Raw genomic sequence first — 288,358 nt, forward strand, 5'->3', positions numbered from 1 at the left:
TAACATAACGGCACGCTAAATAAATCTTCTGAGGTTTGTTTTCAGTCTCATTCATTTTATAGAAATACCATCAATAAGTTTTGAGACATACATAGACTAGATATATCTGGCAACTAAAAGAGCAGTTCTGCAAGTGTCTTTAAGCTTACCGAGACATTTGACCACCAGAAAAGGTGTATAGCAAGTGAAGACAATGGGACACACAGAGCCAGACTGTGGAGTGAGAATGACATCAAGGTTATGGAGAAGAGAAGCAAGAGTGTACCATCACCTGCTGACCCAACCAGCTTTAAGATGAAGGCTAGGAACAGAGGTCAAGGCACCTGTATGGTTGAGGGACTAAACAGGTGGGCTGGGACAGAGCAGTCATGGCATGAAAGGCAATCAGTGCAATAAAAAAAGTAGACGACACATTTTTGTTTCTCAAGGTTTACCATGATGAGCAGTCATCAGCTCAGAGACATTCTTTATAGCAGCATGACAACTAATATATATATATATATATATATATATATATATATATATATATATATATATATATATATATATATATATAAAATGAAGAGTGCCATCTGAAATTTTCATCTAAAATTAGGATTTTTATCAAACTCCTAGTCAGGTTGAGTCATTTTACTTTAATGGCAATGTGCAGGTCCTTTTCCAGGCTATTAAAGTGAAATAACTGTACATAAATATAGGAGCCTGATAAAAATCCTAATTTTAGATGGAAATTTCAGATGGCATTGAGGCTTTTGCATCTGAACTCTTCATATATAAAAAAAACTACAAATGTTGCCTTATCTGTAATAGGTTTAAGGTGACGTTCTAAAATAAAAAAAAAACATTTTCATTTTTATTTTTTTTACAACTTATGATTCTGTTTAATCATGTAAGTGTTTACACTTTACATTATGTTGCCTGAAGCTGGCTTGAAACTAATTTATTTAGGACTAGGCAGCAAATCAGCTACTTTCAGTTTCTGACAACCAAGAATCTAATTGGTGTTGAACTGACACACATAATATTTCAATGAATGCAACTAATGCACTGAATTAATATTAGTTATATAATAACTGAAAAATACAGCAAACTTAAAAAGTAATAAAGACATTTAATGAAACTGCTAAGCATGTTAAATCCCACAGGGTATACAGTAACGTGCTTATGTAAAAGAATATGTAATCAGTTTTTCATATTTTTGTAATATCATTGTTTAATAACATTTTCAATTACCTTTAGTATTTTTTTTTATTATTATTTTTTTTTTTTTAGTCATTTTGTTCTGTCCATTTGTCGTTTTTATCTGTTTGTCAGAACGGCTGTTTAACATTTCTCAGTAAACTCAGCGTATTCAACCAGCTATAGCTCAGTCCCAGCTGGCAACATGCTGCTTAAACTCTTCTCCTCCTGGGCGGGGGATGACATGTGTACAGGCGGCACACAGCCCAGACCGACAGACGTTAGCGAGATCAAAGCGTAGCGGCACCGCGAGGGCAGAAAGCATCGGGATACCCACACCCAGTAAAGGGACGTAGCTTAACAGATGCGGGTGATGGTCATTACTATCAGCGATCCGTTTTAATATGCCCGCTGAGTAAGGGGCTGATGACCAGTGCCATCTGGATAGAGACGCGGAGACACGGACTCCCTCTCCCGCCCTCTGCTCCAGCTCAGGAGGGCTGGCCACTTTCTGTCCGTCTCGGTCTCTCTCGTCCAATATGACGCCGCTACATCACTTCTCTCTCTCGTGAGGCCTCAGCGGACTGAGATCACCATGATCGGCGAGCAGAGAGGAACGAGGCAGAAGTGAAGAGACACATGAGATGAAGAAAGGTCACAAAAATGGGAAGAAAGACAGTAAAGATAAAACCATGGGAAGAGGGGGTTGGGGGTAAAGACAGACAGCACAAGCTCATCTACATGCAAATTCATCCTCCTAAAAAAAAGAGAGGTCTGGAGAAAAAAAAAAGCGCCAAAGCAGAAGACGAGCAGTCTGCGCCTAATGTACAGAAATAAATGGGATGCGCGTTGTCATGGTAACTAATAACTGGCAGAGAAAGAATAGATCCAGACTAAACTATCATCTACATGTAAATGATCCTCTTTCTGGCCCCACTGCTCTGCTCTCAATTGATATTGACTAACTTCTTGGTTTTTTTCTTCCGTTTCTGTAAATAGAAGCATTAACTCTTTATGCTCCTGGTCAGGAGATTTCACCACTGCAACTTCTCACAAACTTTCTAAACGGAAAACCACCATTATAATAAAGGAACACAAAAATACAGTGTTCACTAATGTTCAAATGTCTGGGGTCAGTACATGTCTTTACAGTTCATGATTCTTCAAACAATGGCGCATTACCATGGTACAGAGTTCAAATAATAGTAATACCATGGGATATTGTTGTTTGTGTCAAATCTAAAAATCTAACCATCTGCACCCTTCACAATACATTAAACCATCTAGCAGAGTCAAGGACACGTTTTGTGTAATACCAAGCGTTTGAGGTGTTTACTTGACTAATTTGTGTGCTAACTGCAATATTCCAGATGATTTGGAAGACTAGTATTATCTAGAAAATGTCAAAACTGAAAAGAAACTAACTTGGAAGAAACTAATGGTAAAAATACATTATTGGCGAATGACAGATTAAGGTCATGCCATCTTAATGCAGATGTGAGAGACATAAATGTCCAAATAACAAGAAAATGCATCACAAATATGGGAAAGCTGCAAAAGCAAATATATGTAAACTTTATATGTGCATAATAAAATTCTGCCCACTTTATAATGACGCATGACAATAAACAACACTAAATCTGCAATATTGTTTTGAGAAGGCAACAGTTAGTGATGGGAAAACGAAAATTACCTACTATTCACATCATGTCCATGCAAAGGCTTAAGAAATGTTTGGTTTTACTTGCACTTAAAAGTTCTATTCCAATTCCAGGATAATCTAGGGGAGAGAGCATCTCGAAGAAAGGTGATCAATCTCTCACTACATTATGGTCATAGTTTTACTGGATTGTGCTGCCATCATTTGGTAGCATAATGCATTGCAATGAATGATTTGTTTTTTTTCCCCCTAAAAGTAGTGGAAAGAAAAAAAAAATCTTATTACTACTACTACTACTACTACTACTACTAATAATAATAATAATATAATAATTAGCTGCAGACTGTAAAAAAAAAAAAATGAACAAAGCCATTTGGTACATTCCTTTATTACAAAACAGTCATCCCATAATTAATCTTACAGCAATTCCAAAGGATCATAGTATTGACTAAATCTGTAATTTTCCCCCATATTAAGTGTACTCCGTAAATAAACCACAAGACACTGTAATGTACCTCTCAAACAGAATGATGCACAAGCCACTGTGTAAGCCCCGCCTCTCTTTTCACTTTAAAACCTGGCATTACACAGACTCTGGGATCTACTGGCGATTTCCAGGTAATAACCAGGAATGTCTGCACATATCTATATTACTTAAATGCCGACAGAGTCTCCCAGCCCACAGTTTATGATCAAATATATGAAATTAGTGGTCAACAGAGGGAACTTTCAAACCCACAAGAGCGTTACCACAGTAATGGAGACATCCGGCCAAAAAATGTCAATAAATAAATAAAATATTCTGGAAAAAGCAACCACATCAATGACTTACTGAAATCCAGTGATGCTAAAAGAAAATAAACAAAAACAAAATTTAAACAAACACCTGTAATTTCCTGCTAGCAGCTTTTCTGAAGAAAGGAAGTTGTTTTTTACCTCTTGTGATCTTCTAAAGACATCATTCTAATCCTTCTAAAAGGACCACTGACTGAGTTTCATTAACTGACTGCCTTAATAAATCATTTTAATGTGAAATAGCCATGAACCAACATTAGACTGTGACAACACTTTGGGAGCTTTTCAATGCCCACAGAGATTTTTCAATAAATGTAAAATTTTCATCAGTGGAACAGAAAGAAAAAAAAATTATCTAGCTGTGAAAAAATTGGCCGAAAAGCTGATTCCTGAGTTAAAGGATTTTGATGAGATTTTAACATTTTTGTGCAAAACTGCCTTGCTGAATGGAAACAACACTCAGAATCACAAAAACAGACTAGTGCTGGCTTGCTTACTAAAAGATGAATCTGAATTTTTTAATGGAGCCTGAACTGTGATGTGTCACAGGAAATGATCTGTGCTTTAAAGTCTCACTATTATGACATCACTTTGTTGCCGTGGCATTTCAACACCATGGGTGGCTTTTAAATGAACAGTCTGCATCTCATGTTTCATGATTTAATAATCATTCTCATGAGAGCGTGTTAAATCTGCTTTAATATTAAAATTGCGCTCATGCAGTTTCTCGTTCAATTAAGTTGTTCCCTATGGTACTACCTCAACTAGTCGAGACCAGTCTCTAAAGGAGCTGATATTGTTTATAGCATATGCAAGGCCCAAAGTGTGATGGGGGTGAAGGGGAAATATCAGAAGTGCATGGATAGAGGAGACGTCCTCTGCTTGTGTCGTTTACCCAGAACCCCAACAGGTCCACTAGCATTCAGATACAAAAGAGGGAGTTTTGCATTAATTCTGTTCAAGTCAAGTTCAGCACGAATGTCAACCCATTCCTGGCGGATAGGCTTGGTTTAAAAAGGTTGAAGAAAAGACGACTCTTTGAACAGAGTCCCCTGTTCTTCGGTCACACTGCATCAGCTCACAGCTCGGTGTGTTTGTCACCACCTGACAGAGTGAGGAAGAGCAGAAAGAGACTCAAATTAAGCAAACCATTATAAAAAGCTATTCAGCACCTTGCACATTTAGGCAAAACTTTGGATTTTATTCTAAAGTAGAGATGTTATGAATTAATTATACAGGCATGTTCCAGCTCAAAGATTTCAACCTTCTCAACTGTATGATTTAAAATCATACTCTATTGTTCCAAAGTCTGGGGACAGATAATTACTTTTTGAAAGGAATTAATATTTTTATTCCGCAAGAATGCATTAAATCTATCAAAGTGAAATGAAAGACAATTGGAATGTTACAAATGACATCTATTTCAAATAAATGATGTTCTTTGAAACTTTTCATTTATCAAATAGTTCTAAAAAAAAAAAAAAAAAAAAAAAAAAACTCCATCATGGTTTCCGCAAAAATATTAAGCTGAACCACAATTTTCAACATTGATAATAGTAAGAGATGCTACTTGAGCTCCAAATTGGTATATTAAAATGATTTCTGAACGACCATGTGACAATAATTACTAGTGTATTGGCAGCTGAAAAGTCAGCTTTGCATCACGGGAACAAATGCCATATTAAAATGTATTAAAATAGAAATCAGATATTTAAAAAGTGTAATTTTATAATATTACTCTTTTATATAAAAATAATGCAACTTTGGTCTATATAAGAGACTTCTTCCAAAACAAAAAAATCCTAAAGAAGAAAAAAAAGTTTAAACAGTAGTGTAAAAAACATAGTATTTTTGAAGTTCAATTCAGTGTTGATTTTCAGTTTATTTTAAAGAAAAATTATAAAAGTTAATTGCATGAAGCTCCTTCTTTCAAACCTAAACAACCTTTTTATTTGTTACACCAAGGAAGTAAAAAAATAAAATAAATTAACCTAAAATAAGTCAGAATCAATTTGTTTGATTTTAATGCTTACATTTTATCCAATTTATTTAATTTTGTTACCCATTTTAGGTTTGTTGTAAAAATGCAACAAAAATCATACATGTCAGGGTTTTTAAGTTCTAAGTATACACTTTGCTGTAGAATTATTTTCCCCTGGTGAAGTGGTTAAACACCATATATTAAAAGTCCAAATTAGTACCATAATTGTGGAAAGTGTTATTCAACAGGTTAAAACTTACACTGACATTCAATATCTTCCACAAGACACAAAAAAGGAAAAAGAGAGTCTGGTCTCACCTGGCTGTTTTCTGTCTGTTTGCCGATAGCTGACTGTCGTGCCTCTCTCTTTCTCCTCCAGGAAGTTGTTGTAGATTTTCTTTATCTCCTGGTCATAGTCACTCCACTCGGCTACTATACGCACAGCAGCCTGCAGCTTGGGCTCTTTTGTCTGTGGGTTATTGCACTAAGACAGACAAATACAAAGTGTCATTTACTGACAAAAAACAAACAAAAAACAAACATGAATTAAAGCTGCAAGCAGCGATGAACGGGCCCTCGCACCCGGGCTCACCGGCAGCGAGTGACTTTAGTTAATAGGTGAACGGTGAGAAATATGCGTTTAAACTCATAAATATAAGTAGAATATATCAATGTTTATTCCATATATGTGCCAATCTTCCTGTTGCCAGCAGGTGGCGCTATCATTATAATGGAATATTGGCCTTCAGATGTGTTCAGGGCAGGACTTTTATCGAACATGTGAAGTTTGGGGAGGATTGGACATTTTATGCCTGAGTTACAACAACATCCTATTTCATGGCGAAACATCGAAATTTGTCAGGCTGCCATGGACACGCCCTTTAACGAAACCTCAAGATCTTCGCACTTTAAGATCGCAAAAGGCTTTAGATTACACTGACCAAGTTTGGTGTTGATCTGAATAAATATCTAGGAGGAGTTCGTTAAAGTACAACCCCTGAAAATGGCCAAAACAACACTAATTTTGCAGAGAAAATTCGAAATAACTGACTTCCTGTTGGGATTCGGATTTCGTACCAAGAGACTTTTTTGTAGATATTGGTGTGTTACATGTGTGTACCGATTTTTTGTACATGTACGTGAAACATAGCTCGAGGCGCACTCCGTTTAAAGTGTATACGCACTCGGTTGAAAGTGTGTAGGTGGCGCTATCGAGCCATTTTGCCACACTCGATGGAATATTGGCCTTCAGATCTGTTCAGGCCAGGACCCTTATCACACAAGTGAAGTTTGGGCAAGATCGGACATTTTATGCCTGAGTTATAACATCTTTTATTCCCATGGTGAGACATCGAACTTCATCACGGCGCCATGGACACACCTTTTAACAAAAACTCAAGATCTTCACAACTAAACATCACACAGGTCTTTAGATTAGACTGACCACAAAAAATACATTGATGTCATAAAATTTCTAGGAGTAGTTTGTCGCAGTGTAAAATATGTAACTTCCTGTTGCCAATAGGTGGCGCTATGACTATAACTGAATATTGGCATGTAGATCTGTTCAGGTCAAGAGTCTTATCCAACATGTGAAGTTTGGGGCAGATTGGACATTGTATGTCTGAGTTACAGCAACTTCCTTTTACATGGCGAAACATCGAAATTTGTCAGGCCGCCATGGACCCGCCCTTTAACGAAACCTCAAGTCCTTCGCAATTTATTATCGCAAAGGGCTTTAGATTACACTGACCAAGTTTGGTGTTGATCTGAATAAATCTCTAGGAGGAGTTCGTTAAAGTACAACCCCTGAAAATGGCAAAAACAACACCAATTTTGAAGGGAAAATTCAAAATAACCGACTTCCTGTTGGGATCCGGATATCGTACCAAGAGACTTTTTTGTAGGTATTGGAGTGTTACATGTGTGTACCAATTTTTGTACATGTACGTGAAACATAGCTCGAGACGCACGCCGTTGAAAGTGTATAGGTGGCGCTATCGAGCCATTCTGCCACACCCACTGGAATATTGGCCTGCAGATCTGTTCAGGCCAGGACTCTTATCACACATGTGAAGTTTGGGGAAGATCGGACATTTTATGCCTGAGTTATAACATCTTTTATTCCCATGGCGAGACATCGAACTTTATCGCGGCGCCATGAACAAGCCTTTTAACGAAAACTCAAGATCTTCACAACTGAACATCGCACAGGCCTTTAGATTAGACTGACCACAAAAAAGACATTGATGTCATAAAATTTCTAGGAGTAGTTCGTCGCAGCGTAAAATATGTCACTTCCTGTTGCCAATAGGTGGCGCTATGACTATATCTGAATATGGGCATGTAGATCTGTTCAGGTCAAGAGTCTTATCCAACATGTGAAGTTTGGGGCAGATTGGACATTGTATGTGTGAGTTATAGCAACTTCATTTTTCATGGCGAATCATCGAAATTCGCCAGGCCGCCACGGACACGCCCTTCAACGAAAACTCAAGATCTTCACAATTTAACATCGCAAAGGCCTTTGGATTAGGCATACCAAATTTGGTGTTGATTTGAAGAACTCTCTAGGAGGAGTTCGTTAAAATACAACACATGGAAATGACCAAAATTACACAAAATATGCTCATAATATTAAAAATAACCGACTTCCTGTTGGGTTTAGAATTTCGCTCCAAGAGTCTTTTTTGTAGGTATTGGTGTGTTACATATGTGTGCCAATTTTCGTGCATGCACGTGAAACATAGCTGGAAGGCTGTTGATTTTCTTGGTATAGGTGGCGCTGTCGAGCCATTTTGCCACACCCTCTTCTGAATCCTATATCAGACGAAAATTTTCACCAGGTTTGACGCGTGTGCAAAGTTTCATGACTTTTTTAGCATGTTAAAGCCCTCAAAAATGCGATTCATTCGGGAGAAGAAGAAGAAGAAGAAGAAGAATAATAATAATAAAAAACAAAGCAGATACAAGAGGGTCCTCGCACCTCGGTGCTCGGGCCCTAAATAGAACAGTGTGTGAGAACAATGGACTTACCAGATCTATAGTCTTGGCTTTCTGTTTAGATGCATCATCACACCAGGTCTCACACCAAAGCCATTCCTGAGGAAGTGACTTTATTGGCACCTGGTGGATCATGTTGTTGGGAAGATCCTGAGAGGGGGGATAAAAACATCATCAATGAAGCACCCAAATGCCAAGCCCAGTGTTGAAGCCGTTTCTGTAAAGGAAAGAACATCCCACCTGGTCCAGGTTGGACAGGCTGTTGGGGTCCTGACTCAGACCCTGGTACTGGCCTCTCAGTCGGTCTCCAGCTGCGATCTTCCTGAACTTCTTCAGATCGACCACATATAGAGCACTGATGAGCACACAAAATCAAATCAAGTCACCTTATCTATAAAGAGCTTTATATAGATTGTTTTAAAACAGCTTCACAGTAAAAAAAATAATTTCAGTTACGAAACAAATTCAATTTCTGCTGTAAAACAGCTCTACAGTAGACAAATCATTTGATGCACTGGAAAATCTTATGAAATTAAAACATTATCATCATTTTCAATTAGGTAGATCAAAATGCCAGACAACAATTTCAGCAAACCATTCTTACCTGATGTGGTATTTACGTCCAGCCAAATGACTGGCCCAGTAGCCAGACTTCCAGAAACGGTATCCGTCCATCTCTCTTCGGCTCTCACAGAAAGGCGTGTAACCGTACGGCGCTCCCTCCAGATCAAAGTCCCGCAGCTCTTTCAGGTCTGTGCGAACTATCTGCAGGTAAAAGCACAGCAACATTTGTCAATTGTCAATACAGACCCATTGTTGGAAATGAGATCAGGACATGATATGGTCAGAAGAAAACCTGCAGAAGAAACTAAATATTTAAATATTAGAATTTTTTATTTAGTGTAGTTATTGTTTAGATTTAAACTCCAGCTGTATTTTTCTTTACCCAGAGGTGGCAGCAGTGTATCATCATCAGTGTAATGTGCATGCATGATTGCATAACAAACACCACATATTACAACAACCGCTATGCAATCCCAGTAACTGACCAGTTTGTACACAGACTTTCAAAAATAAATCTCATAAGAGCAGACTTGTGCTTAATGCTTACTAGAGGCAGGATTTCATGCCACACAACTGCACTGCTATGTTTCTGTACCTGATCCGCATCTACAAAGAGGAACTTGTCCACAGCCAGGGGGAAGAGCACATCGAGGAACAGGATCTTATATCCCCAGATGATCCTTTGCTTTTCTGTCTGCTGGTGAAGCCAGCGTGGCCATTTATACTGCACCAACTCATACTGGAAACCATACTTCTCTGCCATATACGGAATAAACTCCTACAAAAGATAGACAAAAATATATAATATATATACACACACACTACCATAGTAAAGTGACAGTATAATGTTACAAAAGATTTCTATTTCAAATAAATGCTGTTTTTTCTTTTCATTCAAAGGATTGTGAAAAACATGCATCAAGGTTTCCACAAAAATATCAAGTAGCACAACCGTTTACAACATTAATACAATTATAAGGAATTATTCTTGCAGCAAATCAGCATATTAGAATGATTTCTGAAGGATCGTGCGACACTGGCATAATGGTTACTGAAAACTCTTAATTTAAATAATATAAATATATTTTATTGAAAAAAAAAAATTAATAAAAAAAATGCATATAGAAAATAATATATTTTGTAATTAGGCTGCATTTATTTGTCAAATACAGTATAAACAGTAATAATATGAAAGATTTTTAAACCAAAAAAAAATTAATGTTTGTTATTTAATATATTTTAAATATCATTTAATTATTTGATGGCAAAACCGAATTTTTGAATATAAATATAATATATATGACATAAGGGTCTGGCAGCAGTGCCATCATGTTAAATCTTGTATCCAGTACCTTAAAAGTCGGAGACAGGTAGTTTTTGAGGAACCAGAACTTGACGGGTGTCTTGGTGTGTTTGAGCACAGACATCATCATTATCCTGCAGAGACAGAAAGAGGCCAAAGCTCAAAACAGAGTGCCTGTAGTGGCAGGCCGCAGAAGAGTTATGCGAGTGACCTTCTAAACCGAGCTGCATTACACAACCAATAACATTGCAGCTAATGAGACAGGAAGTCACAAAGATCAGCATTTAAAAACAGGCCTAATCAGAACTATAGGAAGGGAAATGGAGGAAAATGTCACGAAAAGTCATGATGTGACCCAAGTTAAGACGGTCACATTAAATTTATTGCATTTCCTTAATATGTGAAATTAAAAGATGCAAAGTATGTGTGCTATTTTTCCGTATTTCATAATATACACACAAGAGGACTGTATTACATGTCAAAACTGTAGCAACTTCTGCTGCACAAGAACAATATTAAAGTCATATATTTGTCATGGCAGAAATGTCATGATTCATTTAAGGGCTCTGTGCTAACATTTATTGTCTGTACAAACAACGACAGTCCTGACGGATTATGCTGGCCAGTAGTTCAGGAATATTAAAATATAATAATCAAGCTTTAATAAATATGACATTAATAACTATTTGCATATAGTATATTTTCATGTATGATCTGTTAAGCATTATGTTTTTATGTAAATGATCAAAATTGTTTTACTGGATATTGTACTGGATGAAAGCAGGGAGATTTTATTTTGACGTAATTCTATATCACTTGCAATGCTGGATCTGTAAAATCGAACTCAAAGCAGCTGTTTACCTGAGGAACCTCTCGTACAGGTGGCCAGACGCCACAGAAAAAATGTTAATGACATCATCTTTCTCCTGTTTGGGTTCTTCTGGCTTTGAACCACCAGTAAATCCTCTGAAAGAGAAAGAAAGAACCATTATAGACAAACACTGTAAGAGAGCGCTACAGTAGAACTCAACAGGCAACACTTTGTACCTGGTGAGAGATGTCCAGAATCCAGAGTCGTTCTCATGGGTACCATCAATAAGAAGCTCCTCATTCATCATATCAGGCTTTTTCTGCACCTGCAAACATTATATAGGGCAATGGAATATATGCATGAAATCCCATCAGCACTAATGTCGAGCACATGTGATTGCAACATTCGGGGATCCACATGCGGTTAAATTCTGATCAAGGACTTGCTCACAGAGTCCTGGTTCTGTGAGACATGGGGGACAGGAGGGGTAGAGAATTAATTAGTAAATAAACTGGAGCTATTAGCCATTTTGGAATCGCAAAATAAAGCATGGTTTTAATGCAATGCAATAACATAAGTAAATGTTAACAATCTGCTTCCTTACTAACGTGAATGAATCAATGATATGCAAACTACCTACTTAAAAGGTTGGTGTCCCATCTACACTACTGTTCAAAAGTCTGGAGTCTTCTTTTTCAAAGAAATTAACACTTTTATTCAGCAAGTATTCATTCTATAATCAAAAACATTTCTATTTTAAATAAAGGCTTTTGTTTTGAACTTTCAATTCCTCAAAGAATAATAAAAAATAAAAAAGTATCATGGTTTCCACAAGTCTCAACATTAACAATAATAAGAAATGTTTTAGAAGTACCAAATCAGCATAAAATTACTTCAGAAGGATCATGAAACACTGAATACTCGCTACTGATCAGATTTGCTATTACCGTATTTTCCGGACTATATAAGTCACACTTTTTTTATAGTTTGGCTGGTCCTGCGACTTACAGTCATGTGCGCCTTATTTATGAAAAATAATTTGACATGAACTGAGAGAAATGAACCAAGAGAAATGAACTAAGAGAAAACATTACCGTCTATAGCCCTCATATGTTTTTTTCTTCATTATGACGTATTTTTGGACTGATGCGACTTATAGTCTGAAAAATACGGTACATTTTATTTTATTTTATTATATAAAAATAGAAAACAGTTGTCTTAAATTGTAATAATATTTCTCAATATTACCATTATGATTAAATAAATTTAGCCTTGGTCAGCATATGAAAAAGCGGTCAAATTAATTTACGGTGCCTTTATTACAGTGTAACTGTACACTTAAGGCCTGGGAAGTATTAATTAACAACATGTACTTACTATTGCATTACGGTTTGGATTACCCTTAGGGTTAGGATTGATTTAGGGTTGGTAACTTGTAACTATATATTTATCTAATCTAATCATAACATCACCAAATAAGATCTCAGATGTTTAACTAGGAAGCTTAAAGTGTTTTCTGTATTGTTTTCTGTATTAGCGTCATTCCAAATCACTCACTAATAAAATTATTTGTTCTATGGACAAACAAATTTGAATCAAATGCAAACTACAGTTTCACAACCAGTAAGAAATATTAGGGACATTAAATGTATTTTTCAATGTACTAGACACTGGCAGGTGAAATTATTTGTGATGTGAAGTGAACGCAACTGCCGTCTTTTAAGAAGGAAACAAGGATCCAAATCCTGAGACAAGCACTGCTGCATAAACAAGCACATTCCCTCTAGCTCATGCTGTATACTTAAAGCCACAACATATCAAAAATTCATATATAAAAACACACACTCATCCTCAGCCCCACAGGAAACAGCAGACTTCGCATTGGACACACGCCCACACAACGGCTGACATGTGACAGCTTGTCAGATATTAAGAGTACACACTGGAAATGTAAAGACACTTTCTCGCTCTCCATCTCTCCAGCTGAGCAGAAAAGGAACGACTATCTTGCCTGCTCTTGTCTACAGCCGCCTGAGCATTTGTCATTTGTGACATTTATCTCCGCCAATACCCTCAAACTAGAGACTAAGACCTTGCATGTGCCCTCACCCTGACACCAGATCAAACACCTATTACTTACTTTGACTTTAATGATCTTGCTCTTGAAGGTGTTGAGGACGACGATTAAATCATCAGCTTCGGCTGGAGAGTCTGTGCCATCGTGACTGCGACAGGGGAATTAAAACAGTGAAGCGACCAATCAAGTGAAGAGACAGAAGGACATTAAGAGAGACGGGCGTCTGACACGCCATAATAGGGTACCTGTAGATTTTGTAGATATCATCCGACCTGCCTTTCCGCAGTCTGAGAATCCAAGCTCCAGGGTTTGCTTTCAGCTGGAAATAACCCTATTAAAGACCAAAGAGCAATCTCAGTGAGCAATAGTGACCTCTAAGAAAACCAGCAGTTATTTCCCAGATGAATCTGTGATGTCCACTCACCAGGTTGGCCATGACAATGGTGTCGACTATGACTGGGTCGGAGGCAGTGCCCAGGGTGAACTGTAGCCCACGGGGCGGCTGACCTGTTGATACGTCAAAACAATGACCCTCCAGTAATAAATATTCCAACTCGTACTCAGCGGCCACGACACTGTCAATCTGCAAATTAGACGATATGACTTGAATACTAATGAACACAATAATAAATATGCTTAATTAAATGTGTAATATAACACAAATAAAATGCATCTGGTGAAAAATTATAATAATACTTACAAAAACAACAATAAAATGTCTGTAATTTAATACTAACAAAAACAACAATAAAATGTCTGTAATTTAATAACTATGCTTTAATGAACTCATGTAAAGTACTGATTGCCTGAAATAAATAATAATAATAATAATAATGATACTAATAATAATAATAATAATAATAATAATAATAATAATGTTTTTATAAGATTTTATAAACATTTTAAATAATAAAGTATAATGTATAAATAAATTATTACATATATTTCTGACTATTATGATTTTATATTTCAGGCTTGAAAAGATACCGTATTTTCCGGACTATAAGTCACACTTTTTTTTCATAGTTTAGTTGGTCCTGCGACTTATAGTCAGGTGCGACTTATTTATCAAAATTAACTTGACATGACCCAAGAGAAATGAATTAAGAGAGTGAACCAAGAGAAAACATTACCGTCCATAGCCACGAGAGGGCGCTCTATGCTGCTCAGTGCTCCTGTAGTCTACACTTAAAACATAGAGCGCCCTCTTGCGGCTGTAGACGGTAATGTTTCTCTTGGTTCTAAATGAATGTGACTTACAGGCCAGTGTGACATATATTATATGTTATTTTCCTCATCAATGATGTATTTTTGGACTGATGCGACTTATACTCAGGTGTGACTTATAGTCGGAAAATACGGTAAATGGATAATTATGATAACCTAAGAAAAACAACCAACTCTTTACCTTATTTGACCTAGACTTCATGAGTCAGTGAGAGTGATGAGAAATCCTACCTCTTCAAGGTAGATGTTATCCAGATCATAGCGCGTGTGGACAGACTCAATCATCCAGCTCTCGGGGGTGTTTAGGTTGAGAGTAAACAATGGCGACTGTGGCATATCCAAGAACTTAGCCATCGGACCAGAAGCAAAGCTGCTATCCGCCATAAACGAAATCTCTGGCTCCAAAACATACCGATAAAAACTGAGAAAAAAATAAATAATAATAATTAATTAATTATATACAAACACAAGACATTTAAAAATATAATCTAACAATAATGTAGCACTTCAGAGTAAATTATATCTTGCCATGGCCCATGCTATTGTAGCCGGTAAAAACTTCAAGCAAGCAGTGAAATGTGGAGGTGACTCTGTAATAGAGCATGTGCTGACAGTGTCTCTCCTCTAACCTTTTCAGTGGGAGGTCAGAGAGCTTGGACTGGCAGTTCATGAACACTCGCAGGTTGACGTTGACCAGCTGCTTCAACACCTGAGTGGGCACAGAGAAACAGGAAGTGACATGAGTCAAGGTACAAACAATTAATGAACCTGCTCTCGACGACAGCTGGTCTCAGAAACAAAGGCAACAAATGCAAACCGACTGCTGACTGAGTGTACCGGTGAAATGTCACCGAGAGGGACCAAATGTCCTGTGATGACTAATGCAGGACATGATTCTGGATCAACATCCTTTGTTAAACATTCTTAATAAATAATAATGGCTCTAACATCATCAAGGGGTCAAGGTTTGGCTGGTTAGCATGATCCAGTCCAGCACTTGCTGATAGACTCTGTACCCATCCGGTTTACACATGTCCTGCTCATGTGAAGGTGGGCTGAAGTTCTCACCAGGAGGAGGGGTGCCAGTTTCTGAGCATCTCTGGTCACTGGATCCACAACGGCTACCACATCGAAGTACACTTCCTCTTCCTTTGGTCTGACTTTTACAGCGCTGTGAAGAGAAATGGAGAGGGAGTTGACAACTGAATTCTGAGGATTTAGATATGTCCAGGTATGAGATGATGTAATATGACGTACCTGTATCTGTCTTCTGCAAAAGTGTGCTCGATCCTTGCCTCACCTTTGGGTTGGGAGGACAGCAGTGCGTCCACTTTCATCACCAGATCACTAGCTCTAAATCACAATGCATACAAAACAGACAAACTGAGGCCAAAGTCCAAAATCTACTCGACACAAAGACATGAATGCGAAAGTTCACTTTCACATCATATTCGGAAATCTCAACAATATTCAGTTTGAAAAGAATCTTGCTAAGAATCTTGTTCATTTGTGTTCATCTCTGTAGACGTATTCATAGCTAGATGATTAGAGAATTAGCAATAGTTTTATTGGCACAGACAATTGAACACAACCTTTTCACCCCACTGAGTAGTGGTACTAATAATTTCTCTGATTCAATTAATATTACGGCACTTGAATAATATTAATGGTAAAATTATGGTTAGTTCTAAACTAGATTTTTCACTCTGTCACACACATTTAAAAGTTGCAGATATCCTGCAAAACATGGTTAATCTACATATGAGTGTACAAATTGAACATACACCAAAAAGTAACAAAATGAAACTGTCCCTTGAAATCAGACATTGGAAATTGGCAAAAAAAAAAAAAAAAAACTCACACAGTCAAGTGAAACAAAGAATTAAAGTATTTGTTGTTGGTTTATTTATTTTATCTTTTATTTATTTATTTTATTCTTATTTACAATATATTAATTATATAATATATGTATTTTAATATTTATAAATATACATTTATAATTAAGTTATATATTTTTGTATTTTGTCACTTATTGAGATATTTACATATTTAATAGAAACAGATTTGAACCTGTGTCGCCCACATAAGCACCATAGCTAATCAAATACAGATTAGTAAAACGCTTAGTAAAAGGCAAAGTTTGCTCAAACTCTCTCACAGAGGCCATGTTCCAGATTCAAGCTCTGATAAAGACAACAACTGCCTCCTCTATTACAGACTACACTTCAATAATCAGCCCTCTAAAAGTTTACTGAGAGGATAATGAACATAGTGTCACTGTCTCAGTCTGCTCTTCCACCAAGTACACATAAAACGGCATGTTTATTACATCTCTACTTCATTAAGAGGAAGTAATTACTACTGAGAGTACATATGATGGTAATGTGTAATGCATTGCAATTCTTCCACAGCTCTGTCAGAAGGACGTTCTGTACTCAGTGGTTTAGAGCTCTACTATTGGTTATGCAAGCAAACAGCTTATGTTATATATATTTGAACATCTGCATCAACCAACAAAAGTGTCTGTAACCTGTTACAAAGGATTGGTCTAGCATACCTGTCCTCTACCATGCCTAACTGTTGAATTTTGCCCTTAATACGCTCCCCTGATGTCTTCAGGATAATGCTTTCCAGGAGCAGGAAATCATCCTGGTTAAAGACCTCCCCTTCTTCCAATGGACCAATGATCTGCGGAGAAAAAGAATAGAATGAGAAGAGCTTTCACGGCATCAGAAGTCTTGCTATACAAATGTCTTACTTACTCTTCCATTACTGATCACAGCTCTCTGGCCCTTCTGCAGTTTGAGGACATCCCGACAGTAGGCAGAGTGAGCCAACAGGAAGTTCACATTAGGGGATTCGTATGCACTTTTAAACAGAGGAACATCCATGCCCTTTAGTGCAGAAAAATGTAGAAGGATCTGGTTAAATTGCTTCTATATTGAATTCTGCAGTTTAAAAGTGACATTCGCAGCAGCAATAACCCTGAGCAAATAATCCATCACAACTGTAAATGAATTACATGAGAGCTTATTTTACCCCGACAGCAAACTCTGCAATGTCTCTCCCTCCGTAAAGAGCCTGTGCTGTCTCTTCTTTAGCCATCTTGGTGATGAAGTTTTTGGCGTTGTTGGCGGTTTGGGTCTGCATGGCTGCCCATATGGCTCGAGCGATAAGGCTCTTCTCATTAGACGGGTTCTCACTGGGATTATTGATCACTCCTAATCGTACATTATTACTGGTTTTCTAAAGTAAAAAAAAAAGACAAAATTATGATTAGTTTAGACGTGTTTTTCCACTCTATCATACACATTAAAGCGGTTATATAAATTTAACAGTTGTTATAGACAACCTTATAAACAGAATGCTAGATTTAATGTTAGAAATATCCATTTTTTATATAAAATTAAATGGATACAGGTATATTTAATTTAAATAAAGCCAAAATAAAACAAAATATAAATATTAGTAAATTATAAATGTTGCATTTGCAACTATATAAAACATGTTTAAGGAGTATTACCAAAACGGATTATTAAAAAAAAAAAAAAAGTTTAAAATAAACATTGCAAATAACCTAATAAAAGTGTCAAAAGCACATAACAAAATTACTAACACTAGAATTCATGTGAAATAATAAATACTATACCAGTATACAAATAATACTGAAATAACACTGGAAATATCCAGCAAAGAATGCCAGTGCCTGGGTCTATGAATTCATGTCCAAAAATAATATTTGCCAAATGCCAAGACAAAGAAAAACAAATAATCCAAAGAATGTGCACATAACACAACATAACATAACATAGGATCAAAGCTATGTGTGCTATATATATATATATATATATATATATATATATATATATATTTTTTTTTTTTTTTTATTACAGTAATTTGTACAAATACAGATATACAAATACTGAAGTGCAATTTAATGTCACATTGTGTGAATACATATTTCGATTAGATTGAGAAATAAGGGTAGTAACAATATAAACTATATACAGAACTGGCTCAGTGACATTGTCCTACCATGTGACGTATAGCATCGTACAGCAGCTGTCGTCCCGAGGGCTGGTCAAAGTCACCGACTACCCAGAAAGTCACTGGACGGATGATGCCATCATCTGCAAGTCAGAAAAGGACAGAGACATGGGCTAAAGGAAGTTACACACGGAAGAGACATGCGGTTTCCTCATGCAATCTAAAAAGGTGAGTGAAAATGATGGGAGGAACTGGCAGCATTCTGGCTTGTCTTGGGTTTTAACAGTTAAAAAGGCGAGATGTATCTCAAGTAGCACACCAAGTGGCACACAAAGACAGACAGGCAATTTCAACCTAGATATAAACCTGTAAACGTCTGTAAAAGAAAGATATTACAGGGGGCCACGGGATAGAAAGAGATTCTCTTTCATCCATCAAACACTGACAGTTCTGACAGATGACAAATGCACAGCTTTGCTTAAATCAATAGCAAGCTTCAGAAAACTTCTTCACTTAGTGGAAAGAAAACAACAACAACAACAATCATAAGAAACTAAACTTAAAACTTGCAGAAACACTTGAAAAGGAATATTCTGGGACAACTTTAACTATCAATATCATCAGTGGCATACTGTCAATGACCACAGAAAATAATTTAGAGTTGTTGCTCGGTATATTTTAAACAACAAAACCTTATTCAAAGGAATGCACTTGGTTTATAATGGAAGTCTAGCAATCCAGAGCATTTAAGAATATGAGGCTTATATTTTTGTTCAAGCGCTAACATCAGACGTAGCTGTAAATATGCCCTTTTGAGGTTCGAAATTTCAGATGTTGAATTATTGATGTAATTTCACGTCTATATATTGTGTCACACTTCCATCGTGCGATCCTTGTATACATCTATATGGGCAGGTTGGGCAGAGCCCCACCAAAATATTAATCCACAACATAGACCTCTATATAAACTGAAACAATAATACGTTTTAAATGTGTACAGCATTCTTCAACAAATATTTTTCAGATTTTCGATTAGTTGGCATGTCTGTTTTTTCTACTTGGAGTAGTGGATCAAATTAACATAGTATAAATCCTTTAGTTTAAATGTGCTCTCATGAATAGCCTTTATACGGTTATATTAGGTTTGTTTTATTATTATTCTAAAAATAGACATATGATCGTCTTTCCTCACCCGAATTGCTCCACAACTTGTAACATTCTAAAACATTTGGAAGTGATAAATGCTATAGTATTTATAATACAGCATTTTATGCTGTTCTCCAAGCCTGTCAATCAACATTAGCGTGCAACCCACAGGATAACGCAAGGACATCTCTGCCAACATTTTGTACGCATGTGTTCAGAGATCAGAATATAAAGTTTACAAAATGTTTTTTCATATATTAGTGCTACTACCCAGAATCTACCCCACCTAAATTTACGGTCAGGAGCTACTGATACATACATACATACCAATACTAACAGAGATCCAGAGCATCTTAACCTTTTTCCTGTTTGTACTTTCTAAACAGTGTGATAGTAAAATAGACATGAAAAGTTCATTGAACACTCCGAAATTTTCGTCCAAAATTTTTACACGTTGAAAAATAAATACACCCTAACGTTGTGTCAATCATGTTTACACACTGCCTCCGAAACTTTCGTCCGTCATAAAAAAATTCGGATCAGGTTAGATTTTCTGTGTTTTTTCGCATCCATAGCATGTATTTTGATAGGAAAGTATGGTGAATACGAAAAAACGGGAAAACGCACAAAAAAATGTTGGGCTCTTAACACTGCACATTGACCTGATAGGCTTCCATTAGAAGTGTATTCCTGTAAATGCATTCCCATTTGTGCACACAAACTGAGAGACAGAGTCAAAATGATTTACTGTGGTAATCGACAGCATGCCACAGATGTGGTACACAGAAATTACGTTTTAAATTACCCAGAATATTCCTTCAAGCAACAGATCGGCTTGTGTTAATGATGGCAATGTAGGAATTTTCTGACTATATTTGCACTCGGCCACTGTATGTTTAGATGAGATCTATGGGAAGTGGGCTGTCGGTTAAGTGAGTATAACAGCTCAATGCAATTACCAGAAGCATCCCTGGTTGACATCCCTGAAAACAGCATTCAAGAAAAACACAAATGAAGGCAGACATATATTTAATGGTACACAGTTTTTGAGGTCTAAACCAGGTGTACACTGTAATTTGTTCTGTTCTCCATGAGTGTTGCCTGTCAGATTATATCATGAGATTTGCTTAAAAAGACAAAACAGACTGTATGACATTAAATGTCTTTCATGTCAGAATGAGTGACAAAACTGATATAAGTCACCAATCCATGTCAGTCGTCTTCATTTGCATTTTACTGTTCATTCTCCAAAGCGAACTGAAGGACCTTGCCGGATTTACTAAGAGCTTGGAGTAATGCAAACCGTCTTTTGCCGTTAAAAAAAACAATGGGCTCACGCTAATTTGGACTGACTACTTCTGAAATTTGGTCTGTTTTGCCAAAAACTGCAATGTGCACCTGGTAAATAATGTCAAATGGACAGAACAACCAAAATTACATATTTAATAAAGGTCCCATAGAGTAACTCTCCATGGTACATGTTTATGTAGGCCAGAGATCAGAAGAAGGTTGGAAGAATTGAGTTTCTCAAGGAGATCAATAGCAGCAATCACCTCACCTTTCTTTGTCATGTAATTCATGCTGTTGGCCACCGCTGCGTTCTTGTCTTTGGTGTCCAGAAAGAGGAAACGTGCATATTCGTCAATAAAATGATTGTCTGGAAAAGAAAATACTTGTTTTTTTTTTGGAGGTTAGTTGATGCCAAACACTTGGCGAAGAAACTGAAAATAAGCTTGTGCTTTCTTCTCTGTTAGAGGTACATTCACATTCATAATTGAATCCAAATAAAGTCATTTGAAATGCAGCGGTTTCTGATCATCAAGTGCTAGTTGAATTCAGACTGAAATTAGACTTTCTCAGCTTCCTGAAAAACTGCAAATATGCTATTCAAAAGCTATTAAAATTCAGTTTCAAATTCCTTGCAAAAACAAAGCAGTTTATGAATATCATTGGCGCAGTCTCATTTGTACGTTTTTGTAAATAAATAGGCTATCAAGAACAAACAAGACATTGAGCACAGAATGCACAATGAGGAAGATGTCCATTCCCGAGAGCCTACATGTTGTAGATCTCAAACTAGCTGGTTTACAGGAAGAAAAGCTACTTATAATTCAAAAGAAAAGAACCGGAGAGCAGCAAAACACTGAAGCAACACAATTGTGCTATGAACCCATCAGACAAGAACTCACTGGTGGCAGAAAGGTCCAGATAATTCCTGCTGGTGCTCAGGATTCTGGAATTGATTCGTGGGACCACATTGGGCTGATTCATGATAAAATCCACCACATCATGGTCACTGTTCAGTTCACCCTGAAAAGATCATGGGAAGCATTTTAAAAGAAGACTCTGACAATAAATAACCCTAAACTATAGTTCAGATAAATTCAAAAAAGTGTGTGTGTGAGAGTTTATTTATTTTTTATATACACACACCTGCATTATCCCTGCAATATGAATATGGATTCATCTAAAGACACATCTTTTCGCCATAACCTGAACAATTAATACTAGCACTTACCTATTCTATTTAATATATATATATATATATATATATATATATATATATATATATATATATATATATATATATATATGCACTTGTATATTGTTGCTCTCTCGTTGGTCTGACAGCTTCTACTTTGTAAGTCACTTTGGATAAAAGCGCCTTCTAATTGACTAAATGTAAATGGATTCATGTAATGTATGATACTTTCCTTTTATGTATTTATGCATTTTATTTTTTGCAGAATCTTAACTGGCAGTAAATACTTAAATAATATATAATTAAAATAAAAAGTGAATCATGCAAGACTACAGAGTGCATGGCACCTTAACTACTCTGTAAACGAGTTCTGAATCTTTATAAAACTAGATTGCTTCCATTATAACTGTTATGGAAACAGAGAAATATAGCCAACTGATGATGGTTTTTAGCTTTTATTTTTGGTTAGGGGGTGCAATGATATGATGTGCAACTTTTGTTTCAGTGACAGACATGCAATTCTCACCAGGTAGACGGTGCGCTGAAAAAAACTTGTGGTTTCCAGGATCTTGTGCATGACGACTGTCTCAAGTTCATCTGGGTCTAACTGCTCACGTTGCAAAGGCATTCCATTATACAACACCACAGGCAGTGGGCCAACACCAGTCTGCTCATAATATGCCTTTCCCTCCTGCGGAGACACAAAACATGTATGACCTCAATAAGTGTTACGGTTACTGGGAGATCCAACGATCTATCAGCACAGGAACCACCTCTGGATTACAGTAACATCCTTCATCTCTAGAGTTGACCCAATCCTTATCCACTACATTCTGTCTCTTTTGGCACAAATATGACATCTGAAATGGGGTACTGCTGAAATATTCAAAGCACACACACATTAGAAAAACAAATCGCTCACTTTTCTGTTGTTGTCGTAGGCAGAGTCGGGTCCTAGGATGCTGCTGATCTCTACATAGGGATATCTCTTCTCCAACACACCCACCACATGCTCCACCTTCAGTTTGCCTCCACTGGGAACTCTGTTCAACATCTGAAAGACACGAGACGATCACGACACATCCCTGAACAGACATTCAACTCCCCTCTTCATTAAAAACTAAATGTATTTTATTTTAAAGTCTATTAGGCAAACCTATATGCCAGTGTGGCAGTAAATAATAAACTAAAGTATTACAGAAGTAACAACTGTGTAAATGTGTAATCACATAAAAATATAGCTATATAATAGTATATAAACTCATATCAGTCCACCAGTAAGTTGATGTTGTATACAGCACTGATTATGTTGTTGACTTACAGATATGATGGCATCGAAGGCCATCTGGCTGTCAACGTCATCAGCAATGTAGTTGAAAGCTCGAAGTAGAGCCACACCTGCATCTTGCATCCCATCCACCTCATCAGAATCATTCACCACAAACACCAGTCCAATCCTGCAGACAGACAGAAACATAGAAATCACCAGAGACACAATAACTCCAATAAAACAGGTTACAGAGTTGACAAACCACTTCCAAGTCTATAATTACAGAATATATATATAGAGACAATGTTTATGGGTTTGAATGCCTTTATTATATATTGAGAGACACTGAAAAAGGTTAAATGAAGGGGGTGAGAATGGTACAAGATGATGGCCAGATTTGAACAAGCTTTCAAATCTTAATGTTGGGTCTATTTTCAGACTGACCTGAGTGGGATGTTGTTGCTGTAAAACATCTCAGCCACGCTGATCAGCTCCGCCGTGTTCTCAAGAGTCGGATCCAGAATCATCACCTGTCAGAACGACACACATACTGAAATGATTTGCAGAATTTAGCTCTGTGTAGGGATGGGCAATATATCGCATGCGATTGTCACACGCATCTCGTCAGTAAAGCCGGTTCCCTGATTAGCGGTAAATCGCCATCACTTGCTTTTAAATGGAGCGGCATTTAATAGACAGAGCCGTAGATCATGTCTGACATGCTACAAGTCTAAAAAGTAATAATTCATTTATAAAAATGTAGCTAAAATAATAATATAGTATTTCATATTTATCTGTATTGCTACGCAATTTCGCGTTCATTATCGCAGAGGAATCGCCTTCAATAATGAACGCGATATTGCGTAGCTTGTCAGTGAGCGTCAGTGTGGGGGTTTACACTGTGAAATTGTTAATGTCTGATGGAAACCGTCTTATTTATAGAGCACCTGGGATACTTACCAGATTATGAAAGTTTTTCCGGATCTGTCGAATGACTCCAGGAAAGGTGGGCCGCAGCAGCTCCTGCACATTAGAGGGCCAGGAGGCATATCTGCCGTCTGTCTCCAGGTTGTTAATCCACTGGAGAAAGAGAAAAAAAGGGTCTATTCTCTATTGTCAATGCCAGAATACAGCTTTAACAAAAAACAACAACACCAGCATGTGGCTCACATTAACAGCAGGGCTGCGGATGTCCACTCCGTAGTCAGAGTCTGAGGGCTGGACATGGAGTTTGAGGATGTCGTGGATGTAGGGTGTGTCTATGTGCAGACTACGCAGACCTTCCATGACCCTTGCCTCATTCCTCAACATGTCAAAAACACTGGAAAAAAACACCCAATATATAGGGTTGCAGCATTACATTAACAAATACATCACACTTTATTAAGATACACATTACTTATATTACTGCAAGACATATAAATAACACAATATTCAAAGGTTTATGGTCCGGAAGTGTTTTTTTTTTCTTTCTTCAATTAAAGCTTTTAATCAGCAAAGGAGGCAATAAAATTGAACAAAAGTAACAGTAAAGGCACTTTTAAATTCAGTTCACCGTTTCAAATAAAGTGTTCTTTTGAACCTTGCTGAACAAAGAATCCTGAAAAAAAGTCCGCTTAAAAAAAAAACAAAAACAAAAAGACACTCACATATAAAAAATGTATTTCAAATAGAATTAATATTTCACAATATTACTGTTTTCCTGTATTTCTGAGCAAATAAAAGCCCCCTTGGGACTTGAGACTTCTTTCAAAAAAATACAAAAAAAGAAAATTGATGTGCTAAACATGTGAACAGTAGTGTATAATACAGATAAATATGAAATACTAGATTATTATTTTAGCTACATTTTTATAAATAAATTGTTAATTCTTAGACTTGTTCTAAATATAAATAATTTTTTAATATACAATATGTAATACCTGAAAATATCCTGCACATCCAGGTCAATATGGAATCCATTTATAAACAGAGCCGATTCCCCTGGCTGGAGACCTAACGTCCCTTTAAAATACTAGAGAAGAAATAAGACATTAGGTATGACATATTCACATTTAGCTTTAATATAACCTCCCAAGCCCTGTGGTTTGCTAATCCCCGGATGAAACATATGTTTCAAACAGTGTTCCTGTAGCTCAATTGGTAGAGCATTGCAAGGTTGGGGGTTCAATTCCCCGGGAACACGTGATAGGTAAAAATTGATAGCCTGAATGCTTAGGATAAAAGCGTCTGCTAAATGCATAAATTTAATTTAATTTAAAACAAAAGTTGAAAGAGATGCTCAATATGATCTATAATTCAAACAGACTCTTTTGAGCCTTAGGCCATTTACACTCTATATATCCATGCTTTTATCCGTGGCGTTCATGTTTGTTATTAGCTAAAGGCACATGCATTAGAGCTCGTTAGAGAACCTATAAGAGGCTCCATTCATCAAGTTTCCCAGCATGCAATTACAGTGAGGAATGAGGAGCAGTTCCGTTACACGTCCTCATTACAAGAGGCAAGAAGCAGTTTTAATCACAGAAAGGAAATGACCGAAACAATGAATGAAGCCACGTATAAACTGCAATTCCTTCATTCATTACCTTTTCAGCGACAAAACAAAAGTGTTTACACACGTTCCAATACAGAGGAACGTGAAGAAAACAAGCAGAGGGGTGTAGAGGAACGATTCTCCATTTCATTAAAAAAACAACACACTTTATAACTAACGTTCATTTTTTTTCATTTTAGAGAATCATTTTAAGACTTGAATTATGAGAATTATGAGGCAAAAAACAAAGACTTTATGGGCCCTTACTTGAGTCTATTATCGCAGGAGTGCAGCAAAAAACATAGGGAATAAGAATACCTGCTGACGCTACAGCTTTGAGAAAAGGACTCTGGAAAAAAGGACAATGGTAGCCCTTACCTTTTGATTTTCCTCAATCTCTTTCCGGATCTCTGAATTAACCACTGTTCTTGTTATGGACCTGAGAGGGGAAAGAGAAATGTGTGTGGTTATACTGAAAATGATTCATTAGTTCATCATGGTGATTCATTATAATGCATAGGCTACTATAATCAGCACAAAAAATGTCTGTGCTGACTGGTTTAATCAAAGCTGTTTAACTAGATAGAGAAGAGATTGCGTTCACTGATGTCATGCAAGTCTACATTCAGATATAAAAAAATAATAATAATAAAAAAAAAATTTCCTCTCTCTCTCTCTCTCTCTCAAGAGTCGATGAGTCAGAGCTGCAGTTAATTGCTTTGGGTGATACAGGACTGTGTATTATACTCCATGATGTCAAGAATCACTTTAACAAAATTCCATTTTAGTGTGGGCGGCACATTTTAAACACATTAGCTGTGGCTGCGCTGTCTGAGCCAAATAAAGCATATCATTTTCAGCATAACTGCTGACGGCTCATTTTTTCCCCCTTAAAGTGTTAATTAAACCTTAGAAGACAGTAAAAACATCCAACTCGGAATAAACTTTTTGATGATTTGAGCAGTCTGTTGCCAGGGTTTTTTTTTACAGAACAGTATATAGCAAATGCAGGAAATCACAAAGTCTCACATCATTTAAAAATAAATAAATACATCCCAACAGACTAGTAGGGTTAACTATTTAAATACTTAACTAGAGAACTACAAATTAAGTTAATTACTAATTTTAGAATAATTAAATAATGCATTATTTTTGAATTTGTTTTAAACATTGCCTTAAAAGAACACATCAAAAACTGTAAAAGCTGCTAACTTGTTGCTCTGCATCCCTTAATGCACAGCTCTTTTTTGACATCGGCTTCATTTCATCCATTGCTACAGTTATCACTGTCAATCATAGCAATGATTCATGGGACAATTTAGCGGAATCACTCACAACATTTTTTTTTTTTTTTTTTTACACCTGAAACAGTATACGTGGATGTTTGGCCCTCTTAGACGGACAAAACTTTTCTTCAAACTATGAATAAAGCATGTAGAGAATCCGAGCAAAGTGCGCTTCCCTTATAGTGCAATTGACCAAGCTTACTAACGCGTATACTGATATAATCAATAACTAACTACACAATGAATATCTTATTTACACCATGAATGCTTTCTTTTTATCTCGTAATAATAGAAACATATGTGACTGTGTAGAACTCCGTAAACTTGCGAAAACAAAAATGAGTTCAGAGCGGATTCTGACTAACCTAAAATAAACACCTCTGATTAGCAACTGCTTTTAAAAGAGATCCCTGTGATTGGCTACAATACTCAATGCTGCAAAAACACGTTGTAAATAGTAACTTATTGTTTTGAAATTTGAAACTAGAGCGCGCACACAAAAACACACGAGAGAGTTTGAATGCCGTTGATTTCGACCGGGTACAGAATTGGTTTGGTACTGTGAAAAAACAACCACACACGCAATCATGAAAAAAATAATAATAATTATCATCGAATCTACACAAATTGTGACCTATTTTGATCTCAAAAAGGTGAATTTTCACCAAAAGGTGAGGAGTTTGCATCTATGATATACAAGTTATGCCACACCTGGTTAGGAAACAGTGTTTCCAGCATCAGTTGCTGATCAATCAAATCAATTTACAGCCTTAGTTAAAAGTGAAATACTGTGCAAAGCATTGGAATCTCAGCCAATCAGAATATACTCAATGTTCAAGATACAGCTAGGTGGAGTAGGATTTCAGACCAATGATATTTCAAAATAAGAAAACTAACAATTTTGCTTGCTTTTCCATGTCTGGTTAGGACTCAGTGTTTATAATGAACAGGTGGTTATTTACCTGGCTTTTGTGGGGAAGTTCTGGCTCAAATCCCTCATGACATTGAGAGCGTCCACAGAGGGAGCTGCCAGGATACGGGCGGCAGTCTGAAAGCTGAGATCTTTAGGAGAAGGATAAAGAACATGTTATTCAAACTTGTATTTCTGTCTAATCTTATTTGAAAAAGCCATGACCTGTATTTGACAAGCCAATGTCTCAGATTCTACATATAATGAATTTGATGTGCCAAAGCACTTTCCAGTAATGCTGGGAATAGTGCATTTAACTCTGTGTGTGTTGGCTCAAAGGTTTTGCTAAATGTGGCTAGTCTCTGATGAGTTTACCTTGATAGAGCAGTAATGAGCTCTGGGCTAGAGGGAGCTGTGTGTGACAACTGCACAAGGCCAGGAGAACCACAGCTAATTAACAATGTGAAAATGTTCCATTTGCATACCGTCTGAATGATTATTGAGTTACCCAACTGCTCCTTTAGTCACAGGTTAAATAATAATTGAGTTTGAAAGGCCTTGAAGTAGTGACATTAAAATAAGTTTGCCAAAATATGCGTTTAAACAATGGTACAAGAGGCTCCGCTACCTTAAACATGGTAAAAACACTGTAGCACGCATATCTTGTATCATTCTGCATCAAAATAACATTCACAAACACTCGCCTTGCATCTGCCAGACTTTAAGTGGGGCCATCTCATTGGTGCTCTCAATCAAATGCTTCCGGAGTTCCTTCAGCTGCTCCTTAAGTTCAGGATAATTGGTCCTGACAAATACAACATGTGCTATTAAGACACACTGTTATGTCATTTCAAACATAGGGATGCATTTTAGTCAACGGGGAACAATCTTTAATGTGTATAGAGTTTTAAATTACTTGAGTTTGCCAAACAGAAAGCCCTGGACTTCATCCACAGGATCGTTTTCACCTATTACAGTGGCATTCACATCAGCTCCAGCTGTGAAAAGTGGAGAAAAGATAAATGAGTTTGCTAATAAGACAATATTCTGTATTTAAAACTTTCTTTCAAATCCACAATACGAAGACTTTTGGCCGCTATCGTACCTTGAACTTGTGTGTCATCCTTGGCTTTGTACTCTTGGTTTTTGATGGCCAGTTCCACTCCATATCCAGACAGGAGCACTTTACCCTTGCTGGGGTTCTGCATGGGTGACAGAAAATATGGAAGGCTTATTCATCTTAAATGAATTAAACCCCTTTAAATGTATTTAATGTATTTATTTAAACCCCCTTATCATTAAAATACTAAGAGTTTTAATTCTCACAGATAGAAAGTGACGTAAAACGTAAGTGATCAGGCCCTTGTTGGCTTTGGCCAGCATCAGCTGATGGAATCTGGAGAATTCTGTGGTGCCCAGCTCAGCATAAAGAATCACAATGGGTGCATCAGGATTGGCTGAGGGGAATTTGTGATCACCTTTGAACAGGTGTGGCTTGGGCCTAAAAAAAAAAAAAAAAATGTTACACACACATAAATACATATATGTTTATATATATATATATATATATATATATATATATATATATATATATATATATATATATATAAAATATTATATTAAAAAAGTTTTGGTTGTGTTTAGGTTAGTTGACGCTGAACAATGTCAATACATTCATTTAAAAGTATTTATATATATGAAAGTGTAGGTTTTAGGTGTTTTAGTGTACTTTTTACCCTCAATATTTAAATAGCCCAGACATGAGACAAATTAATTTATAAAAGTAAAAATCTATTACGTAGTCTCTAATTAAACCATGAAAACTTCAAGCACAATAAATATAATACAATTTGAAAAAGGCTTTTTATGTAGATGTGCGTCTAACTGTTAGACATGAAAAATTCTAAATATAGTTATAAGGGGATATGGGACCATTGAGGATATGTAAATATATTACAAAAATAGTGGGTAATGTTAGATGGGGGGGTCACAGCAGGTCTTGCTGTTACTCACCGTTCTAAGGCGTTATCCAGCATGACTTTAAGTCTTTCTGTATCACAAGATGTCTGTCCATGTACATTGAAGAATGCTTTACAGCCAGGTGGAGGAGGCTCATTAGATGCAATCTACATAAACAAACAGTCCAACAAACGATGTCAAATATGTTTTCTTCAGAATCAATATGAGTTTACATTAAACAGCTGTTTAGAGTCCTTACTCACCTGCTGGAAGGAATGGACGGTGGCTGAGTAGGCCCTCAAAGATAGGGCGAACTTCAGCAGGTTTAGCTGCACTGGGCTCAGCAGCGCACTGGCTCTCTTCAGGATCAGATCATAGTAAGCCCGATCCGTGTCTGAAATATGGACAGCAATTTGGTAATCGGATTGGCCAAGAGCATGTCAAGAGCATCGACACCATGATGGTACTTTCGGAAATATTTTTATTGACCGCAAGTAACTTGGCATTAATTTGTTTGCATAGCATACTGCAGCATATAATTATAAACATTTTTAATACATGACATTTAGCACATCAGCCCTGTTGCACAATGCATCATTTGAATACAAGATTTCAAAGAGTCACAGCCTCATGAAAAAATAGACAAACAGGTTGACAAGCCTCAGCATGTCTTACAAATGAAAGTAAGAGACAGGATTCATAGCAAATATTACCATCATGATCCTTTTCAATATTTTGAGTGGCTTCCACAAAGTCCCAGAACTTGTCTTGACTCTCTTCAGCAAGGTACTCACTGTAGAATATAAAGGCATCTTTTATTATTAGTAAACTGTAGCATAAAACAATTAACTATGTTGTCACCATTGTGTGTTCAAGCTAACCTGGCCTCTAGCAGAAGAGGTGTTGAGGGCCATTTAGTGGTCAGTGTTGTTGTGACAGCTTTCGAGTCCCCACTGACAGAGTGGACAGAGTGGACAGAGCACAGAGCCAGCAGTGCAGCACACAACATCCGCATTTTCCCACAAAAGCCTGAGAAAATGAAAGCGATTCGCCTGTTTGAGGAGGGGACTAAATGGTCATGCTACACCACTAATGTTTCAAATGCGTAAGCGGTTGAACCATAGCTATGCATAGATTAAACGATTCAAAAAGAAAGTGAAACAAACGTTCAAACTGTCCACTTGTAACTACGTTGAACACATCAAATTAGAAAAAAAAAATGACATAAAATTCTTGCAAAGACTAATCACAAAACGCGTAAATATATACCACATAGGTAAACAGACAAAGCCTCCATATGTTTGTGCATTGTTTGTATTTCACTTCATTTGACAGCGCGACCTGACTCTCAGCCAATCAGAGCACTCAACGTGGACATAGTGATTAGCCTCATCCAATCAACGTTCTTATCGAGCAGGAGTTCCGGGCTCTTGTTAACTTCCTGCATTAACAACTTCTTTCAAAGCATATTTTACGCGGATTAATGAAATAATTATGCCATCTAACTGGCACACTGGTCAAATGTAAACGCATTAAGGAAAACAAAATAGCATAAATATAATCATAATTCAAAGGATTGCAATTCGATTATGTGAGGGTTATGTGAATGTAATGCGACGGAATTCACATATTCTTGGAACATAACCAGAAAATAATCTAAAAAGAAGAATTCAACGTTTAAATGAGCTCACTTATCTATGTAGCGCAATGGTAGTCCTTATAACTGTGCAAGGATGACTAATCACATACATTTGCTTCGACCCAATTGCAAAATCCATTAAGCGGCGTATTCACACACACTATCATTGCAATAAAAGCAATGCGACAGAATAATGCTAAGAATAAAGTGAGCAATCATACCAGCACCGGCTTCTGGATCTGCTTCGTGAGTTGCCATGTTTGGACGGTATGAGCGAGCGGTCCGTCTCACAGTTCATGTGTAGGATCTGCTCTTTGTGCCTTTCCAGAAATATGGCTTTAAGTACACGCAAAATCATATACAATATTATATGTACCACAGTAGCTGCAGTATGAATGACATATATACGATATTGGTTAAGAAATATCAATAATTTGATTAAAGACAACAACATAATGCAATGTTTTTACTGGCCATATGTTAGACAGCTAATTAGTCATAAGAGCCATTTTGGCTCAAGAAGAGCGCACAAGAGCCTTTGACTCAGATTTTAAAGGGTTAGAATGGAAACTGGATTTGTACGGATAATGCGTGAAAATAATGACAAAAGATGTGATTGCAAGATCTTTCCGTTTTATATTTTTATTGCGCTACTGTGTACGATGCCTGTTTTATTCCCGTGTCTATTTATTTATTTATTTATTTATTTTTAAAAGCCTGGCTACTTTAGTGTAATATTGTATTATACCGACAGAAATACATTTCTGTATAAGCCATATGGTATTTATTGTCTTTGGGTAGATATGAATACTCAAACAGTAGCACACCATGTTTAAATTGTATACAAATATAAAAATATACAAAAATAAATATATAAAAAAAGTATATATATATATATATATATATATATATATATATATATATATATATATATATATATATACTTTTTTTTAGCCTATGCTTTTATTTTGAATTGTACTGTATTTATTAACTGTTTCTACTGAACACATTGTATGGTAAAACGGACAGTAAAGTTACACTGTTCATTTTAAAACTGAAAAGAACCCCAATTTAATTTGTGTCATTAATAGACAGTTCATTCCATCAAATTACTAAACCAGGATCTGTCTCATTAACTTAAACAGCCTACACCTAAATGACAAGCAGTGTCCTAACTGTCCCATGGGACTACGAGTCTAAAAATAGGGGTTGAATGAATTGGTTCTACTATAATTGTCCCCTTTAATTTCCCATGGGCTTAGTGAACATGACACATTTAAACCAGTACAATAAAGAGAAGGAACAATTCAAACAATGCTTAATATTTAATGGATTTTGAAACTTCATTTAAAAAAGAAAAGGTTTTATGTTTTCAATACACACAGTTGCAACCTTTTTCAAATTGACATGTCTGCTAATATACACAAGTCACTCGTTATATGAATATTTGATTCTCAATCATCTTGTGAGAAGAAATAACCATTTTGGCTTTAATGTGATTTCCTTTAATGTGATATTTATAAAGTATTTTAAGATACCCTGATTACCTTGCATTACAGATTATGCTTTCAGGCTGTTAGCAAAAAAAAAAAAAAAAAAAAACCTATTTTCAGTTGGGAAGATTTTTTATTATTATTACAAGAATTCTGCTACATCAAACAAAAGAATAATTGCACCGCATCATGAGCCATGGCTGCCAAGCCTAGGCTAGTCTCATTTTATTATTTGCCTGTTTCTACTCAGCATGAGAATAAAACCGCCTGCAGGGATGTTCTGATACTGCTAAACAGTTCAATTCCACTGCTTGGTCAAATGTGAAATGCTTGCCCCGTTTATCAATATCGGACATGATTGGACACTCTGGATCTGTTTGGCTTTTGCTACCCAAGTTCAAACTGACAAGGGCACGCTTGATGTTTCAGTTGGATATTTATACATGCTTCTATTGGCCTTTCTTGTGGTATAGAGCCACACAACCTGTGATGGTGTAGCAGAAATTGCAGGCTCCAGCATCAAATTAAACGGTAGATCAAGTGTGACAGGTCGAAGTGTGCTTCTGAGGGGACAGGGAGCCCTGGGTGCTGTATGGGGTCAAGGTGGCTCCATTATGCATTAGCCTGTGGATAGAAAAGAGAAAAGTATAGTGCAAAGCAGCTCTCCTCTTGCCGCATTGGCTGTTAACCTTTCCGCTGGAGCACCTACCTTTTATATCCGAGAGGGGTTGTAAAGCCAGCAGCCTGCTGCGAAGGGCTCTGCTCATAAAAATAAATTACCCTGATTAGGAGGCGATTTGCAGAAGTCCTTCAAAACCAACAATGACAGGAAATGGCAGAACGACACAGAACTGAGTTTCACGAGTTCACACTTACATATAATTAGCTGAAGTATTATAATGCATATTTGGCTTGCTTTCCTGGGAAGGGGCTCTGAGCTCAGGAATGGCCCGAACCTAGAGTACCCCCCGTATATGTAAAAGTGTAAAATGAACTCTAGTGGAGGAGATGGGGTGGAGGGGGGATGCTGATAAACCGTCAATGGAGACAGGTAGGCTAATTCAGCTGTATTTATACCCTAAGGTTGATTATCTTAAGTGGCTCCACCTGTGCTAATTAGGCTAAGTATCTGACGTGCTCCTCCCGAACCTTGTTATGAAACTGCATTTAATATTCTGTACCACTGTAAAATTTCAGAGAACGATCCAGAAAATTGGCATAAATTCCTCAAGAAGTGCTGTGAGGAAACACTCAAGAAGCAGTTTTCGAGAGGAAAAACAATCACGTTTCCAAGACCCAAGAAAGCTTTTCAAGGATGTGACATCATGTTTCCATGGCAGTGACTTACATTTCCCAGTGCTAAATTATACATCTCACCTTTAAAAGCCATGGACCACACACACAAAAGGTGAAATGGTCACGTAAGTTCCACATTATCCCCTTTGTTCATTCAAATCAGCCACAAGCTATGAAGCGAAAAGCACTTGTAGCATAAATCACAGCGCCAATTGATGACTAATGATAGATCAGTGCCACTGAAACCTAGTTTACTGTGACGAGCTTTGTATCAAAGCCCTTTGAGGTGAATTTTGTGATTACGATTTGAGTTCGATATGCTCTATCTCTATCGGGAGCAGTTGAATGATCTTAATGACACCACACAATAAAGGATTATTATTAATTTTTTTTACATTTAATAATAATTATTAAAATGTAACTAAAATTAAAAAGAAAAATCTTAAAATAAAATCTAATTCAAAAAGTTAACAAAAATTATAATGGTATATGATACCAAAATAACAATGCAACAATATGGGTTTTTAAATAGTTTTTGGTAAAAAAAAAAGGATAGTTAATTGCAATATAAATGAAATAATCAAAGTCTGAAACTATAATGGATTTCACTGATTTTCATAATAAGTGACATAATGTTTTCCACAGAAGAAAGAAAGTAAAGTTTGGACCAAGGTGCAGGTAAGTAAATTTAATTTAAGTAAATTAAGTAAGTAAACATTTAAGTAAACATTTTTATTTTCTAAAGCATTTTTTCATATTTTCATAAATGTGTATTTATAGGCCTTTTTCATTAATTAAAAATTATATATAGGTTTTTTTTTTGTTTTTGTTCAAATGAATTCAAAATGCTGCTGAGGCCAAAGGTTAATCTTAGAGCTCGAAACAACAGTATTTTGTAGCCCTTCGTCATATAGGTTCAATACTTTTTTGTGCAGAGCTATAGAAATTCTCCTAATTCTTCGCCAAGCCACTTCATCTTCTCTCTATATACTGTATTTGTCATACTGGGAATTCTTATTATATCCTGGCAGAACAATGGCCCGGGTGCAAGTGATTCTCGGTGTGGCTCTTGTCCAAGAGACACAGCGTGGCAATTCATTACCCCTGAAGAACTCAGAGGAGCCGGAGTGATTACCCTCATCCATTTCAGACAATAATGGCTGCTGATACGCGGCTTCTCTGCCGTTCAATTCAACAGGACAAAGAAGCGTGTCTTGATATCCGTGCCAGGAGGTATTTTGTAATTACCAGGGAGAGCGCTCTCGTCTGAGTCAGCCGCTTCTGTAGCATAGTCTGAGCTTCAGTGGGTGATGTCTGCTGTGGTGTGTGTGTGTGTGTGTGTTTGTGGTGTAATGCTGTCTCTCACAGCAGCGCTGGTTGCTGTGTGTGTAGGGGTGGGGGGGGGGGGGTATGGGGGGGGGGCATAGGGTCATTCCTGCTGTCCCTTTTCACGTATTCATCATTTTTTATTTAATATATCGAACTGTCAAACTGTTCCATTCAAAAGTTTGGGTTCAGTATGTTATATGTTCCATTCAAAAGTTTGGGTTATAAAACATACTGAACCCAAACTTTTGAATGGAACATATTTATAAATGTAGTTTGAATAAACGTTGCAAATGGCAATTAATTAGAAAAAAAAAATCTAATGTATATTTATTTTATACACACATATATTTTTTTCTTTTCTTTACAATTTTTTTTTAACATTTTGAATAATTAAAAAGGTTTTTAATGTGTCCCCAGGGAGTGTACATTTTTTGTTCATTTAACTCTATATGAAAAATTAAATTCTGGAAACATAGTAAAGCATAATAAACATTCTCAGGAAAACTCAAGTTATAAATAGTTTCAACTTGTACTTTGCCCGGCACTTTACCTGCGGTGGTTCCACATAACAAGTAACTGGGGTGTTTCCAAGATGAACGGACTTTGACATACTGTGCCTTTGCATACACACTGCTGGTAAGGAATTCTTTTGACATTTAATATTTAAGTGTAATGGTAGGCTACTTCAGAAACTTGATAGTCATTTATTTTACACCTTTATTAATGCTGCTCACACAACCTCAAGGTTTCCTCTGAAATGCTATTACTTACTATTAAAACCTTTCCATTCATTTTTACAAACTGACTGAAGAGTCAAACTTGATGTCTGTATTAATCAATGCCCTTAGACATTAAAATAGAAAATACCTGAAATGTGCTCGTGTGAGTTTAGAGACAATTTCCCAGACAAGAAATGAAAATGAAGACAGGAAGCATTAACATATTTATACAAAAATGCATTTTTAATGGTGTATTTGATGATCCATTGCTGAAATAATGAGAAAAATACCCAGAGCAGATGAACTGGATGTGATTAATAAATGAATCTTTCTTTCAGAAAGAGCTGAAGTCAATTTGCTAGACTCACATAAGGCCAGAAACACACTCTAGAGGAGTAGGTAAAGGCAAATGCCTCTAGCTTCATTTTAGAAACTGTTATGAAAATGATGCAATTGATAACGCAACTGAGCTGTGTCGTATTACCACTGTGTCGTATTGCCATAGCAGGATTTAGCATAAACTGAATACGCTTTCTCTTTCAGGTCAACTACCGTCATGACTGAGCAATCTAGCTGAGTAAGTAAAAGTTAAACCATCTATAGCTAGTTACCTGAATAAGAACACTTTAATGGCCCAAAAATTTGAAAGTGACCATGTTGCCCCCTTGAGTACTGGGGTTTGTTAGCGTCACTGTAGAGCATGATTCTGGCCTAATATTTGACAGTTGGACGCAGTGGACAATTTTAAAGCACACCAATATTCTATTCTGATTGGCTGGATGCCATTGTTAAATTAAGGTTGAGAAACACATGGTCACCGAAATATCCTGCAATGAGACCAACAATTACTACAACCCTGAGGGTTTCAATTAAGAGCATATCAGCTGTGGGGAATGGCAGCATCACACTGAGATATTAATAAAGGGCTGCCTTCCTAAAAATCATTCATGAATTATGCAGATCCGTCATGAGAAGATTTGTTCCTGAAAAACATAACACTTTAGGTTACATATGCGTAAGTGAAGAGTAGTCTGTCATTATAGCTACTGAGAAAACAAATTCCCATTGCAGAGCAGTAAGTAAAGTAAAGTCAAAACATCCCACTTAACACTTTAAGAGTCAGAGTCAAGGTAATTCTTCCTGATACCTTATTCACATAATGTTTACTCTGAAGTTGTTGTGGAGACGTCAACTTAAAGGGACAGTCCACCCAAAAATTACTATTCTGTCATTTACTCATTCTCAGTATTTTCAAATCAGTACGGCTTTCTTTTTTCAGTGGAACCTAAAATGAAGACGCTTTGCAGGATGCTCACGCTGCTCTTTTATATCCTGTACAATGAAAAAGTGACCATCCATTTGACTTAACTACACTTTAAATACACTTTAAGACTTGAATTTAAATATAGTTTTGGTTGTCCACAGCTCAGGTTCCTATTCACCTTCAATGTTTGGAAAAGAGCAGATTGAGCATTCTGCAAAACATCTCATTTTATGGTCACATGGATTAGGAGTGAGTAAATAATGAGAGAACTGTGCACTTCTCAGTGCAAACTATTCCTTGAACAACAAACAACTCAAAGATTTGCATAAGGGGAAACATGTGACATCATTCTTGTCCCCTTACTGGCAATCGCTTCAGTCCCTGAGGACCATGGCAAGATATCGATTGTGAAATACTCGCACACTCGCACACATTCGCACAGAAAAAAAATAACAGCCAAACATGATTGCGTACCTAAAACAGTCATCCTCAACAGAATGCTTAGAATCTCAAACACACACAATAATCCTCCATCCACCCGCATACTTAATGAGTAGTCTCTGGGAATTGGGAATGGTGATGACATTTATAAAGGCTGCATTTGCTGCTTCTTCATTCTGCTCTTGCAATTCACGAGCACTCTCTTTCACACACACACTTTCACACAAGCTCTAAAATGCTTCCGTTATTGACTGACACACAGGCGTCATTACAGAGTCAGTCGTATTTAGATTGCATGACTTCGCCTAGAAACACAGAGCCCATCCTTACTAAGTGTAAAATAAGACACGGTTTCCTCTTTGGATCTCCACCAGGTTCTCGCGAAATGGCCTTGATTGAGTGCTAATGACAACTTAGAATTGGTCTCGGTCTATAACATCACGCAAGACATCTGTCGGATCAGACAAACGAAACAACTCTCACATTCGGTAAGGTTATATTAGTACGCTTAGCACACAGAATTTTCTCGTACAAGTATGCTGAAAGCTTAAATAATGGCTATGGTCCACACGTCGTCCGTCCCTCCATTGAAATTCGCAACCGATGTGCAAATACAAAAAGGGACAATAGAACAGACCTTTTTCAAGTCATCAACGATTATGAAAAACTAATAAATTGCATCTAATAAGTGTTAGGCAGCTCTGTTGGTCTCAGTGCTGTGAGTTTTACCTCTTTGAGGGACGAACAATCCCTTTCAAAAATAATTAGACCATAATAAATGAAAAAATAAAGAGACAGACCGTTATTATGGCTGAAATGGCAAAAGACATTTAAGCAAATACCCTTATACAATTTCAATCGGTTCATTCTTTTAAAATCTGCAGTGAGTATAATTCCGATCATTTTAACGTATGTTTTTTCCTTCCGTGGGCGAATGCGCCTGTAGAAGTCTTCGCCTCTTAGTTTTAAGTTCAGGCTCAGTGCTTTAAGTTACTCAGTCATTTCTGTCCTAACACGCAAAGTCTTCGCATTAGCGGCGAAGAGCATGCCGCGTTTAGAGTCCTTCCTCTCCAGGACGACCGGAGGATATCCTGGAGCACAACAGAAGGGGGGAGGGCCGTATTTAATTGTGGCGCTAAAGTTCTATCTCTTTCTTGTTCGCCATGTTCCTCTCCTGCTTGATTTGACCTGGGCATCGCAGCCCTTTTCTCCTCCTCAACCGGTATTTACCGTCCCCCTCCCCCCAGCACTGCTACCAGCGGTCGATGATGTGATTCATGTAGTCCTCCGTGGGCAGTCGGGACGCCTCGGACTCCGGTGCATCATCCCTGAAATCAGAGCTGGGTGCCCGGCGAAATGGGAAAAGGGCGAGCTGGTTCTTAAGGCGCTGCTCTCTTCGCTCGAGTTGTCGCTTGTACATGTAGCGCTGCTGAAAAAGATCCCTGGCGTAGTCGTACAACTGCATGTCCAGATCGTTGAGCTCCTCGATCCGCTGCACTGTGCCGTTATCCAGGTCCACTCCCGCGGCCCGTGTGCTATTGTACTGCATGAAGGGCCGGATGAACTTGAGGCGGAAGGTCCGTTCGAACAAGTACTGCGTTTTGCGCTGGAACTCGGTCAGGCCGAAGAAGGCCATGTCTCGTAGGTTCTTCTTGGCCGACTCGAGTAGTACCTGCGCACGCTTCTTCTCCGGGATGAAGGACATGTTGTAGCAGCCCACCAGGCTGAGGTCGGCCAGCATGCGCACTTGACGGTTATTTGCGAGGTTGTACGGACAGTCCATGAACTGCTGCAAAGTGCAGCCCGACCAGTCGGTGCCCTCGTAGCAGGGGGGCAGCTCCTCCGGTGTGGGTGTTCGCCCATCGCACATGTGCAGGGAGGTTTTCCATGTGGCCCCGCGCTGGACGTGTCTCCACTCGCTTAGGTACCGAGACACAGGGTCCCGTAAAACGGTAATGTAGTAGAACTTCCTGTTGGATGACAAGAAGAAAGAAATTATTAAGATAAGGATTATTTTCAACTGAATGCATGAATTAAGACAAAGTATATATAGCTCCTTGGCAGTTTGTCCATTATGGGTGATATTTGGTATTTATCATCAAGAGAAACTCGTGACAAAAGGTCAACAAAGGAATTTATCAAATGGTTCTTTGGGTGTGGTTCACAGTGACTTACTGACCTATATCTTTTGAAAGGGAATACCAAGCTTCAAACACAACTTCTACACATGACATTCTCAAGATACATGGCAAAATTTGCCCACATGGGGCGCTACAACTACAAAATCCTCATGATTGCTTTGCAAACATTTAAAAGTTGATATTTGACATGCATTTTCTTTCATAGAAATGCTAACATATCCTAACATTATCAATCATACAAATGAACAATAATGTTCGCCAAGTGTCAATCAAAATTCAGCAGACAGCAAATTCATAGCTTAAAGTCAACATGAAATCAGTTTTTTAACTGAATTTTGCAGTGTTTATTATAAAAGATCTTTTTTCTTAAATCCATGTGTACTTTTTTAAGTAAATTTGACCATTCCTGCTTTATATATTTTTCTTGTTCAAAAAGCAATTTCCTTTAGATAAATGTCACAATAGAGAAGAAAATATGATCACAATTTCCATTTTATGCCAAATTAAAAGCTGTGGGAAAAAACAAACTCCAACTAGTCGACTAGTTTTGCAAATTCCCACAAGGAAAATATCTTCTAACAGCTGGAACATTTTCTGCACATTAATTTATTTATGGGTTTTTATTGACTTGTTTTTATTAAAACACATGAAGTGTGTAATTGTTTTTTTTCTCATAAACTGTAGTTACATTATTCATATCATAAATATCTGTATCGCAATAAAGGACCAACGGCTGCCACATGGTAATCTTTTACTGGTAGGTAAGAATTATAATATCCTTGCTTCCAGCTTAAAAATAATTTCAGAGCATATGAACACAAGCAGTCGTAAAGGGGAAGTGAACTGTAGAGCTCTTGATTTTGATATGCTTCAGTGAGACTTCATGATGCAGGTGAAAAGAGCACAACACGTCCCACAACACCTTTCTTCCATTCTGAACCTGCACTTCAACACCAAATTAGTGAATTCTTGGATGCGTCCCTCTTGTGCACTTGAGTGTACATGGCGCAGAATGAATCAGACATTAGTGTAGTGAATGACGGAGACTTATTTATTTTAACAGCTCTGCTGGAGATGCATGAATTTATTCATCTGTGAAAGACAGGACTGGAGATGGCAACAACTCAACAACAAGCTCGCACATTACATACAGCACTGACCCTGAGGGTTAATGAACAGAACATTCTGTAGAAAAATCAGTATATTCAATTTGATTTAAAGTAAAAAAAAAAAAAAAAAAAAAAAAAAAAAAAGTAATATTGGTTTGATTAAGCACACACTTTAATTAATTGAATTTCAAGTGATTTGATGGCTAATATTTGGAAAATTAATAAATTATAAATAATAATAATTATAATGCACAAATGAATATTATATTTAACTATTTATTTATAATGGTTGTCATATTAAGATTCTGCCATAACATCACCGTTCAGTTTAAGACAAATTTACACAACAGGGCTTCCCTAGTTATCTTCAGGTCAAATTATAAAGACCAAGCGTCAGTAAATAAAAATATACAAAGCAGCAATAAAAAAAGAATTTGAAAGTAATACTCTATATGCTAACATTTAGAAAGGCCAGCAGGTATAAGAGCACTGATGCCTGTTTCTCTGTACACACATGAATAGACATACACACACAGTCACTATCAGAATTGAACATGCATGAAGGATGTTCGTAGCCAATAGCATGAAGCAGTATAATGCTTTCAGAAAGAGCCAACAGGGACAGAATATGTTTAACACAAACACACACACACACACACACACACAGCACAGAACTCTGACTGATGGCTCACGTCAAATCAAATAAGCTGAGCTGTTCTGATATACAGCAGCATTCAGCATAATTCTAGCAGAGAGGGAACACCAGCATTTAACTAGAATTTAGATCCCAGGATGTGCCAGTAAAGAAATAAACATAATCTAGTGAATTTTCCTGATCTGAGAGCAAAGCAGTTGGTGCTCTTTCCTCCTCGTTCTTTGTTCTGTTTAATGCATTCCCTCCTGTTAGTTTACATGCTCAGCGCCACCCTATCCGATGACCTTTTTCCTCTGTTTTCAATCATGTTGTGTCTGAAGCCACACTCCTCTGGGGCACTGCCGAGTCGTGAGCAGCTTACTGAAATGCAGTTCAAGTCACAGCCACTTGGTGGTGATATGTACACAGAATTCTCAGGGATCTCTCTGTAACTAAGATGTATTACCATTAAACACAAATATAAAGGCTCAGTATCGGTCACATTTAACTACACACCACTCAAGTAGAATTGCTTTTAGGGAAACTAAACAGCTAGACTGTTGTAGGAACTACATGTGATAGTTTAAAGAGACATAGTAGAGAGACAGGTTATATATGTAATATATATAAATGTAATATACATATATTTTGAAACTAAACAGCTAGACTGATGTAGTCAGAAACTGAGTAGTAAGTAAAGTAGAGCCAGAATAGAAGGGGAAGGGTAATAATAACAGGTCGGGGTCATTGTTCTAGTAGTGCAACAGGAAGAAATGACAGAAAATTGCTGGCGCAAGCATATTTCTACAAAACTAAACAAGACTTTCCCTGTATTAAGGTCCTTTCTGCATATCCATGAACAAAGAGCACGAGCGGATGGCAAAGTCAGGGACACACCATAAACACACATACTGCAGGAAAGCTAAGGACCTGCAGTACAATGTACAATATATACTCTTTGTGTATTTTTATATTACATTTATAATATTTAGGGACTGGCTACAAATTGCACATCATCACTGTCAACACAACTTAAGAGACACAAATAGTGGGAGGCGAATTCAATAAACATGACAGATTTAATGCAGCTATAAGAAGAACATAGGAGCGCTAGTAATAAGTAATTATTTCAATCATAAAATCATTTTCCTAAACAGTCGCTATGGTACAGTATTAGATGGTGTGTATTTCTGTGTGCAAATGGGAGAGGGCGGATGCGGGCGCTAACCATTAATATCAGCACCAGTTCTCTGCTGTATCGTAAATCTGACTGTAAGGGAATCTGGGGAAATCTGGGTCTCTCTGCAAAGCGTCATTTGAAATTTATGAGCAATTTCCTCAGTCACAAAAACAAACACCTGGAGGGAAGTAGTGCGGCAGAGTCACAACTCACCACAAAACACCCTCGCTCTATACATCACTCAACCTCTTACTGCTTCACTTCATCATTACTGTGCCCAAATCATGTTAAAGACAACTACCAGAACAGGTACAGTCAAGTAAAAACGGAATCAAATGCCATATAAAGCTCAAAAAGGTGGTTGCTAGATGGTTCTTTAATGGCTCAAATCAAAAAAGACATATTCCAAGTCCCTAAATATGGTTTGGATCCCTTCTTCAGTGTAAATTGATGGGATTATTACATTCATTTTATTGTCCATCACGGTGCAAAAAAAAAAAAAAAAAAACAGTTCTGCTGCTTAATATTTTGCTGGAAAATGGGATGCTTTATTCAGGATAGAAAGTTCAAATATGTTTATCTGAAATAGAAATCTTTTATAACATTTTATGTTATAATAGTCTGTTTCTGTCACTTTTGATCAGTGTAATGCATCCATGCTGAATAAAAATACAGATTTCTTTTAATACCGTATTTTTCGGACTATAAGTCGCACCTGAGTATAAGTCGCATCAGTCCAAAAATACGTCATGATGAGGAAAAAAACATATATAAGTCGCACTATAATTCGACTATAATTCGTATTTATTTAGAACCAAGAACCAAGAGAAAACATTACCGTCTACAGCCGCGAGAGGGCGCTATATGTTTTCAGTGTAGACTACAGGAGCAGTGAGCAGCATAGAGCGCCCTCTGGCGGCTGGAGACGGTAATGTTTTCTATTGGTTCATTTCTCTTGGTTCATGTCAAATTAACTTTGATAAATAAGTCGCACCTTACTATAAGTCGCAGGACCAGCCAAACTATGAAAAAAAGTGCGATTTATAGTACAGAAAATACGGTAATAATAAAAATTTACTGCCTCCAAACTTATTTCATAGAAATCCCATCTACTGTATCTCTCAGGACTTTTTCAGTTTACCAAGTTCACACACACACACACACACACACACACCAAAATGAGTGATGTCTTTAATCAGACCTCCACACATGCTTTCCAGGACCAAAGCCTTGAAGGGCGGAAAAATGTAAGGGATTTTGGGAATGTTATTAAAACAAGAGAACATTCATCCGTACATCTTTTCTTTTTTGTCAGCTGCTCTCGTGCTGTCTCTGTAGGTTTAACCATGTCGCTCACCTCAGGCTTGTCTGGGTATGTAATAACAGCACGTCTGAAAACGTTTCTGTACAGCAGGGCAGAAATCTCTCCCTCTTTCTGGTAGTCCCAGCTCAAGCCCTGAGCTAATTAGGATGTGCTGATTGATTAGGCTGCAATAATTAGCTTTTGTGATGTAAATGAAGCTCCCATTGGTCTGAAATTGATTAGCCACTGTCTGTCCCTGGGGACGAGGCAGCAGAGAGTTCCGGATCGAGAGCCACCGCTTGCATCCATCTCTCTCACTCAAGCTCAGACTCTCATTGTTTGTACTCAAATACGATAATGGACTTCAGTGAAGTGCTGCAAAAAGAAAACTATCGATGTCTAAACAACTAGACATTTCTCTCAACTCTGAAATGATACAATGGTACAGCCTGGGAAATATAGTGAACAGATTGAGAATGTACATAATATAATAATATATAATATTTGCATAAATGCATAAATGTCAAGAACCGATGAGAGAGTAAGAGACTGTGGTTTTCCCATCTGGAGAGGAAAGCCTGTTTGAGTTCTCCTGAGGAAGAGGCAGGATCTGCTTCCACTCAACCAACCTCTGACCCCGAACTGAGAGAGTGTTTGTGACTTTTATTCTTCATGTCTCCTTGGAATGAAACCTGCCAGTATAACCACACTGATATAGAAAGAATGCCCTTGGCTGTTTATCCAATCAGAGATGAGGAAAGTAGTGTTGTAAATGCTGTCCCAAACTTGTTATTCCTGCAAAGATACAGTGTTTAAAATCTAAGGCAGATGTGCATGTATCCTTCTTGGATAAAACCATATTCTGAATATGCAAATGTTAGCCTTCTAATGAGTAACAAGGCTTCTATTTATGGGTTATTGAACCCCGCCCCCCACTGTAAAATATAGAACCTGATTGGTCCAAAATTTCACTTCTACAAACTAGATTCAGTGCTTGTTGAAATGGTGTGGAAAACCTGTTTCTTATTAAATACTGAAAAAGTAGATCAAATATAATAAAAAACATTTATATTTTACCTAATATTTGTATCCGCTATGCATTTTTGTGCTTATTAGAGTAGCACATTGTTAGCTTAGTAACCTCATACCAGTAAACTCAGAGCTCAACATTAAAAAATGTTAACTCACAATTCATACTTTTTATGCATTTCTGAGTTTATATCTCACGATTCTGACTGTTTTTTTCTGTCGCAATTCTTAAAAAAAAAAGTCAATGGTAGAGGGAATTTTTTTTTTTTTTTTTTCATTCCATGGTGGGGTAAACCAAAAAACAGATATAGACCTTGAATTGTGGTGTAAAAGGGGAAAATTCCTCACTTTAAGCCACACACACACACACAAAAAAAAAACAACAACAATGGAGTGTGTCACTCACCATTGGCAGGTGTGGCAAAATTTATACTGTGGACCCTGGAAACACTGCAACTCTACTACATCTGTTTCTTAAGCATCTGGTCTTGATAAGTGTTGGCTGGTGGACGGTGTTTAAGTCAGTGCTGCGATTTGTTTGAACAGGCTGGGTGTATTAATATTACTACCCCAGTAACTGATGATGCAGGTGTTCTATTGGCCGAACACAACGAAGTCAATCATAACTCACAGCTGTGCCGCAAACTCCTCAACCTCTGGCGCAGAGGAATGAAATCAGAGAGTGACACGTTAAGACGGATTAACTGTAGGATACACACCCATGACATGCACACAAACACAAAGAATTCTGGGAAAACTTCTGTATCTAGGGTGTCACACAAGTGGAATGTTTTGAATGGAAGCAACTCTGAATTCAGCTCAATGTAAACGTCCTGCTGACTGCCAAATATCCCCCAGTTATTAAGAAGCCTTTCCGAACTGCTGTCGCCACAGGGATAAGGAATCACAATCTTCAAATAAACGCACACTACAGAGAGTTTGAAGTCATGACAAAAAATTTAAGGAAAATAAGCCATGCTTCAATTGTCTTACACACAACTAAACACAGCAGGAAACCCGTTATGGTTTAAATAGCAATGTCAAAGCCGTTGGAATTCTGGCTCGCAGGACTTCACTTTGTTTTTCCTCAAAATTATCAACAGTATTTTTAAACAAAAATTTTTTTTCAAATTTTCCATCATTTGCCGAAATAATAACAACATTTTATTATTATTATTAATTTTTTACTAAAACAAACCAAACCAAAACAAAACAAAAAATCTTCTATAATAAATACACTACTGTTCAAACATTTGGTGTCAGTAAAATTATTATTATTTTTATATATATATATATTTTTTTTAAGCAAATTAATACTTTTATTCAGCAAGGGCACATTAAATAGTGACAGTTAAGACATCTATAATGTTTTACAAAACATCTATTTCAAACTAAAAAATTATATTAAGCAGCAAATTAATATTAAAATATTGAGCTTTCAACATTGATAATAATAAAAGCACTAAATTAGAATGATTTGCGAAGCATAATTGGACAATGAAAACTGGAGTAATAGGCATTAATAAATCACACTTTAAAATGTATAAAAAATAGAAAACAATTAGGCTAAACAGTTTTAAATTGTAATAATATTTCACAGTTACTGTTTTTACTGTGGTTTTGTCATCAAATAAATGCATTCTTCTCGAGCATAAGAGACTTCCTTCAAGAAACAACAACAACAACAAAAAAATGAATGAACTCAAAAATAAATGAATGAACCCAAACGTTTGAAATGTAGTGTGAATGTATATAGTATATATAATACAGTAAATACACTAATACAGTGTATTATATGACAAATAAATAATTTTTATGATAATTTTCAATTTCACAATCATTTGTTAATGACTAGAATACTACTACAGACACATAGGCCAAACAATATTACAAAATTATTAATACGACAGACTAAATAGGACAATTGTATAAATGCATGTGCAACAACATTCACGTGTTTGTCCTCCCAAAACTATTTAATATAGTCTAAGTTGTTGGATTGTGATGTACAGTTGAGATGGAGAACAACAGTCTTTAATCCACCTGTCAAACCTGCACTCTGAATCTAGTAATTAAAGTCTCAAGGTGGTTTAACAGCTCAGTTAACACCATAACATGCACTGAGCTCATGAAGAACTTTAATTGTGTAGCTGCATTAATCCTGAATGGTGGCCCGCAGGTGAGTGTATGTGTGTGTGAGAGAGAGAGACGGAGGCTGTTGTTTTGTGGCCTGTAAGACTCAGCAGTCCTTCTCCTGCTGGGTTCTTATTAGAGACAAGGTACATGAGATTCTGCTGCTTCACGCTGATATGAACTGCAGGTACTCTTGATAATTGGCGGCGCTAGTTGAGGACATGCCACACTCTTATGCGATATGGGAAAATACTGTTTTGCCTCTGCCACGGAGGAGAGCTATCATGCCATCCAAATCGGAGGAAAGGCACATAATAAGACAAAAAAAACTTAGATGACACATCTTATATAACACATTTTTTATTTTACAAATTATGCTCAAACACACACAAGAAACACTCAAATCCTAGTGACCTGCTACAAAACCTGCCTATCTAGACAGCATTATTTGATATTATAGCTGTTCTAAACTAGTACAATCTTCAGTATCTATCACAGATAAGGATGTCAAAACATCCCAGAATGCAATGTGTTGACAGAAATGTCAATTATAAATACAAGTATATTTGTGTGCTATGCAGAGCATATGTTCCTGAGTGCAATTCTTGAAAAAAATCCTAAGAAGTTCTCAAATATATTTTTTGAGAACACATTATTTTTTTGATCAGTATCGGCTATTCTAAGCCTGATCATTATTTTACGTCAACTGTCATGCTGGTGTGTGTAGTAGGTGGTGATATGTACTTTCCATTAGGTTTGCCAACCGCTATTAAAAAAACAAAACACGTAAAAATGCATGCGTGACATGCAAGAACCAATGAGGTATGTTCTAGTGCCTCAGACACGTTCAAGCTTCCATGTTTAACATATTTGATTAGGAAAATACAAGTATCGGATCTGGACTTGGTATCAGCAGATCCTCAATATTCAATGGAGATTGGATCGTGCTCAAAAAAACCTGACTGGGACATCCCTGATATAGAGCTGTAGTCAAGTCCAGCTTTGTCGAGTCCAAGTCAAGTCCAAGTCCAGGACTAGTCGAGACCGAGTCAAGACTGAGTCCAAAGAGGTTCGAGTCCAAGTCAAGTCCAAGTCCAAAAGTTTCGAGTCCAAGTCAAGTCCGAGTCCAAATGAGAGAAAAAAGGGTCCTCTTCAAGACCACATACTTAACTACTGATAATGTTTGTGATGCGAGAGACAGCATATCTCCTATTCTAAGAAAATAATTGTACATTATTATTTGTAATGATCAAAAAGCATGTGCAAAGTAAAAACTCTGTAGGACAGGGGTCTCCAAACTAGATCCTGGATGGCCAATGTCCAGAAAAGTTTATCTCCAACTGGCCTTAACACACCTGGAAGATTAATGTGTCTAGTAAGAGCTTGATTAGCTGGTTCAAGTGTGTATAATTAGGGTTAAAGTTAACAGGGGCGTTACACAAGATCCTGGGCCCTATGCATAGGCAGTCCTGATGGGAGCCCATGCCCCCCACCCATGAAAATATCCAGGTAAAATAAAATATATTTCAGATTCCTACTTTTCAAGGGCCCTCTCTTCCTTTGGGGCACTGGTAATCAGTACTGGTTTTACCCCCAGTCCGATCCTGGGAGCTAAACTATAAAGGACACTGGCCCTCTAGAACAGAGTTCGGAGCTGTAAGGACAAATTATTTTTATGTACTTTATTTTCATTTTATTTACTTAATAATGCTGCTTTTGCTGACATTATGTCTGTGGTCAAAAATTAAAATGACTGATGCCCAGACACACGCACACACAGTGCACAGACACACGCAAAGCTCGGGATATGACAAATGCGCGCAGCAAGGAAGGGATACGTTTGGCTCTACTGGGCATGCGCACATAAATACAGCGACATTTTTGTCATACTGTACTTAGTGCTTGCATAGACTACTCTGCGCTGTCGGAAACAATCAACTACTCCAGCATGCATTAAGCATAATTCACACAAAGTGTTTGCAAGTACGACGTGAATTTTAGAATTACAATATTGCGTGGAGCTGTTACTATATGGCCTTATCTATGTTGCATGTAAAAATAAAATATGTAATGTAATAATTAGGGTTGTGTCTGAAGCCGAATTCCTTATGCGGAATGGCAAGGATAATGGCTTAAAAAAACGAATAACGCACAAGGAATAATTCTGCCTGAATACTCGGCTGAAGCTGACACAGTCTGGTGTTTGCTAGATAACAGGTGAGCCAGGGCATCAGCGCCAGAAGTGAATGAATGTAAACTTTATGAGTGAAAAGAGCGCAAATCAAACACCGCATTGTTGTCGCCTCTCTGCATGCGCATCTCTCAGAAATCAGAGCGTTGCAAGAGTAATTTTACCTATAATAATAGGCTACATCATACACGTTATAGTATTTGTATATATTTAAAAGGCAATGATTCAAAGCTACGATATGATTCGAATGAATGGAATAAGCATAGCGCGCTCACCAATCAAACAGACGCGTTGCGCGTCTCAGTCTCTCAAAAACCAAATCAGTTCTCTCTCAAGAGTAGGCTAATAATCAGCTTCGATACGGATACATTGTCTACTTGTCCTACATGTTTGCATCTTTACCTTTTGCTGGTTTGCGCGGCACACACACATTTGTTTAGTGAAGTTCACTAAACATTATAGACTCGCTTAAAGTGTTCTGCGTAATGAAAATGTGTGCATTAAATGGATTCAGTCGTGTTCAAATGATCACTAAACGTTTGTCATGACATCTCTCTGCTTGCATGATAAATATTATTTTAGAAATTAATAATTATTTTAGTTTAACACGACATACTTGTTCAGTGATAACTACGAAAAAAATATAAAAAGTCATAACGGTCTTATCAAGTAACTGTACGATGTTGTATCCGAATGCAGACAGGAAAAAATTTGTGATTGTTACAGATACAAATACTGGCTGATGACAATTTAAATATGTAATGTCATAATTATAAAGTTTTTAGAATTTATACATGTAACTGTTGCATATGGCTATACATTTATATTTATAATTTATAATACATTTATAAGCGTTTATCAATTAAAAAAAAAAAGATTTAGTGTTTTCATTTGCAATAGCATGAACCATGTGTAGCCGATAACTCAAGCATTTTTTTTTTTTGTAAAAAAATCGGCTAGTAGAAATCAGAAGTCTTGCAACCCCTATACTGTACAACAATAATTAGTATTTAATTAGCTATTGTAAAGGGGACGTTTGAGGCGATCTAGGTGTAGACGTAAATAAAACACAATCTAACATAGAAAATTAAATTAGAAACATCTAAACTTTTCAGGTCGCAGCAAGTGCACAGCTAGTCATGCACATCCTTTCCCAGAACAATACTGAAAGCTGAGATGGAGAAACAGATGATCAAGGATAGACATTTTTTAAATTAATCTATTATCAGAGCTGGAATTCCATTTATTCTTTGCTGAAACTTCTGCGTCATCATGGAGAGCGGGTCATGGTTGCCCAGCAACAGCAGACGCCACTGGAGGGCAAGCACAGATTACAGAGTGCTTTGGAAATAAGGAGAGCGGCGCGCCTAGCGTTTTCCACACGTTTTCAGTCGCGACATCATGCAAATGTGGTTTTGTTTTGAAGGATACATTTTTTATTTAATTTTTTTTGCTGGACTCGGTCGAGACCAACTAGAAGACTTGGCGAGTCCAATGGCCAAGTCCGAGACAAGTCCGAGTGCAAATTCAACGAGTCCGAGACAAGTCCGAGACGACAGAAAAATGTCTCGAGTCCGGACTCGAGTCCAAGACCGGACTCGAGTACTACAGCCCTACCCTGATATGTAACTATTGTTGTAATGCTCAATATTTGAAGCAGACCAATACAATCATTAACAATCTTAGCCACCTGGAGTTTAAATGTGTTTTTGGTCACACTTTATTTTAGGGTCTAATTCTCACTCTTAACTAACCATTAACTATGACTTTTGCCTAAATTAATCCCTTATTTGCTGCTTATTAAAAGTTTATAAGGTAGTTGTTAAGTTTAGAGTAGGATTATGGATGTCATGCATTATATGTACTTTATAGGCACTAATAAACAGCCAATATGTTAATAATAGACATGCTAATAAGCAAGTAGTTATTAGTGTGAATTGGACCCTATACTAAAGTGTTACCTGTTTTTTTGTTTTTTTTTACATTCTTTCCAACAATTCAGACTCTTCTAGGTATTTGTCTTTAGAACAGTCTTCAGGAAAACAAAGATAAGTCCTTTCTTAAAGCTGCAGTAGGTAACTTTTGTAAAAATATATTTTTGACATATTTGTTAAACCTGTCATTATGTCCTGTCAGTAGAATATGAGAGAGATAATCTATGAAAAAATCAAGTTCCTCTGGCTCCTCCCAGTGCTCCTATTGCCATTTGCAGAAAACCATCCGCTCTCGGTTAGAAACAACCAATCAGAGCTGCGGTCCGTAACTTTGTTTGTGTTCAAAATGTAGAAAAATGTATATAATAAGCGAGTACACCATGAATCCATTTTCCAAACCGTGTTTTTAGCTTGTCCTGAATCACTAGGGTGCACCTATAATAAGTGTTTATATTCTGACTATTTTAGATTGCTTCGGGGGTACTGCGGCGGAGTAACCCAGTACCTTTGTGATTCTTCATAGACATAAACAGAGAGAAGTAGTTCCGGCTACGATGTTCTTCCGCAAGACGCAAGCAGTTCTGTTTATTAACCACTAGAACGTCAAAAGTTACAGACTGCAGCTTTAAGAAATATGTTTATGAACGTAAATATGTTTTTTTTAATTGCTTTGTAAATCTAGGGCCTGGTGTTTTTGTAGTTTATAGATTAAGCAATAGCTCACCCAAAAATTGACAATTTGCAAAAAATGTACTCACTCTCAGGCTTCCTTTCACGTTTTACTGGAGAAAGCAATATCATGCATAGAGGACTTGTATTTTAGCTGGAAGCAATGATTTGAAGCTAAAAACATCTTGAAGTTTTTGTTTATTACAAACATTCAGTTACTTGCTTCACACGACTTTGATGGACTGATAACTGATGGACTGGAGTCATGCTAAGGATTATTGTGATATTTTTATCAGCTGTCTAAAAACTCTTATTCTGACAGCACCCATTCACTGCACAAGATCAGTTGCTAAGCAAATGAAGTATTGCTACAGTATAGAAACCATCTAGTATATCTTGGATGGAATCCACTTTTAACAATTCTTCTTTTTTTGGGTAAACTATTCCTTTGAAAAGAATAAGCAGTCTCCCTCTAGGGACAGCAGAGGTCTTTGTGCAGCTTTGCTGGACCATGACCTGACCATGGCTAAAAGCTTGGGCAGACAACTGACAATATCAATATCAAGAACATAAATTCATGACACACTATGGCTTCATGGGAATTTGACCGACAGGTAACAGGACTCTACACACAATCTTTCACAGCACTGCTGCATGTTTCGGAGGACATATCAATGTGTGCCACCTTATTCCACAGACCTGACAGCTGTCACAAATATCCATCCCCTAAAAATTCCCATCTTCCTCCCAGCATTCATCTCAATCAGACAAGCGCTCGGCCCCTCGACTCGCTGACTGACAGTCACAAAGTTAAAAGCCCTTATACACTACAGACAAAAAGCCCACAGCATACAGCCGAGCTCCTCATCTCCCTGTTTACATCTTCTAAACACTCCTCACAGAGCCCATTGACTCTGCTTTAAACAGCGTGCATCTGATGGCTCTGAAAGGAGAAGGTTGACTCACTTCTAGAAAACTGTCTATTTTCACACTGAAAAGAAAAGAGCTCCCGACGACGTGCTCTTCAAAAGCAGCCAAGTCTGGCCACAAAAGACCCTCATTTGGAAGGGAAGTTGAGAGCCAGTGGAGCTTGAGAGCATTGCATCAGACCCGACACTTGGCATGGGACCCGGTCTGGTTTGAGGGAGCGAATGAAGGCTGACACTCTGTGGCATCTCTTTGAGAGAGCTTAGATGACAGGCCGTTTGAGTGACAGCTCTCTTTTCAGAAATCACTCGCTACTAAGATCCAAACACAGAAAGTGGGTATGTCTTATTGTAACAATGACCAATAATGAGGTTCCCACAGGTCTAGCGACACACACACACACAAACGGTTACATTTTTAGGCCGTTATTTTGTCTCTATCGATACATTTTGGCTTTTGATGAAGCTTTGTTTCTACTTCAGATGAATATTCCCTCACCTGCACCTCCTCTGAGGCGAGAGTGAGTCATGAGGCCGGTCCTATCTCGAGCGGTGCAATCATTCTCCATCGCAGCAGAACTCTCATGATGTACTGATGTAAGTTAAACCTCCACAGAATATGTGTGCCGATGGTGCCGTGAACAAACAGCCAGACACGCACGCTCACAGCTGTTCTGTGCCTCATGGGCCGTGCTTTCCACAGGCAGTCGGTGTTTGGCTGTAAATTAGTCATGCCACTAAAAAGCTGGTCTGTCATTTATAATGTGCTCAGACGTCTTCTGCTCACATCTCCTCTTAGTCACTCTGCACTCACAAACACAACTAGAGGTAAGACAGAAATGAGTGGTTGAGGAACCGCTGACTGAAATCTTTGATTTTGTGTAGACTTGTAATGCAGACGTTGAAGAACAAGTGCCCAAGTAACCCGTGCACACAAAGGGCGATTCTCACAAAAACTGTCAAGACATAATTTATTATTATTTTTCAAATAAATTAATACTTTTATTCAGCATGATGCATTAAATTAATAAAAATTGACAGCAAAGACATTAATATCTTTACAAATTGTCTTTTTTTTTGCTAATTTGACTTTCCATTAATCTAAGAATGTTTGAAAAAAGTATTATGGTCTCAAAAAAAAAAAAAAAAGATAATTGTTTTTGATTACATTGAAAACCAAGAAAATTCAGCTTTGCATCACATGACTACATTACTTTTAAAAATATATTAATATAAAACACTGTCATATTACTTACCTTTTAATCATATTAAACACATTTGACACTTTTACTGTTAATATATGCTATATTCTGTAGTTTGCTTCTTCTGTTTAGATGCATTTTAAGTCAATTTTATTATGTTTTTTATTGTGCTTTATTTTAAATATTACTCAAACATATCTATGACCGATTCATCCATAGATGGCTATTACGAAGCACAAATTAGCATCTTCAATGGTTTAGGGCACTCACTTGACCAGACCCTCTCTCTGACTCATGCATGTCCTTACATTTAGTTCATTAAATACAACTTCACAAATATGTCATTTAATGAAAAAGTTATTATTATGGGAACAAATACTTGCTCTCTCTATTACTAGCAAACACACACACAACTGCAAGCCTTTGAAGTGTCAACAGGAGAAAGTAACAGAGTACAACAGTAAAGAAAAAAATCCACAGTGTAAGTGAGAGAGAGAGAGAGAGAGAGAGAATTTCAATTAGCTTTTCTAATACTATCAGAGGGGCTGGGCTGGCAGCCGGAATGATTTATCAAAGTTATTGCTTCTCTTAATGAGAAAACATGTCACACGCCTGGCTTTGTAGAATGACAAGCTAAAACTAAACAGAGGGAGGAAAGAAGACGCTTTTTTCTTGGAGGGTAAACACACACACACACAACCAGAGGCAGGCGCACTATTGGCGTAATAACAAAGCTCTTCTTCTCAAAGCGGAGGTAAATATCAGGCCTGTGCACTCCGCTCAGCAATTATTTCATAATACCGAATCCATTATTAGAATATTAATTGCACTCTACATATCGTCATCTCTGTGTTTGTACTTTTGCCTCTTATAATCTGCCAGTCGAGAAGGTGAACTCAGTCTGAGTCTGCAGTGTGGGAGGGTTTCGTGGCAGACGCACAAAACTGTGATATAACTGAAACAAAGCAGTGTCTAGTACTACGGTAAAGAAGATGGTACATTTGCACATTCACAGAGTTATTGTCACATCCATGCTAAATATTGATGGACAGTCTTTCCTATAATTAAATATATATACAGTATATACGGGCACGGCTCGCCTTGGGATTGGTACACCAAGGCGATGGCATCCACTAACTAGTGGGCCAACCTCTTCTTGGAGACAGCCTTCCCTTTCTGCTGACCTCCAAGCGGACAGAAGCTGCCAGAGCTGCTGAAGCGCTGGGTGTGCTCAACATACAGTACATAACAGCTTTTCATACTACCACCTGGCTCTGAAACAAAAATCTAAAGAGTGGATGTACCTTTCACCTATTTAGTGGCTCAGGTATGCAAAATCCACTAGCCAATTTTTTGGCATTTTCTTTTAAACTCAAGAGATGATTGGCCTCCCCAGTGAGACCCCATATGTTGTTAGAAATAACTTGTAGTGACAGACAGATAGGGAACCCAGTGTACGGACACATGCTGTTATCATCTCAATGAACAATCCTGATAAAGATGAATGCAAACTGAAACACTGAGAGCCCCTGACAACTAGGACGCTCCACAAGGCTGCTGGGAGACCAATCTGAAGTCGTTTTTATCTGCGAGGCAATATTAGTCTTCTCTGTGGGCTCTTTATGGATACTTATCAGCAGGGTGAATGAATACATAATTTCTGTCTGCAACAATTATTACGAGATCAAGAATGAATGCAATCCAAAAGCTGGTTGGAGTGAGTCATGAACTACAGACATATACGCTGATTGACAAACAAAATGATCAATAAGGAAAGTGGACCTTCGTATGAAATGAATAGAATCGCCAAATCCAGACTGAATGTCTGCAAAAAAGGAAAATCCCTCTTCTAACCAATCAGAATCATCCATCCCTCTCTCTCTCTCAAAACTCTTCTTATGTCAGTCTGATTAAATGAACACTATAAGGCCCCGTCCACACGGAGACGCGTTTCTGTGAATACGCACACATTTTTTATCGGATATGTGTTTCGTCCACACGCATCCGGCGTTTTCGTAAGGTGAAACCGCTATTTTTTGAAACCGGGTCCCAGAGTGGATAAATTTGAAAACGCCGTCTTTGCGTTTTCGTCTGGACGGCTAATCCGTATATTTTTTGAAACGATGACATCATCAGCCCACGTCTCCCCCCTTGTCAGACACCTCTACGTCACGTAACAGCAACAAAAACATGTACAAACACTGAATGATTGTCTTTTTATTAACTAACATTAACACAGATTAATAAATGTATTATTCCATGTTCGTTTGTGTACCACGCGCAAGGTTTATGAGCATAGTCCATGTCTTCTTCTCTGCTTTTAGTGTATCTCTGTGTCAGAATTACAGCGCCACATACTGGTCTGGCATGTATACTACATCATTTTGCGGTTTCGTGTGGACGCGGATATTTCTTGAGACGAGGAAAAAAAAGATCGGATTGGGGTAAGCTCCGTCTCCGTGTGTACGGGGTTTAAATCAAAACCAACTGTATGAACCCGTGTGAGATGAAACAAGGCTTTTGATGTGTCTCTCTACTCAGAAACTTTGCTGATGCCACTTCCTCCTCAGAGAACAAAAGGTAACCGAGTTCCTGCACATTCTCATATTTCCAGAATCGCACACATTTCAGCCATACCTGAGAATACATGTGCGGTGACACAGCAGGAGGGACGGAGCAATTTCCACCCGGGACCCTGCTGTCAGATCTGGTGTGCGTGCGTGTGTATTGAAAAAAAGTCAGCTTGTTGCAGTATGATTCATGCAGCACAATATATCCCACTGATCACGGAATAAAACGAAAAACTCTTTGAATCTGCAGCGGAAATTCATGTCATTCCATCATGGAGAGGACGGGGTGACTTCAGAGAAAAAAGAAAAAAAAAAAGAAAAGGGTTGCAAGTTTTGAAATTGTAAAAGAACCATGTCACAGGTGCCAGAGGGAATTCTTTTCACAAGGAAGATCTGGTGTCTGTCAGAACGCATGTAGGGGCCAGGAACAAATACGTGAGCAGTGATAAATCAAAATCACAAAAGTAGATGCTTGTGCACTTCACAGGAGGGTTGGTTCCCGATGGCGTACCGTCGACAGCGCAGTCACACTGACTGACATTTCGCCTTCTGCTGCCGTCCCTGAGAGTGCTTATCCCAGCTGTGACCCACATACTGTACTTAATCCCACCACTACAATACAGACACACTTAACCACAAGATCTGCTTTCACACACACAAAAGAGCTGACTTAAAAAAAAGAGAGGAAGTGAAAGAAGGGGGAAAAAGAAGAGAGCAGGGTAAAAGTACTGAAGTCTGAAAGGGGCATTGACCGGATGGGAAGAAAAACACTGTTCAAATGGCAGTTATCAGGCTCAAAATGAAGTGTGTTTGACACAGAAGGGAGATGACTAAAAGTGATGTTGAAAAAATTATTTGTGCACAATTCACTCTATAATACACAAAATGCATGGTGCAATTCCCAATCTCGCTGGTTGGGGGGCTCGATTATAAAACACTTCTTCTTCATTTGGTCATTTTAATGATTATCCCTGCCATGATCCAAAGCAAATGTACACTAGTTTTCAAAAGTTTATGGCTCAGGAAAAAATTATTTTACTTTTTATTTATTTTTTAAGAAGTCTCTTAGGCTCGCTAAGGCTGCATTTAAAAGTACAGTACAAACCATAATATCGTTAAATGTCACTAATATTTACCATCATAAATTCAGGATACTTTGATGAATAGAAAGTTAACAGAACAACATTTATTTGAAATCAATTTTGTGTAACAATGCAAAAGCCTTCACTGTCACAATACTGGCATTGTCTTCCTTTTCTAAATGTCCAGTGTTGACCTCCTAAAATGAAAAAGAGAATAAGAGAGAGAGAAAGAAAGAAAATGTTCTCAGACAGAGTGAATGCCCCAGTGAGAGGGTCAGAACCCACTTTCTTTTCCTTCCTCCCCTCACTGCTGTCTGCTCTCAAGGCAATGAAAACACCACTGAATGACCTCACCACAAAACACACAACAAATTGCTTCTGTATGAGGACAAGTATAGAGTAAACTACAGCATAGTAATAGTATTATATTACACCACAGCAGGTTCATATATACAGTGATACTATATGACTATTACAGTAGGCACATTTCCATTACAGATTTGCGCAAAACTTAGGCAATATTTTATAAATGCAGATACAAAAATATTGCGAAATGACAGCGTCTAAACATTAATGTTAGAGAAAGCTCCTTATACTGAGGAGCGTGTTTCTTGGAGATTATTCTACATTGAAGAATAATCATATGACTTTTTACATACATTATGCAGCGTTGCCTGCAAAACCACCTCATAAGAGCGTAAAAACTTTTTTTTGCAATATATGGGCGTTTTTTCTAAAATTACTGCATTTCCATTAGGCATATTTTCAGTTTGCAATTTAAATGTGCACAATTTGAAGGGTAATTATACAGTAACGTGCCTAGTATTTCCCAACCTTTGTTTTTTTTTTGCAAGGGCACAGTTTTGATAAGTAAAAAAATCCCATGGCACACCACTAAGCACTGAAATATAGAAAAATTCCACAAACATGCATATTATATTAGACATTGGCATATCAAAACTGAATATTATATTAGAAATAGTTCCCACATTTAATGTGAAACTTGAGTTTAAGTTAGGTAAGAAGATGGGTAGCTTTATGTTATTGGTGAAGATAAAACAACAAATTTACTTCGCTGTTGGGCAGTATGTCTTAAACCAATGCCACTTTCAGGAAATGTTACTTTTTTTTTGTTTGTTTGTTTACTAAACAGCATCAGAGTTGGCATTTTGGCTTTATATATGATTAGACGCATGTATTGTAGTTATGATATAAAAGATGGAAAGCAATATACAGGATATATGAAATAACATATTAGCTACAGCTAGACGACAGATGCTCTTCAGATGCGAACACACAAAAATAATTAGCCTTTATAGACTTCTTGAGTAAAAAATAGAAAAAAAATGCTGTACTTATTCAAACATCAGTTCTTTATTTTCCCTTGCATTGCGAACGAGCAGAGATCTGCATCCAAATGAGCACAGATGGAGGCGGGTGGAGTGGAATCCTGAAGTTTCTACCCTAGTTTCTACAGTAAACTTCAGTAACTCTCATTACTTGCCAAAGTAAAGTAAAATCAAATAATTGTGAAAGCTTCTCACATTTCTTGAAGTAGAGTCCAGTGATATAATTATGGCTCTAAAAATAATTGTAGCAACAACGATATTACGACAAAAACCCTTTTCACCCTCTGTCTCACCCTCCATTTCTCTCTCTCTCCAAGCTGAACTTTGGCTCTGAATCCCAGCACTGCTGCAGGGCAAAGTCCTGTCTACTCGAAGAACACTCTTGCCAATGTGTCAGGCATTAAGATCTGTGCATCTGAAGTTATGTCTGTCCATTTTCTTTTTACATTTTATAACTTATCACGTGGAAAAAGGCCATCTCATTTTCACAGCAGATTCTGTAGGTAACTGCTTGCTTCTGTCAGCTCAAGGGATACCTTCTTCCTTGACTTTTCTGTCACTCGTCTTGAAAACCTCTGCCGTGGTATACTTCAGGCAAGGGAAGGCATGGCATCTTAATGAGCTGTATATTCCGACAGAATTCCCTATTGATGGAAAGCAATTGACAGACTGGAGCAAACACACACAGAGTTGAGTTTACGCTCCTGAGGCGATGTGAACCTGAGTAACTGATGTAATTAGTTGAGGTCCTCCTCAGCTGCAGGTAGGCCGCACTCTCCAGACAATTAAATAATTAGTCCTGAGGAACTCGTTACTGGAGCACATTTTAATATGAATGCTGGAGTAATTGTGTCCATAATTGTGATATAAACTGACTTGATATCATCTCTGAGGCTCAGGACACCCTAATGAAATTAATTCTAACCTAAATGTTTGGCTTTAAACAAAAATAAAAATGGTGAATTGGTTGATCAAAAAACCAACATGGGATACTGATTGGTCAACAAAGATCCCGATTTTAGGGATGCCTAATATAGCAGTACCGTATTGGTTTCGGTCAACATTAAAAAGAATAAAACTAAACTGAATAAACATGCAATGCAAATCACAAAACAAGCGTTACTATATTGATAAATAAAATATTAAAATAAAAATTCAAAATCAATTAAAGTTTATCTTTAAAAATACTTATTTAAAATCAGTTTAATGTGAGGACTATTAAATATCAAAAAACATTTTCATACTGTACATTATTAAGTTGTTATTTTTATTAAGATTTTTATTAAGTCTTATTTTTATTTAATTATATTGCATCAATCATTTTTAGGTTATTGGCCAAATTTTTTTTTATAATTTTCAGTTAAGTGATATCAGTCTAAATTAGTAATATGGTGCATACCTACAGTAACTATAATGACATCAAACATCAATATATTGTGAATTTCCAAATGTGCATGGTGGGAGAGAGACTGAAATTTTCCTGATACAGCTAGAGTACATCTCGAGTGAGTCACCTCTTCTTCACTTGATGAAATAAACCCGAGCCCATGTGTGTGGGCAAAGGAAGGGGAACAGGACAAAGACATAAAAACACACACTTACACACAGTCAAACACACACTCAAAACATACAAAAAAGAAAGCAGGAGACTGAATCATGTTTCATTTTTCAGTGTTTGGGATTTGCAAGTAAAATAACCTCCCCGCCGAAACAGAGTGTCTGAATGCATGATACGGGGATAGGTTTATCCTTATGAATACACACAAACGTATAAAAGAGTGCTTGTGTGTTTTTGACAGGTTGTGTGTGACTGACAGCAAGTTATTTATCTACTGTAGACCCATCTTGATGACAGGATACAGATCCATGGCCTCCTGCATCCTCATGCACATGAATGTTGGTGTTGATCTGGAAAAGGATCCTAATTTACACAGCAAGATTTTATTGAAATGGGGGAGCGAGATGTTGAAGGTGTTTAAGAAATACTCAATGTTTAAGTTGAACTGTACTGAAAAGTCATTAAGCATAATTATCCTCGCAATTTGTCACAATTCTGATCTGGAACATTTGTCATCATGCATAAATAAATAAAATATACTATATACAATCATATACAGGTCTTGCAAAATTACTTGCCCGACTTCCTGTGGCTACTGTATTTTCCAGACGAGCTACTGAATTGCATCATCACCCTGCATGACAGGCTATCTTGCGCCCATCACCACCCCTTGTTTATCAACAATGATAGATAAGAGAAGACAGAAGTGACAGAGGAAGAAGGAAGATTTAACAAACATCAGATTCAAACTTACATTACCCACATTAGCAGCACAGCTCATTTGAGACAATAATGACCTTGCCTTGCCCTACTTTACCCCTCATACCTCTTCCTTCCTTTATTTTTCCCTTTTTCCTAAGCCTTCCTCTTCATCGGTGCGCTCATTCTGCCACTCTCCATATCTATTGTTGCCAATCACAGATTCTCCTTTTTGCTCAATCCCAACCGCAACCATCACTGATCCCTTGCTGCTCATCTCTGAGTGAGACCGGCTGCTCTAGAGGTGATGCTTCTGCAGCCAAACTTGTTTAGCCTCCAGACATTTTCATAGCACTAAAATACAGCTGTCAGTAGCAGCCTGTGGGGAGCCATGCTGAAGAGATGAACATGCCTGATTAAGATTTTAATTAGTCCCAAAATATTATGATTGCCTTTGAGATTGATAAGCTGAAACATAGTTTTGCAACATCAAAAATGCATGCAATGACAACACATGCCCCTCTCAAATTTTCACCCCATCCCTCGCAAATTTCTCGTCATTCGTCATTGCTCTACCGAGGCATGGACAGGTGGAGCGAGAGATGATATTCTATTGCTCTCTTTCTCTCTTTCAAGCCTGACACTCCAGATCTGGGATTTTTAAGCTTCTTATTCATTTGGTAGGAAAGATAAGCTAATCCACAGAAAAAAACAAATTTGCACAGGAGAAGAGGAGAAAGGCAATGAATTGAAAAGAGAAACCGGAGATCTGTAGCAATCTGGGCACCAGAGAAATCAGTGGCCACCATTTACTTTCATTATATGAAAAGAGCAGCCTGGACATTCTGCTAGGTAACTCTCTACTATCGATTTAAAGGACAGTTCACCTAAAATTGTCTTTTTTTCAATCATTAACTTACTCTTGTGCTATTTCCGAACCTTTATGTGTCACGCTTCTTCTGTGAGGGAGACGAAGGCACAATGAAGATTATAACATCAAATCCTTGTAATGGTAATACACACGTAGAAGAAGGTCTGACACACAGGGTAACATCAACAATACTGGACAAGAAAACTGCAAAAGTATGATGATAATCACTAGACACACCTAAACCAAATGACATAATGAACAGAAGACAGAAACTTGGTCTTTTTTCTACTTGTTTCACAGTAGTAAAGGGTGAGTAAATCATGACAGAACTTGCATTTTAGGTGAACTGTCTCTTTAAGGGGGGGGGGTTGCATACTGAGTTTTTTTTACTGTTAAAGAGTTGGATTCCCATGCTAAACATGGACAAAGTTTAAAAAATTAAGTTGTACGTTTGAAGGAGTATTTTTTTTCCAAAAAAAGTTTTTTTCGAGTATGGGTCTGTGTGACGTTAGATGGAGCGGAATTTCCTTATATGGGTCCTAAGGCACTTCTGCCGGAAGAGCGCGCGCTCCCGTAGAGCAGAGCACTGAGAGCACAACAGACATTCACTGGTCAGAGCGAGAGCGTCGCGAAATGTCACAAAAGAAGTGTTTTTGGTTGCCAGGGCAAGACAACCCTGCACAGATTACCAAAAAAAAAAAAAAAAAACAGCATTAAGGGACCAGTGGATGGAGTTCAGAGCATCAACGGAGTTGTGCAAGTGTTTTTGTTTGTTCCCTGTGTAACGGAGGCCAGCGAGTAGTGCTGTGCAGGTAAACCTCACTCCCCGATCTCAAGAGACGCACTAGCGACAGACGTTAGCGGCTGTAGCCATTTAGCCTCCTTGTTAGTGCGTCTGCCTCCCATGCCGGAAGACCTGGGTTCGAGCCCCGCTCGGAGCGAGTGCGAGGAGCGTCAGAGAGGACCCGGGTGAGAGGGGTTACACCTGCATTTCGAAGATGCTTGTTTTACAAACAAGGCCCAGTTTGACGCCGGATTTGCATATCGTTTATTTCTCAAGGATAATGCAGTCCCAACGAAAAAGGGTCACGATCGTGTGTTGGAACCGCAGGTGGTGAGTAAAACTGCTTCAAATATCTCTGTGTTGTTAACTTAGCTATCGGCGCGTAAGCACATCAAGTAAACAACATGCGATGTTGTCATCAAACTGCACTTTCCACATGTACACCGTAAAAAAAAAAAAATAAAAATAAAAAAGACGACATAAAGTGGAACTTAGTCATTTTCCAAAACCACTAAGCAAATATAGACAGTTTCAATACATACTACATAGAGACGTCCTGCTGTAGTCGTTGCTGCTGCTGCTCTTGTTCAATTTCACCTCGGGATCTGATTCTGGATCATAAATAAACGGCTGAATCTGACTGTTAGCCATGGTTTGTTTTGGATGATGTTTTTTTCCTCACGGTAATGTCACAGCTTCCAAATGCTCTCAACGAAAAAGCTTACTCGCGCTCGTGATTATTTAGCTCCGCCCACACGTCACGCCTCCAGCCGCTCGTGTTTTTCCGGGAAAAAATGGTACAGACTGTCTTTGTCTTATAAATATAATAAAACTAAAGACTCTTTGGAGTTATGAAGGATGCAGTACTACTCTATAGGTACTCAAAATTAACAGGATATTGAGTGAAAACGAGCATTTCAGCCCCCCTTTAAATTATTCAATTTATTAAAAAAACTGAAAACAACAACAATAAAGAGCTGTAAAACCTCACAGATGGATGTAAATGAGCGATGTACATCTGCCACCTTCTCTGATATAGCATCTTATTAAAGCAGTGTATCGCCTTTACCCACCACAAAAAGAAAATAACAACAAAAGCAGTGAGCTGGTTGAGGCAGAGTGCTAAAAGGATTAGTATTGCATGTCAGCGTTCCATTCATGGGTCACCCAAAAGTGCATTGTGGGAGTGCAATTCTCAGTTGTTAGAAAAGACAATAAGACAGAATCGAGTGATGGGGAGATTTAGTGAAAACTAGCTTCAGCGAAAATGCAGAGATATCGGCTGGCTATGACTTGGACTGGGTGGATGCGCTGTGGCAGATGTTTCAGAGAGACATGGACAACAAATATGTGCACAAATAAATCTTTTTTTTTTTTTTCTGAAAATTTGAATAATGTATATATAACAAAAACAAATACTGAAAATTAACTGTACTATCAGTGAAAACATATACCCATGAAAACACATCTGTATCCTGTTTAAAGTCTGTCATGTTGCAGATATACTCAAAAATGGTATATATATATATATATATATATATATATATATATATATATATATATATATATATATATATATATATATATAAATACATATGCTGCACAAGCCAATTTGCCAAGATTTGCCTTTTATGTCCGTGGGCGGGATACAAAAAATAAACAAATACATATTTCCAGAGGAATAACTCCCTATATCCTTAAGAAAACACAGCCAAAGCCTGGCATTGAACCGCAGTTCGCCAGAAATCCCAATGTTATCAGTTTCCTTAGCTTCATACCTGCCTATATCTCTCAAACAAAACAAAGATATTAATCTCTCACACACACACACAAACACTCACACACCAGCAGTCAAGGACAACATGATAACACATCGTAACTAAAGGCCCTCTGTTGTAAAGTACCGTGGAGGTACCTTTATGCAGCTATAATATCAGATGGTAACACTACGGTACTTTGATTTACACCATGGGACCAGTCGTCATTAAACAGATGGGAAGAAACGCTGAGCTCATCTCCAACAGTGCTTTACAGAGCCTGATAACGGCGCTATCATAACAGAACCAACAAACAAAGAGGAGACGTCAATGGTATTGTCTGGTCTTGTAAATAATAATTTAGATGACACGTCCTTTTTTTCCTGTGTACGATACCGAGATATATCACATACTGCTGTGAAGTCTACTTAAAATAAATGAAGAGGAGAATGAGGAAGAGAAAATATGTTTAACTGTGTTCTCTCCATTCGCTTGAAGGCCGAAACGTGTTTGCTGTAATCTCCAAAAAAGCAAACTAAGGCAGACCTGACAGCTTGAGTGTTAACAAATGGCTAGACACAACAGATACACTAACATGGTCATGAACCACACATTCATAAAAAAAAAGAAAAAAAGAAAAAAAAAGGCTGTCCTCAGGATGACTTTAATCTCATCTGGCCTCTTCTTTCATGCTGTCTCTCTTGTGGTGTGTGCAGCATGTGAATTTCTCAGATGTTCCTGCGTCCAGGGACATCAGAAGCAGCTGTTTTCAACAAGCTCTGACTGCGACTTCTTTGAAAAGCCTTGGTCATTCTCAGTTCCAGACTCAGCAGCAAAGAACTCTTCGGAGTTCGGAAGAAGGCCACAAAGTAACTTGAGGGAGGAATTGAAATCCCTGAAAAGTTTGGCTCAGTAGCAGAGGACTGACTGAACAACAGAAATGAGACATGATACACTGAAACAGAAATGAGACAAGACAACACAGTTCTGCTGAATTAAGACACTTTTCAACTCCAGGAGTTATGACACAAAAACGAGACATTAGAATTGACATTTTGGTGTGAAGCCCAAGGCTATTTGATGTCAGGGTTTACTTTGTTTGGTTGGTGTGGAAAGATGGTTTCTACAGTAAATTAGTCTGTGCACTGTAACAGAATATTTACTTATATCATAACAGTCTCATGGCCAACATTTGACAATGGAGAAAAAAAAAAACTTTATTGTGGAGAATTACTTAATGCATTGTAATAAATAAATATAATAACAATTACACACACACACACACACACACACATATTATTGATGGGCTTTTTTCAAAAATATAGTATTCAAATATCTGGACTCATAAAAGATGTATACTCTAAAAATCAATTTATATGTTCATTTATATCAAGGATTTATCATGGATTCCCTGCATTTATGGTCAGCAAAGCAACACACACAAACACATGCACATACAGTATATATATATACACACACACACACACACACACACACACACAAACACACTCACATACAGTATATATATGTATAACTATTTACTTTTTTTGAATGGATGCAAAAACATGAATACAATTTTTAATAAAAACTCACAAAAATATTTCTAATAAATTGTGTTCTTCTGGACTTTCTATTTATCAAAGAATCCTGGAAGAAAATAATTATGTTCCAACAAAAATATTAAAATGCATTCAACACTGGTGATAATAAGAAATGCTTCTTGTGCAGTAAATCAGCTTAAAAAATGTAATCATTTCTGAAGGATCATGTGAAACTGAAGACTGGAGTGATGGCTGCTGAAATTTGAGCTCTGCCATCACAGGAATAAATTACATTTTAACATATATCAAAATATAATAAATAATTTTAAATTGTTTATTATTATTATTTAATAATATTACCCTTTATACTAATTTTTTAAGTAAATAAAGGCACCCTTGGTGAGAATAAAACACTTTGGTCACAATAAATAAATTACTAAACAATAATCATAGAGATAAGTAATCAAATCATGTCATAAGTTAAGCAACTGCTTTTTGCCTCCAACCAAAGGTTTCTAGAATAACTGCCTCATCAAAACCAGCATCTGTAAATCAGTTCCTCCAAAGTGCATCAGCGCACACCAAGGCACCAGTTCCTGTTCAATTCTCCACCATATTGTGGAGCACTGTGGCCAACTGTGTTCCTTCATGGCTGAACTTGCTGCCCTCTCATTTTCTGCTGCAGGCTTTTAATGAGACAGACGGATAGTAATAACCCAGAGGCACCTGAGACAGGTACTTTTGCAATCAGCAGCCTTCACAAGGAGAGGGATCCGCCAAGGCGTCCACCGCTCTGCTGCAGGAGCATCTGCAGTGCCAGATCAATATCGTGCCTTAGGACTCAGACGAGTGGGGTTAACGGAGATAACCAAAGAGAAGAGAATGCCAAAAGAGTGGAAGGATGGAGAGGTATTAAAATAACACGCGGGATGCATGAGGACCTAAGAGAGATGATGGAAGTGCAAATTAAGGTAGATGAGTGAGATAATGATAGAATAAAGCGAAAAGAAGCGGTAGAAATAGATAGGCTTGAAATAGCTTCAAACTCCACTTGAACACAAACAGAGGCCACCCAAGCCTTGACACAACAGACCTCCGGACCGCAGAACTCTGAAACAACAGCGGCTCTGACATCTAACTCTTCCCCAGCTGGTCACCGAGGACTGGTCTGATGGATGAGGTGTTGATGGGAAGGCCATTTTCTTCTTTAGAGGTTTGAGGGATGCAATAAAAAGTGTGACGAGAGAAAGGAAGAAGGAGAGAATGAGCGGGAGGTTGAAAAAAAGCTTTATGAAACCCAATTCTCACCTCAGATCCCCTGAAGACTGAAGACCTAGAGGCTGTATGCTATTATGAGGGCTGCAAGACCTCTAGTGATTTGATTTGATTTCACGTTCAATATGTTTCTTGTCAGGCACTCTTGAGAAGACATGTCCTGTGCATCATCACTAAAGCCAGTTAAATCTCCAACATAAACAACGTCCTGTTCTTTGATCGTGCATACGTCATCCAGACTGGTTTTATCTGGAAAATGCCATTTTTAGAGTGCTCATCTGCAATATGGTGCTATAATAATATAGGTTTGATGTTAGAACCATAATCAGCTGATTTCTTTTTTTCTTTTTTGACACTGATATTTTTAAATGTTGTGATTAAGAAGTTTGCACATTGATATCCTGCATAAAATAGGATGTGATGCTTTCCATATGATACACTCTGTCATAGATGTCTCGGTGATGTTCTGCCTACAGGTCATTCTCGGTCCATGCAGTAATTAAAGTGATGGTTTTTCATTTACCTTCCTTCTTTTCCTGCTTTTACAGATACTATTCAAGTACAGATTCAGATGATGAATGCTTTAAAAGACAGAAAAACATTTGGTTCACATTTAAAAGTATGTAGCAAAAATAGCAGACGGGCTTATTGAAAAAGCTAATTCGTTGTCTGCAAGCAAGTTTCACTTTCGGAACTAGAAGTTTCCCTGGTAACCACAGTACAAAGCAGCGCGCCTGACTTTGAAATGTGCAGCGCTCAAGTTTATTCAGTGAAATCATAGCCTTTTGAAGTTAAATCTACATATTGCAATTGTTGTCTTTCTGTCCCCAAATTTAAGACCTCTTATAATTAAGACTTTCTGTATCATTTAAGAGTTTACATAGCCTTAAATGTAAAAAGTTTAAACTGAAGACTTTTTAAGGACCCGCAGAAACCCTAAGAACATAGTTCAGTGCAAACATTTCTGTCATGCATTTTTTGACCATGCATTTTCCCTTTGAAATCTGAAGCAAGTGCGTACTCTGTGCGTAGTGGTGTGATGCCGATTACATTTTTATTTTTTCAAACATTCCAAACATATAAGTATCCCCTTGAACTTGTAAAATATATATATATATAATCTGTTTATCATTTTGTATGGAAAGTGCAGTTTTCATGGTCAGTTTTTCATTTATTATTTGCTAATGTTAGTGAATGTTTACTGCGTTGAAATAAATTTGGGGAGCAACTGGAAACTAGCAACTCTAACCTCTCCTGGTTAGAGATAGTATTATCATTATAAACTAAAAGCAACCTTAACATGAGTTACATGTAAAAAAAATTTAAATTGATCGATTGATGTTGAGGTTTCTGATGTTGCAAAAATAGATTGCATTAGCGGCCCATTTTGTCGGCTGTCAATGTCACTCTATCTGAAACTTTATTTTGATGATGAATCTGCCAGGCCAAGGGCCGTTGGATGGATGGCCATTCTGGACTTCTCCAGAATGTCCAGATGGCCAGTCCACCCCTGAGGGTAATTCATTAATGACATGAGTTTCCCTTTAATATGGTTATTAAATTACATAATTATAATAATAACAAGGCAAAAATATGTTCAAAATATTCTTAGTCTAAGAAGATTTTATTCTTAGATAGACAACACTGTAGAACACATCAACTACCCAAAAGTATTTCATATCAACTACCATATGCATAATGCAGGCTTATTCTGGCTTTACTAAAGATTTCCCTTACATGTTTTTTTTTTTTGTTTTTTTTCTTTTTTTAATATCAGCAGTATTCATTGTAGAAAAAATAAATAAAAATAAAAAAGAGGGAAAGCATAACAATCAAATGCTGAATCTGGATAAGGCTCCTGTCAACAACTAAATTCCTTTAAAAGCTTTTTATTATGCATGTGCTATACCAAGCCTGCATTTCCAAACCCATTGGAACAGGCCAGAGCTATGGTGATGACTGAGCCCCCATTGTGGCCACAGCACTCCAGCCAATCAATAAGTGCCTGCGTTCATGCTGCAGCAAAAATGCCTTTTGCCTGCCGCGATAGGGCTGCAAGACAACCCCAAAGTAAATCAAAGCTCATCTGCGGCCCAGGAGAAAGCTGGGATGAGTGACTGAACTGAACTGCCCACAGGTCATTTCCAATCCATGCAGCAATTCAAACGCTTTTCTTCCTTTCTCCTTCCTTCTTTGTTGTAAAAAACAAAAACAAACACACACACACAAAAAAACTATTCAAGCACAAATTTAGATGTTTAATGCTTTAAATGACTGAGATGAAAAACAATTCACAAGTATTGTCTCTGGTATTAAATTAATGGCTTTCTATTAATGCTAAAATTGCAAAATGCAATTTTTTTAAAAATATATTTATATACATTTATATAAAAATGTAAATGCAAATCTTAAAATTGTTATAAATTAGGGATGCACCAATACCACTTATTTCAGAACGAGTCCGATACAGATGCTTTAATTTTTGGTATTCACCGATACCGATACCTATATATTCACAGTCTTTTTTTTTTTTTTTTTTACAAATATTGGGTAGAGAGACAAAATAATAATAACAATAAGAAGAAAAACAATCATGTTAGTTGGCTTCAGTTAGCGAACAGATATTTCCTTCAGTTATTTCCACACTTAATTATACCTTTTAAAATGTATTGTATAAGCTTTTTTTACTTCTACTGTTCATTTAAATGGCGCATTAGAGAGCACCGGGTTTCGGTACCCAACCCTAATTATTATTATTATTATTATTACAACATATACAAAAGTACTGATATTCTCTCTATAAAGTGTCATTTTAATTAATTTAGGATGCGTTTATTGTTCATTTAGTTTATTATTCTGTTAACATATTACAGTTAAAAAAATCTTTATACAAACAACTGGTTATCCATAAAAAAATTATTTTGTGGATTATGAAATATTTATTTTGGCTCTGAATCAAAGTCAAATAACAACATGCAGTGTAAGTACAGTGCTAAGTTAACTGCAGTCCACATTTGGCTTTGGATGGCAGTGTTTTTGACATCTCGCAAAATTGTGCTGAAATGAATTAATCAATAAGACGTTGAAGTGCAAAAACATGCACTGATATGATGAATTGGAAACATCTCCACTATATGGAGAGCACAGCCTTCAATTCAGTCAATCATAACCACCGATCCATCTGAGCTGGAAAACTCCCTCACATCCGTCTGACTAATGGACCGAACCGCATACAAACTGCATCTGCAGACTTCAGCACAACTCTAAATTATGATGAAAACAGGATTTTTTCTGATGTTTCTGCATTTGTGCAAATGCTCTCCTGATCTGGAAGTCAGCTTGAGAAGTCAACTCAGATCAGAGTGTTTCTGCTGCTTCTGGTAACGGTGGCCTACAACGGCTACAGCAGCGTCAGCACTCACTGTCATGGCTGATTACTCAAAATCATTTATACTCTCCTCCATTAACCTTTCAGACGAGCCTTTACCACAGAGATACCCCCCCTAAGTGTACAGTCCAGTGTAATTGTATCAACTATTATGCTAAAAAAAAACAATCACTCACTTCCAAATACATTAAAAAGGACACAGTAGAGTCTTTTCGCATGACATAAATCCACCGTCTACTGTATAATTAATCAATCCCAAAACAACATTTTAAATGAAACCATTTCTTTTTTCAAGAAGAATAGGCAGGTAAAGCCCTCTAAACCCCTTGACTACATGTGGAGACCTATCAGAGCATGTTCCCCTGAAGTATCTATTTGTCATTTGAAGGTCTTATTTGAAGTGCGTCATTGATTAAACAAGGACACTGAATAGAAGGGATGAGGAAATTATTATGAGTTGAGGTTGCTTGCAAGTGCTGAATGATGCGAGGGAAAACAAGGAATTATGTTGTACAGGCCTCACATAAAGAACTGCACGCAGCTGTATATTGGAGATAAAGCACACTAAAGTGAGAGTGTACTAAAGTGTACAGCAATTTCCATGAGCTCCAACCTTTACCATCAAAGCAAAATGCTTTAAAGGGGAAGTTTCTTTTTGTCAAATCAAGTGACTAAGTTCATTTCAATTCACGCTACTAAGACAACATATTCTAATGCTCACAACACAAAGTCTATTTATTGAATTAAGGCTGCCAAAATCTGGCTGTAAAAATGTTGACGTCACAACCATGATCTTATTAACATGACACCCACATTCACTGTGTATGTTAATGGTTATTCAGTATTTGGCAACTTGCCTTGCCTAGTCACTGAACTTAACTGCAAACCTGAAATCTATTCATAAACTATTGTTAGTTTTAGATGCAAATATGTTAGCCAATCACAAGGGCCATTTACATCTCAAAAGGCACATGATGTTTAATGCTGCGGAATAAAGAAAATGCTCATCCCTGACAAATAAAGTACTTTAGATAGTACAGTGATGGCACCAAATGGTAATTTGAAATAAACTATAGTTTTTCAAGGAATTCTTTTCAAGGAAGTGTCTAAAAACCCGGTAGTTCCATGGTACTTTGTGATGGAATGTAATTTTAGCAACTAAAATATAATACCAAAGATATGTATCGGTTTTGGATGGAATGACTGACTGAAATGGTGATGTTCGTCTCAGGAAAGCCATTCGATGTCCATCAGGGGGAAAGTTATTTTGATATACTTTTGATATCAGTCATGAAAACTAGTTTTTATTACAGCTACCGTCTTAAATGTGTATATTTAGTATATAGAGTTTTTATATCAATTTTTAATGATAAAAACTGTCTTAAGTGCAATGTTTTTATGCAACTTAGTTTTTATTTGAGTGTTAATTCTAAAATACATTTGTTTTTAATTTCTGTAAAAAAATAATAATTTCAGTGCATCACTACTTTATGATACTTTTAAGTGATATAACAGTTGTTAATACAAGAAAGCCTGACTAACATTACATGTGTGCTTCAGGGGAAAAACACTATTAGAGTATAGAAACTTCTACCTAGCTTTTTAAAAATCGGGTCAAAAGCAACATAATCCCTTTTAAGGAGCAAAGAGATGGGGCCTATGGCCTAAAACAAAAGCGACAGGGGGAAGGGATGACTAGTTCCCATCAAGGACCTGTTCCGGAGAGAAATCTTCACTCACTTTGTGGAAATAAGAGCTGAAACTGTTCTATCTGCCTCTTGGGAGTTTACATTGTGAGCACACCGCACAAAACCACTGACATCCTTCTCATATTTAAGTGCGTATGTGACCCAGAGCTTTGCTGACTGCTCCAAATAACATTTTATCACTTTGTTACCTCACTTACTGTACGCTTCCTGTGAACGAGTTCCGAATTGTTTGGCAAATGAATCCAGAGCTTGTTTGTGTAGCTTAAAACTGTATCTTGGCCAGTGAGCCTGAGCATGTGATTGCATGTGTTTGTTGACTGGAGTGTTTTAGTGCTGTAGAATCTTACCTGTCATTCAGCCAAAGAAAGTGTGATGAGGGAGGAACGGCATGCAGGCAGCGACATGAAAATAGAAAGAGGGAGATATCAATTAACACGGCGGAACAGAAAGCGGTATTGTGTATGATAACATGATATTGTGTTTCGCCTCTTTCCTCTGGGTGTGAGGGGCCAATTGTGACCCAGTGGGGCCTCTATTTCCACATCCTCACATCATAAACGTTAACTGAGAGGCGACAGGGCACTAAAACCGGTAACAAGATATTGCTTTGAGACAGACCACATGCTCATTCCACACCTAATGGAGGACAGTGTGACAATAATGGAGGAGAAAATCAAATATGTGATAATACTGAAGGAAGAATAAAAACACTTTTAGTAATATTTGTATTTTTGTTTTTAAGTTCGAGCTTATATATCTCTATTATCATAACAGTCGGAGTGATTCTGATACTTTGAAGTGTCAGCTTTGTGAACAAATGTTGATTATGTACTGTATCTAGTCAGAAAGAATCATGAGCAGAAACATTTTTATTTTGGGTGTTTCGTTTCTGTCTCCATGCCAAAAAATGGGGGGTGACTGGTAAGGGGTTAATCAAGTGATATGCAACTATGAAAAGTGGCCTGCTTTTCATTTCTAGACACAGTGAAGCACAAAAACAGGAAATGGTGAAAAAAAGATTGGGGAATAATCAGAAACGATTCTAACTTGCCATTATAAACACCACAGTTCTTTGTATTGACCACTGGGCCATGGCTCCGATTTAATCTATTTGAACAACCTGTGATCTTTAAGAATCCAAACTTTATAGATTTATTAAGCTTTTGATTGATTATAGGATTAAAAACATGTAACTTCCAGACCCTAGTATAGATCTGCATGTGTTGCAGCGGTAATAAGGGTTCAGAAATTGATCTGCAGGTGTTGGGATAAGCAGGAATGTGGATCCAGCATCGGCAGACAGCTATTTCCAGAACCAGGGCAATGCCAATCTTTTTTTTAATTTTTTTTTTTTATGGAATGTGTTCTCTCATGCCATACCCCTGGAAGCACACCAGCTAAATATCTAACAAAAGGAAAAAAAAAAGAGACTGGAATGGCCATGTGCATTGCAGAAAATGAGAAGAAGAGAGAATAGAGAGGCCAGTTCAAAGTAAGATATTCTCCAATGGTTCAGGTATGAGAGATATTTGACTCATAATTTCACTTGGGATTCACCACACGTGTGAGTGTGTGTGTGTGTGTGTGTGTGTGTGTGTGTGTGTGTGTGTGTGTGTGTGTGTGTTTGCCAACTGCAGAGCACCTCTCAAATGTAGAGAAATGACATTTTAGACCCCTGCTGAGAAAAAAAAAGTCCACTGAAATAAGTGACAGAATGGAACAATACAACAGCCGTCAGCCTGAAGGACAGGCACACAGTGACAGGACTCTTCTGCTCATATTCTCCTCAATCATGAGAGGTCCCAGAAAGAAATGACCCGAAACATTTGTAAGTAGTTTAGAATACTGAGTGTTCATATTTTAAACAACAGAACAAGCTGACAAATGCAGATGCCTGGATGAGTGCCTGACGGTCCTAAAATAGAGCCATGTGACAGAGCCATCTGCATAGAAATATTTATCACAAAGATGAATTGTCACACACCCTCAAAAACAAAAACAAACAAACAAACAAAACTGTTCAAAGAAATATATTGAATAATATATTCACAACAATTTTTTCTAGAGATCTTTAGCTCTTCTCTTTAGCTGGCTAAAAATAAAACCATAAAAAGTTTTCCATTACCTGAAATTAAATTAAAATAAAACTGAACAGAAATAAAATAAAATATATAAAAGAACTAGAACTTATTTCAGCTATTTGTCAAGGCAATATTTCTCAATCAAAATTACTACATTACTAATTACAAAATTAAGTGAAATAAAACTGAAACAAAGAAAATAAGTATTATTAAAAATGGTTACATTTTTGCAATAATACTAAAATAACACTGGAAAAATATGCCTTGAATTTTCTTTATTACATAATTTATTTTAAAGTGATTCGCTGGAACCAATGCACAGTGTCGTTCTATGGTTCACTGCGCAAGGAAGCCACATATTCCCTCACATTATCTCTGAGTGAGTCCTGCCAGGCAGCCACCAGCTGAACTGAAGGTAAAGGAGAAGGAGAATAGTGCAGGTTGGATGGGTGGATGAACAGCAGTGTCCTGGTGGCAAATGCGAGCCTTGACATAGTTAACAGGCCCTTAATGAGGCTAATACTGAGACAGATGGTGCTGTTAGAGAGAGCAGGACCAGAGACTTGCAACCTCCCGGCAATGATTAACGCTTGGCTTTGATACCGAAATCTAGAGACATTTGCAACACAAATCCACAATGCATAGATTCCAGACACCCAAGCCTTCCCATGTGATGCTTTCAGGTAGCAGTTTCTTTTCTCCTTCACTACTAATCTAAATGGTCATCAGGATACATAAAAGTCTTTGGAACATTGGGAGAAAGCAAATTACATGGCGTACCGCTAGGCTTAATATTGTTAAGATGAGATGCAATTTCTCAGCTCTTTATGTGGGTTCTACATGTATATGGATTATTACGCAGGCCATCTGACTCACAGTACCTCTAACCACATTTCAGCTCTACTTGGAAATGTGCACCGGCAAATAATCTAAAAGTTAGTGAAAGAAAGTTGCTTCGGGTTTATGAAACTCCTCTGTGGAATTGCTTTGTAAAAAAATAAAAAAAATAAAAATAAAAGAGAAATATTAATTATAACATTCATCATCAATTCATAATAATCATAATAATTGTTGAAAAGAAATTCTACAAATGTGTCTTAAAAGAGGCTCTGTAGAATGAATAATAGAAAAAACTGGATAAGAAATAATAAGAAAAAATAACTAAAAACACATCTCTGGGAAATACAACAACAGACAACAACAAAGTTTTAAAAAACCAAAAGCTTTTCTAAAAATGTGTCCTGCAGCGCGACCCCTCAAGCAATAACTGAGATGATGGATTCATCTTTGAGATGATGCACAAGTTGCTGCAGAGCCCTCTGCTGACACCGAGCAGCCTTAGGGGACTGCTCTTCTTATCTTCCTCTGAGCTACTCATGTCTGTGCATGCTTGCATGAACAAAGGCTTCCCTCCGACACAGTGTTTGATTAACCAAGGGATGATCCTCTCTACCAATCCAATAAAGTGCCACTTACAGGACAGACATGTTGTGGCTGTACCAGCCAGGTGAAGGAGCAGAAGGCATGGTGCACTGGACAACCTATACCACCTCGCTGCCGTAATTACATCTTCCTAATGGGATGTGGCCTTGGCCCAAAATGGCCACCTCTGGATTCACTGGGAGAATCAGCTAGTCACGCTACGGTTTGAGCCTGACGGATAGGGATCATCAACACAAGGACCAGGTCAAAGGGTCAGAAAGGTGTCAGTGGTGCAGTACACATCAACATGATTTTTTTGCTGCAAAATACACTGTAGAATGGAACAACAGGATGTCCTGTAGACTAGGGAAAGCAGGATGTGAGGGAGATAATGATAAAAACATGGCTTCAATTTCCTGTGTAAATCAAGCAATGATGATGTGACCCAATTCAAAAATAAAACAGTAAAAAAAAAAAAGGGAGAGAAAACCGTGCACAAAGAGTTTCTCCAAGATAACAAGATTAAATGGAGAGAAAATGGAAACTTTTCTTGAGATTCTCAGATTTTCCAGCTGAAAGGACATTGCGTTCCTCATGAAGAGATCTCAATAATGTCAAACTCTGCAGACTTTGGTATCTAATCTTTTACAAGTTTGCATACATTTTCTAAATTCATTGGACACCATTAAAAAAAAATAATTCTTGAGATAGTTGTAAATATATTCTATCTATAAATCATTTGGATAAACTAGATCAAGTTTAAGATTGAGGAAAGTAAACACCATCTTGATGCTGCAGAAACTTCCAAACAGATTGGCATCATCTACAGAACAAGGGACAAAACAAAACGCCTATTCAGGACAAACAAGCTGAAACCTACAGCAGAGCCTTTGTCAGCATCTAGCGCGGTTCTGCTAAAGAACCCAGCCGGGCCAAGATGCTCGAGGCTGTCTATTTTCCACTCGGACTGCTGTCCCTTTGGGGCTGGTAAACTGAGTGGAGGGGTGGAAGGGTGTTTTAATGCTACATGTTGAAGTCTCTGCTCCATGCCCAATTAATCCTGAATCAGTGAGGTGGGGATTCTGCCAAACTTGTCCCAGTGGCATGGCAGGGGCTTCTGGTCTAATGAACAGGGCTGAAAGGGGATAAGAGCAGGGAAAACGCCCTCCCTCGTCCTGGGAAAGGTTTAGACAGAGGGGTGTGGGTCATTTGGGGGCCGGTCCCCATTTTCACAGACCTGCCCTAGATTTAGCATCAGTTAATGAGAGACTGGGCTGACATGATGTGATGGTAACGTTTGACAATCATTACATCAGGATTAGTGCTCGGGGGATTACATCAACCAAGCATTAGTGAGAAATCTCGCTAAAGGCATAAACGTTAGGCTCAGTTTCACCCAAACATGAGATCAACCTTGCATAAACATCTGTATTTCACAGCGGAGTAAATAAGCAAATCTTTAGCAAATCTGCAAAATCCATTTATTTACTTAGTAGTTAGAGAGATTCAGTTGTGAAATAAAACTTAAAAGAATATTATGGGTTTAATACATGACAAGCTCAAAACTACAGTATTTGCAGCCTAATGCTTATCTCTAAAATGTATATTAAAAAATAAAAATAAATGGTAGCAATGAGGCACTTACAATGGAAGTGAATGGGGCAAATCTGTAAACATTAAAATAGTAATTGTTTCAAAATTATAGCCACAAGACAAACATTTTGTGTGTTAACATGAATTTAAAGAAATAAATTCTTGTTAGCCATTCTAATTTTATATCTAATTTTATTTATTGCAAAATAAAACCAAAAAATGACAGCAAAAATGACATTTTACGAAACTTTAGTTCAAATGCACGTTTTAGCAAAGTGTTTTTATACAATTATAATTTTCACATGTAATTATCAAAACATTTGCAGCATTTCCATTTACCTCCAACATTTACTTCCAAAAACATCATTTACTCAGCATTGTTCCAAACATTCTTCTTCGAAAAGATAAAGGAAATCATACAGGTTTTGAATTACATGAGCATGAGTAAATGATGACAAATATTGGCATTGTGGCAATTTTTATATTCTGGTGAACTATTCTTTTAACCTTCAAACCTAGAATATTGCTTAATAATAAAATCCAACTCATCACATTAAATGTATTGTATATTTGATACAAAGACTGTACAAAATCCCATGGTACCTAATCTTATTTCCTGTTAACCTCTCTTTTCACATTTTTTCATACTCCATAGAACATTTAGGTGTATGGGAGTCTCTCTGATGAAGATCTGCATGTATAATTGAGCAGGAAGAGTGCGAGAGTGTGTCTGGGTAGCTCCCGACACAATGACATCATGATGAGGCTGCTTATAACATCAAAATGCATGCAAGCGCACACTAAGAAACCACGACAAGCGATGATGTCGTGCAATGATACGTGACCAAATATTGTTTGAGTATGCAAAAATATAGTGAAATATTCCTGATGCACAGAGGGCTCATTATGAGAGTGAATGTGCTCCTACACAGCTGTGGGTCAAAGAGGCTCATTGTGGCGAGCTGCATTAATCCAAGACCACACTGCCGGAGCCTAGGAGAACAGGACTGGCCCCCGGGGACCCCCTCCCAATACCTCGGTTCCGCTGGCCGTTTTGTGACTCGCTCTGCCTGGCTACGAGGAGAGGCAATACCTGCTTTGTTTGAGTCAACTATCCTATCGTCTGCAATGACCCACTTTTCGGGAGTGTCTGAGACTCTGAACTGTAGCTTTACTGTGAAAACAGTAGTTTTGTATGAGAATAACAGCTTTGAGAGGTTAATAATGAGTTACTGGCATAGAGGGAAGTTAGTGATAATGAGTTTTTGGAGAAAAGACCAACTTTTTATGCAGTTATCAAAAAACGACTGGCAACTAGACCAGATGTTCTCTCCGAATCTTTTGCTCTCCCACGCTAAAACCCTGTCACTTGTCTCTATTCAAGATTGGTTCTTTAGAAGTCACAACATGACTGGACTGTTTCAGGTCAATCCTCACTATGCAGTGTTCCTTGATTCAAGGGCACCATGGGTCTGAACACTAAGCTAGAGGACAGAGTGTGTGCTTTGACTGTGCTCTCTCCCAAATCATTATCTTACGTTATTCAGCTGTTTCAGTTCCTGACTGAAGCCAAAAACTTCTGAGAGAATCCTCTTGCCATGTTTCTACTACTTTCTCTGCTCTTTGAAAAGAGCAAAGTATCGCCGCATGGCCAGATAAAAGTGCAGGATTTTTTAGTTATGGCAAGTCAGCGCTTTCTGAAAGGAAAAGTCTTCATAATACAATCAGAGATTAGGACATAGGTTTGGGTAAAAATTCGAATCAACCTTTAAATTAATAAACTGAAATTTGAATTTGCCAAACTGGGAAAGAAGTCAAATTGGATGTATTAAGGGTATTGATTATGTAAAAAACACGTTAACATTTTTAATGCGATTAATGCAGCTGTCTCACCCCTCCCCTGCCCCACGAACATCATCTTACATTTCATAAGCTGCGCTCGACTTGAAGCAGCGCTGTGAAGATCGTTCAGTGTATGACATCAAAGTACCACGAGAGCGATTGGAAAGTATGCAGAGCCAGCTCTCTATAACTCTTGCAGTACTTTGATGTCATACACCAATTGGTCTGCTCAGAGCCGCTTCAAGTCAAACACACTTTTACAGTTGACTGGTGATGAACATGAAGGCAACAATGCATGATGGAGCCTATAAAACACAGTTATATGCCCATAAAATTCAAGAGATTGGGCAAAATGCCCATAAGTTTTCATCTCATAATTATATCATATGTTATAGTTAAAGGGGGGGTACAATGGTGTTTAATGTATTCAGAGTTGTTCACAGTGTTAAAGAGATGGATTCTCATGCTAAACATGGCCACAGTTTCAAAAAAATAATTTAGATGAATGACTGTGCCGAAAATCTTACTTCCGGGTTGCTACAAGATTTGGCTGTTTTTTTTTTTGTTTGTTTTTTATCGTGAATTTAACATAGACAAGAGTGGAACTCCTTATATGAGCAATTCTCTCGGAAAAGCGTGACTGCGCACACGTTGACCAGAGGAGAGAGAGACCGCACACATCAACGCACTTCATCGGGAGATCGTCGGCATCGCTGCATTGGATTTGTTTGAGAATGTCTCCAAATAACTGCGTTTTTGGATGTGAAACATCAGTATTATAGCTCTGCCCACGGCACGCCTCCAGGAGCTCAGCTTTTTCCGGAGAGAATCGGAAAGCTGTAGTTTTCTTTTATTAATATGACAAAACTAAAGGATTTTTGGATATATGAAGGATGCAGTACTACTCTATAGGTCCTCAAGATTAACATGAGATTAGGTGGAACTGTGTATATTATGTACCCTTTAAGGGATATCATATGAGCGATGAGTGCAATATCACACGAGTGCTGTTTTTGTCCCAAATAACATGAGTGCAAATGTGATATTGATTTTATAGTTCAATAAATCAAACAGTTGAGTAAATAAATTATTATTGTGTTATACTTAAGACACAATATTGTATGGTTTTGCTCAGTTTTGCCATCACAAATATAACCTGTTAAAGCCACAGTAGAACTGTTGTGGATAACTAAGCAACAAACAATTTCTGAAAGAATCCGCGTTTTGAAGGAATTGGGTGAACCAATGATTTAATGGCCCAATCATAAAGACAGCCATTTACTTCATTCCTGAATGAATCAATAGTTTCAATAAATGAATGAATGAACTGAATAAATGAATGAATGTATGAATAAAAGATATTTTACTGGCAGTTATAGTTTCGTATTTTAGATTAGTATTGTAGAATAAAAAAAAAATCTACTTTCAATGTATATATATATATATATATAAAATCTTAAAGAAAAAAAAAAGATTCTGTATGTGTGTGTGTATATATATATATATATATATATATATATATATATATATATATATATATATATATATATATATATATATATATATATATATATATATATATATATATATATATATATGTCATGCTTTTCTTATGTAACAATAATAGCTTTAAATTAAATTTTGCTGGCCAAATAATTAGATGAATGAATTATCACATTATGTAATTATTTATTTTAATTATATTATTTACTAATTAGACATTTTTTGCCCTAATAAATATACATAGAAATTAAATACTAATAGCTATGTTTCAGACAGATCTTCAGATTTCAGAACATTTAAAAAAAAAAAAAAAAAAAAAAATATATATATATATATATATATATATATATATATATATTTTTTTTTTTTTTTTTTTATTAATTAGACTCTCAATGGAAGTACTAAAAAGGTCAAAATACAAATAAAAATAAAAATAATTATAAAGTACAAATGAATGAATGTATAAATAAACAGCAATTCTCTAAAGACTGCTAAACCAGGTGAGTAGCAAAAAAAGGCCAACATGTACAAAGCAATGTACAATAAATAAACTAACTAACTAACAAACTGCATACTCAATTTTGTCTAAAGTCTGCTACACCAGATTTTATGAACTGTGTTTGTCTTGCCTTGATAAATTGGTTTCATCTAAAGGGATTAGTTCATAATGCCAACAACAATTCCTCAGGCTAATGTTATCGATGTAAGATAAACACTGTCAGCAAAACAGCAGCAATCTCGGCCACACCATCTTGGTTTTTTACCTTAATTTTCCCCTCAGATCAATAATGTCTGTCTAAGGTGTTTATATATATTTTTTCTACACTCTAATGAAAGTCAGAGATAAAATTATCAAAATATTCTTAACTTTTTAAGGAAGTTTTTTTTTAGAAAACAGCAAAAGAACAACACTGCATAATCAATGCATAATCAATCATTTTTAGCACTATAATCTGAAGAAAAGCACTGAACTCTGGGAAAAAGTTCCTAACAGAGCTGATTTTAGAGAAAAGAGCGGCTGGCTGTCAGGACTCAGCTCTGTGCCAGTGTGCATATGGGCCTGCGAGCAGGATGGCGGTGATGAGCAGTGAGACCGGCTAATCAAGAGATTAAGGTCAGAGTGATGAAAGGTTACACTGCTGAGGACGGTGGCTTAGACCCCAGGGGACATGACCAGGTAAGACTGAACTGGATCTGAAAGCAGTACAAACAGCGGGAGATACAGAAGATGGAAAGAATGCTGCATTCCGCCTTCACACTGACAGTGATGCATTAAGGCAATAACAGGAGGCAAGACACAAAACAGATCCAATAATACACACACACACACACATACAGACAAATCATGGGTCACAGAAAGGGATTGTCCCGATCAAATTGTTTAGGCTAAGCATCAAAATTCACAAACCCGTCCACTGTTATTTTTATCAGAAAAGAATGCAACGAGCTCGTAATTTTGGAGCTTTCTTTGAAAGAAAGAAAGAAAGAAAGAAAGAAAGAAAGAAAGAAAGAAAGAAAGAAAGAAAGAAAGAAAGAAATATTGTTTATATTATTTCAGATATTTTTCAGAATCATTCTATCATATCTACGGGAGGAACAACTATCAACACTGCAAAATGTATTAAAGAAGCATCATAAGGCAACAGATGGCATGATTAAGTGATGATATAAATTACTGGTACAAAGAAGAGCAGAAAACTTCGAAACAAAGCCATTAAATACAGCTTTGATCATATAATGCGCACAAATAAATCCGTTGTCAATGATTCGAGGGCCATTTTCCTGAAAGAGAGAGTGATAAAGAATGGAAGGCAAGATCGGAGGATGAACATGGCAAAGCACAAGCCTTTGCATCATCATATGACAATCCAAGTGATCTGACAGACTCTGACAGGCAGATTCTCTCCACTGAAACGTAAACCAGCTTAGGGGGCCATTTTCTATTTTATCCTTAAGCTTCGTGACCTCCTACCCTTCGGCCTGCCAGTAACCATCAAGACATCCCTCCTGCACGCACATACAAGGAACAAACGCTTTCCTCCGCTGCCCCCACCAGCCCTGATCAGATGCAGAGGAATTCCAGCATAAGTGCAGCTGTCAGCTTTGCTCTCCTTCTCACCAGACCAGCCATCTCACAGATAAAGGAGAAAAAAGACAGAGAAGGTGGGGGAAATAAGCAGATCCGGAGCCCGGCTCAGTTGGTAACTTGGATCCCCCCGAGGGAGGCACCTCTGGCCTGGCTTGCTTTAGTCATTCTTATCCCTCATGTCACCTTCTTGATGGACAACAAGCTGAGAGCTTATGACAGTGTCCTCAACAAAAACCTCAACCTCTAGACCTTAACTGCTCTGACCAGTCTATGCTAATGCTAATGTATTTCAGGTATATGGTTCTGTGCCAGTAGGGAATTAAACTCTTACACAAGACATTCATATGTGGCTAAACAAGATCTTTGGTCTCCACTGTATTTAAGGGTGTATTCACACCTGTCTTGTATGATTCAATTGAATCAAACTCAAGTTCATTTCTCCTTGTTGTGCAGACCTTTTGGGCAGGTGTGAATACAGCAATCGCACTTGGGTGCGGACCAAACAACCATACTGAGACCCAGCTGAAAAGGTGGTGACCCATACTCAAAATTCATGCTCTGCATTTAACCCATGCAAAGTGCACACACACAGCAGTGAACACACACATGGAGCAGTGGGCAGCCATTTATACTGCAGTGCCCGGGGATCAGTTGGGGGTTCGGTGCCTTGCTCAAGGGCACCTCAGTCATGGCATTGCCAGCCCGAGACTCGAACCCACAACCTTAAGGTTAGGAGTCAAACTCTATAACCTCTAGGCCATGACTTCTTACATAGCAACATGACATAAGCGTGCTAAATAGGCTAAAGCTTGAAACAAAAAATTACCATGACTATGTTGGGGCAAAATAGTAAGGAGATATTTTATTTATTTTTAATAAACTAGTGTTTTATGAGTCAGTGTCACAATGAAGTTGATGATCCTGATTCATCTCATCATTGGACGCGACTTTAGAAACAAAATCATCTTTTCATCTCCAACAATTCCAATTTATGTACATTTTTCCCCATTGTATTGCCACAGTAGGAAAAGCGCATTTAGTTCTCAGACACAATAGATCCATTATTGAAACTCAGTGAAAGTTTGATCATGGCACATTTGGTAACACAAACAGTATAAATGGCTTGTGAAAAAACACACATTGTCTATATGACACTTCCATGTAAGCAGAATATCGCTGTGGAAAGAATATCGCTGTGGCGCTTGTTTCGCCAATAGTGAGTGCGCACAGGGTTGCCTGATTGCACAAATTAAATAAAACACTGAGTAGAAAGTGTATCCTTAAAGGAGAAAAGTTTGTTTTGGGGCTTAAAGCTCTTCGCATCTGGCAACCACAAGCATGAACGCTAGTGAATATTTGTTAGCAATGCAAGATGATGCAAATGCCAAAAGAACACATTCCAGGATAAATAACGAGCCGGCCAATATTGTGACGATTATTTTTAATTAATCGAGAAAGGTATATATCGTTATCGAGATTAAAATACGAATAATCGTGGAGTCCTAGAATACACCCTAAGTCTCAAGAGCCCCATTCCATAAAAGACTGAACAGTCATCCTTAAATCCTTTTCCCTCTCTGAAGATTCCTCTCCTAAAGAATTGGGTTTTAGGGGTCTTTAAGAGGAGGGGAGGTCCTGACACTGGGTGCCTTCCTGAAGGGTAAATGAGGGTTTAGGGGAAAAGATGGCTCTCGTTTCGATGCTTTCATTTACTGAACCATTAGGGGAATTAAAGCTAGAAGAATGCGATTCAGCCTTTGGGCATGCAGTGAATGAGAATGAGTGTTTTTTTTTAAGGTGACGAAGCCTTAGGATTAATATGGAAACATAAAAAAATGTCTCAGTAAATCATAGACAAATGAGACTAATTGGTCCAATTAAATTGTGAGATTTGCAGTGGTTCTGGAAAGAGATTAATCATATATGGTATATAGAGTTCTATACATAAAATCTGTTAACCAGTTAATCATTAAACCTGCATATTTTCTGAAATGTTAAAAACTTGGAGCTGGCAATAGATGTAAATAAATGGCAATACAGTAAATGTAACCCTGCTTCTTTGTTTTGTTTTCTTTTTCTTTTAAATACTTTCTTTTCAGAAAATTTCACACAGGTTGCAGGTCATGCCTCAAGGATTCTGGTCAAGCAAGATAATGAATACTATTTATACATGTCTCCTGCATAACATTACATAACATTCTTGAGTCTCATCCTGCAGTGATGTCTCACAACCACATTCCTAGCATAAACAAACAGTAAGAAAACTCTGAAATCAAACAGAGAGAGAGAGAACAACCAGACATGACTTGCGTGTCAGTTTCTAAGCCAAGCTAGCGATGTCTTTATTCAAATTCTGAGCAGAATGCACCAAAAGTGATTACGATCGCCTTTTGCAGTTTGTAACCTGGCAGCCTGAGAGAGCTGAAACCTGACGAAAACAATAAAGAGGCCAAAATTCGACCTACTCTCTAATGTCACAGGACAGCAAAATAAATGCTGAGATACATGGTTTGTTGTTTGGGGACAAACAAAAGCCACAAAAAAAAAAAAACATCCCTCATAAAAAAAAAAAAAACATATGGGACGGGAGATGAGGCTGCTCTCAGGAGGGAGGAACAAATACCTGGGCCCGGGGCCTCTGAGAGCATGTTTAATCAAATAGACTCAGGTCTCTATGAGAGGAAGTAGAACTAATGAAGGGGGCAGAGAGGCAGAGACTGTGGGACTGATGATGCATTGAAAGTAGTGGAAAGAACGACTCCACCAAAAACATGTCTTTTATTTGCTTCACAGAGGTGGAAGTGTGTAGGGAAACAGGAAGGCATGCAAACAAGCAGAAAGATACTTTAGAAAGTGTGTTGTACTTCATCTTACATTTACTAGGTGGATGCGCTATAATGGTATGCTCTCTATTGATTTGTTCTCCCATGGTGCACGTTTGCTGAAAAGGACTTTCGCATTGATCCGGAGACTTCTTTGAAAAAAAAGTTGATAGGAGCTACACGAGTGAAGGCGGTTGACTAAAGAGAGGAGAGTGAGATACCCTTCGTGAGCTCCAGAGTTTTTTCTCCCAACAGATGCCGGCGCATCACTTTCAGTGCCGTGTTGTAGGTCTCCATTGCAGAGAGGTGAATATTAACATGCAAATCTACCTGAACACTCTATAAATGGATGCCAGCCAAGCATTTACTGTTAAAAATCCCCCATATTCTTCACTTTCCTGCTAAATATGCAAGCCCATGTAAACATCTATTTTAGTCAAGCTTGAGAGGATGAGAGAACAGAGGGACTGTTAATATTCTCTGCCTTATTTATATTCATAGTGGGACAATGCTTGAGGGAGAAATACAGGACTAGGAAGACGACAGAAAAATTAGAGAGCGCAGGAGAGAGAGAAAACAAAGAGTAGGGAATTTGCGACTCGAGGCGGAGCGGGTAGCGTTCCGAGAATATCTTCAGAGAGCAACGTTGGAAGAGAATGAGAGATGACCGGAAGAGAAAACCCAAAGTTGATTTGCGTCGCTCTTGATCCCCTTGGCCACTGCTGACATCTTTGTTTGGCCACAAGTATCCCGATTATGTCATAAGTTCAGAGGATAAGAAGAGTTAGGGATGTCTGCGGCACATTTGACACTATTCAGAGTAAGAAAAAAACTGTCTAATAAAACTTTCATGGCACACAGTGGATGCGGAGAGGTTTCTGTGCTCATCTCGGGAATAGCATCTGAAAAAAAATTGAAAAATAGAGATCGTATGCATTTTTTTTCAAACCCTAAAGCAGAAAAAAACTCCAATGCATGTATGTAAATGGTTTTCTATGTCAAGGAGCTGATTTGAACGGTTGTGGCAACCAGTGAGTGGAGGTTATTCATGTATGCAGGCATCTAAAGTAGACATCACAATTGGGACTCCATGCACGTTACCAGGCTCTCCATGTACGCCCGCGGCTCCTTCCCTCGCTGGAGCTCTCAAACTAGGACAGAATCTGAATTCACCCACTATCCTTCTCAAGAGCACTCGAGAGCTGAAATGTGCTTTAGTTTGGGACATTTGGAGGGTTTAGAACATGACTGAATTAGACTGCGACAGACGTGTGTTTGATTTGAAGAGATGTTAGTCATCTGGAGATTGGTGCAGAAGCAGCTCACATAGTGTAAAAAGGATAAGCAGAGTGCTTCCCTCAGGAAAGAGTGCTGTTCCCATTACTGAGGTCTCTCCTCGCTCTTATAAACCGAAGAAATCCTCCCTCTAAACTAACCTTCCTTTGACCCGTCTTAACAGAGACCCCCAGTGCTGTGAATGAGGAGGTTCAGGTGATCTGAGATATCATGCAAATGAGTGAAGTCATTATTCATGGTAGGCTTTTCTGTACCTGAACAGTGGAGAGAAAGAAAAGCATTGCTTCACATTCTCTTAAGCCAAAATTTTGGTTTCCACGGCAACCCAATTGTGAGGAAAATGGAAAACAATCAGCAATCCATACAAATGACCTTCAAATGACATTCATTCCCTGTCTATGATTGTATTTGTCTGTATATTATATATAAAAAAAAAAAAAACAGAATCTAATTTTGCCTAAAAACAGGGATATTAAAGATAATATATGATCCCTTTCCTAAAATACATAGGCAACTAATTACTATATCCCACACACACAAACACAAACATACATTTTAAACAATTATATATAGTCATGCTCAATTTTATACACTGGTGTTAAAAATGCAAATGTGTAATATTTACTTTGAATAAATAAGGAAGCATGTCAAGTTAATCCAATTGATATGTGTGGTACTATTCACAATATAAATTGATAAAAATGTGAGAAATTCATTGGTAATGTATTTTCGGAAGTTAAAGGGATGGTTCACCCAAAAATTTAAATGGGATGTTTATCTGCCTACCCCCAGGGCATCCAAGATGTAGGTGATTTTGTTTCTTCAGTAGAACACAAACAAAGATTTTAACTCAAACCGTTGTAGTCTGTCAGTCTTATAATGGAAGTAGATGGGAATCACGGCTAAAACATACAATAAAAAATTAAAACAAAAAAAAAACATAGACAAACAAAACCAATTGAAACCCTGTGGCTAGTGACGATACACTGATGTGTAAAGAAACAAAACGATTGGTCTGAGCAAAAAACTGAACAGTATTTATACCTTTTTATCTCATTTACCTCTGATTCACGCAATGTCCGAACTATTAGAATTCTCCTGAGTGTGTCCTCCTGAGCGTGTTCTCAGCAGCAGACACGTGATGTGTCTTCTTCTTCTTGCTTTATGGTGGACCGCAGACTCTTAAGCGCCACCTATCTATCAAGTGGACCATTGACACTGTATCACCAATCTCAATGAGGAGTGTCAATAAGACTGACAGACTGCAATGGTTTGTGTAAAAAAACTTTATTTATGTTATACTGAAGAAACAAAGTCACATATCTCTTGGATGCCACGGGGATAAGCAGATAAATTTTTTATTTTTGGGTTAACTTTCCCTTAAAAAGTTAATTTATAAAATGTGATGAAATATACAAAACTAAACACAAATTTCTAAAGGTGGCTTTACAGACTATTGACTGTCTATCTATTCACCCTTTTTCAAAACTTTCAAACAAGGCTTTGTCAAGACAACGCTTAGTGTTTGCCATGACAAACTTTGCTATTCTGGTAAAAAATTCCAGTTATACAATGTTCTTTTTAATTCTGTCTCATTAGACTTCAATTTAATTAGCAATTCAGATTAAGTGATCTCTGAGTGATACTGCATTGCTGAGAATCACCTATGTAATCACCTCAGAGCATTAACACTGTGGTCACCATCCAGACATGTGCTGAGCACTCAAATGAGACTCACAACAGAGGTAAAAAAAAAAAAACAGCTACAGAACTGCTCCTCCTCCTCATCTGTGTGGCGGAGACACGTTTACTGCCAGCTGCAGTCTATACCATTCAGACGCTTCACTGCCTACAGCCCTCCAAGGCTGATTTCTCTTCTTACATATTAATTAATATCTTAATTAACAGCACAATATTAAATGATTTCATAAAGGAGTGTTCCAGGTTCAAAACAGTTAAGGTCTATTGACAGCATTTGTGGCTTAATGTACGGATACCACAGAAAACTATTTTTAGCTAATTTTCCAAAAGCCACGTTTCCACCACTGGAATATTACCCAGTAACAAGGGACTTTGGGCTGGTACTCGGTATGTTTCCACCACAGGAACAAAGATCAATATAAAGTTCCGGGTAAAAAAATGCCTCTCAGAAAGCCCCTCGCAATGTAGTACTTTTTCAAAGGTCCTGAACATTTGGGGGCGTGACTTGGGTGCTAAACATGATGATTGGTTCAGCTCACACAGCATTGTGATTTCAACCACCATTTATTCAGATAATTTTCAAAACATTACTGTTATTGTGTCATGAAATGTGGTTTTAAAAGTATTTCAGGCTGTAGTTGTTTAAAACTCAAATCTGCAGTTTATTTCTAAATACAGCACCGATTTCGCCGATTTTAGAGACAATCAGCTCCACACGATCAGCAGGAGCTCAGTGCTGAGAGCAGTCTCACCTCGCCTACTCCGCTGGCTCTGATGTCTCTTTAGTGGTTAAACATAAGATATAATTTGTTTTGGGTAAATCAAACAGGTAATCTTTGGTCTTTATTCACTTTATCTATTAATATGACAATATAAATGACAATAAAAGAGGCAAATTATATAATATTTTGTTTCATTGTTTCATGTACTTTAGACCGCGCTGGAAACGCAGGAAATGTGGAAATCTCATGACCAAATAACGCAAGAAAACATCCAAATGAAATTTCCAAAGATACCAACCAGAAAGGTAGCAAAATGCACTGTCAGAAATAAAGTTGCATTTATGCCAAACCAGCAGCTCATCTGCTTTGTAAGAAAATTACCCTTACAAGGATTAATTAGCTCAAATAATAAATGGTTGCTTTATTTACAAAAATTCAAGCCTCACATTTCTGCTATTAAACCTCCTGGAACACATATTTACTTCCGCTGTAACCGCAGATTTATATTAGAGCAGGGTTGCTATAAGGCCGTCAAAAAGTGAATTGCAAACTTCATGTAAATGCGATGCAGAAAACACAGGGCAGAAGACAATTGCTGACAGGGAAAGGAGGAGACGTCTGTCATAAGACCTCCAAAATCTGTTAGATTTCCAGGTGCTTAAATCACATCTTTGCATAATTTAGATTTTTTGGGGGGCCTTTATAGACTTTGATCAGTAAATCACATATATATATATATATATATATATATATATATATATATATATATATATATATATATACACATACACATATATATACACATATATACAGTCTTGGTTCAACTCAGTCTTTTTTCTTCGTGTTTTGTTGAGATACTTCCTACCACATTCACCACTGGTGGTTTGTTCACTACGTGTATTAAAGCACAATTTTTTTATTTATGCAAAGCTGCTTTGGAACGATATGTGCTATGAAAAGTGCTACACAAATAACACTGATTTGACTTGGCAAAGAGTTACAAGAGTGCATGAGAAAGAGGGAAGAGAAACAGCATGAGAAGTGACAGAATGTCTAAGGACACAGCAGGGTCCTCATGGAGAGTTCTTTTTTGATAAAAAGACGAGCAAAAGTTCTCTGACATTTTTTCCGGCATAACGTGCAGATGCAAAAAACATGACGTTTGATTTTGGCAAGTCTGAAATGTATTGAAAGTACTTCCAGGAAGAAGAAGAAAAAGAAAGGTGGAGATGTTGGTTTTCTGAACCTTTTTTTCTTTCACGACTTTACTTTTGATCTGTGGTTGTTTACAGAATGATTCATCTCAAAGTCAATTTTCTCCCACACAAGCACATAAAATTAAGTGAAAACTAGCTTATCAGAACATCTTATGGCTCTACAATGCTCTCTAATGTTCTATTCAGTAAGCAATCAAAAATGCGTCCAAGAAAAATACCAACATTCAAACTGAACAATAATGAAAGCCGACTGCTCTGCCAAGACAAAAACAGAAACATCTGTGCCAGACGATGTAATTTATTCATTTATAGTCAGCTGAGAGACAATATTTTGATGAAAAAAAAAAAAAAAAACTCAAGAATGACACAACGAGAGAATCAGGCTCACATGTGCCATGGCGGAGTTCCTGGAGCAGGTGGTCTCTCTCCCGCCCCTCGTTTCCACACAGACTGTGGGGAAAAAACTAATGTAGTCCACAGAAAAACCGGCAAGCAGAGCCGGCAGATAAAATATCAGCCTGATAAAATCATTGGAAGAGCTGGAGAAAAACCCTTATGCTGTTTGTCATTTGACAATAAGCATTAACCGAGGAGATTGGCTAAAACTGCCAGAAATGGACAATAAAATTCAAGAACAGAGACACAAAGTGAAATATATTTATACATAGCTAACCCACAGCATCACACACACACACACACACACATATACACACACTCGCTAATGTGACTGTGGTATGCATGTGCCGTTTGAGGAATGCAAGGTCAAAGATGTGCTTTGCTGTGTTAATGTCATCTTTGGAAGTTTTTACACACAAACTCTACATAATGGGAGTCTATTTTTATCAAGACACAATATCATGATGTGATATGTTGCAATACGGTCATATTATTGTACTACATACCCAAAGGTACTGTATAAACTTTCCCATTAAATAAGAGACAATGATGTAAAATGTGGCAATTTTTACTTAAGTTTTCCTCGAGATATTAACACTGAGATATGATCTTTTTAAATGTGAAAAATAATATTTGAAATTATATGTCAGGATGTCTGCTAAAAAAAAAATATATGAATTTGCACAACAATAAAAAAGCTTGTGGCGGTGCGTCTGTTTCATCATGAGACCATCGGTCCGGTGCACTGTATGACTGATGCATCAGTTCAGTTCTACTTTACTCCAAATATACGAAATTACCTGTTTTGAATACTTTATATTTAATATCAGTATGTTTTAAAGTATATTTTTTCGATTACTGGTGATTCCATAGGCTATCTCTCGTGAACCTGCATGGTTTAAAACACTAAATAGTTATGCTATGACAAGAACAAAGAGACTCTCTCTTGCTCCACCCATACACGATAATATTGTGTACCGTCGATCTCACGGGTGGACGATATGAGGATTTGAAAAATGAACATATCGCCCAACACTAGTATATAGTATGTATATGAACTGTGAAAAAGCAGACAGATTAAGTCGAGAAAACTCAGGTGTAGTGAGGACAAACTTAACACATGAAAGAGAATAAGAGAGAAAAACTAGTAAAAGTAAAAGACTTTAAGGCAAAGATATCAGTGTCTACATAGTACCTGTGCTGATGTGGGAAATGCAGCCCCTTTGAGAATGTCTTTCACTTGTGTTATTCACAGAGGAAAAGGGATCAGGGGAGGCAGGAGCACAGATGGGCTCAAATGTCCATCCACAGCCAGGCACCAGCTGACACACACACACACACACACACACACAAAGAACATTGCAACGGACCAAAAAGTACAATTGTGTAACAGTTAACAAATGACTTTATTTGTTTATCATTTACTCAGATTTTCAACCCCACAATTAATTTTGAATTCTGTTGATATTTAAAGATTCTCTTAGAATCAAGTTCATTGAAATACATCGAAAACATATTGATAGGGAATCCATAGAACATGTCCACTATATTCCAAGACTTCTGAAGGCATTTAATAGCCTTCTGCAAGGGACAGCCAAAATTGTGCGTTAAAGACCAAAAGTTTGAAATCTTACATTGCATAGTGTGCAAACCTGACATCAGTAACACCAAGTTCGTGCTTGCTAATATGATACGTCAATATTTGGCATTATTTTATTGTGCACTGTAACAGCATAGATCTTAATTATAATATACATTATATATATATATATATATATATATATATATATATATATATATATATATATATACATATACATATATACATATACATATGTATATACATTTATATACATATACATATGTATATACATATATATATATATATATATATATATATATATATATATATATATATATATATATATATAAATGTATTACTTTAGGTAATAATTTACTGAAACAATTTGACATATTTAGTAAATATATCAATGAATAATAATTTTATTTATTAAATATTTTGCTTGTATTATTTTTCTGTCACAATATACTTTCACTGAACAAAGATGAGCTTTTTAGTTTAAAAGAACAAAAAGATTTAGTTTGAAAGAACATGAGGATGAGTAAATGAATATAGGGTTTTATTCTTGGCTGAACTATCTCTTTAACAGAACGAGCAAGCAAAATAATTACGATCCACTGCAAAGAAATGTGATGTGACAAAACCATCAATCCTTGGCAAGCATTTAATAGAATGCTTTCAATTTCAGATCCCCTCCCAGAATTCTCATCTGACATGACTGACACGTTACTCTTGCCCCGCTTTGTACATCTCCCAAGTCAGTTAGAGTGAGCTGACATATTCCACAGGAACAACCCCAGATCAACTATGAGCCAGAATGTGCAGCCCTGAAAAAGACAAAAGAGCTTTGTTCGACAGGTCTCTAATCAGCAGAGGACTGCGGTGTATGAGCGCAATCGAGCACCTCTCTCCATCCCAGACAGCATTTAACATCGCTCCTAATTACTGCACCAAGGCATCACAAAGAGGCACTTTAGCTTGGTGCAGCACAGCAGACTTTCATTAAGGTGGTACGTTACAAAAGCACATGCATATGAAACCTTTGTCTCCATTTCAAAGCTATTTCTTTTTTGTTCTTGGAGGAAATTAACCTGAGAAACAAAATGCACTCTCTAAGTTGGATCTCAGTTCTGATATCTGTGACTTGTTTGACAGAACGTGCATCAGCACATGAGCATCCCGAAGGGTTGGGGTGAACTAGAAAAATCAGCCATGAATCTGCAGTCCATTATTCCAACCAACCTCTCCACTTACATGCAGGTTAGTGTACCAAGTGGTAACGGCTGAGATGGAGACTAAAAGCAGCCGCTGGCACTTATCTGGCTGTCAAGGCCGCAGCAGAGACATCTAAAGGGAAGGTGTAATGTTTCAGAGACTGAAGGCGCGAGCCTGCCCATCGCCTCCCCTTAAAAATCTTTAAACTGTCTGTTGCATCTAGACAGACGAAGTGCTCATTACAGTGAACACTGGTGATAATGTAATGTCACGCTGAACACACCCAGACACAGGCTATTCCTTTTTTAACTCAAATACACATGATGCAATTTTATGACCCTTAAAGTTACACAATAAAGCCATAGGACCAAAAAAAAACATAAGAGCACAAAGAAAGGAAAATAGATTAGGAGTAAACACTGAATTTAATGGATGCAGCAGAATCCCTTTATGTGTAGATAAAAATAAAAAAAGTATAATTTAAACGTCTAACAAAAAGAAAAAATTAACTCCTACAGTATGTGAAAATTACAAAGTAAATACACTTTGTTCTTCCTTTTTTTTTTTTTTTTTTCAATACCCAATTTATGATGTAGATGAGATTAAAACTGAACTTCAGAAATAAAGTTAAAGTGCTCTGGAAGGTTAATAGGTTTTGCTCACTGGCAAGGGATGCAGCGATTAACTGGTTTCACGATTAACCGCATTTTTAAATGGCACGGTTAATTAATCGTAAATGCTCCGCTACACAGAGTGTTTCTGTGGCATGGAACGAAAAAGTTGCAACTTGCGAAAAATCCAAACAAAGTTACACTAGTGTGTGTGTGTCTGTGTGTGAATCTGCGTCAACGCATCACTACAAATGTGTGTTTAGTTACTTAAACAGTGATTTTACTCCCTCGTTGCTGATGAATATAATATAACAATTCAGTATCAAAAGCTATATTATTAATAAAAGTCACGGGGCAGGGTTCACAAAAATTTTGTGTCCTCCCGGATGTTTGTATGTGTGCGCAGCACGATCTCCGATCACACAAACTAATAATAGAAATGATTTTCTCAGGCCACAAAATCATATTAATTATTATACAAATTATTAAAATGAATACATATGGATGACAGTTGATTACAATAATAGTTCAGCTTATTCCCCTCAGTATTTAGAGATTAAATAAATAAAGTTAATAGTCTTATATTTATAATACTTCATTAACATTGTTATTCATCATCCCTTTTACAGAATTATTCATGAGTCAAAAACCAACAAGATTTTTTTTTCACCATGTTTCCAGTTCTCTGCCTCAGATCCCCAATAAATGTAAAGAATGTAGAAACTGAAAACACTAAATACTTTTGTGGTCTATTTTCATTAGTTATTTTAAAAAGGTAAATACTGACATGGATGTTTACAGTGCAGAGGTCACCTTATTAATACCAATTGAAGAGATGGACTTTTGTCTTTATAATTTTTTTATTTTGTTCTGTATTAATGATTACTCTGTTATTTCTGTTTCAAAAGGCAGCAATAAGAGTTTTCATGTGACTTCATTCATTAATAATTTTGTGAAATTAATAAATGCATAATAACCGTCATAATCATAAAACCGTGATTATTTCTCAGACAATAATCGTACCAACAAAATCTATAATCGTTGCATCCCTATCACTGGCTCCAGTCAGAAAAAAACTAAAACTAAAAAAAGCATGAACAATCAAGTCTCCTTGTATTTCTGGTTGTGCTTTTGTAGTTCACAGAGTAGGTTATGGGTTCGAGTCCCAGGTAGTGCATGAACTAATAGTTCTAACCTTGCATTCATATAATAAAATACTGTTCAATGTTTTGGGAAGTAAAAACGAACAAGAAATTCTATAACTTAGTCACATTTTCCCAGAATAACTGTAACAGTATTTAAATATTGTTTCTTAAGCAATGTCAGATCGATTAAAAAATTACTAGCATACCTCTCCTAAACAAACAGAACAATCTGAGGTGTGTGATGTGTCGTAAAAGTTAATGTTTACGTTGAGGTTTTAAAGAACAGGTTTGAAATGCACCTCAGCAAAGCAACCATGAAAAGGAAGTCATTAACAGAATCTTAATTAGCGAAAGTGGATTAGACGAACTTCAGTGGTCTCCAACAGAGAAAGAGATTGGGATTGCTCATTGCTAGACACACACACGGTAAAGGCCTCTAAAGCCCCTTTCACACTGCACGTCGGACCCGCAATATTCCCGTCACATTGCCTGGTCGCCTTCTGTGTGAAAGCAACCACGTCCCGGAATTGATTACCGAATCGAACCCGGGTCAGGGACCTAGTAACATTGCGGTAATCGATCCGGAACGAGCGCTGTGTGAACAAAAGCCAGATCTAATTCCGTATCGAAGTGATGACGCGCGTTATCGCGCGACTCTTTTACCGGCTGTTTTGAAGGAAGATCAACATTCGCGACGAAAACATATGTGCAAACTGTAATGAAGCAGAGATCAGTTAGTTCCTCACTTTCCGCGCTGACGCCGAGATCGTTTGCTTGCTTCAGTTAAAGTATAACGTGCCAATCGTTGTCGACTCGTACATTAAACGTCACGCGCTGATGTCACGTGTCGTTACGGGATCTTCAAGGGTTGTGTGTGAAAGCACGCACATATACCGGGTCATCACTGGCAGTGTGAAAGTGCCAAATCTAGCGACCAGGGAACAATTACAGGAACACTTTACCCCTGTATTTGCCGGAATGGCAGTGTGAAAGGGGCTTAAGAGACATGTTAATAGAATGTTCCAGCCCTAGCTAACAGCTTTAGCTTTGAGCGCGTGGAGTTGGGCTGGATTTACAGTTTAAACACCTCAAGGGAATTGACTTCAAAAGTTAAGTTGACTTAAAATGTCTTTATTTAAGTCGCTGCCAAGTTTCATTAGTTTTATCTTCAGACATGAGAAGAAAAATGCTTTTTGGAATGAGATTAGAGGATAGTCATGCTAGCCAGTAAGCACATGCACTATGCCGAGACATCTGTGAAGGAGCGCATCATCTAGAAAGCACTACGTTCTACTTTAAACATAGTGTTTAAAGTACATCATAAATGTCACAAAAACATCTGTTGAATGTCATTATAAGATCCAACAGGGAACACTTTTTCAGATTAGCTAACTATTACACATCTACAAAAAGCGATCGTCCAAATGAAACCGCACGCAGTGAACAGACATCCAAGGCTAAGTGCATGTGCTATAAGTGCCGTCGTGCATCCAAACCCAACTCCGTGAGATTTTCCTCTCGGAAGAAACAACACCATCCCCTCTGTATCTTTTTCATTTCCTGTTCGCATGGGTTTTGGATGAATGTCCTGAGCCGGCTGAGCAGCAATGGAATGTATACATTCTGGAAGAACTGTCCTGTGAAATCCTCCAAACAACATCTGCTTTGTGTTTCAAGTCTAAACGGTGCAGGAAACCATTCTGCCTGACATCCCTGTCAATTACAGTACGTGGATGGGACTTTCTGCCCTATTCTGTGGGACATAAAGCAGAGGAGCAGTGTACAAGATACATATGCTCTGGTTCTTTGCACACTAACATACACATGACACACTCATCTGTCTGAAAAAGAGACAGATGCATTCACACACACAGAGTTAGAAGCCAGGTGTGTCTTATTTCTGGGTGAAATGTTCTGGGAATGATAAGTGTGAGATCTATCCCAGCATGCATCTGTCTGACACCTCTGCTCTGGAACTGGGAAATTCATCTCCTCGGTTTTCTCCTGGATACATCCAGCACACCGCACTGGAATGTGCATGTGGAGACTGACCGGGGAAGGAACGCCCTCCCTGTTGAGGCTTCTTCCCTTTCTGTCTCAATCATAATAATAACAGACCCGTAATACCAGTCAGTCTGTCAGACCGGCACAACTCTAACTCGTACAAACCCCCGGTCTGCATTTCAACTGGCAATTAATCAAAATTATATCATGAATATTTGCGATAATGGTATTTATGATGATATAAAAAAATATATAATAACATTTTATCTGTGATTGCAGCTGGCAGGCAGCAGCATTTATTAGTGCAAATGCAATGAAGGGCATTTTCTTACTTTTTCAAATGAGCTACTGTCATTGATGACAGACTACCTAATTCAAAGTGTAAATCTATTGTCATAAGGTGGAGGAAGCAGCATTATAGTGCAATAGTAGTGACCAAAGTTGGGCAAGGTACTTAAAAAAAAGTAATTCGTTATAGTTACTTTTCACAAATAGTAACTGAGTTACATCATTATAAAAGTAACCAATTACCAGAGAAAGTAATTATTGTGTTACTTAAAAAAATAAAAATAAAAAAAAAATAGAAAGAAAGTTCATGTGTCTCATAACTTGGATGCCTCCAATATTAAATGTTAAATGAATGAAATGGACACTATATGGAATAAATTAGTATTTATAAACATTGTACACTAATAAAAAACAATAATTTAAATCTACTTTACTATTTAACACTGAACATTTTTAAAATTCTAGCAGACATTCAACTATTTTGAACTTTTAGCACTGCGTTATGGTTAGTGTAAGGTTATGACACTTTTTTTAATTATATAAAAATTTATACCGGTATTATCGTGGACGGTATGATATGGCACACCCCTAGCTGGTAAAGTACACGCAGTCTTTGGAGTAAATAATTTATTAATTTTTGAAATAACACATGACGCCAGATATGAGGTAATCCAGTTACCTACTCTCAAATGCACATGGAATTATGGAGGGAAAGAAAAAAGTCTACATAACAAAACCAGGACCAATATAAATAAAGTTCTTTTATCATAAAAACATTTTAGACAGACATGAGACAAAATTTTATTTAAGGAGAAAAGAGAATGGGCCAAGAAGAAGAGAGAAGAGAAGAGGAGTCACAAGATGTGAGTGGAAGAGAATACATGAGTATAGTTGAGATGAGGAGAGATGAAGTGAGACAAGGAAGATATAAAACAAGATAAGGTGAGACGAGAAGGTGAGAACAGATGAAATGAAAATGTAAAAATAGTAATAAAACGAAAGATGAAACTAGATTACAAGCAAAAATACACAGACAAGACTGAAAAATACACAGACAAGAAATTCCCCCAACATTCCACTTTTCTCTGAAAGTTATTAAATCTCCCACCAAATCAAAGTAAGAAAATTCAATATTCAATCTATTTGCAATTAAGCCCTTCAACATTTTCACTGGGTTCACTCCACCTATACATACCAATTGATTTTTCTGGTCAGCCAAATTGTCAATTTTGCTGTAACTTTGACAAAGTTTAAGAGGCCAAATTGTATTTTTTGACATTCTTGTCCGGAATAGCCTTTGCAGCCAGGGTAAAAAGTAACCAGTCAACTAAAGTCCCATTGCAGGTGCATTTATTGTGCAGTCAGTGACAAAGGTCCCCAGAACAAAGGAAAACATGATACAAAAAAAGAAAGAAAGAAAAAAAAACTATACAATCGTAAAAAGTTAATTCCCTGCCATTGTGAACCAAGACATGAGCACGAGCACGCAAGACACTTGAAAGCAGAGCACATCTCTCGTTGACATTTTACATTCTAAGCCCTGCCTTCGGAAATGAACTACACTTTTTTTTAACGGCACAGTTGAAATGTATAACCTTTAGCCATACAAACGCATAGTACATGCATAACCCAAAAACCAATACAGTTTTAAACACACAATACATAAGCATAAAAAACCAACCAGATATACATTTGTTTACTGCAACTATATGGACCCATCTAATGACATCAACAAAATGGAAAACCAGTCTGTTCAGGTGGCACAAATGGTCAAGTTTAAATAACTCAATGTTTGTATAGCACAGGTTTGGCAACTTATGCATCACTGCTGGTAAGTACATCTGTTAATCTGTATGAATGAACTTCTATCAAATAATGTTTTACCTGTATGAATAAGTCCTGTGGTTATTTGTACAATGAGTATTTATATAAACAAATCTTATACATGCTGTCATGTTTTGTTAAATTGCTAAATCACACAACACATTGAGCATGTACATGTCCATTTCAATGGCTGCCGCTCCTTCAATGCCTCTCTGTGAATAGTTTTAACTCATAGGTTATTTAACACCTTTTTAGGCATTTCATCAACTGTCCATGTCCCAAAACTCTCTATAGGTTGGCATTCCCACACACTGGTGTCACAAGTTGAAGAAATGAACAGTGGCTTCATTCAGATCTTCTCTTTCTATTAGGAATGGGCATTTCATGCAAAAATACTATTCGAAAATGTAATATTAAAAAATCGTGATCCATCTCTACTTTTTTTAAGTTCTTATAATGTCCCAGCAAAAAATAGCGTTTTTCCTTCAAAGATAATTTCATTTGAGATATGTACATTAATGTAGCTAAGGACAGACAGACACTTTTATTTATTACAACACCCCTCTCAATAAATTGTCCAATAAGTTAGAGCTGGGCGATATGGAACAAAAAATATATCTCGATATATTTTGCTATATGTCGATATACGATATATATCTCGATATCTTTACAGGAAAAATAACCCCCCAAAAGCTACTGCAAAAACATATATGCCAAATATTACATGTTTAGGGCCCTATGAAATGGTTTATTTGTTCTTCACCATATGTTTAATTGTTACCTAATTCTATGTTTTAGCATGTGTAATTATTTAAATGCATAAAAAATAACTTCATTAGTTCTTAAAAATTCTACACAAATTCTTACAATAGCCTTATGTGAAATGTTTTTTCCCTTCAGAAAATCTGTGTATTTAAATTTTTCTGGTTATCAAATGAAGACATAAAACATTCATTTAAGATATCTTATAATTATTTAAAATTAAGCAAACTTTATTTTGGGGTAAATAAAGGGGATTTACTATTAAAAATAAAACATGGAAGAAATGTTGTGTGATTATTCCTTTAAAAATTATGTTCGTTTCTTTAATAGTAGTAGTAGTGGGCTTTGTACATTCTGCTGAACAATAGTAATAGATTTCTGGCAAATACTTTTAATTTGACGAACCGTTACAGTCTGTCTATGTGATACTACAGTCTATGATGTGATATATGACGCTAGTTTTACTCAAATCAAATGGTCAGATGCTCATGAAGTGATTCTCAGTGCAGTTCTGGAGATGTTCTTCATGTGTTTACGTCCTGATTTAGTGAGATGACAGAAGCTGAAATCACCGCGAGAGTCATGCGCGCTTCCGGGGGTTTAATGAATGAAGGCGCGCTTCTGCGCCATTCATTAACACAGACACGCAGGATTCATATTTAAATAGACCTTTACGGCTTAAAGCTGCAGTCGGTAACTTTTGAGGCTCTAGCGGTTAATAAACAGAACTGCTTGCGTCTTGCGGAAGAACATCGTAGCCGGAACTACTTCTCTCTGTTTATGTCTATGAAGAATCACAAAGGGACTGGGTTACTCTGCCGCGGTACCCCCGAAGCGATCTAAAATAGTCCGAATATAAACACTTATTATAGGTGTACCCTAGTGATTCAGGACAAGCTAAAAACACGGTTTGGAAAATGGATTAATGGTGTACTCGCTTATTATATACATTTTTCTACATTTTGAACACAAACAAAGTTACGGACCGCAGCTCTGATTGGTTGTTTCTTACCGGGAGCGATGTATTCCTGCAAATGGCAATAGGAGCACTGGGAGGAGCCAGAGGAGCTTGATTTTTTTCACAGACTATCTGTCTCATATTCTACTGTCAGGACATAATGACAGGTTTAACAAATATGTAAAAAGTATATTTTTACAAAAGTTACCTACTGCAGCTTTAATATTTGCAGATATTAGTCCATATCACGATTTGATGTAAGTGCACTGACCTACTTTTGAATAATTCATTCAAAATTTGACAAATTCCGTGCCATTCCGCGTTAAACTGTAAATTCCGTTTTTATGACTGGATTCTGCGATTCCCTCCACGTTTTTTGCATCGTGGAAATCATTGGGCCATACAGTAGACATCTGCCGTCTGTTCGCCCGACGTCTGAGAACCAAAGTATCTTCATACAATGGAGCCAGTTGTCCTTTTTTTTTTCCTTTTTTTTTTTTTTAGACAAGTTCTGTACACGCGAGGGGAGGGGGGACAAAAGCAAGGAGGTGGGGGCGAGCGAGCAGGGGCGAGCACAGCACAGAGAAGGCAAACAAGCAAAGTGGCGGAAACAGAATTAAATATAAACAATATATCGATATATACGATATGTCAAAATCCATATCGTGTTTAAAAAATATATTTTAAATATCGAGATATCGCCCACCCCTACAATAAGTTGCTCTGGTTTAAGAAAGACAACAACCGCTCTGTTCATCCTAGATGCAGAAGATATATTTACACAACTGACTTGTTCTCCCACTGCTAATAGCACACTTTCCACCTTAACTCCCTGTTTTGGCACACATCTAGCACCATGGTGGAGTGAAATAGAAGGTGCACGCTCACCTGGGAGCGACGCCATTCTCACACACGCAGATTAACGTGAAAACAACAAAACAAAAAATCCAACTAAATAAAAGTAGGATAAATTTACAACCAAGACAAAGAACAGAAAATTATAAAGTAAAGAAAGATTATATTTAAGCAGGCAGTTGAAACTGAACCATCTTGTGAAGAGAAGAGAAGAGAAGAGAAGAGAAGAGAAGAGAAGAGAAGAGAAGAGAAGAGAAGAGAAGAGAAGAGAAGAGAAGAGAAGAGAAGAGAAGAGAAGAGAAGCTATCATGTCTCTATGAGGGGATAACCCTATAAGTGCTCGTCTTTCCCATGACAGACTGTTTATTAGTTTTGCCCTTTCAGAAGCTCTGCTGAGGGACCTGCAGTGATTAATGTTTAATGAAGGAGCTGACACCACTTCCAATTCAGCCTCTGTCTATCTGATACAGATACCCTGAGCTCCAGGTAATTGAAGTCTCTTTAGAATGTGAAAAGAGTATAAAAACAATAACCAACAAGGGAGGTGGAAGAAAGTTCATAAAAGAGAGCAACAAAGTTCATAAAGACAAGAACAAAACAAAAACACAATGCAGTCCGCAACATTCAATGCAATTCAGAAAGTTGATCACAGACATGAAGCCAATAAAATGGTTCTTGTGGAGACTGAAAGTTTCATTCTGACCTCATTCAATGATCAAATAACATTTTTATTAATTCTTTCTTCTCTTCTCTTGCTGGAATTCTTAGATGGATTCTTACAAGCCAACCACCACCAAATAATCTTTGTGTTTGCACTATGAAGGCAGTGAATTCTTCAGTTCCTACAGTAGCTAAAGGTTAACAGCTATACAGATGAATAATGAGCCCTGTGATTGTTAACTTTATGATTATAGATCCCAGCCATTGCAGGTACTGACAATTGACAGAGTCTGTGATAAAAAAAGCTCACTTGCAGATTCAGTTCTGGTCTGCATTGATTCAGTCAAGATGAACCGGTTTTTTTTTAGTCAATCAAAATGATGCAGTGTGACCCGTGTGAGCATATTTCTAAACAAATAGAGACTCTTATGAACCAATTCTTTGTAGTGAATCAAATACATAAATCACAAACAGCTGGGCCAACTGTAAAAAAATAAAAAATAAATAAATAAATGCAGTGTTACAAATGTGGACCAGTTTTTTTTTTGTTTTTTTTTTACAAATGACTTTTATGAACCAGTTATTTTTCATCAATCAAAAACATAAAGCATGACCAAAGTGGGTCAATTTCTGAAACAAATAACTCTTATGAACCAGTTCTTTTGATGAATAGTTCAAACAAACTCAAAATATGAAAATATACTCAAAATAAATAAATCACAGATGAATTGAAATCAATGATGTAATGGATTATAGTCAAGGTAGATGCTATAGTTAATTTGATACAAATGAAAATGAGGCTGTGAAGGACAGAATAAAAAGGGAACAGGATAGAGTTTGTTTATTGTTGTTTAATGTACTGTTGTGTACTCTGATGTCAATCATTCATTCAGTGAAAAGGTTAAAAAAATTCACTGAAACCATGCTTTTTTGACCACTCTCAAATTGTTTTGAGTTGATACAGTAAATGGGCAGCTTTTTTAATCTGCTCAAATCCTATTTAGAAATCCATTTTTTTTTCCTTTAACAGCAACTTATTGTACACTTCATCTTGGTTTCTGGTTTATAAAATGATCTCATGAGCCAAAATGGCAGAAGATTTTTTGTTTCTGTGAGATAACTGAGAGACTCACAGGTTCTGAGGGGCAGTAATGTCTAGTCTAGATATTGACCCCACTAAGCTGTCAGCAAGTCCTCATATCTTCCCTCTCATCCATTCATCCCCATCCTTTCTTCCTTTTTTTAAAGGAAAAGTACAAAACAGATTTCTTTCTACATGTGGTCTCACACACATTCAGAATGAGAAGAAGGCGCCTGTTGCTCTGAGATGCTCGGTGGACGCTAATAAAAAGTAATGGACAACTGACAATAGCTGATGTGCCATGAAGATGTTTCTCCGCAGAGAGAGATAGAGACAGAGAGGGACTAAGAGGGTTAAAATGTTTATTCATTAAAACTCAACCTTTATTCAGCCTCATATCATTCCAAATGTGTGTGACATATTTCTGCAAGACACAAGAGAGATTTTGAGGAACTTTGGGATCCAGTCAACACTGGGCACCACTGAATACACACACACACACACACACAGGTTTCCATGTTGTATGGATACATTTCATAGACGTAATGGTTTTATACTGTACAAACTGTATTTTCTATCCCTTAAACATACCTCTCAGGAATTTTTTTTTTTTACTTTTTTAGATTTTCCCCAAAAAAATGTCCCAATAAGGTCCAAAATTACTGGTATTACTATCCTTGAGATAAACACACTAAATGAGATGATATGGAAAATAAAAAGAGAAAAGACAGAGACAGAGACAAAACAAAAAGAAAAAATCAGTTCAGATGAGTAAAAAACTGTTATTTTAATATTTTAATTAGAATTATTCATTTTATTTTATTTTTAAAACACATTACAGAACAACTAGTGTTGGCCAATTTCTAAACAATTTACTATGTCAAATGGCAATTTTAATTAATATAAAAACAATTGAGTTAAAAAAAATCTGACCACTCTACTGTACATTATCTTAGCTTGTCTGAGTCAGATATTCTCTCATTTAAGGGCTGTTTGGTTACTGTAACTTAGCCAAATGGGACAATTGTCCTACACATAAAATTCTACTAGAATTCTACTCGAGACACATGCTATAGCATACATTCGTCTGGAGATCCGCTCATTAAAACTCAAAGATGTCTGGTCTGGTCTTACACAAGCTCCCACTTTCTCTAATATTGGAACAATATTCTTTTTCCAATTAGACCCATCAATACTGCATTTGTTCTGTACATACGACCCATAATCATGAACTTACTGTTTGCGGTGCAAAAAAAATTGGGTTAGTCAAATTAGCAGGTTTCATTCCATCAATGTTCATGATTATTTCATATTCCACTGAATTTTTCAAGCAGGGTGAAGGCCGCCAGGACATTAACTATTAACACACTGCTGAGGCTCAAAGGCAAGATGCTTTTATTTGAAGCTGCATCCTCGAACACGCAGTCTAGCCTTCCCGAGATGAGCGCCTGGGGAGCTGTCACAAGCTTCAAGAGTGACGCTAACCTGAATGGATGAGAGAGAGGGGCTTTAGCAGAGCTAATGACGCCGCCTCAGGGATGATCCTCATTGTCATACTTGTTTAAACATGCATGCGCACATCTATCGACTGAATGCATGGAAAGCCAATAATGAGGAGACTGTTCATCATTTAAATGATCCTTCTGTTTATGAGACCTGCTGAATCAGGTCAGAGGTCAGAGATTAATGGTGTAAAACAGAGCTAAACCATGTTTAAAAATGCTTTTTAGGCAGCTCACTGTGTTCTGAAATGCAGCCATTGTCTCTTTTACTACCCTCAATCATCAACAAATGGCTTCACATAAGTAATAAAGGTATAGTTTACCCAAAAATTCTGTCATAGTTTATTGATTCAACCCAGTATTCCTGACTTTCTTCCATCAAGCTCTAAAATGACTAGCAGCCTCATGAAATTACTGTAAAAGTATTCCAAATGACTTAAAGTCTGTGTTAAAGCAATTCAGAGAATTATTTCTAAACGCATTATAAATGTTAGAAGTGCAGAAAGTCTGTGAACTATATAGTGCTGAATTGTGGAGTTAAGAAAATTAAACAGTTTTTCGCCATTTCTGTGTAGTTGCTACAGCCTACAGTTTGTTAGTTAGCTATGCCTTCATCAGGTAAATGCATCTTACCTGGTTGTGATCATTTACAAAACAGCTAGGTATTTGACCATTGAGAGAGACGGCAGCTTTCCTGCAAGTGGGCGTGGTTTCAGCACAGACAGTGGACACGCCCCCAAAGTTTGAAAGCAGAGAATACTGCTTTTGATAACTTGTTTTTCTTAATTGTTTTTTTTTTTTTTTTTTATCACTTTAATCACATTTGGCTGGGTGGTTAACATATTTTTCTGAGGTGAGACAAACTCAACATATGAGTGCGAAACAGACTGAAATAATAATAATATAAAAAAAAACAATGACTGAAAATTTCCAGTAAATCACAACAAATATGGTGCATGTAAGTTTAAAACCTATTTTTAAAATAAATCTGAATTACTCAAATAAAAAATAAATACAATACAATAAAATAAAAGCCCTCTATGCTCTTTCTGTATGTTTAATGTAAATTCAGTAGTAGTAAATAAAATAAGCATGAGCAGTGTGTGTTATTGGAGTGGTACAGTATGTGTATGTTTATGCATTCCCCTCAAACTGTCAATCAATGCAGCCTCTCTCCCATTAAATTCTGTTCATCTCGCCTGAGGATGTGCTCTGTGCTCTGGTCTCACCACAGATGTGGACTTAAACTGGGATATTGACAGTTTCTGCCAACCAATTAGATCGGTGATTATAATCTTGCCATTTACTGTACTACATGTATCAAACAATTCATGTATAGTCTATGGTTGTGCTGTCTGAAGCTAGCAGGGCAGTTATTTAAAAAAACTGAAATCCTCTGGTAAAGATGAGAGATGATACTGCTAACACCTGTTCACAAGCACGCACGCACACATGCACACACACATTAAAAACGCAAGTGCTTTTAGCTATAGTTGCAAATAAGAATGAGCCCAAACACATACACATACAGTAATGAGCTCCACAGCTGTTCAGCTCCAGGCTGGGTGTTGCTCCTTTCGGGTGGGGTAGATGTTGGCGATCTCTTCTTACCTCTCTACTGGATCTCAATTAAACATTCATCTGTTTGCACACCAGCTGTTGCTGCAACGACTTGCTCCTTTTCACACACTGCTAAATACTGATAGCTAACGGACACAACATGCCTCTCTCTAGATCACGTATACACTCAAATATAATGAGGTATCAACACTCCATGTTTCCTTACCAATAGAGGCTTTCCTTTTGAGTATTCAATGCCAAAACATCAAACGCTTGGACTAATCTTGCCATTTCCCCCTCCTACCATGAAAGTTGCTCATCAAACTAATCCAAATCCATGTTTTCATCAAAGTACACACGCTGTACAAATACTAAACAGTTTCCCGGAGGATCTCAGAAAGGAAGCAAGATCAAACAGGCGGTGTGTATACCTGAGAGAATTATCGTGCAAATACAGTTAGTCATTCAGTCGTTCTTATGCGAAATGTCTCCAAAGCTTTCGCCTCATGGCTTATGATGTTTCTTAAAACACAAAAACAAGAATCTTCTTTGTTTCAACACTTAAAACTCTCCTCAACTCAGAAACCTACTGCCACTCACATAAAATACTCTTCTAAAAGGGTCTGCATGAATTTTGATGAAATCACACTGTCACCGCAGTGAGAGCTGAGCTCCTCCTGAGGGGAGACAGCAAGAGACGATGAGTGTGAGGAGAAAAGATTTTCCCAGGTCAAGAATGTCTTTGGGTTTAGTTTATGTGCACGGTGGTCCACATGCACAATGTTGGTTTATTATATACTGTAATTGTGATTTATTCATAATTAGAAGAATTACCATATACATTTACATGACAGTGTTAAATGGACAAATGTAACAACAGACAGAATGATAGACAGAACAATAAACAGATAGATAGATAAACAGTAAAAGAGAAAGACAGACAGACCAATGATTACATGATGATCATTTATAGATACAGACTGATAAACAGGCAGACAATGGACAGATAGATCGATAAGCAGATAGAAAGAAAGACAGAACAATAAATAGTCAGAAGAAACAATGAACAAAATTAATGATAGATAGAATAAATGGTAATAGAAAGAATGATAGACAAATGGACAGACATAGATTTTACATAGATAGGCCTTCCTATGGATGTGGAAGATCTATAATTTATTTACAATTCATTTACAATTAAGAATACAATTTAGAATTGTACTCATTGTAGAGTTTCCTACAATGTCACAGTAAACTGGAGTGAAGACAAACAGAAAGAGAGCAAAAAAGTGTGAAAGAAAAGCGTAGTGGCAGAGGCACCAGAGAGAGGTGGACACATCCTGAAGCTGACTACCTGCACTGCCACAAAAATGCGATCTGCTAACAGGAAGCCAGGAGCATCTGGGAATATACGGACTGCAGCAATTAACTGTGCTGAGAGGGGAATCACTCTGGGGAATTAGCAGCGTCTTCACTGTGCTTCCCAGCAGCCACAGGCTGGGAATACGAAAGCAGTGGGACGCATGGTGAGGGGAGGAGCTGGTTGACAGTTAAGCCAACATCAGTGGGATTCCCTTGTTCGACTAGTTCACCCCTACTGAGCACAAAGTGCCACCCAAGGGAGAGGTTACACACACTCACAGAATATCCGTCTGCAGTCCATTAATGACACAGAGGATAAACAGCGTAACGGAATCACTCTTAACTAAGCTGTATTGTAGGTCAGAGTTTGTCAAAGTTTGAATTTACAGAAATGCTGTACACAGTTTCACCAGATGCACCATGATATGCAGTAATGGACCGGAAGTAAACATGAAAAAAAAAAAGTGAATCCAAAATTTTGAGAATGAACAATACTATTTATTTATTTATTTGTGATATAAAACAATTTTTGGGAAATGTATTATATCATATAAAATTTGTATGAATTATTTGATTGATTTTTTTTTTCCACAATTTTGCTTCAATGAAAGAAAAACAAATGAAGAAGTCAGTATCAAACATTTCCTTTTTTAGTTGGAATGTAAAAAAAAAAAAAAAATAGCACAATTAAACTACACAATATAATTAAAACAAATAAATAAAATCTGTAGCACTTTATTAAAGGGACCAATTCTCACCGTATTCTGACCATATTCTACATTGCTAATCCTACCCAATACCTAAACTTAACAACTACCTTCAAAGTTTCAAGGACACAAATCATTTTCGATAAGAGGGGCAGAAATAATCTAGAGTGGGAACAACCCTGTAAAGCTTGTCTTTTTGCTGTGTGAGTGCCAATGAAAAAGCCTCAGTTAGTTGCAAGCACCAAAAATTGGATAAAACCTATCTCAAAAGTGGTGCAAGAGAAAATCGGTGGAAAATGGGTTAAAATTGTTCATTATATATGTATTTTTATATCTAAAGCAATTTTTCCCAAAATAATACCACTATTCGAAGCTCAGCCATTGTGGAGAGGATTTTCTGAAGCTGTCACCTACTGACCAAACTGAAATGGGTTGGATACTAGTATATGAGATGAATTATATTAATTGTTATCCTGTAATTCATTTGATATAGATTTTATTTTTAACACTACTCGGGCGGATTGTTCCATTCAGCTCTCCTCTCCAGCGTCCTGTTACATTTTTCAGATTTATGTATGAAAGGAGACACTGGTGAGGGTGTTGTTATGACCCCTATTCCCTCTTTCACACACTCTCTCTAAAGCAGTAGCAAACACAAAGAACTACTGCACAGCTGGTCGATATATATGCAGTGTGCAGAATGCTTACAATATCTTGTAAAATGTTAGTTAAAGTGAATTGGTTTAAAGCACTGACTAAATGTTTCATTTTTCATGCTTTAAAATGCAAAATATATTTAAAAAAAATGTTATGCTGTATATACACACAAAACCACTCAAAAGATTAGGGTCAGGAAGTTTCTTCTTTTTAAAAGAAATGCTTTTATTCAGCAAGGATGCATTAAATTGTTCAAAAGTGACAGTACAGACATTTATAATGCTTCAAAAGATTTATTTTCAAAGAAATTAGTTCTTTTGAACTTCCTTTAAAGAGCCCTGAAAAAAAGTTATCATGGTTTCCACAAAAATATCAAGCAGCACAACTGTATTCAACAAAATATGAGCTTATTAGAAAACATCACGTGACACTGAAAAGATAATGGCTGCAGAAATGTCAGCTTTGTCATCACAGGAATCAATTTTATAATATATAAAAATAGAAAGCAGTTGTCAGTAAAGCCGGTTCTCTAATCAGCGGTTAATTCCATCAGGTGAGTGATTTCACATAGGGCAGCTGTTACTACACAGAGCCGTTGTTAACTGAGAAGATGCTCTAAAAAACGCTGAAAATGAAGTGGATTTGCGCATCTTCTCTATTAACAGCTGCTCTACGTGAAATCACGAACTTGAGGGAGTTTACCGCTGATTAGAGAACCGGCTTTATTGACGAGATGCGCATAACGATCGGCCGATCGTGATCGGAGCACCCCTAATATATATATATATATATATATATATATATATATATATATATATATATATATATATATATATATATATATATATATATATATATATATATATATATATATATATATATATATATATAAACTTGATCCTACATGAACCAACAACTGCTGCTGGTTTAAAAAAATCTGCTCTAATTTAATTTAAAGTTACTACAGTTTCATATTGTGTTTTATGTAATTCAATGGTGTTAAAAAGCTGAAAAATATTGCTAAAAATAATATGTGGGGGTGAAAAGTAATATGATTTATTTAGCTATATCGCCCAGCTTTAAAGCTGAGCAAACTCGTGGATGAGACGTGCTGCTGGGTTCTCTCAGAAACATTCAATTACACAATTCCACTTACATAACCTTCATTACATAACTTTTTCATTCTTCAGCCTTATAACTTTCCCTTAATGTACAGATGAATGCAGGAGCGTTCCAGCCGCTGTCCCTGACCTCACACTGGTATTGTGGTCCAGCTAAACCTCAATGTAATCCCAGCCCAAAGCAGGGTGAAAGCTCTTCACGCTTATAAAAGCACATACCATTACATTATTTCCTAAATTTCTGTCCCTCTTTCAGCACATCCCAAATAACACTAATGTTATCCTTTTTCAGCCAATTTCATAAGTTCCAGAAAGTCGTCCTTGTTTGTGTGGGTGAGATCAGTAAGCTCAGACGAGACAAGGACATTCAATTCAGACATCAGACGACAGAGAGACATTTAATGAAACATGGATGGAGAAGCTTACCTGTGAGTCAGCAGAGGGTCGAGACCACAGGTGGGCAGGACAGCAGAACATAAAGGAGAGGCAAGAAAAAGACAAGACAGTTAAGTTGTGGCATGTGGATTAAAAAAAATGAAGCACAGATAATCACACCCGTGAAGCACACACGTGGGAAAGGAGGATGTATCATGTTTGTATTGCAATGAAAAGGTAATGAAGAAAATTAGATTAAAATGCAAGACTTTTGCTGGAAGGTGAAAAAGTAGGATGAGAGTGGATGAGACTTTTTAAAATGTAGCATTTAAGTGAGCGGTGGAGGGTTTTCTAAAGGGGTGGTCTAGGCGAGGCAATGTGAGATATGGAGGTGTTCTTCCAGCAGGCTGCTTTCTTGCATCTGTCATCTGTCTCTGTCAGCGCGTGAATTCTCATACACGACTCTCTGAGCTCAGCAGAGCGCAGCTGTCTGCCCTCTCTCATGACAGGCAGCAGGACAGTGAGATGCCCGTCACCGCAAAGAAGAGCTACACCTGATGCTAAGAGTCGGTCTGAATGAAATCTGCAAATTGTTTTACATTTTGGGCATAGAATCTGCAGAATTCAATGGAATAGATGGAAAAGAGTTGCAGATAATAGTTTATTTTCTAAATACTGCAATTTAATGTGCATTGAGCACAGTATGCAAGACATTACTAGGTTAATTTTGTCGCATATAACATGTATGTGATATTTTATTATGAGTGGTCAAACATGTAAACGTATCATTTTGGGGAGTTTGGGATGGGACTATTTGTTTGATCTGGTTTTGGGAAACTCATTTGTGCAATTCCATTTGTTGCTACTGGCACAGAAATTACATGCTTTACTTTTAATGTGGTAATGTGTTAAAGGGTTAGTTTTACCCCAAATTCATCTTTTACTCACCCTCACATCATTCTAAACCTTTATGACTAAACCTTCTTCTGCAACCCAAAAAGAGACATTTTAATAAATGTTTCAGCTGGCTTTTTATCCAAGTATACCAAGTAACAAGTAACCAAGACCCTTTAAATATGAGCAAAGTATTAAGCAGATTAAGTAAAATATTTAATAAACAAATAATCTAGGAGCAAGGACCATGCATAACCTTGTGAAAGACAGCAGTTTGAAAGCAGAACGTGTGGAATTCATGTATGTCTATGAGTTTTTTCTAAGCATATCAACAGAATCCCTATTAAATATGCACCGTCACTTGTGGGGAATACAGACTGGGTCACTGTGGTGTCAATCTCAGTCCATGAACTGGGAACTATATTATGCCTTCCACATGTGGGCAATGAACCTCTTGGGCAGGTTTGTGTTATTCCTTTGTTGTTGTTTTTTTGCAGCAAACAAAGATGGATTGTATTCTCATAGACACCAGAGAACAGCGTTTCCTTTCCAAACCTGGTCAATGCTTCATCCTCCATTTCCATTCCATAAATCTCACAAAGGGCTGCAGGTCATCTACACACAAAACCAAGCAAAACAGCTATTGAAAAACCCTAAACAGCTCATCTTTATATGGGTGGCACTAATTTTCACACACACACAAAAGAGAACAGAACCCCAATAAGTAGTGCCTCAGAGCTACAATAATTCTGAAACAGACTCCAAAAGAGAGAAAATACCTCCATTCCCACTCTGTGTTTGGCCCAGAGCCCCATATACGCATTCTTCAGCCAAACCTCTAAGAGTTTACTGCATAATTACAGTCAAAAACACAGGGGCTGATATATTAACAACAGCTACCGCTGGGCTTTGACCTTATCACTCCTTTTGAAGTGCATAGTGAGTAAGGGAGAGAGAAAACAGAAAAAAAAAAGTAAAATTATTTTGGGAAAGGTCACACGGCTCCCATAGCAGCTTGCTACACTATGTATCTGCCATCTATATAGCATGCTAATTCCCATAGCCGGAGGGACGCCTTGTTAAAATCAAAGTGCTGCATGTATATGGATGCATTTACACACTAAGACCTGATCTGACCTGACCTGATGTTTACATTCAGTTTATATGTAAACATAACCTGCACTGTTTATGGTAATACACCACCAAGATATGCTAGAATGCCAGCAGCAATATATAGCTTTGATAGTTTTTAGTTTTATTTAAAAATAGGTTTACAGTGCAATGCAATGGATTTTTTTTAAATAATTGTATTTTTTTCACATTTTATAATAATAAAAATACGTATATATATATATATATATATATATATATATATATATATATATATATATATATATATATATATATATATATATATATATATATATATATATATATATATATAATATTTTCAGTAATATATCACACAATCTGAAACATCCTGCGACTTATATTTCAAACAAAACACCAATAGTTTCAGTTTTCCTTCAAGTATACATATGTTTAGGCTATAGGCTTTTGTTTACAAGGAATGATGTTTATATGAATGCCACTATAATTTATTAAATATAATGATATATGTATCAAGTGAATGATACATATATCATTATATATATCAGTCAGAACTAATCATTTAGATTTTGTGTACCTCAATTTGTTTTATACATTCACACCATGTCAGAACTTTAATGATTTTCTTGTTGAAATCCTTTACAGCAATGCAAAAAAAGATTTAGTGACGGATGAGAGCACTTTTAAGAATATGGCACCAACTGTAACTAACACTCTAGAATGAAACACTGGCTTTTGTGGCCGACGTCCTCAAACCAATAAAGTTAAAGAAAAAAGCAAACAGAAAAATTTAAAGAAAAAGTTAAATATATGGACTCGTACTGCTCATGCGGACTTGAGAGAGTGCATTTCAGGTGATTATATTACATTACATAGTGTTACATTCCACTGTCCTATTGCCACCATTGCAATTAATAGCATGCAAAAATATGTAAATGTTTCTGAATGTAATAATTTCATCCGAAGACATTATCTCAATCTGTTCACAGTAAATCTTTTATAATGTTTCACACCTGTTGTGAAACGTGTTAAAAACTTGAAGGATTTCTCGAAGGTGATATCACTTAGCAACTTCATTTCCACATGGCTGTTTCCTGTCTCCGCGCTACCTGGCGATATCGGAGCGAACGAGTGAAAGTGGCAGTAATATCAGAGTTCTTCTATGGCAAGCGAACGCTTTTGGTCCAATTACCGTATCTTTGGCTCTAACCCGCCATTAATGAGGGAATGATTAGGCTGATTTCCTTCATTCATTGAGTAAGGGGAAAGAGTCATAGAGCCAATCAAGTGGTTGGGGATTATTAGTCTGCCATGATTGACATGGGCCAGTGGCGGCAATTTGGCCAGGACACCAGTTACATCCCTACTCTTTACGAGAAGTTAGGACTCACACAGACCACAGGGTGAGCACCCCATGCTGGCCAAACTAACACCTCTTCCAACAGCAACTCAGGAGGTCTGCCATCCAGGTACTGACCAGGCTCAAACCCTGCTTAGCTTCAGTGGGCAACCAGTCTTGGGCTGCAGGGTGATATGGCTGTGGCATTCATCCACACTCGGCTTTGCTAAACCAGCCTCACGAGGGGTCCGAGGTGGACCTAACAGCCCCCTGCCTGCTCCTCACAGCTGTAGTTTGAAACTGTTTGCATGTAAATGGAATTACGTCTGCAAAGTGTGAAATCAAGCTGGTCGGGCTGCCCCTCCTGCCAAATGCAATTACATGGACTCACGCTTCAGCCGAACCGTAGCTCCTCGTTAAACGCCGGCCAGAACTAATTGTACAGAGCTGTTACGGAACCCAAGATGGAGAAAAAACGAGCAGGATCCTCCAAGCTAAAAGCAGTCAGTTAGAAATGCAATTACAGCAGAGGAGAAGACGTCCGGGCTGACAGTAGAGGTTACAATGACTGAAGCACTTGGTGTGTGATAGCCCATTACCAGTCCGCATGATAGTTTCAATCAGCATATAATAGCTGTGCATTCTGAGGAAACTACATTTTTTGCAAGCAACATATGAATCGCAATTATTTGATTATGTAATAATAGATGTTTTTCCATTGCCTGATGTTGTGGATGGCCCTGGAGAGCGTTAAATGGGCTTTTTCCCTGTCTGTCGCCTTTCAAGTCACAGCTTGTGTGCTGACAGGATAGTTTCTAGAGAAGGGCTCGGGACTGTGCTTTATTTTTCTCATGGTGCCATCAGCTAACGTCATTTTCCTGTGTATTCAAAATGATTAGTCACATGGTATGAACTGGTAAGGTGACTGGCTCTAAACTTTAGTGTTTCACATGAGAAAATGTGCTATCAAGAGCTGAATACACACTGGCTAAATTGCCATACCATACATTTAGATTTTACATACAGTACAGACCAAAAGTTTGGACACACCTTCTCATTCAAAGAGTTTTCTTTATTTTCATGACTATGAAGATTGTAGAGTCACACTGAAGGCATCAAGGGCTATTTGACCAAGAAGGAGAGTGATGGGGTGCTGCGCCAGATGACCTGGCCTCCACAGTCACCGGACCTGAACCCAATCGAGATGGTTTAGGGGTGAGCTGGACCGCAGACAGAAGGCAGAAGGATCAACAAGTGCTAAGCATCTCTCGGGGAACTCCTTCAAGACTGTTGGAAGACCATTTCAGGTGACTACCTCTTGAAGCTCATCAAGAGAATGCCAAGAGTGTGCAAAGCAGTAATCAAAGCAAAAGGTGGCTACTTTGAAGAACCTAGAATATGACATATTTTCATTTTTTTCACACTTTTTTGTTATGTATATAATTCCATATATAATTCAACATGTGTTAATTCATAGTTTTGATGCCTTCAGTGTGAATCTACAATTTTCATAGTCATGAAAATAAATAAAACTCTTTGAATGAGAAGGTGTGTCCAAACTTTTAGTCTGTACTGTACATTTACCTTATCCATCATATAATGGTCGCTTAAATTTAATCATTAAGAAACACTAACAATTTCAATTAATAGTTTACCCAAAAATTTACATTTGTTTAAAATGTGCTCACTCTAAAGCCATCCAAGAAATTTAGAAATGTAAGAAATTTAGCATTATATCACTTGTTCACCTATGATCCATTGGTGAACAAGTGATATAATGCTAAATTTCTTAAATTTCTAAATAAATCTAAATAAATATGCAATGAATGGGTGCCATCAGAATGAAAGTTTAAACAGCTGATAAAAACATCACAACATACAAAGCAGTATGTTGGTAATAAACAAAACCATCCTTAAAACAATTCTAACTGATATACGCATTCTCTGTCAATAATATTATTTTCTACATTTAGCAGATGCTTTTATCCAAGGCGATTTAAAGTGCATTCAGGCTATACATTCTTTAATCAGTATGTGTGTACCCTTGGAATTGAACCCACAACCTGTGCTGCCAACGCAATGCTCTACCACTGAGCCTTAGGAACAGTATTTTCTCCAGTGAAAAAGTAAATCTCGCCTGAATCAGGAAAGAAATATGCACAGATCAAGCAAAAACAGTCCAAAACTTTTCTAAACAAACATGTTGGTGGATTTATAAAAATATTCGAACACAACCGGGGATGGAGAAGGAGTTTCCTCTGGAGAAGGAGTTATTATGGGCCGGCATTTTGGCCAGAAATTATTATTTAAAGGTAAAACCCATTAATAATGGATGTGTGTTTAAAGAAACGAAACATTTGGAACCACAGAGAACCCATGGAGTTAAGAAAACAAACAGTACTGTGCAAGTCGAAGCATGTCCTGGCATGTGAGCTCCAAGCAACACAGCGCAAAGAGGTGAAAATGACCCCAGTGACCCGTCAGAAGCAGCAGGCCTCTCTACACATCCTGCCTTTTGTCCCTTAACTCTGATTTTCATGTTATAACGCATTAAAGAAAAGGGATTCCTGATAATAAAGCACAAACATTCTGACAAAAGAATGTCAAGTGCTTTAAAGAGCTCTTTCACAGTCTTCTGATCTGCACCTGAGATCTGAACAGTAAAAAATTTTCCCATATGCCACTATTGGCCTCAAGGCAAAAGCATTCAACCACTATACCTGCTGCCTTGGCTTGCTTTAAACAACACAATGAGAGCAAATTGTGCAATGGCAATGAGATTGGAAGCCTGTTTTTGTGTGTACCTCATATGAATCCAATGTTTTGGATAAGATGAGCCTCAAGAAGCCCTGCTTTAAAAAGGTTTCGGCAAGTTCCCTAAATTAAACTTGACCTTTTTTCTTAACTAGTGGTAAATTTGATTTGAACAATTTGGGCACACCAATTAGTTCTTTATTGATACTATTTTCCACATTTTAGACAAGATATCAAAATTATGAAATATTCTAAATGGAAGCATAGGAATTAGTAGCCAAAATATGAAACAAATCAAAAACATAATTTTAGCTTTCTTCAAGTGTCTCTGATAGCACCAAATTCATAAGGTACCACCGTGTGTTGTTAAACAAACAGTTGGCTGCTTTCCCTTCAATGTGTCAAAAAAAAATGAATACATAAAATAATATTTGTATTTTTAAATAAACAGAAAAATAAAAATATACTGAAAAATGCAGTTATTTAATTTCTTTAAGTACAAGCTTACAATAAGAACAATTTAGGACAATAATTAATCACTAGAATAAACAATAATTTATCAAATATCTTAAAGAAATATTTATTGAAATTCTGTTAAACATTAAAGTTGTTTGATATGAGTGAGTGTGTGTCTGTATGAAATCCGTGACCTGTAATTTGGACGTCCTTGACAGAGTAACAGTTCACGCAGTGTTAACAGGATTGAGGACAGATTATGAAGGTGCGGAGACTAACTGCGATCTTTAATCTAACGTTTGACCAGAAATAACCCTAGATTACACCATCAGTTTACGCAGGAGTGAAAAAACAACCAGATAACAGGCAAAAAAAAAACCACTGCTGGATGTGTAAATACACTATGTCTCTGTTAGTGCTTAGCGATAATCAGCACTCTCTGCAGCTGCTTGTTTGCAATTTGCAAGGGCTTTTTTTGTGTTCGTTTTTGCTAATTTGTGTTGTCACAATGATGCCTACAAACCTGAGAGCTACGCAAACTCATGGCAGGTGCTGAGAGGGTGCAGAATAAGAGCGGTTCAGATGATCTAAGCACTCTTTTTGCTCAATGTCCAAACAGATGGGACAGGATTGTATTTTTTAATTTTATGTGTTTGCTAATGCACTCGGCCAGGATCAATAAGAGGACAAGAATTTTCCATATAAGTTAAAGAGCAGAGATATCCAAACAGAAATCACTCAATAATTATCTTGTGCTGTTTGATAAATAATCAGGCAAGAGGAAATAAGTACAATATGACCAATACAAGAGAAATATGAGCATTTTTAGATTCTTCTGAGCAACAACAACAAAAAAACACAACATTTTAGATAAATTACAGATGAATACAGACTGAACAATAAAAAATAATACAACATATACTTTCATTCTGATCCATCCAATTAAAAATAATCCATCAAACAAAGCTAAAACTGTAATTATTTACATGTACTTTGAAGGCTACCTGATTTATGATAGTTTTTTTTATCTCACATCCATATGCCAGCACATAAAATACTGACAAAATATGTACATTAAGAATTATTTATGCTCTATTCTATTCAATTCAATTCAATTCAAGTTTATTTGTAAACAAACTGAGTCCAGACCACATCCATGTACAGAAAAACAACGCACACATCTACAAACTTAACATGTAAAGTGCAGCAGGCTGTCTGGCTGGGAAATATTCAGGGGCTCATTAAAATAAGGAAAAGACCAAACTTATTTTTAAATCCTTTTGTTGCTTTCCAGAAAGCCTTCCCCCCAGCGGAGAACCTTCAGAACGCTCGCCAGCTCTCAGACGGCAGATGGAGGGAAAGAGAGCAGACGAAAGGCAAGATAAAGAGAGAAATATGAGATGAGATGAGAGACAGAAAGAATAGGACAAAAGCATACAGATGGAGCAAAGTACAGGAGAGGGCAGACACAGAAAATGAAAAGTGAGTAAAAGAGAGCAAAATGCATCAGAAGAGGGGGAGAAGAAAAGCAGAACAATAGTGTTTCTAGTTTGTTCAAGCAAGGCATCTCACACAAGATGAATAACCACCAACAAGATGAAACCGGTTTTACCTTCCCTTCTCACCTCGAAGACATTCATTGTTATGGGGCAGTTATCACAAACATTTCAAACGAAAAGCAGAGACTGCATGAGAAGAAAAGAAAAGGCTGGTAGAGAAGAGAAACAAATGTTAGATAACATCAGAGAAAGAGAAGAGGTGAAAACAGAAGAGACCAGATGAGAAGAGGTGAGAAGAAGTGAAACACAAAAAGAAGAAGCAGTGAGCCAAGATGAGAAGAGACGAGTCGAGAGGAGATGAGAAGGAGAAATAAGAGATGAGAAAGGGAGATGAGATGAGAAAAAAATTAAAAGAGGCAAGACGCAGCGAAACAGGAAAAGCCGATGAGAAAAGATGATCCAAGATGAGAAGAAACGTTGTGAGAAAAGAAGAGATGAGGCAAAAGGAGAACAGGTAAAATGAGGTGAAAAACATAAGCAGAGAAAAGATGAGTGGAGAAAAGAGTAGAGGTGCGAAGAAACAAGACAAGATGAGAAGAAAAACTAATTTTGCATAACATCGGAGGGAAAGGAAAAGAAAGACCGAACAGTCAAGAATAGATGAGGGCAGAAAAGACGAGGTGAGAAGAAATGAGAAGAGGCAAGAGGAAGCAAAAAGCAGCAAGATGGGAAAAGCCAAGGTGAAATGAGAAGAGAAACGATGAGCTGAGAAAAAATGAGATGTAACAAATCTCGGAAGATAACATCTGAGAGAGAGAGAGAGAGAGAGAGAGAGAGACTTTGTTAAGTGGATATCATAATTACAATCTGGAATTGAAGAATCAGCAGTGAGAGAGCAATCTCTCCTCCATCTGTGTGTGTGTGTGATAACCAGAGGGCATCTTCAGAGTGCCCACACCAGCTGGCACAATACAGTAAGGCAAACTCAGCAGTATATCCAGCAATTCGGCCGGTGGACCCATCACACACAATCCTGACTAGAGACTCAGCCCTGTTAGAGGAAATTAAAGTACAACTCAGTATACAATGTCCACCTAGAAACTGCCAGTCATCTTGATCATCGAGAGCTCCTTGATCTCCCCCCACCGCATCGCCACAGGACCTGACCCACCCAGCGGGGGGATTTTAGCTGAGATCAGACTGGAGGAGACCTCAGGGCTCTGACCTGGCCTCCAGCAACGCTGCTGATTTCTTCAGACGCCGCCGCAAAGGCATTTTAGCAGCCCAAATCCTCCATCGGATGCTAATCTAGCAGTTAAACTCCTGTATCAAGTTCATTATGATCATCAGATCATTTGAATTGTGTCTTGTATAATAAAACATTCTTTGTCTCTTGACCAGCCTGATTATTCATTAATCACGGTTTCTTTTTTTTTGTATTGTTTTGAAAGCACAGCATAATGAATATATGACACCTCCTCACCAGTCACCACATATTAGCACTGACGAAGAGAGAAGACAAGAAACGGATGCTGGTAAATAAAACACTAAACACTGAATTCAGTCAAGATTTCACTGAGAAAAAGACAATTATAGCAGCAATTTTTGTTTTCAGTTTAATTTCCCATGTTGTTATAGCAACAAATCTATTCGAAGAAGTGAACTAGACAATATTGAGGAGTAAAAGTGAAGACTTTCAAGTATGTACAGATAAACAGCTGGAAACCGACAGGGGAAAATTTGCTATTTCTGAAGGTACTCAAACACATACATTTTATACTGGAGGTTGCAGATGGTGAGGTCACTTCCTCCAAATGCTTGGCTAGTCTTTTTTTTCGCAATATACGTTACTTTTCCATATGTACAATCCAAATATGAGACCCATCACATCCATTCATCCATCCGTCCATCTATCTTACAAAGCCTTATAGAGGAACCTTACCCCTCCCTCTTAACTCAGTTAAAGCAAACCCCCTTCACCTCCTCCTCTTTCTGTGAGAGTCAAAGGAGATCTTGAGTGCTGGACAAGCAGCTCTCCAATCAATTAGTAGACCGAGTGAAGAGCAGTGAAAAGCTTCAAAAGGCCTGTGTGTCAATGAACTCTTCACCTTCATGACACTCACAAACACTCCCTTCGGCCTAATTCACAATCCTTTAGTGGGATGGGTGGGACAGTGGGGACAGATCAGGGGGGTCAAGCTTTAACTGGGCCACTACAAATACATAATGCATATGGAGAATTTTCATGGATTTAACAACATTCTTTATTACAATCAATAATGTCCTTTACTCGTAAGTGATAGCCTGTTTTAGATGTGTGAAGCATTAAAGTAAATTAAAGTACACCATGAAAACAATATGACTGACTTTTAATAAAAGTCACACATACATTTTATTTAAAAATAACTTAGCCATGATTTAATGTTAATTAAGAGAGATTCATTCTGACCAGCCTTCAGAAAACGAGGCAGATGTGTTAATTGCATTACATATGTTTAACAAAATCTTACCCTCCAGTAAATGCATTAAATCTATAACTTCACAATTTGGAATGAATGAAATAAATTGCATTCATTACAAACATGGCAAAATCTGATAAATAATGTTATCCAGCATAAATAAATAAATGTTATGGTAAATAAACGTTAAATGTTAATAAAGGTTTAACAGACCATCAAGAAACATGAGGAGCTCATTATCTGCCTAAGGTAACCATGACTATAGTTACATAACAGCACTTGAAGGACTTCTATATTATCATCTAATTAAATGCCTCTTTTTATAGAATTTTTAATTGTTGCGCTTGTAAAACAAAAGACTACACCTGCGAAGATTAAACAGCGCCCTGTTGGGATTCCGGAACGTTCTCTTTGACTCTACCTGAGCCTAAATAAACGAGAAACTACAGTAACTTAACCGCACTTCAAATGACTTGATGCAAAACAAACAATGTCACCAGCGACCAACACTAATGAAGCATTCACCGCAATAATGCAATCTGACCTTACAGGTACACAAAAGCTTTGCCGCACTACCTTGAAGATAAACACAGCCAGGCCGTCACAAAGACAAGTAATCAATCAAGTGCATACACTGTAAAAAATTACTGATGCAAAAAGTTGTACAAATGAGGAAATACATGTTGGCTCAACATAATGGTTGTGTCAAAAAAGAAAAATATGTTTGGTCAATGATTGCATGATTTCTATGAATGTACTAAAAAATGTTCATCAAGGGAAAATAAATAATTGTGTTGAGAGAACTTTTAACGTTGCACAAAAAATATTATGTTGGCCGAGCAAGAGGGAACAGCGTCAATCGTCTGAGCATGCGCAAAGGAGTTCTAGCAGGCTGGAGTTTCCCTCACCACGAGTCACGACATTGCACTGGTGAGTACTTTGTGCTGCGAGTTAATGAGCAAATTTAAGTTAAGAATATATCGATTGTCTATCAACAAAGTTTGAAATAGCTTTATTGTGAGTACCTACAGTGATTAGCAGTGCTGGAAAAGAGCATGTTTAACTCATAAAGCTTAGCATTCCTTTCCAACTGGCATGTGATTTAAAGTCGACCCTAACGGTTAAGCATGACATGTTCCCGTTTAATATTTTTAATGGTCAATATTTTCAAATTCCATTTACATTTTGGCGTATGATATGTATGATAATTGACTGTAACAGACAGCTAGTCTTGACAATTTGTGTTTTTGCAGAGTGACTGATAATTTAGGCTAACGTTAGTTCTAACAGTTAGTTGGCATTCAAAGTGCATTCAATGTGCCTTCGTGTTAGCAGCTAGTACTTTGCACAAAGCCTCCTTTTCAAGAGTGAAATAACATTTCAGTCTGATAAAAATAAATAAATAAAAATTTGTGCTAACACGAAAATGAATAGCTGCTAATGTTATCAGATTTGTAAGCTGTTTAACGTTATCAGTTTTCCAACGCTTACATGTTTCCGTTTAATATTTTTAATGGTCAATATTTTCAAATTCCATTTGCATTTTGGCTTATGAGTGATATATGTGATAATTGACTGTAACAGACAGTTAGTATTGACAACTTATGCTTTTGCTATCACAGAGTGACTGATAATTTAGGCTAGGAAATAATTTGCTTTGCTTTTAATTGTTTGCTTCTGAATCGTTCATTACCCACAGGTTTGTGCTTAATTCTTCCGCATCTACCGTATTGACCTGAAGTTAGCCATTCCTGACATCGCTGGACAATCACACCCAGGGGTTGCTAAAGATGTACAGAGCCAAAGCAAGATAGGGAAGGTGGAACAACTTGGATGAACTTCTGGAACAACTGGATGCCCAGGTATGTTAATCATTTCTTTGTATAAAATATAACAGTGTTAAACAGTGTAACATAATTTACTGATACCTGTTTAAAAGAAGAAACTGCCAACAGCTCAATGCTCCACAAAAACTTAACTGCAAAACTATGTGAGCAATAGAATTACATCATATGATCAGAATTTGTCAAAAAGGTTCCATGTATACTTGATGTTGATGATCTACAATACATGTTCAAGTCCCGCAAATACATAATATAATGTATGCCATAAATGGCGTTCAGAGATAATGGGTTATTTTCTTGCTTGTGGGATGTCACATGTATTGTTTACGTTATCTTATTTACATGAGGTGTACATGGAACCTCAGTGAGATTTTGATTATGGTGCTAATTTATTGTTTCAATTGGTATGGATAACAAAATAGGCAAAGCAGTCAACTTCCCTGATTAAGATCTTGAGATCAACATGTATGCATTAGAGAGAAATATGTTGGTGTAGTATTAAGCTGTTTTTCTCCTATCATATAGCTCCGTTTGACCAGAACCTACATACTGTGCAAAATTGACTCATTTCACCATTGGTTAATCTTGATCAGCCTCGTGAAAGTCACCTGACATGCTTTTGGTAAATATGACTGAACAAAAAACAGCCAACGAGCGCACAGCATGTTTGAGATCTATTTTAGGACTGTTAGAAAACCACTCTCAGTATCTAACCAAAGTAGACTCTGGGAATGTTATTCCAACAGTCTTAAAGGGATACCCCACTGACATTCTTCTAAATATCTTCCTTTCTGTTCAGCAGAAGAAAGAAATTCATACAGGTTTGAAACAACATGATAGCGAGTATATGATGACAGAACTTTCATTTTTCGGTGGAGTATCTCTTTAAGGGATCTATAGACTTGCTGCACTTGTTAGCTGATTATCCCCCGCAGATTGTAATCTTAATGTATTTCAGGTAACTATTTCATGAAGTTGGTTGAAATGACGCCCAATGGTGAAAAGTGTAGATGATCCTAAACTGTTGGTAGAGTATATGTGTAACCTCTTTGATAATTAAGTGACTTAATGTCTTATTGATGTTCTTTTTGGCAGACCACAGATCTAACTACTCATTGAAGGTCTGCTGTTCTTCGTGGTCTTCCCCTGCACTTGAGAGAGCCAGCTTCAATTTCAAAGACTATTAAGGTAATTAATTTGAATATCTTTATTATGGTATAACTGTTTGTGAGGCAGTAGTGATTGCATATGACATTATGCTTTCAGTCTGACACTAAAATACATTTATTGTTTTTCACAGGATACTGAGGCACTGGGGCTACACACAAACGCCATGAAAATGGGAATCCTGGAAGTGACTGACAGTTCTACCAACTCAGGACCATATCCCACAGTGGTCAATGTGGCTGTAGTACTGGAGGAGGAAGTTGTCATGGACAATCTGGGAGACTTCACAAATGCCCTCATGATGCTTGTTTTGGCACTGTTTGAATACCTGTGTAATATTTTACTTGAGCCTAACAGGCAAGTTCATATGTATTTAAATAAATACGTAAAATGTTCTTTATCAAAGCATAGTGTGTAATTTATTTGAAATAATGAAAAATAGACAATTTTGACCAAGATTAAATATTTAATACAACATTTTATTTCAATTTGAGTCTGCTTGTTGGCCCAACAAGCTATGTTTAGTCAACAGAAAATATTTAATTGACACAACATTCTATTTCAAGTTCAGTCTACATGCAGGGGTAGTCAGCACAACACAAAAAAGTTGGTTTCCGCAACTTAAATTGGGCCAACTAAAAATTTTAGGTGCAACGGGTCACTAGAAATTTTTATGTTGGAGAGGCCTATTTTTTTTTACAGTGTAGCTCCTCATTATAAAGTTACGTCTCCAAGTTACGCTCATTGGCTCTAGTTTAAGAGAGCTCTTAAATTGGTGCGGAGGCCTCTGGTTTTCTTTTAAATCATAGTTTCCTGGTTCCGTTATAAGTCACCTTATCCTGAGGTCAACAGTGATCCATAATGGGTCACTGTGAAAGGTTAAAATCAACTAATGAGGAGCCGGAAAGGCTGCCATGGAACCCTTGCAAGGTATATTAATGGTGCTCATAAGGACTTTGTTCACCTGAGTTTCCTCAAGGCGCTTCCCTGTAGAGTCCATACAGTCTGACCCTTTCCACTGAACCAGGGAAGCCAGTCTAAAAGAAACGAAACCGCAGCAACTGTGCAGTAAATCCACAAGCAGATCTTTTGAAGTTCAAGAAGTAGACAACCATTCACCCACAAGGTCTGACGTGCAGTTTGTCTGCGCCTTTAACAACTTGCACAAGTTAAACTAACATATGTATCAGCTGAACTCATCTTTTTTTGGCATACGGCTTCTTTTTAACCAATAAAAATTGTCAAAGAAGCCTCCCACCACAAGTTAAATTACCCAGCTGCTTGTAATGTTATGACTCAATCGATACCTTCAAGACAAGAAGAGATTTACACGATGCCTTCGAGTGAGTCACAACCTCGAAAGATGATTTCTATTTAAACAAATGTTTTCCTGAATCACTGGGAGATGTATTTCTTTTTTATTTTCATCTTAAAGCTCACATTTCGTTCCCTCTCCTAGAGGATAAGAGGCGTCTTTAATGTGGAGTTGATTTTGTTAGGAGAAAATGCTATTTTCTTTGTGAAGACACGTCGTCTTGAGTAGAGATGAAGATCGAGCTATATTTGCCAGAACAGTCAAACATAAAGTGGCAATTAAGAATCCAGACATATGCAAGGACACCTGAAAAAGCAAGAGACTAAAGAGAGGCCAATGTGTACCTGACAAAAAACAAAAGCGTCATAAAACACTAGAGTTGTCGATTTATCCAGATCCGCCAGCAAGAAGTTCATAATACTGTTGACACAGACGGCAACTGTACAGGTGCAAATAAAGGACATGCAACATGAGTGTCTGTCAGCATTCATGTTTTCGTGTGCATTAACCTGTCAGTTACTCTTCGGAGAGTTCGTGATAAAAGAACAAAGTCTGCACCAGACACCTGGAGAGAGAGAGAGAGATACAAACACATAACACACACACACACAAATACACAGCTTCCCAATTCTATCCGTAGAAAAATCAATTCACCGTAGCCGCTAGCTATAGCTAATCAAGCTCCAAAAAGTGGTTTGCCAAAACAGATTTCAGATCCACTTCCTTTTTTTGTTAGTATTTACTTTCTGCATCTCCTAAAATTCAATGCTGAGACTAAAACACTTAATGAGGAGGTTTTCTTGAAAGCTAATACAAGTGCACAATAATCAAAAGGGTGAGATAAAAAAAACATCACCCTTGACTTTTCAGCTTTTGTTATCTGCTGTTAGATCATCACAAAAATCATACTAGGAGGGGGTATAATATTTTCAATTTTTAAATGAACCATCTTTCATCACAGATGCCATGAGAAACAACCAAACTGTGTGAAGAAAGCTTCTTTGGGCTGTCAATTTATTACCGAAAATCTTTCTCTGTAAGAAGAGGCAAGTGCCTGCCAAGACACCAAAAAGCCCCATCATTTTATCGAAGAAAATGAAAAATGCAAAGAGAAAAGGAAACAAGGGAAGAGGGATGTGAAGCATGACTGGGTCCCATCTTTTCTAGCATGTTAAAGCAGATAAAAGTGCCGACAAACTCCCTATCACTCTCAATGCTTTTAATCTTTTATCAGTCCGCAGCACGCATTCAAACACACATTGCATTTTAACAGGTATTTATTCCCTCCTCTTGTCGGTACTTTTCTTATCCCTGTGTGCTCACTTTAATTGAAATAGAAAGTGTGTGACAATACCGTGAGCTTGTCGTGCTCCTGTGAGTGGCAAGAGATGATAACGGAGCGCTGGGGAGGAAGAATGCTTGAATTAATATTTAAGCATCGTGGGTCAGTGTGGAGCCATCACCGAAACGCAATTTAAGCAGAGTGTTAGATTAACCAGACTTTGAGAGCCCTGTTCTCAAAGGTTTGAAGGTAAGTCGCGTGCCTGATAATAAAAGAACTTTAGTCTAAAGGAACGGCATTATTCTCCAAGTCAGATGAGCTACAACTGGAGTTTAAACAATAGAAACAGGCAATGGTTTATTGCCCATTGCAAACATCAACCAATAGCTTTTCAACTACTATACACCACCTCCTGTTTCCAGCTAACCAAAAAAAGCATTGGTCGATTACAGGCCTGTCAGCAAAGATAAGCCTGTTCATGAAACACTTTTTTAAAAATCCTGTAATTTGTCATATGAGAGGCAGAGCATGTTATATAAAATCCAGCTCTCAATGCCCCATCTAAATAAAGCAAACAGAGGAGATGTCAACCTACTCGACTCCATTTAAAAGTATCATCAGTGGGAGGCTGTCTAGAAAGCATCATCCTCTTTCCATCTAAACCAAGGTTAAACTCTTTCATTTGGCCTATTTCGTTCTCAATATATGAGAGGAAACGGACTCCAGCCACAGTGGGAAAACAAGCAGTCTATTAAACACACAACAACCAGCCGTATTGAACTGATTCACTGCAGTATAAAAAACCCATTCTTGACATATTCAAGATGCTTGCAAATGACACAAAAAAAAGACAAAACATACATGAGCAGCAGAAACATATGAAACGAGAAAAGATTGTGTGTGTGTGTGTGTGTGTGTGTGTGTGTGTTTGAGACATGGTCTTCGCCAAAGCCTCCAGGTGGGGATTAGGTGAAGAAACAGCCCCTTTTTGCCTTTTTGTCTCCCTGGGGTAAACAGGGCAAAAGAAAAGCAGCATAAATATAGAAGGGAATGGGGGGGGGGGGTCAAAGTCTAGTTAGTGAACATGCTGGGATCTGCGTATATTTGCAGTTCCACAAATCAACCGCAGCCCACACATACAGTGCTCATCACAGAAAGTGCATGAGGGGCAGAGCGAGGTGACAGCGAGGTAAGCAAGTGAGAGGAAGAGACAGATCATCTTGGTTATTGGTTCTAAAGGCATGGTTGAACCAAAAATTTACCTACACATCTTTTCCCAGCAGTCCCATTTATTGATATTAGTTCATGTTAATTTCAACATTTCCTAATGCATTATTAAAATCAAAAGTTGTGCTTGTTAACATTAGTTAGGCTTGTTGCACTAACCAATATATCGAATTACTGCACAATATATGTATGTGACATTAATAATTGTTGGTGACACAATATATTGCCCATTATATTTACATAAAAATTAATGTCACCATTTTTTTTGCATTCCACTTGAGCCCGTGTCTTTTGCAGCTTCTCGTACATAATGTGGTGTAGTCGGTACTAGTTCAAATAAAAAGAAATGCTTCTGCAAACAAAAGTTTCAAAAGGGATCTGTGTCTTTGTGCATATGGATATCTGACTGATAAGTATGGATTGTGTTTAATAGCAATAAAGTGCACCCTTAATTTACATAGAAAAGAAGGTCCTGGAAAAAATCTGTAGATGGAAAAATCTCCACAAAAGTTACTTGTGAATAATTATTTTTTTTCTACTTTGCACTTTTTGTTAGAAAAAGTTTTTTTTTTTTTTTTTTTTTTTTTAAGATATCTGATATATTAACTTAATTTCCATTATCTAAATATTCTTAGAAATTAAAAGTTTGTTGTCATTTGAAAGTGTGTAGGCCTTCTTGCATTATTATGATTATATATTTAGTGGCATAAAATAGTCTTAAAATGACAATAATATAATTTATCGCATTTATTTCTGGGTTCAATGCATCACACAACAAAAATGTGTTATCGTGACATGCAGGCCTAACATTGGTAAACATTAACACACTGTGAATTAACATGAACTAACAATGAATGACTGTATTTTCATTAACATTAACAAAGAGTAATAAATAGTGTAATAAATGTATTGTTCATTGTTTGTTCATGTCTGTCATTAACCACTGGAACCGTACTGTAAAGTGTTACCATTGATTTATTTTAAATGAATACTTTTATTCACAAACGAAGCATTCTATAGGAACGGTCAATTCATCAGTTTCCACAAAAATATTAAGCAGCACAACTGATTTTCTTTTTTGAGCAGTTCGTTCACTCAGTAGTTCATTCACAGTTTTAATATACTTTACTACTATCACAACAAATAGTCCATAATTATCAGTGTCAGATAAAAGTGTCAAATGATAGCAAGTTAAATAATGTGTATAAGGTTTGTTTTTGGTTTTGTTTTCTGATAGAGAGGAAAACAACACAATATACGGGGTTATACGGGTTTGCTATGAAAATGCAGTCCAATATGATGGAGACTCACTCAAATTGTTCATCCCTTTATACATTTACTCACTTGTATATTCTTCACTCACTCTTTCATTCGCACTCAGCATGTTTCTTTCCGCTCTTTAAAAAGACTTCTCTCTTCGCCTCTCAGCCAGGCGTCCCGTAGTGTGAAATGGTTCCGTCAGTAGAATTAGCATAGCTCTTCTGCAGCAGACTGTATAACATAACTTTGGCAAAGGGCTCCATATGGCTCTCCGTTCACTCTCTGGCCCTGCCCACTGACTAACACTTCTCTCACTGAGCCTGAGTGCTACATTAACATAATTAAAGCCCCCCCTCCCCCCCTCCCCAACCCCACATACACACACACACTCCTTTAGCCTAGGCCTCTATTCAACCACCCAGCTCTGATCCAAGCTGTAAAAGATGTCAATATGGCCACTTTTTGTTCTGTCTGATTAGACTAGTTCACGTCTGTTATTGTCATTACAGATGTTTATCTCCGACCCCAAAAAGACAAGGATTGTACATTCGCATGCCATGCAAGATAAACCCCATAGAACCAATCATATCATTCTGTTGTTTGCTCTTAGATTAAATAATGATTTACTTATCGGTGTGTGGTAGGATGTTATCTAGTTATCAGTGGATTGCCAGTCCACATGTTGACTCAAGTCCTGCACAATACTAGATTTAATTATACTCTCCAATACTGTAAGCGACTCTATAATGTACAGGATGTAGAGCTTGTGTCGTAACTAGCACAGACACCGAGAGTGGACATGAACCGCCAATAATACATGTTTTTCAATGCCAGCTTTTTAAAATAGTACATTTTCCCCTTTTAGAATTCAATTTGTGGCTATGGCCTTGATATGGACTATGCATTGAATTTTTAGCTTTTGTTGAATTGCTTGTTGTTTGAGGCCATTGCAGCAATCAAATAAAAGACACCTGTTTTATTATAAAAGTGCAGATTTTTGATAATGTGTTAACATCTTTAGCTTTGTATTAGACCTCTTGAAAGTCTCACAGAATATCAGAAATTAACGATTGCATGTGTAATTTCCTTGATTTCATTGATGTCACGAGTTTACTGGATTACCTTCTATTCTCGTAAAGCATAACAGTGTAAGAATTATCATTTGTCTTTTTCTGGCTTAATGATGTGAGAAATTTAAATCAAGGCAATGTACAGTAAACGGTCTACTAGAGGGAGAGTGTCACAAATGTTTACCTTAGTGGAAAACTGACAATTCGTTTTTTGTTGTTGTTGTTTTTACACAAGAACTTAACTACCGTTAAAAGAATAGTTCACCCAAAAATGAACATTTGCTGAAAATGTACTCACCCTCAAGCCATGCAATTTTTCACTTCACACGACCTTAATTTATAGACGGGAGTCATGGTTTGGATTAATATGAAGTTTTGATCACCTTTTTGGACTCTCATTCTGACGACACCCATTCACTGGAGAGTATCCATTGATGAGCAAATGCTTTAATACTACATTTCTCGAATTTTAATTTTTGGGTTTAACTATTTCTTTAAGATATAGTTCCTTGATATAAAAATTATACACAACTATTCAAAAGTTTAAGGGTGGTAAATTTATTTTATCAAATTTTTTTTTGAAAAAGTCTCTCCAATGTTGCATACATTAATTCCATCAAAAACTCAATGTCAATCCTCAAGCAATCAAACAGACACGCAAAAGAGCTCACAAACTAATGAACGACTGGATCAAATCAATAAAATAATGACTAACCGGGTGAGTGAAAGTAAGTGAATTTGCTGAGTGAACAAACAAGTGAACAAAAAAAATGAGTCAGCATATTAGTTATGTGAAAGCGACCACAAAAAATCCTAGAAGGAACTCCCAGAAAACAAAATAAAACAAAAACTACACATGGAAGAAAAATGAGGAATAAAAAGCAGAAGTGGAGTGTTTGGGGAGAAGTTCAGAGGTGACCGTAACAGAAGAGTTAATGGAGGGAGAAACAGAAGCAAGGGTGCATATGCGAAAGAACAAAACCTGATGAATGAGGGCCATGTGTGTTTGTGTATTCAGCGCTGTGATTATGAGCCTGTGTTTATGTTTCCAGCGGCCCAGTGCAGACTGGCTACCGCACACTCAGTTTCCACAACTCCCTTCCGCCCCCCTCAAACACACACAGAGCGCCACAAATCGCCCCCACGGCTCCACATGGCCCCCGAACAGATCCTGTTTTGCTCATGTTCCCCTTTCTGCTGTCCAGTGAAAAGAGTTTCCCTGGTGAGAGACTGATGAGTTACGCCTTCTTTTGATGTCAAGAGTTTGGAACACGCCCGCTCGAGCACAAAGGACAGAGAGAGGGAGAAAGAAGGGGAAAAACAGAGGAGAGAGCTGCTTAACAATTTTTCACACATGCTAGCTCTCCAAAAGGGCAAAGGGGGGAGAGAATTCCATTCCGAGCACCATGAGGAGCAGAGTTAAGACGGATGGATGAGACGATAACGGCCCTGGAGCGCAGAGGACTCCAGCACAATCATCACACTCTTCTTTTTATTAGCTTGTTGCTTCACTCAATGCCATCGCCAGGGTTTCATCCAGAAGAACCAAGAGGAAAATTTATTGCTCAGAGGTTGCAATTTCATAGCTCAGGCGCTTTATGTAGTTCTCAGTATATCATTCAAACTTTGTCTAATAAGTTCAGAAATTCTTTGGGAGAAATACATTTAGACAGGACTTTTTGCCATATAGTAACAATAAAGAGCTAGAAGTTAAAATGTGGATAGTGTAGCTCTCAGGTAGTTTGGTTCTGGAAGATTCGGGCTGACAAAATATCTTTTGACTTTTGATTGCAGATTTTGGTGTCAAGAGATTTCAAAACTGCAATTCTCCCAAGACCAAAGACCTGTTGTATGGAACACACACTAATAAAACCATACATTTACTCTATCAAAAATGACCTTGTTTATTTTTCCTAAAGTATGGGGTTCGTGAAGGAACTGCAGGGGGGTTGTGAGGGAATGAAAAGCAATTAATTAAAACAATTATAAAAATCCACATCACTGTTGCAAGAGATGGTAAGATTTGTTTTTTTTAAATACTTAGAAATTAATACTTATATTCAGTGCATTATGCATTAAGCACTTTACCAGCATATTAGAATAATTAATGAAGGATCATGTGACACTGAAGACCAGAGCAATGGCTGCTGATAATTCAGCTTTTCTATTACAGGGTTTCTTTGGAACCTTTCAAAAGTGTTCAGCTGGCAAAAAAAGTTTGGGAGCATCTGAGATGATGCTTAAAACATAACTGTAAATAGAGTTGTGTCTGTAGAGATAAGTTCAAACTTTGAATATTAAAACTTTCCCACTTTGGTAGGCTCTAGAAAAAATTATGAGCAGAGAAGCACAAACAATTTTAAGTCCATTTGCTCCCCATTTAAATGTATTGCTATGCAAGCGAAACTACTGAGATGTTAAAGAGATCTCATTTGTGATTTTTCTTTCCTACACAAGAGGACATAAATTAAATAAAGAGAGAGACTCAGCTGCACAAGAACAAATAACCCCAAGCTAAACGTCTGCATCTGTTTTGCATTATTAAAATAAGGGTGCAAAACAATGGCCCACAAGAGAAGAAAAGCTCTGTTGGTGGAGCCCTGATCTCTGATAGCACAGTGACCTCTAACAAAGGCATCTTTATATGAAGAAATATCCCTCTGAGGATGGAAAGGAAGATCACATGACATAATACGAGCCCAATCTCTGTCCTATCGCAGACAGAGATCTGATCGCTTCCTGATAGCAAACCTTTCACTACCTGACGCATCACTTCCTTCAGTTGAAGGCTTGTCAATCAGATGTGAAGTGACTGATGACGACGTGAAAATAAACACGGTGGAGAGAGAGTAAAAGAGAAAGAGAAGCGCATCATCTTCTGCCCTACGAGTCTGAGGAAGTGCTCTTCGGAGCAGGCCTCGAGTGCACGGCTAAAGACACGTTGTTATAGTAAGCTGTTAAGTGCACTTTGGAGTCTTAAAGCTTGAAAAGCTGGAGTTGCTCTGTCAAAACTCTAAGTGACTGCGAGGGCGGAAACGGCGGTTCACTGAGAAACACTTCACCGTAGTCTTCTCCTTCTGTCAGACACCTTTTCCTCTCTCTCTTGCACTAGCATCTGCTTGTAGTGTAGAACTCGTAACCGCCTATTAACTATTAATCGCCAGGACCATCTTAGTCACGGTTGAGAACTTCACACTGTCAGTTCGAACTCACACCACATTAGACTGATGTCATGCCGTAACAAAGCCTGACAAGATAAAGCAACAAACTTGGAACTACAGGAATTTTCAATTGTTTAATTAGAGATGAAAAAAAAAATCGATATAATACAATATAAACAGTGAGCGTGAACAGGGTTGCCAGATTCCACAAATTTAAACACAGGCAAGAAATTATATCCTTGAAGGATTAAAGCTCTTCAAATCTGGCAACCACAAGCATGAACGCTAGTGAAGACTTGTTAGTGATGCAAGATAACGCAAATGCCAAAATAAAAATACGTTTCAGGATAAATAACGAGTCTGGCCGATATTGTGACGATTATTTTTAATTAATCGAGAAAGGTGGATAGCGTTATCGAGATTAAAATACGATTAATTGTGCAGCCCTAGTAGATCATGAATTATAGAAAAACAAGATAGATAAATCACATCTAAACAACCGTGAACATCACTTGTGGAGAAAGAAACCAACTACCCACAATTCAATTAACATGCTTGTCAAGCAACAGGGGTGAAACCACGTGGTTTGATTCTAGTAACAATGCCTAACAAACACACAATTTTCAGTCTGATTGTGCACATCTCATAGAACCAGGTGAAAGCTTCCCGGTCTCGGTGAGGTGGACATCAGGAGGGGCTTGAAGAGTGTGTGAAAAATGAAAAGTGATCCAGACAACAGCAAACCGCAGGGGTCACTCCCACTCATGGCAGGCAGACAAATCCATTCAATACATCACCATACTAACACAGAGTGAAAAAAAATGACATCTCATGCTCCTGCCAAGTACTTGCGCTCCTTCACTCTTTCATATACTCACTCTTCATTTTCTCCTCCCTCCATCTCCCACTCTTACATTATGGCTTGCTGTCAGTGGATATATATTTTTTTCCAGCTTCCTCTGCAAACTCAAGCATTTCTCTTCTCTTGCTGATTGCAAATCATGTTCTGTAATGGACTGAGATGCTGACAGCTAAAGGTCACCTGATTCATGTCACAACAACAGCTGGATTATGATGGAATTTTTCCACCCGCTCTACCTCACATTTGCATCTCTGTACATGTTTTTCTCTTTCTAAGTCACTTTCTCTTTTTTAACTCATTCATTTACTGTATAAAAGGTGATAGAAGAGGCACCACTTCCTGTGCTCAATGCAAACTGAGCAAGTCAGCATATAAACCTTCTTAAACTCACAGGATCAGCTCTGTTTAAGTGCTCACTTGTAAGTTTCAGTCCCTGGAGTAAAATGTGAGATATCTAAAAAAAAATCCAATCTGAAAATGATTACAAGCTGTTGGCATGGAATGTTTTGTGGTACAAAATATCGGAGTTGATGAACATTTACAAGTTTACTTAGTGCTGCTACAAACTTTTAAACAACGGGGATTCATTCATTTTAAAAATCTAATTTCAGTAACCCCATTAAATTGCAAGGAACCTTTTAAAGTCAAGGACTTTTATGACAACAGTTGTGTGTGTGTGTGTGTGTGTGTGTTTTGTGGGCATGTTTTTGTGACATATCAGGACACAACTCTGTATAATGACATGGGTATGACACAGGTATTACAAGGAGAGGGTGACTTATGAGGACATGAGCCATGTCCCCATTTTTCAAAACGCTTATAAATCATACAGAATGAGTTTTTTTGAGAAAGTAAAAATGCACAAAGTTTCCTGTGAGGGTTAGGGTTAGGGGTAGGGTTGGTGAATGGCGATAGAATATACAGTTTCTACAGTATAAAAACCATTACGCCTATGGGATGTCCCCACTTTTCACAAAACATGTGTGTGTGTGTGTGTGTGTGTGTGTCATGTTCAGCTCTGTAAAAAATATTTTTTTTAAATCCTTATAAAACAATCTTAAACAATTTTACAACAGAGTTTGTAGTCAAACACAAAATAGATAGACAGACAGACAGACAGACAGACAGACAGACACCCCAACAAGTGTGAAATATGGTCTGGAACTTGACAGTTAAATGTGTGGTTAATGCTCTGATCTCATTTTTGAAGAGCAAATTCAAGCCTCCATGCCTGGCCAAAGATTGCATGACTGTGATCTTCAGACGTTGCACAGACTTGCTTTTTCCAGAAGCTGCTGTGTGAGCTACTAACAATTCAACACAGCTCTTGTGAGTCATCCATCATATTTAAGCACTGATATGGATTATATCAATGTCTGCTAAAATGTCAACCTTCGAATAAAGGCTGAGGAGCAGTCAGTGCTCAGTCTATCATTGGAGTCACTTTAAACCCAACAGAGTGAATCACGAGGGCTTTCACCGCACAGGACTCCATTTTTGGTTCTTTTTGAGCTTTTCACCATTTTTGTTGACAGGGAAAGGAAATTACAAGGGAAAGAGAGAAGGAATGAAACCAGGAAATGTCACATCCCAGATCTGAACAAGTGTCTAGAGCATGTGCACTACAACCACATAGACCATGGCTCCAACAAGTATTGCTGTTAATAACTATAACTAACAACCAAAATGGTTTTCATTAATGTAATCTTGAAGCTGAAATAAAAAATAAATTCTAGATTAAAAATGTAAACTGAAGATTAGAAATATTGCCATGGCTGATATAAAAAGAACTGAAAGAAGTTCAAGCCTCAGAAATTAAGTGTTAGCGGTAGTTCTGGCAGGTCACGTGAGTCAAGCTTGCATCAGCTGATTCTCAGCTGTTCACATCGACCTATAAGAATATGACACCTATCGTGGCATTCCTATATAAGCTCTAGTCAGTATTATTCAGCAGCTTTTCCGCTTGCTCAAGAGCAAATTAGCCTCCTCCATCCCCAACTCCTCCTTTCACACAGTCAGGACTTGGCTTTCTGATATTCCTTGCTGAATCAGACTCCTTTTTCCTGAATGATGCATGCACTTAAATATCATTAAGTACATTCATTCTATCTGCCTGGTTCTGTTCTGTTTACCCTAGGGGGGATATTATTGCTGCTCTCCATGACAGGATGCATGGACGGGCAGGGAGTTTTTGACCAGAACAGAACTATACCACCAAACCAAACTTTATGCCAAATGTCTATTATTTTGACAATAGTGGTCCTGACAGAACAAAAATTAGTTGTTGTATGGAAAACAGCAGCTCACATATACTAAAAAATATCTCCTTAAGCTTTTCACAGAAGAAAGTCAGTCCCATGAGTCAGGAATGACATGATGATATATACAGTACACACAAATTAACAGTTAACAGATAAGCACAGTTTAACACAGGTCACCCGAATATTAAAGATTATTATAGATTCAATTATTATACTATATTAAAGAATCAATTCTTTGAAACTCACAAACTCATTTGGAAGAAAATGCCATCTTACTGAAAAGAAAAATGCACATGCAACAACGTGTATAAATGTAAAAAAAAAAAAAAAAAGCTTGTTGCAGACGCAGGATGAGGTCGAATTAACCAACAATGACCCCACTTTTCCATGCAATAGAATGTAAATCTTTATCTGGAAAACAGAAGAGATCGGGAGCTTGTTTTAAGAGGCCTCACGTCAGCAGAGATCTCCCTCCATCTCCCTCCTGCTGCTCTCAGAGAGACTAAAGCCCCTTTCACACTGCCATTCCGGCAAATACAGGGGTAAAGTGTTCCTGTAATTGTTCCCTGGTCGCTAGATTTGGCACTTTCACACTGCCAGTGATGACCCGGTATATGTGCGTGCTTTCACACACAACCCTAGAAGATCCCGTAACGACAGGTGACATCAGCGCGTGACGTGTAATGTACGAGTCGACATCGCTTGGCACGTTATACTTTCACTGAAGCAAGCAAACGATCTCTGAGTCAGCGCGGAAAGTGAGGAACTAACTGATCTCTGCTTCATTACAGTTTGCACATATGTTTTCGTCGCGAATGTTGATCTTCCTTCAAAACAGCCGGTAAAAGAGTCGCGCGATAACGCGCGTCATCACTTCGATACGGAATTAGATCTGGCTTTTGTTCACACAGCGCTCGTTCCGGATCGATTACCGCAATGTTACTATGTCCCCGACCCGGGTTCGATTCGGTAATCAATTCCGGGACGCGGTTGCTTTCACACAGAAGGCGACCAGGCAATGTTACGGGAATATTGCGGGTCCGACGTGCAGTGTGAAAGGGGCTTAAGAGAGAGGGGCTTTTGTGGGCTGCCTCCTAAGGCCACTGACACGGGAAGACTGACGGTCCGACTGGGAACAGCTGAGAGTGGGAAAAGATTTATGTGCTTCATATGAATGGTTCATTAAATAAACATTCCCAAACATAAAGCCGCTTTGTGTCAATACAGATCTGTAATGTCACATGTCTAAGTATGGCATGTCTAATGTTTAAGAAACAGACACTTCTTGTGAACAAATCCATTTAAAATTTAAATAAACAATGGAGATGGAGTGAATGACTTCTCAAAAGTACTGTGGCACTAATTTGGTGAATGATACCATCATACTTTGATACATACCATGATCGGTCTGGTTCTCCAAAGTACTTTAAAGGAATTAATTAGGTTTATCCATGAAATGCAAACAAGTATCATGGAAATAATTTTGACTTGGTCCCTTGGATACATAATATAATATATATATATAAAACTCTTCAGTGTCTTACTCCACAGAGTTCTAAAGTTGTCTTAAACTGATGTATGGGTCAATATTATTTATATTGTAATCAAGCTTTAGTTTAACTGAATTAGGGAAGAAAAATTAAAATCACTGCATTATTATCATGATAGATAAAAAAAAACACCATGTCATGTTTCTGTAAATGTGATGCTGGGGTTACATTCAGTGAATGATTTCCTAAAGTTTATTTGCTTAGACTTTCCTAGTCAGGCATTGCTAATGTGTAACTGATCTTACAAATTATACATTGTGTTATGCAATTTCTGTGTGTAAACAGACACACAGGAATAAAGTGGGAAAAGCTGCACACAAGCTATGTTGGAATTCTCATGGCTGAGTTTGGACTCAAACAGGGCTTAAAAACACAGCGGGGGGTTCAGCAGAGGGGGAGCGTCTCTCCCTTCACCACCAGAAAAGCATCAAGGTAAAACTCTCTGCAGACCGAAAGGCATGCTGGGTAATTTCCAAAAGGCTTTTGTTGAGCAGTGGTCATATGAGGTCTACAACAGGTTCCCAGGAGAGGGGCACAGAAGAACTGGTTGCCCACAGAAGAGAAACAGAGAAGTTTGGGAACAGTCTCCTGTAGATGAGGAGGGAGAAAAATAAGCACCTCTTCATTCATTTGGATTCCTCCTTAACTCAGGCTCAAACTCCAACCTGTCTCACTCAACTCCAGCGAGTCAAAGAAAGAATATCGCTTCTCTTTCTCACTCTTCACCCCTCCTCTCTCGCTCTCTCCTCTGCAGAGGCAATAAATCAAGCCTGTGCAAACTCTCTCTCCCTCTCACTTTAGCAGATAACACCGCATGGAGCTGCCAGCTCAGTGGAGTTGTCGACAACACGGCCATATCAGCAGAAAAGTGTATAATACGGGAACATTACGTGTCATAATATGGCCCTCACAAATAAACTTTCCTCCCCATTCCAGTGATCTCTAGAGTGGGGCAGAACAGGACACTGGGAAGGGGCGACTGGGAGTCCTAAAAGGGGTACAAGCATTTTTATAAAGTTTTAAAAACATCTGTTTATAAGGAGCTTCTTATGCAAATTGTGTGCTTATGCAAATACTCATTAAAAGGAGTGCTTGTTAAGTCGGAGGCACTTGTACTGAAAATCAATAACCTGTGCTTTTATACAATAAAATAACAGCCACGAGACAAACTTGTGAGCATAAAAGCATTATTAAGAAACCTCTGTTGTTTTGTAGTTAGTCATTTAGCTACAGATCTAGTATTATACATACAATAGTACAGTGAATAGTTAACTTGTACCATACTTATGTTCTGAGTTCTAACAGTCGATAAAGAGACTGGTTGTTATATATATATCTCTATGCATCCCAACTCAAGTAGTGTAATAATAATAATATATATATAAATGGAGAATATATATATATATATATATATATATATATATATATATATATATATATATATATATTCTCCTTTTATATATATATATATTATTATTATTACACTACTTGAGTTGGGATGTACATTATTTTCATGAACAAAAACATTACCATTATGAAATTGTAACAGCCTCATCTTTCATACGTTTGTAGGTCATAAGCAAAAGTACAGCACCTCATTACCATGGTAAAAAATTAGCCGAACTATATGGTTTTTATGGTGTTTGTATTGAAAAACAGTAGCCTAAAGAAAGTCAATTACAATTCGACATCAATTGAAAGAATAATTAACAAAATAATGTAATTATATTCCATTACTGCTTTAACATATTTATTATATTAATAATATAATAATACTCAATATGAATATCCTACTTTTCTGCCACCGTACCACTGTTACCGTTACTACAGTAACACTATGGTAAATGTAGGTGATTTGAGGATCAAAATGTCTTCTAACTGGATCGCTGTTGCACTGTTCCTGCTGCTTTCTGCATCAGTGTTGATGAAAATAACAGCTACATTTTATTTGGCTTTAAACTACTTTAAATTAGAGACATAATTTGTATTAGAGAACTCTGCGCTGAACTTGAGTGCTTCTTACTGGATTTCACAGTGTTGTTTAGTGCGTGATCGCGACTGGTCACTGTAATAAATGCATGCACTCTAAACTCGCGCTGAGCTGTTTTCTTTTGAGGTGAGTGGCTAAAAGGTCCGTGTGGCGTGCAGTTCAAATGAGTACCGCTATTTTGTTCTGCTTTTGACACGTTTGGCATTTAACATATCTACGTGCGCAACAGAGTGACAACGACTATCAGTTAGACAAAATGCCTTTTATCCAGTGTGTTTGAGTTTGTTAAACCCCACACTGCAAACACCTCTGAAGCACACAGAATAATGCAAGTGGGCATTTTTTTATATTTATTTATTTTTGTAATCGCGTCTTTGAACGTTTATGTTATCGTGGCATCCATAATTTTAATCGCGATAAGAAATTCGAGTAATTGTGCAGCCCTAGCTGTTATAGTCAGATACACAGTGCTGGTGTGAAAAATTTGCAGCAGTTGAACAGGCAAAATCAAGTATGAGTATTAAAATCTTTTACTATGGCCTATTCATGTAAACTCAGTTTTCGCTTGTAAAACTTTCACCACTGTGGTTTCTCAGACGCTGTCTTGACACATCATGGACCGGTTTCTGAGGCAACCTGGGATTTTCTAAAGTTTTCACACAGAGTTGAATGCTAAAAGTCTTCTAACATCAGATGGTCTGTAGAGAAAGGGAAGACACCTGCTTCAGCTGTGAGCTGGGGGAGGGTGAGAGTCTTTATAATTCTGAGGCAGAACTCGTGGATTTGCAAATTAAAATTTAGGCAGTGAGCCAACTCACACTGGGAGAGTGGAGGCCCTAATTATAAATTATAAAAATGTTTGTTAATTAGTCATTGCATGGCAATTTGTCCACGCCACATGGAAATCAATTTGGTGCCATCGCCGAGGGCTTTACCTGGCAGTGCAGTGCACAACAAAACTTCAAAGGCAACGTCCATCATAATGCCAGCAATGTTTCGGAAAGGGCCACATGGGCCAAAACTGCAAAGTAAAGAAAATTAGAACAAGATTCCAAATCACACGGGAGAAAAACATTAATGAGATTGAAAGGCAGAGATGAGCAGCAACAATATTTTTTAAGCAAGAGTGTTTTGTAAACAAGGATGTAAGATTAAAAAAAGACCGGAGTAAGCACATGTTCACTCTCGCATTAGGAACGGAGTTGTGCTCATCTTCATGTATTCATTTATGCTAAACACAAAGGGCAGGAAGAAGGCTGGTCAAGTCTTTGTTTATTAAAAAGCGATTAGAGATAGAGGAGGCACTGAAGCACTCATTCATGCAGTGCCGGCATTAGGTCCAGCTCAAGGGCACGTTTCTCTTCACAGGCCACAAGATCCATATTATCAGAGAGCAGCTGGGCACTTGCAAGTAAGTTCAGAAACTGGCCTTGCTGTGAGGTGAAACAAAGAGGGTGGGGTGACATGATTTAGAAAAATAAAAAGGGACCAACTGGTCAATTCTACTTAATCTCATTCTTGCACTGTACTTCAGCTCACTGACTTTGCTCATTAAGGACATAACAATCCCCCCCCCCCCTCCATGTTAATGTCATTTTATCCCCCCAACATAATGTCACTTTATCCGCCAACAAAAAAAAAATACTTAATGAATCTCTCATTATGCTCTATCAATACCATATATTGCATTTCCTTTTTAAATCAACTTGATTTCTTTCAAAAATTTCAAATTTCTTTTTTTTTAACTGATTGATAATATGGACTTCTTTGATCTGAGCATATGCACAACTGAACATTGCCAAAATTATCTATCTTTTTCACAGATCAGTGAGGCCTATGGCCAATCAGCAGGGGTGCAATTTTAACACACAGAGAGAGGTGTGATTCAGACGCAGCATGATTCCTCGACTTTCACATGCAAAGTTATGTTAAAACACCCATTTCGGTGAGTATTCTAGTAAACAGTCTTAAAGTGACAGCAGCCAATAAATACCTGCTTCTGTCCACTAATCAAATAACACCCCAGCTTCAAGACTAATCTGTACTTAACTTGTGCAGTGGACACTATTGTGTTATTTTACACTAATTTATAACATTTCTGCACCTGAATACTACTGTAAATGACTTTATTTGTAACTGTGTTATGTTGTATTCATCCATGCTTGTAATTTGTGTAATTGTTCTTGTTTTATTACTAAAAACAAGAGTTAGTTTTATTACTAACTCTACTATTACTAAATACTGTGTTACATGTAAGTATGTTTATAAAGTACACAAATATTTTGAGCTTCTCCAGATAAGCACTTTGTTTGCTAAAGCTCAGCATCCTTGGCTAATTTAGCATGCTGATCCTAAAACACCGGCAGCCTATCACGACCTTCCCTTGAACTGCCCTAGATCAGTTTATACGCACTTACTATGTCTGTTAGCACTTTGTCTTCACACAGTTGAGATGACAAAAAAAAAACACACACACTCTCTCTGAAATGTGAGTGATAGCACCTCTTAGCACAAGACGTTCTTTGAAAAAAGACACACAAAAAACAGCTTATCTAACAGAAACACTATTGAACACTGTCGAGCAATTACCAAATCTCCACAGACAACAAGCAGAAATGGGCCAAGATAATCAGCAAAGAGAGAGGTAAACAAGAAGCTTTTCAGAAGTCGGTGCCAGTGATATGAAAATAGCCTCTTCATCTTATAATAGAAATGAAGCGAAAAGGCATTCTTGGCTATGATGCCCTTACAAGGGATGTGCAAAGTTACATATTTTCAGTCGTTGGGTTGCCTGACTAGACAAACTGATCTTAAGGAATCCTAGTATAATTAGGCTGGTTTCAAGTTCACCGGCCATTTAGAAGTGGGTATTTACATGAGGCATACAAAAAACTTGGATTATTTTTAGACATGGAATATTAAAAACAGTATAAGAAAAATGTATATATACATATATATATTTATGTATGTATTAATGTTTCCTCTCACCATCTCGATCAAATTAGAGACCTCAACTTGGTATCACATAGATTTAGATTATCTAATTATGAATACAAGCATGAAAATGAATCATGCATAATACAATGAAAGTAAAAATGCAGGAAGGCACAGACATAGAAATGGAATGTTCTTAGAACCATTCGTTCAAAAGCAGTGGTCTCTCTGGATTTTGGGTTGGGCGGGCACAGATCCCACATTACCACATAACGGGCTTTGAGAAGCCTGTATTTAATCCGCACTGATCTGATGGGATTAACACATGGAGGTCAGGCTGCTGTTATCAGGCCTGCCTCCAAGCTCTTTTTCTTACCGGCCCAGGAAAAACTGGCCTGTCAGAACCTCCGCTTTCTGCTCCAAGCAGATCTGGAGCACGCCAAGCCATCTGGCTCACGCTCTCAGAGCCAGAATCCGGGTTCACACAGAGAGCTGGAGGATTTTGTAAACTCTGGGCTACTGACCTCCAAACCACAAAGATCACACAACCGCTAACCACATCAGACTATCATTTGTGGACCAGTAAGCCAACACACACACTCTTAAGAAAAGGGCTAGACTTATAACAGTCACAGTGTGGCTCTATAGTCCTCACTGCCAAATATGGAGAACAACATCTTCAAGAACTGACTGTTCTGAAGAACATCTTCATCCAATATCAAGCACTACTTGAGAGCTATTGCTTATTTCTTTACCTCACTGTAGCTTTGTATTCCACAGATTTGTTTCACAAGAGCATCTACTGTTCCATATTAATAACCAGGACTTCCAAACTCTTGGAAGTACCTTGAATAAATACGGAGCTGACTGAACTTCACATGATTTACAAGCACTGATTCTTGTTTTACACGAACCTTGATCAATCGGACACACATATTCATTTACAATCTTGTCTCACCTGAATCGGGAGAGAAATATGCAAAGACCAAATATGCTGGTGTATTTTTATGTGAATTACTTTTCACTACAGAAAGTGTTATTATGATGGCTCATGTAGGTGCTATGAAATTAATTACAAAAAAGGTTCGATTTCGTTTTTTACCTCCAACGATTATGAAATTGCAATTATTGCACTGCTCAGGAAGATTTATGCAATTCGAGACTGAACAGAGCACAGACATGTTAAGTCATCTTTTAGCTCAAGGTGCGAACCTAAACGGTCAGATCATGTTCATGTTTACCTTCGTCGGCCATGTAATAAATAAACTTGGAACCATAATTTGGATCCATGCGGCTCTTAAAGTGACAACAGGCTATGTTTTATTTCACGTTTGATTATTCATTTCTGTAGTAGGCTGTACCCCGCTAAATTAACCTTTTCATATAAACTAAAATACAGAACTAGAGCCAAGTTCTGTATTTTGAACAATTTATCGTATTTGATAAGTATCACTATCTTTAAATAAATCACTCATATAAAGTTTTGGTCATATGGCCCCCTCATAACCGTGTTAAATAATCATGATTACAATAATCGTGGGTATGATTTTTGCCATAATCGAGCAGCCCTAGGATCATGCACCGTTATTATGGATTACAGACAAGACATTAGTTAATGGACTAGAGCCGTTTAGATTTATTGTGGATTTTTGTGATGTTTGTATCAGCTGTTTGGCCTCTCATTCTGACGGCACCCATTCACTGCACAGGATCCACTGTTGAGCATTGATGTAACGCTAATATCTCCAAATATTTGAATAAAGAAACAAATGCATCTAATTCTTGGATGACCTGAGGGATAGTAAATTTACATTTACGTGCTCAAGCTCTTCCTGTTGCTCGGATTATTTCATTTTTTCACCACCCTCATTTCAATATGATGAAAATTTTTGCCTGTAGCATTATAGTTCACTTGCACACCTACATGTGCAATCTTCAACCTAAAGACAGTGAGCATGATCGTGGCCCCATCCACTTATAGTGTCATCATAAGCAAAAATCTGAATCATTTGACAGAAGCAACTGGAGCTCTAAAATCTTTGGAAAGCAGTTGACCAGGCAAAGGTCTAAATAACATAGTATAAACGTAATTTCACTCCTCCATGACACCATGATCGGGGACTGTGAGGGTGTCCTGTACACAAAATATTGCTATTCATTATACAGAAGGCAGCTGTTCATTAGTATGGCCTGCCATTTTAGAACTTACAGTAAATCTTCCATGCAAATACATTCCCTCTAATGTTCTAGTCACGCTTGGAGTATACTGTGCGGTCCATATCCATAATGCCACAGTGTGGAAAATTATCTTGCCTGTTTGATTAGACACTGACACCACTGAAGGAACAAGAAGAGATGGAAGGAGAGAGCAAAAGAGAGAGAGAGATAGAGGCTGAAGAAATGAGAGTGGAGAGATATACACAATTAAAAGAAAAGACTGACAGCAGTACTGCAGGATTTTTCTGTGCCAGTTTATTGGACTGGGACTCGAAATCTGCTGCAATATCTTTAAATAGACAGGACATGTGGAAAAAAAGTGACAGTAGGTGCACACAGCCCAGAATCCTCTCTCATCACTCACACACACATATATACATGCACGCAAACACACACGGGCACTTCCCAGGAGAATACATATTTATAGACAGACACACATTGAGGTCTAAAGGTCTAAAACCACCAATGGAAATGCCTCTGTTTAGCATTTTTCTGATTTAATTGCCTACTTTCATTATTGCTAACTTGACAGATTAAATGAAAAGCTGATCATATTGTGAGATCCAGTGTGAAGCGCTTAAATTCACTGAAGAACACAAATGACTAGCTGATTTAAACTTGTTTAAAACCAGAAACAGTGCTGACAAACAGGAGAAACACTGTGAGAATCAGTACAGTCAGAATGCTTTTCAATCTACAGATTGCCATCATTTAGCATGGATTTACTGTAGTAACACTAACCGAACATGATATTGTGGCAGAAATGTGGGATATTCATATTTCATTTTCTTATAGTATTAATGTAGACATGAATTAAATGCACTAAAGGAGTAATGGAATATAATTACGGTTGCTGTATTTTGTCTAAATAAAAGATGTTTGAATGATTTGTGTGATACTAAATGTATTTAGACTAAGAGAGCATTTCTAGACAAAAAGAATGTTATATATTAATATTGCAGCCTGCAAACTGTGCTGAGACAAATCTATTTTGTAAGGAAAATGCCTGGAAAGGTGTATAGAATTCAAAAGCGTGAATTGTTTGTCATGTTATGACCATAATGAGCAGTTTAAAACCACAATTAGTCTGGTTTCTACAACTTTCAAAACTCTAGATTAAAGATTTGAAATGTATATATACAATTAAATATATTATGACTTATTTATATTACTTTTTAATTTAATATTTGTACATTTTTTCATGTCATAACATTTGTTTGTTTTAAATTGTGCTAAAACCTTTTTTTTTTTTACTAACTTTTTTCTAAATTACATTTTCAGTGTGGTCTAAGACATTTGGAACCCATTCCATACTAGTTTCCATCTATTTTGTCTGTTTTAATAATTACAAAGATGTCACATCTTTCTCTCTCCATGATCTCGAATGCAAACTCACAGGGGCCTATTATGATAATTGGCAAATTACTCTTTGCAGCTCACAGTTGTATGCCACTATAAAGTACAATTTCATTTTCCCCCAAAATAATCACAATAAATGTCGAGTTTAACAGGAGCATGGCAACATGGTCTCGTACCCCATCGGCACCTTGTCATTTCAAGTAAACGGTGTCTGCTTGATCACTGCGTCAGGCCTCCTACCCAGGCTGCCCCCCAACTGGGATTCTATCTTCATCTGGTTTAAAATGAGAAATCATGGCAAATACATTACTTAAAGAGACAATTCAACCATAAATGAGAATTCTGCTATGAGAGTGACAGAATAGCTACATTTCAGTCACTTCCTCGCACAGTACTTGCACGGCTATATAAAAGCAGCACAAGAGTCGCATGGAAAACTTTTGTGATTCTTTTTAGAGTCTGACAGCCTTTGTTGTTTAAAAAAGGCAACATGGATGTTTTGAAAATCTCAAGAAGAAACTTGAAAAGTCCTTTTTGAAAAGAGTTCAATGTGTTTTAAGAGAGAATGTACAGTATATTGGCCAATTATTTATTTTATTTAATACATTTTTTAATTTTCTATTTGATATATTCTATTCTATTCTAATTTGATCATGCTGTTGTTAAATGTAATTTTTAGCAAATCTCAAAATGAAAATCCATTTTTCATACTGTACATCATAATAGGGCTGCACAATGTGTCATTTAAGCATCGATATCGCGATGTACGAATCCACGATAGTCACATTGCAGGATGTGCTATGAAGGCTGTCGTAGTTGATCCGTTATTCATTAACTGTACGGGCCATCTGCTCCCGGCCCTTGACGAATGTGATTCGCGGAGAGCGCGAGAGAGCGAGACAGCGAGAGAGAGAGAGATAGAAAGAGAGCGCGAGCGTGAGAGAGAGAGTGCGAGCGTGAGAGAGAGCGTGAGCGTGAGAGAGAGCGCGCGCGAGAGAGAGATAGAGAGAGAGCGCGCGAGAGAGAGAGAGAGAGAGAGAGAGAGCGGGCGAGCGAGCCAGCCCCGGCCGCACGCTCACCGTTTTCAAACAACACGAGCGCTGTCTTGCTCTCTCTCCCTCGCGCATATTAATCAATTGACACAATGGTGTCGATGTTTAAATCATTTAAAATGAGAATGTAAGTGTGCTCACCCCATTTTTGTTTGTAAGAAAAAATGTGATATATATTGTGAGATTTCATATCACAATATATATTGCAGAAAAATAAAATATCGCAATGTCATTTTTTCCCAATATCGTGCAGCCCTACATCATAATGTTGCCTAAATTCACTGGTTACATTTAAACTGATCTTAAGTGTTTTATTGTGGATTTATTTAAAAACGTTTTATAAAATGTAAATATCAGTGATCAGTTATCAGTTATAACATAAAAAATAATTAGAAGCGTATCATTATCTTTTGTGGGTGACAAACAGACAGCGTCCTCCTTTCTGCTGAGTTTGCGGAGCATATCATAGACACAGACCCTTCATTAAACAGACTGCATACTGTTTAGAGCAGTGGAGCCAAAGACGGATAATCTACCGTTGGGAGTGGGTTGGTGGGTAAAACACAACCACTGGTGGCTGATTGCACACACACTCGCTGTGGGAAACATTTTCTCATACCTCACACCCACACAAGACGTCACTCTCCTCTGGTCACCATTCACTGGTCTATCAGAAACCCCTGTGCTTCATGCCTGAGAGCAACACAAACTACTCGCCAGATGGCCTCCTGTCTAAAACCGGTGCCTCAATGAGAATGTGATGATGCACATCTCGTTAAGCAATTAAAATGCCCCCATTGCTCTCACGTCCACCAGGTCCCTGGGGGAGTGGCACGTTGAGAATGTGATTTGGAAAATGTAACTCTAGAAATCCCGACAATCCAAATAAGACCTGTGTGTAATTAAAAGCTTGTCCTTCGCCACGTTAATGGCAACGAAGAGGAGAGCAAGCGAGACTTCCAAAGTCTAGGAGCCGAGAGAGATTTAAATGTAAACAAGCCCGTTACACATAACAGGCATACAGATTGGCACAGCTGTCAGATGGCTTCCTGCATGTTTGTGGGAATGGCTTTGGCCTCCATGAATTAAAACTCACTGTCCAGACAACAGGTGTTAAACCCTGCGCTTTGGTCGCCCAACATGCTCGTAATCTCTTGCAGTTAAGACTGAAGCCCAGTTTACACCAGTGCATATTCATTTTAAATCGGCATTTTAAAATGAAAACAATTCTCACCTACACTTGCGTTGTCACTGCGTTTTAAGATATGTTCTCCTTCCACACTACACAACCGCATGACACATGACCATTCATGCAGGTACAACACTGAGCATGATGTTATTGTTTACACGGTCATCAAGGATGCACACACAGAGTGAATGTGGGCAGCCACGCCATTGTTTTTAAAAAGTCTCAGTTTTCGCAATGAGGAAGACGAGGGTTGAAACACCAGAGAACAACAGGCTTAACCATGACAAAGGCTATGCGTTTTAAAATGAAAACACACTTGTGTTTAAACATGAAGAGTACACATCTCTGAATATTTTATACAAAAAAAATTAAAATAACATTTTTGGTGGCCAATGCTGATATCGTAGAGAGCAGAGTGGTTGGTGATTGTTATAAAGCCGTAAAGATTGTTATAAATATATACGTAATCACACTATTTAATTTAAAGGCAGTAAAAGCATTTAGCAATGACACATTTACCAAAAAAATTTTATTTTAATTACCATTAAAATTAATGCACATCCCTGTGATATCTTCAATTACTGGAACAGAAATTGTATTATTAACAAACATCTACAATGAGCAAATATGGAATCAGGAAACTTTTTGCTTGAAGGCCACTTGTTAGAATGTGAATGTGAGAATAAAACAAAATAGTTCCCATTGTGGGGACTACAATAAACCACACCGCTTTTCTCAGTCTTGTGACTGCCATCATGACTCAATTGCCATCAATAACATAAAAGTGTTATTTTTATTCAGCATTTTAATTTTCCTAAAGAATCCAAATACAAGTTCTGAGCATTTTTTACAGATTAAATTTATAGCTTCAAGAAATAGCAATGAACAAAGTTTAAATTCACCCTACATTGGCCCTTTGAAATCACTGTAGCTAATGTAAAAAGAGCGCTTTGATCTGTGCAACAAAGCAGCATATCAAATCTGAATTATCTATGCACGGTATTTTCAGTCTAATTATCAGAATTATGCAGATAGTAAAAGCGCAAGATGACAAAACTCCCCTCACCTCTTTTACCACTGACCCTGTGCTAATTTCACAGACAAAACGAACATGTACACGTGTGATGAATTATGGGAGAATAGCACTGGTGTGGTATGTCTGCCTTTATCACAAGAGAGATTAATCAAGGAGAGGACTGTGCATCCATATCAGTGCTGCATTCCTAAAGTCGCCAAAAGCAACAAGAGTAATGGCATCGCTGTGATACGAGCGATGTTGTACACTCGAGGGGATGTTGGATCTAGACGGTGTTCTTTCAGGAAGACGAGTCGGCTGGAGATTATTTGCTAAGTCTGATCTGATGTATTTGACTCTGCAGAGCTTAAATTATTTAATCTACAAAATCCTTTTAAAAAACTAAAACAGTTTATGGACATGGCTCTGGGATGGATTTCACACCACTGAAAACGAAGCGTAATGCAAACAGTAACCTACTCCAATGCCAACTTGGGTCTTAATGCTTTTGTAAAACCATTACATGTGATTGGTGAAAGATAATTAAGTAAAATTTACAATTTGTTCCCAGAATACACAGATGACACTAACTACCAGTGGCAGGTTATTCCTGACATGACTGCCATGGAGCGATCTGATGTGGTAAGTCCTGTAACCACTATCCTAGCAGCCAGTGCTCACTATAGTGTTTACAAGAGACTGTTTTACGACACAGTAATTTTCCACCTCCATCACTGGGGAAAACAGCAAGTTATGTTTCTACATAAAATAGTAGGATAGGCACCATGTTTGCTACAGTAACAGTTTCTTTTCAGAATTTGTACATTTAGTAAAATACTATGATATAACTACTATGGTTTCCATGTTCATTTCTGAAAGGTTGCCATCCAGTTTCATATAACCACGTAAATCTAACTGACCTCAACATCATTAGGTTCTTAACCCTGTGTCACTGTTAACCCCAAGTAAACTTAATCCTAGGTTATCTTGTTTAATCTTTCACATTACTTTCTCAATAACCCTGCCAGTTAACATGTTTGTGTCACTGTTTGGCATTTTAATAATTTTACTTAAAACGCTTGAACAGCGCTTTAAAGTTTGCGCGGCATATGCAAGCGCGTGAACATTTAAGGTAAACACTAGGACATTTTATGATTGGTTGTCTGTTGCCGAACACTCGGTGTTTTGTGGCATTGCATTTCAGGGTTAACCTAGGGTTAAAAGCAGTGCTAACATTAACCCGGAGTTAAAACCGGCCTTTACCTGGGGTTTAGAAAGAGGTTGACCCAGGTGTAGGATTAAGAGCCAATATAAAGAGTAATGTTACAGTCTTGAATTTCGCAGATGAGGGAGGGCAAGTTGTTTCCTTACTCGCTAAAGTTCTTCTACACACTGGCTGTGTCTCAAATCTAGAACAGATTTTGTGGCTCCACACGGCTAGGATGTCCCAAACATTTTTGGTAGAGCTCATTGGGTTTCAAGCCACAACTAACACTTCATATAAAACAATTCTGTACAAGCATCACCTTTGGTTTTTCATCCTGCTCTCCTTTTTGTTCAAAACCCCCGGGACGCAGTTGGTCAGTTCGGTCCAGTCCGCGTGTAAACCACAACTCCAACCGGTGGAGAACCGAGAGAAGAGCCACGTTTCTTTCCTGTTGGGTCGGTAACAAGTACACTTCTTCTGTCCCGGTCTACAGTCGCACGGAACCTCCAACCTGACATTCTGGACCAGGTGCCTCCCGAACGTGGTGCCGCCGGTCTTCTGGATGTGGAGGAACACAATCACATCATCCCCTTTGATTTCAAAATCCACAGTCCGCTCCAGATCCCTGATGGGGAAATAGTATTTCTTCACGTAATGCGGATCAGGAGTCGGGAAGAGATCCGCATCGTCTTCCAGCATGTACCCGTGCGGAGAGCCGAAGTTCATCATCCCCGGAGCCACGTACTGATACAAAATCAGCATGAACAGAACCGATCCGACAACGATGAACAGAAATTTACTGCTCCTCTCAACCATGTTCCTTCCAGTGAGGAGGTTCATGTGTTACCATTTCCCGGTTGACTGTTTCTTAGGGTGTCTGTCTCCATATAAACACACGGCGGTCAGAGCATCGCGCGCGGAAACTGAATCGTCAGACACAGATCAGAATGAAAACGGCCGGACTCATTGCATAAGAAGTGTTGCAGTATACGATCCAATACGGCGCGATCTCCCCTCCTTCCACCACTGTATGTCACAGTGTGTTTAAAGTCTGCGACACATCGCTGGGAAGCTCCTCCAGCAGCGTGCACAGCGACACCCACTTTCCCAACACGCGCGCGCTCCACGCTCTTAAAAACAAACGGCACAATATTTAGTTTCTAATGAACGCCCGCAACTCATATAGCATTGTATATTTCTCTAAGCGGCGTGTTTTCCCAGAAAGCAAAGCAGGCAGTTTATGAGTCGCTACAAAGTTCCTTCTTAAAAATAAATAAATAAATAAAATAAATGAATCTGATATAATCGACGGTTAAAAATAAAATAAAACGGTAACAGGTGCATGCATCTGCCTGAACACAATGAACTAGTTACAAAGTGAACAACTTCCATACTCACTACTCCCAAATTGAATCTTGTAATGATTTATGCATTTGTTTGTGTTAACTAATTAACTCAAAGAAACTGGATTTTTTTTTTTTATTATTATTATTTTAAAGAAATGAAAATAATTAACAGTGCATAAACTTGAGACTTTTATTTAATAAACAGCAGTTAGTATGAGTACAAATATTAAATAAAAACAACAAACAAAATATATAAAATTATATATTTTTTTTATAGTCAACGGTAAGTAAATAAGCAAGAAAAATAAACAGTTTGTGTCTACTTATGATATAAAATACAGCAAAGGTACAAATGAAAGTTTTCAAATGCTTTAATGACTATTGCTATAGTCACTCAAAATAAAAATAAAAATTCATTTAAAAAAATGAATTTATGCAACAGATTAAATTGTATGATAATAAACACTGTTAAAGAAAAACTTGCCTTAAAAGATAAAATGGAAATTTGTCATGGAGCAGTCAAGTATAAAACAATATTTTTTATGTGTATGTTCATCTCTGATAACATAAAATCATAACTCATTTTTAAAAGAAGAGTTTGTAAAGAATGAGAGACTGCTTTTTGACTTGTCACAGTGAACCATAAAATCAACAGGAGAATCGATGAGCTATGTAGTATCAAGCCTGCACTCTCCCATCACAGCTAGCGGGCGGTATTGAGAGCTCTGCTGAATTGTATAAAGAGATCTCTAAATGTTCATTGCCATTTGCTTTTGATTTTGCCCCATGAATGTGCAAGAGTAGCATGCCTCTTGTAATAGATTTTTATTAGTAGTAGTAGTAGTAGTATGTTGTTGTTGTTTTGTGAAAAATTGCATTTAGGCCTATGTTGAGAGAAGCAGGCAAAAATAAGTTAATGAATTCTATAAATTCTATGTTGGCATTATACACAATTTACTCAGACATTAATCATATTTGCCTCTTCCACATCAAACTACAAGTGAATGAAAGGCTAAGTAAACTCACTGACACCCATTCAAAACATCATTCTACTAAAACTATAAAATTAATGTTAATTAATTAACTCATATATCTCTCTCCTCAGAACGGCCTGATCGTGTACAAATTAACTCAAACATATGATGTTTGCAACTAGCTCGCCTAAATACAGCAAGCCAAATTAACATACTTTTATTTACAACTAGCAGCCTCCTGAAGAAAGCCTGTCATTTGATATCATGATTATTGTGCCTGGAGACCCACTGCATAATGAAGCAAATGCTTGTGTGTGGCTGATCATTTGTGGCTGAGGAGCTTCACTGAGATCAATTATAAAGTGTGTCCTATGGTTCTCTTCTGCAGACACAACAACTCTAGTTTTCACATGGTGGGCTCCATTGTGCAGAACTTTTTCACTTTTAGAGTATTTCTCCTTTGTTTTAGTAGATTCAGTGCACAGTATTGATGCATTGTATGTATGCATTGGTTGAAGCTAATGTTAGTGTATACTAGAGGTGCCAGTTGTCCTGTATAGTATGCAATCGTCCCATGACTAACCACATGTAAAACCATTTTAAAATACTAGGCATCACACACTTGCCAACTTTGTAAATGGTTACAGAGATAAACTAGAAATCATTCATTAAATGACTGAGGATCATACCCTAGCAGGGTGATCAATTTGACCATTTTGCAAACATTATGGGAATATTACTTTTGAATGTTCTCTGAGCATTCCGAAACAAGTAGTAACATTTAAAAACATTAGATGAGCATCCAACTAAAGGGTTTTAGGAATAAAATGACATTACATGACCAATGTTTGAATAATGTTTTTTTACTAGAAATTTAGAATTTACCTTGGTTGGCTAAATATGTGTGTGAAAACCTAGAATGAAATGGTTTCTTTAAAACAGATAACAAAATTGTAAGTCAGTAAGCCAAAATGTGACATCTTTAGCACTTAACAGTCAAACAGTGACTCTTTTTATGTAGTTGCTAGCATATACTTAGAACAAACATGACATTGAGCAAATGACAACAACATTTTCATTTTTGGATGAAGTTTCCTTTAAACCTCAATTGGCATGTGTTGTATAGAGAAATTGAGATTTCCCTGTTCTTTCCTAAAAGGAAGTCAAAACCTGATTTCCTTCACCTGAAATTGGCAACCCCTGCTGCAGTGTGTCATATTGATGGAAGTATTGGTTTGCCACAACTCTCTCTGTTCCTCTGTTATTAATTGTTTCTGTTATGAAAGAAAGCAGCTTTTACTGTCATACATTCCTGCAACTGTTTTCAATTTGTGCACAGTTGAACTGAAGGGGAAAAGACATCTCTACTTCTTTTATACTCACAGGGCTGTTTTTGATTATGGCCTGAGACTTGCTTACTAGAGCACCTCTGACCTCTGGCATCAATGTGTTCTTCTACTACAGCGCATTGGAATGTTGTTGTTGTTATTGTTATTTTTCTCCAAAGCAGAGCTTCAAATTGAGGATTTAGGTAACATTAAATCTCAAATTCATTACTAAAAAAATAAAATGTATGGTCACAATGGATAGTTAGCTGACAACAACCATGAACATTTAGACTAAGATTATAATTCCTCTGAACACAATATTAATCCTAATCCTACATTGCATCTCTGACCTTAAGAGATATTACACATTTGTGTGTGTCTCGCACACTCATACAGTTACACATTTTAATGCATGAGATGACCAATGGTTAACTTCTTTTATTCAGCTCCAAAAATACATATTTGGATGTTCTGGCAAAGTATTTTTTTTTAAAACCCTGTTACCTCCTGGATTTAGATTTATTCAACTGCCTTGACTAAATTAATGATGTGCACAATTTTAACAGCTACATGTGAGAGTTATTTATTCCTTGTTTTGACAGTGACAGCAAGATATAAGATCCATTTTTAAGATCTGTAAGAGTGAGAGAGAAAATGAGTGTAAGGTCATAGTTACTGTGCGGAGCTATTTTTTATGTCAACAAAGTTGCTGAATATGTAACATTAATGGACCTACAGATAAGGGGGTGTTTCAGCAGACTGTGTGAGTATTGCTTAGCTCAGATGGACATGACTGGGGTACGGAGCTGTATTCCCTGCAGAAAAGAGAGCAATGTCAGACTGGACACATGAACCGGCCTGAAACTGAGGCCTGTGTGAATTTAGATGGTAAGAAATTCTGATGTAAGCCCTGAATCATCTCATATGGCTCCCATTCGAGGAAGTGTTATGTGAGGAAGATGGCAAACTTATAAGAAAAGAAAAACAGAATCTGCACACATTCACAATTATATGATTATTTAATTTAAGAGATTTATTTATTTTGTTTTATTACATTTATTTATTTTGCCTTATTCCATGTTTGGAATATTGTATTCTGATTATTCAGTTATGGCATCAAGCAGTTGAACTTAATGTTTCGCACCTTCCATAGCAATGCTGCATATCAACTTTATACAATACTTTCATGTTTCCCATAATCACATCGCAGACTCAGACTCTCTTATTTCATTCAAAATGGAGTTCAATTTTGCCTTAGTCATTGTTTGTAATGAAAATAACCTCAGAGATCTTCAAGGTATAGTTCACCTAAAAATGAACATTTGCTGACAATTTGCTCACCTACAGGCCATCCTGGATGTAAATTTGTCGGAATGGATTTGGAGAAATTTAGCATTACATCACTCCATCACAAGTGAATGGGAACCATCACAATGAGAGTTCAAACAGCTGGTAAAAACATCACAGTAATCTACAGGACTCCACTTTAACAATGAACATCTTTTGTGGTTCAAAGCTGTGTGTTTGGAAATCCGTCAATAAAGTGGATTAACCATCACTTCTGGCCAAAATTTGAGTCCATAATCCATAATAACAGTGAAAAAGCCCCCTGTTGTTTTCTCACATCAAAGTCTGCTGACTTATTTGTTTAGCAGTGTTTTGGACTGTTTTCACTTGTAAACTTGATCTGTGCATATTTATCTCCTAAATCAGACGAGGCGACTTTTAATGAGTCCAAGAACCACATCTATGGTGCTGCATCAAATCTATCATAAACAAAATTTAATTCCCCAATCACCAGGGGAGCTCGGGACTCTCACGAGATGCATTTGCTATTAAAAAGTACAAAGCAAAATGATCAGTGCCTGTCTATACTTACCTGCCCTATAGTGTTAGATTTTAAGGCACCCTTACTGGTGTTCTTGTTCAAGGCTATAGAATCACAGTTTCCTGTTTTTCTTTTAAACTTCTTTCTTAAGATGCTTTTCCCGACTTACCTCTTCAAGTGAGAAAACTTTCTTTGTCAAACACACAAAGAAGCCTGTATTTGTTCCCCAAGGTTTATTCATTCATTTTATAATGTTATCAAGCTGGCTAAATGACTGAATTATAAAATGAATTATTCATGCACTCTACCTGGAGAAGAGAGAAAGAAAGAGAGAAAACATGATAATGAAAAAGAGAAAAAACATGATAATGAGAAAGAGAGAAAACATGATAATGAGAAAAAGAGAAAACATAATAATGCAGCATCTTTGTCCAAACCAGGCTGTATTGAACTAATGAAAGAAAAATCAGTCGTTGCAGCTCACCCAGGTGTTCTCATTTATTGTAGAGATTTCATATTATGAGCTGCTGATAGTTTTCATTTGGTTGTAAGTGCCTCTGTGCTCAAAGGTCACGTTGTGCTAGTCAAGTGATTTAACGTCTTCAGGAACCCCAGTGAACTTCTCATGTAAACACTTGTACCAGAAGTCCTAAAAATGAACAAGGTACGTCATGTATTCTCTTAATTACACTGAAATTAAAATTCTGTCACATTTAACTAACCCCAACTTTAACTAATTTCACAGCGGAAATTGAGTTTTCTGAACTGAATATAGGTTACTAAGATACTCTACCAATCAAATGTTTTTAAATATATTTTTGAAAGAAGTCTCTAATGCTCACCACAGCTTCATTTGTTTGACCAAAAACACAGTAAAACAGTCTTATTGTGAAATACTTATTATAATTTAAAATAAATGTTAGATTATGAATTTCAGTGTTGCATCAAAATAAAATAAAAAGGTTCCGATTTGGTGCTCAAAAAATATTTCTTATTATCATCAATATTGATATCAGTTGTTCTGCTTAATATTTTTGTGGACACGGTGATACTGTTTTAGGATAGCAAGTTTATTTGAAACAGACATTTTGTTTGTAACATTATAAATGCCTTTGTTTTAATCAATTTAATACATCCTTGCCTTCCAAGAAAAAAAAAATCAAGATTATAGATGGCAAAAGTTATTTTACCCAAACTTTTGTACTAAAAGATTGTATTACCATGCAGCCTTTGCATTCTTCCTGCATCTTTATGGCACTGACGGAAGAGCAAATAAGTGAAGTGTGCCGTCATGTCTCCTCAGGGAGCAGGTTCTGGGGTGGGGGTCTAACTTGTGGCTCAGGCCCAGAGCATGCAGACTCATCCGTGAGATTAATGAGCCTGGCCGAGCAAAGGCCCATCACATTAGCATAGAGATATAAAATGTGACTCTGTCATGATGGGAGGCACACTGGTGACTGCTCTGAGGAAAGATCACCCAGGATACAATGCAGAATCATCTCTGCTCACGGTTCTTTCTGATCTCAGCACTGGGAGCTGCTGACTAATTGCATTGTGAGACATTGAACAGTAAACAAGGCTGATGAGCTGTGCACGCAGGTATTTTAAGAGTCATGGTGGCTGCATGAGGGAACTAATCTGTCAAGAGATTCTGTATGGAAAAATATCCTTTGTTTCCACAGCTAAACAGTAAGAAAACTAAACAACAGAGACAGAAGGAAAACCTTTTTCCATTGCTATCTCATGCACCATAGCCTGATTAACGGATGGTAGTACCAGCTGGTTTCCAATTACTAACAAATCATTTATTTTCTTAAAGAGACAGTTCACCCGTATATGAAAATTCTCACATTATTTACTCACCCTCATTTTGAAATACTGTCTGATATTTTTGTTTCTTTTTCTTGAAAAATAATCTGGCAACTCTTTTTTTTTTTTTTTTTTTAACTAATAAAACTGAATGAGGGGTTGCAAAAAAAAAAAAAAAAAAAAAAAGAGGTTTACATGACTCCTGCACTATATTGCAAGTCTTCTGAAACCATATGATAGCTTAGTGTATACGGAAGAGACTGGAATTGTTTTTTTTATTTTGAAATATCAACCTCTGAAACATTCTGATGGTACACTGACATTTAAGTGTATGTTTACATGACAACAATGTACTAAAAACAGTTTGGCGTACAGATGACAAAGTTGCTTAAACTGTCTCCGTTTACATGGATATGCAAACTGACTAAAAACACTGTATTATGCATGCCAGACCAGTATTGTCCATGATACTTTGTAAAGAAACACTATGCATCTGAGTACATACATATAGACTCAACATGTACAGTATAATGCAAGTATATGTCACAGTTTTCAAAAATTCATCCCACTTCTGAATGGAGTTAGGAGCAAATTAATTTCACAAAAAGAAATATCAGTCAGCCGTCGCTTAGTTCGTGACCTATATTGATCTGAGATGGTCTTCAGGAACATAGGGAAGGGGCAGAGATGGAGCATCTTCATGCCCAGGAATTAACTAGGAACTAATTGTTTCTCAATTTCAGTCAATCCTAGCATGTGAATATAATAGACATAAAACACAGCGAGAGGGAAATCAAAACTGCGTCTCAACAAGCCAACAGATTAAAGAGTCTGTCATGCAAATCATGCATTAATGATGAGTGAGAGAGAATGAAAGATGATTTAGTGTTTTCTAATCGCACACAAACAAGACAAAGAAAGGCAATGAGACTTTGTTTAAACTAATTTAGAAATCTAAAAAGAACAATACATTATAAAAAACACTTATTATCAGCAAACAATTTATCTTAATCAGATTTCATCTCCTTTTGAATTTAGTTAAGGCAAAAAAAATATATAGATGTATTGAAAAAAAAAGTGTTTTGGACCCAGATTTTCTGTATAGAAGTATCTGAACACTTAAGCCACTCAAAAATGTATTAAATTCATGACAAATATCAAGTCATCTCTTAAATATAAACATTTAAACAGTGGACTTGTTTTCATGTTGAACTACATGAAATGTCCCAGATTTATTATAGTGTTTCTTTGTTTATAGTAAAAGAATTTACTAAAAAGGTATAGTTCACCTGAAAACGAAAATTTAATGCGTATCTGCTTACCCCTAGGGCATTCAAGATGTAGAAGAAGAAGAAGAATACTCCCCATGCCTGCTTGAGAATGGCTCAGGAGGAATCACTTAGGAGAGTTTGAACAGTTTGCACATTGCATGAATCAGAAGTAAAAAAAAAAAAAACAATATAAATACTGTTCAGTTTCTTGCACACACTGATTGTTTAGTGTCTGTACACATCATTGTATTGTCACAAGCTGCATGGTTTAATTAGGTTTTGTTTGTGTATGTTTTTTTTATTATTATTATTGTATATTTTAGCAGTGATTCCTATCCACTTACATTATGAAACTGCAACGGTTTCAGTTAAAAATCTCAGTTTTTGTTTTACTGAAGAAACAGTCACCTACATCTTGGATGCCCTGAGGGTAAACAGATAAACCTTTTCATTTTTGGTTGAACTATCCCTTTAACTAATTAAAAGGTGTATGAAGTGTGACTTAAAATAGTTTTTGGGATAACTTTATGTTTTTATAAGATATGCATACTTTGATATTGTGAATATGAGTATATATATATATATATATATATATATTATGGCATATACCCCTGATTACAAATGAGATCACAGAAACCAGACCAGCATTGAAATTTCAGCAATTTTCTTTTTTTTTTTTTTAAAGCAAGGTACGTTGACAGATATACACACTCTATTTGCATTATTCTGTTCTCTTTGAAATGCACCAGTATTTCACCTCCCTAAATGTCTCTGGTCGCTGCAGCCTTTCTAAAAGGACAGACAGCTAACACGCCTGTCCAGATTCAGGGCATAAATCCACACAGACTCCAAACAGATATTCACTTGATAGTGAGTCATCAAATTAACAAAGTTAGAGACCATTAATGTTTTCCTTAAATATATATAAAAAATATATATATAATGGCCCTGGAAGAAAGCAGCCCACAGGAAAAAAAATGATAATAATAGTCTTAAAAGAGAAACTCTCTAATAAAGAAGAAGCAAGAGAGTGATAAATGTGAATTTAAATGCAGCCTTATTTTCTCATGACTGTGTTTCTCAGGTCTCCATCTCAAGTTAGGCTGGGAATTGAGAAATATTTCACAACATCCACATTGCAATTTGATTCAGGCTTGATCTCGATTCATATTGATAAATAGGCAATCAGATCAGTGGTGGTTCTAGACCACAGTAACTGGGGGGTGGGCACTTTTACTTTTAAAATTAATCTTAACCTACTTTTAGTATTATTCATGTTGTCATTTTCATCACGTCATTTGTGACGTCAATTGTGAATAAAAAAAGAATGCAATGATGTTGAAGTTTCAAATGTAAATGTTTTATTCAGAATACAACATAGATGACATATCAAATGTTTAAACTGAGAAAATGTATCATTTTAAGGGAGAAATAAATAGATTTTAAATTTAATGGCATCAACACATCTCAAAAAAGTTGGGACAAGGCTATGTTTACCACTGTGTGGCATCTCCTCTTCTTTTTATAACAGTCTGCAAACGTCTGGAGACTGAGGAGACACGTTGCTCAAGTTTAGGAATAGGAATGTTGTCCCATTCTTGTCTAATACAGGCTTCTAATTGCTCAACTGTCTTAGGTCTTCTTTGTCACATCTTCCTCTTTATGATGCGCCAAATGTTTTCTATGGGTGAAAGATCTTGACTGCAGGCTGGCCATTTCAGTACCCGGATCCTTCTTCTACGCAGCCATGATGTTGTAATTGATGCAGCATGTGGTCTGGCATTGTCATGTTGGAAAATTCAAGGTCTACCCTGAAAGAGACGACATCTGGATGGGAGCATATGTTGTTCTAGAACTTGGATATATCTTTCCGCATTAATGGTGCCTTTCCAGATGTGTAAGCTGCCCATGCCAAACGCACTCATGTAACCCCATACCATCAGAGATGCAGGCTTCTGAACTGAGCGCTGATAACAACTTGGGTTGTCCTTGTCCTCTTTAGTCCGAATGACATGGCTTCCCAGTTTTCCAAAAATAACTTTTTTGAAGAACAACAGAAAAACAGTTTTCCACTTTGGCACAGTCCATTTTAAATGAGCCTTGGCCCAGAGAAAACACCTGCGCTTCTGGATCATGTTTAGATATGGCTTATTTTTTTACCTATAGAGTTTTGGCCGGCAACAGTGAATGGCATGGTGGATTGTGTTCACCGAAAATGTTTTCTGGAAGTATTCCTGAGCCCATGTTGTGATTTCCTTTACAGTAGCATTCCTATATGTGATGCAGTGCCGTCTAAGGGCCCGAAGATTACGGGCATCCAGTATGATTTTCCGGCCTTGACCCTTACGAACAGAGATTGTTCCAGATTTTCTGAATCTTTGGATGATATTATGCACTGTAGATGATGATAACTTCAAACTCTTTGCAATTTTTCTCTAAGAAACTTCTTTCTGATATTGCTCCACTATTTTCCGCTGCAGCATTAGGGGAATTGGTGATCCTCTGCCCATCTTGACTTCTGAGAGACACTGCCACTCTGAAAGGCTCTTTTTATACCCAATCATGTTGCCAATTGACCTAATAATTTGCAAATTGGTCCTCCCGCTGTTCCTTATATGTACATTTAACTTTTCCGGCCTGTTATTGCTACCTGTCCCAACTTTTTAGGAATGTGTAGCTCTCATGAAATCCAAAATGAGCCAATATTTGGCATTTTTGGCACTTTCAACATTTTATATGTTGTCTATATTCTATTGTGAATAAAATATAAGTTTATTAAATTTGTAAATTATTCCATTCCTTTTTTACTCACAATTTGTACAGTGTCCAAACTTTTTTGGAATCGGGTTTGTACATGTACATCTGCATACATTTACATCTAACAATCGGCTAGAGGTACATTATCCCGCTTATTACACGGCTACTTGCCACATAAGTAAATAATTAGACACAAAATATTGATTTGAGTTTAAATATTTGAGTGCAAGCTCAAACTAGACATACATTTAAGGGAAATGGTGCAGTCAATCAACTTATTACACAACATTTCACCACATAAATAATTAAGGCAATAAAATATTTAAGACGAAAATGTTTTAAAATCTTACCAATTTGTTAGTTATCTTATAATCTATTACAGCGTACAAAACAATCGTAGCAAAATGGCAGCAGCTGCTTTTGTATGAAACGAGAGTGAGTCCACGATACCAGGATGACATAATTAAATAATTGTACAACATTTTGAATCAAGTTTTAATATTTTATTAGTTAAACAAACGCAAAGCTTCCACCAAGAAAAAAAATTGTTCAAGCAAGAGTACAACTGCCGTTACCCGGATGAGCCTGTGTTATTTGCTTTTACCGGCTGTTATCGAGGGATTACATAACGCAGAATGCCGCGACTGACCAATCAGAATCAAGTATTACACAGAGCCATGTAATAATACCATTTAACGTATTTTTATTACATTAGGTATGTATTTGGCACACACTTAACTAAAGCAATTAATTTAGCACATATACATACATTTTATATATATATATATATATATATATATATATATATATATATATATATATATATATATATATATATATATATATAACTTTATATATAAAGTAATAAGAATGCCTAATGTTTTGAGGCACTTATGTCAGTTATTAACCTTTAGTGGCAGTAGTAATGGAGAGAGGCAGCAATCAGGCGTAACATAAAATTAGTTTATTTGTATTTATTAATCTTTATAAAAAAATAAATTCTGTTGTGACCATTTCTTGGGAATGTATCGTTTAGTTTAACATTTCACTTGCCTCACTAAACACTGATTTTACATTCTGGCAAGCGCTGTAAAATAGCATCTTAAATTAGCCTTGATAATTACAGAAGTTAGGTTCAAACGAGACTCTGGCCCCTTGACATTTTCTCTTCTTCAGCTCTTCCTGTGTTTGATATGCAGAGAAATGTTGGGGTGAGGAAAAGGCTGTCCATCTGTCCTGAGGTTTTGATCTTTCCCGACATGATAAGGCAGGAGCGTTTAAAAACCCACAGTTCTCCATCCTATTCCAAACATTCAGGATCCCTTCCTCTCAAAGGGGCACACAAGACAAACATGTTTTCTCTGGCACTGGGCCACGAGATTCTATAATTATCCTTCTTTAGCTGGTTCTCTCCTCTTCCAAACTGTTCCAGTCTTGCACTGTTCTCTCTGACAGCTCTGTATTTAATGCTACGGTGTTTAGGAGTTAATAAGAGGTTTGCTTGCACCTACTGAAGAAAAGGGAAGACACAAAATAAACAGTATTTAGATAAACCCACGAATAATAGCAATACATTGTGCACAGTTGAAACATTTCACTTGTCTGAGCCTGAACTCAATGGGGAATCCAAATGCAAACCAACATGTCGAAGGCTTCTAAAAATACCAGCAGGTTAGCGCACAAACTAAATTCCTCCAGAGTGAGGCCAGTCAAACAAAGGATATATATTAATTACATTACATCCATATTTCGGCTCTGATTTCTACAGGCAGCAATTAGGATGTGTAACTTAATTTAGAGCGTGCACTGACCCGTGAGATTGCCTATGCAAACCGCTTTGACAGAACTTCACCACAAACAAAATAAGCAGCAGGAGTTTTACATATCATTCTCTCTATGGTCGTCCCCAGGTCTCTTCATTTCAGCTTCAAATTAATTTACAAGTCACTCGAAATAGGACTGTAAAGCAGGAAAATGATCTCTTGACAACTGAAATAAGTTGCTCTTTGTTCATTTTCGAAAAAGAAATATAACACGGTCACCAAATTACCACGCAGCTTTTTTAATTTTGGCCTTTAAGCCTGGAAATATTTGAGGTCAGAAATTTAATAAGGGTCAGAGCTCTTATAATAGATTGTCTCATTTGAGGATATTGAAGTCGTTGTTGTGGTCAATATCTAAAAAATCCATCGTCTCGCCACTCTCAATTAGTATGTGATGAGTGAGAGCGTCTCGGTTTGACCTTGTCACTGGGGCTTAAATGGATCGCCGTAATAAGATGTCAATGGGAGGAAGTGAATTTAGCCTCCATGCTGAAACATTGTTAAAACATCTCAAAGATGATCACATTTCAAAGTCTGTTAATGCTATTGAAGATGGTCACACTTCATATGTACTGTTAAAACAAGAGAACAGAATGAAAATGCAAACATTCAACAAAATAAATGCCTCTAAAGATGCAATCTAACACTTCAGTTTCTCCATGTGGACTTGGAAAACAAAAATCTTAGGTGAGACCTTTCTGAGTGACTTGCAATTACTTTTCTTTCCATCTTTGTTTCGTCTCTCTTCTCTTATTTCATCAGGGTAGAAAAGGAAAAGGATCTGAGAGTGCGGAATATTCTCAAATAATGAAGTTGGTTTACTCTCGGAGTCGCAATGAACCATGTCATCCATCTTTAGGACTGTCATCCTGATTCTATATTTGAATGGCTTCAAAGGGAACGGAGATGTGAACTGCCGGCTTGTGTTTCGTTAAGAGTGTCTGACTCGTTTAATAGTCGTGAGCTTCACAAGAGCAGCACACTGTTGTTTGCTCTCCTTATAAAGAGTTTTAGAGCTTGTTGTTTGAAAAGTTTTTGAATGAAACTTCAGTAATCACAAATAGAAAAGTGTTTATTTACTGTAATGCAGTGCATGAAAGGGCCACTTTTTGATCATGAGACAAAAATTATCATAAAGAGGCTTGATTTTCTCGGTTCACTATAAACTATTTAATATTAATGTTTAAATACAGGTTCTTTACTAGCATTGATAGTTCCATAAAGAACCTTTAACATTCGTGCAAAAAATATTATTTTATTATCAGTTCTTCTATGAAATCGTTGCAAATACGTAACATCTTTTGGAACATTTATTTTTAAGAGTGTACTGGCGCTGATGGTTCCACGAAGAACTTAATATCCATATCCACAAAAGATTCTTTATAGTGGAAAAATGGTCGTTGGATTATTAAAATGTTCTTTACACTAAGAAAATAATCATTTTTTTTAGAACTGCTCACTGAAAGGTTCTTTGGGGAACCCAAAATAGTTGAAAAAAGCACTTTAGCTTTATTTTTTTTTTAATGTATCTATCAGTGTACAGAGCTCCACAATAACTTTTCATATCTTGAAAAATCCTTTATGTACGTTGCATTAAGGATTTTGCACAACAATACAAATGTAAAAAGCCATAAATTACACAGTTATGAATTCATATAGAAATTATAGAGGTGGATATGAGCAAAGGCTTAAATTGTTCAATTCGGATACCATAATGGTAAAGCCAAATTTAACATAATTGCACAAAAAAATCTGACAAAATGAGCAATTTGCTGGCAATTGTTGAGAAAAATGCTCCTAACCTATCAGCTTTTGCTGCAAACCAACAGCTTTTGGTATAAAGCAGTATTGATTTGTTTCTCATTTTCAGCCCATTTAAACTGATGTTTACCATTTTCCTTTGCCTTCACAATTCAAAGCTGTCTCCATTTCAACAGAACCCTGTCTAGCAATGTCAATCAGCTAAATAATGTTACTTCTCTAATGAATTGAAACTATAAGCAATCACAACATCTAAAAAGGTCAAATGGAATGAATAGATGTGTGGCCAATGCTGATTCTTATAGACAGATTTGTTACAGTAAACCAAAGCACAGTGAATTACAGACTCTTTCCCACTGGCCCATGACAATCCTTACATTCGAGATTCGTTATATAGCATTAAAAACAGAACAAAGTGATTGTATAGTTTTATGTTAACTGGCCACCTCCAATGGACAAGATTAGCTGTTTTTAGCATTGGTTGAGAGTGTGAGTGAACCAATAATAAAACTAGTCAATTTTAAAAATGGCTACTAAATTCTAAGCACTGTTAATGAGAGCTAGACTGATGTAAGCGGACATACTTCATCAGTAAAGCTCAGTTATATGTGTGTGTCATGTGCCAAGTAATTTTGTGGCATATAATCAAGAGATTAATCAGGAGGATTGAATGAGAATGACAGGAAAGAGAAAGAGCGATAGAAAGAAAGAAAAGAAGAGATGGTAACCTTTAAGCAAATCTTAGTCATCCATCAGTCAGTCCTCGGTTTGATACTTCTCTCCATGTCTCTGGTGGGATCTGGTTTGCATGTCAATGCACTGCGGAGGCGGCACCGTCTCCATACACAGCCTGAGAAGAGAAAAACATAGTTGTGACTGATGACTCCGGACTCTTCTGATTGCATTTTCTGATTGTTACCACATAAATCACACATTTACCAATGCAATGCTGATGCATTTTTACCCTCCAGTGAGTAAGAAAGTTCAGGGAGATTTGCCTAGTGTGGCAACACAGATTTCATGTTAAACATAGTGAGTGTTGCGGCATTGTAATGCGATCATCTAAACGACAAGGCCCCGAATATATAAGGCAAACTCTGATTAGGGAGCATGCATTAGAATTCTTGGGAGAGCAAAATTTATGCAGTTACAAACATTTCCAGCCACAACCACAAACAAGCTCCACAGTATGGAAGACCAAAATATTTAAAGGAACAGTTCACACCAACATCATGTGCAAACCCGTATGCTGTTTTCTGTGAAACATAAATGGAGAATTTTTAAGGGTCTTCATGCTGATTTCTTTTCTTTTTTTTTTTTACAACTGTGAGAAAAAAATAAGTGTGAGATATAAACTCAGAATTATTGAGAAATGTCTAAATTGTGAGATTTAAAAATGCATAATTATCTTTTCATTTTTATTTATTTTTATCCTGTGGTGGGGAAAAAAAGCTTTCATAGCTATCAAGCTGCAAAAAGGAATCCAAAAACACTATTAAAACACAATAAAAGTAGTCTATGCAATGTGCATTAAATTCCAGTCTTCCAAAGCCTTGGGTAAGATTTGAATGTGAAAATGACTGAAATTTATGCCATTACTGTAATCACTGAATCAATGAAGACTTAATCAATTAATAAATGAAGACATTTCTATCATTTGCTCACATTGTTCCAAAGCTGTATGCATTTCTTCCTTCTTTTCTTCTGCAGAACACAAAAGATAGATATTTTGATAACCAAACTATTCCTTTCTCACACAAACCTATTATATGGCTTCAAAAGAATGCATTTTTTTATGACTGGCTAATTCTACAATGCTTTTATAGAGATTTTTCTGTTAATGCTGCCATTGTATGAAAATCCCAAATGAAGATTCTTCAGAAATTCTCAATTTTGTATTTGATTGTAAAATTAACAGCATATGGATTTCTTTCTCTTTTTTTTTTTTTTTTTGCCTGAACTATTCCTTTAAATAGAAGTATATTCATGTTAATGTTGATGTGAAATTACATTTTCTTTGCTCTTCTTTGACAGCCGTCACATGTTTCCATTCATTAATATGGCAAGTGCATGACAAGGTCATCATGTCACCGTAATAGACCCATTTGCATCAAAGTCTAGCCCTCAATTACTCTGTCAAGTGGTTAAAGCGAATGTGAAACCTCTCGTTTGAATGTGGCTAGGACATCACGTTCAGCCTCCTGTTTCGAGCACAGATGAGTTTGGTAAACCTCATAAAGCCAGCGGGGAGGAAAAGTAATTTCTGCAGAACTTTTTCTGCACAGGCCACAGGCGCTGGTTTTCGGAGGCTTGAGGGCTTAAATTTCACTCATCTTATCAGAATGTTCCTGTATATGGAGCCTAGCAGGGCATCTGCTCATTGCGAAATCCCGCCAGCAACGGTAGCTACCAACAATCGCTCTTATCTGGAAAGACCCACCCAAGGTACTGACAGAAGAAAACAACAATCATCACTGGACAAAAGTTGCATATTTTATGCACGTGTGCACGTGTGTGACCATAATCCATAAAACAGCTGCATTGTGTTCTTCCTCTGTGGAATTTTAGGATCACAGTCTTATAAAGCTTCTCTGCCAGGCTGCCAAGCACTGCAGGCAGTCTGCACTTGCCGAAAAAGTGCAACGCTAATGCAGCTGCTATAGAGCAGGAACCACAAGAGCAAGTTTGTTCGCCTCTGGCTAAATCAATAACTATCAATCTCACCAAAAGCCGGGCATTTCCTTTAGTTTTACTGCCAGTGAAATGCGAGTCAGCTCCTACAGGCACTGAACACGAGGCCTTAAAGGCTTTTGAGGGTGACGGTGTCATTTTTATACTTCGAATTAACAGCATCCGCAATGATTAACAAAAATTCTCATCACTCGCAGCTCCTTCTGTAATATTTGCGACGTGATTTATGTGAATATTATGAGCCAAAACTTATTTATGAAATTGAGTTGCGAGGCTTGGTGCGTATTGGATTTTTGTCCTTTCTTATTATCAACGTTTCAGTCTTGATTGATGACTTATGCTTTAATTATTTATTGAAATACTGTAAGTGGATGATAATTAGAGAATATCTGGGCTGAAGAAAGTGCTGATCTGAAAGGCAGAGCTGAAGGTTGATAAAGTTCATCCGGATAGCTCAGAATTTATCTGCAGTGTGCACTGAACTGCAAAATTTGATCAACTGCAAACAGTCTTCTGGCATACTAATTATACACTGACACATGTTATTCATGCTTCCACACACACATAAACATATATGCCTGTTCCTAATTTGTCAAAGCGACTGTTCATTTGCTAATTATTGTCATTCATGGAGCATTTATGGGTGGCATTTTATGACTATTTGACATTTTGAAAATAAACTTTTCCTTTTGCCCAATTCAAATTGCAAAGGTGGCAGAGAGGCACTTCTGAAGTGACATCAATGCGGCTCAGAGGTGGCATTTTATAATCATCTCTGAAGTATCGTGTGACACCAAAGACTGGGGTAATGGATGCTGAAAAATCAGCTTGCCTCACAGTAATAAGTTATTAAAGAATAAAATATTTTTTAATATATTAAAATATAAAAAAATACTTTACATTTTAACAAAAGTTCAGAAATGTACTGTTTATGCAAATATACGGCATTTTTAATCAAATGTGTGTGTGTGTGTATATATATATATATATATATATATATATATATATATATATATATATATACACACACATACATTTATTTGATGACATATTTTGGTATATATATATACCAAATACGTTTAAATGGCAGTGCATTAGATGACGAGTGAATAATAAAACATAATAAAACACAATTCACAATGGAATGTTTTTATTTATGGGAACTGGGTAAATAAAGATGCATATCTAAATATTATTTTTGCATGTAAACAATGAAAACATCTTCACATTTAGCCCAAAACAGCTTTGCATCCAGTGTCCGTGATCTGTAATATTCCATAACTGCTTCATAACAGCTGAATGTTTGCAGCTGTTTACAGCAGCAGAGCTCAAGTGAGACTTATGCATTGATAGCTTGTCAAAAATATAATTTTAGTCTCCAGTCTAACTTGTTAGTTTTTCCCCCAACTGCATTTATGCTGTGGTGGGGCACAACAACACCTATCTGCACCTGTTTTATCCTTCCATTCAGTATGTCTGTTTTTTATGCTGATGAGCAGAAAAACTCACCAAAACAAATGATTTGCATTATAGCAGTGACAGCACCTGCTAGCTGCAGAAGCCAGCAGTGTGTGTGGCTCTTGGGTGCATTACAGTACTCTTGCAGGGCCTTTTCTAGAAATGAACTCTGAAAACATGCTGTCACAGAGAGAGGATGAGCGTTCAAAACCATCTGCCATCAGCTGCTTGGAGGTGGAACAAATTGCACAACCAGGTCCAGACACCACCGATTGTTTTTTTCCATATAGTATTATTATTTTTATTATTATTATAATTATAATTATTATTATTATTATTTTTTTTAGAAAATCTTTACAATTCTGTTAAAGGGATTTCAAATATTTAAATAAAATACAAAATATATTAAAAAAAAACATTACTTTTGATAACTTATTTCACATTTCAGAATCTGCAAGTAACACTGAATATTATATTTTGAAGTAGAGGACTTTTTTTCGCTTACAGTAATTAATAATGTTATTTTGGTATCATTGAGATACTATTATAGCTTTTATTAATATTTAAAATAAGTTTTCTTTTCTATATTTTCCATTTTAATTTAAAGGTTGTGTATATTTGTAATTTTTTGTGTGTGTATATATATATATATATATATATATATATATATATATATATACAGGTGCATCTCACTAAATTAGAATGTCATGGGAAAGTTAATTTATTTCAGTAATTCAACTCAAATTGTGAAACTAGTGTTTTAAATTAATTCAATGCACACAGACTGAAGTAGTTTAATGCTGGGTACACACCAAAATATTTTTTACATGTTTTTCAAAATGTGAAAGACCATAAACATGAGAATAAAAAATCCTAGATTTAACCGTTTTGCTCCTGTAGTGTGTGTGGTGTGCACAAACAGATTTTCAACCAGAATTTCGACTGTGAACACAGGAAATCTCACAATATCTCATGAGACTTCAGAATAAGCAAGGTGGACGATATGCAGGAAGAAATTGCAATGATAGTGCTTGGAATGATTTTCACAGAAAATTCACAGGAAAAAAAATAAAAGGGTCTGGGTGAAGTCATGGAGATGGCAGGGACATGGTCTAAGTTACACAGTGAGCTAGACTCCGTGACTGGTTCCGTCTTCCATCATCACCCTTTCTGATTGGATATTGTTTCGTGTCATGTGATAATCTCCAGAGCGTGTGCGCGTTTGTCCTCATGGTTCCCCCCACACATCAGGATTTCTGATCGTAAATATTAAACATGTTGAATATTTACGATTCGCGATCGGGGCGGCTCTGATGTTCTTCCAATGAGGTTCAGACACTCTTAACACTTCACACCAAGGGAAAAACTGATAAAATAATCTGTAGAACCATCACGATAATCGGGACATAGCTGGGATTGTCGGAAGTGGGGAAATCGGCCCAAAATCAGCCTGATTATCTTTTGGTGTGTACCCAGCATACGTCTTTGTTTCTTTTAATTGTGATGATTTTGGCTCACATTTAACAAAAACCCACCAATCTCCACAAATTACAATACTACAAAAATAAAAATAAAAATAAAAATGAAGTGAAAAAAATTCTTTTGTTTTAATTACTGCCTCAATTCAGCATGGCATAGAGTTGATCAGTTTGTGGCACTGCTGAGGTGGTATGGACACCCAGGTTTCTTTGACATTGGCCTTCAGCTCATCTTTTTTTGGTCTCTTGTTTCTCATTTTCCTCTCGACAATACCCCATAAATTCTCTTTAGGGTTCAGGTCTGGTGAGTTTGCTGGCCAGTCAACTACAACAACACCATGGTCATTTAACCAACATTGCACCCCAAATCATCACAGACTGTGGAAACTTAACACTGGACTTCAAGCAACTTGGGCTATGAGCTTCTCCACCCTTCCTCCAGACTACAGGACCTTGAATTCCAAATGAAATACAAAATTTGCTTTCATCTGAAAAGAGCTTTCTTTAGCAATGATTGTTTGTGGCGATTTTCATGCTCATCTCATCACTAAAGACGCTCCTGTGTTTAGTAGTATATCTCCAGCACATGCGTTCAGATCAGGGTTGCCAGGTTTTCACAACAAAGCCTTCCCAGTTGCTTCTCAAAACTAGTTTAAAACTAGCCCAATCGGATTTCCAGGGACATTGTGTCCCGGGGATAAAATACACATTTTTTTTCAGGGTTCTCTTTATTATTTAGCCCCTAAAATGTGAACCAAGGGAACCCCGCCAGAAAACGAATATTTTATCACCCGAAACAGAACGCGATTGGGCTAGTGTTGAGAAGTAATTGGGCAGGTTTTGTTTTGAATACCTGGCAACCCTGTTCTGAAAGCACATGCTGGATATACACTACTAATCACAGGAGCGCCTTTACTGACGAGATGATAATCACATTCGATTTTATGCACAGCCCTAGTTCAGTTCAACACATGGCTCCTCTCTCTACGGTGTGCTGCCCATCCTAGGCTGGTGGGCGGATGAAACGCTCTTCTGAGATGTTCACAGGTCACAGTTGATTAGAGCTACAGCCAGTGTTTTATGAATCTGTAATGGCCATCATATTTGAGTCAGGCCCGTATGTTGTGTACACCATGCTGGAAACCAATTTCCTTCATTTTAGGAAAAACTTCGCTTTCGTCCAGTAAGCAACGGCTGTTCGTTTTAGTGTTGGCTGCATCTAATTATGGCCATGTTATTTTGCTCAGAGGAGGTTTTAAAAAAAGCTACTGGGTCCGCTATGAATAATTCTTAAATCAGACCCATTATGAAGCCAATATGAATTTCATTTCTAAATAAACAAAATATTTGTGTATAATCCTGAAGAATAGAAACCCATAACTGCACTTCCTACTTGTTTTCTGCTGCTTAAATGGCTACAGCATGTCCGAATCTGAACACTGGCAAGACTATAAAAATATTGCTGGAATGAATGGAAAACATTGAACTTGTTAGTTTAAAATGGGGAGGAAAAGCACAATGGTTTAATCAACTTACTGTGAGGTCTGTGCCGGGGTTGGAAAAATCTTATCTTAATGTTTATCCTTCCCTAAGTGTTCCCATATATTTCAATAGTAAGAGGTTCTCCTGCTTCCTGTAATATTCAGGAAGACTGTGTTGTTGGCTGGCTGAGCTGAGGGAGGGATTTGGCTGACCTGAGCTTCTCTCATGTCTGTTTTCTGAACTCCCGGTTTAAACGTTCAGCAACAACCTTATGAAAGTGAAATATTTAGGCTCTGATAATTTCCTCCTGTTGTTACACAAAAGGAGCAACCAATGCTTTCACTGTGATACGGCTGTATACAATGGGGAAAAAGTTAAATTAATTGGCCAAACCAAGGAGGGAAACAGTTTTGGCAAACACAAGAGACTCCCAGACTTTACTGTTGGGGGGAAAATCATTTCGACCATCAAGTCGACCCATTCATCCATAAATGAAGGTCATTAATAACCCAAGGTCATTCCCATCACCCCCTTGATGTCCGTACCTTAATTATATATAAAGAGTGCGTCAAATGCACATTAATATTTATTGTAATTCCATTTGTAACTTTGCCAATGCAACAGCATAAGTCAAATCTATTTTTTATTGACTTTGTCAAATTTGCAGAGGAACAGGCATTGGAGCGCTGGATGTAATTAGTGCTATTGACTGAACTAATCCCAATGGAGCCATACGATTGGATGAGGATCAATATCAATTCAAACTAAGAAACAGCACAAATAAACAAATTGAAGACCTCAGAGGAAGAAGGAAAGTTACATTTTGGGGGAAAATATACCAAAACTAAACTATCATGACAGACAAAAATCGAATTCAAGTGTATGGGTACTTTGTCAAATATATGAACTGATTGAAATTAAGACAAAAGAGATTTTCTCATTTAAGTAGCTTTGATGCAGAAACTTTTGAAAGCAAACTTTTGTTAAGGTTTAACAATAGCTGCTATTTATTAGCTTATATACAGTATAATATATAAATTATACTTCAGTTGTTTTAGACTTTCAAAGTACTTTAAAGTATATTCAAAGTGTGTGTATACACACACACACACACACCCACACACACACACACACATATATATATATATATATATATATATATATATATATACACACACACACACACACACACGTATATATATATATATATATATATATATATATATATATATATATATATATATATATATATTAGTGCTGTCAATCGATTAAAAAAAATTAACTAATTAATCGCACAATTTTTTAAAATTAATCGCGATTAATCGCGATTAATCGCAATTAAAAGACTGAAACTTTTTGGATATGTAAATGTAAAATGTAAATAATTAATGTAAACTCAAGACAAAGAAACTATTTAAATTCAAAATATGATTGTTTATTGGAATTTTTGTTTAACTTGTAACACAGATTTTCTCATGTAAACAACATACCTGCAATAAACCATCAATATCCTCCAAATTAACTGTTGGCTTGAAAGCCATATTTATTACAGAAATAAAAACACAGGCATGTAAGTACCATTTGAATTTCAAAACAATCAATGCCAATAAAAAACAAAAATGATTTCCATGTTGAATTCTAAGTGGACTGCAAAAAAATTCCAAAGTATAGTCATTGCCAGTGCTTTAAGTGGGCCAGTACGCACAGGTACTCAGTACCGCCACTTCCAAATATAGCTCTTGAGCGTACCGCCACCTCTCCGTGCGCCCAGAACGTGCTTTCAGCGTACCGGTACGCTCATTTGGACATCTGTTTTAATAGAGGTTTTAATCTTTTTGCCGATTTTCAGAGCGCCCTTCACAATGCAAGCTTCCTAATTCATCCCACCCAGAGCAGAAACTACATTACCCATTCACCCTTAAGTTATACAAGTGAATAGCGCATGTGTCGCTTTTCCCACTGTTAAGTGTCAACAACTCAACGTGGCCGGAGAAGGTGTGTGAAACTCGTTGTGAGTTATACTAAAGCAAAATCTTGAGTATTTATTGTCTGATAAACATTAAAAACTGTCTGCGGAGGTTGAGTCGTCCTGCAGCCCCCGCTGGCTGTTCATTGGCTGCAGCATCTTTTTTCTAAGTTCTAAAAAAATACCGTAGACGGCAAGGCACAAATTTAGATATTCATTTATCTAATTAATCTATAGCCTATGCACAAAGACAATATGATCTTTTTGTTCCCTTTTTGTTTTAAAGCTTGATGAAGAGAGAGAGCGCAAGTTGCTGCAGCTGAGGAGGACAGTGATGCACGCGTACAGGAGTGATTGACAGTTCGCGGCACTGTGTACAAAAAATACTCCGCTACACAATTATTTCGTTATTTTCGTTTAAGCTTATTAACGTTTGCGTTACAGAAAGGTCTGATTTACGCACTGTTACAGTCATTGTTTTTTTTTTTTAAACAATGACATTTGAGTTCATGATTTTAATGTTGCTGTTTCTTGTGGCAGACTAAATGAAGAGTAATGTTTCTTGTGGCAGACTGAAGAGTAATCCGGCAGAGTTTTATACTGAAACTTTCCGTCTAAAAGTCCTTCCTTGGTCTTATCCATATTTCTTTGCACGTTGAACACACATAGGCCACAACTGGAAATAAAAAAAACTGCAACCGCGTTAATTGCGTTATTTTTTTTTAACGCGTTAAATATTTCAAATTAATCGAATGCGTTAACGCGCTAATTTTGACAGCACTAATATATATATATATATATATATATATATATATATATATATATATATACGTGTGTGTGTGTGTGTGTGTGTGTGTATACTGTGAACATCTAAAAAACAGTTGAAATATCATTTTTGCTTTGGAAATGTAGCGAGCTAAAGTACTAAGTATTCTGTTTCAAAGGAACTTCAGTTAAGTACAAATTCCTCAGAATTTATTGAAATACATGTAGAACCCCTACTTTGATTCACTGCTTTAATTACAACCTATGTCACGAGTTGCAGGACGCAAGTTCCTACCAAACCAAATTTCCATCCTGGGCATAGTCCTTTAAGAAGACATCCACAACCCTGGCAACAAAAGTGCACTAAAATAAATTATGGGCTGGACCTTAGCATTTAGACCCCATAGTTTAACTTTCAGATAAGAGTGAAAGGTAAATTAAATATTCAATCATCAATTTCTCTTCAGAGAGTTTTCAAGAAAATGTGATTCATTTTCTCCTCTCTTTGACCCTCCTGTACGTCTCAGGGGAAGGGACACAACCCGGTCATAAACCCAGGATCTGCCACTTTATTTATTTAAAGTGCAAGGCATTTCACTGACCCTGCATGAAAAGATTCTTTATATTTGGAAAAGTAGTGTGAGATCTCCTTGGAGAAACCATGTAGATATCACCTTTTCTCTCTCCCAAACCTTGTCTGCTGCCTGTCAAAATTATGCATGCCAAGGTGTTAATGAAAAATCACAAGTCTATCTTTACATTTTTGTTGCCATTCGTTAAACATAACACGATGCACCATTTTTCAAAGTAAGAGATGAACCCAATTCCATGACTCTGTCAAAATGTTCTAATGAGGAGAAACCCTTATGTTATTGCACAAGAAAGCTGTTTTATCCTGAAACTCTGTGGATGACCTATGGCCAAGGCCTTCAGAAACTGTCAGAATAGTGGACTGCTGTCATCTTAAACACCTCTCAAACACCTTCTAGAAGCATGTTAATGGTGAGATGACTTGTTTGTCCTTGTTGTCCGCTTGTTGAGCTCTACTCCCATCGACCACAGTTCAAGTTTCTGCGGAGTAACCCATATTTGCACTAGTATGGAAATAGTTTCAGAAGCCAAATATTTTTGCCTAGAGTTTGTTACATTGAGTGCATGGAAAGTTTACATACAGGGAGGAACTCTTGCAACTCTGGGTTTTAATTTCAAGACATCAAGTGGAAAATTAATGATTTTTATTTACAACACTTCCTCTTTTTTTTAACAACAGAACATTTACTGGAGCACTACAGAAATAAATAATCTGGCTTTGATAAATTTGTCTGTTTTAGAAGCTGCATTTAAATTAATTCTTCACCCTGGTGTGTTCCAAATCTACACTATATGTACTGTATATATTGCATTTATTGGAAAAATTACATCATGTTGGTTTTAAAATACACAAGGGTCAAAAATGACTGATTCTGTGCTAATGTTATGAGCCGAAGGCTTTAATGAAGGGCAATCATCGCCAATGATGTCATTACGTCAAGCTCAAAAGAACCGGCAAACCATTTTTCTTCAACCAGTTTATTGAATTTAACTGTCCAAAAGAACTGGTTCACGGAATAGACCAAACTTCCCATCACTACTGGTGATCCGAAAACAGATGCAACCGGTTCTTGACTCAAGAACGAGTCAATCTTTCGTTCGTTATCTGGCTCGGCTTGGTGTTCATCTTCAGTTCTCTCTTCACAGCAGTTCAGTCAGTGTACTGTTTGAGTACATGAATTACTATTCAAATATCTTAAATTGTGTTCCGAAGATGAACAGAGGTCTTACAGGTTTGGAACGACATGAGGGTCAGTCATTAATGACATAATTTTTATTTTTGGGTGAACTTATCCTTTAACCTCTGCAACCAAAAATAGACTAATGTAAATGGTAAATGAAACTATATTGAAAACTTTAAGGAAAACTGATGTGGAAGAAAGGACTGGCTGTCTAAACAATCATCTGTACAGTATGCAGGTAAGATTTTGCTTTGCTGTGCACAGTTTTTCCTCAATGTCTCTTGGTGGTAAAAGCAGGGCAAAGGAAACCTAGGAACTTCAAAAAGGCTCAAAGATCTCCCTCTGAAAGTTTCTATGAAGCTTGCAGAGGTGCAGAGAACTCTCTCACTTCAGACAGACTGTCATATTCCATACTTAAAAATCAACCTGAGCATCTGGTGCAGCCTCCTGCTGGCACAGCACATTATCAGCAACTATTTAAAACCAACTCTTTGTACAGAAATGCTGGTAGCACTTTATTTTACAGTCCTGTTCCTCATGTACATACTATGTAATTATTATAGTAATTACAATAACTATGTAATAACTAGGTACAAACCCCTGAACCTACCCATAAACCTAACCCTACCCTCTGTAGTTACCTTGTGTTACCAGAACTTTATTGGATAAATACACTGTAAGTACACTATAAGTACATGTTAGTACATGACTGTAAAATAAAGTGCAACCGAAATGCTAGTTTTAAAATCTGCACCCAAAAAAAAAAGACAGAAAACATATTTGGGTGGGTTTTATGTGATATGACATAAATATGTAAAAATGTGGCATTTTTGTTCCTTTTTTTCTGTTTTAAGTCTAATTTCATTTCTTATAAAGTTATGAAGCAGAATTTTCATTTCATAAATGACTACTAATTTCTGGGTGATTTTGACCTTTGATACAAACTTTACCAATATAATCAATTGAACACAGAAAAATAAAATGACTTCATAATGAGTTTTTAATTATCAGTTTTTCTAGAGTTGACATCAAGCTAAAATATCAAAAAATCGTTAAAACAAGATAGAATTTCCTTGAGAAGCAACACACCAATATTTTTTTATAGATTATATTTTGAAAGATATGTGTATTCTTACTGCACTAGATTTTTTTCACTTGATTAATCTGGTTTATTCTTGAAATATGCATATCATATTTATTACTTTTTATTACTTTATTTTTTACAATGTACATTTTATACCATTTCTAAACCCAATAATAAAGACAACGATCACTAATAAATACATAATAAGTGTTAAAATACAGGTAGGCAATGTCTAGACCAAGTTTGTTTGCTGAGCTAGAGGTGAAACAGACTATAGAGCAGTTCTGTTAGACACCAGTGTATCTGCTCAGGCCAAGGTTGTGTGTGTCTGTGTTTGTGTACCCGAGGTCAACGAAGCACTCCGTCAGCCTAAGAGTCATTACCTTCACATCAAGAAATATGTATGTACCCCCAATTCCCTCAGAGCAAACTGAGTGGGAAAGGGCACTTTAGCAGAGGCAAATATTCCTGCTGATTGCAGGAGAATCTTACTTTGAGCTCCCCTGAAAGTCCATAGGGTGCTGAGCTTTTTGTAACGATGCAAAAATGTAGCTGTGTATCTGTAGATGAGTCTATGCAGATAAGAGAAATTTGCATTATGAAACGACTCTAAGCGCAGCAACAAACTGGGTATATGTTGGAAAAATTTTACATACTCTGTGTAGAACTTTTGGCTATCAAAGAGCTTCATATACTCTGGGAGATATATAAAACATTTATTATAAGGATATTCAAGATAAATCTGCTGGCGATATAAAAAATTATTTTTATATATTTATATTTATTTATATAAAACAACTATTTTTATTAAACTTTTATTTTTTTATTCTTTTATTTAACTTTTATTCAAGATTCATTTGAGTACTGAATCAGTATTTTGTATGTATGAAAAAAACAGTAAAAAACAATAATATTGTGAAATATTATTACAAATTAAAAAAAAGGTTCTATTTTCTATATATTTTAAAGTATATATTTATATAAATATATTTTAGTTTTTTTTTTCCTGTGATGCAATGCTGTTTTTTTTTTCTTCTTTGCATCATTACTCTAGTCTTTAGTGTCACATGATCACAATCACAGTTCGTTTTGTTCATCGTCACGTTTCGGGTTGTGGAAATGTTGCCACAATAACAGACCAGTGTGTAAAACTCTCAGACATTTTTTAAAGATTCTATGCCACAAACGTTAAATATTTCACATACTTTTGAAAAGACAGCATTTAGTTGATCCTTATAAATGCTCGTCGTCGAAGTTGTAAACATGACCGCTTTTTTGGCATCATGACATCTTTGTTTCCAGGCGAAATGTTAAAGAACGCGACACGCACTTCTACCGAAATCTTGTTTAATTTAACCAATCCGACGGCAACTTCAAAACTCCTTAAGTTTTTCCACTTTTGTGTGCCGTATACATCAGACGTTTAGCCAACGGTCCGTGGGCGTGACATCTGAGGCTGAGACTAGCAGGTGGCAGCCTATGATGTCACAATAAAAGTATAAAGAGCAGCAGTGATATATGTCATCCACTTCTTGTCTTTAGGAGACCATTTATTTGCACATGAGTTAGGAGTGCGGGTTTTGAACCTGAAGGGAGCAGAATACTTAAATATAAATTTTTAAATATATTTTAATGTTACAAAATAAAACACAGCAAAGAACATATTTTCATTTATTCTAAAATGTAGCATTACATAGCTTTGTTGTCTGCGACAAACAGTTGTTCTGCCATGGCACAAGTCCTTGTGGAGATTGAAAGAATGCCATCGTCTGCTGTTCCGTTGTCGTCTATTTTTGTAGTTTTCCTTTTTTGTTGTACTTCTCCGACAAGCTGCTGCTTTTTCAGCTTTTGCAGTGGTCTGTGGGTTACACAAGCATCCTGCTCGTGGACACTGCAGACTAGTCATTTATACTAGAAGTATAAATGAAAACCGATGTACATCCTACAGCGTAGATGCGTATAAATCAGCCTTAAGTGTGGGGGTTATAGGCTGAGCACGGATGACCAGATGTCTGCTACGACATAATTTTGCAGGTTGTAGGTTCTCTGTGAGCCTCCTTGCACTGTATCTAATACATGTGGTGCAGTTATGCCTCCTCTCCTTTTAGAGTCATCATGCTGAGGCCTCGGCTCCTAGAGCTTTGTCATCTACTCCAAGCATCTTCAGACCTCCTCTCTCTACAGAGAGTTATCTTCTTTGAGGCCTTGACTTACCAGAGCTCTGCTAGAACAGTACCTGTGAGTTGTAGGCTTTCTGTGAGCCTCCTTACAAGATGTCTTGAGCATGGCGCATAGTTTGGCTTCCTCACGTTTTAGAGAGTTGCATGCTGAGTAATACAACGTATCTAAAGGTCTGATTTGTAGCTCCAGGAGTGTAAAAATTGTGGTATTAAGGGAACATCCCAAGTTAACATTCACTATCAGATTGTCAGTCACTTGTAACCGCACTTGGCATGATTTATGCCACCATTTGTCCCATTGATTGCCCATATGACCTTCTTGAGCTTGGTGTGTGTATAGTTTAAAGCTGTGAAATCCTCCCTCCAGATCTCCTGACTGGCTGACACAACACTGATGACCTTGGTTTCAGCAATCCTCCCATTTGAACCACCGTAAGTCAGTGTTTCTTCAAAGTTAATTCAATATAATTGAAATGTGCAGCTGATTTATGTTTCTTTATGCAACTAATTATCAATCCCAAGAATGTTTGCAAGTAAATGTAAATACATTTAGTGCCTGGTTAAACTGGTTTGTGGCTGAAATACTTTGCACAAGAGTAAATAACTGAATTCGCCTTAAGCATCTAATGTCTACGACATGCACACCCAAACTGGTTTATTCTGCCTAGCGTTGCCTGACACTTTAAGTTCAGATGAACCGACTTGTGTTTTATTTCTGAAGAAATGGCTGTCATTTGTTCAGAGTGACATCTGAAAGTGATGAATCCGAAGAGGTACATGTCTGATCTTTTTAATATAATACCAACCAGTCTATTCAGATTGATTTGTTGCATGTGGTATCAAGCCCTTTTTTCGTGATAAGGAAACACATCTTATGAGAAACAAATCATTTTAAAAGCCGAAACACAGGTTGTGTCAAAATGCTGACATAAAAGAGGGCTGATTTACTGCAGTGTTGATTCCTTTATGGTTCTGTTGATCACTGGCACATGGCTTGGTTAACAGTGCTCGGTTAACCTGATTTAAAGCTGTCCTGTCCTGTGGTTTGTGGAATTGGTCCCTAAACTAAAGTGTCACATATTTTTCAGTAACTAAAGATAAAAATGCAGTTATTGGCTACTTCTAATTGGATCTATGAACTCTTGAAGAGGTCATATGATGCTTTTTTAAAGATCATTATTTTGTGTATTTAGTATAATATGTTGACATGCTTTAATGTTTAAAAAAAACTAAATATTTTTTAAATACTGTATTTACTATATTTATGTTTTATAAATGTGTATTAATGTATTTAATACTGTACATTATTGTAGGTCCTCTATGCCCAGCCTCCCTCAAACGAGTAATTTTCTACAAAGTCCCTCCTTCTGACAAGCGCAGTCTGCTCTGATTGGCCAACTGACCCAGTGCATTGTGATTGGCCGAACACAGCAAGCACTTGTTGGAAATGGAACACCCCTTTCCATAATAGTGAGCTTCATCTTTCAAAATAAATGTAAAGACAGTTAATACTATACTTAGATTTACCGTCAGTTCAAGCCTGAAAAGGGAACAGAGTCATGTGACAGACACAGTGATGAAGCTCCTATGTGTAACTGTTGGTCAAGACAGCTGACACCACTGTGTGACCATCTCTCTCTTTCTCCTCTCTCTCAAATGCACGCGCAAACGCACACACCTCGCAAAACTCCACATTTAATTGAACATATCTAAACTAATAACAAAGCATACTTACAGTAGCTGATTAAAAAGCGCCAGATTGTCGTAGCAAACTCAGAATTACTTTCTCTCCTAGGTTCACCAAACGATCATCCATAAAATGCATTGCTGTTATGTTGTAAGTAATCTTAAAGTTTCCTAAATGCATTTACTTTCGGAAGTCCTTTTTGCCCATTCAGTGTATACCAGGCAAAAATCATGCAGCTGATCAATGTTTCTTTAGACAAAAATAAATAAATAATGACACTGGGACATTTTCAATAAAAGCACAGTCATATCCAGCTTGAGAGGTTAATAATGTCTGAAATGCTTATATTGTGTGCGATTACACATATTGTTTACTTGATAATCATGCTTCATTGATTCATGAATATTCACTGCAGGGATAAGTAATTATCACAAATGACTCACAGATGCCATTGATAAAAATTTCAGAAGAGGGTTATTAGGAAATGATGTGATGTGTACAATATAATGACAGTGTGTCAAATACATGTTGAAACACACTCTGACCTTTTGAAAGACACCTCTTCTTTGAGTTTGAGATTATTTATCTCTTATTAACATTCCGTTGCCTGCACGCAGTGTGGTTTTATTTAAATGATCAGCTTTTCAATTAAGTTAGAATGTTTAGCTGTTACTTCACAGTCTAGTCACAAAGTGCTAACGCCACATTCGCTTCACACATCATGACTGTTTCTCCGACAGCCATTAAAATCAGGACACTTCTGCCTGACTAAGATAACAAGTGGATTTTGTGTGGAAAGGCTGTGTGTGTGTGTGTGTTCCCAACAAATGCATAATTTGCTGTATCTCGCTCAGAAACAGAGATTAGGCCACATCAGTCGCCCGACGCCGCTGGTGGGGGAGGTTCTGCTGCGCTATAAACCAGTTCCCTGATCTCAAGTGCAGAGTTCAGCAGTTCTTCAGAGCAGCAAAACAGACAATTGAGCTTAAATATTCATTGCTCATAACCACAACTGTGTCTCCTGATATGATTCCATAGCATAAGAGGGAAAGAGTTAAACATTAAATCATGAATTGTGTTGGTTGATGAGAGTCATGCTAGACCAGAATTCATTCACTTTTCATTTTTCTATTTGTTAACATCTTCCAAATAGAAAAAAACAAGTTATATACACTACAAAACAAAAGTTTGGGGTCGTGAGGATTATTTTGTGTCTGTGTGTGTGTGTGTGTGTGTGTGTGTGTGCTCTTGTTTTTGTGACATATCAGGACACAACTCTGTATAATGACATGGGTATGACACAGGTATTACAAGGAGAGGGTGACTTATGAGGAAATAACCCATGTCCCCATTTTTCAATATGATTATAAATCATACAGAATGAGTTTTTTTTGAGAAAGTAAAAATGCACAAAGTTTCCTGTGAGGGTTAGGGTTAGGTGTATGGTTGGTGTAGGGCGATAGAATTCACAGTTTGTACAGTATAAAAACCATTACGCCTATGAGATGTCCCCACTTTTAAAAAAAACAAACATCCCCCCCCCCCCTTGGGGCTGCTGACTCAACAAAATCAATTCATTTGAAATTAACAGATGCCTTTCATCACGTTCCCTCTGTTATAAGAGTCAGAGTCTTCTCGGTCTGATGAGAAAGGGAGGAGGAACATTCCTCAGCTCACTGTTTCCACTTCAGTGCTTCAGGGCCTGGGAACGGGAACGGGTCAAGGCCAGACCCTAGAGGCTCTTGGCACCCTGCAATAGACCTTTGACTCACTGATAATGAAAGGTCAGACAGTTCCTTTTCCTATAGTAGGATCCTATAAGCTTCTCACTTACCAGAGCACATTTCAAACAAGAATCAACGGGTGAACTTATTTACACTAGCTGAAATTCAGATCACCCCACGTCAAAGTGTCTAACATGTTTAGAACCAAAGTAAATGGACAAAACTAAACATGAAGGGTGACAGTAACATTGCAGAGGATATTAATCTACAGGGAATGGAATGTGGGGGGGGGGGAGTCCCCACTTTTCAATCACCAACCTGCACTGCAAGCAGTAGATAGATAGATAGATAGATAGATAGAGAGATAGATATGCTTTTCACTTACTATCTTTGTTTAAAAATGTATTAAGTCAACACTTGTAATATATTTATACCCATCTTTCATACACTACTACATGCATGTGTAGGGGAGAGCGGGGTAAGTTGTCACACGGGTAAGTTGTCACACTGTTCATAACTCCAACACTAGAGGCTCTATCTCAAAAATCAAATAGCCACTTTATGTGACTTCTTCTATGTGAACTTCTTCCTGTTCACATGTGGTCAAGATCACTGTAATCTGAAGTTAGCACAATTTTCTTATTTTTCTGCATAAAAAGTAAAAAAAATTCACTTTACATTTTATGTAATACAACTTTGTTAGGTGTGAATGTTAAAAATGATTATTTTGCACAAAATAGAGGAGACAGTAACGTGTCTTTTGATACTTTAGCTAAAGTGATATGATGAGCTAAACTTGAGATTTAGACCACATTAGCACACAAGTAAGTATGGGGCAAGTTGTCTCAATGACTTTGGGGCAAGTCGTCACATGTGACAACTTGCCCCTGTACAAACAAACACATTGAACATGCTCAGAAAACATGGTAAATAGTGATATTGTAATTTATTTCTAATTGCAATAAGTTGTTTGAAGGGAGGAAGGAAGAAAGGAAGAAAGGAATTAAGTAAGGAAGGAAGGAAAATCAGGAATTAAGGAAGGAAAGACAGGAAGGAAGATGGTTCGAAATTATAAAAGAAAGACAGAGCATGGCAGTACACCACCTGACATAATGTTAAAGGCAGTCAGGCAGGTAAAGTTGCAGAACAAATCCATCAGAAGTACAGCAAAGGATTTTAACATAAATTACCGTACTCTGACTCGGTATTGTCAAAAGATTACCAGAGAAGAAATTGAAAGTCAGACAGACATGCCAACAACAATAGTTAGTTATACAACGCCACGGAAGATTTTTTCACCTGATTTGGAAAAGCAGCTTGTTGAGTATATTACCAGGTCAGCTGACATTTATTTTGGTCTGTCACCAAGTAAAGTCAGAAAGCTTGCTTACCAGTTTGCTGTGGCACACCAGCTGAATTTTGCACCTTTGTGGTCAGAAAAAGAAAAGGCCAGCAAAGAGTGGTTTACAGGCTTCTTAAAGCGGCATACAACGCTGTCACTGAGAAAGCCAGAGGCAACTAGCCTTGCCAGGGCAAGTAGCTTCAACAGAAAGAATGTTAATGCGATGCCTGGATGAAGAACAACCCTGGGAAGACAATGTCGATTTATGACATACCTGGGATTGTGGCAATTGCCTATCCTCTGGCTGCAACCCCCTTAAACATTCAGGCTGGCTTTAGGGTGTCTGGGGTTCAACCTTACAACAGAGATGTATTTATGGAAACCGAGTTTGCACCATCCTACGCCACAGATCGCCCCATTCAGAACCCTGTGCTGTCAGGCTGCAGCACCAACCCTTACATGCCAGGCTCCAGCACCAACTCTGAAAGTTGTGGGGTGGTGTTGGCGCAGTGGATAAGTCACATGCCTTTGGTGTGAGAGACCCGGGTTCGAATCCACTGTGAGACACCAATGTGTCCCTGAGCAAGACACTTAACCCCTAGTTGCTCCAGAGGCGTGCAACCTCTGGCATATATAGCAATTGTAGGTCGCTTTGGATAAAAGCGTCAGCTAAATGAATAAATTAATGTAAACTCGGCCCTGCCAGGCCCAAACACCAACCCTTCCATGCCAGGCTCCAGCACCAACTCTGCCCTGCCAGGCCCCAGCACCAACCCTTCCATGCCAGGCCCCAGCCCCAACTCTGCCCTGCCAGGCCCCAGCACGAACCATTTCATGCCAGACCCCAGCACCAACTCTGCAGTGCCGAGCACACCGAGTTATGCTTCTCTAATGCTATTGCTGACAGTGGGCTACCAACTCCAGAGGACATTCGGCCATATCCAAAAGCCGGCACTCGAAAACCAGCCAGCAAAGGAAGAAAACGACGCAAAACAGCAATACTTACTGACACGCCAGTGAAGCAGCAATTAGAAATAGAAAAGAATAAGCCTCAATCTAGCAAAAAGCTGTTTCAAAAGAAAGGGAAGCAGAAAATCTGGACCTATGAAAAACAAGGCAGCTAAAAGAAGAAAAATCATGCAAGAGTCATCATCAAATGATGAAGAGTGTTTCTGCCTGGTCTGTGTAGAGCCATTTTCAAAGAGTCGTCCAAAGGAGACCTGGGTAAAATGTGCAAAATGCAACAATTGGGCCCATGATGCTTGCACCTCAGGCCAGGCAATTTCTATGTGTCCGAATTGTGATTCTGGAGATGAGTCCTATTAGTCAGATACAGGGCATCTGTTTTGTTCAGAGGTTAAACATGTTAAGTTAAGCAAGTTATCTGCAGCATTCCATTCAGTTATCTGGTTTTATGTGAAAGCCATAGAACATTTGAGTTTAAAGTTCAAAGTAAAGTGGTCTTGCCACTTAATTGAAATGTGCATTATTTGGATTGAAATAATTGTTTTTCCAGATTCTCCAGGCACGGATGTTTATATTTCCAGTTTGGTTTGAGTTTAAAAATTAAAATCAATATTCACAATTAAGTAGTTGTGTTCTTATTTTTAGATAATCTATTGTGACAACTTACCCGCCCTAGTGTGACAACTTACCCTCCGATGGGGCAAATTGTCACAAGTGCACACTCACTATTCAACAGTCTACAACTCTGTAATGAGATAAGATATAAAGTTGTTATGAATACAACATATGTGCCCAAGACTTCCTTCTTTCTTTTGGAATGAGATTTATACCATTTTGATGTATGGTGCTCAGTAAATGTTAGACAGTGTGAAAAGTGTGACAACATACCCCGCTCTCCCCTACTACAAAAGGTAGCTAAATATTTTTTTTTAATATAAAGAAAGTATGTTAAGAGTGCATTGTAGTTCATATTCATGATGTGTCTCAAAATAGCACAGTTGAGCACCCTTAGATGATCTTAAATTCATCTTAAGATGTAACATTTTTATTATATTAAGTACAAAATTAGTGCATGAAAATAGAGCACTTTAAGTACATTGTGGAAGTGTACTTGTTTTTCACCTTGGTTAGATGGTTTATGATGAAAACAAGGGAGGAAACATCAAAAATGGTAAGAAATAAACTTAAAAATATATATATTTCTCAAATAGATATATCTTGTTTTAAGGATCATTTTTAGCCGAAGACAAAAATATTGAGAAAGAAAATTAATATTTGCAGTGTGCCAGATTAGATTACAATCTAAATCACACAATATGAGTTGGAAGATAATACAAAGGCTTATTTTCAAAGTGGGACACATCCCATGAGATATGCAAATGATTCAGGGACTGATTAATCTGAAATAAGTTAATTAGAGGAAATATGGACAAAGTTGGCATCGACACAGATCAAGCTGCTCTTGTGGACAAATCATGGCAATACATTGAAGAGAGCCTCATATCTTCTTAAATGAAATGATCCAACATGACAAAACACCTGCATAGTAGGTTCATTCTGAAATCTATTCACAACAAACTAAATTAAACCTTTGATACAAACAAAAAGGGGGAATTGGTAGTTCTGCATGCTGCGTGCAAAAGAAGCCAACTACTTTGAAGTAAAAGTTCAAAAAACATTAAAGGCAAAAAGATTGCTTTATGGAACAAAGCAAACCTCTTTGTGATCTGTGTATATGCAAACACCATGCCTGTCACTTTACTGTCAAAGAGCTTGACAGGTCGCGGAAGACGGCCTGTTTCCTTGATGAATAAATTATGTGTTTGAAAATCTCTATGAAAATGAATGCAGTCAATGTAGTCAAACGTCAGTTTAACATACTGGTCGTGGGGTGATTGACCAGGCAGGAGGAAAACAGAAGAAAACAAATGCTACTGGTCCACTCAGAAAAAACAATAAACAGTTTATTCCCAAATCTTGATGTGAACTGACTGCCAAAGATTTATATCCAGATCAGCTGAGGTGACAGTGGTTTGAAAGTTAAAATCAGTCATTAACAAATCAGTAGACTTTATGAAATGCCTCAGGGGAAATTAAAATCTACTGAAAGGAGCTCTGGAGCAACTGGGCCTTATTAGAGCAGATGCAATCTCGATGACTGGCATGGGTGAACTATCAGAATGTGTGTCAAATCCTTGGTCTTGATCCACTGATAATGATGTAAAGCTACCGAAGGCCAAATCTCCAGTAATCGTTTGGAAACAGGGTGTTTCAACACCACGTACGGCACTTTTTGGTTATTTTCGGCTCGATTTTAATGTAGCTCTAATCCGAAACAGCTCAATTCTGGTGAGCTTGAAGAAACTGGAAGTGACGCACATGAGCGCTGATATGCAAAGAATGTTTTTTGCGGGGTGGACTATTCCTTTAGTAAACTATTTAAAAAACTCACTCCATATTAGCATGCACAAAGTGGCAGTCCAAAAGCATCCACTCAGTACAAGAAGTGGTTTTGCATTAAAGAACACCTGCTGAGTGTTTGATGATATAAAGTCGAAAAGTACTGTGGCAGGTGCTTTAGTGTAACGACTAAGTTCTCTCCAATTATTTCTAAAAATCCTTCCTGAGTAGAAACAGTCCCTTGAAATTGAATTCAATGTTTGTATTACTTTCAGACAGCCACCAGTCTTGCCACTCGACACTAGTACTCTGGAAGTGCATTATCATTATAACAAAAACCAACTGGTTGAGTATCACATCTCAAATTATGAAGAAAATCTTGTCTGCTATTTGGATGGAAAATGACTTTTAATCTTGAATCCTCTCAGAACTGTATTTCTTTCTTAACACGAACTTAGCATAAAAAAATAATAAAAAATGGACCTAATTTACTTTCTTAAAGGATAGTCTACCCAAAACAAGGACATTTATGTCATCGTTTACTCATCCTAATGTCTTCCAATGAGTTTCCTTCTTCTGTAGAACATGAAAGATGATATTTAAAAAAATGTTGGTAACCAAACAGTTTCGAGTCCCATAGTCTGGATAAAAGATACTTTGGAAGTCTTAAAAATGTTTGGTTACACACATTCTTTAAAATATCTTCTGTCTTGTGTAACACACAAACACACAATGCATACAGGTTTGGAATAACATACGGGGAAAACAATTACAGAATTTACATTTTTGGGTGGACTATCCATTTAATGCATGCTCCTGGTCTCTCCGTTTGCAACTGAATCCTCTGAAAAGCGCCATGAGGCAAATCTATACCAAGACAAAGTGAATATTACTCAACACATTAGAAGTGCAGTGTCAAAATGACCGAGAGCATTCGGGGGCTTCAACGATTTTGGTGAAAGTGACAGCAGAGATCTGAGAGCTGCTCTTAGGGAGGGAGCCAGGAGCACTCCGTTGCAGAATCCCTCTCCTGAGAGCCATCAAAGGAGATTTGAGACTTTTAAAAACTTAGGTCTCTTGAAATACACACTGAATATTCAATACTCAATTCTCTGTATTATGTTACACAGTCTGAGATTTCTCACCTGTTGCCTTACACAGTGCTAGATTTGAATGTTCATCCCACTCAACTTTTTCTTCAGAGTAACTGCTGCTGCACATTCCTGCATAATTAACCTTTTAAACCTACTTTTCTAATAAACAAAATCAACATGGAAAATGACAATCACTGGTTCAGGTTATACAGCGAGGTTTTAAATGTTATCACAAAAAGGTCAGATAAAATGTCAAATATTTCACTATTTTTAGGTTAATTATGATTATTTGTGGTTTATTGTGATGTTTTTTATGAACTCTCGTGTTCCTGTTTATGGCTCCTGTTCCAACAAACTCATCTCGTCTTGGTAAATATCTGCAGATTTTAATTTTTTGGGTGAATTATTCCTTTATTTTTATATTATATTACTTACTTTTATTTTAATTTCTCATATTTTTACTCTGACAATATAACCTGTAATGAAAAAAAGAAAGAAAGAAAGAAAAATCCAGAATAGAAGCATTTTCAGTAGTGGTCTCAAACTTCAAAGTACTCACATATTACCACCTGAAACCACAGCTTTACCATGGTATCACCACAGCACTTCTTCATTAAGGGTAAATTGAGAAATCTGGCAAATTCTTGCTGGGTTATGCTGTTGATCTATGGCTTTAAGTCTAATTATTGTGCATACAGTCATTCATATACTGCGGTGAGGAAAATAAAGCATACTTAGAAACTTCCAGCACAATCACTGATATTTTCTATTCTGTAGAAGTATTTTGCTGTATGACTGTAGGCTCTCTCAGTAAACGATTTCTACAAATTCAACAATGTAACCTCAAAGCAAACTTAGTTTAACCTCTAAGGAGGCAGCATATGGCCAGACATGCCCTGAGGAGCTCTTACATATTAAAGCAGATGTAAGTGTGTCTGGAATCAGTCAGTCTTTAGACAGTGAAAGAAGACAGAACGGAGGTGGCGATAATCTTGTACTTTTATCCTTATAAGAGAAAACCAGAAATATTCTGTTGACTACTTTCTCATGAACAACTCTATCATCAAATAGACTTGCCTTTGGCAAACAACGTTCACTCACCTCACAACACGCTTTATTATTTTATTCTTTAATTGAAGAATTCTTTGAAATGAAATGAGGTACTCAATGCATCCTTTTAAGCATGGAAGTTATAAATTCTGGACAGATAGTTTTACAAGCATTTGAAACAAAGAAGAGCCATTCTCATGATCAATGATTTTGCCTTGAGCTAGTGGGAGTCGGTATTGACTTGCATAATAGCACTTGCACTTCAAATATAGTTGATGTGGGAGGACTAGCAACATGTTCATGAACTGTGCCGTTGGCAGATCAGAGAATCACCCACAGTCAGAAGCACACAGCATATTGCTGGCGTGTGGCATCTTGTGTGCTCTAGTCTGAATTTAATATGGCACAGTGTCCGTTGCATTTTTTTTTTGGGGGGGGGGGGGGGGAGCGTATTTCATATCATGCTCTCGATTCAAGCTCTGGATATATCGACTATCAGCTGTGGCTGAGGAAAATGGCCATTGAATTCATGAAGGACTCTCCATCTTCTCAATGAATTATGCACCGAGTGCGTGCTGGAGTGGGATGAGGAATAGCTTAAATTTAAAAGAGTGCCGTGATTAAGTTGTTAATGCCTTGATGTGTGATTTGGCATGATCTGAAAATCCTATAACGGGGGAAACCACGGGGTCTATTATGTTAGTGAGAGGGCAGTGGAATTCTGTGTATGGATAAAAAAATAAAAATACTGCAGAAAAGATATTGAGTGCTGCTTGGTCATGCAAAACTCACTGCCATGATGCTACACCATTCAAAAATCGTAAAACATTTATTTTAAAAGTTACTTTCCCCATCACTGATCCTGTCATATAAGTGCTATCTTAGTATTAATATACTATTATAGTTTTTATTAATAATTTGAATTCATTTAAATTTTAATGTCATTTTAATTTTACATTTCTTGTATTTAAATTCTAGTTTTAATCATATTTATTAGTTGTTGTTGTTGTTGTTTTATTAAGAGTTCTTATTAATTTTATTTCAGTTTTATTTTTTCATTCTGACAAAAATACATTTTGTGAAAGTAATTTAAAATGTAGTATTCCATATGTGCATTAGGCAGATTTCCTGCACTAAAAATGTTGTATTAGGGTTATGAAACATAACTTTCCTCACAGGGTTTGCTTCTGGGTTTACGACCCAAATACCCCTTTTAGTCTCCCAATGACAGAACTTCTCTATACTGTAAGTAAGCTTCTTATTGTAGCTTTAAACAAGTCACTTTTTTGTGCTGTAATAAAGATGTAACTAAGAAAAAGACTTGTGGTTCAGTGATGGAGTGTTTAATTCTGAATTAATCAGATTCAAGTATTTCATGAATATTTTTAAATGACTCAAAAGAACCAGTTCAACAGTAATTTTTTCATGAATTAGAACACAACAGAAAGATGCATAACAGCAGTACAGGGAACAGGGCTAATATGTAGGCTATATGAAGTTTATGCTTTATCCCGTTTATTTTTTCATTATGGCAAGCTTTGCACCAAAATATAATACTTTCTGTAGCACGAGTTATGTGCAAAAGCCCCTGTTTGGTGAAGAAAGAGAAAGTGTCCTTGAGCAAAGCACGTAACTTCAGTTTGCTCTGGGGGGAATGTTGCTGTACAAGTGTGCTGCAAGTCATTCTGGATAGAAAAATATGCTAAATGACTGCTCACCTACAAGTATATCTCACAAATTCACTTTTAACTTGAATGCAGGGCGGTCGTAAAGGGGACGTTGAATGATGGAATGCATGAATGAAACAGAAAGCAAAGGAACTGAAGGTGCTGCCAGAATCAATATCATCTGAATCACATGCTCAGTTATTTACCCTGCTAAGGAGATGTATTATTTTAAAACCTTGGCAAGGTTGTTAAACAACTCTATATCCTTACTGGCAAAAAGCACAGCTCAGCTGCACCCACTTGCCCTTAAAATCTTCCATGATGCTGAAGTAAGCTAAATGAAAAATGTAAACACACACATTCATGGGAAAAACATACCAGAACTGATTACATCTGCTGCACAAGCAATCACAATGCTTCGCACCACAAGTCAGCACCTGATAAGCTGCCACTACAAGCATTGAGCTGCCAGCTCAGCTGCGCCAAAAGTAAACATATGTAGAAAGGAGTCCTCTATGTGGAGGGATCTGGACTTAAATAATTCAGAGGGTGATCTCTGAAGAACCTGGATTATATATCCCTGTGTTCCAGACACTGTGACGCCAGAGCGTAGCTCTTTTCTGGGCGTCCTTAATGTCTGACATGATCAAGGAGAAAGATTTCAGTTCCAGAGGAGGTGACAGAGGTGTGATTAGCTGACAGGAAGGTGTATAATGACCAGAGAGAGAGCAAGAGAGAGGAAGAAACCTGGCTGACAGGTCAAACTTGTGGCCTTCTCATCTCATATTGTTTGTTGTTGGGACAAGGTTAAAGACAGAGGCAGGGCGTAACTGGGCCGTATTACACCTACTGTATCACCACCCACAGCGTACAATGTGTATGTGTACAGTAGGGTATGTATATAATTCAAGAACTACAAGACATGCAAGGGTGCTGTTGTTCCGAAATGTCAGCAAGGCTGTGAATGGCACAGAAATATATTTGTGAACTGATATTAAAAACAGCACGATTGCCACTGTGACATTGCTTTTATATAAAAGTTCAATATACAAGAAGTTAATATAGAGTAACTTACATTATAGGCCAAGTATTGACAGCAACTTCATCTGTTATGCTCCACGAACAAAAGGATAGTTTCCAAACAAAGCCAGAGTAGAAACATTGGCAAGGAAACGCTTCTTCGATCAAAACACAATAGATGTTTCCTGTTTTCATTTTGAATAAGTCATCGTTTTGAACAAATCACCATTTTGAGCGAATCAATTGAATGTGTCAGTGACAAGCTGCATCTGAAATTGCATACTGTCTTGAGTAGGTAGAGGTTATTTTATTTTAAATTAGTAATTACTTAGCGGCTGCTAAAATGTATTTTCTATATAGTATGAATGTGTGTAGTATGAATGTAATCTGGATGTACCACATTTGTCATGCTTTCATAGTCACGTGACCTTCCAGCGTCAATTGTCACTCCAATGCCATTTCTTAAAACTCTTATGGCCTCATTGGATAGTAAAATGTCCAACGTATGCACACTTCAGAATCTTGCTGGAAGTAGTAGGTTACCCGGGTACATTTTGCCTACCTTTTTATGAGTACTGTAAATACAGACAACCTTCTTTTGTCACATACTCTTTTTTTGGAATTGTATGTGGTTTCTGATGCAGTCACACACTTGTTTCATTCATACACAATTCAGTGACTCACTCATAAGAGACACTTGTTTCATTCCTGATAAGTTGTTTATTCTTATAATCATATATATTTAAAATACTGTCTTTATGTTGTTCTACATTGATTAGAATATTCAATGTTAACATATAGCTAACCACATTAATCTATACTTATACATGCCTGTCAAAATCCACAGTAGATAAAAAAAAAAAAAAAACTCTTGAAACAAATGTAGGTGTGTAAGAAATGAAAATGCTGAAACCATAATTCCGCTAGAGAAGGATTTTTTTTAATCTAATTTTGTTGATGATTTGACATGTTCTTTAAATGTACACGTAGCAAACCATTTCTGATCGTTTGGGTCTTTCCAATTTGAGCACATAGTAGCTGTACTTGGATGACTGGCAAGCTGCTCGGGGTGTTACCGTGATGGCCGCAGAGTGGACTGATTCCTATAAAAGGCTTTGATAAATGCTGACAGTGATTGACAGTCAAGACTGATAGTTTTCAAATGAAATTGTCAGTGTCTGAAACAAGTGGGAGGATCATAAACTACTGCTCAAGCCTTTTAAACTGAAGCTTTCACATGGTATCTGTCTCATCTGCCTGCGATTTTCTCAACCTGTTTCCAACTTTGTCAGTGTGACTTACACCATCACTCAGTCTTGCCCCACTCCTGGAAACCTTTTATGCTGGTTGCTATGCGACATACGCCTCCCTACTGTAATTCCTATGTATAAGGGAACACAGATGGGCACATTTTGTATCAAGGTCTTGTTATACCTCAAGAAATGCACTTTTAAGTATTTATACAGGCAGATTCTTTTATTAGACTGCTTGCTTTGAGAACAGAGGAAAGTACTCAGTCATAGAATTCTACTTAAGCAGGCTGCTTAGGTAAAAGATAATAGTTCAGCGATGATGATAGTTCCCTTTCGTGTCCCGCTCTCAGGTAGCCCTCAGCATTTCAAGAGGCGAGCTCTGCACTTCAAGCCAAGTATCTAAATAGTTTCATCTGTGCACACACACCTAAGGGGATCTTTTCCCATTACCCTGCACCTGCTGTCGCAGTCAGTTTCCTAAAGCAAAAGAGCATGTCTGGCAACCGCTCAAGAGTCTTTAACACCGCAGAGAATTACACTATGAGAAACTCTTTATTATAATATTATAGCTATGGCACTGAATTCCGATTGGATAAACTATGCTCAAAGCTGTTAAATAGCCGATATATGAACACCTTTGACTGCGCATCAGGTAAATTACATAGTGATTCTGAATTGGTTCTTTTGAATGGTACACTTCAATGACTTGGTTAAAGCTGTTATTTTACAACATCACATGGATCTTGAAATCTTATTGGATATATAAGTCAAGTCAAGTCAAGCCTGCTTTATTGTCAATTCTTCCACATGTTCAGTACATACACACAGAGAATCAAATTGCGTTACTTTCAGACCCCCGGTGCAAACAGATAACACTAACAGTAGAGCCTAAAAATCTAGATCAAATATAAAACATAAGATACAGCTATATAATAGGGGAATGTAAAAAAAGACATATAATAAAATTAAAAATAAAGTAAATAAAGCAGCGCATGGCAAACTAGTGAAGTGAACAAACAGTGCAGATAAAAAGATCTTTAGTGCAAAAAAAGCTTATTCTGTCCAATAAAAGTGACAAATGGCTCAAGAGCACTTGTTTTAATCTAACTGACAATGAGGTGGTAGAATGACGTCAGTTCCATGCTGAATGAGGTAGTGAGCAGACCAGTGCTGCACAAAGTGACTGGTGCATGTCATCATATGTTAGTGGGAGGTGGTAGTGGAAGGACTTGGGGATGTGGGATCTGGGGGGGGGGGGGGGGGGGGGGTCATAGTTCAGTGGTGCCTGGGGCAGAAGAGGGATGGGGGGGGGGCAAGTTCGGGAGTGAGTTCACCTTCCTGAAAGCCTGATGGATGAAGCTGTCCCTCAGTCTGCTGGTCCTGGCCTGGAGACTCTGCAGTCTCCTCCCTGAAGGCAGCAGACTGAAGAAGCTGTGAGACAGGTGACTTGATGTGGTGCATGACTAGCCGTTCAAAGCACTTTGTGAGGATGGGAGTAAGTTTGTTTATAGCCTATGCCTAACCCTTTACTTCTGGATAATGTATTTAAGCATCACAAAAAGTTGTTTTCTTTTGTGTATATTATTATGATGTTAATATGTGAGAATCATAAACTTTGGTTGTTTTGAGCATATTTTCTACAATAATCCAAAAGCCAATGGAAAAATCTGATTTTTATGGAGGGAGCTATAGGGTGATGCTGCAGATACAATAACTGCAACCCTCTAAATGCTCTAAAACATTCCAAAATAGTTTTCATTCACTAACCCATATCTAAAAGAAACCATCAGGGACTGATTCAGCCTAATTAATGAATAAATCATTTGTTTATTAAAAAGGTTCATTGAAAACGTCTGACTTGGACCGTGATAGTTGCTACCTTGCTAGGCAACCATAAAAGCAGTCTACTATAAGGCAAAAGAAAAAAAAAACTTGTCAGAAGAAATGTTTATTACAGTTAAATAATTATAATTAAATATAGCCTTCTTGTAGCTCAAACAGTTGACCATGGTGCTAGCAACACCAAAGTCATGGGTTCAATCCCCAGGGAATGAATGAAAAAATATATACAGTATGTATAGCTTGAATGCAGTGTAGGTCACCTTGGATAAAAGAGTCTGCCAACTGCATAAATGTAAATGAATGTCATTAACACATGTATTTATTGAACATTGAACTTCTATCAAGCTGCTGGCATTTAATTAAAAAAAAGGCCACTTGAGGTTGTGGTAAAATTACTATCAGCCTCTTGTGGTTTAATTTAGCTGATGTGAAATCCATATAATTGCAAGACTTTGTGCTGAGAATCCATTTCTTTACCAACCAAGAGAATTTTATCTTTTATAATTGTAGATTGCGCAAAACGACGCAGACATTGCTGTGGGAGGCTGATCTAACAGAAATGGCCCAATGGTAATTGAGGTTTGGATGTGTTCATGGGTATATTTAACCTATAGGGAATGCAAAGCACTGATGATCAGAGTTCATAACGCGCCCCAGGAACTCCGACAGAATGTGCCTCCGCAAATCCTTCTGTTTCCAGCCCAACAAATTCCCGCTGCACCCTTACCTCCTATCTCCACTCAATCTCACAATCCTCAGCCATTGCCCCAAACCACAGCTAAGATCCCCTCAGCAGACTTATTAGCCATCTGGCTCCGGAGTAGAGAGTGTCCCCGGGGACAGGCGTCACACTCAAAACAAACCATTCAAATGCCTTCGCCTCCAACGAAAATTAAGATTTGCCAGCCTCTTATACACCAATATTACACCCTCAGTTTTAGCTGAACGGAAAGCACATACACACACCCGATCTCTTCTCCCAGTTAGTAGTCTTCTGTACTTTGTCATGTCCATGATGAATTATGCCTTTTGCTGGAATCAAGCCTACTAAAGGCTGCTTGTGCAGAGAAAGAGAGAGACAGAGAGCGACTGTGACTAATTCCATTGTTCCTGCTACACAAACATTCACACGAGACTATCAGGAGGCCCATTACACCAAACAATCCAAGGTCACTGACCTTCTGTGCCCTGAGGAGAAAACCAAATTCAAGTGTGAGACGATCTGCTGTACAACACAAGATTTCATTCCCCCTTTCTTTATTGAAGATTCCCTCCCAGCACTGTCTCTTCCTCCCTCCCTCCATCTCATGTCCCAAGGTGAGGCTTTCTTCAAAAACACCTCTCTCTAAATATAAGCCAGTGGCTTTTATTTATGTTTCAATCTTGAATCAGAGCTGGGCTGCAGGGCCCAGTTCAAGCCTGAGCTACTGGCTGTCAGACTCACATATTTCACCACGTCCCCATGAGAGTCTATCTTCTAAACCACACACATTCTGAAGCACAGAACTACCCAGATTTTATACTTAACCACATAACACTTGGATTTGTTTATCTTGAGGGGCATTGAGGAGTTAGAGTGGGTTAACTTACCGTAGCTGTAGTTCAGGGAGAAAACTCGATTATCTTTCTGTTGAAGCTGGTTGACCTAAGTACTTGTTACTAAGTTAATGCTAGTTAAGCTAATTAAGGAAGCTGTTGGAGACAATCAGTGAAAGTTTTAATTACCACAATGCCCCTTTACCGCTTCTTAATGTTGTTCCAAACCTGTATGAGATGTTAGGTAAAGGAAATCCATTTTCTAAATGCATCTTGCTGATGTTATTGTGAATGACGCATCCATGTACATCATCATTTTTTTATAAAAATTTAAAAATATCTGGTGAAACGAGAGACTTCGCCCTGGTGACGTAGTCCAGACTTCTCCAATCATTTAGTCTATTTAAATCCCCATCCACTTCTTTCAACTGAATTTGCCTCCACTCAATAACTGATGGATAGAATCATCCGCCTTGCATTCTTTTGTTTTTTGATAATGAATAATAAATGTTATAATACAGAAGGAAAGATCTATTGCTACTGTTACATTGCAAATTTATAATAATGAGGGGATGGTGCTGCTGGGCTCCAAAAATTACCAAAAACCATAATAATAGTACCAATTTTGACTTTTTGGAGTTGACAGAATCCATTCTCTTTCATATTAGAAAGAAAGAAAGTAGAAAAGTCATCCTGTCTCTAAAGATTACAGAATGCTCATTTTAGGCTGAACTAACCCCTACAAAGGTTTAAATTATTTTTACAAAGTTAATTGTAAAACTCTCATCCTATCAAATCTAGATTGTATTCAGGTTTGGTGAGTTCCGTCACCTTGACAAAGGATCTCTTTTTTCGTCTCCTTCAAGCATACTATGTAACAGACCTGCATTACAGCTTCCTGAAGCACACATTAAAAAGCTCTCAGCTCAGGCAGGTTAACAGGGTTATATATAATCCTCTTTGTCTCGTTTTCATATGAACAGAGCACTTTTAACTGCCCAGCACCATGACACCTACTGAAATGAAAGAAAGTAAGAAAGAAGCCCTGTGATAATGCATGTTTTCACAACCCAGAAAAAGAGTGGGCATGTGTTTAACCTTTACTCATTAGAACTTTCCCTAAAATCTGGCCACATGGCCACTTCGTATGGGTGGCCAATTAGTTATGAGTGGAGTGACTGAACCAGCAAGTATCTTTTGAACTGGAGTAGGAAGTGCTAACTCATTAAAGAGACAAAACCTGGACTGTGCTATTCCAGTATTACATGGTTCTCTGAAAATATATAAATAAATAAAATCAAATAAAAAACCTTCTAAATAAAATAAAAAATAAAATAAAAAGCCTCCAGCACTCGTTACTACCATTGAGATTAATGTGAATCCTAATAGACAGCTTTCTCAAAGTATTATAGACCTCCTTGGTATCACTAAAGTACAAACTGTGCACTTAAACTAGCACTCTCCTGTCTACTATATGAGTTTTATAAGGTTATTTTGTCATCATTGGTGTCTGATAGCCCTTCTTCTTCCACTACATGATAAAAAATTGAGTGCATAATGTGTCCAACATTTCACATTTCATTTTGGATTAAATAAGTGCATCTTCTGGGTATTTAAAGTGCACTTTTTCTCATTGGAGTTTTCAGTGTGAACACACTAATTACACTATTAAATATTGCACATAAAAATATTAGTTATGAAATTCACATATTTGAAAAATGCTTAAAAATGTATTTCTATCATCATAATTTCCACCACAGAATTTTAACACAATATACCTGATTTGATGTGTTATGCAAATATTCATGAAAGATGACAAAAATATCAGAATTTTCCAGCTGTTGGACATTGTTAGTAGATACATTTTCTCTTAAAAATAAAATAAAATAAAATTCCTTCAGTGCTCATTACAGCATTTCAGTTAGGCTTTCATCACTATCCTAGGTCACACAACTTCCTAAACCAGCATGTTTTCCTGGGCATAATTTAATGTACTGTAGCTACATATAAAGAATTTATTCATGTGCAACATTTTCCAGTGTTCTCCTACCCCAGTTTAATGAGCAGGGACAACTATAAGTGAGCTATTCATAGGCAGAATTCCCCAAGAGTGTAAACACTGTGTTTCTGGTACTTTGGAAGTAATACCTTTGCTTGTTTGAGCGTTATGGCCAAGGAGGTCTGTAACACCTGAAGAAATCGAAATTCAAATATTGTTTGATAATGCTAAAGGCATTATACACAAATTATAAATTTCACCTTCAGGCAGTTTTTTCTATTGAAACAGTTTACACATAAAATAAGTAATTACATGAGGTGTCAGTCATATTAGTACCCCACTGTTTTCTTTCTCTCTTTTTTGTACATATTATTCTTATTTGCAGCCTTAATAATAACACATGCAAAGGTTTCCTGAGCCTTAAAAATGGTCTCTCAATTTGGTTTACTAGGCTACACAATCATGGGGAAGACTGCTGATCTGACAGTTGTCCAGAAGACAATCATTGACATCCTTCTCAAGGAGGGTAAGCCACAAACATTAAGTGCCACATAAGCTGGCTGTTCACAGAGTGCTGTGATCAGCATGTTAACAGAAAGTTGAGTGGAAGGAAAAGGTGTGGAAGAAAAAGATGCACAACCAACTGAGAGAACCACAGCCTTGTGAGGTTTGCCAAGCAAAACTGATTCAAGAATTTGAGTAAACTTCACAAGGAATGGACTGAGTCAGGGGTCAAGGCATCAAGAGCTACCACACAGAGACGTGTCGAGGACTTCCACAGACAACATTAGAAGTGTCTTACCTGGGCTAAGGAGAAGAAGAAATGGACTGTTGCCCAGTGGTCCAAAGTCCTCTTTTCAGATAAGAACAAGTTTTGTATTTCATTTGGAAACCAAGATCCTGTAGTCTGGAGGAAGGGTGGAGAAGCTCATAGCCCAAGTTGCTTGAAGTCCAGTGTTAAGTTTCCACAGTCTGTGATGATTTGGGGTGCAACACCATTGGTCGTTCACTGGTCCACTGTGTTTTTTGAAAACCAAAGTTACTGTACCCATTTACCAAGAAAGGATTTGGCACCTGCCCACACTGCCAAAAGCACCAAATGTTGGTTAAATGACCATGGTGTTGTTTTGCTTGACTGGCCAGCAAACTCACCAGACCTGAACCCCAAAGAGAATCTATGGGTTATTGTCAAGAGAAAAATGAGGAAAAAGAGACCAAAAAATGACCTTAACAGTGCCACAAACTGATCACCTCCATGCCAGCGAACTGAGGCAGTAATGGGAGCCCCTACACAGTGTTGAGTACATGTACAGTAAATGCTTACTTTCCAGAAGGCCAACAATTCAAAAAAAAAAGAAAAAAAAAAAAATTCTCTCTCTTATGAAGTATTCTAATTTGTTGAGATAGTGAATTGGTGGGTTTTTGTCAAATGTGAGCAAAAATAATCACAATTAAAAGAACCAAAGGCTTAAACTACTTCAGTAGGAGTGCACTGCATTAATTTAATTCACAAGTTTCACAATTTGAGTTGAATTATTGAAATAAATTAACTTTTCCACGACATTCTAATTTATATATATATATATATATATATATATATATATATATATATATATATATATATAAAACATCAGAATACAAAAGGTATCCATTGTGTGATTAATCTGGTTTATTGATAAAAACTATGTGTGCTGTCGTTCACAGAGAACTTGCTTTTAAATCTATCTGTGCCATTTAATGTGCCTTCAGTAGATCTCATTTGTACGAAGTCCATCAGCTGTCAGAAAAGATTGAAAGATCTAATGTTCTAGTGAATTCAACACACAATCAGGAAATAAAGGCAATGAAAAAGGATGAAAGATTACTGTGCGAAATTGAAGGAAGTGATGTTATTCCTACTGTGATCTGTTGTTTCTCATTCTCTCTGTAATATAAAGACATTATAAAATAGCATAACAATATAATTACACAAATAACAACACTGTGAAAATTAACTTAAGAAGACATGACTTCTCCAAGGCAACTACCATTACCTGTATTGCATTTTGAAAGGAAACAAATCTCCTTGATATGTGTACATATTAATAACTGGAGGAAAGGGTTTACGGAAATGTGTGATACATATATACAGTAGCATTCATAAGTTTGGGGTCAGTAAGAGTTTTATTTTATTTTAATTCTGAACTTACTGTACATCTTGGGGGGGGGGGGGGGGGGTTAGTTTTCTTAAACCAAAGCAGATTTTTAAATAAAAATATAAATTATTGGTTATTTAAAATGTAATAACATTTCACAGTTTAGAGTACTTGGTTATAAAGTTGATAATATAAATATGTGCTGCTTGAAGATAAAAAAAGAACATTTAATTGTGCACCATTTTTAATCAAGTGATAATTTTATCAAATTATGCAAGAAAAGTATGAAAATATTATTTATGCAATTGGCACAGATAAAATATTAGTTATGAAATTTACCTTAGCAAAAGTCTGCCACAGTATTTGAAAAATGTTTAAAATGAATTTCTATCACCATTATTTCCACCAATGAATTTTATTAAACACAATATTCATAAATGAGGTGTGATGGAAATGTCACAATGATGGAAATGTTCATGAAAGGATAAAAGCAAGGATAAAAGGCAACTATTTCAAACAAATGCTGTTATTCTGAATTAACATATTTTCCATCCGCAAAAAAAAAAAAAAAAAAAAAAAAAGTATTAAGGTTTCAGCAAAAAATATTCAGCAGCACAGCTGTTTTCAACATTGATATAATAAGAAATGATCCTTAAAAACAAAAGCAGCATTTTAGATGTAGTTATATCTAAATGGTTATCTAAAATGTAATATTTCACAATATTAATGCTTTGCTGTATTTTTGATCAAATAAACAGCCTTGGCGAGCATAAGAGACTTTAAACACACTATATATATACATAAAGAGATCAGGTTTACATAGTTTGCATAGTATGCATATGATTTCCTCCGGCTAATACAAGAAGCATGATGTTACTTATGAGTAACACATTGTTATATTCACAGAAAGGCTCCTTCTGCGACATGAGCTAACAGGCTGTTATTATGCCCAGCACAATCTGTCAAACACATGATATCATAGTTATTTTGAGGGGGAGGGTTTCTCTCTAGGCTTACATTTCCACACAAGAGTGTGTGTGTAATGTCTCTGAGCACTTTATATCCTTAACATTTCAGCAGAGACCCCACACAGGCAAGAAAGCCTCCATCTTCTAAGGGTAATCACAACTGTAATTGGATAAAAGAAAGGCAAGCCAACATCAGGCCTTTTAAAGGCAGGTTTATCACACGCAGTCAGGATACTCTAGAAGACATATGCACTAGCTCATTCACGTCACTCCTATGTCTAGCTCAAACGCCTCTGCTTTCAAATGCAGACACATCAAAGGGAGAACAGCTACGGTTATGTTTGTTGTTTGCGATGCAACGGCAGCGAGTTAATTCAGCAGTCTGAGTGGGATCAAATGTTTCTCCATCAGTTTAAGGACGATCTATACTGATGATGATGCGAGAGTAGTTGATGTGATTTGAGAGGAACAACTAATTTTGAATGAGCTTTAAAAAAGAAAAGAAAAAAACAATAGCCTTTGTTCATCTACTTAAGATGAAATGTAAATTACGTAATTGAGAAAGCAGATGAGTTCAGAGGAGATTGTGCTTTGGTTTGTTGATTGATGACCCTTGGTTCTTTCTATATTCTGCTCACAGAAAGGGAAGGGGAACCTGTTTTCTGCACATACAGGGGTCATCTGGCATGCTGGCAACACATTTGTGGGGTGAAGAAAATCCTCTGGCTCCTGTCTTCTGATGTTTAGCATGTGTGTGTTTGAGTGTGTGTCCCTGCACACCTGTTAAAACCACAGTGTTTGTCTGGAATCCATGTGTGTGAGAATGCGTTTGCTGATGCACGAAAGACTGCTTCATTCCACACGCTTGCACTGAAGGGAATGTGATTTTAGTCAGGCCAAATGCAGACTGGGAAAAACATTTCAGTAACCTTGACCATCATTTCAACTCGCCGCATACTGACCTGACTGACATGTTTTGTCGACAAACTGATGGCCTGTCCCACTATTGGATGCCTCTTTGTTTAAAAGCTTAAAAGCCACAACATTGACAAAATATTGCCAAGGGACAAAAAAAAAAATCACCACTTAATCCTAAATTTACCTTACTTTTGGGATTTGATTATCCTCGTGAGGAAACGGACAACAAAGATGACATGCAAGATCTTTTCATGCAAATTTACCTAAGTGGCCTGTGCCAAGCATCACATGAAACTCCTGACATTTACTGCTAAAATGATTAATGACATTTAACTGTGATTGAAATGTCTGAGGATAAAGGGTTAGAATGAAGGGAAATGCCAAATCTTACATAAAACGCTAAAGTGAGTGGACAATCATTTAAGAAAGAAAGAAAGAAAGACAAAATAAAGAGGACAATGAGAAGAGAATGTGATGGAACACATTTCTTCGTCCCTTGATTGGATGTAGGCTAGAAGGTAGAATTGCACTTAAATGAGAATGACCTCAGCCATCTAATACAACTTAACGGGTGTAGTCACTGCCACTGAGATATCAAGCTGTGTATTAATAGCTCAATTAAAGAAAGAGTATTGGATTTCTTTTTCAATTGCTATGTTGAAAAGAACATTGATAAGTTCAGAAGCAGCAGGGATTGATTTTACTTCTAAAGTCAAGAGATCACAATGGTATTAAACCTTTTGTGAGATGTACAGCCCATCTGGGGCTCCCTTACTCTCTTTAACCCGTCTTTCTCTTTCATGAAGAAAATTGAGGTAAGAAAAGTCAATGCTATAATTGAAGGTCTGAAATTAACGACAGCACTACACTAATTTACATTTAAAAACATTTTGTTGGATTCTCTGCTTCTTACAGCAAAGACTGAAGTTTACATATTTCTTAAAGGAATAGTAAATGCAGCTCCAATTTTATAACGTGTGCTTATTACAAACAGAACACTACTGTCTGTTAGTGTGGACGCTAATATAGTTTGTTAGTTATTGTTAGTAAGTTATTGTTCTTGATGTGAACAGGATTATAACATGGAATCTTGTATCTGACAGATCTGCAACACTCAGCATGCTGCAACTTTTATGACTTGACTAACAATTGATGTTAAGTCTTAACAACTTAACAACGCACTATTAATAATAAGCATAAAATATATTGCACATATCGAGTACTCGTGTAAACATTGCTCAAGTACAAAGAGTTTTTTAGGCACATAGTTTAACTAGGTTTACATGGCTATGCGTTGAAAGGATTAAACTTCTGTCACTAGTGTTGTATGTTTAAAATTTACAGCTACAATTCGAGAAGTGCGATAAAGCAAAGTTAAAATTCTGTGGTAATCACCAGCAATGTCACAGAACCTGGAATATTCCCATGAAAGCTACGCAAGCCATATTCCTTGCTTATTATGGTCATAAATTATAAACAATCGCAAAACTAATCAGCGTTGCTAATTGTAGAGATTCTTCATCTTTAATGGCTGAAGTAAGTGTGAGCAGGCGGCCGTGCCTGCGCTCTCTGATGGATGTGGAGACCTGTAGAGGTGCAACAGGCTGTTATTGCTATGCGCTTCTGAACCATAATAAAGATTGAACCACTGCTGTTCTGCAACTATAAATGGGAATGTGGAGGACAAATTGTCAGAGAAGGACCGTGACGCCGCTTCATGAGTGAGAATCTTGTCCTTCGTGCGGCAGTCATGAATAATTCAGCAGAGGAGCTCTTCACACACTTCGTCAGCACTTTAATGTGCCTTTACCTGCTTTAGAAACTCTGGGCTTCTCCTCCGCCCCCTTTCTGCCACTCAATTCCCTCTGCGCTGCTCAGAGCCAAATGAAATGTGTGTGTGTGTCCAGGGATCAGAGGACATTAGTTTTAGTTAAGACACAGTGTACTAAAATACAAAGCAAAATAGTACTATAACAGTGGTTGAAATACAAATAATAATGATATATTATTTAAATAATTAAAATAATATTGAATAATTCTTATAATCATTTTCAGAGTCATTTCATAATATAATAATGTAATCTGTTTGTGGGTGAAGACATTCCACCTGCAGATGGCAATATGATGTGTGATGCCAACAAGGTTACTGGTACTTATGAATGGACTTAATGGACGCAAATTAAATCTCAATGGCTGCTAGGAAGTGGAAATTTTATAAAATTTTATATGATGCAGCTTAGAAGTGGCAGACACATCGAGATTATGAATATTTATGTAAAATTATTATTCTTTCATTCATTCAGAGCACCTATTTGAAATTTTAAAAAGATTCATATTTTACATAAATGTAAATGAATTTTTAATCAGTTTTACAAATATAAAAAATAAAACAAATACTGTATTAAAATATAACATTAAATAAAAAATAAATTACATTTATTATAAAAAAAACTAAACAAACAAACAAAACAAAAAAATCAGTTCCTCTCACAATTTTAAACCATTTCAGATATATAACTAAATATCAGTGTTATTATAAAAAGATTGTTGAAAAAAAAAACATTTAAAAACATAAAAATAAAAATGTTGCTAGTTGCCAGTAGACATTTCTCACTTTTATTTAGTTTATCTTGATAAAACTAAAATAAAATTTAATTTTAAAAAGCGCATTAAAAAAAACATAAAAATGAACAAAGACATTGAAATGAAAACCTGAAACATAAAAATAAAACCTAAATTCAAACTAGGAATAAAATAAAAAAATCTCGATACCAAAATAACACTGCTAAATTTTAGAATATCATCTGTTCTGCTCAGAGAGAAATTAAATGTTTGTGTTTAAAAAAATGTTTAAATAACACAATATTCTTTGAGTGCATATACTGTCTGTATGTTCAAGGGTTGCTCTCAGGGATCTAAATTCTGCCTATTGCTTTCACCAAAAAGATGTGTCACAACCTTTTTACTCTTCAGTTTAACACAATTAATGCTGTATGACGAAATACAATTCTGTAAATACCCTGAAAATGTAAGGACACTGCATGAAACAAATATGTGAAAATGTTGCATGCATCCATATCCCCAGGTAATCCCTGCTAAGACAGTTGAAAAGTCTACGACAGACTGTCACTTCGAGTCTGTTCCTCAGGCTCATGGGAAATCAAAGAGAAAGCAAGAGAGAGACAGAGACAGTGAGGGAGCAAGAGCGGGAGAGAGGATCACACAAAACAAACAAATACTGCACATTTGTGGCAAAGTGGCAAAAGCTTCCTTTCCACCATCAGAGAGGCTCTGCATTTCTTAAACCAGGTGAACGCGGGAAATCCCGACATCAAAAAATAAATAACATGAAAATGAAATAATAATATAAAGATGCAACGACTTTAGTCGAAATTAAAGCTGCAGTCGGTAACTTTTGAAGCGCTAAGCGGTTAATAAACATAACTGCTTGCGTCTTGCGGAAGAACATCGTAGCCGGAACTACTTCTCTATCTTTATGTCTATGAAGAATCACAAAGGTACTGGGTTACCCCGCCGCAGTACCCACGAAGCAATCTAAAATAGTCAGAATATAAACACTTATTATAGGTGCACCCTAGTGATTCAGGACAAGCTAAAAACACGGTTTTGAAAATGGATTCATGGTGTACTCGCTTATTATGAACATTTTTCTACATTTTGAACACAAACAGTTACGGACCGCAGCTCTGATTGGTTGTTTCTTACAGGGAGCGGATGGCTTTCTGCAAATGGCAATAGGACCACTGGGACGAGCCAGAGGAACTTGATTTTTTCATAGATTATCTCTCTCATATTCTACTGTCAGGACATAATGACAGGTTTAACAAATATGTAAAAAATATATTTTTTACAAAAGTTACCTACTGCAGCTTTAAGTCTCCATAAACAGCATGATCTTTACTCTAACTGCAACTGCTTGTTAAAATGCTCCTCTTTTTTGTTTGTATCTGAAGGAGGGGCTGTAATTGGGAAGAACTGTTTGAATACTCAAATATTTGAGCTGCCTGTAACATCAGTCAACCTTAACTTGACTTCTTCTTGATGAATCGGAGTTCGGTTGGGAGGGAGAGATCTCCACTCCACCAGAAATATCCCTCCTTCAGAAGCCCATAATGCTGGACATTTTAATCAGGTTCACTTCAAGTTACACTCAAAACTAATCAGTCTTACTGCGTGCAACCTGTAATTTGGTTAATTGTGTTATTTGGCAGTGCATCCACCAGCTGCGAAGTTCATGTTGCAAATGTCAAGATGCTGAATCTTAAAGTGGCATGGCATGGGGAAAATCAATAGACCCTTCTTCTAGAGATGTTCATAAACATTTAACCCTATAAAGACTGACAAATTAAACTATATATAATGGGTGGGGGGGGCATATAATTCAGTGCAATATAATGAAGATTGGAAGATGGACAGTTACTTGTTTAAAAAATATATGAATAATCAAGTACATTTAAGTTGCTTCAGTCCTGTATGTGTTTACTATATATAGCAGAATAAGAAAAAGCAGGAAATTCCACAGCACAGTTAAACTTAATATTAAAAGGCCTTTAACTTTCTAAAAATCAACTTTCACACACACACACACACACACAAATACACACACAAATACATGTAGTATAATATGTACAACAGTTTTGCAATTAAATTTTGATCATGTTGATCATTTGGAGACTTTAGAAACACGACTAAAATACAACAACGATATGATTACTCTGGTTTCTCTGCAGATGATAAATTATGTTGAAAAGCTAATTCACTCTCATTAGATTAATTGATGAGGCAGTGATGCTGACAGCAGACCAGAGATTCATCAGTATTCACATACAAAGAAGACTCTCAGCAAATACGAATTTACAGCAGTTGCTTACAGAGGATTATGTATGAAAAATATTTCCACAACATGAAAAAAAATAAATAAATAAAATGAGACAATTACAAATTCACTGCATCTCCACATGTTTTTTTTAGTTCAAACCCAATGTCTAACGGATCTCGGATTAATCCTAGCACTTGCTCTCTAATGGATCATCTCATTTTTCTCTAGGGACAGTGAGACAATGCAGAAGTGAAGATGCAGGCCGGGCACAGGCTTACATCTGTCCCACAACACAACCTAAGAGGCTTTTGGTTGTTTTCTGGAGTTTTTTGGAGTTGGGATCACCATTCTTCCTTCCCATAGTTCCTCACACCTCCAGATTCCAGCTCTAATTTCACAGTCCACACCTCCTGAAAGCTGCACCCACCATGCACTGATCCAAAAAGCCTCTTAAAGTATTGCAGTTACATAGATTGCTTTCCAAAAGGGGTGGGCAGGAATTTAAACAGTGCACTGTGGAAGTACAAACAGTGCAATCCACAATGTCTTTAGCCATGACTGACTCTATATATCTCTGAGAAAACTCGGGCTTGTTTGAATCAGTATGCTAAATGTCTGTGCATTAAACAGAATTGCTAAAATAGGGAGTATATTCATGGCACAGATTGAGTAAAAACTATCCAAAACATAAAAACATAAAAAATATCTATATATATTGAAACGCATAAATGCATGGTAAAATATTTTCAGAGAAAAGATCTACTGAATTAGAGTTTGCACAGCAGTAGCATTTTTTTCTTGTTGTATGCATGAACATCACTAGATATTGAACAATTTTTGTTTCAAAATGATGCAAATTATTGGATTTAATATCTTAAGAATCTTCTTAAGTAAATTTATTTTTATTTGTTTTGATATTAGATATAGATGTTTAGATATTAGATATTATTGTATAGGCCTGACTAAAAACAAGGCAAAAATACTAATATAAACTACCATTCAACGTGAGATTTTTTTTTTTTGCAGCAATGTTTTCAACTTTGATAATAATTAAACATTTTTCGTAAGCACCAAATCAGCATATTAGCATGATTTCTGAATGATCATTTGACACTGAATACTGGAGTATTGAATGCTGAAAATTCAGTATACATCACAGCAATAAATCTAATTTTTTGAATATGTTAAAATAGAAATAGGTAAAATAATTTTATATGGTACTAAAATTTCACAATAGCAGTTTTTACTGCATTTTGGAACAAAAAAATAATAATTAAATCAATCAAAAATACAAATAGTTTACATATTCTTCCTTTAAAGTTTTAGAAAAATCTCTTCCTGGTTATTAGTGCTGAGTGAGTAACTTGAAATTGGTTTCTTAGGTGTGATTTCCTTCCTCCCAAAAATAATCCAGACTTGCCCTTATTACAGCAGTGCTGGGCTTGATGGCTTACTCAAATGTTAAACGTGACCTTTACGAGACATTTAAAGTGGGAATGCAGTTATGTGTTTCTGTGTTGCTACGACAGCATAGTGTGAGATGTGCTACAGCCTGCGTCCTCTGAGTCATCTCTGAATAATGTTCCTTTGTTTACACTAAGTGACACTACAAATTATAATGCGCAAGAGCAAGATACACCCATAATTTAGAGAGAAACCTACTGGATTCGTTTTTTAAACATCATGTTAAGTTTGTCCATTACAGCCAAGAGACAGCTAACTAAAGGAATTCACACTCATACAACGAATTCAGACACCACTGAACAATGTCATACTGCATTTTTAATTAGCATAAGCGCAAACCATCAAGACCGCAGGAGTCTGTGAGGAAGTGAGTGCCGTTTACAGCCTCAGTGCGATTCATCTCATTTTCTGCTTCACAGTCCACAATCATTAAAACATAAGATCTGTCTGCATTAACTGTAGCTATAAATGCGCAATGACCCGGCTGGTTAAAGAACAAATCACTCGGGCAACAAAGATCTGTTTATAACTGGAGCCCAATGTGTGCAGGTACATGTATGAGACAGAATCAATGTTTAGCATGATATGATAACAGTATTTATCACATTACAACATTAATATCTGATGCATTTATTATAATCATTTGATTCTATTCCGGGATTAGTTTCCATTGTTATGCTGATGACACTCAACTACCGTATTTTCTGGACTATAAGTCGCATTTTTTTTCATAGTTTGGTTGGTCCTGCGACTTATAGTCAGGTGCGACTTATTCATCAAAATTAACTTGACATGAACTGAGAGAAATGAACCAATGGAAAACATTACTGTCTCCAGCCGCCAGAGGGCGCTCTGCTGCTGCTCAGTGCTCCTGTAGCCTACCAAAGAAAGCATAGCGCGCCCTCTCGCGGCTGTAGGTGGTAATGTTTTCCCCTGGTGCTTGGTTCTAAATAAATGCGACTTATTGTCCAGTGCGACTTATATATGTTACATTCCTCATCATCACGTATTTTTCGACTTATGCGACTTATACTCAGGTGCGACTTATAGTCTGAAAAATACGGTATATATTTTAACAAGACCAGATGAAACTTCTAAATTATCTAAGCTAACAGAGTGTCTTAAAAATGTAAAAGACTGGATGACCAATAATTGTATCCTATTAAATTCGGATAAGACAGAGATATTACTTATTGGACCCAAAAAAATAACAGTACACAGAATATATTGGATTACAGTTTGCATCAAGTTGGATTTCCTGTTACTTCCTCTACAGTAAAAAAAATTGGAGTTCTGTATCCTTTACAAAATATTAATACTTACTTTTAAGGCCCTAAATGGTTTCGCTCCTGTGTACCTAGCCAGTCTTCTATCACGCTACAATCTTAAGGTCGCAAAACTCTGAGCTCTTGTTAGTTCCTAGTGTGGCACTAAAGGAGGTAGAACTTTTTCACATTTGGCTCCGAAACTCTGGAATAGCCTTCCTGATAATGTTTGGGGTTCAGATACACTCTCTCTGTTTAAATCGAGATTAAAGACACATCTCTTTAGCCGAGCATTCGCATACTGTATCACATAACCCTATACTTCAGTTAGATCTGATCAAATGCACATTAACATCCTTTTGCTTGGGTTGAACAAATCTTTTTTTGCTTAGCTGGAACAGCAGCTATGCTAAATTTTCTCTATTTTCTTCTCTATTTCTGTAATGGCATATAGGCATACCATGGTAACTAATAATTACAAAAGCTTCAGGCTGGATCCAGCCCTTACAAAGACCAAAGGTTGACCGAACGCCTGGGAAGAGGTGATGCCAACCCCTCAGAAGACCTCAGATGATGTCAACCCTCAGACAACATACAAAACTACCAAATTTTGCGACAAGTTTGATCGCATCATATAATCATTGCTTTTAAAAGTGTTCACCGTCTGTTTGATTACATGATATTAACTAACTGCTTGATTTTAACCATACATTTCTGCCATGCGGACATCAACTTGAAAAAATTGTATGGAAGTCAATGGCTACCATCAACTGTTTGGTTACCAACACATCTTTTGTGTGTGTGTTCAACAGAAGAAACTCATACAAGTTTGGAACAATTTGGAACAAACAATTTTAAGATGATTAAATGATTACAGAATTTTATGGTGAACTATCGCTTTAAGCACTGAATCTGTGAGCAATATGATTGCCAGCAAACAGACTGTGGCTGTTCCATGAGTGAGACTATAACTCATATACTGTTAAATAATAATAAAAAATGCTTTCAAAGAATACACAAACATCTCAGTTTTAAGCTCTCGCTCCTTCTCAGTCACACACACATAACACAAATAGTATGCAAATCTCAAACAGCTTTCAGCATCATTTGATGTTTAAGTGGCTAGAAACCTTGAAAACAGCTACAGGGAGACTACAGTAACTCTCAAGCCTTTTCATAGAATGACACCTCAGAAAACATGTATCACTCTCCTCAGCATTCACCTTTTTCATTTTTGACTGCACATCAAACATGAGGCCATAGGCCGTGATTAAAATGTAGCACCTCTGGAAAACTATGTAAACAGACATTGCATGAATAGCATGCACATCTGAATACCTCATTGAAGTGATACCAGCTGTTGTATGCATCAAGACCTCCACTTATGCATATATATGCAAAATGTCCCCTGTGTGAAAAGTATTCAGTTGTTTCATATAAGTTTAACCTTTAGGAGCTTGTTTTTGTAAGGAATTATGCCATTAGATTCACTGTCAGAGTGTCTTATTCAATTAAGATGTAGAGCCACTTCATGTTGACGACTAGCAGCTATTAACTTTGCATGCATAAATATAAATACTGTTGATATTCAATCCCAGAATTATTTGACTTAATATCTCTTTATCTCTATGACTTATTGCAAAGATCCACGATCTCGACAAATAATTTGCGCTTATTACAGCTTCCTCAGCTTAAACCACACAAAAATATTATTTTTAATTGTATTTCCAATGCATGCTAGAGACCAGACATTAACGTTTGACATTGTATCCATGCACAAGTATCATGTATAGCCTTTGGGTACTGACTACTGACCTTTATGTGAAATGCTAGCAGTGGATAAAACAATACCATCTCCTTATGTCGACCTTTATGGCTGATATAGTACCAACAAAATCTGTCTGATAATCATTTCACATGACACTCATTTCTGACATTCCAATACATATCAAAAAGGATAAAGAGAGTGGCCATACAGCCCCTTGGACTGGAAAATTCATTCAGGTAAAATAGAGTCATCCGTCAATCTGAAAGGGTCATTGGCTGTGGCATTGTGAAAAGCCCTGTCCAGATAATCCATTAATCTCCAAATTCAAATTGTCATCCATTATCCTTATTACAGCGGTTACCAGCATGCCACCGACCCTCCTCATTTCCATATACTAGCCTCATCATCAAAGGGCCTCTACTGAGAGGATTACAGATGACACTAGAAAAAATTAGAGAGAGACAAAAAGAGAGAGAGAATGGACGTACTGTAAGAAACAAGATGAAGATGTGGAATGAAGAGGGAATTTTACCGAAATGATGCCTCTGTCTCAAAACCTTGTCTCTAATTTATTCAGAGTACCTTCTAAGGCACTATCCGAAACATAACATCTTATTTGAAACACTCTTGAAAGGTATCAACACTATTAAAAGTCTATCAATCACCATACAGTTCCCACAAGATAACCGACTAATGTTTACAGTTGATTGTAGTGCGTGATTTAGAGTTTGAGAAGAATAATGAATAGATACGATTTCAAAAATCAGCAATGCTATTTATTGCCATTACTATCTATTAGCATTACTGATGTTAAGGTCAGTAAATGTTTCAGCATTATGTGGGCTACCAAGCCTGTGATTGACCAATGAAATCTTCAGAAGGGGTTTGTGCTGACCTTGGTTTGTAAAAGAAAAAACAGGCAATTTCCAGTAGGCTACACTCTGACATTATTGTTGCTAAACTAACCATGCAACACAACAAAAACTCACAACACCAATACTGAGTGAAAAGCTATATATATATATATATATATATATATATATATATATATATATATATATATATATATATATATATATATATAATAATCAGTCTTGGATGAAAAGTTTCACTAAGCTTGTCGTAATTCCTTCTGAATTGTGATTGTGGTTTTGGCTAAAAAAGCTTTAAAACTTTTTTTTTTTTGGATGCCTAAAAAAAGTTACTTAGGCAGCGGAAGTTTCGGAGAAGAGATTTTGATTCCCCTCACATACCTGTAGTAATGGACCAGCACTTAAAGGGATTCATAACAAGTGCAATAAAGTTTAAAACCAGGGGTCGAAGAGGAGAAGTAGTTTGGAATACAGTCTGTCACTTTTAACACAATATTGAAAAATTATGTGAAATCTTATTTCATGTCAAATTATTTTGTGTTATTTTTGGGGAAGATGTTAGTACTGTATGCAGGGCTCTCTGAGCATAGTTATCCCTATGCTAACTTTGCTATAAAGATCAAACTAGACTACAGTACATTGAAATAAATTGAATGTGATCCTTGAGTGCTGAAGCGAAATGTCATGCAGTGACATTTTAAATTGCATTTTTATATTGTTTTTTTATAAATTGTACTAACAGAAGCCTCAGTATCTGCTCTATTTAAAAAAGGTTCAGACATTCACTGATGCTCCAGAAGGAACATTAAAAGCCACAGGTTGAAAACTTTTTTAATTTGAAGATTGAGGTCAATCTTCCCGGAAACATGCAAGTATCTTCTGTTGCCTCCGAAGTCCAGTGCTAAATGAAAAAAAAAAAAAGTATATATACATACAGTATATATATATTTATATATATATATATATATATATATATATATATATTTATATATATATATATATATATATATATATATATATATATATATATATATATATATATATATATATATATATATATATATATATATATATATATTACAACAAAATTTGAAACATTTGGACATCTTCATCCTGTTCAAATGTTTTCCTTCTGAAGCATCAGTGAATGCTTCAAAATGTTTTAATAATTGTGTTTGAGTCCCTCGGTTGTCCTCAGTTTGAAAAGAAGGAACTCAAAATAATACAGTCACAGCTGGAAAGGATTAAAATATGCAAAAGATGCTGGAAAACTGAAGAATTTGCAGGACCTGGAGGATTTTTCTGAAGAACAAACAAGGGACACATGAACAACCATCACAAAAAAAGAATAAGAAGAAAAAACAGTCTTGGATCATCCAGGTAACCACACACACTATTAAGAACCAAGGGTTCCCACTTTTTTTTTTCTTGTGGACTAAATGTAATCTTATTCAGGCCAGTACTAAATAAAAAAATAGCATGCATTTTGTAGGAACTCTCCTATTTTTTTTAAATGATTCACATTTTCACAGATTCTGCAAGGTTTTTTTGTAAATATATGGAATACATCATTTAAAAAAGGAAGAAAGTAATCCATATGTGTTTGAAACAACATAAGGGCAGGGAAATGACAATGATTTCCATTTCTGTGTGAGCTATCAATTTATTAAGAAAACAAATGGCATTTGAATTCATAACAATGATCCTAAACCACCTGCTAGCTAAGATAATGTATATTCATCAAACTTTTTGGCACTACAAAGCAGCACTATATCTACTGGTGGACTATCAGTCAATGCTAAATAAACTAGGATCTCGGCGCACCGAAATTACATTTGTGTGATGATGACCGTGACGCTGTCCAAACACAGCAGCCCTGATCCCTTCATAGATCTCTCCCAACCACAATGAAAACCTTGCACTTTTCAAGCACTCAGCACGTTCGAAAAGTGCAGATGGTTCAATCTTTATGCAAGCTGTTTTTATACAAACACATAAGCGCTGCAGCTCCAAAGCTGACTGTCATTATAGATGACAGCATCACCCAATGGGAGTCAGATCCACTGACAAGTGAGGGCACCCGGGGTTGAGGGGGGTTGGGAAGTGGGGGGTGGATTGTTTGAGGTGCATGGATTCATGGATGGATGGATGGATACATGGATGTAGAGGGAAAAGAATGGATAGATGGATAGTGTGAAGAGGAATAACAATGGAACGAGAGGGCAAAGCCTGCTGCATATGCAGGAAATAAGCACATGGGGCGCTGGGCTGAACACTCTGCCGTATGGTAGGCAATTATTTGGCATGTGTGTGTCTTCCCATGTTAGATCTTAGAGCACAGAGAGCGACTGTGACAGATACACACACAGCTGTTGGAGGGGAAATGTACCGTGACAGACTTCACTGTACTTGACAATGGAAATCTAATGGATGCACTGTGTGGCTCTTCCTTGTTATAGAATTTTTCAACTATCCCGGCATTTCATCAGCAAAAACGCAATCATGATGTTGAGAAATAGCACGGCATTTACTATGGTTCAGTTGTTTTATGCAGTTAAAAAGTTTTGTGGTTTGGGCAGGGATATTAGCTCATGAATTCTGTCTTTAATTAATTAATGTACAACAACATCAGGAGTAGAAAAAAAAGGCAAACAAAAAAAATTAGTGCACATACTCTAACGCAAGTTTGAATCTGGTCTGCAACATTTGCAGATCTTTTAAGGACATCATGACAACACTGACTGACTGATAATACCACAAATAAGCAAATAGTGCCAAACTATTCTAAACTGTGATTTGAAAGGCAGAAATGCAGCAATGAAAATCCATCAAATCAAAGCATCATCTTCTCACTAACCTCTCAAAGGCACAGCTGAAGCCCATTTTATCTAGTATACATCTCGTAGAGCGGAACCAAACAGGTCTGGCATACTTCCCAACATCGAGAATGAAAGATGAACCCAGGAACTGCACGAAAGGTTCTGGGCAGATTTAAAAGAGAGAGATGAATGAAGTCAATGTGCCTGGAGTGTCTCATGGTTTGCAGTGTGTCATTGCTGATTACTGTAGCACACTCCAGCACAATCAGGTTTATTAATCAAGAAGAAGACGGAAGCTAGGGGGATGAGACGATGACCCTTCAAGCTGTTCACGAAGTGTGAGTGGACCTGCAGCACATCACTGCCACACTGAATTTTTCTGTATCTGGAAAAGGAATGGATATAAATAACCACATCCCTGCTGGACTGTAACTGTAGCATGTGTATGAGTTATTTTCACACCCTAGCAGAGTAAATATGTTAGTATAGGTGGAAAGATCAAACCATGGTTACTCTCAGTAGGTTTAATACATGATTTACACAAAAATACTAAAATTCACTAAATTAACTGTTACTACTTACAGCAACATTTATTTGCATTTGAGACAAACTGCAACATTATAAGTTTGTTTCAAGCTGAATTTATTTGAACATCTGAAATAGAGAAAGGTACGGCACTATCGCCATTTACTTCTGCAGCATAATTTACTTTTAGGATTTTCTTCACATGAGAATTGGCATGTAAAACCATTATTACTTTTGCTCTAATTGCCATCTGAAGAAAATCAAGATAAAGAAAGTTGTCATAGCTAAACATCTGTATAGCATTGGTTAAGGGTTCAAGAAAGATTTGGAGACTGGCTTTGCTGAAACAGGCCATAGATTAGACACAGCACAGGACTTAATAAACAGACATAATCTTGGAAATGGACTTACCAAGACTTAACATCAATTCTCCTTACTTCAGCAGAGGCTAGAAAGCACTGGACATGTGTAAGCTTCAGCTAAATATCCTTGCCTTTCCTCTGTCCATGTTTTCAAATGTTCTGGCAGATTTGTGCTTATATGATTTTATGTGTTTCTATGGCAGTAGCGCTTCCTGCTGGTGAGGAGGTTCACTGTTAGAACTCAACTTTTAATCAACTTTTAGAATATATTTGTGTTTTAAATGGTTTAGCCTCAAAATGTCACTAAATTAGTAATAATAATAATAAAAAAGATTGCAAATCAGTGAAAGCCTGTGCTTTAGAATAAATCATTTATTTTCCACAGTTCACACCAACATTTTCCTTCTCTAATGTATTTAATTTGCATAACCTTTGCAGCAAGAAAAGCACATGTCTCCTGGTGTAAATCTCAATCAACCCCCTTATGAGAGGACAATTGGGTGAAACACTAATTATCATTCAAATGAAGAGGGTAATATTCAGGGTTTTTTTTTTTTTTTTTTGGTGGCTGTACCCAGTCAAGAGAGGCGCCTCATAGTTTGGCCATTAATTGAAAACCGACATGAAACTAAGGCCCAAAAATACATTAAAACTGTCAGTGTGCCCTCTATTAGTTCAACAGTGTTGCTTTATTCAGCCCACAGCGGTAATGCATAGAGCTAACTGCACCTGGAGAATACAGTTAAGAGTAATTCTCTCAGCAAGAGAGAATGAGACTGCAAGAATGAGAGATGATTATTTTCTGGAATTTCTCCTCCTGACCTTGTACTGCTGTAAGACTAAACAATTATCTTGTGCTGCTATAATAATTAAAAAAGCGTTGCTTTATGACTGAAGAAAATGTAATTGTCAGTTTGATGGCATAGTTTGGATTTGTACTTGCACTGTGGTGTGCTTTTTATATATTCATACAATATATTCAGACTTATGGGTATATATTCACAATTACATTTATATATTCAGATTTTTATATAATTATTTCCTGTTTGGCACCTCATAATTAATGTGTGTGTGTGTGTTTGTGTGTGTGTATATATATATATATATATATATATATATATATATATATATATATATATATATATATATATATATATATATATAGTCACACTGAAGGCATCAAGGGCTATTTGACCAAAAAGGAGAGTGATGGGGTGCTGCGCCAGATGACCTGGCCTCCACAGTCACCGGACCTGAATCTACAATTTTTATAGTCATGAAAATAAAGAAAAGTGGTGCACTGCTTTGGTTTTGTTTGGTGTGTGACTGAAAAAAACACTACAGAGAAACTGTGAAGACATCCCACAGAGATAGTACACAGTAACTCCAGACTATCTGTAATACCTTCATAAAAACATCATCACCTCATGAATTCAAGGCAGTCCTGGATGTTTTCCCTCCTTTGTTTCTCGAACTGTCTTTATTCATTATACAAATCATCATATAACATAAAAAAAATCCTGCATAATGCAATAATGACTTTTGTTTCTAAATGTATCAGTACAGAAGGCTGTAGGCTATAGATGGGTTTCATATTTCATAAAATAAAATAAAAATGCCAGAAAGCTATATTTTTCTCTGTTTTATCCACTTATGCTCTCAAACAGCTTCTCAGAAGCTAAAAATAATATTTTGTGAAACAATGGTGATATCACACATGAAAATTATATTTAAAAAAGAACAATGTGAAAATGAGATTCAGCCCCTCTCATAGGAAGTTAATTTCAATCTCAAGGGATCTAAATACTTTGATTATTTTGCTTTTGATGCATAAATAGACAACCTGAACCATGTTGATGTTCTTTCAAACCAGAAAGCAATAGGTTACAACAGTTAATTTATCCTTAGTGCTCTATGCGATTTGATAGTGTTCTGTCTTAAAAAGTGGGCAAAATATGGCAAAATAATGATGAATAAAATAATGAAATTTAAGGGAATATTTATTGATAATCTTTACCACCTGTCAACTGTCCTGTGAGTTAAACTTAAAAACCAAATCAATCATTCTTTTGAGTTTGAGAGAATAAATGAATAGAGTGAATGATTTCCTCTACATCAGATGTCTTTTTGTTTTCCATTTCTAGTGCTTAAAGGGATAGACTTCCTCATATTAAAACTTAAAGGGATAGTTCACCCAAAATTGAAAATTACATCATCCGCTGGACACCACTTTCTCAAGAACGTGCATATGACAGTTAGCAGAAGCGAGAGATTAAGGTTTATAAAGTTGTACATATTGATATTTTTCTTATACAAACGCATTCAGAAGCTTCAGAGGGCCTTTATTTTATTTTTTTACTTTTATTTTGTTCCAAAGTAGAACATCATACAAGTCTGGAATGGCATGAGGAAGAGAACATAAACTTCTCCCTTTTGGACTGGTCAGATGGTGTCCTTTCATCTAGAGGAACCCGTGGCCCGAGCTCAGAGTGTCACTGGGCCTTGGCAGCCAGAGAAGGTGTTAAAGGGGTCACAGGGGCATCTGGAGTCGTGGGTGGGGGGTGGGGGGGCTAGGGTAGAGTCCTGCACGGGTCCATTTTTGGAGAGACGTGCCCGCCCGTACCGGCAAAGTTCAGCACCAGATCCGACCCGTCACCCGTGATGATATAAAAATTAAATCCGCACCCGCCCAAACCCGTTAATATTTGGCCTGTTACCCGATCTGCAACCGCGATAAATCACACGCTAAAATCATTCCAATTAAAGTGCTTCATTTTTTATCTCGCACCTCTCTCAACATCACAACAGTGTCATTAATGTGCTAATGAGAAGAAAGTGCGCTTTGTTTTGCACCATTCAAGTAGCCTACCATAGACACCTAAATAGGCTATGGAAACTGATAACTATACACAAATAGACCTATAAATGAAAAAAATATATAATACAACCTGAGCCTGTCGCTTACAAACTATGCATTTACTTTCCCTTAAGGTTACTGTGCAGGAAAAGGATATCATCCACAGTCCCAGGTTTAAGTTGCGTTCTCCATTCCTGAATAACAAATCCAGCTGTGGAAAAGTCTCACTCTCTCGCAGCACTGTCGCAGTGGTGGTGACATGATGGGTCAAATGTCATATCGTTGTTGTGTATGTGTAATGGTAATTTAGACATACAAATATTGCACATATTTTTCATCCGCACTTCTACCCGCCCGCAAGGAGTTGATTATCTGCCCGCATCCCCACCCGTAAATTTTAGGAATGTCAAAATCCACTCGTTTCAGCCATTTTTATGCGGGTACCCGACCCGTTGCAGGACCTGTCTGTCTGCATTAGACTCCTGTAAACTTCTCAGGTCCTGATAGAAGAGAAGACAGACAGGAGGCTGGGAGTCAATGCTCTGGCTTCAATCTCTGTTTGGGCTTTAGCTTTATATATGTGTGTCTGGGGTGAGTGGAAGGTGCGGGTCTGAGGTCATTATATTATGTAAAGTATTACTTACAGATTTCACAGAGTGATATGGTACGAAACTTAAGTTAAATTAAGACTTAAGCAGTGTTTCATTACCGAATAAATCATATTTAGTTCTATATTTAGAGTATCTTATACTAAAGAGAGATACATTTTTTCAATATACATTTTTTTCTTTAAGAAAACTCATTAACCCCCATTTAAAGGCACAATATGTACGTTTTCGCCTCTAAAGATCGCATTTTCAAAACAATAACAAAGGTGATGTTTGATGACGCCATGAAAGAGAGTGGAATGATGTATCTTCCAAAGTTATTAAAATAGCAAATAAATAATATAAAGTGAGCAAATAAAATTCACAGTTAAATTGCCAAAGACCAGAATGCCTGAGTTTTAGCACTCTCTAAAAACTCCCCTTATAATCAGTAAAACTGTATACACTGTTTGATGAACGAATCTCCTATATACTGTACATCTGCACTTTATTGTTTGTGATGAGAGAATACAATCAGAGAGCACACACACTGAACAAAACTCTGGTGTTTCAGCAATGACTCATCTTAATGCCTCTGATTGGTCACTTTTCATTTCATTTTCATTTCATTTGCTACTGCCGTAATTGATTGAGTTTAACTGCAACAAGATTTTTGGCCATGTGTGTTGCCATAGTTTCTACAAACGGAAATGGATAATGCAGATATTACGTAATTGATAGGCGACAATGAAACGGGATGAGCCATTATTAAAAATGCAAATTTTTCTGGATTTACAAATCCTTGGGAAGTTTTAACTGCATGAAATAAATAACAAGGTACAATAGCTTTTGGCCATTTTTTTTTTATGAAAATATAACATATTGTGCCTTTAAATCCCATTAATCTAATTACTTAATGTAAATGCATTCATGACACTTTGAATACCTTTTATTTACCTAATCTAGTTTCTATGCCCAAATTGATGTGCAATTAATTTGAGATTAATTTGTTTAAATAATCAGCATATCATGCAATTAATTCGATTAAAAATTTAATTTCGTTGACAGCCCTGTTAGATATATTTACTGAGAAAATAAAATATGAAAAAATAGATTATATTAAAATATAGCAATAGCCATTATACAGTATCTAATCATACATACTGCATAAATAAAGCAATTCTCTAATTATAAATATATAATTATGTCAAATTGTACTCAAGGACACAAATGTAAAACAGTGGTGGTTTGTCTGAATTAAAATAGCAATTTACACATATCTCTATATGGAAATTCAATATAGTCCCACACAGATCCAAAATACATTATCAATTTCCTTTATCACATACATTAAGCAATAAATAATAATAATGGAATGTAACACATTATATCATCATAAAGAAAAGAAAAGAAAAAAAGAACGGTTTTCTTTCTCCCTGCTCACAGGACGAATTCAAATGCTGTCAACAAGTGATATTTTTCACAGTATTACACCTGCATCACTGTCATTATACTGCAGTCCTGTTTTATTATGTGATTTAGTCGCATTGCTGTAATCACAGTTGTCTAAACCATTCACAAAACAGCTGAAGTGGCAGTGTTCTTTTATTGCACTTACTTTGAAAAAACAATTTTCTATTCGTTGGAAAAGATGAATCAAGGTGGGCGTTGTTTTAATGTGTCATAATCAGTGTGTCGTTTTATTTATGGGACTGCTGTGGGATGCACCGATAACAGTCTTGAATTCACTATTAATTCTGTATTCCATCAATGATGTTTAAATCTTAATTAACAGAAGATCAATTGTGTTTACACTGTAAAACAGTGCAGGCAAATGGTAATTAGACTGTCCTACATTATTAATTGCATTAACAAGATCTGAAATTAGGAACTAACTACAGACTGTTTCAATTAAAACACATCAGTCAGGGAAGATAACTTACCAGAATCAAACTGAATTCATAATTACTTTGAAATGATTCACTGACCCATTAAGATGGATGCTTAAACAGTACTGATTCTGATGAAAAGTGTTTTGAATAACAGTGACTCATTGATTAACGCTTTGATGTAAGTATGGAAAATTACACAAAATCTAAATTATTGTTCTTGACAAGCTAACTGATTTTGGTCGATTTAGTTGATCATTTGAAGTTGCAAATTTGCATTATATTAATGAGGTTGCTAACAGTAACTTGCTGTTGTTATACTCCGAGTTCTTGTCAAAATCCATCATTATTAAACAGATACTCTGACAAATAAGAGCCATAAGAATTTCAGCACAACTGACAAATTGTGCCAGTAATTTGCTGTCAGACTGAGTTTGCGTGTTTTCCGTTTTCAGTAAGTCTTCAGAAATACTTAATCCACCGTTTAATTTAAGCATATTTTCTAAAGATGGCCTATATCTGGTGCAAACAATAGGAAATGTGAAGAAAATAGGAGGTTTCTCCTCAACTCTCACTTGAACTTGGGCTGTTGCTGAAATTCTGTGGGAGCATATCTGTTTAATATAGTCATGTATAAAGACCAATTTATACAGTAAAATAGAAAAAATATTATAAAAACATGATTTTTTTTTTTTTTTTAAATACAACAGCCCTGACTTAAATCAAGCATAATTCAAGCTTTGAAGAGTGTTATTTGTGTATCTGTTCCAATGCTATACATTGGAGAATTTAAAAAGAAAAATCAATTTCACAGTAAAAGAGCAAAGAATGTGATAGCAGTGGAGATCTAAGTTAGCGTTTATCAGGCAGTGTCCCGCCAGAGGGTAGTCAGTGGGTGGTGGGCTGTTCTTTGCTCTCTCAGACACTTAGATATCCTCATGCATGTCCTCAGACAACCTCATACAACCTCAATTATCTATAACTTTCACAACAATGGATTTTTCATGCGTTTGAAATAACAGTATTCTTGCACTTTTTTGCAGTTCTCACCTTCAGTGAAAAAAACAACCAGTTGACACCATACTGAGTGGATAAGAATGAGCAAGAATGCTAAAAATATGTCTAAAACACACCTCAGGACCTGAATCAACCTATTTCTTTAAAACAATATATATTCCCATTCTCTTCATAAGCAGTGACAAATGTTTCTGTATGCAATAAAGTACTGTTGTTTATGGTTCAGATACAGAAATATCTCTGATAAATTGACTGTCATCCTCTGGACTAGTGCTTCTCAAATCTGAGGAGACCACCACTGCACATGACAGCTTCCCTTCTAATGAGGATGATTTTTTGAGGATGATTTTTTTTTTTACATTTAAGCTGCTACCAAACTATGTTTTTTTTCTGTTGAACATAAATTACATTTTGAAGAATTTTTTAACAGTTTCTTTACTTAAAAATGAAAATTAGTGAGATCCAAACCATCAAATGGCAATAAAATTAATTACATTGAAAAAATATATATATACTTTCCCCACAGAACAAAGTCATACAAGGTCTGTCCCTTTAACACTTTACCCTTTACCAGTTTCAAAATATATCATATATAGTAAATGCATTAAAAAAATAAGACCAGGGTTTTAAATGAAAATGTATAATAATAATAAATAATAATTTAAGAAGTACAGCTTTAAAAACTAAATAATAGTTTTATACATCCTCATTTTGCATTGTGTCAAACTTTGAATATAAAAACTCAAAAATCCCATAGCAATATGCACATTGACATATAAACCTTCACACACACACACACATACACACAACATTGTTTTTCCTAGTGTGAAGAATATTTCAATTATCTAAAGAATCTTTTTTCCATTATTAAATCCTTCTGTGCGATGGAAAGTTTCCATAGATGGGAAGTTTCAGAAACAAATGCTCCAAATGAACCAGCTGTGAAACACCCTTAGCCACACATTGCCTGAAAAGCCCACACACACACACACACATTTTAAACTAGCACTGAGGTTTAGACTGATGTAACTTGCTCAAAGTGCCTCTCTTGACATACTACATCCATTTTATATTCCAGGCACACTGTACTTAAGTAAAAAAGATGGCAACCCAGGGGAGGGATCTCAATCGATCATGTGTCTGACAGCTTGCTAGTGATTGACATGGCTGATGTAGTCCTCAGTGCCTCTCTCAGGATCTCAGTCACTGCTACACACTTAATTGGTTTCCGTCCCTATGCGGCAGGTCAGAGATAATCGACCGTCCCTACAACCCTTACATGATCACATTCTCCAACAAGGCTCTGCTTATTGCATGAGTCATCAATTACATATCGATGCTCGGATGATTAATACCAATGTCTAATTTTAAAGGTATCAGATTTGCAGCTTTTGTCACAGATGTGCAGGAACGTTTGATAGGACAAACTACATGACACCCCTAGCAGTAGAACTGAAAATCACGTGACAGCCTTTGTCCTCTGAAATAGTAAGAAATCTTATAATTAGGGTAGGGATAACTCACTTACCTGTTACACTATTGTAGTGAACATGTTTCAGTAGGAAAAGCAATGTAACATCGCCATACGAAGCAGAAGAAGACATTGACTTAAGTATTTAGTTCAGATCATTAGATTGGTCCAAAATGTCGAACATAAACTACAAAACTGAGATTGACATGGAAACAAATATTTGATTTGAACTTCAATAAACAGCAGAGCAACATGGCAAACGAAAGGGCTTAAATACAATACTATAGATAATCACATGAGATAAACAGCCAATGATAAAATGGAACTACTAAATAAGACAGTGACCAATAAGAGAACTGACTTAACAACCAGGTAATGAGACAATGAAAACATGACACATGAACAAGAGAGAAACAGAGATCACATAACACAAAACACATGACTGAATCACTCGATGGAATCACATGACATGACATCAAAGACATCTATTGTACAAACATAAACCTAAAGAGACATGACAAGCAAGCATGCATTTCTTTTTCTTTTATTCTCTAATCACCGCAGCCCCTTTTAGCCGGGTGCTAAATGCCAAGAATTAGCACTGCATGTTTTTAAATTAAATCACTGTCATTTTTTATTTCTCCCCAAACATATTATATATTTGAAAGAGTTTGAGTACATTTGCTAATGAACATGGCAGGACCATTGTTCAGCAAAGATATCAAAGAGAACTCAGAACTGCAAAAAATAATAATAATAATAATAATAGATTTAGATTTGAATAAAGTTACCTTTCAAAAATTTGTGACCAGTAAGTTTATTTTTAAATTAATACTTTTAAGAAGTTCTAAAATTATTTGATTACCCATTATAAATAAAATTTTTCAAAAGTGACAGTACATACATTTTTACCATTTACCCCTTCTTTTTAACATTGATACATAATGTTTCTTGAGCACCAAAGTAGCAAATCAGAATGATTTCTGAGGTATTGTGACACTGAAGAGTGGTGTAAGTTTCGCTGAAAATTCAGCTTTAAAAATGTCCTTTCAGTTGTAACTCAATAAATTCCACTTCCTTTAATTCCAATTCATTCCGATTGTGGAGTGTTGTCACATCAATTCAAATTCTAACTCTACTCTAACTAGTGAGCTCCTTCCCCAAAGGAATGTGCTTAGAAATGATTTAGCATTGGTTAGTCTGATAGATGTTAAACATTGCATGAAGGCATAAATAGAGATTATATATTAGTGGATAAAACTACATTGTGAACTGACTGGACTGGCAAGTTTTATGGCCCAACTTTTAGCTGGAGGGCTGTTCCTGAGAGTGTTGTCAAATCCAGTAGCACGTCTGTATATCAGGGGAGATTGTTCAAGCAAAGACTCCAATCTATGACGCATTTTATTAACCTTCAAGATGGTGGACATTTTTTTGGATGTGTGGAGACTTGTCATATTTCCCCTGTGGCCCTGTGATGCAATTTCCTGCTCTTCACATTTTTCATCCCACACTCAATAATTTATTAGAGGGTAACAGTTGTTTTAAGCTGAAGAGCACTGTCAGACTCACTGACTAATTCATTCTTTAATCTTCAATTTTATTCATCAAAGTCTACGCCACACTTACTGTATAACACCCCTTAAATTAAACACATCCAGCTGCATTACCTGCGTAGTAAACATCCCATTGGGCTCTGACACTAATGAGCACTGAGAAAGACAAAATGAAGCAAGCCTTGTTTGATGACACTACAGTACGTGCAAGGTGCTCCCCTAAGAGAGGCTGAGCACAAACAAGTGACCTTCTGTGTTTTTCTACCGGCTTTCAGACCTGAAACCAAATCCCTTAATATGACATTCCGCCAATACAGTTTCTGGTAGTACCCAGTAAATAAGCCTCCATCATTGATTCGAGGGGACATTCCAGCTGAAACCCAACGCACCAAAGCAGCGTTTTAATGTGACCTGTGCATGATCTGGATTCCCCTGGATGTGCAGAGCAGCACTTCACTGGCTTCTATTAAGCCATTTAGAAATCAATCCCAAATGTGCAGCTAATTCATTCTATCAGTATCCAAATGTTTTTATCTGTGGTGTGGAGAGCTCCGCTAGGTCCCCACTCACGGGGCAGGACAGGGCATGGGCCTATGAAACAACATAAACTGAATGATGACTGGCTGAATGAGAAGAGATGAGGGACGAGGAAGGCTACGAAGCTGAGGTTGGATACATCACAAACAATGGACTGTACAGGAGCTGGGAAACTGATACAGATGAACATAGTCCGGGAAGTGGATTGAGCTCAGTCTATACTTCAAAAAGCAAGCCTTTTCCGGACCTTCACAGCATGTAATGAAATATAACAACAAGGAGTCTTATTACCAAAAATGAAACAGACCTCCATGCTGGCTCCAATGTAAGGACAGATTTCAGATAAAAGCAGGCAGACCTACTGGCACTGACTATGTCAGAAGAGCTGTTCTCTGACTCGAGCCCAATTTTTGATCTAATTTAGTTCGATATAAAGATAAGCCAGTGTTTCTGGATGATAGTGAAAGTTTGTGGGTAAGACACAACTTTAATATAGTGGATAAAAAAGTTAATTCATCAACCTTATCAACCTTAGCTTTTTGTAATTCCAAGATAATGGCTGTCAAAATCAATTCTGTAACTGATTTGGACATCTGAGCCATATATTTTGCATATTAAATGGCTAGTTCCTTTAAGATCCAGGGAAACTTTCTATTGCACAGAAGGTTATATATATATATATATATATATATATATATATATATATATATATATATATATATATATATATATATATATATATATATATATATATATATATATATATATATATATATATTTATTTATTTTTATTTTAGATAATTAAATTGTTCTTCACACTAAGAAAAATTGGTTCTTAGTACTGTTCACTGAACAGTTTTGGGGGAACAGTTCTATGGCATCACTGCAAAAACTCTCTTTTGGAACCATTATTCTTAAGAGTGTACTCATGCTGAGATGTTCTTTTTCCAAACCCATATTAGTGAGGATACCGTAATACTTAAAATATTTTATAATGAGTATTTTAACATATTGGATAGTTACCGTTGTCATTTATCTTTGCTATTCAGAAGGGGGGAAAAAAAGGTCAGAGGGGTTCAAAACAACACGTGGGTGAGTATATCATGACAGACTTTTTATTCTTTGGTGTACAATCCTTTTGAAATCATGTACAGTACTACCTTTTCAGAACTAATCACACTGGCTTCAAGGATGTTGCTTGAAGTTCATTAATTGGCAGTTTCTCTGTAAAACAGGGTTTATTCCACACAGTGGGCCTAATATGGCATGACGGCTTTAAAATTGCACATATAATCAAATAATCTAATTAAGCACGCCACTTTAATTTGTCTAGGATGTAAACATGCAAGGCTTGACTGCTCACAAAGCAGATGTCTTATATGAGGCTTTTTTGGCTCCTTGAAACTTCAAAGTCAAAGCCATTGCTGATGACAACAGCTGAATTGCAAACTGCAGTTCAAAATAGAGTGTAATAGCAAAGTGGGTATGATAATGCAATGGGGGGGGGGAGATTTTGAGTTGGATTTACAGTTTTTTTTATTTCTGTTATAAACAATAACTTTTACAGGTTGTTATGTAAAATTATTTACAATTTAATGATTTTTTTAAATAATTATTATTTTATATTGTAAAAACATTTAGATTTTTTTTTTACAAGTGTAGGCAAAATATATTTTATACTATACATTTTGGACTATTATTTACTGAAAAAAAATGGATAAAGGGTTGAGGAAGCAAGAAAAAGTAAATTAATTATTTTAAAGCATTCATTTTCACTGACAGCTCTTGAACACTCGTTCTTTCAAAATAACAATAAAAAAAGTATGTGTGAAATGCATGGCATCACAACTTTTATAAACTGGCACTTATTATTAACACTTATGAACGCTTCTTTTTACAGAATCACAAACATACAGTGAAAAGCCACCATGAAGTCCAATTCCTGAATGAAATCAAACAACTCTTATAATAAGGGTTATTTGATTTCATTTATAAATCAGACTTCACGGTTGCTATATTTCTTTGCTGTATATGTGTGACTGGCTCTTTATAGTGAATCAAAAATGTACAGCAAGACCAGTGAAGTCTAATTACTGAAGAAGAATAAATCACAGTTGGTTCAAAGCATTGAATTTAAAACACACAAGAGACTAACTCTCATAAGCCAGGTCCTATAATAAATACTAAGAAATATCATTATAATAATAATAGAATGTGACCAGTTAATAATGCACATTATAATCTATTTTATAATTTTATAAAGAAAAGAAGGAAATATGTGACCAAATATATGCAACATTGTACAATGCTTACAACAGCAATCACAGCTCATTTGCCCAGTGCCCACTCCACTCATGTACAAATCCTCAGGCTGTATTTTCTGTTATATAAAACGTCACATTTCTCTCATCACAACACTTTGAAGATTATTCTATCTGATAGAAAAAAAAAAAGATAGAGAAGGACCATTTGTTGGTGGGAGAAAATAACTCTCTCTTTTGAAGCAGCTGAATGCACGACAGTTGCATGAGAACTAGGGCTGGTGGCTTTTTAACGGCAGGCATCAGAGGATAATGCTTTATGTCCTGCATGCCAGGGATCCACAGCTGAAGCGAAATAATATGCCTTTCTTAAAGCTGAAAGAGTCATATCTGACTCGCATGGCTTACAAGATCAATAAGAACACAGGGAGAAAAATTCAGCAGACACAACCAAAATGTTAGTTTCATGTTCAACTCAATATTTTTTTCTGGAGGAAAACTGTTGCAATTGAACTTCATTCATAACAAAAATCAGTGTGTTTCTGTTCCACTTATGTTCCTGTTCGTAGAGCATTTATTTTATGGCATCAATGCTTAACATGCCTGATACACACAGTTCTTGTTTTCCCACAGGAGGAAAACACTGAAGTGTTTCCAGGGCATCAGATGCCATGGGAAATACATATATGTTGATTATGCTAATTGCCTATTTAAAGGGATAGTTCAACCAAAAATACAGATTATGTCATTAATGACTCACCCTCATGTCGTTTTCAAACCCGTTAAACCTCCGTTCATCTTCGGAACACAGTTTAAGATATTTTAGATTTAGTCCGAGAGCTTTCTGTTCCTCCATTGAAAATGTATGTAGGCTACGGGATACTGTCCATGTCCAGAAAGGTAAGAAAAACATCATCAAAGTAGTCCATGTGACATCATCGAAAATACATTTTGGTCCAAAATAGCAAAAACTATGACTTTATTCAGCATTGTCTTCTCTTCCGTGTATGTTGTGAGATTTCAAAACACTACAGTTTAGTGATATCCGGATTGTGAATGAATCACTCGATGTAACCGGATATTCTTGAACCAGTGAACCATTTTCTTCATCCGGTTTATTGAACCGAACTGTACGGAAAAAATGGTTCACGGAAAAGAACCGAACTTGACTCGAGAACGAGTCAGTCTTTCGTTCGTTATCTGGCTCGGCTCAGTGTTCATCTTCAGTTTTCTCTTCACAGCAGTTCAGTCAGTGTACTGTTTGAGTAAATGAATTACTCCGGGATATTGGTTTGTTTGAGGGAGTGTCAGCCACATTAAAAAAGTTAACAGCTTAAGTCATTTGTGGATTAATGTGTATTGGAGATGCGAACCGTTTCAAATGATTCAGTTCGATTTGGTGAACTGGTTCAATAAGATCCGGTTACATCGACTGATTCGTTTGCGAACCGGATATCACTTTTGAACTCTCTCATAACAGACACGGAAGAGAAGACGATGCTGAATAAAGTCATAGTTTTTGCTATTTTTGGACCAAAATGTATTTTCAATACTTCAAAAAAAAAATGTAACGGACCCTCTGATGTCACATTGACTACTTTGATGATGTTTTTATTACCTTTCTAACCATGGACAGTATACCGTGCACACATTTTCAACTGAGGGACAGAAAGCTCTCGGACTAAATCTAAAATATCTTAAACTGTGTTCCGAAGATGAACGGAGGTCTTATTTGGAACAACATGAGGGTGAGTCATTATTGACATAAATTTTTGGGGGGGGTGAACTATCCCTTTAAGGGCAGTTATTATCCAATTTGTAATGCAGTATAAACAAATAAAAGGCATAATTTCAATGCATCTGTAGGAAGTTAATGCAGTTTTCTCTTTATGCTTGTGATCAACATTATTTGATAAGATTTTAAATTGTTTTCAAGTGGAAAGAATGATAAATTTAAGCTATTTGCCCTGGTCACATTTTCTAAATCTACTTGCAGTTGCATCTTATAATTCAGACTGAAAAATGTTACCCACATTTCATTAAACATTTACAAAACTGTGTATAGTAATAATAATAATTCATCAATAATACTGCATGTTCCCTTTAGGAATTTCTCTGCTTTGGAACAGCTGATTAAAAAAAAAAAAAAGGAATTCTTAAACTCCATCTGCCTTTTAAGAGTCAATCACTTCAGAAATCTTCTAATGCAAATCTGGCTGTTTGACATTATGAGATGGCAGTCCTTAATGCTCTGTACTCAAAGCTCAAAGCTGGTGTGTGAAGTGCATTAACACAAAAAGAGCCTTACTCAATGGATCTTGCCTTTGGCTAGCCCATTCCTCAATTCCTTTATTTTCCCAAAATCCGTTATAGCATTCATTTCTATCCCAAAAACAGCACTTAAAAGTCAATTCACACTGCTTCTCAAGGAAAAGATATAATCTCTGCCGTTTTTTGCCAACCAGAATGAGCTGGAAGTTCCCTACGTTTGGCATCAGAGCCATTTCTCTGGCAGCTCTGAGCAAGGCACCTATAAAAGAGACACTTTGTAATTTTTCTCAAGCAATAATAAAAAAAATGTATTTTTGCAGGGTAGTGCGATGAAGGGCTTTGGCAAACTACTTTTTTGAAATATTCTTTTTTGGAAACAGTTGATATGAATTCTATGTTACGGTAGTACATAATTTACCCTTTCTTTGCCCTTTCAATAGCTGCAGTCAGAGTAATTTGAGCTCAAATAAAATAATATTTTCCAGTCCTGCGTCCTCTGAAACCTCATCCTGCGGAGGAGTAAATGTCAGTTGTAGAATAATCATTTTCTAAATAAATTTCTAAATAAACTTAATGCTGAGAATGTTACCACCTGTACAGCTTCTGATGAACTGTGTTTCCAGTGTGATCATTTTAACAGTTAAGTTCCTTGGTTGTTGTTTACCGTGTCAATTTGTAATTTGGAAAAATGCTCTTCCAAGCTGTATAGACAAAGATCCATTCGAATATGTACATAACTATTTAACATACAAATAATTAACTAGTTATTTTAGCATCTAATGATGCAGTTTATGTTATTTGCATGATATATTTTACTATATAAATAACACATTTTACATCTAATATGCTTAAATTCTGAAAACATCTACATTAATATACTCTATAATGCCACTAAAATACTCACACACACTGAAAAAGCTCATACGCATTATTTAAAAAGTCTTAGTAGTATTAGTAGTTTGTAACTAAAATATATAGCTGAAATAAAATAAATAAAAATACATTTATGAGTTAAAATGAGAAACTTTTTATTATATTTTATTTTAGTAAACATTTATTATATTTTAAATAACAAAATATATATATATGGTTTTAATTTTAGTTTTATAGTTAACTACAGTGATGACCCTGCTTCATCAGTACTATAGTGTGTACAGGAAACACTGCATGCAATTGCAATAGCTTCCTGTCTGGAGACAAACTCTGGGAAAAAGCTCCTCAAACTTCTCAAAAACGTTTTTGTGAGGAAAATATCCATATTTAAAACTTTACAAAAACAGTAATCTCTAGCTTCAAACAACTGTAGTACAAGGTTACATTGAAAAGTCGTGTTCCAGCGGATGACGTAAGGATAAGGTCCGGTGAGATTATGCTATTGTTGTGAGAACCAAGATTTTGTTTACAGGAGCAAAGGAAGCAAAGTTTATGTGTGGTTTATGTCTCAGATTGGATTTGTCTGAAAAAAAGAAAGTCATATACACCTGCCTTGAGAGTGAGTAAACAATGGTGTAATTTTCATTTTTGATGGAATAGGTTACCGGACCCTTATGTGCTATTGGAATCTGAACCAGAATTTTTACATCCCTTACAATTCCCATTCCTATGTCTGGCTGAGATACATTTAAAATTGGTCCTTTCTTTCCATATTACAGCCTGCCCATTTCACTTGCTTAATAGTGCATAAGGGTTTTAGCTATTTATAAACCTAGTTTGTTTTGCACACAAATCTTCGTCAATGTCTACAAACAAAGGAAAAATTACCAAGATCACATGGAGCAGATTACAGATGTTGCCTGAGCAGTGAACTTAAGCGAAACACGAATGAGATTTGTCTGCGAGTCAGAGTATAAGAAATAACATGCTAACAGACATGCACAACAATGTGATTATAATAAGAAACTTTGATGGAAGCAGAAATATGTTATATGGATCTTACATAATTGTCTGCTCCCTGAGGTGATGTCAGATTTGCTTCAGTTAAGGGCCAAATTGGCTTCACTCTTAATATCATGCTTTCCCCTCACACAGAGTTTGCGTTATTGCTTTTCTGAATAACTCAGGTGAGGGAGATGTCTTGTACAACATTTCTCACCTCGGGAGCTGTATTTTTCATGCGTTCCAAGCTAGAAGCAAAACAAACTAGGAGACGATGTACAAAAGGCAAAGAAATATGAAAAGGTGAAGGAATGGAAGAAACAAAAGTGAAAAATATGAATAATGCATAACAAAGTCCTCTCTATGCAAGGGGGGTAATGAATACTGAGATATCACCGGCTTTAGAAGGTTTTTTTGGTTGGTGAAATACGCGTCCCTGACAGCCTGAGCCAAACCACACAGAATTACAGAGATAAGAGATATAAAAATATAAGAGACAGATTTGAGCTGTACACACTATCAACAAGACTAACTGTATACATTTTCCCAAGTAGCAAATGTCACACTTTCAGGGTTTTATATATATATATATATATATATATATATATATATATATATATATGTGTGTGTGTGTGTGTGTGTGTGTGTGTGTGTGTGTTTATTCAGTACTACATTTGAATATGTTCTATTGTGATTCCTTATGGAGCACTGACGGCTACAGTTCTGAAGATTGAAGGTTTTTCCTGAAATGGATTTTCCATAATATTTCCACATAATATTACATATATATAAATATACTAAAATAATTCTAACTAAATGAACTTAACTACAGTAAAAAAAATTAAACTTGATTTTACAAAAGCTATGTTGATAATCATTGATAATAATAAAAAAGATAAAAAGGATTATTATTATTATTATTATTATTGTTATAAAAAATACACCAATTGTCTAAAATGGAAAGCACTAAATATATAAAATAAATAATAAAAAAATACAAAATAATACAAAATAATAATGAAAATAATTTCAAATGCAAAATGTTTATAAAAATATTATATACAATCACATGCTAATTTTCTAAAATAGCCCTGCTTGTCACAACTTTTAAAGTTTTGTCTATAAAACATTATTTCATATTGCTATCATTATAAATTTAATATGGAAATAAAAATATTATTAAAAAAAAGAAAAAATACATTATTATATTCACATAGTGTCCTTTTGTGACCCAATGGTGTTTTTTTAAGAATGCAACGTTAGCTTTGTGCCCTGCACACAACCTCACACAGCTTCTTGATAACATCTTGATCTAATCTGTTCCACAAAGTAATTCCCCACATCACAACTGGGCCACTACTGTGCCCTTCCACAAACTCCAGATGCTTTTTCATGGCTCTTTGTTCTTTTGCGACACTTTCCCATACAGATCAGTGTTGTGTTGAGCTCTTCATGTGGTTGGATGCTGACATGCTGTTCTGATCAAAGCTACTTAGCTCTGTCTGTCCTTCTAAGAGATGGCTGGTGTCGGTTTTTATCACAAGACTCCCTCTTGTTCACAGAGAAGTGAGTTTTGAGGGACAACCTTTTCAAGACAATGCCTGGGTGGTTTGATGAAACTTTCACTTCATGCTAATTGATAAGTCCTTATGAAAAAATTCTAAATATTATGTTAGTATATGCAGTTCATACAAAAGACAACATTACATATTTCTCTGTTAAAACTACTCTGTAACGATAAAAACTTCCTATTCATCGGGAAGAAGGAGGCAGGAACCGGCGCACAATCAAAACATAATTTTAATATTCAAAAATAAATACAAAACGGCGCACCAGCCCCTCACGGCCGACTGGTGCGCATAAATTAAAAAGCAAACACATAAAATAATGTCCCAGGCCTGGTCCTCTCTCGTCCTTCACGGTCGTCGCTCCAGTTTTATATCCTTCTATCTCCTACGTGGGACTCGATACTGGCGGTGGGGCGCAGGTGTAGCTCATCTCCAATCACTACACCTGGCCTCACTCCTCGTTCCCACGCCTCTCGGCCCCGCCCCACTCACCACATACTCACTCTACCATTCATACGTTTTGGGGTCAGTTAGATTTGTATTTTTTTAATAAGTCTCTAGTGCCCACTAAGCTCCATTTATTGAATCGGTAAAACAGTGATATTGTAAAATATTGTTACAATTAAAAATAACTTTTCTATTTTGATACTTTTTAAAATGTAAATTATTACTGGGATGGATTTTCAGGATTTGTTAATGAATAGAAAGTGTAAAAGAAGAGCATTTATTTGAAATAGAAAACTTTCGTAACATTATAAGTGATTTACTGTCAGATTTCATTATTTATTTATTTTATTAATAATACCTGCGTGCTATGTATTTTTGATTATTAGTGTCACACTTCTAGCTTTTAGCTATTAATATTGTCACACTATTAGCACACTATTACCTACAAATTTAGTCGGAATGCACTGTGATCCATTGGAATTTTTAAAATAAAAAGAAGTGAACTGAATTCAAATTCTTGTTCCCTGCATACAAGCTCACTACCCACCAGGCCAGCTTATGCCACTTCGGTAACAGACTACATGAGCTTTGCTGAGTCCTGTAGAGATTTTTGTCCAGCCATGTCAAGGACCCCCAGAAAAGCAGCTTACTCTCATTCCTCTCAATTAAACAGTCATTGAGCACATTAGCACAGACAAGCTGGGTGAGGAGGTACAGAGTCAGCGTAAACGTGACCCAGCTAAATACAGAGATGCTGAATCTCTCACGGACTCAGGGAATGAACTATATGGCTTTCTCAATTATCCGTACCCTCCCGCCGTACACCAGAGTAACATACAAATGCATTTGGAATGCACCAACCCCCCTTTTATGGGAATAACTAGACTGGAAAGCATTGATAATGAGTCATAATGTCCTAGAAAATTACACTACTCAGGGCTTTGTTGCAAAATGAAAAGAAAATTAATCCCCTGTATAATTGGCTGCCAAGAGATTAAGGCAATATTTACTTATGGGCTACATATCAGTGAAGCTCTGAGCTTTATTTTACACTTTTTCTTTTATCTACAACCTGTAATGCACTTGGAGCGATTACATAATTCTAACTTGGCCTCAGTGTCCTTTCAGTTACTTAACAGATGAGGACCCCTTAGATATCTTCACTGACCTGGAATTTGCTTTTAGCATGGTATGTCTCTGACTGTAAATGGATTATTTCAGATCGCTTTGACCCTAAGATCCAACCTTACAGCTTAATTCAGGCATAAAACATGCACGCTAGGGCAGAGTATTTGTTTGTTTGCCAAATTCAGTACATGCATACATTTTAGTCTCTAAATTATATGTATACATTACCATTCAAAAGGAATTAATACTTTTATTCAGCAAGGATGCATTATATTCACCAAATATGACAGTAAAGAGATTTTCAAAAAAAAAAAAAATTGTAAATAATAAATGTTTTTCTAAACTAACTTTATTATTTGTATTATTTATTTAAAGTTATTTAGAATTGTAATGATATTTTACAGTATTACTGTTTTTATGCTTATGATCAAATAAATGCAGTTTGGGTGCATGAGCATAAAACAGAGTTATTTTAAAATCTCAAAATAAAGATGTTACAGACCTCAGTCCTTTGAACAGTATTATTTTTTATTTTTTTTTCAAAACATAAATAATAAATACAGTTAATATATTATGCTTACTTTCATGAAAATTACATCACAATGCAAAAACAAATATTGCATGAAAGTGATGATCAAAGTGGGGCCCACTACAGTTCTCTAGAGTACAGCTTATTTACTGAACCATAAAAATTTTGTTCCGGACCCTGTGAATTTTAGTTATGACATCTGTGCAATAAAAAGTACTATGCTGATCTATATTTAAACTGCCTTTGCTTTTTAAGCTGAAATGTCAATGGTAGGAGGATTATTTGCAAAACAGATCTGCACTTTAGCCATTCACAGGTACACAAGCAGCTTTTCATCTTTGTCCCCTTAATTTAATGCTCATGAATTTCATTTGTTATGTTTCTGGTGCTGAAAACAATGGATTGAATGATGATTGAGAGAATAAGGCACTTAGGCGTTGCTGGGACATCTCAATGGAGCTGTGCAGTGCGCTGAGCTCTCAGTCTGTTTATCCTGCTGGAGGCTCAGTTGATTATTGGGTTGCTCTTCTAGGTTGGCTCCAAAAAGCAGATTTATGGCAATAGAGCACTGAGTGATATTGGCTGATTGTTTAAGAGGTCCTTGTGAGGGACCACCGTTTTTTGTCACTCTGCCCATTTATACCGACTGCTGCCAAGAAAGAAATGTATTTTTTGTGCCAGCTTGCAAACACGCAGGAGATGCAGCTTGGACTGCAGGGAGAAAGGCTTCAGATGATTTGACTTGAGCCTGACTCCTAGTAGACAGTTTTCTGTGTGTTCGCCAACACCTCTCTGTGTTCACAAAAACACCATTTTCCAGCTTCATGCCCTCAAGATTTTTGCTGTTTTGAATTAAAAATGCATGAGTCTGAATATAGTATGTTACATCTTACTTGGTCATTCAGCCATGGCGAGAGTGCAAGTGGTTGGCGTTGCGAGGTCTGCCAGGAAGAGAAAAACTGATGTGGGGTCGTCAGTGGAGCAGACAGGTTCACACTTGGGTCGTCTAGAACCGACACATTTGAAAATACAAAAGGGAAATGCTTACTAGCTTGGTAGGATTACTGTGGCAAAAAAAAGCCTTGAATATTGCCTCAGTATCTCTCTTTGTGCTCCTTATGGTAAAAATGGGACTTATCAGGATCAAAAGATACACAAAATATATTTTGTGTTATTCAGCTGACTCAAAAAGTCATTACATTTTACATTAAATATTCTTTCTAATGCGTACCATGTCCTGTCACAATTTAACATGTTTCTCAGATGGCATTTGCTTCATCAGATGGCTCTTTTATGGCTTATATCAATAACGTTTCTTTCACAATCAGTCAGTCTCTCCTCAAACATATTTAATATCCATGAGGAGTGGGATTTGGTCCAGTCAGATTTAGTGTGGGTGGAGACAACCAGCACAATGGCACAGAAATTGAAGGACTGTCAAATGTCCCATCACTTCTCTATGGCTGGTTAGGACATGGTGTTGAATGTTGTCTGCTAATAAACACAAAAGTATTCATTTGTGCTTAAATTACATTTGTTATATTGATGCGCTTCATGCTAAACAACACTTTTCTAATCAATACAGCAAAAAAAAAAAATTACCATGGTACAGTGATTGTGTCAGATGGTAATACCATGATATTTTCATATACAGTGCCTTGCAAAAGTATTCTATTCTATTATTTAAACTATTATAGATAGAAACAATACAACAAGCTCAAATCGAAGTTTAACATTTCTTCAAGCAGTTGATTTTCCCAGTAGGTTTTCTGTCTCTCTAACTATCTTTCATGGCATTTAGATGCACCAACATTGACCATAATTTAAAAGTCAGACATACAGTGCATTTGTTCTAAAGCAGTGTTTCCCAGAAAAGAACAAGAAGCTTTAAAATGTATTAACCTCCTTTAAAACTTTAATTGAAACAGTTTGACACAAAATGACTGACCCCATAATAAACTTTCACATCTGATTTAACTGAATGCACACCATAAAGATCCCACTTTAGTTGTCTGAAAAGTGAGCAATAATCCTTCATCAAAGACACCTTGAATAATGGGATTACCTTAAGAATTAAATGTGAACAAATTGGTGTATCGTTTTCTTCAGAAAGGGTCATTCTCTGAGATGTCCGATCAATTTCATATCCCTCTGCATTTATGCAGGACGCAGAGACTCCTGAGATTTTGTCTGAGCAGCACCGGACTGTGAGATGCATCACCTGTACACCTGGTTTTCAAATAAAGAAACACATATCGTTGGATCAAACCACTGTGCACTAAAACTGTATCTAGGTTAAATCAAGCCAAATGTTTTATTGAGCTGTGGCATCCATTATTCATAATGTCATTAACGGCTTGAGCAACTCCACCATAGAGCAGCATACCAATGAACCACATGAGAGAAAAGCAGAGAGAGAGAGGGGAGGGGGTATATTAATTCTTGTCTCTCGACTGCTGTAAAAGGTAACTTAAGTCTCATTAATTCTCTTGGCTGATCATTAACAGGGAACTTTGCCGTGTTGGTTCACAGAACAGCTATAGCTGTGAATCGCCATTTTGGATTTCAAACTGGATGCAACTCTGGCATAAGTCCGAAGGTACCACCACTCAACTGGGATTTCTGATAGTACAGAGACATTATACAATGCAAGACAGTCATTTCAAAATTAATGAGAGGAAATGCACCATGGTGACTGTAAGAAAGGAAGCCTTTCAATTTAAGAAGCCTGTTTTTTTATTATTATTATTTTTTTCAAAAGCATTCCCTAGTTTTTACAGTTTTTTAAAGCTAATTTGACATTAATGAATATACAGTGATCTTGACAAACAGTTCCTTCCCAGAAGACATCAACAGAATCTGTACTTGTACACAACTGAAGAGGCTTACTTTAGAAAGGACTTATTAGAAATGTAAGAAGTTATAAATATAAGCAATTTTTTTTTAATGGTAGCATAACATTGCAAGAATGACAATAGAGCATGTTCACATTGCAGCTCAGGGTCTGCATATTCTCTTCTGATGAATCTCAATCTTGTGCCACAAGGCAGGAAATGTGAGTTTTGCCTCAGACGTGGCAGGTGGCTTTTGTTGCCCCTCTGTCTTCTCTTTCACTGCATCAGGCAGAGAGAGAGAGAGAGTCTCATAGGACGGGGTCAGAGAGCACAGCGGAACAGGCACAGTGTAATCAGTGCTGGCGTGGTGTAATAACAAAAGTGTTTACAAGGAGATGCCCCACTGAGATTCCTTCTCATATCCCGGGCAGCATACACCTCCGCTCAACTCATAAAAACAGAAATAAGCACATAAAGAAGAAGCTTGAATGCACACACTTCCAGCTCATACAAATCTCCAAAAATCTGGAAAATGTAGCTTCCACCCTAGGCATGAAATACAGCTCCTTTTGGAAACATTGGCTGTACACATAATGTTCTTAGTAATAATTCCAGCAGCAGGTTAGCATGTTCCCGATGGAACCATACATTTGCAGGTTATCCGAGAGACCTTCCTCACCACTACCTTTTTTAATGAACCATGAGTTTAGAATGAACATCCATCTTCCTTGTTGGCAGTGAGAAATGACACTGACCAGGGGAAGCTGAGGTCACCCAAGGTCAAAGCCGTGTTAGCCAATGCTGTTCTCTTAAAGCGCCCCAGCCTTTTAAAGTCCCAACTGTAATTTCCCATGAAATATACCCCTTCCCCTACTGTGAACAAGTTTATAAAACACCTTTAAAAATCAAGGTCATTTCTTATCAACGGTAAATCCTGGCATAACGTAACGCCTGACTCCACGGCACCTCAATATCTGAACTCTTTATGGAAAATAACGTGGGTAAGAACTCGTGGGCGGATGGAAGAGGTTAGATTATACCAGAAATTGATTCCTAATGCTCGTTTCTTATTTTGCGGTCTGTGGCCCCCTTTAGCCAATCAATCTGAGCCGTGTCACCAGGAGGTTAAAGCAGCAAATCTGGCCAGATGTAAACAGATGCTCACATTTCATCAGGCCATCTTTTACACTAAGGTGAGTATAAACAGAAGGTGGAATAGACAGAAGACGATAGGCAAATGACTTTTCCCATCATGACACACATTGATCATGTGTGGTTTCTATAAGACATGAATGAATGAGCCTGATAAGAGGTGAAGTGAACGGAACCTGAGTCTGGAGGTTAGGCATGAAACATGGCGATACAGAGAGGCAATATACCTGCATTCACACACTGACACACAGACACAGAGTGATTATATTATATTATATACAGTATAAGTGATCAAGTAATATTAATATCAGTTGAAAATAAAAATACTGATTATTTTTTTCGTGATTTTTTTGATGAATAGAATGTTCAAAAGCATTTAATTGTAGTAGAAATCCTTTATAACGCTACAATTTATTCATGTTTTTAATTATTTATTTTATACAGTGAATACATGATTTTAAAAATGAGGACATCCCCAAAATGATTTTTTGTCAGATTCCAAAAATGTTGTTAAAGGGATAGTTCACCCAAAAATCTAAATTATGTCATTTATAACTCACCCTCAGATAATGCACAAAACATTGACTCGTTCGAGAGGCAAGAACCGATTGCATCGGTTTTTTCAGATCACCAGTACTTCTTTCGGACAGTTCGATTCAATAAACCGGTTGAAGAAAACGGTTCACCAGTTCTTTTCCGGTTACATCGAATGATTCGTTCACGAACCGGATATCACACACTGCTTTGTTTTGATCTCTCTCTCACAACAGACTCGGAAGAGAAGACAATGCTGAATAAAGTCATAGTTTTTGCTATTTTTGGACCAAAATGTATTTTTAATGATTCAAAATTTCTAACGGACCCTCTGATGTCACATGGACTACTTTGAAGATGTTTTTCTTACCTTTCCGGACATGGCCAGTATACCGTACACACAGTTTCAATGGAGGGACTGAAAGCTCTCGGACTAAATCTAAAATACCTTAAACAGTGTTCCAAAGATAAACAGGTGTCTCACGGGTTTGGAACGACATGAGGGTGAGTTATTAATGACATAATTTTGAATTTTGGGTGAAATACCCCTTTAAGTACACACATACAAGTTGGTATGTGTGGTTTATGGGGACTCTTCATAGGCATAATGTTTTTTATACTGTACAAACTGTATTTTCTATCCCCATCCCCTAACCCTACTCCTAAACAGTTAAGTATTTTTTTTAAGCCATTTGGTTTTAGAGGACAGAGGAAGTGACCACATAAACCATGTCCACATTGTAATGCCTATGTCATTATACACATTTCCGTCCTCATAAACCATATAAAACTGTACACACACACAGTAGTTGCCTAACTTGCTCTCAACAGCATAATACCCAGTCCTGTTTTGAACAGCAAACACATGATTTATGGCATCATTAATCTAATAGCCAGCATCTCTCTGGTTCTTCCTTTAAACCAAATCAAGAGATTCTGTAATTAATCACAAACCTGCAAACAAAACAATCAGCCGTACAAAGCAAAAAAGCAACATAATAAATTATTCTAACATTACCCATGAGCTCATTCAACACATTTCTCACAGTTGTGCTACTTAATGCAGAAACATCCACTTGACTGATGTCTGTAAAAAAAAAAAAGCAATGAACTCGAAGTTTTGCTGTCAGTTCTCAAAATGCAATTTGGGAAAAGTGCACCACACTTCTGATTTTCCCAGAATACTCAGAACGAGTCCTCATTGTCCTGACTAATTATACCATTCCAATAATAATCAGAAAAAATATATAAATCTTTTGTGAAAGAGTCAAAACAGAAATGCAGATATTTAGGTCTGCAGTATGTTGAAAAGCTCAAATGGAACCTTACATTTTTTTGACCATTCAAAATCGCTTTAAAATCGCAACATTTCTTTAACATTCTCACATGCATTATGCAAAATCATAAATTATTTTCTTGTCACACGAACACAAACTGCTAAAGCATAAATACCATTACAACATTTTTTTGACATTTAACGATTACCCTCAGTATTGAATTCCAGCACCACATTAGTTCAAATCATTCACTCAGCATTACCGTCTCATTTACTGGGCACTGGCATTATTAATTATTCATCCTTGTTGTAAGGTATCGCCATTATGTGATTTATTTTATTTATTTTTTTCATTTCCCTGCCTGTATGATTTCTAGAAGCTGGCAAGTTCATAAATCTTCTCCTTATTCATAGCTGCCTCCTTACCCTTTCCCATGGGTTAAAGAAACAGACTAGTATAGCTTCTCTTCCACTCCCTTAGCTCAGGCTGAAAGTCATGCCCACCAGACCATAGACAGCACATGATGAGAAAGTCACGATGCCTGTGTGGAAGTGGGCCAAGATGCAAGACTGCAGCTGGTGGAAAGGAGAAGATGGGGAACGGAGGTTACTTAACCTGGACCGTACTGCCGTCCCAGTGGGATAGTTCAGACTAGCGCCTATAAATGTTTTAAAGCATTTATATGGGTCATGGTCCAGGTCTAAGAACAGACTGTGGAAAAAATGGAGGGAATAAACAGGAATGTGGGTTTCTTGATTGTGGTGCATTATCGTTTTCATTTTAACCTCGGCCTCCTATTGACTTTTTAAGAAGAATAATGGGCAACAGCTGACATCAGCAGTTTCATCAATGCTTTTGATGTCTTTCGACCACCTCAGCACTCATCTCTGAAGAATTACTCCTTTAAGAGGTAATAAAACTTTTCATTTTCACTTATTTTTCTAATATTTTCTGACAAAACAGCCTTAAAGAAATAGAACCCAAACACACTCAAAAATGAAAATGTGCCACTCAAGATGTAGATGAGTTTCTCCATCGGAAGAGTTTTGGAGAAATGTAGCATTACATCACTTGCTCACGAATGCATCCTCTGCTGTGCCATCAGAATGAGAGATCAAATAACTCATTAAAACACCACAGTAATTCGCAATATGACTCCAAACCACCAATAAATATCTTGAAGCAAAAAGCTGTGTGTTTGTAATAAACAAACCTATCAAGGCATTTAATTGTGGACTGATAAGTTTTTATCAGCTGTTTGAACTATCATTTTGATGGCCCCACTGCATAAGATCAACTGACGAGCAAAATGATTCATTTTTATACCAACACATTCTTGTGTTGTAAAAACAGCATGTTATTGGTTACTTTAAAAACTGCCTTTTCATTTCTAACACACATTATTATGTGTTAATTAAGTTTTTTGGTCACACTTTATTTTAAACTTGGATGGATTATGCATGGATTATGTGCACTTATTACATAATCCATCTGTATAGTATGTTCATAGAACAGCTATCTATATCATGCTGATAGTATTTAAAAATCTGTAAATTTTGTCCATAGTACTGCCTTATCTGTATATTTATTTTACATTTTTAACATACTGTAGACACTGTATATCCTGTACTTACTGCTTATTGCACTTCTGATTAGATGCTAACTGCATTTCGTTGCCTTGTACTGTACCTTACATGTGCAATGACAATAAAGTTAAATCTAATCTAATCTAATGGTAAGGTCTAGTTCTCTCTATTAACATACATTATGAATTCTGCCTCAATAAACTCCCAATTTGCTGCTTATTAATAGTTAGTTAGGTAAATGCTGAGTTTAGGTATTGAGTAGGATTACAGATGTACAGTAGAAAATGGCCATGCAGAATAAGTGATTTATATGTACTTATTAACAGCCAGTATGTTAATAAGCGGCATGCTAATAAGTAACTAGTTAATAGTGAGAACTTATTCTAAAGTGTTATCAGTTTCTTTTATTTATTGTTTTACATACAGTATGCCTAGACCGTACCACACAGGGTTTTAACATTGTGTGATGAACAGCCATGGAGGTTGCATCACTTGCAATTTATTGTAATCAGATGTCTCAAAAATGAATTCACGCATCGCGTTTCCACTTTTGTGAGTTATTAGTAATCAGCTTTCAAGCATTACATGGATACATTGCAGCTCAAGGGCGTTGATGGAGTTGTTATTGTATGTGATTATCATACTGTGCTAATGCATTAAACATAGCTGTTATCTGCTTGACTGTATATGCATATCCTATGCATGATAACAGGATGTGGCCTGTCTGAACCGCAAGCGTTCAAGTGCATATAACCTTACAATCACTGAGTGTGTACGTGTACACACATCTATCTCTCCCTGAACCATTTATGCAAAAGCTGAGTTATGTATTAAAGTTGGCATAAGCTTGCTGCAGGCCTGCATGTTTAGATTGATGATACTAGAGTAAAGGGTGGGATTTGTTTAGCTCCGTGGCAGTCCACTCGCCGACTGATTTCTATTAATGACCTTATTATGGAACCAGAGCATTCAGACAAGCTGTTTACCTGCCCGGGGCACACACCACTGCTAGAACTGATTGCACACATTCATCAATAAGAACTAGAATCCAATAATCCAATACTGGCTCCTGCTCGGTGTGCACAACAGACTGTTCAGCAGACTTCTCTCCAATGAGTCTATAAGGATAAAAATGAGGCACTTAATCCAGAGCGGGCACCCATCACACCAGGCAGACAGCCAGATCCCTCTGCATCATCATCATCCTAGCGTGAAGAGAGAAATGAGACAGAAAGAGAGAGCTTCGGGGTGATGGAAGAGCAAGATCGGAGGCGCCTTTGAGTTGAGGCTGCTGGGTCAAGTTCAGTAGAATATGGAAGTGGTGTTTGGCTGACAGCTGAGGTTGGAACCTGATAAAACTGTAGCAGTGTGAGGTGCACAGTATCAGTGTTTACTAATATATATATATATGGGATTCACTATTTTGGTGTCTGACACAAGCACTTACCCTCCTTTGCAGTACTGAAAATCTGAACCTATACGCAGAAATGGCCAAAAGTGAGATTTCTTTCTAGGCAACATTTTAAGACATAGGCACCAGATCCAAACGCTGTTACTAAGATACTAAGGTTACTAAGGCTGTTACTAATTTTCAGCCAAATTCTAAGGCAGCACGGCGTGTGTCATTCACAGTGAATGGCTTCCACATTGGAAACAAATTCCATTTAAATGCCAATTCCATTTCATTTATATGCAAAAAAAAAGGTGTAACTACTTTTAACACCAGTGTTCAGCAGCACAAGGGTTTTCAACACTTACACTGTAAGAAATGTTTCTTGAGCACATAAAAATATTTTTTTAAAAGAATCCTGTTATTTTGAAATCTAAAAATATTTCTCAATATTACACTTTATTATTCTTCTTATTATTAAATAAATGCAGCCTTGATGAGCAAAAGACACTTGTTTGAAAAACATTCTACCAACCCAAAAAATTTGAACAGAAATGTTTTTTCAAACATTTTTTAAACATAAACATTCTTATAATTCTGTTCTTATAAATCTATATATATATTTTTTTTTTTAATCACCCAATATGTGTGTGTACATTTATCATTATTGGAATAAAGAGAGGACGGTATTTGACAAACTCTAGTCTCCTGTGAGGAGTGCTATTTGTGCAGTTTTCAGAGTTGCTGTTTAGGAACAGTGTTCCAAATAAGTCACCTACAAGGTTCCTTTTAGTTAGGATGCCGCCTTAAAAAGAAGCTGTCTCTGTAAACAGTAGGACAGGTCACTAGGTTTGGGACCAAAACCCATGAGGCATTTATGTCCTGTTCTAATGCTTAATAGATCAGGGTTTGCCATTTATTCTAGAACAAGAGTCGACTTCACACCACAGGCTTCAGGAGCTCTTGGCACAACTGGAGCTGTCCAGTGCTGAACTGACTCACACTGTATGGTATTTTAAATATCACACTACATTATATGCGCTACATTACATTATACATTTTAAAATGTTTAATGCCAGTACTGCTTTAAATGTCCTATGTCCAGCTGTCTCTTGTGTTTATAGCAAATCGTGACTAGGCCCCAATTTTTCCACATTCCCTGTGCAGAAAATAATGTGTATTCTGCAGAACAGGTTTAAGCATTGTAGAATGTGTTAAAAAGAAGAGACTTTACTGTTAATGGTAGCTGAAAAGCATTATGAAACTATATACTTATTTTGTTATATATATATATATATATATATTGCAGTTTTAGTTGAAATAAATAAATGCAATTATTTTAACAGAAAATTCAGTTTATCCATTACAAAAATAAATTACATTTTAAATATATTAAAATAGAAAACAGATATTTTAAATTACAATAATACTTCGCAATATATATTAAATATTTCACTGTTTTTACTTTTTAAATAAATAAATGCTGACTTGGTTAGCATGAGACTCTTTTGAAAACATCTAAAAAGATTTCCTGGTTTTGACAGATCTACTGTCCAGACATTAAAGCAAGATAAACTACAGATATTAATAATCAAAAGATCTGAGGGAGTGGGGGTTGTATTTTAATTGCGAGTTAATTTAGTCTAAACTGAGCTAGCACCCCATGAACTAAACACTGAAAGTGGTATTTCATCAGCAGAGTAGAGGCGTGCATCTTTTTATTGTTCCATAATTAATGGTCCCAGTTTTCGCACTGCACTAAAAGACATATGGGGGCATTTTTTGCCATGACCTAATTGGAGCCTCCTGTCTAAAATTACATGTTAGCAAGTAGAGGTTGGAAAATAACTGCAAATGGGTCATCAAGGAGCATTACTGGCCTGTGAAAGTTACCCCGAAAGCAAGGGGTGATTTAAAGGAAAAGAAAAAGAAAAGGGCAGAATTAACTTTTCTGATTTAAATAAAGAAATGTCCTTGCTCTCATTATATATATAAATTAAAATTAAGTTAATTTTAAATTTATGCATTTAGCAGACGCTTTTATCCAAAGCGACTGACAGTGCATTCAGGCTATCAGTTTTTACCTATCATATATATATATATATATATTTATATATATATACATATATATATATATATATATATATATATATATATATATATATATATATATATATATATATATATATAGTTAACTAATAATAAAACCATAAAAAAGTATAAATAAACAGAGTAATTAAGAAATGTTAACTGAAAGAAAAGAAAATACAAAAACTTAAACATTTTCAAGATTAAAATGGATTTTAATTTGGTTTTGATGTACTAAAAAACTACATAAAAAGACATTAAAATGAAAATGGAAAATAAAAATAACTACAAATTTTATGAAAAACTCTCATAGTAGTATCTCGATACTAAAATCACACTGGTAGGATGTCAACATCTTGACACCTTCTAAAGCATAACCACTTTGATGCAAAAATGCAGATTTTTGGCATTTCTTACTAAATAAATTAAATGTACAAATCAATCACATCTATTTATTGTAGCACAGTTAAGGCAATTAATGTAGATTTTTGTGTCACTTAAATTATATCTTACAAACTAGCACAAATGTTGAACATTTTAGGTGCTGTCAAAAACTGAAATTGTATGGTTCAGTATCTATCTAAGAATATACAGTACTTTGGATATTCAAAAATAAGGTCAAAGCCAAAATCTATTTTTAACAATATAACAAGCAGAGAAACACCATTAACCATCTATACTGTGTTCTAAAAGGCAGCTTGATTTCCTCCTTCCCACATTACCATGGCAGTAATGATGGAGGTTTTTTTGTTTTGTTTTTTGTTAGGTGAGTGATGTATCTAGAAAGCTGAGATGAGGGTGGAATGCGAACATATCCATTACTGAGCCATTAGACACACTTCTAATGAGCGAGTCATCAGAAATGATCAGGGCCAGGGCATGACACGTGTTCCTGTCTCCAACAATAAAGAGATATTGTTTGGTTAAGAAATGACAAATCATTCCACTGACAAATTGCATTCAGCAGAAACTGTTGAAGAATTTTTCAATTTGTGCTCACAGTTGGCATTTGAAATTGCTTAGACTTTATATATATGGGAAGTTTAAAATATGAATCAAAAATTAATTAAGTTAAAATGAATTGGTCGTTCATTCTTTTATTTTAAATTAACAGAAAAGTTCTGTCATTATTCTCTTGCTAATCAAACACACCAGAGCATGCTAATCAATGTTTTCAGGATCATTACAAAATCACATGTAGGTGAGTATGATCAGAGTTGGAGCTAAACTCTGCAACGCATTGGCCCTCCAGGGCAAGATTTGAGGAACCCTGCTGTACACCATGAAACACAAAAGTAGAAAGTTTGAAAAATGTAGGCCATACTATTTTCCAAGTCATTGGTAGTCATACTTGTGCAACCAAACAGTGAAAGGACTGCGAGTAAATAATGAGAGATTTTTCATGTTGAAAATTCTCTTAGTATAACATACATATTGCATCAATACTTTACAACTTTTGAGTTACTAACACAATGGGCATTTGCCTAAAATTAACTTGGAAATAAATAGACGGAAGCAAAAACGGATCCTTCCACATGTTGCACAGCATTTTCTGGTCCTTTGCTTTATGTCATTATACATTAGTAACAGACATTATTTGTTCATGGCAAAGAAAAGGCCTCCATGGGTCACCTCATGCAGTGATTGAAGTTACTCGCCTGAGTGACTCTGAATGAAGCGAGCATACTGTCCACCACTTTTTCTTTGTCCACTCATTTTTTTATTTCCCCATCCAGACACTGTCCTCCTCCTACTTTCCTTGAACCTGCACACATCACTTCAATCACTTAAATTTCACTCATTATCAAGAACAGATACTATAGAGAGTATGCTGTTGTCGAACCTTTTGTTTGTCTACTGTAAATATTTTATCAATTGTCTGCAATCCAATGAACAGATCCTTTTCTGCCTAAATAAATGTATAATTAAGTCAAATAAATGTATAATTAAAATTAATTTAGAACTAATATAACAGTTTCAAAGGTCACTCAAAAAGATTCATTTAACTACATTATTTGCTACCTTAAACTACATTTAAGAACTATAGTAATTAAAAGTGCTTCCGTCGCTTTAATTTATCAATTTTTTTTGGTTAATAATGTCAAGCTTCCCTGCATGACTTCGATTTCCACATATAAATAACTGATAAAGCCATGATAGGAGATAAAAAGCTTTTTCTGGAACACTATAATTTAGCATTGAACCACAATATTGTTTTTGGCTTGGGTTTTGTGCTTTTGGCTTTTTTTCAGCACATTTTTCAATTATGAACGGATGACTTTAGTATAGGAATTGTTTAGGCCTTTAATGTAATTGCAATATAAAACCATAATTTGAAACATGCTAATTTAGGATGAAATGCTGACTTTATTACACTCATTTGTCATCCACCAGGTTGTTATGGTTCTATCTCGAGCATCACTTTGGTTAGAAAGAGCCTGGCCTAATGCAGAATTGCAGATAAGTGACAGGCATCATTAAATTGGTAATGAAGGAAAAGGTAATTAATTATTAATATAATATACTCTCATGGTCCAGCAGTGTCCTACCTGCTGTAACTGATACATGTACTCTCAAGAGATTCTTCCAGGGGAGAAGTGTAAAAAAAAAACACACACATCAGAGGCAACTACTGCTTTAAGTGTACACATTTACCAAGAACTCATTTCTAAATGAGAGAGACTGACAGCACTGTGGAGACAGCAAAATACAGCGGAAATTGCTTGACCCTTAGGTCCAGCGAAGACATTTTACTGTTTTCTCAAAAATCACAAATGACTACAATAAAACAAAATTTATATAAATAACTTAAATATAATGTAATATCAAATTATATTAAAATGAAAGATGTATATAAATGTAAATGTATATGTAAGTAAAGACGGCTGTGTGTGTGTGTGTGTGTGTGTGTGTGTGTGTGTATACTACTATTATCTACAATTATTTTATTATTTATTTCTATATCAGGGTCTGACCAAAAAATGTACATCCTGACTATTAGTTCAGCCATACTTGATATAGCTTGAATATAAAATACTGAGCTTTCTTCAGTACTGTGAAAAGTTAGCCAAAGTTTTCCTTGGGGCCTTTGAAGAATTAACTCTTCCTTCTTTTCTTGGCAGACCCCTCACCTATTCAGAGTGTCCCATGGCACCAATTATTCCTCATGCTTCTAAAAGTTACACTTGCTAGACTTCTTCATAATGTGCAAGTAGATCAATAGACCAACAGTGGGAAAAGAAGAGGAACAGGTTACAAGAGAGCAATTTGTTGACGATATAATGTGTATAATAATTGCTGAGTGAATAACATGTCAAGGGCATCAAGCCAAAATTAAAATATTTAATACGCATATTTTCAAGATCATGTCCAGTGGAGAATCTCTTTTCTTATTCAAATTAATTCATGAAATTGGATGTAATAAATTCACACAGTTCAGCAGGTTTAATCCATGTAGTCTCAGCTGACATCGCCTGCATGTTTTATGATTGTGGAAAAAAAAGCAGCAGACAGCCATTCACTGGAGGAAAGCATACTTTATCAGAGCCACATAGACAAGAAGAGCTTCTCTCCTGCATGGTTAAGCATCCTCAATGAAAGTTGTTTGCTTTGTGTTCATTTATCAAGAACGAGTTATGTGGAGGAAGAAACATAAAGCCATGTACATTCAGAAGGTCATACTTCATTCTTTTAAACTGCACACACAGTCTCCATAGCAACAAACAGACTTCAGGAGTCCTTAGTCAACACTCGGCATAGCTACAAATTCAGAGCAGCCTGATGACATGACAAACGTTCAGGCTAATTATCAAAGATTGCATTTAAATGTCTAATTGTTGGTACACATGCAAAATTACGACAGCTGAAAGAAGTACATTCATTATGACTGCTGCTTGCTAAGTTTCCTATTTTAAAATGAGCTGCAAATACCTACATGCTATGCAATAGAAATCTAGATCTACAAAAGAATCCTGCTGTTTAAAAACTGGCAGATGTGGTTGACAGAATAATTCATGGCAAAATACAGTAAAAAGTAAACGTTAAACAAAAGCCATGCTTCTACTAAAATCTGATTTGTACCTTTAACATATACTGGTAAACACCATAATAACACGGGTGATAAAGTGACATGACATCTTGTATGAAGCTTTTTATAGGCTATAGAATGAATGTATTAGCATATAGAATTTGCAGACAGTGTCAAGTCACCTTTATTTATATAGCGCTTTAAACAAAAAAATTGCATCAAAGCAAGTGAACAACATTAATTAGGAAAACAGTGTGTCAATAATTCAAAATGACAGTTAAGGCAGTTTATCATTGAATTCAGTTTACTTAATTAATTTGTCATACATGCCATACATTCTTATTAAGTATCATACATGCCATTATGGTATCAAAAATTACACTAATATAATGTAATAAACATTAATTAAACAACAAATTCAAACACAAAACCTTAATATGCATAACAGATAACAAAAACTTAAACAATTATTTAAAGAAAATATCAGGAAATTTTTTCAAGGGTTTTTTTTTACTTTTTATTTATTTTTTATTTTATTTTTTGCTTTAAAGATGGTAAATTTAACAGCTTTTTACTGTAAACTTACATGAAATGTAAGGTTGGATCTATTACAGTTTTTCCTGTGTAAATTACACTGTAATGATTATAATTTAAATTGTAAAAGACTGTAAAAATGCTACAGTAAAAACCTGTTAAATGGTTTTACCGAATTTTAAACTGTTCATTCAACTTTTCAAAACATTTAATTTAAGTTTATAGTAAAGCACTGTTAAATCTGCTGTTTTGGGAAAAATAAAAAAAGTAATCTTATAATTTACAGTAAAAAAATAATAATAATAATAATTAATTAAAAACCAGTTAATTTCCAAAAATGTATTGGGTGAAACTTTATATTTGATCTTATCAAATTGTAGAGCACATTAATGCCTTATTATGAATAACCACATTCTAGATCCATCTACCCTGTACCTAATCATAATTACTACAAACGACTACCTTACTATCATTAAACAGAAAATTCGAATCAGATTACTAAAGGAAAACTCTTATAGTGAATATGTGTTCCCTAAATTGTGACCGAACTTGTTAATATCTTTGGTCACTAGGCCACACCACGCTGCGAATCCTGACAGTTCCTACAGCCATTTACTCTTACAGAAGACCATCAATGAGTCAAATCTGCTGACAGTCCATTACCGTTTAGGAGGTAAGAAGCATTCACAACGTATTCTGGTGTGATTGTCCTGTTTTAGCTTGCCTTTGTGTGACCGTCTTCTTCACCTCATCTGTTGTTATGTACTTGAGAAATCTGAAGAAGCCATGCACCTGTTTGTTGATTCCCGATATTTTTCCTCCAAATATAAAGTGCCTTTACAGGTTTTTGCCATTTAGATGTCACTAGCACATCAGTATGCCGTAGAATTATTCTGAGGTTCTGCCTATAATTATAAATCCAGGGAAACACAACAAGAGAGCCTCATTTACATAGGACACTTCCAGCGGGTGTGTATGTGTCATTCTCATTATCTCAGAATCCACCTTTGATAAAGCCGAACAACAACACTGCAAAGTTTCTGTGAGTACATATTTTATTCTGATGGTATCCTGCAGTTCTCAAACAAAAAGTCAAGGGTAACTACTTTTTCGGTTGAGCATCACTATTCCTTTCTATATCCACTTTTTTAACAAATCATATACTCTTTGTAAATTCAACATTAGGTACCAAGACAAATGGACATGTTATTGTTGCTATTACAACAATTAATAATAATTAGTTTAGGAACACCTCCTCATTGCTTATGATGACCATTCCACATTACAGAATGATGGCAAATCATCAAAATAACTGAATTGCAAGTGTGGAAACAATTGTGGAGACCATGATACATATTTTTCAGGATTCTTTGTATGTGTAAGTGTATTTACTTAAAATAGATTTTTTTTTTGTAAAACATTTGAACGTATATATGTATAGTGTATATATATTGACTAATATGCTGTATATGTACTGTTCTAAACAATCATAAGACATGAAAGTACCAGACCTTATGCTCCGTGTTCATGATGAAGTTAATTCCAATGACTGAAGATTGAGATGGGTTTCAGAATCATTAATTCAAAGTTGTCAATTACAAGGTTTTCAGCTTCTAATATATTCTCTCACATTCTCTTCTGCACTGACACACTCTTCACAGACACTCATTCACAGGACAGATTCTCACAAGCAGATGCTACTTTAAGTCTTGTTTACACAAGTCCAGCACCAAACGGCTGACCAGCTCATTTGCAGGTTTTGTCATAATCATGTGAAATTCAGTGTTGTGCAACTGCAATGTGTTCAAACAATGATCATGCTGCATGCTGTATAATCATGATGTAGCATTTCTTTCATCTTCTCAAATGAAGTGAATTAAATATGTTTTAGGGAAAAAAGGATATGTTCATTGGAAGTAAAAATAATCTTTGTTGGTGTAATTTAAACTATTTGCTTCAAATAAAACATCAATTTTGCATTATGTAGAATCATGTGACCACTGATATCATTGAAGTTTGTTTTGAGAATTTTCAATTTTCAAATTTTTTTTTTTTTGGGGGGGGGGGGGGGCATATCCCTTTAAAAAGAAGATAGGAAAAACTCATACACACTTAAAAGTCTTTGGATGCCCTGAGTATGCTTTCACTTCCTTACAGATGTTTTTGAATGATGTAAAATTGATATAAAAAAAAAAAAAAAGGCAATTATGAGGTGAATTGTTTTACCCATTTTATAAAATGTATTGAATTCTATAAGGAGTTTGCAATGTTTACTTTTTGGGGGGGAAGTCAATGCAAGTTCATGTGAATTGTGAGTGGCTATTTTTACAGTGGCACATGGATGTTCCATTTTTGTTGTAAATTCTTCCAAATTTATGCAACACTAAAAGTGTATTTATATATTTTTTACATTATATAAACGTATCATACGTTTTTTATAACATTTTTGACAACCAACTGGTGTTCATTTCAGACCTTGTTTACATTAAGGTTTCAAATGCTCAATATTTAGTTGCACTTTTGCTGCTTCACAAGAGATTAACTTTCAAAAAACGCATGAATCCTCACAATTTTCCCAATCAAAATTCTAGCGGTGAGGCTGCCTGCAGTTTATGTCTTGCTTTCTTCTCATATCCCAATTACTCTGAACCAAAGCAGTGACGGATCTCCAGGCTACAGTAACTTGTTGTGTCACTTCTGTCCACACACTCTACTACCAACCAGCTCTGATGCATGAATTACAGACATTCAGGGCAAATGAAGCAGGGCTGAGACATTGACATACACTAGACATTTCCTCCATTGCCCTCTGCTCTCTCAGATCAGAATGAGAGGAGCGAAAGGAAGGAGATCAATGTGCAGGCATTAATTCACTGGGGCACTTATCCAATAGATTGACTGACAGGCACTAAGCTGGTGACGGAGAGATTGTTAGAAAACATCCATGCAGTTGTAGCGTCTGAAGAGAGCAAATGACGGAAAAGACCAAACAAATAGTGCCATCAATGTCATGAGAGGGCAGACGGTGTGAAAATGCTATTTTTGTTTTTGTTTACTGTTAATTTTGTGTTTTAATAAATGTCTTAGTCATTTCCATTTTTTATTATATATATATATATATATATATATATATATATATATATATATATATATATATATATATATATATATATATATATTTGTTGTATTAATCAGATTTAGATTAAGTTTATAAAAATTTCTAGAGTTTTAGTTTTGCATATTTTATTCTATGTCAGTTAATTTTTACCTTATTTCAAGTAACAAAAAATATATTTTTGGGGTTTAGTTTAGGTTTAGTTAATGATAACTCATAACAGGAACAGTCATAAACGATTTTGGAAAGTATGTATTAAATGCTGCCTGTTGCAAAATCAGATTACTTTTTTGGGCAAGAATATCTTGTAGGGAAATAAGTAGATAGATAAATAAATAAATAACCCTATGGAATATTGCTAAAAAAAAAATACTACAATAAAGAAAAGCGAAGTGCAGAACAGCCACTGAAAATGAAAATAAATATTAATCTCAACCCTCTTTTAATAGAACCATTCTACCCAAAACTATTTATTATGTAAATTTAATAATACTATAATAATATTCTAATTTTTCTATAATAATTGTTTGAGTGTCTGCATATAATAAATGCAATATTAAAAACTTATCATTCTAATAATATTTTGGTATGATGATGAGGATGCTGATTATTATTAATGATAATAGTAACAACAACAACAAGTATTATTATTATAATAAGCATCAATAAAAACAAATATTATTAATAATGATACTTATATTATGAATATTATTATTTTATAATTTACTATATTACTATATAGTGTATATAAATTATATATCATAAAATTGTGTTCATCTTAGTGGGGATCTAAGTTTCTCTGCTACCTTTGCCTGATCGAACTGTTTAAAAGAATGATCTCTGCATGTTCTTGTGAGCTTGTGAACAAATGTGCTTCTGTGATCATTCAGATATCCCGTCAAACACACACTGTAAAAAATTTCTTGTTGTTTTTACAAAAACTTTTTGGCAGCTGTGGTTGCCAGAATAATTTTGTAAAAATACAGAAAACTGTAAACACATTTACGTCAAAAACTGATAATTTTACAATATAAAGCTGTAATTTACAAACAAGAAAATGTGAATATAAACCAGTAAATTCAACAACACACAAAATTAAATCTGTTTTGTACCTTGAAAATACTGACAACCACCATAATAATAAAGATGGTACTGTATAAGAGAAAGCCACATGAAGTATCAAAGCTCATCACAAGTAGCTTCACCACAAGCAGAAGTATATATTAACATATAGAAGGTGCACATTTATGGAAACACAAAACACCATCATGGTAACACACGTGATACTTAAATAATCCAAAAAACTTTCATTAAGCAACAGAAGATGTAACATAAAGCTCAAATGTACATAACTGATAACAAGAACTATTTAAAAACATGATTATTTAAACAAAATACTTTCAAACGTGGAGTGTCACGCAGGGAATTCTGGGAATATCAGTTTACAGTTTTAGACTGTAAATTATACATTGATTTGTTCTTTTTTTACTTCTAAAAGCTGCATAATTAACAGAATTTTACTGTAAATTTACATTAAATGCTTTGTTAGATCTTTTACAGTTTTTCCCTGTATATAGTACGGGAACTTACTGTTAACCTATTATCAGTTTTTTTCCGTAGCGTTTTTACAAAATTTTACAGTTAAAATTACACTTATTTTTTACAGTGCAGGTGATCATTGAGAAATGCCTCTGTGTGCTGGGGGGAAGGGCCAGGGGTCCGAGCTTTCAATGGATTGGGGGGGTAAAGCAGAGGCTTGAAAATGTGAAGAAAAGGATAAGGGGATGGAGGGATAGTCTGAATGATAAAAGGCTAGAGAAAGATGAAAGACGAGGACACAAGGAAAGGCGATGATGATAGATTGGTGAGGGGCTAAAATAGGACATAGGAAAGAGGAGCCTTAGAAGATAACAGAAGAGAAGGAATACGAAACAAAAGGTCAAACACTACATATCCAGTCTGTTAACATCTTACATTTGAGCCTGCTGGCACTCAGACTAACCACAGACCTATTTTTTGTTGCTTGGGAACTCCAATGCCAGCCCAAAGGTAGACAAGTTACAGCTTTTTAGACAACAAAGGGTGAAATAAATAATGTAAACAAAGCCTCATCTCTAAATCTCTTTGTTCTCATCTGTCAGCTCTTACAATTCAGATGTTTCAGCTCGAGCCACCTTAGTGAACAAACACATAAAAGAGAATTTCTAAGGGAATCAATACTACACATCTGCCATTATCATGCAGTATTGATTACTACGAGCCCAATTACTTTCCTATTTTTAACAGGCAACAGGTGTCTGTTTTATTAAAGCACATAGTTCCATGAAGTAAATATTAATAAACTATAAATCAAAATCATCCGATTTTTCATTAAAAGGAATCATGGACATTGAACATTTTAAATTAAATTAAATTAAATTAAATTAAATTAAATTAAATTAAATTAAATTAAAAATTACAGTATACGTACAATGTAACAAAAGACAGATTTCTTTAAAAAATGCACTGTTCTCTTTAACTTTAAAAAAATGCATCACGGTTTCCGCAAAATAATAATATAATAGTAATAATAAGGATAGGCATAAATTACATTTAAAAATACACTGAAACAGAAAACATGTTTTATTGTAATATTGTTTCCCAATATTTGTTTTTACTGTATTTTCGATCAAATGAATGCAGCTTTTGTGAGCATAAGAGACTTCTTTCAAAAACATTACTACTTACCCCAAAGTTTCGAATGGTAGGCTAGCATATATAAAATGTATATTTTGTATAAATTTTTGTCTTTTTGAAGAGACTTCTATTAATCACACCAGCTGGAGTTAGTTCTATTACATCTCCCTCTTCCACAGGCTCAACTATTTCTTCAGCGCCTCACTACTTGTTAAATTCAAGACCTGCAAATCACATACACACCTCCACTCGCTCATTCTATCACAATGTGAAATTACCAACCAATCTCAGTTTAAAATGTTTCCCCCCTCTGCAATTCATATTCTCTGATTGCCTGGGGAAAGAGGTCATTACTTCTGATTGACAGTCATTTGGCTTCGGAATGGACTCTACCCTTTCCGAGCCTGTTAGGCTGCTGGATATCATTAGGTAATGGGAGAATAGAGGAAGCACGCATTTCCACTACAGACAACCGTAGACCATAAACTGAGCAGAGGAAACCTAAAATGAATTGTGATTTTGCTCATGCAAATAGCTTTGTTTGTTCTCATGACCTCACACACGTCTCAAACAGATCAGACAGATTGCATGCTACTTTTCCAAAAGACCTTGAAATTACTTTATTGTCTCTGAAACTTTAACACCATGAACTCTGGATGAGTAGACAGACTCAGTCCATCAGTGTAAGCCCCCTGGAATGCTGTGGGGTGATGAGGCTGACTGAGAGACCTGATAGATTGGAAGCTGCCAGTTTGATTAAAGCCTGTGGGTTTAGATGACTATGATAGGACCAGCCCAGAGCTACAAAACTACATTCAGTTCACTGCAGCAAGGACACAAAAGTTTAATTTCTCACCTTGAGACACATACATACATACATTTGTTTTTAAATAGAATGTTGGTTTACATTGCAATTGAGTGGCTCTTTAATTTAGTTTAGTTTAGTTTAGTTTAGTTTAGTTTAGTTTAGTTTAGTTATATGAATGGGCCCACTATTAAATACCCAGTATCCCTCTCTTTTTAACCATGACCTGGGAACCTTCAACAGTTTCTAATTTGATGACCTTAAACATCTAGCAGATATGATAAGTGCAGATAAATAGGAAGGTCCCGACCCATTTAAAACGTTAATAACAAAGAGTAAAATCTTAAACTCTATTCTAAAACATAAGAAGCGGTAAGAAGTCTAGCAGCTGCATTTTGGACTATTTGAAAGCGGATTATATAGGACTGACCAATATCTATTGAATTGCAGTAATCTAGAAGAGAAGATATAAATGCTTGTAAATGGTTTGTGGTTGAAAAGTTTTTAAATCTGGCCAGTAGTCATAGGAAAAAACACAATTTAACTATTGCATTTACCTGCTTATCAAATGACAGGGCAGAGTCAAAGACAACCTCCATGTTTTTAACAGAACGCTTTACATTAGCAGTTAAGCTGCCCAACACTTGATTTAGGCTTCTAGAAACAGCTAATGGTCCAAACACAAGTGCCTCGGTCTTACTCTCGTTTATATATATATTTTTTTTTTACAATAATAATTTGGACATAGGGCATGTTTACACTTTACAGGGTTAGTTCAATTTAAACAAACTCTGTTGCGATTGCTCAAACAACTAATCTGATATATAAATATAGGTCTGGGTATCAAATTGACATTTATTTACATTTATTCATTTAGCTGACGCTTTTATCCAAAGCGACTTACAACTGTTATATTTGTCAGAGGTCGCATGCCTCTGGAGCAACTAGGGGTTAAGTGTCTTGCTCAGGGACACATTGGTGTCTCACAGTGGATTTGAACCCGGGTCTTTCACACCAAAGGCATGTGTCTCATCCACTGCGCCAACACAACCCCACAACCCCATTTGAATCCATTGAAATCATGGATTCAAAGAGATGTGCATTTCAATTCCATTAATTGAAATGTTTAGCTGTTTAGCTTCTTGTACTAAACAGTCGGTTTTGTCTTAAGGGAAAGTAAACAGTTGAAAAAAGAAACTGCATGCATATCAGTAAAGTGGATCCATGCATTGGGTCTTAAAGTGACAGCAGGATAATATTCCTGCAGCCATCTGTGCCATACAAGGAAATCACTCACTGATCTTGACTGAACAACTTTTGTTGCTTTAATAAACATTAATCTAAATTTTATATCAAATAGAAAATCTATGCAGTTTTATTTTGAATTTGATTTCAGTTTCAGAAATTAATTTATTTGTGCTATTCCTAATTTGTTTGTGTGTTCAAAACTAGGATCAATAAGCAGGGCTGCCAACTCTCACACATTCAGCGTGACACTCACACAGTTTACACTTTTCTCATGCTCTCACACCACATGTCCATTTTCTCAGGCAGTGAAAAGCACACCAAATTTATTTTGGTGAAACAGACTTGGTAAATGCTCCAGTGAGTATTTTTGTTTGCCTCTGATTGGCATGAACTAAGATCGTGATGAACTAAAGTAAGTAACACCTTTTGATTGATTATGAAGGAAGTGCTATCTGCACACTTTCTGGGCTAAATATCATCTGTTCAGAATTTGAATAAAATATGTTTTTTTGTGCTATAAATACCCTGTTTAAGAAGCAACGTTTAGGGAGTGACATATAAATCCCTTATTCCTCCCCATAATTGCGGGATTGGGAGACAAATATAATTTGTCAAAATAGTTGTTCATTAAGCAATGTAAATGCAGACTAGAACAAAAGAACCAAGAAAACTGAACTATATTTATAAACAAACCCTTAATTGAAGCATGTTATGGCAAATAAACTAAAAACTAATCACAATCGTTTACTTCAAAGAAGGCTAAAAAGATTTGGTTCTGTATGATTCTGTAAAGATTAATTCACATAACCATAACAGAGCAAATTTCTATGTGTCAGATTTCACATTATGTCCATAGTGAAAGTCATTTTGGTGTGCATAATGGAATGGAATGTTTCATATATCCAGCATATGTTTATTTGGCTACATCAGCATGTGGTGAGTTTGAGACAAAGATTATTTTCAGTTACATCTATTGTATGCCATAAACCAAAGGACCATACTTTTGCGAGTTTATGGGGAAATTGTCAGAACCTGCAAAAGACACCACACTAGGGGCCTCAGTGGGTTATGTTTGTGTGAAGAGGTTGATTTAGGTGACAGAAGACTCTATTAATAGTTTGTCCACTGTAAATCTCACGAAATGCAATTTACAGCAGTGCCCTTCAGCCCTGGCAAACAGCGAAAACCAATCTAGATAGAAATGCTGCACAATCAAATGACCATAGATGCCAGCTTTGAACACATACACACTCAAGCTTACATGTTCCCACACACACACTTGATAAGAAATAGTTCAATTTGGTCATAAAATTAGTTTCTAGAAATGGCAACACAGCAGATTAAATGCTCAAGGAGTTCATACTAGACAGCATCAGGCTCACAAAAAGAGGCTCATTTAGGATTGATGCACATAACATGACAGATTATTCTGGTCTACTAAGGACTGTCTGACGTATTGAACTCTGTGGAGCTAATGAACACATGACTAGTGTCTGTTTTGAACAGACAGGAGTCTAATGAGTGCATATTAACAACACCAGGCTACAGAGATAGCGTTCATTGTTCAAAGAGTGGCAAGTGTGTCCAGCTTGAGATGTTATAATATGAAATAAATGAATATAAAATAATTTCCCCAGAGATTCCCTGAGGTTTTAGCTGAGATCCATCAGTTACAGTAAAAAAAAATAATAATAATAATTTCAAATATGATTTTTTTTTTCACGTTATGACATATGCAAATTTCAAGTCTCACATTACTTTCAAGAGATCCCACTGCAAAGCTACACATAAATTTTACATGCTCCCACATGTGATGTGTGTAACATGTTTGCATGTGAAATGAACTTGTGTTTGTCCATATGGCATTCTAAAACCCATTTTTTATCAATCTTTCACCATATCCAAATGATCACCCCTCATCATTTAATGTGCTGCAACAGTGTGTAATAGATTGCATTAGAATCATCACGTCCGTCGAGACTGAACTGGATCAGCAAAGAGGGGCCGAGCTTCATGTGTTTGTGAGTCTGGCCTAAACTGGCACAGACATTGTGGGCAAAACCCTGGCAAATGAGCCCACAGGGATCCTATTATTCCCCTCTCACACTCTGTATGGGAAACACTCCTATTATGCAGTATTGTTGGAGCACTTATCAACTTCCATGGCACACTGATGAAGAAGCATGGAAGATTTTCCACTTAGGCGCCAAATTCGACTACATTCATTCTCCCTGAAGAGATGCCAGTTTTGTTGGAGTTTGACTTTTGGACTGTCTTGTTATTACACTGAGCATTGAGGGATAATGTAAAGTCAGCTGGTCATCATTACAAAATAAACTTCAAACCAAAGCAATAAAGACTGGCCGACTGTTCAGTATCACTTTTTACACTTCTATTTACTTACTGGGTAAGCTGATATGAAATATTGATTTTATTAATAAAATGATTTTATTATGTGAAAAGAAAGAGACTGTGGTCTGCTGCAAAACATGGAAATAACACAGTTTTGGAGACTGGTTGCTAGGAATAAAAATACAACAAAAATTGCCACTGGGGCAGTACCCTTTCAAAAGGTGCTAATATTTACTTTTAAAGTACAGTTTTGAATATCAAGACTTAGGTTTTCTGAGGTCATCTGCAATACAATAAATGAGACACAAAATGGCACAAGTTGTGTTTGTATAAAACGAGTTAATGAGTGCAAGTGATTTTAGAGTGATCACAAATAATATAAAGACAAAACAGACAACAGAGTGGTCTGTTATACAGCGTTGTTATTTGACAGCTGGATGCTATCATTGATTCATTAGTCAAATATTCCAAATTGTGTCAGTACATTTTAAACTTTTAGCCCTAAAATAACAATGCAAACAATTTTACCTAAAGATTACTTTCGAGAAAACTGAGTAGCTCGTTCCTTTTTTCAGATAATGTTCCTCACACCTATTTACAAGATGTTCAACACTTTAAATACCATTAGAAGCACAAATACTCCCTGTGAGTGCAGGACATATAAAGGATAAAATTACCAAGTAATGCTGCCATCTCTGTCCCTCAAGACCTCCAATTAGTAAGAACTCAATAGAGTACAATAAGCACTTTAGCGCTGCCTCATTAAATTGTGTGTGGATAAAAGAGAGATGGATAGAGAGCAAGGGAAGGAAAACGAGAGAGAGAGAGAAATTTGTTGGCTGCTCTGTTTTTGCCGTGTCCAATCCCATGGCTTGAAGGTTTGGCATGGCTGAAATGTTTGGCCTCAGTTGCCACGTTGGAAATGCAGCTCTCTGTTTCCTAAGGTCTTTTGTGCATCACTCTGAAAGTCGTGACTGGTTTGGATTTGTCTTTGGATTATATCTCTCAGGGGTAGATTCGAATAAGCAGCTATGTGACTGCAGCCCAACATTAAACTGTGCCTTTCAGTTTTAACTCAGAGCAAAAGAGAGACTTACTGGAGTACTTTCTTGTGAGTTAGGATGCACAGAAATATATGTTCTGTCTATTAATTACTAATTCCCAGGATGACCCATCGGAGGAAACAAAATTTTTTACTAAATTAGTCATTTGTGTTCATTTGTGAGGATCTGTATTACAAAGGCACACACTTCTGGTTTGGTGCTGATAAAGGTGCATTGAGCTTTACTAATTGGAAGAGCTGAAGAAAAAAAGGCTGGGAAAAATTGATTCAGGAGTTTATTGCTGCAATAAGAGCACCTGTTATCTGAAACTATATTCCATCCTAGGTTCTAACTAAGTTTTTTTATGAGAAGGATTGAGCTGAGGGATTTACTTGCATTTGAAATTGTTTTTAAAATGAAAAACAATATGTTCTAATTGGCTTTTATATACTTTTTAATAAATCTTGTATCTGCTGTGTGTCTATTTTCCGATTGTCCTCCAAATGCCTCTTAATACCTGAGCATGAATTTTTAATTTGTCTCATAAATTAGCTCATTACTTCCATTCTATTAATTAGCAAGCTGTTAGCACGGAACAAACAGGTCTCCAACTATGCCCATCTTTGTGCCAGTGCATGATGGAAAGGACAGAATGCCAGCATTAATTTGCCCTGTTTGAAAAAGCAGCTCGACATGTGGCCAAGAAGGTGTCACACTGTGCTGATGACTGCCAATAAACATCTGAGCCATGAAACATGGCAGTATAGCCATCATTCACCATGTGCACATCTGCAGCTCTCCCTTTAGGACAGAGGTGACATCTGTGTGCCAACAGATGCGGACCGTGGACAATCATTACTCATGATTTGATTGAATTTGTTCTTAGTTCCTGAGCATATTCATTTTAAATGTTTAAATGTGAACTTTCCCATGAAATGAAAATACATCAGAAACCAGTCAAGCATCCAGTAAATTGCAGCATCATTCGTGGCATTGCACCAGTTAATAATAATTACCTGAGGAAACTTTTCCATATGCGTTACCTCAAACATGAACTATAAAACTGATTTGTGCCTTTAAATGTAAGTTGCTAACAAGTTGGTAATAAAGAACACAGCTATATCTCAAAGATTCAAGTTTACATATTTTATGAATTGAACAACTATTGTAGTCATTACGAAGCAACTTATGAGCAACTTTAATGGATGACTATGTAATTTATTTTGTTAAACAAAAACCAGATGTCTTAAAGTAAATGTTAAAAGCGTGTTAATTAGTGCTTTGATAATTTCTTATGGGTTTGCAAAGTGCACTGTTACTTGTCACTGGAAATTTGGTTTATGGTGAGGCTTTAGCAACTACAAATTGAGATTAGCAAAAACACAATTTCTACCTTTTTTTTGTCTTTGATCTACTGATCTAGTGCTTTTCAGTGCAGTGCCGCACAACACAAAGATGCAGAGAACAAAATATCAAACTCACTAGCAGTAACTTATTCTGAATTCTGCCCTAAAGCTGTTAAGAAATATTATATATGTGCACACATCTAACCGTACCTCTCCTTTATCAGACACCACATTCATCTCCCTATATGAGGCCAAGGATAAGGCATGATTAGGACCCAATGAGCTGTCCCAGCAGGGCCTGGCAATATGCCCTCAGATCTCTGCAGGGGAGTGGGCCAAGGTGAAGATAGAAATACAACCCTCCGGTCCTCCCTCACCTGTCCCTGTCTGCTACCATCCATCCCATTGCTTCCAGTCGCAGTGAGGCCGAAGGCTGGAATAATCGCTCGCATCCCCCGGCTGCAGAAACTCCCATTAGTATTCCACACCTGTGAAGTTTCAATCACAGTGGGAGAACACATTATCCAGATAGCTATTTTTTTAAAGATTGACAAGACAATAAAATAAAATAATAATACCAAATAAAAAAATCTAACTGAGAGTGTAAAAAAAATAAACTGATCATGTAGTTTGAGAGAGGTCAGTCCTTGAATCTGGCTTCTTTAGATTGCACTCAATGCACAGATGTACTATAAATGCTTTGGCCTTCAATAGCATGCTTTCCTCAAGCACCATCAAGTGGTTGCCCTGAATCTATGTACAATCACTGTACAGCAATCATTTCCAGCTTAACTCATCAAGAGCAGAATGTTTCAGACATGCTCAAAACGACAGGACTCGAAATGGCATCCGTGTTTGATTCAGTCAAGCTGCAAAGCCTCAAGGTCATGGCATCGGTGTTCAATACAGTCAAGCTGCAAAGCCTCATGTCATTACAGAGCGAATTCCTTCTTTGCCTCTTCAAAATAAGCAGCACAAACGAAAACAATTCCATACAAGATTCTTTTGTCAATCTTTAAACCTGAGGAATGTGTTTTATTCGCTTCCAATTTTGAATGCAAGTTTTAATCAATACAAACTTAAACATTTGTGGTCAAACCGCAAGGCCCACTGGTGGATGCTAATCTTTAATTTGATAAATCTGGCACATTTGACAGTATTGCCCGACAGCACAGCAGGATCTGGCCTCAGGACCTCCATTATGCATCAGCGTTTCCTCCCCTGCATGTCACTTAGACTGGGGGTAGATCAGCTACAGCTGCTAGAAAGTTCTTTCTCTATGTCAGACAAACCATTAACTCCGATGAGTATATTTCTCTCTTTCACTGCTCTGCACTGCCGCTTTCCGTGTAAGGTGCCATGCATTTTGTGTATTTCCAGCCTTCCCTCTGCTGTTTGCTCTCTTCCCTCACTCTGCACCTGTCTTATGGGTCACCAGTCACTCTGATGGGCTCTAAAAGCAGACATAGCCATTCTCACAGAGGTAGTGAAGCAGTGCCTGCTGTAACACAAACTCACACACGCATACAGAACAAGAACCAAAAATCACCTGCTGGGACCGGCACAAACTAAAAACACCTCACACTGAGAGCCAGACAGATGGAAATGGACATCAGCCCACACTTTCACATCATTACACCAAATTAATAAAAGCAGATCCTGTTTTTACTTTGGATGTCAGGTGGCGACAGAACACATTGCCAAAACGGTTTATCAAACGAACAATAAAACACACTTTGGTTGGTACAATGGGTGTAGCTTGACGTTTGAGCTTGGGTGGGGGGCAACCAAGTCAGTTGATTTGGTGATTAGTTTTACTATAGTAAATCTACAAAGGCAACCAGATACATTGCACGCAAATAACGGCTGCGCTTCTATTTTTCCTCACTACACTTGGCAATAAACACATTGATGCACAATAAACATGTCAAAATGATCTCAAAGGAGGCTTTTATTAAGCAAATCAATGAGTGAATATTCATCCACAGACATCTGTGGGCATGATTCAAGTTAACGCACAATGGCAGGCGCGTATACTTTCAATTTAGTATTAGGCTACTGAAAAAACAACAACAAACAGTTTATATTCTAAAATCTATTTTAAGGTTGTGCTCTGTGTAAATTAACCCTTTAACTGTCACCCTGTCCCGTATATGGGACGCCTACATTTACTTCACTTTATTACAATTAAATTTAATCTAATCTTGACAAACTATCGTTGGAAAGGTCTAAGACTCCCAAATATATATTTTACCAATGTTTTTTGTTAAAAACTATTTAGGAAAAGTACTAAATTGATTTATGACAAGAGTGCCCTCAAAAATCTACATTATAACAGTTTTGACCTGTTGAGACTTCTCCATTGCCCTTTTCTCTATCACATTTTTAGAAATCATCAGAAACTGAAAACTTAAAATAATAATAAAAAAAAAACATTTTAAAATCAGACATTGCATTACCATGTAAATGGTACATCAATATCATGTTACAAAATGTTTTCATTCATGAATTATAAAAATTTAAGTTTGAATCGTGCACTATAAAGTCTATGTTCAGAAAAGTGAGTGATAGTTAAATCACATTTGGATGTAAATGGTGGCATAAGTAAAACATTGAGCCATTAAAATGGCTGTGTCATGTGGATCACCTTCTTGTGGATCGTTTGGGTCCATTACATGTCATCAAGCACAACGTTGACATCTTCATAGGAGTTTCTGCATTATCCTAAGATCTTTCTGCAGTTCGTGTATATTGTTAAAAACGCTAAATATAATTTTATGCCACACAACAGGAAAGCATTATACCAGTCATCCACCATAATGCAGATTTTTCTCGTAACAGTTTCATTTACATATTTAGAATATATTTACTTTGTAGAAATATCTTTATATTTAGTAAAATCCTTCAAACGCCATGGGGACAGACATTATTTCTAGATCATTTAAACAATTTTTTTACAGTGTAGTATGATAACTACACTGAACAAAATTATAAACGCAACACTTTTGTTTTTACCCCATTTTTCATGAGCTGAACTCAAAGATCTAAGACTTTTCTATGTACACAAATGAACTATTCCTCTAAAATATTGTTCACAAATCTGTCTAAATCTGTGTTAGTAAGCACTTCTCCTTTGTCAAGATAATCCATCCACCTCACAGGTGGATAGACAGATCAATGGATAGACAGAAACACCAATAAATAGCTAAAACATTAAAAAAACGATAGCTAGAAGATATAGATAGACAGATAAACAGATAGACAGAGTACAGTAGATAGCTAGATAGATACACAGACAGCAACATGTGTCGGCCCAGATTAAGCACACATCTGGCCCACATGGATTACACATGGGCCAGATATAGGCCGGATCTGGTCCAACACAATGTTGTTGTCTGGGATAGATAATGAAATTTTGCAGTCTGTTGTTTCATTCACTTCTAAAAATGACACCTCAACCATCAATTACTGGACCCTGTACTTAAATATTTAGCCATGCAGTTTTTCTGGAGAGAGTGTGTCTGTTTGAGGGGTTCAACATGCTCCAATAACAGATTACAGCACAGAGAGCCTGTCAGAGAAATGCACTGAATTTATTAGAGGTTTTGGCAAATCTCACCATGTAATTTACCCAAGTAGGAGCTCTGTTCCTCTCATCTCCTCCAGGGAGATTAATTTCATATCCAGTGTCACATTGTGTTTTGTCTTTCCAGTAAATATTAAAGTCTCCCTGTAGAATCAGATAAGACCACCAAACACACAGAGTGCACTATTTCAGAAATACTCTAGTTGCCAATTGGAGGACAGCAGTATTTAGCCTTCCTCACTATCTCTCACTGTCTCTGCATTTCAGGACACATAGAGGCTAACAAAGATTTTAATATTGAGCTGAATTACTTTTACTTGTGAGCTCACCAAGTTAACAGACATGATTAACAATATATTTGTTTGAGAGTGGACAGTTTACCATACTGAAGAAAATGCTAGTTTAGGTAATATTAGTTTACATTCTCTCCCAAGCTAGTTTATACTGGTGGACTGTTGGTCTTTTTTAGCAGAGTACTGAGACTCTCCCTCCATTATAATTTGTGGCAATTTCAAAGCACTTTAACAATAAACAATAAAAACATTTCAATGCACATCCATTTTTATATATTTTTTTTAATTATTTTTTTCTGCCAAAAGAAGAAAATATATGGTCCCACAATGGTAAAATAAAAATAATATAACGATATAACACAAAATAAATTATAACTGAATAAAATTAACATTCAACAAAACATTATTGAGCATTAAGAATATATTGATGTATTCAGAAAACTCAATATGATCACAGCAGTAGCTGGTTTCTGAGGGGGTGAAGCTCCATGACTTTATTTTGGTAACAAATGCATAACTGTTCTCCTTCAGTCCTTTTTTTTCTGACTTGAATTGAATGTTGGAGTTTTGAAGATGTTTTGAACAATTTCACTCTTATTAGATTTATGGGAGTGAAGCAGAAACTCCATCTCAATCTCACCAGTATCATGAGTACAGCCTATTTCTTCCTTTGGAAACCATATTCCTCTCTCGCTCTCTCTCCTCTTATGTTGTCCTTCATTTTCAAAGTGGGGCAGTGGCAGGTGAAAGCCTGAGTTTTTGATCTGCTGGCTTAGCCAGTGGCTTGTTTGGCAGCAGTGATCATTGCCTGGGAGAGCAGTTTCTCAGCTCTCACTGCTGCGTCATTAATCAGTATTCTCACTAAACCCAGAGTACAAATGATTCTAATTACTTTTCATTATGGTCCTGCTGGCCCATGGATACTGACTTCTGTCACTTCATCAGAAGATGCACCAGCCAGAAGCATTCAAATAGATAGAAAAAGTAAATGCATCCATTTTTTTTATCTTTATTAATTGATTTTATTTTATTATTATTTATTTTTGCTTTATTTATTTTTTTGATGGAACACCAGTGAGATTCGTAGTTTGTTTTGTGCCCTGGATGGGTAAATGATTAATTATTAAAGCAAATGATCTACAGAAAGTGCAACATTTCTACAGCAATTGCAAAACTTAGGATACAATTGGTTATTGCATTAGGTATCATGAATGAACAGTTAACATTTTTCATTAACATTTATCTAATTCATGTTAATTTAGAAACAATATTTCAATATATTAAATATTTATGCAATGTGAAAAGTTACAAATGTATATGTAGAAATTAATATAGATAAATGAATTGAACAACCTTTACACATTTGAGAATTTATCTTAATCTTTTTAGAATTGCATAATGTAAAAATGTATATTAATTATATATTTTTTTTATCTGTAAAAGTGTTCAATGTTAGGGCATTATACCCAACGCATCTTTATCTTAGGGTAAAATGTAACCCAAATAATGATTTTTTTTTTACATTTTTAATCTGCTCAAAAATCTTGAGTTAAGTCCTTACAAAATACTGTTTGCAAACTTTTTTTCTTTTTAGTTGTACAATATCTACTTTTTCATGTTGTAGCTTAATGTGGTTTGTTGGCGGTGTGCAGTAGCCTTGGAAACCAGGTTGATGATGAGTACCGCAGGGTAGATTGGGTGTGTTTATTTATTTCTGCTCTAGAGAAGTCCATAGAATGTCTAGAATATCCCAGCTAAGTGCCTCAGATAAGAGCCACAGGGAAACAGGTGGCTCTGGAATAACTGACAGAGATTCCCATCACCGCTGTCTATAAACTCAAGATTTCCTATTATAAAGAGCAACTTATTCATAAAATAAGATACATATTTAAAAAAAATAAAAAATAAAAAGTGTGTATGTAGTTTAAGGCAAGTTAGTTTTTTCATGCACCAGTAAAAAAAAAAATATATATATATATATATATATATATATAGTCACGGGAGGAGCACAAGACAGACACAGTGGGCGTGGCGTCAGGCCTCGGAGAGGCTTTTATTAACAGAAATCATAAAACAAAGGGAATAAGAGTGGCCAAAGGGGGAAAGTGTCCAAAATAACAGGGAATCTGGTGTCCTCGTCGTGCTGCGGGATTTGTGTAGGTCGGGCAGTGTTCATCAAGGAAGGGTCCAGGCAAGGGGCGGAGTCCGGCGGCCGCACGCGCTCCCCTCCTTGGTCCGGGGCGCGAGGGGCGGCGGCTTCTCCTAGCGGCCGCGTCTCTCTCGTTGGCCGCGGCGCTGGTAGGGGATGGACGGCCCGGCATCCTGGCCCGTCGGCCGTGTATACGGGTGCGGTTCCCATCCGGATCGCGGGTCCGGCAGCTCACGTCTTGGTGGCGCGGGAGTCCCTCAACGCACCCTTCCTGGACCCACGAGGACACCAGTGTGCATGCACGGGGAAGAGACCGGTCTCCTGAGGAGAGGCGCGTTGGGCTTTTAAACAGCGGCGGTAATGAGGCTCCACTTCCTTCAGGTGTGCCCCATCACACGCCGCCAGCCCTGACTCGTCCAGCGCCCCTCCTCTCACACACCCACTCCAGTCGGGAGCCTGGTGAAGGGCGGCGATTTAGGACGGGGTGCCGGTGATAATCAGGGAGGAGGCAGCTGACTCGTCACAATATATATATATATATATATATATATATATATATATATATATATATATATATATATATATATATATATATATATATATATATTTCTATAAAAAAGTTATTTCGCTCCCTGACTAGTGAAAAAATAAACTTATTTTGTTACACTTTATCTATTTGTCTCTGTGTATTTCAATTAAAAATAAAGGCCATTTTCATTCAAGATGAGCACTTCAGTAGCAGTTGCATACGTCAAACTTTCCTGTTTTATAATCTGTACTCTGAGAGTTTGTTTGTTCATTTATAATTTGCATGATTTATTCAACATTTTATTCCTAAAACATGACATGTATATTTATTCTATTTCTGTTTGTTGACTGTATTTTCTGACTTATGGAGAGGTAAAAAGACATCCAAGAGCTATCCAAAATCCCCTTTGTAAAAAACTTTTAAGAGCGTTGAACCTGGCTTAATCAACTATCCAGATTTCTGTTCAGGGAATATCTGCAAATAATAGTTTATTTAATTAATTATATTGACATAAGCAGTTCAGAAAACCTGCCATACAAAACAACGGTCATAATGAACTGTGATTAATCACCTGGGCAAGTATGATGATATCGTCAAATTACAATGGTTTAATCAAACAGAATTTAGTCCTAAAAGCGTAAAACCGGACTCACATAGTTCATTACTGCAAAACCAAATGTAGACAAAGAAATATAAGTAATTAGCTTAAACCTGTTAATTGCTTCAATTCCTGGGAGATTTTTGTCCTCTCTTTTGTCCCTACACAGGACACCTATTTAGTTCCATTACACTGGTGATTTATCATCTGAGCAGCTGTATTTCCTCGGGTTCTGGTTTATCCCTTTACTCTTCCTTTTGGGATGCTGCAGAGATGAGGAATTATTTTGGATTTTCATGTATCACAGCACTTTCTGGTCTTGTCGAAAGATAAAGAGAACATATACCCACCCATGTACACACACAGCCTTGTCAAACACACACAAAAACATACAGCAAATGCACACACTCACACTTTCCATCCTCTGTTGTTCATTTGTCTGGTATCAGCTAAGAGTCCTCTCTAACTGGCACCTGAGTTGGGCTACACAACAGTCTGTCAGCTGCGAATGACAGAAAGATGAGTACAGGGGAAAGGTATCATTATTTGCCTTACACACACATGCCTCTTTAAAATAAGGGAGTTAGAAAGTAATTCTGCTCACAGTGAGTGAAGTTGCTTATACATTCTTGCTTTTGTGAGGTTCAAGGCATTTTGCATATAGAGTTTATACATACAAAGCACAAAAAGTACTATAAAACTATTGGTATCAGTATAACATTCCTATTCAGAAAAAAAATTAATAATAATAATAATAATAATATATATATATATATATATATATATATATATATATATATATATATATATATAAAAATATATATATGTATATATTCCATTTCAAACTATTCCAAATGTCCATTTCACAGACATCAATTTATCTAGCAAATAAAATAAATGTACAAAACAAAAAGTAAAATATTTAAATAAATAACTAAGTTAACATATATAAAAAAATAAAAAAATACATTTACATGTTCATTTTAAATTTAGAAATGTCCAGGTTAAATTAATTTTAACAAACATAAATGTACACGTTCAATTAATTAACACAACATTAATATTAAATTGAACATTCACATGGTAAATAAACTAGTTTACATGTCAAATAAATAATGTATGTTTAACAAACAAATATATTTACAGATTAAACTAATTTATGTTCAATAAATAGATTTATGGTTAAATAATCATCTACATGTTCTATAAATAAATGTGCAGGTAAAACAAATGTAATAAATAAATGCACATGTTAATTAAAAATGTTAAATAAATACATGTACATGTTTCATAAACAAATACTTTTACAGGCTTGGATAAAAATCTGTTTTATAAGAAAACACAGATACTTTCCAATGGCTATTAATTAGAGACAACTCCATTAGAACTTTTGTTTAGTTACAGTAACTGGAGAATGCTAACTAACCAGCAGTACAGCACTGCACTAGCAACACCATAGTTTTGGTTTCCACAGAATGCACATGCTGATAAAATGTATATTTGGAACTGACTCTAGATAATAGCATCAGCCAAATGAATACTGAACTGAATAAATGTAAATGTTTCAGCTGAAGAGAGTTGCTTTATTGCATCACTTACGTTATGAAGAGAGATGCAACCGCTTGGCCAAGAAAACATTATGCAATGATACCAGTACACTATTAGCAGCATAAATGTACTGTGCATGAGGAGTCAAGGTGAATGTACTTCTCTGTGGCCTGTAGATAAATGGAAGGGGTAATGGGGCCTAGAAGTGAAGATATGACCCCGGAGCGACGGGGCTGGAGAGGTTTGGGGGTGAATTCACACAGAAAAAATAATCGGAATGGGAGGAAAATCAATTCATTCAATCTGTGGCAATTCCATGGAGAGCTTTTTCAACAGTGATGCAACAAAAGACACTCTTGCCAGGCGATTACACATTATTTAATAGAGTTCACCAGAAGTCTACTAACCACTAGTTGCACATGTGAAGTGTGCTGGGAAAAGAGAAACTCCCATTACCTTTCCAAGGTTGTATTTACCTTCCTGACAGGACAGAGTATTCACAACCCAGCAGAACAACCTCATCTTGAGTTATAGCTCTGATTGCGGGAGTTTTGATGTTTGACAAACAAGATGACTCATTCTGATCACATCACTGCATTGAATTTGGACATTTCTTTCTTAAAACCCTGCAAAACACAGCGGCTCTGAAAGAGTATCCTATGGGAAATATCAAACATGACCACAGCAGCCTGCAAATTATATATATATATATATATATATAATTCAGTAAATGTTTTTCTCTCAATTACCTTTTACAATAAAAAAAAATTACAGAAAGAATTTTTACATAGAAATTGTTAGTAAATTTCACAAGTAATTACAAAGAAATGGCAAGTAACTTGAATTTTGTAGTAGAAAAAGTGACATATTTTCTTATATAATTTTACAAATATTTTTTTAAAGTGCACAGAATAACAATAAATTCACTTTAAGTAAGCAAATATGATTTTTATGCTCATTTAGAAAATTGAATTGCCACAATTTTAAATCCAACATTCCACATTTCACCTGAAAATATGCAGTTGGAGACCCGACTAGTGACCTGCAAATGCAAACATACTAACTAATAATTTATGGAAACATGTAAATATGACAAGCATGCCTACACTCATCTTTCCAAACACATGCATGAAACACAAATACTCATTTGCTTGCACATAAACATCAGGCTTTATCCATCACGCCAGTCCCAGAAGAGTTGTGAAATCTGGCTCGCCTAGGGCAAGTTTGCTTTGCCTTTATACGAGGGAATGGAAGTGTAAGGTCAGACTGTACAAGTGCAAAGAAAAGGGCTAACATAACTGATGATTATCACCTGTACTGTATGTGTGTGAGCGTGTGTGTTAAATAAAATTATGTAAGGTTACTTGTCTAAATGAACTCTTTCTTTAAGAAGCAATGTAAACGGATCTGGCATACAGTGGAAAGGCCTAAAGCGTTCCTACATCTATCAGGGTTACAAGAAAAGAAAGACTGCACATTTATAGGCTCTTGAAAACATTAATGTTGTTACAGATATATAGAACAAATTCTGTGGTCATTAGTAGCCATATGTCAAGCTCAGGCAACACATAATGATTTCCTCCACACTACAGTTGCTGCAAAAACAAATGCCTCAAACTCATCATCCATGAATTCTGAGAAGACGCACACCCAGCCACACACAGCCGCACAACATTTCTCTAATAAGTGTGCTGGCAAGCAGCAAACCAGATAGCTTACAGGCATGAGAGATTACATTAGTATGCTTTAATGCTATTTCAGGATCCTGCATTGTTTAGCCATGTAAAGAAATCTATTGCTTTCACCAGAGACAACTAAGCTGAGAGGACGGGTAGGATCAGGAATAGAGCACCACAATGGGATGGTTATTACAGAAGTTTATGTAGTGCTGGTGAACAGGGACAGCTGTGCAAGTGGTGTTTCTGTCCTCTGATAAGGCTGGTGTTCCCGGAGCGCCTGGACTCCCAGGTCCAATATGACTTGGACAGACAGTGGATCAGAATGTCCAATTTCCTGCCACTGGAAAGGCAAACTGGAAGGCAGATATCACTGGCTCTACTGTATGACCCAGGCGTTTGGGCAGTCCAATCAGCTTAATGGCTTAGTAGTCTGTGGAAACATGGAGGACCGACACTGCTTTTGTCCAATTTATTTAGACAGACAGTAAATATATCTTTCTGTGTCCCCATGCATATTACTGCTTGTTGATTAATGTGCGCATTTTTTGACAGTTCAGCAATAAGTGAAAATCTTATCAATAAAATCACTAACAGAAATAGTCGTAAACAAAGGGTATTTTGATTTTGTTCAAAAAACGAAGGTGAGGGGAAAAAATCATGATGATAATTAAATGATTTTAATTAAAAAATACTGTTGGCTAGAAAGAAAATAACACTGCAATATACTGGGGACGAATTAGAATGTATTTGAAGAAGAAATCTGAAAGAAAATGATGGTTTGAAGTTCTATCACAGTAAATGAGCTGAAGCAAACAGTAAATGAATACCAGTTATCTTTTCTAGCAAGTTAATTAACTCACTCAAATGTATTGTATATGTGAGATTAATCAGATAACATGACACAAATTCTAAAGTTTGGAGTAAGTACATTTTAAAGTTTAAAAGTCCCTCATGTTGAACCAAGTCTGTATTTATTTGATCAAAAATACAATAAAAAAATATTTTGTAAAATACCATTAGTATTGATATTTAAAATAACCATTTTCTATTTAATTTGTTTGAAAATGTTAATCTATTTCCGTGAAAGCTGTTCTGCTTTATATCTTCTATGATACTTTTTCAGGATTGTTTGATGAATAGAAAGTTCAACAGAACAGCTTTCTTTTTAATAGAAATCTTTCGTACCATCATATGTCTTTAATGACATCATGTGTCTTTACTGACTATACATGTGTCTTTTGATCATAAAAGTCAACTAGTCAAATTGCAAACTAGTCAAAATGTGACAACATTGTGATTACACCATTTCCGTAAAAATGCATTTCAATTAACAATTGCAAATATTTTTTACATATAACATTCTGCTCTCTCTCACTTGTATCGTGCATGTGCCAATGTTTTCCCTTCTAGGTCTATAACACCTGGAGAAACCCATTAATTAGCATTCCCACTCGACTGTATAGTGATGCCATGAGACAAATAACTCTGGAACGTATGAGAACATGATTACAGCACAAATTGTCTAATTAATGCATATATCCTTAACCAAAATAAAATAATGCTTGCAAAGAAAAAGAAAGCAAGAAATTGTCAGAAACACAGCTTATTAATTTTGAATGGTCATGAATGGAGAAACAGAATTCAGATGTTGTAGTTATGACACCTGTCATCAAGGGATATGCACTGTACATGCTAACCTTCCAAACCTTGACTGCTATGACCTACAGTATGTGTGATCACATGGTTGCCCATTTCAACCATTAACCCAGCTTCCCCCCATTCTTGTCATTTCCTCACTTTTTTGATAAGCAAATCTTGCAAAAAGCCCTCAAAATGATTCATCAGCCTGTCGGTTGATGGTGGTTCACATATGAAATTATGCAAACGTTCAGTACGTCTATCTGTCCCCAGCCAAAATAAGCGAATATAAACTGAAATGCACTATTCAAATTAGTAGCAAAACAAAATAAATATTCTCATCTAAACACTAGCCAAATTAAGTCATAACTCAAATTCAGATGTTGCTAGAGCGAGGTTGGCAAACCCGTCAAATAACGCCCTTCAAGCTATGCAGGACACGAGCAACATTAATTTACCATATTTAACATTTATGAAATTAATTACTCTACTCTGTCAAACCGGCACGCAACAGTCATTAGAACGAGGCAATGCTAATAAGTCATTACTTGTTTGTTTATTGGTAGCACAGTGTGTTCAAAACACATTTCTGTAAAGGGTTGAATGGTGGGTAATTAAGGGCATAAGTCACTGCACACAGCTAGATCTTACAGAGCACAGTATTCACTGTTATGTCCTTACTGACCAATACATCCTGCCTAGCTGCCAATAGCAATGATTTCAGCAGCACTTTTCTACTGACGGCACAGTAGTTGATCCTCACGGTTACACAGACACTTTATCACAGTGACAGAACTCCAAGCTTTTTCTTTTGTTATCTGCAAAATGGCACGGACCGTTAGCTCTCGGTGAAAGTAAACCTCTGACCTCCTTATGTAATTCTGTACACATACAACTGCACTGCAGTCAATAAACATTATATAATATATTACAATAAAAGAGATTTGCTTGGTTTCTGAAAGGGACATTATATCACATTTTAGGCTTCAATTATTTTTAGTCAAAGTCTTGAAGTGAGAAAAAAAAATCCTAAGGGTTGGAATAGTACAAAATGATTTGCTAATGTCATGATGAATGAATACTCTTGGTTTAAAATGAACCTAATTTAATAAATAAAATTCGGACTTTCGAATTTTTCTTTTTTTTTTCAAATTTTTGGTGAGTCACTGCATCACTGCATTAGTATATGAAGAGCTAATTACTTGAATTAAAAATCAGAGTCAGGAAGAATCAAAGAATCCTGACGTATCATGCTCTCCATACAAATTTTAAGCAGCACAAATGTTTTCAAAATTGATAATAATAAGAAATGTTTTCTTAAGCACCGAATCAGCATAATAGAATGATTTCTCAAGAATCTTGTGACACTGAAGACTGGAGTATTGACTGCTGATAATTCATCTTTGCCATCACTGGAATAAATAACATTTAAAAATAACTAAAATGTAAAATAGGTATTTTAAATCGTAATAATAGTTCACAGTAATACATTTTTACAAGATTTTTGATGAGCATAAGACATATTTAAAAAAAACATCTTATTAAACCCAAACCTTTGAATGGGGCTATGGAAGTAGTATTCACCTGAAAAATTCTAAGTTTATATGTATCCATTTAATGTAAAAAGCTCTTCTGACAAAGCACTCACTAGATTGACTAAAAAAAGCAAGCTAAGCAGAATTTAATTTGAGGGGTTTTGGTAGGTAAACTAAATATGCAAGGTATGCATAGTTTTGCACACTGTTTTTGCTTTTTCCATGATAATTAACTACTAAGGCCTCGCACAGTTCAGATATATCCGCTAAATTGCATTTAAAAACGAAACTAATTGTGGTGGATCTCATTAACATGTCAGACAAAAACAAGGCCAGAAAAAAATAGCAAGTGGATTGGACCAAAATTAACAGTCAAAAGTATGTTTACACAAGACTGATCAAGAAGTAATGCCAATATTACTATAAAACACCATATATCAAATAAGTTTAAAAATACATATCCACTAACCACATTTTTATCACTTTGCATAGATATCTCATAATCAATATCTGAGTTTTTCTCACCAAATGAGAGACTTAATTGGCTGTTTTTCAGCAAATTCATAAAGTAATGTTGTGTCTGGACGGAGCAACACACAAAGGGACATTTGTAACCTCTTTGGGCTTTGTGTTTTCACAATTAAATGTAAAAATGTAATTTATAAAAATTCCCTCAGATCACTTCTAGAAGAAAGAATTTATGCATACTAAATCAGATAGAAAAAATGGCAGGAGATAAGCGAGTAAAGAGAGGCAAAGGTGTGTCGACGGAGATATCGGGGTGTATATTTTTAGAGTCAAAGTACATGATGAGACCTAAAGCTTGCTGATCAGCAGGGGAGCTTCTGCTTTTGAGCAGGAGATAACTCAGACGTGCTGCTCTATTCATCTTCTCTGCCAGGAAGACATTCTCCCAGACATTAAAGCTTCACCGCAATCTTACTGTTTCCCTCTTTTACTTCTCTACATTTCCATTCTCTCTCTCAGTCTTCTTTTAGCTCTCATACATACACGAAAAGAGCGTACCGCACATTAAATTTACAGTTCTTTCTCCATCCTAAATCTGCCTCCCATCATAATTCCAGCTTTACACATCCCACCTGATCCAAAAGCGTAATGAGAAAGATATGAGTGCACTTCCCCCTAACTTCCGAACTGTAATCCGTCACAATCTACTGTGTTCCAAGAAAGTTCAAATGCAAATGCTACAATGCATAAAAACAGTGGTTCTCATTGTTTTATAGATTTTTTTATTTTTTATTATTATTAATAAAACTTTTTTCTAAAAAAGCAAAATAACTTTTTGTTGAAAAAATACCCAAAAGAACATCGTCTTCACAAGGTACATCACTCGAAAAAGCCCTTGGAGCTCACCTTTCTTTTTTTTTCTTTTTTTGTAAGTTAGGGTAAGGTGCCACAGCTTAAAATCATATGCACCAAATACAGAAACATAAATCTAAAATACAAAAGCATGTTGTCAAGCTAATTCTGTAAATATATCTTTCATACACACACAGACTACGTTTACATGCTGTTAAAATTCGGGTTATGCTTGGGTTAAGGTCACTATTTGGGTTTCTGAAACATTCGGGATAACCCGTTTACATGCGTGAGCAGAGAAAGTTACTCCTGTATACATGGAATGTGTAATCAGTCGCCAATATCCCGATGTAAACAGCGACGCACGGTTAGCGTCTGGACGTAATACGCAATATGCGTCATTTCCGATTCTTCTTCCTGTATCCAAAGACTCAAAAGACCAAGATTCCTTGCGAATAGAACATGCGCAGAACAAACATTTTGATGGGGATATGCCGAAACGCGTTTACAAGACCAAATATTCGGGTTAGAAAAGGGGTACCCAAGGTATAATATCCCGGTTTTTAAAAACCCGGATATGAGCATATCCGGGTTTTTTCCGGTGTTTACATGGCCGTGCGCGACCGTGTTATTGCTAATATCCCGGTTTTGAACGGGTTATTGGCTGCATGTAAACGTAGTCACATACACACTTTAAGAGAAAAAAATAATTATTATTTAGATAACCTAATCAGCATTAGTTAAATTGACTCCACTGAAATGGTTGGTCCAAAGAAACACAAAACCACAGATAACACTGAAAATTAAAGCTGTTTGCAGAACATATTTGTTATATTCACTGCTAATCTGAAACATAAATTGTTTCTCTATTTTGTTAGTGTGGCTGGAACAAAATCTCACACATCCTTACACCAGGAATCTCTCACTGCCGAAGAGCTTAATGTATTTCACCAGTGGGGACTGAGCTCCTGTAAGATAATTTACTCCTGCCTTTATTGCATTTACTTTCATCTCAGCCATCTGATGCTTTATTATTTTGCTTCAGTCGGGCTGCACTTCTCAATTTGATATTTAAAAAAAAAAAAAGTAAAGTGCAAATAATTACTGTTAGAATTACCACAACCTCAACAAATCATATACATTTTCATATGCCCGGAGGGAAATATCCTCTGATTGATCAGATGCTCACGAAATTGGGTCTAAATAAATAATGAAGCATGCATGGAATCATTTTGGACTGTAAGGTAAATACAATGTTCTCTCAAGAGTGCTTTAAATAAAAGAAATCTTATAGTCTTAGATGAATTCTATATATAGGCTAACGGTCAGTTCACTAGATTTATGCTGCGGAAGCTAAGTGGTACGCTTCTGTCACAGCATGACTCAGATGGACACAAAAATGAAGGAAATAATAATGATAACACCACAACAGCAGCCAGAAATATCTGCCAACAACACAATATCACAACAGTACACTAGCCAACAACACAAGATCAAAACATCATTCAAAATTACTGCACTAAAATCATGTTTGATTAATAATCTGAAGTTCCCTAGGACAAACAAAACTCTTGTCGCTTTAATCGTAGCATAGAATCAAAATATACTACTAATTTGCAACGTCCACACATAATGTAAAATTATCCCTAAAATTCTTACTGTATTCTTTCTAATCAAAAACAAACTTACCTTAATTTCCTGTTTTGATTTCTCCAGGGTAATTATGTACAACAAATGGTTATGTACTGTGACCTAAATCATACTCTTGTGTTGTATACCTTTGTTTTCATTGCAAATATTATCATATGTTATCCAGGGATGCCTAAAATATCTAGGGAAATTACTTGTTACTCTGCTGGAACAAGGCATCAGTTGTTTGTAAAGTGCCATCTTTGCTAATGGGTGCACATTTTTCACCTGCTTCATAAATGACATGTGACTTACTCTGGAGCCACATGACAATTTCAATAGTCTGTTTTGGGCTTTGATGTCAAATGCAGCAGACATCGGGAAATATAAATCAAATTTAACATGTCAGTGGAGAGCAATGTCATTTGTTTGATACAAATTGTGTAGTTACAGCTTCTAACTATGCTAACTAGCACAAATTTAACCCCTGGTTGTGTCTAGCAAAGTCGTTTTTTAATGGTTCATCAAATCATTTATATTTTCTTAGCCCACACACTAACTCTCTGCTGACATCTTCCACGTGCTTATGTTCACTAACAAATGTAATGCACAATGGAGCAATTTGGGATTGTTTAGTTCATTTTTCTCAACAATGATCTTTAGATTAGTAACTTACAGTTTTGTTCTTCCTATGTGACTGTTGTTTCTGAGAGGCCTCAAGATAGCAGACTGATGAGTTGACAAATTTAAAATAAAGTGGCTCAATATCTTCTGGCATTTGCACAATAACATGCTCTAAAAGCAAAACCTAATGTGTCTCTCTAATAAAAGACCACATGTGATTAGAAATTATGCTGCAAGTTTTCTATGTTAATGGGACCATTACACACTGACCTCAATAAAATGGTAATTTTAGAGGAATGAATTAAAACAGCACTTTAATGAAAAATGAATGTGTAATGAAGGTTGGCGAGTCTATCATGCCAGCAGTCCTAAAGCACGGAGAGAGTGCTTCTGACATCCATCATCCACTCTGCAATTTAACACGTAACCTTTTCAGTTCACGCCACATCAAAACTCTCGCTTTGACATGATTACATTTACGGATATGATTTTGTGTCAGTAAATGGGATTGACGATGGGAGGGAGTGTTTTTTTAATGGCTCGTGAGTAAAATGATATGAAGCAAGTGACGCATGATTTCACTTTGTCCTGTTTAAGTGTCATCAGTGTACACAAATATATATGTGTGTGCGTGTGTGTGTGTGTGTATAAATATACATATTATATTAATACAAGATACTATAAAATATTATGCAAATTTTATGAAGGGCTAAACAGGAAATAATTCTGAATATATACATGTACATTGTGAATATATAGAAGTAAATCTTTATTAATAATATATATATATCAGAATATATCATTCAAATTCTGAATATATACAAGTAAATCAGAATATATTAAAATCTGAATATATATAATATAAATCAGAATATTTATAAATCTGACTATATAAATTGAAATCTGAATATATATAGTTTTATTTCTGGATATACATAACAAATTGTAATATAAAATGAAAATCATGAATATATAAAAGTAAATCTTAACATATGGTTTTAAATCTGAAAATATAAGAAATATAAATAAATCTGAACATATAATTGTAAACCAGAATATATATTGTCTACATCTCAATATTTCAATATAATTTTATTTACAATTATATTTTCAGAATTATAACTATACATGATTTACATTTACATATATAAACAATTTACATATATCAATTCAGACTTACATCTACATATTAAAATTAACATTTATATATTCAGAATTATAATTACATATTCAAGATTTACATTTATCAAATCAATGTGGATATATCTTTTCTAAACAATAGCTAGCGGAGTGAAAATAAAAACCAAAATGCAGAAGCAAGAAAAAAATGATTTACATTTATATATTCCAACTTATATATTTATATCCAAACACTTATTCAGAATATATATATATATATATATATATATATATATATATATATATATATATATATATATATATATTCAGATTTATACATTAATTCAGATTTTTAAATATACATTCTGATTTACTAATATTCAGACTTATAACTTTACATTCAGATTTACTTCTATTTATTCACAATTTACATGTACATATTCAGATTTAACATAAGTATTTCCTGTTTGGCGCTTCATAGTTAATATTAATATTATTTAAAACATTATTCAATTTAATATATTCATTGAAAATTACACTATAACATATTTCATAATAACTTACAATATTTAAATTTAAACTTATAATAATAATATTCTATTTTAGTTCCCTGTAAGAATGTATTCTGTGTGAATTTGATTAACTTAAAAAGGCACTGTGCTTAATTTCACATTCAATTGTGAACAGAGTCATGGGGTTTGCCCAGCGCTCAAGGCTAGACTAAAACCAGGCGCCTCGCAGGATGTGAGAAGCCAAGGAGAGGTCAGGAGCGCAGAAGCTGTCATGGAGAAAGAGAGCAGGGTCATACAGCGGTGAATCAAGGTTCCTGCCATGATGGAGGGATTAAGTAACTTTCAGCGGAATGGAATTATCCATTAAGAGAGACAGCAGGCAGGCAGGCTGAGCCTTCAGAAGACAGCACTGTAAATCAAACGAGTCCAGGGCTTATCTCCTCACCTGACCACCAGGGCCCCCCGAGCCCTTACAAGGTCACCTGTAACGATGGAGTGGCTGGAGAGGCTGGAGGAATATTAGGTTTACTAAAGATCTGGGCCGTGTTCAGGTTGAGAATCACATCCACAAGGTCGAAAATCCCACCATGGCATCATTCTACATCAAAAGCAGACTCTACTGTCTTCATCCACACCAGCCCTGGAGGAAGGTTTGTCTAGCTGCCTGGCCAGGGGCTAATCTTCCTCCTTCAAATATCTACTATTCTTTCAATAGGTTGCACATCTTTGAATTCCCTCTCTCTCCCCAACAAGGATGTGCTTTACAGCTGTAATCTTCTCTAGCTTGTCCTTCAAAGCCACCCTATGTCAGCCCAGCGTTCTGGCGGAAAGGAGCATTTAAAGGGTAATGATGTCCATAGTGTGGGCAGAATCTTGTTTTTCATTGGCACGCTGGCGCCCAGGGGACGGAGGGTTTTTGAAAATGTCTGTCGCTGATTCACAGAGTGTTCATAGATGATTGATTTCAGTGACACAGAAAGTGACCCCAAACCTTGCACTTGTACAAGCTCCAGGGCTTCTGTCTTCTTCAAATAGGCTTAGATAGAATTCTGTCAACACAACCTCAACATTACAAAAAAAATAAAATAATAATAATGACAACCCTCACTCCCCACAGCAATCATTAGAGCATTACTGTTTTTTAATGGTCTCTATTGTACTTTTTTAGATATTAAAGGCACTCACAGACCTTTGTTCATTTATCTTGCATATCAAACTGATGCTCCAATAGGAAAAAAAGAAATGTATGATTCAACTAATAGCAATGTACAGTGTCTGATTTTGTGCCCAAGTTTTTTGCCTCTCCCTGCATGAAAAAGCTGGAGTAATATTCATGAGGTTTCAAGACTATATAATTTGCAGTGCTCCCAGAATCCACCTCATTGCAGGAGCAGGTTACAATATGTTCTGCATGCTATATATTAGTTTTATAAGCCTTCTCCTCGGGGCTCCATCATCCAGACTTCAGAAACACAGCCTTTAGTCTCCGA

General features: G+C 36.6%; 2 protein-coding genes and 4 long non-coding RNA genes across 7 annotated transcripts; 2 read left to right on the plus strand and 4 right to left on the minus strand.

Annotated features, from left to right (window-relative positions):
- Positions 1-3,211: 3,211 nt before the first annotated feature.
- On the minus strand, positions 3,212-32,341 carry LOC127934017 (UDP-glucose:glycoprotein glucosyltransferase 1-like). 2 transcript variants are annotated; one of them, XM_052531182.1, is made up of 40 exons: positions 32,037-32,341; positions 31,058-31,205; positions 30,890-30,969; positions 30,440-30,570; positions 30,231-30,343; positions 29,544-29,718; positions 29,323-29,419; positions 29,134-29,215; positions 28,922-29,022; positions 28,270-28,369; positions 26,400-26,460; positions 25,408-25,499; positions 24,656-24,806; positions 24,446-24,565; positions 23,930-24,015; positions 23,537-23,672; positions 23,138-23,269; positions 22,742-22,906; positions 21,923-22,043; positions 21,292-21,390; positions 18,636-18,730; positions 17,640-17,846; positions 17,363-17,494; positions 17,158-17,288; positions 15,858-15,953; positions 15,669-15,771; positions 15,230-15,309; positions 14,832-15,021; positions 13,798-13,956; positions 13,619-13,704; positions 13,437-13,521; positions 11,533-11,621; positions 11,347-11,451; positions 10,535-10,619; positions 9,778-9,960; positions 9,223-9,383; positions 8,859-8,973; positions 8,652-8,768; positions 5,934-6,099; positions 3,212-4,738 (listed from the first exon to the last, which is right to left on the minus strand). In XM_052531182.1, exons 1-40 carry the CDS (start codon positions 32,071-32,073, stop codon positions 4,713-4,715), a joined length of 4,638 nt encoding a protein of 1,545 aa, XP_052387142.1. In that variant the 5' UTR covers positions 32,074-32,341; the 3' UTR covers positions 3,212-4,712. The 2 variants fall into 2 exon arrangements, with proteins under 2 accessions (XP_052387142.1, XP_052387149.1); XM_052531189.1 differs by lacking the exon at positions 32,037-32,341 and adding an exon at positions 31,868-31,988.
- Positions 32,342-33,427: 1,086 nt separating this feature from the next.
- LOC127934053 (uncharacterized) lies at positions 33,428-34,492 on the minus strand. Its single transcript, XR_008147681.1, has 3 exons — positions 34,185-34,492; positions 34,018-34,067; positions 33,428-33,932 (listed from the first exon to the last, which is right to left on the minus strand). It is a non-coding gene; the product is annotated as an uncharacterized LOC127934053 (long non-coding RNA).
- An 8-nt stretch (positions 34,493-34,500) lies between these two features.
- LOC127934049 (uncharacterized) lies at positions 34,501-35,965 on the plus strand. The gene is made up of 3 exons (XR_008147680.1): positions 34,501-34,729; positions 35,250-35,282; positions 35,636-35,965. It is a non-coding gene; the product is annotated as an uncharacterized LOC127934049 (long non-coding RNA).
- Positions 35,966-36,874: 909 nt separating this feature from the next.
- LOC127934028 (heparan-sulfate 6-O-sulfotransferase 1-A-like) lies at positions 36,875-153,930 on the minus strand. Its single transcript, XM_052531204.1, has 2 exons — positions 153,137-153,930; positions 36,875-40,327 (listed from the first exon to the last, which is right to left on the minus strand). Exons 1-2 carry the CDS (start codon positions 153,655-153,657, stop codon positions 39,610-39,612), a joined length of 1,239 nt encoding a protein of 412 aa, XP_052387164.1. The 5' UTR covers positions 153,658-153,930; the 3' UTR covers positions 36,875-39,609.
- Positions 123,520-126,566, plus strand: LOC127934048 (uncharacterized). The gene is made up of 4 exons (XR_008147678.1): positions 123,520-123,785; positions 124,555-124,717; positions 125,795-125,887; positions 126,000-126,566. It is a non-coding gene; the product is annotated as an uncharacterized LOC127934048 (long non-coding RNA).
- Positions 153,931-165,079: 11,149 nt separating the features above from the next.
- Positions 165,080-220,244, minus strand: LOC127934059 (uncharacterized). Its single transcript, XR_008147682.1, has 4 exons — positions 220,156-220,244; positions 219,258-219,604; positions 168,443-168,564; positions 165,080-165,640 (listed from the first exon to the last, which is right to left on the minus strand). It is a non-coding gene; the product is annotated as an uncharacterized LOC127934059 (long non-coding RNA).
- Positions 220,245-288,358: the final 68,114 nt, after the last annotated feature.

The sequence above is a fragment of the Carassius gibelio genome, chromosome A2 (assembly GCF_023724105.1).
Source record: "Carassius gibelio isolate Cgi1373 ecotype wild population from Czech Republic chromosome A2, carGib1.2-hapl.c, whole genome shotgun sequence".
Classification (NCBI taxonomy): Eukaryota; Metazoa; Chordata; class Actinopteri; order Cypriniformes; family Cyprinidae; genus Carassius; species Carassius gibelio.

What these genes read in the sequence shown, in the direction of transcription:
- LOC127934017 (XM_052531182.1), bottom strand. Translation starts at nt 32,073, where the DNA reads ATGGCAACTCACGAAGCAGATCCAGAAGCCGGTGCTG. An exon ending in TTTTACGTCACTTTCTATCT is followed by an intron (nt 29,420 to 29,543) that starts GTGAGAATTAAA and finishes TCACCCATGCAG; the next exon opens with AACCCCAGCAAGGGTAAAGT. An exon ending in CTGTGATCAGTAATGGAAGA is followed by an intron (nt 17,289 to 17,362) that starts GTAAGTAAGACA and finishes TTTTCTCCGCAG; the next exon opens with ATCATTGGTCCATTGGAAGA.
- LOC127934028 (XM_052531204.1), bottom strand. Translation starts at nt 153,657, where the DNA reads ATGAACCTCCTCACTGGAAGGAACATGGTTGAGAGGAGCAGTAAATTT. An exon ending in AGCAGGATGAAAAACCAAAG is followed by an intron (nt 40,328 to 153,136) that starts GTGATGCTTGTA and finishes GTCATCCAACAG; the next exon opens with GAAGTTCTACTACATTACCG.